General features: G+C 41.1%; 2 protein-coding genes across 4 annotated transcripts; one reads left to right on the forward strand and one right to left on the reverse strand.

Annotated features, from left to right (window-relative positions):
• The first annotated feature begins 22375 nt into the window (after positions 1 to 22375).
• ZNF704 (zinc finger protein 704) lies at positions 22376 to 151973 on the forward strand. 3 transcript variants are annotated; one of them, XM_027750431.2, is made up of 9 exons: positions 22379 to 22694; positions 41135 to 41382; positions 85627 to 85730; positions 89808 to 90040; positions 93651 to 93751; positions 96325 to 96586; positions 101054 to 101158; positions 106870 to 106964; positions 108722 to 121925. In XM_027750431.2, the coding sequence occupies exons 1-9, from the start codon at positions 22419 to 22421 to the stop codon at positions 108831 to 108833; spliced, it is 1536 nt and encodes a 511-aa protein (XP_027606232.2). In that variant the 5' UTR covers positions 22379 to 22418; the 3' UTR covers positions 108834 to 121925. The 3 variants fall into 3 exon arrangements, with proteins under 3 accessions (XP_027606253.2, XP_027606247.2, XP_027606232.2); XM_027750452.2 differs by lacking the exons at positions 106870 to 106964; positions 108722 to 121925 and adding an exon at positions 151569 to 151973 and having other exon boundaries at positions 22376 to 22694; XM_027750446.2 differs by lacking the exon at positions 101054 to 101158 and having other exon boundaries at positions 22377 to 22694.
• Positions 151974 to 176148: 24175 nt separating this feature from the next.
• Positions 176149 to 203425, reverse strand: ZBTB10 (zinc finger and BTB domain containing 10). The gene is made up of 5 exons (XM_027750700.2): positions 202155 to 203425; positions 194209 to 195106; positions 184353 to 184526; positions 182266 to 182441; positions 176149 to 178848 (listed from the first exon to the last, which is right to left on the reverse strand). Exons 1-5 carry the CDS (start codon positions 203076 to 203078, stop codon positions 178543 to 178545), a joined length of 2478 nt encoding a protein of 825 aa, XP_027606501.1. The 5' UTR covers positions 203079 to 203425; the 3' UTR covers positions 176149 to 178542.
• Positions 203426 to 288358: the final 84933 nt, after the last annotated feature.

Below are 288358 nucleotides of genomic sequence, written 5' to 3' on the forward strand. Positions count from 1 at the left end.
TTGTGCTAGGTATTTTTGTTTGTGTTTTCAGTGAAATATATTTTCTTTCTATTATATTAGTGAGTTGATATGAGTTCCATAAGAAAAACAAAGAATAGTCTAGTATACAGATAATTATGTCAAATAGCTAATTATTAAATCATGCCTCAAAAGAGTCACTTAAAATTGGGTGCTATAGGAGCTTCAGCATAAAATTGCTTTACAAATGGAACATTGCTTAGAACATAGTGAATAAGTATTTGTAATTGCAAACACTTTCATTTATTTTATCCATTGTTTTAGAATGGAAAAAATATGTATTACTGGAATATTTACCAGCAATGTTCTCTTACATAATGCTCTAGCAACAAAATGTGTTTTCTGGACAACCATTTGAGTCTCTGGTCACTGACACAGAACTGCAAAACATCCTCAAACCACTATGAGCTTGTGAAAAGAGAGGATTAGAACTGTCTCTGGCTATCTTAGAGTGGATACAGTTAAATATACTGTGAAGTTCGGATCTGTAGGCAGTGAGAGCAGTTCAGTGCTTAAATGACTATGCTGTATAAAGCTGGAGTCAATGCATGCAGACTTCCAAGATGGCACTAGCTAAGGATTGTTTGCTACATGAAAGGTTATTTGGCTTGCTACCTGTTTGAAACCAACACAGTTTTATCAACACCACTGCAGACACTGAAATATTGTAGTTTTGTAGAATGTATGTTCCATAAATTGTAGCTTGACTGTAATTGCAGGGCTTATCCTACTGTTAGAGCAGTTCGGATCCAACAATAAGTTGCATTTTGTAAATTAACAAATGCCATTAAATTCCTCTCAACGCTTTGTAATAGTATACAGAAGTTGATGTAATTTAGTCATACCTTTATTCCAAGAATCTTCATCAGATGTTTCTAGCCAATTCAGCTTTTGGCTGCTGAAAGCACAGTAGGCAATTATGGTTATTTACTGTAAATGTAGACAAGTTTTATGTAAATATTTCAGGGGTAAAAATGCTACATGAACATATGAGGCAGTTATCTAAAACTAAGAACACAGGTCAATAATATAAAATACAGATTTTATTTATGTACACTGGTATCCTAATATTTACTTGTTTATATGTAGAAAAAAAATCGTAAGATTCTGTACTGTACTTTTAAGAGAGGCTCTGCCATTTTCTCTGGTAATGTATTTGCAAATAACTTTTGAATTTATTGGAAATTCATGTAAATTATGTCAAATGGGAAACATGTTACATTGCAATGAAAGGAGTTGAATTCAAAAATCCTGGCAAAATTAATTGGATCGAAATCTATATATAAATTCAATTGCCAGACAGAATAAACCACAATAAATAAGCTTTGTCTTTTGCTTAGTGTTTGTTTGTTTTTACCTGTGCCTCTTTTTGTTGTTTTCTTAACAAATATTTTATTCAGTCCTTGTAGTCACTTCCTCTTGCAGGTCTTAAAATCTGCATTATTTGATAGAATTTTATTTGCTCTGGGCATTTTGTGTCAATCTCATTATCTGATAAGAAATATTAAGCCTTTGTTGTACTATATAGCACCTTACTCTTCCCAAAGCCACAGTCCAGTCAAGATTCAAGCATGCACATAAAAGCACCAATTTTAAGTTGTGTCTAGACTAAAGCAGGAACTTCCATGAATATTGTGACACTATGTTCTTTAATGCAGATAAGAATTTTGGGTTTGAGCCTTTGAAAGTTGTGCAGCTTTCAGTATTTTTAAGGGGTTGCAATTACCAGCCTTATGGATTATCTTCTGAAATTGCCGTGGCATTTGATTCCTTTTCTGTGCTAAAGAAGCTCTCTAGGTAACATTCCCCAGCCATTTGCTGCACTGTTCTGTCAATAGCAAGACACTCATTTGTGTAGAAATACTTTAAGAGCATCCTGAAGCATTTCAGAGGCAGCTGACTTAGTACCACAGCTGAATATGTAACACAGATTCTGCATGTAAATCTAACACAAAGAAACGTAATCTTTTAAATGTGCCACTGGAAGAAAGCTGCTGTACACTAGAGCATGAGGCTGAAATAGTCCCTAGCCTGCTGAGACTTGCATTCTCCACGCCTGGCACCTTCTTCCTCATTATCTTTAATTACATATAAGAAAAGAGCAGCTTTACTCATTCAATACTAAGTTGTTACTGATGAACAGGTTCCTGGAAAATTCACAGTGCAGATAGGGGTTTTTTATGCTGGGCTGAGAGGCTGAAGAAATTATACAGGCAAACAGTATCAGTTCACTGTCAAAGTGATGGCTCTTTAATGTTTAATCTGGGTAAGTGTATTTTAATACCAAAGATATAAAGTTACAGGTCAAAGAGAGGACTTGTAAAAATAAGGAATATTTCATGTGAAAAATTATTCAAGATCGCAAAAGTGTAAAAGAAGATTGCTTTTTATTGAATATTTGTTCATGGACCAAGGAACTGCAAAATATGTAATTCAGTATAATTTTTTTATTAAGTAACTACTGAATATTACCCAATACAGGGTGTTCTTCTGAAAAATGCATGCATTATTATTGTCAAGAGTACTGTATCACAGATACCTTTTTTTTTCAGTTCATCATTCTGAACAGTTGCTATCAGGCATAAAATAGCTCTATTACAATGGTTAGCTTCAGGTTTTAGGCCAACCATGCAGAACTATAAATGTGGCTGGTTGAAATATTGAACAATTTGCCCAGGTTCTGGCTAATCACATAGCTGCATGCACATGCTTGGGAATAGAAAGTGCAAGCACTTTCTCTCCACTGATTTCCACTGATCTTTGACATCACTTAAAAGTAAAGCTTTAACCTAATGGGAGCTCGGTATGGAATCAGGAGTATGCTGCAGTGACACCTGGTGTTTAAAACAGAATTATTCCCTGTGAAGTGTGGCTGACAATTTACTTTTAATTGGGTATATACTCACTCAAAGACTCACAGTTCACCCTCTGTTCAAAAAGCATAGTATTAAATCGAACTAGAAAGCATTGGAGCTAAAGAGTGGTTTGACATCACTTGGTAGCAAATGTGTCTGACAGATTTGTTTCAAAAGCCCAAAATTGCAGTGACATGATCTTCTAGCACTCTAGCTGGCACGATACTTTAGCACTTCTTCTTCTCAGTTGGTTATTACATAAATGAGATTGACCCTTCATATAACTCACACAACTGGAATTTCTGTGCAGCCTTTGTGGAAGGACTGATAGGCAAGAACAGAGAACTGCCAGTTCAGGCAGAAAATAGGGATCCTGTGTGTGTCGTCGTGCTAAAAGGCATATTAGAGCTACAATAGATACTTCTGAAATGGTTCCTGCTAAAGAGTTTATTGACCAAAGTAATCAAGATCTGCATATTTACAGCTGTGACTGAAGTGGAACGTAAATCCCATCAGCAGTTAATGAAATTAAGTATTTCTAGGATAACGTAAGATAATAATAACAAGGAACATTATTATTAAAGATTTCGGTTTGCCACAAGATGAACAAGAAATAAGGAAGATCTTGTAGTAATCTCTATATTTAAACTGCTGGACTATTTCTATCATGCAAAAGTTTTGTGTGACCTGTTTTGAGAAGCACATATGTGCCCCATATTTATGTAGTTAATCTTTGAAATCTGGCAAGGGCAAAAGTCTAAGACTGGCATTGTGTTTTTCCTTTGTCTCATAAAATTCTGTTGAGGGTTTGGCTGAGCTACAAAAGTCAGATTATCCTAAAAGTTACTGTTTTCTTTCCTTAATTTTTCTGGGAAATTATGGGAGCCTGCAAAAACAAACAAACAAAAAACAACCTCCTGAACCTGAACCTTCTTAGGCTGCATTTGTGTCTCCAGTCAACCAGCAGAGAGTCAAGTAGATACTTGAAGACTGGCACTCAAACTAGCGTTCAGAGGTCTTTCTATTATCTCATGTGTGGCTTATTTCCAGCAGCAAAGTACAAAGGAAAAAAAGAAAGGATCTGGGCAGAATCTATCTGGATGGGATCTGAAGAGAGCAAACAGCTGCTGCTCCAAGTAATGTAATGAATCTTATAACCGAGCGGTAGAACCAGCAATGTTCTGGGTTAGAGGGCTGAGGCTGTCACAGGCTAGAGAAGAGAGGTATCAATACCTAGTTCCTTGGGTACTCCTTCAGGTTATTTTGGAAGATAGTAACATTTGCTTTCTGACAGTTTTATGCACCTCTCCAAGTCAACATGATCATTCAAAGATAGTCAAAATGCAATGACATCAGCAAGCTCCCTCGGTGCTTTTGGGTGCATCCTGTTGGGGCCCATGGACTCACACATGTCCAGTTTGCTTTAGTATTCTCTAACCTGATCTTCTTCCACTGAGGGTATTTCTTCCTTGCTTCAAACTTTCCCTCTGTCTCCAGGTCCTTGTACTGCTGAAGGCTGGTCTTTCTCACAAAGACTGAGGCGAAGAAGGCATTCAGTACCTCAGCCTTTTCCACGTCCTGTGTCACCAGGACCCCTGCCACCTTCAGTAGTAGCAGGCCCACATTCTCCCTTTTGCCACTGATATAATTACAGAAGCCCTTCTTGTTGCTTTTGACACCCCTTACCAGATTTAATTCCAGATTTAATTTTTGGCTTTCCTAAATGTGTCTCTGCATGCTTGGACAGTGTCGCTATATTCCTCACAGGTTTCCTGTCCATGCTTTCACCTTTTTTTGTATGTTTGAGTCTTCCATGAGCTCTCTTTTCATCCATGCAGGCTTCCTGGCATTTTTGCCTGACTTCCTGCTCCTTAGGATGGACCCCTGTTGACCTTGGAGGAGTTGAAGCCTGAATATCAATCAGCTTTCTTAGATCCCTCCAGGGCCTTGTCACATTGGACTCTTTCAAGGAGATCCCATCCAGCCACCTCACCAAATTAAGAGATTCTTCTGTAAAAGCAGTACTGTGCCCTTATTTTCAATTACTTTGTCTTTAATTGCTTGATCAGGTGTGAGGTTTTTTTTCCCCCCACAAAAACTGTGTCAGTGAGTTTTAAGCATTAAAATAAAGAACAAAGTTGTATGAAGTATGTGAAGGTATTTGTAAATCTGAAGTTTCTTTCTCTCCAGATTTTGCAGCCTAGATAACACTTAAAGATTTGGTACATGACTGAAAGATGTTAATTGCCACAGGTCTCTGACACATCTGTAAGTCACACTATTAAAGCCGGATAAGTGGAGAGATAAGATGACAAGGATCCTGTCTTATAATTTGCAGCTAAAATACTCATTGGGCAGATGAGTGCAAAGAGATGAGTGGGAGTAAAGTCCATTCTCTGTTGTTCATTGTAATAGGATCTTTAAGATACTCTAAACAGTGACATTATTTTTCTCCATGGCTTCCAAATTTGCACTTGGTCCTCCTGTGTTCATCTACAGTGCTCTCGAATATATGTGGTGCCTAGTGAGCCTCCTAGCCCAAACACAGCCCACTTTTGCAGCCCATGTTACCAGAAGATACCATCAGCTCTGCCACACAGGGTAACATCCCCTGAGCTGCCTCAGCACAGCTCTAGGTCCAGCACCAAGCCCCAGCTAATGAGCCTCCACAGAGCCAAGCAAGCCCATGCAGATGGGACTGGTAGGTCTCTGCACCAGCACTACAAACTTTGTTGGCCATAAACTAGGTAATTATCACATGTAAGGGAGATAAAGATGTGGTTTTATTTGTTTAAATACGTGTATGCATATGTGTGTCGAGAGGAGAAGAGAGAGAATCACAGATTTGGTATCATGTGAATTCCCTTTTCAAAGCTCTTCTAATGCACTTTTCTACGTGGAATTGTCTGAGCAATGGCCTATAGTGAAAGCTGGCTGCAATCTCAGGCTAGCTTGAAAATGGAGGAAGAGCCTCTCATCCTGAGAAAGTTTTCAGTTTGTTTGTGGTCAGTGTGGTTCACAGAAGAAGAGAGTATGGAAGCAGAGAATACCACTGGAAATGTGTGAGCTGAAGGCAAGAGCACTATGAGGTGCTACAGCAACAGCAGCCCCAGTCACGAAGGGAAGATGGTGTGGTGGTTATCCTGCACCTTTCAGCCACATACATGAAAAAATTAAGACCAAAATTACTGTCTTGGTGCCTGAGGTGGCTGTACAGGCATGTTCTTAATAAATTAAATAATTTTAGGTTAATCTAAAAAAAACCCCTTCAAAATACAAATTGTTCCTTTTTGGAGTCAAGCCAAGCAACTTTCCATTTGCTTTAAAAAAAAAAACCCAAACCATTTTAACATGTATGGAGGATACTCATGAGGCTATCATAGCCCTAGATGCTTAACACAAAATTAAGAGGTGAGTGTCTGGGACCCTTGCACCACTAACGGAGTTAGATGACTTCCAAGGAGTCTCAAACAGGCAATGGACTAGAACAAACTGCCTGAGGGAGTCAGTGAGGAACACAAATGGCAATATTAAGGTTTGCCAGCCGAGCCTAGGATAGGCAGGTACTTCCTGGCAGTCATCTTTCGCAGACATAAACCATTCCAGTTTGTTCTGACAGCTTGTGTCTTGAAACCTGTGTGTTGGTTCAGATGATGACAACTACTATTTGTAGCATGAAAAAATTAGCCTGAAGAAATACTTAGCACATGTTCTCTTCTGGAGAAGTGCAAGTATGAACTCATTCAGACTAAGCAACCATGACTGCATCCGTATGGGGAGCACATGTCCTTTCAGTTAAAAACATCTCTATTTGTGCACCATTGGCCTATTGGCAAATCTATGTAAATCCAACGCTTTAAAGTATGTGTCATCTCCATTATAGTAGGCTGAGAAATGTAAAGTGCTGTGTAACACTTTAGGCTGCACTCAGAATTGATTTAGAGGAATGCTTGAACTCATTTGAGAGTAAGATCTGGTCAGGCCAGGAGATCTCTCATTGATTCCAGTGAAGTCCAGATTTCCCTCTAGTGTTTCAGAAATAACAACAGAAACTGCATCTTGAAGGACTTGTCCCCAGTGCAATTTTCATACTGCAGGAAGAAGAAAAGTTGCAGCACTGAAAACCAGGCAAGTCAAACAGGGCCATCTGAAGTGCAGTCAGTTCATGAAGAAGTTAATTCATTTGTTCCTCTGTAAAGTACATTTGCAACAAAGGAAAAAGAAAGGAAAACAACAACGGAAAAATAACGTAAAAACATACAAGGGGTTCTTGCTACTGCTAAACTACTTCTGAATAGGCAGAGAGGAGAATTTAAGGTAGGTGAACAAATTACAAGAATTTTTTCAGACAGACTTTGCCAACATCTGCCATGTTACTACATTCAGCTTGTGGATTTGACACCAAAAGCCTATCCAGTATCTGCTGTTTCATGTTTGCCTTTCCTCACCATATTGAGAAATTATTCTCTCTTTCCTAGACAGCTGCAAGCCCTTGGCACTATTGACTCTGAATCCACTAGTGGTCTCCGCATGGTCCGGAACTTCAAATGCTCTTCTCAATGCACTCCTGAGAGTACTATCATCCTTGTAAGTAGGTTTTGGGGTCCCTACATAGCTTTCCTCAGGGCTGTTTAACTCATGAATTGCAGTCCCTGTTGGGGCATAAATAAAAAACTTGCCATGAAGTTTATAATAATTCCCTAACTCATTTCTGTACTTAATGCACAGATTCAGTAACAAACGGATGAGAAGAGAGGCAATCCCCAGAATCCATGGCCTTGGACAGCTTCAGCATACTTATTTTATACAACATGCACCCACTCGCTTGTAGGAACAGCCACTAGTGAACAATTTCTGGTCCTGCCCATTTTAATGTGAGCAATATTTGTGCTGCAAGGGATGTACCCCTCAGTCCAGTGACCACAAAAGAAAGCATGTGCCCCAGAGACAATTTTGGACCAGCATGGCCATCCAGAGAGATTGCCAAGTGTTCTGAAGGTGGGTACTGCAGGGTAGAAGAAACTCTATTGTTTGTGCCCGATGGGGTGGAAGAGCCAGGAGGGGAGGGAAAATGATGGGAGACAGAACACAGTCAAGATAATTTTCATTTCTAAGACTGCAAAGCTGAATCTATGATTAAAATTTCAGTTTTGGGTTCTGGCAGATATGCAGGGCAGCAAGCACCCTCCACACAGAGGTCTCAGAGTTCTGGGAGGTTTTAAGATCAAAATGGTGACTTCAGCATTCAATAGCCCTGGCAATAGTTAAGAGGAAACTTTGGCATGTGTTAAGGATCTCGAAAAGAGGGGGAGGGGGACTGCTGCCAAAAGCTCTCCATTTTGAAACTCAGTTTTTCTCGGAAACTCAGTTTCTATTGCTGTTCATTCAAGCTGCAATCCCTACACCTGGGAAAAAAGAGAGACAAAGGACAGAGAGAAGATGAGGCTCTTAATTTTGAACAACTTTTCGCTTCTTGCATTCCCACCCTTGGGTTTCTGACGGTACATTCTTAATTGAAATAATTATTGGCTACGCTTCCCAACTTGAGTTTGGTTTAGGCAGTAACAAAGGCTTTTTTGGCAATTGGGCTTAATCTAGAAACTGAAAACAAAGCTCAGTGTTTCTTAAAAACAAACAATGTTCTTACTGTTTGTTAAGGGAGGGTTTTTTTTCCTCTGGTGCTATTTTGAGTTCTAGCATGTCTATTGTACACAGGCTGGAGTGTTCACCCTGGTTGTTTACAACAATTTCCCTCATGTTGCCAGGCTTTTCTTCTATGAAGCATAATTTTGTAGGCAATGCACAAAACAAGCTGCAATGTAAATAAACTGAATATGTGTGAAAAGTGTTGTCTCAACACCCCTCAAAATTTTCTCTAGCCCTAAAACAATCATGAGAGCATTAAATACTCATCACAAGTCAAAAACAAAAAAGGTACATCCTTGAATTAAATGCTAAAGGATTGGGGATTTTTGTCCACAAATAGACAAGAACTGTATCACATATTTAAGAGCTAGGAAATTTGTTACAAATCATTATTAAAACAGAATGTCAAAAGAAGGCTTATAAATTTCTCACTAAGATGGATGCCACTGGTAAGGACTGCCCCAACTTGAGCAGAGACTCAGACTTCTTTGAGAGCAGCTTCTGAATGCCCAGAAGTAGTCATTGCTGGAATTACCTTCCTCTGCATCTGAAACTACTAGGTTGGCCTCCAAAATGGGGGGCCATTTTGTAACATTTAAGTAACTCAGATATAGTGTTTTGATAGAGTCTATGATCACACAAACCATCACAGAAAGGAACAGTCGTTTCTGTTTATTAATTGCTTAAGAGCTGGTTAATAACACTGTCCAGTTTTCTGATGAGCTGGTGAAAAGCTGTGTTCAGAACCTCTGAGAAGTGGCAATTGTAATGCATCTTAGGATGCCTCAAGAAAGAAATCAGCTGCACTGTGACACCTAACATTAGAAAGAATCAGGGCTGCTACCAGTGGGATTTCCCAAATAAAACATTTACATGTGCTATGTAGAACACAGTCAAAACAAATTCATGGACATCTCAACTTTTCTGGAAGGCCATGACAGACCCTGTGTTTCCTAAAGGTGTCAGAGGCATTATGTGTGCTGCATGGCTGATCTGCCCATCAGCTGGATATAGCACATGCTTTGTTTAGCTCAAGTTGATATGGAGTCTTTGGTGCATGTTTGCTCATGTTAGTCCAGTTTACTAACCATAATTCTACTCATTTCTTCAAATGAACACTGTAATTTACTTTCAATATGCACTTTTCCATTTCTGTGGAAAGCTAAGGAGGGTGCTTTGCTTCTAGAGAGGAGGAAGGTTTCCAGGAAGGAATTGCACTGAATTGCTCAAGGAAGCCATTGGCTTGCCAAACTGGGGATTTCAAAAAGGAAAAAGAAGTGGATTCCTTCTCCTTCTCCTCCTCCTTTTTCCTTACTACTAAGTCTAAAAAAGAAAGTTCAAAACATAGTAGACATTTATTTTAAGACTTACTGAATCATTCTATGATTAAATTGTAAGAGCTACCTGACTGGCAGTGACATAGTAAAAGAACTGTATTTCTCCAGGTACCACTCGGTGTGATTAAAGAATACAGTAAAACTGAGACTATGCTGCTGATACTTTTGAGAAAGCATGCAGGATCACCCTTGAGGAGAAAAGGCAACGCAGGAAGAATCATGCCTTGCAGAATATTCCACCTAAGGAGTCTTTCTGCTGTGCCTTTTGCAACCGGACATGCCTGTCTCGTATTGGCCTTTTCAGCCACCAACGCGCTTGCGACAAACGTGGGTAGAGCCCTTCCCAAATCTTCGTTCGTGAAGCCCAGCCATGAAAACTGAGACTAATTTGCTGTGAAGGCTGGGGCACTAGACCATGAGTTTGTGTGTCAGTAGAAAGCTGCATGTGACACGCAGATTACAAGCTATTTTTTTATGGTCAAACTCAATCCTTCATTCAAACAAATGCATTGTCAGAACCCTAATTATTTCTGTTAGAAGCACTGCAGCTTTTTAAAAAGGGGCATAAAGTCTTTCTTGGTAAATTCCTGATCATTGCATTACAATTCCAAGCCACTTGTGAAATACTCTATCATTTAATTTACAGACTGTTTCTTTCTATATGGGCTTTGATAACAGAATCATCAATCATTATACAGTATTAGCCCTGTGATGAAGCATACAGTGGGGTTTTTTTGCTCTGGCCTGAAATGAATGCCTTTAGTTTCTTAATCATTATCTTCTGTTCCTCATAACTGCTGACAAGCAAACTGGAAAATTTTGCCTTTTATTCAATCACCTTGCTCTTTCCAGCAGTCGGAATTTTGGGTAGATGCAGTAATAATCCTTCTGACTTCATCTAGTACTACAAAGTTTCATGGACAGGTTTTTAAATTCTTCATTATCAAGCAAATGTTCTATGTATACACTGGAAGCTGCTTCCCTGACTGTAACTGTGAATGGAATTCAAGTTTGATAAACAGAAAAATTTCAACAGGCCCAGCCCCTGTTGGTACATGTGTACATGCAAAACTTGTGGCTTACAATCATGCTTTGAGGGAAGAAACACACCAAAATAGTAATATCTCTTGCCATCACTTGCATCCTCAGACCAGGTCAGCGCACTGGTATCAAGGTGGCCGGAGCATAATTAGAACTCAGGGATTAGAGATCTGTATTTTTTCACCTGGGATGGAAATGCCCACAGTTGAAAGATGTCTTAGCTACAGTGTGACTTGTGCTGGAAGCTATGTAAATCTACAATGGTCATGTGATCCCTGTGGAGCACAGCCCGTAACAAGTATGTGGAAACCCTGGGTCTGGTAAGAAGAGCTCAAAGTGGCTACCTGAGCAGCAAACACCAGAGTCACACTGCAGAAAAACGTCTATCTGAGTACAAAAACAAATTCCAGTTTCTTAACACTTTATAACAATACAAATCCCACTGAGCAAGATTTAGTACATCCCTGGACAAGTAATGATGCAGGGTGACCTCACATTGCTAGGTGGCAGTTCAGACACTGCCTCTAGTGAAACCTTGCCCTAGATTTAATTGCTCAAAGCCATGGTATCTTTCCCGCTCAGCATCATGAATATCAGGTGGAAGTGATCAGTGGTTCTCAGCTCAGGCTGATCTGGCACTTGGAGTGAGAGAGAAGTGACAGCAATTCTCCCAGGCAGGCTGCTACCCTTGAACACGTTCTTCATGGCTTATTGCCTGTAAGTGTAGCACAGCATTGACACAGCTTTCTTGAAAGGTTTTTATGTCACCTCCTTTGGTTTTATGCTGCTGATGTCAAAGTGTGTTATGTACAGAAGCAAAGACCCTGGCTGATCCTCTGAATTCATCACTGTAAATGTGTACCTCAGAGAACAGTATAGGCCTTTGGAATGCAGGTAAAGATAATGAGTACGACAAATCTTCAAAGATTTGCATAGAAGGAACTTCTGAAACACTATGAATAAATTCTGTCCTTTGCTGTGCATGGAGTGGTAGTACAACAGTCAAATCCTGAGCAGGGATCAACTTCGCTGTAGAGAAGCTAGCATTAAGGTTTATTTCTTTTTTTTTCAGCATTTTTTAATATTTCTCTTACCTATTTTTTGCCTGTGTTGGTGGATCTGAATTTTCTGTAAACTCTGAGCATTTTTGCTTTTACTCTTTTGAGAAAGTTGGTATAGTAAATTTCTTTAGTTTAATAAGGAATTCACTGTGCTCATCCATTTTCTGAAACCAGTCCCAACTTTGGAGATTAACTGCTCTTCTCCTGGAGCAACTAAAAGAGAAGTCTACAGCTTGACCTGGTAACAACACAAGGCTTTTGGGATCTGTTTGCTTCTGGAAAATTTAACCCAATATTTTTGAAGAGTTTCTCATTTTCTGTCTCATACATCAAGATAGAATAATACTCCCTAAGAAATTTTTAGGAGGCAGAAAAATGCTGACCACCATCCTTGGAGAAAATTTAAAATTTGTAATTTCAGGATCCTGCTTTATTATAGAAGGTTTTGTTCAATACATTGACAAAAGTAACATGATAAACATCAATATAAGACATGCATGAAAATGGCTACTAAATCCATTGTCACAAATGTCTTTGAGATCAGTGAAGCGGAGATATTTAGTGACTTGGCATTGCTCAAAACCCACTAATCTCCATGAGCAGACTGAGATTCAAAGCAGACCGGAGAGCAACCCTTTGTTCATCATAATAAAGAATTTGCTGTATTCAAATGAAGTCACAGCAAAGTGGATGCGTGCCAGAGCAGCACCAGTGTTCCAAGAGAAAGGCAAGCTAGGAAATTATAGCCCCTTCATCTCAATGTCGGCAATTTGCAAAATAAAGACTACAACCAAGGAATACGTTTGCAAAATGCATGTGCAAACGGAGTATCATTCTCTGTAATCTACTTGCATATAACTAGCAGGGTTAGATGGTGTCAGTTAACTAATCTCCTTTTTGAAAGAACTATGCTACACTTTAGTTATTAAAATTAAAACACTCAAAATAATAATTCATGTGACAGGCTGCTCACCTAATGTTCTATGGCAGAAGAGGTTAATTCTCTAAAATGAGTGTCTGTTATTCTGTAAGAACTTCATGCTACTGTAGGACAATAGTATTCTAGGTCCCAAGTCTTCTAAGTTTGGGGGTTGCAGACAGCTGAACTTCCGAGCAACACATGGAGAAATGTGACCACAGAAATAGAGACACAGAAAGAAAACAATCCAACTTAATAACAGCTGTATCAAGTATCTTCAGAACACTTACCTATGTCATAAAAATTATCCCAACCCTCTTTCACAAGGCTATAATATCAGTTTGATCACTTAGTCCTCTTCTTCTCTGTCCCAGTAAACTGCTCATGAAGAAGAGTTGTGTTCAAGGGAAAATTGTGAGGAAATAAATATTAGAAACAAAACTCTTGGTTTCATCAAAATCTCTGCTATCATTCACTGCCCTGAGACTACTCTCCCATTCCTGCTATTTGATCCCCTTGCCCCTCCACTCCTCTTCCGCTGTCCTTCCCTGAGCTGCTTCACCCTGCCTTTGTTTTCCACTTTGAGACTGTTTATCCAAGCAGTGTGTTCCAAATTACTAACTCAGACAAGGCAGTAGATGCTTTATTAAACTCTGCCTCAAGTGATACTCTTTATCTCACCATCTACACCGAACTTGTGCATTGTGTCACCTTTTGACCAAATATCTTTAACGCCAATAGGAGGGAAAGCCTCCAGGAAGACTCGAGCTGGCTTCTTCCCTGCTGCTCCATTCCTCTCACAACAAAGCCTGGCAGAGCAGTTCATTCATATAAAAAAAAATATATATATATACAAATAAGTTTGTTTCATAAACAGTGGAAGGGAACTCTTTGTATTTAGTAACACTTCCAGGACCCGCAAGGTTTTCTTTTTGTTTACATAAATCATAGATTAAAATACAACACGCCTCTACCAAATGAAGCCAGCAAAACAGAATAGCTCTAGTGTTTCTATACAAAACCCAGCAATTCAGAAACCAAAAATTAATTAAAAAGACTTACAAATTCAAGCCAAAACATTACACCTGAAAAGATAATCAAAAGAAAACACCGCCACTTCAAAATTCAGTTGTTGTTCTGTATCTTACATCTGAAAACAAAATCAAAGCCTTAACCACCAGGAAGAGAAATAAGTGAGATTTAGCATGTGGAATTTAAAACCTTTTCCTGTTCCCCGGGAGGGGGGGGGTGGGGGTGGTGCTGCAGTTCAATTGAACTTGCCACAGCCATTAGCTACAACCTTGACTGCATTTTAGATTATGCGTATTTTACCCAAATCCCACCCCGTGTTTAACAGTACATGCTTACATTTGTATTGTGCCTGTAAAGCAGGTAACTGCTTGGCTACAAGCTGTCTCAGCCGTATTCACGTCAGAGGATCCCTGGTAATCAATTTTAGTTCAACAAGCCCGAGTTGTGACAGAGCCAAGTTTGGATCATTTTACATATTTGCCGATTTCTGAGCTGTTGTATAAAGTTTCTAAACTTTTTTTTTTTCCTCTCGCAGAGGAAGATTACAATGGTTTTATTTGGGTATTTTTTTAAGGAAGATGAAAGTCTTACACAATCATCCAGTTGTCAGCAACGGGGGCTTTACGATGTTTATTTATAACCAACCGTGGCACCGATTACTGCAGAGCCCGCACTCCCCAGGACAACGCAGACGGGTGTAAGAGGAGGCGGCCCGCGGAGCGGGGGTGGCCGGGGCGAGGAACAGCACCCGCCACCGCGTAGGAAATGCGCAGCGATGTGGGCGGCAGGACAGGTCTCCCTCCTTCCCTCCGGGGGGCCCACCCTGTCCCCTCCTCTTCCGAGCGCCCGGGCGGTGCCGGGGGCGGCCCGCGGGCCCCCGCCCCTCCCGCGGTGGGCGGGCAGGGCCGACCCCCTGACAGCGCCGCACATGTTTACGCGCCGCGCTCCGCCGGCGGCAGGAGGAATCCGAGGCAAAAGCCGAACAGGATCGCGGGCGGGAGCATGGAGCGGGGGCTGCGGGAGCCGGCCCGGCCCTCGGCGCTCGGGGGCAGCGCTGCGAGGGCATGTGCGGGGACCTGCGGGGTGACGGCGAGGGGCTCTGTCCTGGCAGGGGGAAGGCAGCCCGCTTCCAAGCGAGTCCGCTCTATCTGCGCCTTTCCAGCTCCGTGTGTGTGAATTGTTTGTTCCTTTATTCGGATTTTTCTTAATGTAGGAGAGCAGGGGGGGAGAGACAGGAAGAGGTCAGCCGCGTTTCCACATGGAGAACGAGGCAGCTTGATCCCGAAGAAGGAGGGAAGAGTAAAGCGGCAACAGTCTAGAATTGACTGTTTCAGCCTTTTAGGGGGAAACGGGCCATCAGAACTGTCCATTTTTCTGTAAACTCCTAAGGAATTGCTTGGAAGGAGAACCCCCAGAGCAACTTCCATCTGGGAGCTTCCCTGAAAAAACAAACCAACCCCAAAGTAAACAAACAAAAACCTCCCACACCCAAAAATTAGCTATAATGATCCTTCTGTAATTACTAGAAAATAGGAACATGTACAACACAGAAAAAGTCTCCTACGTCTCACGCTAGTGACTTGGATTTCAGCTGATAATGCAGGCGTGGGGGAGCCTCAAGTTATTTGGCTATGTGGTGTTTCTGGTAAATTTTGGTTACAGTGTTTACTGAAAGAGCCGTTAGGGTTGATGTCAGTGTGGCGTGCAAGCCAAAAAATGTGGAGTGCCCTTTTCAAAGCAGACGGTTCATCTCCAAGATAAAGAATTTATGGAAATAAAACTATACTATTTTATGATAGGTAGCAAGATGATCAAAATACAATTGTACCCATTGCTTAATTTATTGGTGTAAATATTTTTATTGCTGGCATTGACTGACAGCTGTGTAGTCTTATTTTTTGGTTCCACAAGATTTACAGCAGTTTCCATGTAAAAAGTGAGTCTGAAAGTACTTTTATATGGTCCTGTAATACTTATGTTTTTCTGAGTGTCCAATTTGTTCATTTTGAAAGGAACAGTTATTTTCTTCATGATTGCTACCTCTGCAAGTTCAGCTTTGACTTTCAGAATCAAGCTGAGTTCTTTGACACTTCACTGAGAAAGAGGAAGTTGACAATGCCAATCTTGCAGTTTTCTTGGTATATATTTAATCTAATTTGCATGGGAAATTCCATCTGAATTAAGACAATTCATGAATACATTTGCTTAAAATAGCATTTCAGTTATCATCTCAGTTATCATCTTTATTTTCCTATATCCTTCCTTTAATTTCAGTGTCATTTCAGGAGTCATGATTCACACACATGGCTGTTACCACACATGAATGAGCACAAACAACTTTGAAAGTCCCCAAATGTTTTTTTTTCTAAAGAAAGTCCAATAATATATATATATGGTTATTTTTATTATGGGCTCAAACATTTGCATTACAGAGGCCTGTGTTTCTGCCATCAGTGTATACTAGTTGGGGTTTTTGTCCTGCACTGCTTTTGTTAAGAAAAAGTGTTTTCTTTCTCTGGTTTCTTTTTCCCTTCATGTTCAGTCAGCTAATTAAGTAAAAATAGGTTAGTCTTACTTTTTTTCAAGTTTATCCCTTTGTTTTCCTCAGACTAGTTAATTTGTAAAAAGGGGAACTGTACTCATTGTATTAGTACTAGCATGAAATTTCAGTGAGCTGACCTCTTTTTTGGAGGGGGCGAAACAAAGCCTTTTAAGAGACATAAACATGTAGATTGAGTGAAAGTACTAATGACAACAGCAAAACCTCTGTTGAGTGTTTTTTACAAAGCCGTGCAGGTCTAACTGATGATTATTCTCTCACAGTCGAAGGATGGATTGTCCAGAATTCCTTTCCTTTCCATACCAGTAAGGCTATTGAGACCTAGTAAATGTTTCAGAGCAGTAACTGAAAAAGTAATGCATAATGGCTGGTGAATTTTGCCGCTTCATTCCAGCGCGTGGCTGGCACTGGGACCTCCTTCATGCAGAAGGCACAGCCTTGTCTGCAGGGTGGCATTTCGCTGCACAACAGCCAGACGCAGAAGTGACCTTGTGCTCCCCACTCAGTTGACAAGTGGGGCAGAGGCATGTTACAGAAGCGACAATTTCACTTACTGAGAAGGGGGTCGGAAGGTTGCCACCTCTCCTTTTGAGCAGCGTCTGGTAGACAATTTTCTGCCTAATATTGTCAATCATTCCCTTGTTCTTGAAGGTGCCTGGCTGTCCTCCCAGCTGGAGTGAGAACTTCAATGATCACTATAAAGCAAAATAAATGCAAAGTTTACAAAGGGGGTGTGGAGAAGGCAGGTCCCTGAATAAAGAAGTTGGCAGGGGCTCAAATGCCTGGGATTATGAGGGAAGTGGAACACACACACACACACACACAGTTAATATACATGCTGGTTTGAATACTGAAGCTCAGACAAATGCATCTGTTGCACACTGAAAATGAAAAGTGAATGAATACTTGAGCAGGTTATGTTTGAAAAAATATGTGGTGATTATATGTGCAGAAAATCGAGGGTTTCTTTGCTTCCTCTTGCTGCTAGACTTTTTTAAATATAAGGAGCTGAACCATAGCATCAGTCTGGGAGGAGGTAGGGGCAGAGGGGATCTTTCCTCTAATGATAAAAAGCTGGCATTCATGGACAAGGGGAAAAATATTCAGATATTAAAGAAATGCATTGTTTCTTGCAGGAACGTTTTGAAAAAAATAATAAAAGAAAAAAAGGAGAGCTAGCTGAGGCAGGATTGCGGGTGGTCCAGTAAAATGCACACTGCGATGTATCTGCCTGCTCCTGTGAGGCAAACTAAAGCACACCCGTAGCAATGCTTGTTAGCCGTTCTAGTGCTTGTCGCTGCTGGCAGCTGCACTGCTGAGTGATGGTCCCTGGTGGGAGCAGTTCCGGGACCAGCGAGGGAGGAGGTTACAGAGTAGTACCTCCATGAGCATTATGGAAAAATACCTGCTTTTCGAAGGAACTCATTCCCCAATATGGTGTCAGGCAAGCTTTGCCTGCAGTGATGATCACTGTACAAAGCAGCAGTAACTGAATAGAACAAAATGTCAAACAGATCAGTTAATAATTATATTAAAAATGAGAGCAATATTTGACTATAATAACTGAGCGATGGACTGTATAAAATGTTTGGAAAAAATAAGTATCATAAGAAAACTTCAGCTGATGTTAATCAGTATAGCGTACTTAAGGCAGTGCTAGGGAGAGCCAGATTATTTTTTTTTTGTGGCTAGTGCACAGGGGCTGCCCAGTAGATATACTGAAAAAATTAGACAATAATTATTCAAGATGAACTGAAAAGCTGTCACTGTAATTCACCTTCACAGATTGTTCTAGAAGGACTTCTAGAGGGGGATATATATGCCTATATGTACGTATCATCTGAATTATCTCCTATGTCTAGAGGGAGAGAGAGGGAGAGATTTCTATTTTGGAAATATGAACTGATTGTTAAGGTTAGAGGCAAAAAAAATCTGAAACACTTCGGCTGTGTTGGAGAGCTGTGTACAGAAAGGGAGTGTGAATGTGCACATTAACTTTTAATAAGCTTGGAAATCATTGAAATGTAAACAACTATTATTCCAGCCAGAGCCTGTACTTTTGTTAGAGGCATATTATACTGTAGTACAATCATGAGATATTTCTGTTGAGCTAAGTGATACCATATTACCCCCTGTATCACAAGAATTTACTTGATGTCAGGCTGTGGCTATGGGCCAGAATTGTTCAGCAGTTCACCCCAAGAGTGCTAAGACTGAGTCTCAAGGAAAAAAATGTTGATGTGTGATAGGGGATTATGGCTTGTGTTTGACTCTTAATTATTTGTGAATGTAAAGATGCTGAAGAGGACTGTATCTAGGACTCCTTTAGTGTCCTTAGAAGACTTCTTACATAATTTAGCTCCCCTGGGAAGCCTGTGAGGGCAACATGAGTTCAGCTTCAGCTCCATTCATACTGCAAGTCAGACAGACTGGGACAAATGGATCAAACAGTCATTTCTATCTTTTGTTTGTATCAAATACTGTGAAAGAAGTTATTCTTACTACAGCTCCAATCTGGCTCGACTGAGAAGTGCTAGAAATCTTTAACCAATCTGTTGTAGAGTTGTCAACGCTGGCTTCTCGTTGCATTTGATAACCCAGCAGGAGTAAGAAGCCCTAGCAGCTCAGATTACTAATAGAAAGTTAGTTTTCTCGAAGCCCCTTCCTAGGACTGCCATTCCTTAACCCTCCTGACATGAAAATTATTGTATCACATCTCCCTCCACCAGAATGTGATTACACTTTTCCTCTGTCGCCCTGACTGACTGTTGCAGGGCTCCCCTGCTGTCCTGCTCTGCTTTGAGATCTGAGGGGCCATGATCTGCTGGAGTCTTGTGAAGGAAGAGGAAGCATCTTGGGGGATGGAGCACCCTCCGGCAGGCAGGCATGCAGGCAGGCCTGGGATGTTTTGTTTGTTCCCAAGAACCTCTGTGAGCCTCTCTTCTCTGCCTCCTGCCACCAAAACAGAGAACCCAACTAGTAATTTTTGAAACAATTGTTGAACTGACAAATGAAAGCCTGATTGTTGGTTAACAATCTCTGCTTCTGTGTTCACTCACCAGACCTCAGGCAAGAGGTGTCAAGCCAGCTGTACCTTACAGCAGGTCCTGGAACTAACCTGGCAAAAAGGCTGAATAGGGAGTTCAAACAGAGGCTGAAGTGTGAGTTGTCATGGCAGTTAACAGACATGCCTGTGCAAGACCAACTACCCTTTATCACCACTGTTTTCTGCAAGAGATCCTTTGGTCTCCATTCTGTTATGTGGAGTGTTCATGCTGGCTCATATAAGACAATTCAGTGATAACACATTCAGTGCATATAATTTCTAATTTTTGGCTCTGGTTTTGCTGCAATTAAAGCATGCAGGCCTTTGAAAAAAGTCAAGGAAGTCTCTCAACATATATGTCAATACGTGGCAGATAGGAATAGGACTCTCAGTAACATGGTTGTAATTCAGATAACTGTGAACACAGGCTACTACAGAAAATCACAATTAGATTCAGGTGTTATTCAAATGATACAAAACATTTCAAATAATTTGAAGACTAGGAGGTATTGGAATGATTCCATTTCTGTGCCTTTGAGGTACAAGTATTAAAGAACTGAGAATACCATTGAAATTCATGTTGGAATTCAAGTTTAAACATAACTTATTTATGTCAAATCAAAAGATTAAATCTGAACATTCAGAATAGGAATAAAATGGAAAAAAAATAATTTGTCCTTTATTTTTCTTCCACAAATCTATCCTTTATGCAGCATAAGCTTAAAAAAACTACGACTGATTAACCACGTGTCAAGAAGCTAAGTGCACATGCAGTGGAAGGAAAAAAGATAGAACATCTTGTGGCAGGATGTACCAGGAGTTTTGGCTGCTGTTAGATGGGCTGAGCCAATGTTGCAGTGCAGCTGGTCAAAGCTGTGGTAAGACATCTGGAAGAGACACTTGGATTGGTGGGGAAATACTGCTGAGACCTGATATACCAGAATTTGCCAGCAATTTTGTTGCAGCTCTTTTCCAGGGACATATAATCTCTGGGAACCGTGAAAGAATGAATGAAAACAACTTTCTTTGTGGATTGGGTTGAAAAAAATTCAAACAACTTACATAGTTGGCCATGAAAAGTAACTTCATTATTTCTTTAAGAATAGGTACTGTATTATCTATAATTTTTTGCCTAGAAAGTGCTGTATGCTATATTCCAGAATGAAAAATATAATCACTTTTTGATGGACAAATTAACCTAGGGTGAAGCTTGGCCCCATGTTGACAGGTGTACACTTGGCCTGTTGGCATGTGGCTAAAACAATGTGCAGGGAAAAAGGTACTGAACACTGAAAAGGGAATTACTGTGATTCATTTGTAAATGGGAAAAAATACTATGGCTCAAAAATAACATGTAAATGTAGCCTTAAGACTTATAATGGAAGAGGTTAGGAAAAGCATATGACAACGTTAAGTATAATTCAGTCTCAGGAGGCATTAATAAATGGCATAGAAGCCCATAATAAATTTAAATGATGACTGTAGTAACTTCAAACTGTTGGGAAACTATTTTAATTTAAAAAAAAAACTTTTCAGAAAGGTATTTTAAAGCTTTAAGCACAGAATTATGAGAATTTAAACCATAACTATTTCCCTGTCTGGATCGTTTTCTCCCCAACTGGGTGTAGATAACACTGCTTCAATTATTGATCTTGGGAAAAAAAACCCCACAAACATTTTTTCTGTGTTTTTTTTTTTCTCCAAAATTTCAATTTTCGCCCCCATTTATCATTTTTAGGGAGGAGAGCTAAAATAATTTTTTCACCGAGGCCCTAGACATCTTGAGAGCCTGTCCTGCAGGTGGAGGCTGTCAGTCACAGGGGCTGAGCGCGGCGGGAGGTGGCCGGCCCGGCCGGGCGGAGGCACCATGCAGAATCAATTAGGTTCGAAAAGATTTCTGAGATCATCAAGTCCAACCGATGACTGAACACCACCATGTCAATTAGACCATGGCACTAAGTGCCACATCTAGTCTTTCCTTACACACGTCTAGGACGGTGACTCCACCACCTCCCTGAGCAGCCCATTCCAATGTCTAATCATTCTTTCTGTGAAGAAATTCCTCCTAGTGTCCCACCTGAACCACCCCCGCACAGCTTAAGCCTATGTCCTCTCGTCGCGTCGCTTCTTGCCTGGGAGAAGAGGCCGACCCCCAACTGGCTACAACCTCCTTTCAGGTATTTGTAGAGTTGTAGAGAGCGATAAGGTCACCCCAGAGCCTCCTCTTCTCCAGGAATAAACCCCTCCGGCCTCTCCTCAGCCGCTCCTCGTAAGACTTGTGTTTCAGACCCTTCACTAGCTTCCTTGCCTTTCTCTGTACTCGCTCCAGCCCCTCTGTGTCCTGTCGGGCACTCCCGGCCCTCCTGCCGTTTAGACAGACCCGTCCCCAGCAGGGTCGGCCCGGGCCCCGGTGCCCCGGTAGGGTGGCCCGGGTCCGGGGCGGGTGTGTGTCGGGGGCCGGTGCCGCCCGCAGGGGAGCCCGCCCGCTCCTGCGGGCGAAGGCAGCGCGGCCCCGCCGCGCCTGGCGGAGCCGCGGCCGGCGGGAATCCAGTCCGGGTTTTGACGCCGGGGACCGGCGGCGGCGAGGAAGGGCGAGCGGGAGCGGACCCCGCGCCGCGCCCGACAGCCGGGCCGGGCCGGGCCGGGCCGGGCGGCAGCCGCTGGGAAAGGAGGAGGAGGAGAGCGCCGGGAGCAGGTGGGCGAGCGGCGCAGCGGCCGCGCCGGCTCCGGGCCCGCCTGGCCGCGCCCGCGGGCCCCCATGGCCGCGGCGCGCCCGCCGCACACACCCACCGCCGCCCCCCGGTGAGCGCCGCCGCCGCCCCTTGGGCAGCTCGGCGGGGCCGCTGCCCGCGGCTGGGGCTGAGCGCGGCGGGAGGCGGCCGGGCCGGCCGGGAGGAGGCACCATGCAGGCGCGGCGCTTGGCCAAGCGCTCCAGCATGGGCAGCCGGCGGCTGAGCGCGGCGGCCGCGCAGGTGGACGCGGTCCGGCCCCCCAAGCCCGAGAGCGCCTGGAGGCCGCCCCGGCGGGAGGGCTCCGCCGCGGCGCTGGAGGAGGAGGACGAAGACGAAGATGTGGTGGTGGAGGTGGAGGAAGAAGAGGAGGAGGAGGAGGGCGGCCTGGGGAGCGCCCCCTCGGCGCTGACCGGCCACGGCAAGGGCCTCCTCCGGGGCAGCCTCAAGGTGCGTCCCGGGAGGGCGGGAGCGGTGGAGGGGCCCGCTCGGGGGTGCGGAGCCGCCGGGGTGGGGCGCGCCGGGCCGGCCGGCGTCCCGGACCAGGCCGGGTAGCGGTGGGGGCGGGCTGCGGCCGGGAGCGGAGCTGGGAAGCGGGCGGGCGCTAGGGGCTGCGGGGGCGCCGGGGGCGGACGGGCCGGCGCTCAACAAGTCCCAGGGGAAGCGGCTGTCCGGCTCCGGGGGCGGCCGGTGCGGGCGGCGAAAAGCGGCTAAAAGCGGGCGGGGAGCGTGGGGCGCCGCCGGTGTTTGAAGAGGTTTGAGCATCGGGAGTGGAGACTTGGCTGGGTGAAGCGCGGGGCTGCCGGAGGTGGGAAGGATGTTCATCCCGGTCGTGTGCGCAGAGGCGTTTTGGAGAGCCGTGCCGTGCGGGCTGCCCGGGGTGGCTGTGGGGAGGAAGGAGACCTGGGTGGGCGACCTCTGGAAAGTTTGGGAATGGAGCGGTACTTTACAAAGGCCCGATTCAGAACCCATGGAAGCGTGCGCGGGCAGTGCGCGGAATTCGGTGCGTTTGGGAACACCCTGCTGAACACACCCCCCGGCTGAGATCCCGCAGACTTAGGCTTAATGATTTTATCAGGGAGAGTTTTCTGTAATTATTTTCCTCTTGGGATAACCGGGGTAGTAAGATTAAGTCTGTGTGTGGTTCTGTGGAGGATTCATGTGATAGGTGTGCAGTGGTTATGGAAAATGGAAGTTTAAAGGGCATCCATTTGAATTACTTTTATTTTTTTTTAATCTGGGTAATGATTCTTATTTAACAAGAGTTCAGGGTTAACGAAGTAATAGTGCCATATTACCATTGGGGTTTTCCCTGTATCCACAGTTGTAAAAAAAAAAAAGAAAAAAAGGAAACAAATTCAAAACAAAGAACACATAAAAAAAAATCTGTGAAGGAAAGTAGCAGCAGAAATACAAGTTATCTCCATATTACTTCAGAGCAAGATTGTTACAGTACTGACAGAATCAATGCAATGCTATTGGGTCGTCGGAGTAGGATGAGTTTGTCAGAGGCCATGAGTTGTGGTTATGATGTGCCTTGGTCAAACCATCCGTGGTGCTGAGGCCTGACAGGCTGGAACAGCTTGGTTGCTACAAAACCTTTTGGCACTTGACTGGTAGCCTTAGAATGAAGGGCACCATAATGTGCTTCTGATCCCATCTGTCTCCCGTTTGTACTGAAAGTCTCAAGTGGAAGAGGAGGCTTAGAGCAACTTCCTGTGTATAACCAATATATAAAAAAAATGTTAAATTCTCAAGTGGAGCACAGTAATCTGAATTATTAACTGGATTACATAGGTATAATCTGCATATAACGTGGGCTATCAGAGTGCACTGCTCTCTTTGTCAGCCCTCAACATGCTTTCAAGTAGTAGGACAGTTAAAGGTAGCTGTATTTCTGCCTTACACTTAGGAGTGTGTGTGCATGTAACAACATAGTTCTTGCATGTATTTACTTCCTTGGACAGTAAACCTACCTCATAGATGTGATGAGCGGAGTAATACCTATTAGGCTACTTTTAGTGTACATAACCAACTCTCCAGTTATTTTTGGTAACCAGGTGCACATAGTTACCCTCTTTGGAAGAATATGTCTAACTGTCATGACCTGCTCGGTTTCTGCTTTCTCTATTTATACTTTTGAGTACCATAAACTAAGAAAACTTACAATTTAACGTTGTAAAGAAATTATCTTTGGTTTCTGTGTATGTCTTTAGGGATTGTTAGTGTGGGAGTATATAAAGCTTAATCTGAGTGTTCTTCCAAGTAATTTTAAAGCAACAGATTAAACTTGAGAGAAGCAGGCATAAAATGAATGCAGAGGTCCAACCGCAGACTGTGGGAGGGTAATAGGACTGGCATGATCTGGCTGTGATTTGTCAAATGAGATACCTGCCAAGTGGAGAACTGGTGTGCGATAAGCAGCATTTGACTCGCGGACCTGGCCTTCTGAGCTGGGGACGGGGAGCAAAAGAAACTGAAGGGGTGTCCACTGCTGAGAGAGGTTGTAAATTGTTGCAGTGACCAGTACTCTCCAGAACAAAAGATGTCCTGAAAAGCTTCAGAATTTAATCGGATTTGAAAGCAAAGTGATCTGGGTACTGATTTTGCAGCGTATGCTATCTGGATAATGCAATTAAAAAGCATCACACAGAGTTCTGGTGTGCGGTGTAGGTACAGGTAATTCACACATATACTTGATGTGTGTGCCCTTGGGTGGAATGGCATTTTAAAGCTAGAGGTTTCAGGGGCTCTTGGCAAAGTCACTTCTGTGGACTGGCTGTGATACAGGGATGAATGCATCATAGGTCTGTGATGGAATTAATATTGTTAACAGGTGGGTGAGAATTTGGTCCGGTAGTCAAGATCAAAAAAGTAGTTGTGCCATTAAGGCTTAGGGCCATATTGTCTCCTTCAAAAAGAAGTCCATTGTGTGGCTGCACCACTGGTAGTCTTAAACATAGGAACAGAAAGAGAGGAAGAAGTACTTTATAAAGATGGATCTTATTTCTCCAATTTATGAAGCCTTGGAAGGAGAGAACAGATATGGCAGAAGAGAGAGTAAGAGAGACTAATAGTCATGGGGAATATACAAAATTTGTTTCTTTACATTGCTGTAGCCATGTAGATGTCCAAGTGGAGAACAGTGGAGAACATTTTTGTTGCTTTTTCGCTCGTGCTATTTGACATGCTGGAAGAGGCACGAGTGTGCTGTGGGTAATGGCAGAATAGCCAGAGAGTCTTTGAGAGCCTGTAAAGCCTTGTTGAGAAGCGCTGTGTTTTCCTACTTTGTCAGAACTAATTCATTATTCTGTGTAGAGAAACAAATAACACCAAGGTGCTGATTGTATAGACTCATTTTGCACGTGAAACTCTTTTTGTGCTTGCTTTGGCTGCATTTGGATTTCCAGCCATTTGAAACTAGGTGAAAAAAATAGTGTAATTACCAGTACTTTGTCTTGAAACATGGATTAATTTGCTGTCCTGTTTAATTCATCTTTTTTATGAAGCCTAGTTCAGATGCGACAGACAGCCACGTTAGTACCATGCTGGGGCTTATGCACCCTGTGGAAACTGCTGGTTTTGTTGATATGGAGAGGAAGTTTTGAAGTAGGGTCCATCAACAGCCTGCAATGCTGAGTTTATCAGGTACTTGGATGAAAGCCCCATTGCAAGTAGCAGAGCTATGCTAATTTGCCTGTAAACCGCTAGAGCACTATGACTGAGAATTTAGAGTAGTAGTGAACATGGGCTTGTGATAACATACCAGATTGTTGCAGTATTTTCTCTACTGTTATAAATAGTGAAGAGATTAATGTTTTCTTCTGTTTAGCCTAGTTGAGCTGCCACTTTATTTCCAGCCCAATTTCTGTCCACAGGCTTAGAGAGTATGGACAGAGGACATTCCTAACCCAGCTGACTGTGGGCACTGCTCTTGTTTCTCACCTGTTGGAGTTACCTATTCCAGATATTGGCTTGCTTGGGAGCACCTCTTGGTAGTTTAGAAGGATCAATTTTCCACAAATGTATTTATTCTTACAAATATGTAGCTTCCAAAATCATAGGAAATGATTAGATGAAAAGTCTGAAAACTAAAGGCCCAGAGAGCTGTGTGGTGATGCTGGAAGAATATGAAAGCCCAAGCTGTGTAAGGAAGACTTTAACTTCACACACGTTGGGCTCAGTTTTACCCACCTCACAAAGTGAAATTTGTGACAGGTACACAGTACAGAGCACTTACAAGTCTATGCCATAGGGTTCAGAGTAAGGGTGGCAGATGTTGATAGGCGTTTAGTCCATAAAAAAGTGTGCTTTTGGACATGATTTTTGTGGTTTGTTATGTTTTGGGTTGATTTATTTGCCCTCTTTTTTTGTTTGTTTTAAAGATAGAGACATCTGTGTGGTACATGGCATGCAGAAGAATCTTCAGAGTTTGTGTGGAAGAAATCAGTTGCTTGTTACTTATGTGCGTTGTTGAATTTCCTTTGTGCTCCTTGCCCCTTTTCTCTGCATTCTTTCTAAAGCCAGGTGTGAATTCATTGCTGTCCTTTAAATGAAACTTTCAGCTTTGCTGTTTGAATGGACTATAGGCTCATCGTGGGCAAAACAAAGTAAGGTTTTTTACTTGATTAACAAAGTGCTATTAAATTTACCTTTCATATGCGTGTGCAAATGTATTCTAACAGGCAATTTACAGAATGCAAACTTCAAATACCAGATTTGCTTAGTGGAGGAGATTCCTCATAAGACACAATAGGAACTTGCACACTAACCTAAGAGTAAAATCAAATGTTCTCTCTCAGACTAATAATAATAATGTTATTTTTATGAATACTGCCAGTTATTAGAACACTGGAACTCACGTTTTGATCTTGGAGCAGGATCCCGTTAGGTTAGGCTGTGTACAAACCCAGAACAAACATGATCCTGCTCTACCCTCTTCTACAAAGTAGAAGAGTAACATGAGATATGAATGGATACTGATGGACTGTGAGGAACAACTAAAGAGTGAGACGAGAGTCAGATAAACACCAGCTGCTTAGCCATAATTTTGTAAGTAGATAAACTTAATTAATTTTTAAATTTCAACTGTAATTTGGTTTCTTACAGTTTTTGAGTGAAAACCTGCCTAGTGAAGTTGGTGTCAAAGATGCATTCTAGATTTGGGAATTTTTTTCTTCCTTATGAAATTTAAAAAGTTTATACATAGTATGGATTACTGAAGGCAGAGCTGGGAGCGGTGAGATTGTAGGATGGTATTCCACTCTCCCATAATAAAGAATGAATGGGAGTAATTTGCTGAGGACTTCTTATGTAATTTTTGTTGTTGTTTGGACACAGACCAAACATAACCACTTTGCCCTTAAAAGGAATTGTATTAGAAAACTGTAACTATGCAAGAATAAAGGTGAATCCACTAACAGTTTTGATCCTTATTTGTTATATTCTCTTCAGTCTAGAATGAGTCCAGTTGAGAATTATCAGTTGGCAGCCTTCAGGTATGCAGTACATACCAATGGATAGAGATCTGCTACTCTCTGTTTATCACAGAATGTTTAAGCTGGGAAGGGACCTTTGGAGATCATCTGATCCCCCTGTGGTTCAAGCAGGGTCCCCTAGAGCTGGCTGCCAAGGACCGCATCCGGATGTGTTTTTAGTATCTCCAAGGAGAGAGACTTCACAGCCTCTCTGGGCAACCTGTACCAGTGCTTGGTTGCCTTCACAATGAAAAAATGTTCCCTGATATCCAGAGGGAACCTCCTGTCTTTCAGTGTGTGCCCGTTGCCTCTGGTTCTGGAACTGGGCTCCACTGAGAAGAGTCTGGCTCTGTGTACCCTCCATTCAGGCATTTACAGACATTTACAAGATCCCCCTAAGCCCTCCCTTCTCCAGGCTGAACAGTCCCGCCTCCCTGAGCCTTTCCTCATAGAAGAGATACTCCAGTCCCTTAATTGTAGAATTATAGAATGGTTTGGAATGGAAAGGACCTTAAATATCATCTAGATTCAAACCTCTAGCCATGGGCAGGGCTGCCACTCACTAGACTAGGTTGCTCAGAGCCCCACTCAACCTGGCCTTGAACACTTCCAGGGAGGGGGCATCCACTACTTCTCTGGGCAGCCTGTTCCAGTGCTTCACCACTGTCTGAGTAAAGAATTTCTTCCTAACATCTAATCTAAACTTGCCCTCTTTTCAGTTTAAAACCATTGCCCCTTGTCTTGTCACTGTCCGTCCATGTGAAAAATCCCTCTCCCTCCTTTTTATAAGCCCCCTTAAGGCACTGGAAGGCTGCAGTGAGGTCTCCTGGAAACCTTCTCCAGTTTGAAATCATCCTGGTGGCCTTTTGCTGCACTTTGTCCAGTATGTCCATGTCTCTCCTGTATTTGGGATCCCAGAACTGAACCTATCATTCCACGTGTGGCCTCTCCAGTGCCTGGTAGACAGGCACTTTCCTCCACTTGCTGTCAGTACTTTTTCTGACACAGCCCAGGACACTGTTCAGGTTTTATTGCCACAAGGGCTCATTGCTGGTTCATATTCAACTGAGTGTCCACCAGGAACCCAGGGCCTCTTCTGCAAAACTATTTTCCAACTGAGTGACCTCCAGCATGCACTGGTGCCTGAGGTTATTCCTCTCCATGTCCAGGACTTAACATTTTCCCTGGCTGAGGTTCCTGTCAGCTTCCTTGAGGTTCCTGTTGGCACATTTCTCTGACCTGTTGAGATCTCTCTGGGTGGCAGCATGACTGTCTGGTGTATCAGCCACTCCTCCCTGTTTTGTGATCCCTTCCCAGGGATCAAGGTGAAGCTGACCAGCCTGTAGTTTCTTGGATCTTCCTTGAAGATAGAAGTCACATTTTTTTTCATCTGAAGATTAAGCATTGAGAAAGTGCTTTTCATGGGCTGGTAATTAACATTTGTAATGTGTCCTGTGACAAGTGTGGATGCAGAGACCATCTGTGCGTTTCTTGATCCTGTGCTCTTGGATCTTTCTTCAGATCCAGAGTTACAGAGAAGCCTGAATCCTGTATATCGGCTTTGAACCCTCGAGTCCTACTCTGTGTTTTCCCAACTGCTAGATTATAAATTCCAGTGTTATGAGAGCATCAGAGATCTTCTTAAACTGTGGGATAAATCAGTGTCTCAAAGATGAGAGCTTTGCTGCTTGGGCAGCAATGAGCAGGCTGGTCCTTGCTGGTGTCTGCTCTGTAAATACTGCTGTAGATCGAGCAATGATGCTTTTATATTTTTTCCCCTCAGAATAAGAGTGGCCACTGGCTTTATAATACTTTCAAGTGATTTATTGAATTGCTTATTTCTAAAAATAGTGAGCAGCCTGACTATTCCTGCAGCTTAAGGCCAGCCCAAAGACTACAGAAGGACGGCAGGCTAAAAGGGAAACTCTTAGTAAGTGTTTTTGTTTATTTACAAAAATTGAATGAAAATTGAATACAAGGTGAATGAAAAGAGCGTTTTCATTGGCTCTGTGATCAGCTTCAATTTCACAAACTTGTGTTCATGTTTTTCACTGTAGCATGTTGTGGAACAGAGCACGTAGCAATTGCTGAACAATCTGTGATGGGATCACTTTCATTGCTCTGGCACCTTGCCAAACTTTCCAGTCACAAATGATGATTGCAGTGACATTTGTCTCATTGTATTAAAAAGTACATGTGTGGGTGGTATTTGTTGTTTGACAACAGAACTAATGAAGACAGGAAACTGAACAACTTCTGTTGCTTGAACCTTGGATAAAAGCACAGATCTTTTTATTTGTATTTTTGCAAGACATAAAGAATCCGATTTCCATAAAATCCTGACCCAGCTGAAGTTGATGGAAAAGTCTGGCTAATTTAAGCAGATTTGGGATTTCAGCCCAATTACTTAACCACAAGTGTGAATCCATTAGTCTCCTAAAACCTTTCCACAGCAGTCCTAATGATTCTTAAGTGTTGCTTCAAACTATAGAAGACTGTTATGGTCACTCAGCACAGAATCAGAGGGAAGGTAAAATACCTCCGTGATTAGATACTGAAATGTGAATTTCTGTAGCTGATTGTTTTACCATCTTTAATGTATTTTTGTAACATGTTGGATAAAAGGTTATTTGAACTTCAGATGGGCAGTGCTTTTATGACAAGCGGTCGTAAGTCTGGATGGTTACTTAAATTTTATTTTTTGCTTCAGCAGATAAAGTGGCTGATGCCTACCTCATATTGACATAGAGAGCGAGTTGTGCAGTCACTTTCTATAAACTGGACTTGATAAAGTTGGTGAGCTAAACATTTGAACCAACCTGATCTCTTATGTATACATGGATATCCCTTTGAAATGGCAGAAAAAAATTCTTTTTGAGTCAAAAATGCTTTTTACCTCATATTTCTCAACAAGTTCCTTTCTTTAATATAATTATGACAAGTTTGAGTACTGCCAGAAGGGAAAAAAACCCTGTTTTTTCTACTTTAAAATACTTTAAAGAGAGCACTGTGATGCAGTTCTTGCTGCTCTTAGGTCCAGGTTAGTGGTGGTTCATAATGCCCTGGAAAGCAGTCCTTATCTGGCTTAGAACTATATGGAGAAATCAGAGAAATGAATAAGGGTGAGCTGGTGTTTGCTAAGGATTTATGTTGACATTTTGCTTTAACATGTGTAGCCACCACTGTTTCAGATGATTGTCACTACTTTTGCAGAGCAGGAGAGAAGTGGTTGGTCTTTCCATGCAGGAGAGAAGTGTTTCTCTTTCCATGCTGGTAGGTCCAGCTGCTGGAGCAGCAGCCTGAGCAGCACAGAGTGCTTTGTGCCTGGGCACTGGATAAACAGACAGTGTTTTCGGATTTGATGTTTCATCAGTTCCAAAAAGGGTATTCTTCTCTCTGTCTTTCTGTCCTTCCTCCAGCCCCCAGCCACTCACTTGCAACCTTGTGTTTGTGCCAAAATTAGTTGTGTGCTTTTGAGGGCACTGAAACAGTGGGAAACGTGCAGCAGAGCATCTGTGGATTCTTTAACATCTATCACTTAAGGTGGATCAGGGAAGGGCTTGTCAAGCATTTGGATAGTGCAGAGGAAAAGGTGGGATATCACAGCTAGGACATGCATAGGGAGGAAAGAGAAGGTTAGAAATGGAGCGAGCCATCATCCTTTAGAAAACAAGCTGTGTGACAGTTGAACTGTGCTTAACTTTGGGCTTGGTGGTCCTTCAGGTTCTTAGTGAAGGCTCTTCTCCCATGAGGTATCATTGCATCCCTGTGGTGGTTTGAAGGAGGGCTGGTTTCTGGAGTGGTTAAGAAGAAAAGATCGTGTTGGGCCTGTGCATGTTTTTACTAGTGTTATTCTGTTGCTTCCAGGGATAATGGGCTGTAACTCTGTGATACTATTTCTTTGCATAGTCAGACCCAAAAATAAACTCCTTTTTTTGGCACCTCTCCTGCTCTGAACAGGAAAACTGCTACATTTTTTTTGTCTAAAGTAGAACATAGATTTGGGAGAATCTTTTAGCTGAAGGCAGTGCTTCTTGCTTATTCACCTCCTTTGAAGGATTGTGCTTTCTACTTCTAGGCTTGAGATCTGATAGAGGAGATAAGGACATGGGCTTAATTCTGATCTTGTAATATCTTCTCCAGGCTTTAAGCATCAGGATCAGCCCTGGCCCTTGAAACTTTCATTCACAGCGCCTGTTTCATTCAGAAGTTACAACAGTTGGATACATCTGTGAACTACCTTGGTTTAATTTCTCTGAAATCCTGTAATTTAAACAAACAAATAAAAAAGAGCAAAGTCTCTTTAGTCCTAGGATGTTAAGGCAAATGGATTACATTTCCATACCCTTTTAAGTGATCTAAAATCAGCAGCTTCTCATCTCAGATGACTGCTTCCAAAGTCAGACAATAACTTCTGACCTCAGAAATACCACACCTGTGTATCTTATTTGCAAGAGATCTTGAAAATAAAGGCAATCTGGTTTTATTTTCACTAGAGATATCCTGCTATATGTCTCTATCCAGACAGGAGGAGGGTTTTCAAATGCAGATGATCCAGTAAAGGTTTTTTTACTGAGAAGCAGTGAGGCAGCATTTTCAAAGCCTTCTGCTAAGTATGGGGAATTCCCTACTGCCTCTTCTCTAATCTGATTTTTGTGAGCTCTACTTGCCTGATCCTGAGTGAGATTATAGAAGTGATAGTATTTCTTTGAGCTGCTGCCATCCTTACTGATCCCAGATCACTAGCAAATGTAAAGAGAAACAAGTGGAGTTTCTTGTATGTCTTCAGCAATGGTCTTTAAATAAAGATGCTTTATTTCCACATGAAATTCAGGAAGTAAAGGCCATATTGATATATCTATTCATAAGACAGGCCATATACAAGGCTGTATTAAGCTACATAAGCTGTTGTGTACAACTTCCTAATCTAGACAGAATCAAAATTAGGGGCAGCAGAGACAGTAGGTACTTCACTAATGGGTTTTTGAACCCTCTTTGCATCTCTTACAAGTAGGAAAAATCATCATTTCTTAGAAAATAGATATTCACAGGCACACAATAGAAAATACGTGAGGTTTCAGAGCTTCAACCAGTGCAGTAAGAACACCTGGTTTGATGTTGCTCATTAATTGCAGTTTGTAATTAAAACTAGTAATGCAATCGAAATAAGAACAAAAAAGTTTAATTGAGCTCCCTGTTGTCCCAAATTAGCATGCTTAGTTTTGTCTCCAATCCCAGGTTTTTTTAAACTTTCCCAGAGGTGACCAGCAAGACCCAGGTGTATCCTTCTCTTTTCTCCTTCTGTGCTCTTTGGCCAGCCCAGGGCAGACATTTCCAGGCTCTCTCCTTTCCTGTGTGTGCCCATAGGTTGCTGTAGTGGCACTGGGCATTGCTCATGTTGCTTTTGCTGCTGGAGAGGTGAGGGAAACCTGCTGCCTGGGAGGCACCCTTCCTTTCCGCTTGCATGGCCAGGCACGTAGGTCCCTGTGAGAAAAAATATGTGATAATTGGTTTAGTTCATTTTAAATACACTTTTTTGTGAAACCAGTAATTGGGAAGGCAATTATGGCTGCCCATTCCTGGCTCACAAGTCCTTTAGCGTGGTGGAGTACCAAGCCCTCAGTGGTGAGCATGCTTAGCAAATATTGAAGTGCAGCAACAGCATTGCTTAATAAAAATGAACCTGTTTTTTGCAACTGTGTTCCTTTGCTTTCCTTCTGTTTAAGGCTTTCCAAGGTAGCATCTTAATTTTTATATGTTTAGAGTCAGTGTGTTTCCAAGGCATTTGTTTTATTTAAGAAAAGGAAAACAGGGCTGAAATACCTGTGCTGAGATCCTGCCAGAGATGGCAAGCCTGGGGGCCAACATCCAGTCCAACTGAGGTGACCGGGTTTGCAGAGCGGTGACCACAAGTCATCCCCTTGCATGTGCAGCAGATCCAGAATACAGAACACAGAGTTATTTCTTTGAGACTTAAACATTGCAAGCAAATTTTGAAGATACACACATTCAATAATTAGTATTAAAATTTGTTAATTGTTACTAATTGGTGTCTGATGATCTTAGAAGTTACATCATGTACTTTTCTGTGATGAACTTGCTATGCCTGCATATGGGATGGGAAAGGAAGCTACCATACTTTCACATCTTCGTCCTTTCGTTTATGTAGTGGAGAGAAAAAGGCTTCTAAAATATCTCTGAGTAATTTTTTTTAGACCTGAAAATGGTGTATGGGAAGGACCATGGATTCACAGTGTTCCTTGCCATCTCCCCCTGTAATCTTATTAAGACCTTTCTGTCCAGTTTTAATAAGATTTATGCTTCTTGTGCCAGTTAGTGCAGAATTTCAGATGTCACAAGATTGGTCCATGTTTTATTTGGGATACAACAGGTACCTGCATGGGTACTGGATTTCAAATGTGAGAGTGAAAGTTTCTGTCATTCATCTGGATAGATGCTCTGTAACTCAGGAACACCTTAGACTGGTGCTGGGTTACGCAATTTTCGAAGATGAGTTAGATTTGACCACGTAAGTGCTGACATACACATGATGATGATGGGAGGGTAGAAACTTCTTGCTGACTCCAGTTCTTGCTGCCTAACACTGTATTGTGAATCCAGGCAACTTAAAATGCTTAGATATGTATTTTAATATCTAGAAAATATGTTCTATGGGTGGTTTGCTGTATTCAGTTAAATGGTGAAGATATGGACTTTGTCCTAGCCTGGTTGAAATGAATAGTACATTACTGCACATTAATGTGTACTATACATTGTAAAGAACACTTATAGTGACCTTAAAATGCATTATCTTCTATATTGTTAGAGACCAGCAATTTACAAATGCTTAGAGTGATTAGATTGACATGGTTTATGTGTAATGAGCAACCACTGGTGAAGCGAGTAATTAAATGCAAAGTATACTCGAAAATGTAATAATACATTGAAATTCAGGGCAGATTATTTCCAAGCATCATTACGGGAATCTGTCTTATCTCTTTGTGTTCCAGTATGAATGGAGATTTCTAGCAAAATGGAAATTCAATGCATTCTGTCCTTCCAGTGAGGACACTGTTTTAAAATGTCAAAAATTAGAACCTTTTTACATAAAGAATTCTGTTACAGGAACTTAAACTGGAAATACTGTACAAAGTAGTATGAGTGAATCAACCTTTGTCCTTCAAGGGATTTAATTTAAATATTTTTTATTTGCATTTAATTTTGGTAGCAAGTTCGGTGTTCCTCCTTTCTGCTTGTTGTGTTTGGCTGTGAACTTTACTACTGATTTCTTTGTTTTTGAGAAAAGTGGCTTATCCTTGTCCCTAGAACATAGCCTGGCTGTTCAGGCTGGACTGAAAAGGGTCTTGCGGTTATTGAGCTCTTGTTTTTGCTGAACAAATGTATGTCATGTTACATACACGCATTTCATTATTGTTTCCCATTAACAGACTAGCTGAAATATATTGATTCCTTCTTTTGCTTCCCCCATTGAGCTGCATATTTGTTCTGCAGTGGATCAAAAATGTTGCTAAAGCCGCGCTAAAAAAAAAAAAAAAATCCTGAGCCTTTTGTTTTCTTACCAGTTGGGAGTTTTATTGGCAGTCCCTAACACTTAGGATGCTTATATCTATTTCAGAAAATGGAAAGAGATGGTCAGAAAGCCAGAATGGAAAAACTGTTTATAAAAAACAGCAGTTATACAGCAGGTTGGCTGGTGCTAAAACATCTTGTAGCTATCAGTGGTTTTTTAACTGGTGTTTAATCAAAATAGTTTTTTGATGGAATTAGACCAACTGATTACATAGTAAATCAGATGGAAATCAAAATCCTCATCCTAAACTTTAACACCTATGTAGTGTTAATATTGTGCATAGGCCTAGGACTCACAATTAACTTAAAATTATTTATCTGTTGACAATGCAAATATACAAAATTGGAGCAGTGTGTTGAGTGATTACTGTTGGTGGGGTGGGGTGGTTTTTTTTTGGTATTTGTTTTTTAATTAGCATGTTCCCCCCTCCCCCCTTTCCCGCCTCCCCCAGTCTGGAAAGCAGCCAGTGTGGCTTGTGAGGCATCTTGTTGTTTTTGGAATGAAGTGACACTGAGGTTGAGTCCAGTTGCAGTGGTCTGTAGTTGAAGTAAAGGAAATACAGCTTTATGGGTTGAGGGAGAAAAGGAAGTTTGTAGAGAAATGGAAACCTGGCAATGGCATCAGGATTATTAAGATACGGTGGGGGGTTTTTTAAGATAGTTTTCCCAAATGTATTCCCACTAGCGTGGGGTTTTTTATAAGGAGTTTTGGATGCAGTCAGCTTTTGTACAGATGCTTCTCTCACCCTCATAAAATAGTGTTATTGGTTTTTAGAGGTACTTGTATTACTGTTGTTGTAAAATGAGCTTTTTTATCTGTATGAACAAAACATAATGGCACAAAGTAGGCCACAGTTGCAAAATTATTTAATTTGCCTGTGTCTCTAGGATTCAAACTGTGTATGGAGGGGACTTTCTCAGGCATCTAAGTCCTTCCAGAATCCCTGTAGACAGAGTGAGGAGAAACCAGAGTTAGCCAGTATTCCTCCAGAAGATTAAGGGAGCCTGCTGGGCTCTCACTGCTGTCCTGCTGCCTGACAGCATGGTGCCAGCCTCTCTCTACTGAGCCTGTGTTTGCTGTCCTGTTTAGTGGCAGGCAGATGCAATCACATGCTCTTCAATTGGTGTAAACTGACGTAGCTTCATGGAAGGAGCTGCATCGAGTCCCAGGGTGGGAGGCAGTGCTGCTCTGGGAGCAATGCTTTGCACTGGGCAACTGCTTTCTGCCTGTGCACTTCCATCACATCCAGTACCCACTGCCGACTCCTCATTGGGAAATCAGCCCTTGAGTTGTTTTTAAAACAGTCAGCAAAGTAGGCATGGTAAGTGGTGTGGCAATTCTTTCAGTAGTTTTTTGTATTACACTTTGCCTGTGTAAACCTTTACAAAGCCTTTTAAAAATTAGGTTTCTGCTCCTGGTGTGCCCACCTGAATACACAGGTACTGCACCAAAAAAAGGAAAGAACATAGGTAGGAGTCAGTTTTCCCATTTGAAGACATATTTCTATACACTTGGGTCACATAGAGGCAAATAATGCTAATATTCTTGGGAGTTTAATACTTTGCATTGTATAAGAAACACAGACATCTTAATGCCTGTTAAAGGCTAGAGAACTGTTTGAAAATAACCTACTTGAGTTTTTAAGCAGCAATGCACCATAAGCAAGGGAAGATGATAAAGTCCGGTCAGGTTGTACTCGAGGAATGACATACATAGTCTGTCAAATCTAAGTCTCTGTGTTTGCATATGAATGTGATAGGTCTACTTATTGTAGTGTTTGCTGATCCTTTGAATAGGCAGTGCAATGGCTGAGTTGTCTGTTTGATCAATATTTTTTTTGCTCTTCAGGGCAAAATCCAAGCTGAAATTTAAGTGAAATTGGAGAAGACCGAAGTTTGACTGCAACATCAGCGTCTTCTCAGGATGTGCTTTTGGGCGTAGCAAAAATTGACCGCAGATAAGTTAGGGCCTAAACTACTGAAAAATTGCAGCCTGTACATCCTTTGTAAGGAATAAAGAAAAATTTCTTTAAATTCCTCAGAATTTGTGTCAGTGTCAATCATGCTCATTTAGGGCAGGACTTACATTGCAATACATGGTCCTGATTGGGGCATGTGGCGTTCAGTACTAACAATTTGGTTATGACAAGATACCACCAAATAAAATTTCTATAGGCAGTTAAGGATGGTTTTTGCAATGAAAAATTATTAATATACTTCTGAAAATATTAACTGTGGTAATCATTTAGCTGTCACACAGAGTATTAAATTTTGCCATTTAATAGTAGCGAAGCAAGCAAGAATTGTAGCTTAAAAATAAAACCCTCAATCTAAATATATACCATTGTCTTGACAACTTCAAAACAGGAATTGAAAGGCTTTTGTAATAAAGTTTTTACTTAGAAACCAAAGCAAGAAGTGGCTTTTACTTAGGAGTAAAGCCACATCAGACCCCAGCTCTGGCACTGCCCCATGCATGAGCTTCAGCGCAGAAGGCACAGGTAATCCTGAGCTGTCGCTTCCAAGTGGTGGCATAACTAAAGTTTGTCTTGCCCAGTAGTGGTGGAAGTTGTCAAAGACAGGTGAGGGTAACTGCAGAGAGAAATAAAACTACTTTTTAAAATTTGCTGGTGGTTTATAACTCCTGTTTCTGTGACTGAACTTCCAAGTGATGTTGGTTGCCCCAGGCCAGGTTGCAAAGGACTCAGCTGAAAATAAACTGAAGGTTGCTGATGGCTTAAGGGTGGAAATACATAATGAATTGCATAGAAAAGCAGCCTATTATAAAGTGGCTTGTATGAGTGATAATTCATCAAGTGTGTGAAAAAGACCTAAGTTTTTATCAGCAGTTGATACTGGAGGCGATAAGGTGGCAATTCCAGAGGTATGACAAGAAAAGCCAAACCATTAGGGAACAACAGAGTCATAAAGTTCGAGAACAGCAAAGGAGAGAGAATGTGAAGTACTGGCAGTAAACTGAAATAAATTGGTGTTACATAACTAGTGTTACAGTGGTAATATCTGTCTGTCTGTAAGACAGGCTGTCAGGTTGGGCTAGACCTTCCACAAAATTCTTGCTGAAACACTGTGGACTTAAAGGGCCACCACAAGCCTCAAAGAGGTTAAAAGAATACAAAGGATCTGTGGAAAAAAAATTTACTGATAAGATATGACAGGACAGTCAGTTTATCTGAAAAAATATGTTGGAAATTTTCTGTGTTAATCTCGGAACTGTGAGAGCTTGAAATCAAAGGAGTCCTGGTTGTTAATCGGTGTGTTTGCCAGAAAGTGAGGAGCCTGATCATTCAAGTGATCAGGCCCTCAGCACTCCCCACATCAATGACTGCTTGTGTAGATGGTTGTATTTCTGGCAAAAGACTTCCCATACCCTTCCAGACAGGGCAGGTATCTCAAGTGGAAATGGCTTCCATAGACATAGATGAATTAAAATAGAAAAACTGCCTGTGGAGCAGGAGAAAGCTACTGGAGAGTGCCCACCAAGGGAAACTCTTGGCTTTCTCTCATGATCATCTGCTTCTGAAGCAGAAAAGATTCTTTATATGCAGTCGCTCTCAAGGGAAAGTTCAGAAAGAGGCTGATCTTTCCAAACATCTGTTGAGAACTGAAGGAAAGGAAGAGAGTTAGTCTAAGCAATGGATTTGGTCTTCTGCTGTTTCTGGCCATTTAGCCCAAGAATCCAAACTTCTTGGCAGCAGCTCTGCAACTTCAGCATTTGCTTCTTTGTTTTTTGTCTTTTTTGACTTCCATATGCCTGCATGGGGCCAGCTATTAATTAGGGCACATTGACATACGAAAACTAAGGTGTTGTTTGAATGCATTTTGAACTGGATGTGGATACATTTGATATATAAGAACAAATTATCTGGTATCACAGTACAAACATTCTACTATTTATGTTTTAGGCTTAGCTGTAGTCTAAGCCTGCAACCTTCTGTCCTCACTATTAGGTCTGTAAAGAAAACTCAATAATGTATGACACAGTATTTTTGCTGAAACTGAGTAAAACACTACAGTTTTATAAATTGAAGACACTTATAGGGTTGGATATTGGAACTTGGATATTTTCAGATTTTTTTTTTGCTTTAGGACATCACTTCTAAGTCAGTTTTCAGGAAAGTTGAAGGCATCTCCATATGTGTTAGGATTCTCAGACTTTGAGAAAAGGGCTTATTGTGAATCTAAGAAGTTTTCAAAAAATAAATGAAATCAGAATTAAATTTATCTTATTTATATGTCTTGTCCTAATTCTGTATGATCACATGCTGACTGTTTTGTCTTCCCAACAGATTTTCCCCATAATGTGTCATCTGTTTGTGTGTGAAGAAGTGTAAAGTGACTAATTCTTTCTACTATTTACATTCATAAAGTAACAATTCTTGTTTTGTTCTTGAAGAAACTGCTAAAAGCCCTTCAGTGGAAGCACTAGAAGCAATTAAATCATCACCCCTAAGTATTTATGCGTTAGTGATTCAATATACTTCACCGAACAAAACAAAATTACCTTGGCAAGAATGTCTTTCCTGTGAACTTAAAATTGTTTGCACCATTTTTATACCTGCTAGATATAAAAGATTTATGGAGAGAGATTTATGGAGGGAGGAATATATCTTTATGCATAAATATATACATAGGGACATTGAATAATTTTTTTGGATGATGAAAAGGAGGAATAAGGGGGAAGAGTTGACATAGGAATTTCAGTTTATTGATGCTCTTACTATCTGAGGGCAACACAGCATGGATATCTCCACCGTAAAGATCAGCAATAATTTACAAGTATTTGAAAATCCAGTTTGCCAGTCCTAGAAGGTGCCTGGATTTGTCTGAGATAGCGTATGTGGCACTACCTGCGTGGAAGTGCCTCTGTTCAAGGTGGGCCATTATGCCAGGCCATATTTTGCTTGGCTGTTTGAGTTGGGTAGAGACATTGTCTGCCAGATGGGCCTGCCTTCACGAAGCTGGGGAGTGTAGCTGGCCAGGAAACGGCATTTCAGAGGAAAATCTAGATCCTGGGCTTTGTTTTGGTTGCTGGGAAGATGGAGTGGCTTGGTTCTGATGGCTTTCCAGGCTCTTCAATGCAACCCCGCAATAGTTTGCTTTATAAACACCAACACATTGTAGTCCAGAGAGGTAGTGTATTTGTTAAGATACCTATTTGCTTAGGTAGTTTTTGCTTATGGGAAGCAGCAGACCTGAAGATCTGGGAAGTGCTGGTAAGCAGAGAGTGCTCCTCATTGCTGGACAGGCTCCTTATGGAGATCTGCTGATATCACTCGCTCCCCTTTGCCTTCTGACAGCTGAGTTGGATCATAGCAAATTATTTTTCTGCTCCTGAGAAATGCTCATTTCCAAAGGAATCCAGTAAGTGGCTCTGAGAAGCACTTTAGTTTCTTGGTTGCCTTTTATGTGGATAAAGTCTGACTTTTTTCTGGAATTTTAGGAGGGCAGCTACGATTTCTTTTCCATAGTTATGCAGCATGGATGTGTGTACATTAAAGATATGTTGTATATAATGTGGTTTCCAACATTCTAATTCAAATACTGATTCAAATACCTTTTTCATTTAACATTGAGAGGTAAATGATTGCTTTACCAAATGGACTAGAATTGCTTGTTTTCCTGGGTAGTCTTCAGCACTGTTGAGAACTTAATGGCAGTGTCTGAATTTATGAAGGGCAAACAAATGGTATTCACTAATTCAGAGAACTAATTAGAAATAAATGCCTGTGGGTATTGGATCCCCCCCCCCTTACATTTTAGGAGAATTAGAGGAAAATTTAATAATTGCTTTCAATTTTTCAGGCAGCCAACATCAAGCGTGAAATGACCTTCCCTGCATTTCAACAGGAGGATGTAAAAAGTGACATCAGTCAAAAACTGCCAGACCAACAGTTTCTCCTGTTTACCACAAAGGAGGAAGATTTAAAAACAGCAGAGACCAAAAAACTAAATAGAGCTCATGAGTATGAAAAGGAAAACACTCGTTCTGTTTGTCTTCTGGAACAGAAGCGCAAGGTTGTTTCTTCAAATATTGATGTGCCTCCAGCAAGGTAAGAAGAGTTGGAGTTTTTTTTGCTATGTTTTCTTTTAAGCTTTTTTCCCTTTTTTCCATGTCTTTTTTTTTTAATGGGATATTAGATGCAAGTTTTGTAAATAGCACTACGAACTGCTAAGACTAGTATTCGTGCCCAGGCAGTCCTAAGTCACTCACAACTCCCCTATTTGAGAGATCTGCTAGAAAATTAAAGACATTAGTAGCAGAAACTGAGACCATGTGCAGAGTAGGACTTTGTATTTCTTTTTTAATGTTTTTACTTTTAGAACCTGCTGTAGCTGAGGTAATTGCAGAAGAGGATGTATCTTAAGAGGAAGAGGTTGTTGACCCAGCATCACCCTGAGAAGTAATCTTCTACATTAGACACAGAAACATCTTACCTGCTAGCAATTTATTTTTTAAAATATTTTTACTGTCATACTTGCAAGCGCTTTATACTCATGGGAGTGTGCAGTGCATAGTGAGGATGTGGTATCTTATGTTCTGTTATGTCCCTGTATGGGTATACATCTGGGTCATAATGTGGTCTAGGAAAAGGGTTCATAGAAAACTGTGGTGAGGAAAGACAAGTGCAGGGAAATCAAATTTATGCAAAAGGGGGATTTGGGGATTTTGGTATTGCTATTTAATTCCTTTAATTTCTTAATTAATTCCTTGAGGATCTGTTGTAAATGCACATACATGTTTGTGTCTTCAGCATTTGCATTTGTGCATTACACTCAATTTATAGTGAATTATTTTGAAAAAAATAGTTGTTCTTTAATCTGAGCCTGACGTATATCACAGCAAGAAATTCAAGGTATATTTATCTGGGTTTTTTTCTTCCTCATATTTAAGTGGAATAGTAGTAAGAGAGAAGGATAATCTGGAGAAACTGAGAATTTAATACTGGCTAGTGATTTAAAGTGAAGGCCCTTCAGAAATACAGAGTCTAGAACCTTGAACTTCTCAGAAAGACGTTACTGCTTTGAAAGAGAAAGGGAATGACTCCTCTAGGAAATGCTGAACATTAATATAAAAGAAGCATATGCAGTAATGCTGAACACAGTCTTTTCTATCATTGGTGAAAAACTGACAATAAATTGGATAATCTGCATTGCAAGATGACAAGTGCTGCTTCTTTTTTTTGTTAATGATTTCATGTTGGCATCAGTCTGTCTGCAAAGATTTTTTTTCTTAACCTGCCTGGGAGTTTAACTTGCACATAATATTCAGTGAAAGGCTTTTTGATTTTATAGTGCCACTAAAAAAATTTGTAGTCAAAATGAATGCTTAGTTGTTTTTCGGTTTGTTGGCTTTCTAAAAAACAACATAAACCAGCAGGTTCTGCCATATCATCCAGAACAGGATGACTGTTGTTTTCCTCTGGATCTCATAGATGACACTTCTGAAAAACACAGAGTTCATGTGCATTTTGACAAGATTTTTCCCCCATAAAAATCTAGTAAAAAGCTATGTGCTAAAAACATGAAAATATTAAGATACTTATCTGAGATTTTCCCCATTAATCAGCCCCATAATGTCTGAGTGCCCTTCTCATTCATCCTGTGTGTCTCAAAGCAAATAGGATCACCAGAAAATTTAGGTCAGGAGGGACCTCAGGAAGTCACCCAGGCCAACTCAAACCATATGTTAGCATTTCCATTTAACAATTCAGACAGATAAAGTACAAGATTTAAGTATATTTTTGTGTGACTTCATGCAGATAATCCACTTGAAGTACTAGTCGAGCTCCCATTTCCCATAGCTGCAAGATCATCCTTCCTTGGAGGGATGGATATTTTTTCCCGAATGAGCTGGAAAAGAGGATGAATAAATATCTTTAATGCCTTCTTAAGGTTAATTGTGACACCAGTTGTGAGCACAGGCTACTTCTGATGATAGGATGTAAGTTCATTTGCAAAGGTGTCTTCTAAAGTTGTTCTTTGTTTCTGTATTTTGTTGGGAACAGAAAAATTACCATATTATGTTGTTGCATGTTTTCAGACATCCAGGTTGAGCTCCAGAATTAGAAGAATTAGAGAATGAAATAGAAAACAAACTTAGAGTCTAAATTCAATAGCATAATAAACATTTTGGTCATTCTTGCTACATTTCTGCAGTCAGGGTCAAGTTTTACTTTTAATCTGAGGTGAGTTATTGAACCATTTGTCCATAACAGACAGGAAGAACACTTAAACCTTTGCTTGGAGATCTTCCTAAATATTTGTTGTTGTAATGAAGGAAGTGCTCGGTTTCTCTTCCTGTGCAGCACAGTTTGATCTCTAAATCATATTCTCCAAGAAGTGTCCATGCATTTGAAATTCTCTTGCGTCCTTCCTTCCACTCTTCTGTGTAGAACTGTGCTGATAGAGTTGCATGTTCCTCAGAGGTGAATTCCTCCTCCCTTTGCTGCCTAGCAGGAGTTGTTGGATTGACTGTCCTCTCCTCTGATGGGAACATCCATCTACCATTGCAGATTGGTCACAACCAATTGTGGAAGATCATCTTGAATTAATCAGATGATGTTTAAAAAGGCATGGGAGAAATAAGGGCTTTAATATGGTCTTCAGTTTCTTACTGCTACATACACCCTCTTTACAAAAAAAAATCATCTATTATTTTGAAATAGGAAAATGCTATAGAAATGAAGCTTACTATTTATTTTGTTTTAAAACCCTAGTGGAGCTGAGGGGGTTACTCTTTCACTTCTTATGCTGAAGTAAAGGGTAACATTAAATTTTACAGTATCCCACTAAACCCAAGACAATATTTAAGTGATTTTGAGACAGAAGTTTACCAAACTGCAGATTTCTTATTAACATGGGCATATGAGTATCTCCAAGAGAGCTCTGAAAAAGTATTTGCAAAAATAGCTGGTAAGAGCATGGATAAACATGCTTCATTTTGACCACAAAATGAAACAAAGTCTATCCCTTCTTATCTGTTTTTAAGGGTCTCAGTGAATAAGAATGGAAATCTTTGTGAGGCACTGTATCTAAAATAACAGTTCAGAAAACACCAGCATAGTAAGTGTTTGTTTGAGACATTCAGTTGCCAGGCCTTCATTATTGCTTATAGACTCTGAAATTTTAGAAATGTGAAAATATCTTAGCTCAGTCCTAGTGTTTTAGGTGAATGGTAGTCAGGTGTTCTGAAAATACAGGAGATGAAACTGTAGAGCAAGTGGCACATGTTCTTCTACATGTGCTACATCAGTCTGATGTGCGCATGCAGGAGAAGAGGAAACCAATGGAAACAAAGGACACTTCAGGGTTTTGGCTTTTAATGATATCTGGAGAGAAGGGGTAGATCCATACTGTTTAATAGCTCAATAGTTATGCACTTACCTGGAACCTGGCAGGTGTGGGTTCAGGTTCTTCTGTTGTTATATTTGGAAGAAGTACCTGAACTGGAGTCCCTGCTGCACAAAGGAGATGTTTTACCATTGAAATTGTGACGTATTCAGGGTGCTTCATAGGACAGCTCTTTAATGTAATAGTGTCAGGCTAAGTGCAGCAGACCTGAAATAAATATATTATTGCATGCAGGAGAATTTTAAGATTGAAATTAAATTACATTTTTAAGTTCATTATTTATATTTTCTGTTTCATCTTGCAAAAATACTGTGGACCTTTCTCTCTATGTTAGGTGGTCTACTGGAAGTATCTTTTAGATTAAAACAGGAGGAGACTATGACTTTTTCTTAATGATTTTTTTCTTAATGATTTTTATGTTTGGAATGCAAAAATGAAATGACAGGTTAACAACATTAAGTCTTTCCCTTTTCATATGTCTTCATTTGATCGTTTTGAACAAAATTTATATGAGTTAAATAGCTTTCCTATTTCTGAAACTCTTGAGTAAATGAATTGATATAATAAGGAAATTTGAATTCCTTACTTTCCCTTTAAAGTGTAAATTTATTGGTAGTTTTGATGCATAAAGGACTGCAGTCTTGGAGAAAGCAATCTGACCACTCAACTGTGAACTGCAATTATCTCTGAGAATTGAGATGTTATCTGTAGAACAGAGGAAAATATGCTTTAGGTTGACCTCCAGTTCAAACAGCAATCAAACACAGCCAGATGCACGAATCTGAGTAGTGAAAGGTCATTTCGTAAAGAGACGGTGTCACTGAGGGACTGATCACCTTGTCTGGTGGGCAGAAACAAGCCCAGGTCCACCAGTGTTTCAGGCAGCTACATTTGTAGAGGTCAGATATAATCAGAGATGATGTCCCCAGTAGGCAACGGTGTGGAAGTTAACAGAGGCTTCTTGCTTATTTGTATTTTCACCGGTTACTTACCATCATGCAGACTTAGTTCCAAAGAAAGTTAAAAAGAAAGATGTGAAAAAGCCTGGACTGCTGGTACAGGGGATGTGAGCGTGTGAGTAGGGACCCAGTGCAGGCCACATACACGGGGAACGACTTCTGCATCTTGGAGGAATAAGGATGGAAGAGTGAGCAATGGAGAACAAGGGATGAAGTTCCCTTTTTTAAAGTAAAATGTGGGAATAAATGTCTGGAAATGGTGATGGGGTTAAAGGACCCTTAAGACAGAAGTGTTTTGATGAGTGGTACTTGGAAACCCTTCAAAACTTAAATGCGTTAGTGTCATAAGTGGTGTCCTTTGGGTGTCCCAGAAGGAACTGGGAAGGCATCACTTCTATCCTTCTGATGGGTGGGAATGTTTGAATAGTTTTGCTTTTGTTAACCTTTTGCTAGATGACCTCAAAATATTGTGAAATTTGTATTACTATATCACATCATTCTTCTTTTCCCCAGTCCTACTGTACTCTGTTGTCCCTGAAAAGAAGAATAAAAGATAAGCTTTCTAACTACCTTTTTCTACATTTTTTGTGCTCTTAAAGGACAAACCAATGCTAAACCTCAGCTGCTTAAGCACTTCCTTATATAGTGTTAAAATAATTATTGTGCTTAAAACCTAGTTTTTGTGCTCTTCTGGTTCACTGTTACTAAGAAGTGACATATGCCATGACAATATATTGGATTTTACTATCTTCAGTTGCTTCTGTATTGAAAAAGCTGCTCAATTACTGCAAAAATAATTTTTATTCATGTACCTATATTTTATCTACTAATTAGTTTATAATTTAATGAAGAATATGTGAAATAATTGAAATAAATATCTCTAGGAATTCTCTCTGACATTACCTCTTTAGATCTTCTAGAATAGCTACAGAAAGTTGGGGCAAAATGTGTTGCAGCCGTGTTTTCTGACCATCATTATAAGGAAACAGTACAGACAGTGATGTATTTTCATCCCTAAATTATTTTCTTGCCTGGTCTCTCCAGGAACATAGCTCTGGGCAGCCATTTGATTAGAGAGTGTGTTGTTGATCCATAAGGCCTGCTGGGCATGACTGATTATGCATCATGCATTCCAGTGGAAACATTTGCATATTTTCTTAGCCAGAAATCTCCAGGAGCCTGACTCCAAGATCAAAAGCAGTATCTGCTTAACTATGATAACCTCACTAGGAGGACTTCCCAATCTGCTTGCAGAGGGAAGAGCCTGATGATCAAGTTGTGCTTTTCTGTTTATCTAGAGGTGGTGTTTTTTCAGAGATTGTCTTCTATTATTCTTCTCCATCTGTTTTAGTTCAGCTGGGGGAGCTCCTTTCCTATATCTCTCACAATTTTTGCAGAGGGGATTGATGGGGCAACTTCAGAGGGCATCAACTATTTGTTGGCTGCTGAGGCCTTTCAATGAAACTGGATGAAAACAAGAGGCGGAGAAACCAAGCTGTGCTTCAGCTTTGTTGACTCTAACCCTGTGAGCTTCTGCGTTCTCTAGTTTTCCTGCTAGCCCAAAAGCACTTCATTGAGATGTGAGGTTTTCTTCAAGTTTTTTCAGCATCCTATAGGCTGGGTGCTCCTGTTGCTTAAATTTCATTTTCTCTACATCCATGACAGTTAGAAACTTTGGCTGTTTGATAGTTTTTCTGTAATGAGAATTACTCACAGTCATTCCCATATTTCAGGGCTTCTGTAAAAGTGCTGATAGTTGGCAATACCATACGTTTGAAAGCAGCTTCTCCAATTACCCACACCACCTAATTATTCAGGTAGTAAATTGTTGCTTTGTTTTGCTAGACTTCTTTAGTTAAATATGTGTGCAGCTTGACTGAATTTCACCCAAGCAGTCATTAGAGCTTGATTATGTTTAATATTGATGGTAAACTGCCATCATGGTCTGCTACAAAAAGGTGTGGTGCCTTCTAGGATCTTAGTGGGAAAAAAGAGACTTATCCAAAGAGCAATCAGAGAACTGGTCTGTTAGCACATTTTGAAATAAAAACCTATTTCTTGATGCTGTTTTCTTTGCATTCTAGAAGGACTGTATACATCCTTTTAACTATAGATCCCTTTCATCTGACTGCAGCAAAAGCAGTGTAGCGAAAACTTCATTGAAAACTGTAGATTAAATTGCAAATAAAAACTCTGCAAGTAGTTACTGCAGAGCCAAACCATAGCTCCAGAAGTCACCTTGCTTTATTACTGGAAGGCCATCTTCCAGGTTGCTTGCCAGATTGTGCATAGTATTTGTTGCTATGATAGCTGAACCAGCTTCTCATGATGTTGAGAGAGATGACAGCATTCCTGACAGCTTGCAAACTGTTGGAAACTCACCTTTCAAGTGGTGAGATGGATCAAGTCTCAAGAGTGCTGGGGAACATAGTAAGGCTGTCCCATTCTAAGGTGGCTGACTGCTGGCATGGTTGAGCTTGTGTTTCATAGCTGAGTGATACAGACTCAGGAATTACCATTCAGAAGTCCCCACTGCCAGAGAGCCACAGCAACACGTTGGATAGGATTGTTTTTTGAAAAAGGTGTAACATTCTCAGCTGTAGAAAAATTTACTCTGAAATTGTGCATAATCTCTCTTTGGTTTTCAGTGGACTTTTGTCAGTTTCCCCATTTCTCTCCTTTGTGTTGTGCTGTGTGCAGATCTGAGTGTTTCTAGATATCTCATACTTGACTGTGTTACTGACATCCCCATGATATTCAATCGGTTACAACTACAGTTACAGTTACAGCAGTCTGTCACTAGCACAATTTTATTTTTTCACCACTTGCCTTGGATACTCTGGCTGGCCTATCCATCAGGATTTTGACAACATAGTATACTTGTTAAAGTGTAAATTTTGGATTAGCTAATGTTACTCTTGAGGTATTTTTTCCTGGTAATGTTAAAAGCAGCAGGAATAGGAAACTCATTAATAAAGCAAAATGCTTTTGCTGTTCTGTACTTGTAATATTGCATTACATAGTGATTCTCACACAATTTGGTATAAAAGCAACTATGACTGTAGTCTTTGAGCCTGGTTTACTGTACTTGGTCCTGTGAGATCAGGACGTGATGTAAAAGTGATAGACCTAACAAGAATACGGATGAAGCTTTCTTCTCAAGAAATAGTGGCTGTTTGGTGGGGCTTTTTGTAGCACCTGGTCATCACACAGACCTCTTAGTTCATTGTTCCCAGGTTTCCATAGTATTAATGCTAGAGGAGGGAAGTTCTAACACCATCTGGTGACTTTAGCCATATGGTTTTTTGACCAGTGTTAGTGTCCATATTTTTAACTGTAGACTAGCTACCTACCCAGTGAAAAATAAAATGTGTGAAAATTTGATTGTGCAGTTAAGTGTGGTAATGCTAAGTTGCTGTATTGCCTGACATTGGAGTCTCTATTATTTTAGGTAATTATTATTTTCAAAAGAAGGCTTTGCTTGTGCATGTATACATACACCTGTAACTAAGTTTCCCATTTCTCTAGGAAATCCCATATTCAAAGCACTGCTGAGAAAGATCTGTCTTCATCTATTGAAGTGCAACTACTTCTTTTTAAAATCTTCTTCCACTGGTAGCCAAGACAAAGCGCTACATAATTTTATCTGTGTGATGGAAGTTGCCAACAGACAATGATCTCATTTCCAAGCAAATTTCAATGAAATCCTCTAAAATGGCACAGAGGAAAAATATGTCCCTAATCTGCAGCAACCATTAGACACTGGTTCATGAAGAGCTGCATTCAGTCAGCACTGCTGCTCTATCTGTTAGCCATTGATGTGAATGCATGGTTTGTTCTTAGCTCTTCAGTTCCCTTAAAAAATTGAGTGTAATTTCAAAACACTCTTCAACAGCAGGCAATATTCAATAAGAGTAATTTCTTTGTGGTTCGTGTTAGCTGTGGCACAAAAAAAATTCCTCTTGAAATGCCATCTGTGCTGAGAAAAAGAAAAAAGTCAGTGGGTCTGTGGTTTGTAACTTGTGTATCTGTGAAACGTGCAAGAATGGGCTACCGTATATGTGGTTACACAGAATACCCACATCATAGCTGTGTTCATAGCTGTAATTTTATTTAAATGCTATAAAACTAAAATATCCTAGTTTATGCAGTGGTATTTGATGTTATATCATTGAGGTCAGCAAGACATGAAGCCTGCCTTTCTGCGAGCAGTTGTATTGCTGACTGTTATTTGTAAAATATTTTTAGAAGTTTTTCTCTTAACTCCTTTAGTATCATCTACATGAAAACATTAATTTTACAGATTTTGAAAAAAGGAGGTAGAAAGCGTGACTTTTCTCCATGTATAGTAATATGCTTGTGTAGGGCGAGTTGTAAGTGTTTTGTTTGTATCCCTAAGAGAACTACACTACAGTGGAACTCATATAACCCTATTTTTTTCTTGTGCTATGTAAGCTGTATAACTGGTTTCAATAGATGAAAGGCTATTTTAAGGTGTCTTTTATTTATATCTATAAGACATATTTTCTAATCTCTAGTATATGGTGATTTATACGCATCAGATACCTGTTTTGCCTATTACTACTTCAGTTTTTGTTACAATAGGAGCATTGTCAAAGAATGGAACACTTATCACTTTGAAATAACAATATCTAGATTAGAATATGTACGTAAATTAGACATTTATTTCTAAAGGGTTATTTTTATTTGAAGCAGAACCACATCATCTTGTGGTTTTACTGATCTGCATGGTTTAATATAAGCTATGACTCTTCCCTCTCCCTGATCATTTTTGGAAAAAGATGGAACAGAAGTGTTGCTAGATACATAAGGTCTGCATGAAGCCTCTGCAAGTTTTGGTCATTTGCTGGTCTGTAAATAAAAAAACCCTGTGATTTTGTTACTGAAGCAGCACTTGGTAACATGGTACCGTATATGTAGGGCATATGAGTTGCAGCATGGCTTTTGTTCCCTGTGGAAAGCCTAGTTCCATACCTGGATGAACAGTTGCTTTTTGGAAGTTCGCAAGAGTTAAGCTGATTATAGTTTTCTCAAGCCAACAATAAAAACCAGTTTTTGTCGTTCATGTATGCTAGTTGAGCTCAATATATAGGGAGCTTTGCAGTTTTGCATGGGTCTGTATTTAAATTCTACCACAAGAATTCCTGCTGGTGATCTGATACTGTATCTGACAAGTGACCTCGGGTCATGTGTGCTTGGTACCCAGTGAACAGAAGCGAGGTAGTAGCATCTTCAGAGGACAAGGAGGAAGCTGTGTGTAAAATATGAAGTTCTGCTGTTAGTTGTCCCAGCAGAGAAAGTACATCCCAAAATACCTTGCTCTTCCATCCATAGAGTAAAAAATGAAATGAGACATTTTACTAAAAATAACATTCCCAAGCAAATGTATCTTTACACTTTGCATAGAACCAATATTTAGAAACATTTGTTCATTCTCATTTTAGGATAAAACATTCTCTCTTACTGGCTATGTATGTGAAATGGTTTGTTTGATAACCACATCTTCAAAATAACCTTCTTGGGGAACTGAGCAAAAAGTATAGAACAGCATTGTCAAAATACAGTAGCAGAGTGTTGTCCATCCTTCTCTCCAGGACTCTACCAGAAGCCCCTGGGACACCTGAGCTGTGTTAATCCTAATTGTCCTCTGCAGCATCAACACCAGCATACTGCACTGAGGCTGCTACTATGTTGACACCTGTATTTTTTTATAGTAACAGCAGTATTCCAGATGGTAAATGGAGTCAATAGCCAATTGATGCTTTTAAAAATTATTCTTTATATTGTAAGTTGTTGTACCTGTTGCTCGTATTTGCTCCTAATTTAATTTGGTTTGTTACTCAAAACTTAATGTCATGGCTGTTTGTTTGAGGAAGAACAAAGAGTGATACTTCCACCAGTAGACGTGCTGTTGTTATTGTCAGCTTTACAATGAAATTAAGCCTGTGTTTAGGTAATGCTTTCTCCAGGAAAACCTCCATTAAAATACTTGGTAGTTTTTTACTTAATTTTGTACGTGAAGGACATTCATCCTATACTGTGTTCCCAGACTTGTGCTCCCTCGCGTTCGTCTGCCTGCTTTCCCCCCTTCACCTTAATTTGAATGATCTCTTTTGTTTTCAGTGTGTATGTCCAATTTGTTCCTCCCTTTAAGCTGAGGCAGGCAGTGAAATGAGCTGTTAAAAAGGGTAATTAGTACTTTCCTATACACACACAGAGTGCCACATGCTGCACTGTGCACCTGATGGCTTGGTGTGAGGGGGTTCCTCACCTGGCTTGGTGAGAAGGGAAAAGATGATGAAGAGAGTGTGCTGGGCCTATTTTTATATTTATTTCTAATGAGAAGTGAGTGTGAAAAAAAGGGTTGATGTCACTTCCTGGTAGGTCTGTGCTGATGATTGAGAAAGAATATTTTGGCTGCTGTTTCCTAGCTTGTTAACTCCTGAGAACTGTGTCCTGAAGTCATGGACCCATGTCAGTGTCCTCTTGGACTAAATGATTTGTCCTCCTCTCTCCACATACCAAGGCTATTAGTGTGGGGCATCCTCATGGTATCCCTTGCTTCTCACTGTTGCTTAATTTATTTTACATAATGGTAGTTGCTTTCATAGGGTGCACTGGGCCCTTGGCTCCAAGATTACGGATGAGTAGTTCTCACAGTAAGTGCAGAGTAACTATTAAATAATATGTTTATGGATGTATGCATACATATATATATATATATAAGTGGAGGGTAAGCATGTGTTTGGTGACATACTTGTGCCTTCATCTGTTATATCTTAAGAAATGTCTTGCTGATATTTAACCTTTATAAACTAATATTTCTACTTCTACCTAGCTAGAGTACTTTTAAGTCAGAGGAATAATAATAGCAATAGTAAAATTCTAATTGATGTTGAAAGCCCTGTAAAATATGTCATATAAAAAGGCTTGTGGTTACACTGATTTGTATTTTGTGGTATATATTTTATCATGATGTTGACAGAAATTTAAAGTATTACAAAGGAAGATGCGTGAGTCTTCTCTTGCTAATCTCTGAAGGAATTATGTGCAGAGTAATGCACATTTTTGTCATTTTATTGTGTTCTGATCTGAATAAAAAGCTTGGAGAGAAAATCTACATTGAATGTGTAATACGGGTCTTACTCAGCTAGATATGCATTACACTTATAATAAATCCTTAACAATAAAGCAGTGCATAACCAAGCTTTCACATCTTAATTTAAGACATAATAAACATGGCTTGTATTGGTCCTACAGATAGAAGCTTTGAATTACATTATGCAGCAAATGTTCTTAGTTATCTTTGGTTGTTTGTTTTTTTTCCCTTGGGATTTTTTTTTTTTTTGACAACCTGTTGTGCCGACATGCAGACTGTTCACAGTGTTGAGTTTGCCTGTCATTATTATGGCAGAGGAATATGAGAGGCAGCAGTCTGCAGTGGGAAGTTGGATTTATGAGCCGGGGAAAAATATAGTTTCTGTTAAAGAAACCATGAGGGCTCAGTAGATGTCCCACCTACCAGTGCTGCCCAGCACAGCCATGGCTTCCTTCTGTGGGACAAGGATTGAGGTCTCAGCAGTTGCTGCCCCTCAGGGTCATGGTTGCAGCTCAGCCTCCACAGAAGTAGATGTTGGCCTCCTGTCACTGGTGAAATCCCCCTGAGATGGAGGGGACTGCCTGGGTACAACTGAGGAGACCCTGGCTCCTAGGCAGTTTTTATTGTATATGCCTGGTAAAATACAATCCTCATAAAGGAACTTCAGTTAATCACAGTACTTCAGCACCATCAGTGTTATTTAAAGTGCTGCTGGCTTTGTTGGTATTTGCCTCTCGGTGGTCCTAGAAGTATGGCTTACTTCCTTGCTATCAAATATATCAGAAGCAGGAATTATGGAAGATAAAATCTTTAATCAGACTTCAAAACTGAAAACAAGCTCTCCCTCTGTTCATCCCTATATCAGAGGGCAAATACTAAGCCATTCTGTGTGTTTCTGCCTTACCTACTTTTTAAACTTAAAGCTTGTCTGAGCTAAATGTATCCCTTGATGTCATGAGAAGTTAAAAGCGTCTGGCCTGGAGTCCCCTCCTGCTTTGTAAAATCTGTTGACTCGCTGTGCTCTACAACCTCCCACCTATCGCTGTGTATTCTCTTCCTCCCACTTGTTCTCCCCAGGTTCCTTCTGGGGGGTATGCCTCTTCTCTAGCCATCCCTTAAGAACGCCAGCAACTCTCCAAACCTGCCTTCTTTTGAATACTTTATATTTTTCATAGTTGGACTTCTAAAATATTCCCTTCAGTTCCAGTGAGGAAAACATTTTTCTTCCTCTCCAAAGGATATACCTCAAATCTCCTCATGCTTATGTGATGTATTCTCTAAACAGTGTGTGGGATAAATGGTATTGTACTGAATTCAGGAATTACATGGTTCTCATATTATACATTGAGTATATTTGTGTGCCTGGAAAATATCCAGGTAGCCTTTGCCTGCCCCACCACATTGCAAAGGAAGGCTCCCAAGAGCTGTTCAAGCTCATAGAGGGAAGGAAGTAGCTGGGGAAAAAGCAAATCTGGCTAACTACATACATGAACCTAGTTGTCATTTTTTCACTACTGTTTTTGTGAAATTATCAACATTTGTTATATAAGCTGATTATACCCAATTTTTGTTCAGGAGAAAACAGTGAACAACAGACTGAAGTTCAAAATTTGCTTTGGTTGTTGGGAAGTATATTCATGTATGTGAGCTAGCCAAAACTAACAGACTTTAATAAGCAAGGGCAGATGTGTATACATGCTAGGATATGTTTCTACAGAACTCTAAATCACCAACAGGATAATTAAAATTTGCTGAGTAACACCGGTGGTGAGGCCACAAACAACATACACATTAGTTTCTTTATGTAAGCAGTGAGGGACAAATTGTTTCCAATGTCTGTAAACAGTACAACATAAAGAAAACACTAGACTTTGAAGAAGCTTATCTTTCTAACTACAAACAAACAGAACAAAAAAAACAATCTAAAAATGCCAAACAAAATACCCCAAACCAAACCCTACAAGCCAAGTGAAAGATAGACAACAAAAAACCTGGAGAAGAACCATTATGAACAGATGGATAATTTCCTCTGTTCCCAAACTCGTTTTGTCAGTATATGCTGCTAAGTCTAATGAGTTGGTTTTTGTTCATGCTATACTTAAACCCAAAACGTGCATAATTATCTCTAGACTATTACAGGAGCCCTCCATTCTGCCAGTTCTGCACAAACCTGAGTGGATATCTCTTATGGAAATTACATTTTACGGGGTTAACAGTATCTTCGTTCCTCCCAGCACACCAAACCAGGCCCTTTTTTAGGCTCTCGGAAAATATTGTTTATTACCTAGTAGGGCAGCTACCTCTGGAGGACAAGGACTGGAGATGGAGTGAGTAATGCCAAGGTGTACGTGCACTGGACTGCTCTTGCTGTCATGAAGCAAATTCGCTCTCCTTTTGTACATCTTCCGTAGTTGATTTTGACGAAAAAAAGGTCTGACCGTCATCTGCAGTACCTAACTTGCAGAGAAAGGTTGTGGAATTTATAAAAGATATTACAGAAATCTAGATGCTGATTGGTAAAGATTTTCCTTGAAATACATGTGTATATGTACATAGAGTAAACTCTTCATGTCAGAGTTCAACCTGATGGGAAAATCGGTATGCTGTCATTACCTCAGAGCCTTGCCTTGCGTATAGAGAGAATTGCTGTTGTTTTAATGGAAAATATTTGAACAGATTTTAACAACCTTAAACTCATACCATGTTTTGTTTAAAAAATATGCTGAGTACTACTCCAAACTCTTATCTTTTAGGATATGCATGACTGCATATTTTATTTCTGGTGTATTGCCAGATTTCCTGTATCATCATCTATGCCAAGTAATTGCTCATTTATTATACTGGTAGTTTAAATACTGTTGCCTCAGAGACGCGTTTAAAAGATACGATAGATAATGGCATAATATGATTTATAGCATTGGAATATTAAAAACACAGGTGGAAGGTCCTCCATGGGTCATGTAGGTCTTGCACAATCAGTTGTATTTATCCTTTTTGGTAACTGTTTCTCTAATCTGTTCTTAAAAGTCTTCACCTATTGACAGATTGTCATTTAGGAGGGCAGTCAGTTCCAGGATTTAAATATTTTTACTGCCAGTTAAAGTAAAGTTTTTTGCGTTGGTTAAAACCTCCCTCATTGCTTTTTGCGTGCATTGCATCTTCCCTATACCCCAGTGGGCATGGAGAACAATATAACCCCTTCCTTCTTTTCTTTCTATAACCCTTTCCTTCTTTTCTTCTCCACCATCATTTTACGTAGTTACATTTTATCATATTTAATATGCTATTTAATGCAGGTTGCATAAATAAAGTTGAAAATTAGCATTCCATGGGTGGATGTCCCATTTCATTGTGGCATAGATGTTCAGGCTCTGGTCTTTTGCTGAGGGCAAGGGATTGAAGCACCCTCCAGGAAACTGGGGGGTCACATTTGTGATGGCATGGGATGGGAAGGGGATTGAAGCACCCTCCGGGAAACTGGGACGTCACATTTGGGATGGTGTGGGATGGGAATGGGACTGATGCCAGTCAGTGGAAACACACGGTGGCAAAAACCCTTGAGCATGTTGCAAGCAGGAACCAAAGATGCATGTGGTTTCTGTGTTGTTCATGAGGAATTTGTTGATCATGCCTTTTAAGCATCTATATTTTCTGTGGCTTTATTATTATTTTTCCCCCTCTGCCTCTGTTCTATAGTTTTAACACAGAGTGTGAAATAGTAGTGAAGAGGATTAGAGGAGCTCCACGGCTGGTTTGGTACCTGTGTGGGGTTAGTGAGTAGAACAACCAGATGAGGCTGATGGTGGTTTCATGTGCTAAAAGAGGTAATGTGGTCTGAAAACTGAATCCAGCATTTGTTTTTCCATGTTAATGCATTATATGGGCTCAGCTTCGACCCGACTCAATCTGCTATAGTTCATGCATGGTTGGGAGCCCAGAAATGCCGCTTTATCCACCGAAGGATGGCCGCTTTTATCCACTCTAAACTAGTTTAGAGAAGGCATATCTGCTATTCACTTGTAAAAGTAATAGTCTTATCACCACTGCTAGCTCTGCGATTTAAACTGTTGTCTCTTTTTTATGATGTTTAATATGCTTCACCTGCTCCTTCTGCCCACACCTCCTTCCTTGTGTGCTCCCCAAAATGTACACAGGCTCCTGACACCAGAGTACTGCTGGAGGTAGGGAGGCTTGCTTGCTCTGAGGATTCAGCGCTTTGAATGCAGTTTGTTTACAGCAGGTATAAAGAAGATGCATTGTTTTACACTCTAAAGGAAGGGGGAAGTTGGCAACCATCCATCTATGCAGCTTTGAAACTTGATTACTGTTTGTTTGAATAGTGATGCACTAGATAGGTTTTGACAAACTCAAGACTGCAAAACAGTGTTGATGAAGCATTTGTTTTGTGTAAGTGTATGTATGTGTGTATAGTATAGATAAAATATATACGTATCTGTAAAATCTTGTGGACGTGCATTCAAAAAGACTGTGGTTTAGATGAGTCTTGGGGATCACCTTTCCCCCCCCCCCCGCAAGGAGACTTCCATTGTCTTCTGTGGGAATTGGATTGAAGTTAGACCTGGGAATCGTTGAACAGATGACCCACTGTTAAAAGTGAAGAGCCATTTTTCGAGTATTTTCAGGTGTGTCACCCAGTTGAAACTCATGGCATCCAAAAATTAAACACTCTCAGAATGGCTGCTTTGCCAGCTACATATGGTACAAATGGTTTCCCCTGTATTTTCCCTTGTCCATGTTTGCGCACTGTTAAGCATCTAATTAGTGTGCTGTGTAATTTAGAAGGGATGATGTTTTCTGCTTTTTAACTGAACTTCAGGCATGCACAGAGCAATGACTGTGTTTGGGAAAAAAATAATTACTCAAATGGTGATACCTTCAAAATTCATCAAGTCTGCTTCAGTGTGTGCAGGATAGCTACTGTGCTGACAATAAAAATAATAGTGCTTGTACAGCATTTTTATGATTCAGTGCTGTACAGAGAGTAACATGTTCTAAACTAACAGAGAACAGTAAACAAAACCACTTTAAAGATGTTCAAGAAGAAATACAGCAGGAGGAAGCGGCTGCCCAATAAGGCAGGGGCTGTACCAGGATTAGAAGTGGAGACTTCCTGACTGCCAGCCCTGCCCCTCCTCCTCCTTCTGATTCCCAACAGGCTGCTTCTGTTTCTAACTTTTATGCCCCATTTGTACTTCCCATCTAAGGTCCCTTGTTTAAAATTCACCTCAAAGTTGAGTTGAAAAATAGGGAAAAACCTCTAAGCGAAACACCAAGCAAAATACCTTCTACTCCATATAAAATCTTATGCTCCTCTTACAAAAAAGTCTGTGCCATTCCTGCCTTGTATGCCTAATGCCCTTGAAAAAAAATAGTCCATGGTTGTCTATGGTTTCTCTTAGATGTTAAAATGCTTTTTTTGTTTTCATATTTGGATTCAACAAACGTAGGTAGAGCCCTTCCCAAATCTTCGTTCGCGAAGCCTAGCCATGAATGAATTTGGATTCAAATGATGGTCGGAAGCATGTATTCTGAAAATGTAATTTATTTGGTTAAAACCTTTTATCTTTGGGTGTTTAATTCAAGTCATGTAAAGTGTGGCTTTAAAGCTGCTGAGCACCCAGACTTGCAGTTGTCAGGGGCATTTGTGGTGAGACTTGTGCATGAGTTTGTCAAACTGAATCATCTGCTTTCTGAAAATCGTGGCATAAGTGAGTTGTCTAGATGGACACAAGGGAGCTTTTAGCCTTGGTAGGAGATTCTAACTATCTGTCCTGCTGCACATAGCAATTTTAGGTTATTGCCAGTCTCTGATCAGTCCAGATGAGGTATTATTAAACAGCAAAGTTTAATAGAGTGATCTTCATCACCAGAGTGATGAAGAAATGAGATTTTTATGTTTTCATCTGGTTTAAAGCCCGTTTTATAGTCAGGTTGGTCTTCAATAGAAGAGTGTGTTTCACAGCAGTTGAGGTTTTAAAGAATAAAAGCATCATTCGTTCTTATTGTAGCTTACCTTCTGAATAGCTTAGTGTCTGTGATACCAACCCTTGCGCCTGACCCCAAATATAAAAGTAAGTAGCAGAAGGAGGGTACATTTTTTGGGTAAGACAATACATTTTCGTGTTTGATGTTCTCCACAGCTCAGGCCAGAGGAATGAGCTGGATGACTTTTCTGGCACTAGAAGGTGAGTGGTTCAGAGCACCTGTACTGTTTTCTGCAGTTACACACTTACCAGCCTCATGAAGAACTACTGAAAATGGAAGAGTTAAAGTGAGCTATACAGCACGTGTGAGTGTTTTATAAGTATATATAAATAAATTAAATAGTACTGCAGAAAAATACATGTTAGTCAGTCACAGTGGTACTAGTGGCTCTTTACAGCATCAGTGGTTCCTGCACCATATGTTGCTGGTCTCTTGCAGTCCTATACTTTTGTTCAGCAAGACTCTCCAAACTAAACATCCCATCACAAGGATCGACTAGTGTGGAAATGCTTAAAAGACTTTAATCTCAGTCGGATAAACTCCTCTCTTTTGGTCCACATAATCGAAATTTCTGAACCAAAGAGAAAAAAATTGTATTTGAACTATGATGGTCTGCCATTAGTCAAAAGAAGCAGAGATAAATCAGCCGAAGAAAACATCTGAGAAGGTGCAATTTTGTCTTCTCTGATGGTTTCTGAAATCCTGCACTGGCCAGGGAGCCCTTCTGCCCACTGCTCTGTCCACTGGCATTTCAGCACTTCTGCTGGTGCCTCAACGTCTCTTTGAGCTTTGTCCTACAGATTACATGTTTTGTACCCTGGGATCTATTCCCCCCCATTTTCACATCTGGGACCTACATCAGGGTGAAAACTCTGTTCTCAGCCATGATTTTTCTTCTACCTGTCACCTGGCACATAGTCCTCTCTTTGCTGGTTATTCTTCTATGTTGTTCAACTCTATTTACTTCTGACTATCATAGCTCTTGAAGTCTTCCTGTTTATTTTATAAAAAAGTCCATTTTTGGCATGTTCTCTGTATATTTCCTGTGTACCCAGTTGCATGTTTTCCATGGCTTGCACAGCCAGATTTATTCCACAGATTGTTAGATATTCCTTAAAGTGCCACTTCTGCCAGATGTTACACAACCGATTGACCACTTCTGGTTTTGGGTGTGCACCTTCTTTTGCAGCCGGTGATGGTGCCCCTGCCCATATTGCATCTAACAGTTTAGATCCCTGCCTCTGAGAAACTGGCAGCAGTCCTTGGCTCTAAGCTTGTGTTATGCAGATCAAAGAAATGTAAATTAAAATACATCATTATGGAAAAACCACATAAGCAAAGCTTGTATGCAATTATGGTACTTCATAAAGATTTTTTAAACCCATTCTTAAAAGGTTATAAATAGGTTATACTTGCTGTACACATTCCCCAGTAAAGATGTTTTATATTCTATAGATTTTCAGAATAACTTCTACAGAATTAGATTTTTTTTTTAAAAATTAAGGATAAATAATAAAAGTGCACCTGTTGCTTTGACTATTCAAGCAGGTGCCATTCTGTACATCGTTTTGTCATTCTGTCCATGCTTTGAAAGCCACTGAAATTCTGTATCAATAGAATTTTTACATATTGTAACTCTTCATTTATATATTTTCTGCTTGGAGAGGCTTATTGAGCACTAAAGGCTAAATTTTTTTTCTATTAGTCACTAAATTGCATTAAATATTTGCTTTGTGCAGATGGAAACAAAATATGGAAGAGCTTAGGTAATTTTTTTTTTCTTTTCTAAATTACAAATCTAAAATTACTTTTTTAAGCAGAGGCTTTACTGGCACGTTTTGTTAGCATCTTCTGGGGCAAAGTAGTGCCATAGAGAGATTAAACAATGTTATTTAATCTAAACTTTCTGGTTAGACTTTGTCCAAATTAACTCAAAGCGTCCTGTTTGGGGGGTGGAGTGAAGAGAAGGGAGAAGTTCAAGCTGTTAGACATTATAAGGAGAGTAAATATTGAAGGATAAGTATGTATCCTCCAACTGTGGTAGAATGAAGGTAAGGAATTTGGATCTGGGGGCTGATTGCCAAAGACTTCAGTGTTTACATGGGAGACTTCCAAACAATTCTTCATAATACAAAGTCTTTTTACAAGATTCAGAATCTGCACTTGGATCAGAAGGGATGTTGTGACTTGTTTTCCTCTGCTGAAATCTTATTTTCTGAAACCTTGAGCATATCAATGTGCAACTGTTTACGTAGGAGAGATAGGCAGGATTCCTTGGAATAGAAGGAGATTCAAGGAAGAGCTAAAGTGTTACTGCAGACACTGTTTTATGGCATCCTGTGTTTGTACATGTCCCAAAGTCCTACAGAAATTCCCCCTCTGAGGGAGTCAGGCCTTACTGTGCTCTCCTGTGTTATGAGCCTCTGGTGTTTCACTTGCCGCTCACCAAAAGGACTTGGAAATGCTTCGCCTGATAGGTGAGGCCCAGGGGGAGGTCACAGAGACACAGAATGCCTGCTGTCCTTTGCTTGGACTTGGTGTTTTGTAGTAGCATTTACCTGTGCAGTGCTGTAGCTGAAGTGTGGTTTTGTTAATGCATTTATTATATTCTGGGCATGTATATTTTAGGTTTCTTCATGATATATCTGAAGCTGTGTGTGGGACTTGTATTAGTTTGAAATAATGAGGCTTCCTGCTTGTTAATGGAAAAATTACTTCACAGTTTGTTAAGCAAAAACCTCTTCTGTTTTGTTTTCTGTTAGCATCTGAGAAAGGTCCTAGTCCAGGAATAACACCGCTGTACTAGATGCTAAAAATGCTATGCAAAGTCACAGTCCTAAAGTTCTCTAAGGTAAAAAAGTCTTCTAACCTTAGAGTTTTTTCCTCCTCTGCTTCTGCACCAGCCAGGTCATGTCAGGCTGTAGTGGTCCTCTGCCCCTCTACCACCCCTCTCCTTATGACCTCTGACCAAGTCTTTTTTTCTGTTATTTTCAAGCGCTCCTCTGACATTTCTAACACTTTCAAAACACCCTGGTTGTGTTCCTTGGAGAGCAGCTGTGCTTCCTGCATGGCTGGGAGCCCCTCTTGCTGTGGTACATCTTTTATCTTGGCTTAGGCCGTGTGGTACTGACTTCTGGATGCATCCTGCTGCCCTGCATCCTTCATCACTGTCAAGTGTGCTGCTTCTGCAGCCTGTCTGGGTTTGGTTTCTCTCATTTTCTGTTTTTCTTGTGCATCTAAAAAGCTACAGTCTTTTCCTTCAGGGGCCTGCTTCAGTTCTCCTCTATGTTGCTGTCTGCAAAGCTCAGACAGTACCAAGAATCCACTGTGTGCCTGTTTTTTTCTCCAAACTGTGGATTTTAGGTAGCATAGTTCAACAGACAACTAGCAAGCCTGTAAACCTCCTGCAGCCACATTCTGTCATTCTCACTTGAAGCAAAAACTTGGTCCCTTGGTTTTAATCCAGACTACAAGACAAGAAGTGCATATGAAAACTACATTACTTAGCTTCGGGTGTGTTAACTTCAAGTGTTTTGTTATAAAGACTTCTACAAGATAACAAAAACAGGCATCTAAAATTTCAGAATTGCCAGAAGCATAGTTTTTGTGTGTTTTCTGAGGAATACATGATTATAAGGTTTAAAACTTCCCTTATATTTCCTTATATTTCTTCCCTTAGTGTGAAGAATGAAATCTGATCTTTGCATGGGCTGTTTACCAGACCAGTAGATGCTCTGAGACTGAGAGATGTTTCCAGTTTTGTTTCAGTGAGTGGAATGCTGACTGCGTTGGACAGCCAAGCCGTGCTTTCAACTGCAATCAGTAATTTTATAAACTTATCCAGTGTAACAATAATTATTGAAGAGTATGAAATAGACCTAAATGAGCTTGTTAATATTAATACTTACTGTACTTTCTGAAGTTAGTAAGCTTGCTATGGACCTGGGCTAGCATATTCATAAGAGTAAACAAATGGAGTTGCCCTTTCTGTTCATGGACAAAACACCTTGGATTTATGCAGGTTAGTATCAAAACTGTTGTCAGAGCATTTCTTTCCCATACATTATTTCTGTCTGTGGGCTTTTAGTTAACTATTTTGTTTGTTTATTACCCATTATTAATAGGTTCTGACTGTTCATCTGTGTTGCATGTTTTTGTATCTGCACCTTAAGTGTTTGATGACTAACTGAAACAGGGTTAGAGAAATAAGAGATTTCAACAGTATGGCTGTATGCACATTTTCTTTAACAAACATGTCTCTTTGAAGACCTGGTTTTGAGAGTGGTTTTGCATGCTCGATGAAAAAGGAGGTAAAAGCATTGAGTGGTCCTTTGAGAAGCACTTGTGGATCTTATTCTAAGGCATGTCTCTACTTTTTTTTAAAGTATTTTTTGAGTTGGACTGATAAATACGCAGTTTCATTCTGTTCCAGATAGATAGACGTATCTTTTGTGGCTGTGCTGGAGCTGTGGCAGATCTAAGAGGACAAACCCCATGATTTTAATGCAAGTCCTCCAGCTTCTGCTCCTTCTACCTAGATATATCTGTGTATAATGAGCTTTTTGGGCAAAAAAGCTGTGTGAAAAAGTAGCAGAAATCCTGTGTGGGGAGGAGGAGACAGGGAGGGAGTGTGAGTGTGCCCGCAGCTTTGCAAGTGTGATGTCATTCTAATTTGCAGTGCTAGGGGATGAGCTCATCGGGGAGGGGCCTTGCAGATTTACAGCTGTGCCAATTCATCTCTGGTTTGATTAACATTCTCCAGGCTCCCTCCTTGAACTAAACAACAGGCTCTGCATTATGAATTATTTAAAGACCTATGAGAGCTCCTACTAAATAAAAACAAGCATCAGTGCAAAACAAAAGAGTGAACTCTATTTTACTTCCACAATGTTGTTAGAGAATGGCATGTCTGCCATTCCCAAAAGGATAAACAGGTATTTTTTTCTCCCCCCATTCCTATTCCTTAACATTTTTGCACTACTAGTTTTCAGGAGCAATCTGAATTGTCTTTTGTGGAAGGTGATATGTAAACCTAATATGTATATGTATGTATGTATTTCTTGTTTAGATGCAGTGTAGCATTGGCAAAGCTGTATCGTTCCACTTTATAACTGGGTTTTCATTTCTAATAGGAATTTCAATATAAAACTTGGGCACTATTAGAAAAAAAAACAAGCACATTCTTATCTTTCTAAAGACCACATTTAGACTAATAATTTTTTTTTTTTTGAATAAGCCATGAGAAAATATCTGAGAACTACATAGGTTGGCCCTTTACTGCTTTAAGGAATTTGACTGTGTTTAATAGAAGATAGTTATGCTTTTCTGTATGCAAATTTTAAAAAAGATTTTAAAAGTTTTGTTTCCACTGTGAAAGAAGTTGGCTTCCTAAAATGCCTCGAGATCCAGTCTGGGTTTTTTGTAAAAAACTGTACCATTTTGCAAGCAGGTCAGAGCAGCTATTTGAAAATAGCTAGAGTACCTGGGAACTGATTCTGCTGTACTTTGACTCCTGCACTGCTGCAGGCTAGAGGTGTTAGTGCTTTTGTATACTTAGATTCAGTGAAATTCTCTCAAAACTGCATTTAACAGATTTTTCTAAAGATTAAGATGCTAGGTTGAGATGATGTGTTCAAAGGATGAGACCAGAATTGTGCCTAGCATCTGGAAAATACTTTGGGACCTCTCTAAGAAGCAAGATAAATGTTCAACATTATTTTAGTTTCTCATAGATACCTTGTCCCTTTTCCTTCAGTGCCACACCTACCTTCTGAGATGAGGACAGGGTACGCTTCTGTATTTCTAAACCTAATTATTGCTGCTATCTGTGGCAGCCATATAGTGTTATTCACTCCTGATGTAAGGTACTTTAGCCACTTCCATTAGATGCATCTGTCTTGGTAGCTGTAGGACAGCAATACAATACAGGGAAATCTGAAATTAAGTAGAGGTTGGGTTTGAGTTATGGCACTGGGTTTACTCAAATGTCACTGTGTTCCGCTTTCAGATTTGGGCTTGGGGTCTGAATATCCCAAAAGTGAACAAACAGATGAATGTTCTGTTGGGGAATAATACTCAAAAAGCTTGTTGCTGGGGGAAATAACTCAGTCCAAAGGCCAAGCTTTTATCAGTAAGTCCACAAAAAAGTAGCCCAGTAGGAAAATTTTCTGAAAATTACTTCAACCAGTTAAAGTATGGAATTCTACACTAGCTATCCTCTTCTCTGAAGGGAAAAGAAAAAAATATTCTATGTATATGGTACTAGAGGTAGATTTTTAATAAAAATCTCCTGCTACTGAAGGTGTGGAAGGACTTAGTATAATTCTTGTAGTCTCCAGAACTTAAACAGATAATGAAGCAGGATTTTTTTATCTTCTTGAAACTATCTTAGAGGCATGGGCAGCAGGTAACAGCTCTTCAGCACCTATGAAACGCTTCATCTGGGAGACTGCTAGTGCTCCCTGTCCTTCTCTCACTCAAGGAGCATTAGGAAAGTCTGGAAAAAAGCAAATAGACTTGAAGTTTTAAGTGTCAGCTTCCTTATAATCAGCTTTATATGTGACAGAAAAATTGCATACCATGCCAGTTTGTATACTTTTGAAATAGTAATCTTTTAATTTCTCGCCGTGAATGGGAGCAGTGCCAAAAACCACTTATTCAGAGGTCAACTCAAAATAAGTTCAGCATTAACAACCCAGCATGGCCCTCTGTAAAAAAAATACAGTGTTGAATAAACATTATTTAGTTTCCAGTATTTTACAGCACTTTATGTACAGTTGTGCTGGGGATAAACTTAATCTTTGAGATGGCAAGTAGTTTGCATTCAGAGACAAAAGCAAAAATAAGCCTGCTACCCAGATTTAGAAGTTTTGAGACAAACCTCACCTTGATTTTGTTGAAATAAAGTTTAATTAATTGTTTTGTAAAGTTACCTTGAAATGCTGTTGGGGATGCTGTTGGTTCCAGAAGTAATGATGGAAGGGCATCTGCTCTGGGTTTCACTGCTGAACTGGTAGCACCAATTGTGGTGGTGTAGCTGATGCTGGGACAAACTTGGTCACTCTTTTGCCATTCCATATGTAAAACTGGGACTATTTTGCTGTACTGAAAAATTAAGTGAGAATGGGATCTTCCTTTCAAAGAGCTGAATTATTGAATTACAAAGTGTATCTTGTGTAAGCTGTTGTTGTGGTCAGGATATATCCTCAATACAGAGGCCAGTTGACTTAGACATCAGTTCATCTTACCCTGAAGGAAACCCCAAGTAGAAGATGGAGTTGGCTAGACATAGACATCCAGTGCCATGTCACATGCTGTCAGGTGTTTGAGATGCCTGTGCAGAGCTCTGAATGTGACCCATGAAGTTCTGAGACCTTGCTCTGGGAGCAGCAGCTAATGACTTGGGGGGTGGATATGCTAGGGCGTCTTGCAGATACTGGATACCTAAATTTAAGCAAGCCAAATTTTAACCCTGCTGGTAATGTCTAGTCATGTGTTCTTCTAATTATTGTGACCATGTGTCTCTTGACAGTAATGGGAGTGTAGGCACATAGTCCACTTGTATACCTAAATATAGGTGTCCTAACCTGGAGCCGGATCCCACCCTGTGTCAGCCAGTTTTGCATGTATTTCTAACCCATTCTTTAACTGAAGCTCAGTGTCAAGTATCCTATATATTTTGGTTTAAAAATCCTCAAAAGGAGTGTTTTGAAAACAAATTTATTGTTTATGGCAGTGGTTTGTAAAACTTACTGATGCGTTAAAGACACTTTGTGTCAAAATGGGAAAAGGCTTCTGTGAGAGAAGAGCTTCTTGACAGAAACCCACACTTCCCTTTGGAGCAGCCCTGGGTGCTCCACCAAGCACACAGTTCTGGGCAATGAGGTTAAAATGTGGGGATTTGAGCAGGGGGATGCAGAGAGAGGTGTAATGCTGCTTTCCTGCTAGCCTTGATAAAGATGCAAAATCAATTTCAGAACTGCTACTAAAAAGCATCCCTCAATTATGGTAGTTAAGGAAGCATATGGAAACTACAAATCAGGTATGACTTCAAGTGGCTTGCGGGAGAGTGAGAGTAATCAGTGCTCTCAACTATACCCTTTTTGCTCCCAGAAAAGTGAATAATCGAGCTGGAGGCAATATTTTACTACATTTAAAAGCTTAAATGCAGGCATGGGTGTCCTAGATTTGTTACCAAAGCTTTCTGAATAGTTTTTTCTGTTGTTTGCTGTATTTTTTAAGGTACACCTGCTGACTATAGGTGTGATGGGAGAAGATGGGAAGGAGGGAAACCAACACTTGGTTTCATATATTAACAAACTCAACAGAATGCAGTTTTTAAATTCGAGGCTGGATTTTGATTTCCTGAGGTGCAAGTGAGATTTGCAGGTTCCTGCGACTGTAAGAGGCTTTGCCTGGAAGGTGGAGGATGCAGCTTTGAACTTTGCTTGCTGGCATCACGCATGGTGGTCCCTTGGCTGAATCTAATCCTGAGCTGTCGTGTTAATGGAGGGTAGCAGTGCTGTTGTGCTGCCTTCTCCCCAGCACCAAACATCCAATCTGTGGGGACCTGGGCTTGCTAATTTGGAGCTGGCTTGTGTGTGTATACATATAATGTATATGTATATTTATATATATAGTGCAGTACAGATCCAATTTAACTTGTGCTCCTATTTAGTTATTATTCCAGGAGCTTGCATTTTGAAAACGGTTGTTTCAGAGGGACCCAACATGTAGATTTTCTTGTGGCCATTTCTAGTACATGGTTTCCAGAACTGAGTTTTAAATTAATGGGAGTGTTTTTTCCTGGTTTGGAAATGATCATTTGATTTTTTCTAATTTGAGAACTTCTCAAAGCATTTCATGGAGTGCGCTGGTTGTACCCTATGTTTTGTTTTTTTTCCACAATGCTTGGAATAGACAGTCATGCACAAAAACATTGATTTTAGCACATTTGGCTTAAAAACAGCACAAGGAAAAGGACCACTTGGCTAAAGGAGCCAAATATTTGCAGAAACTTCTTGTCGAGTCTTTTGTGTTCTGTACTGGGTGTTTCTGCAGTGGAAAATTAATGGAAATTAAATCAAGTAGCAACTCACCAGGGCTGTCAGCTGATTTCTGAGTGGAGCAGGTATTTATTATTGCTCTTTCCACCAATAACTATATCCTTGTCACTGCTATAAATTAATTTTAAAAACCGTTAGGCAGTCAATTGCTATTGCACATTAGCAAGCTCAGGTTCAACTTGTTAAACTTTCCTTGTCAAATTATATCTTAACTAAAAGAAGAAAAAAGCAATATATAACTTCATGAAATATTTCTAGAATGGAAGTATAGGGGCAAAAAAGGGTACCCCTTTTATTGTGTCTGCTTTATGTTTAGTAAAGAGGACTGTGGGCTACTGAAGCAAAATTTCAACTGATGATTTCTCCCAGCAGTCTGATGTGGGAAAATGCAGTCCAGAAATATGTGGAAATCCTCCAGACTATACGTACAGGTTTGCAACATCAACTTCTAAGGCACGGCTTGAAGATGTGTGATTTTCTTCTAACAAAATAGTAGAAGTCATAACTTCCATGGGGGGAAAACAAAAGTGGGAAAATGGATACTCCAGAGTTTGATTTAAGAGTACAGTTAAAATTCTGGCTGCAAAAAAGCTTCTCTAAATGTTTGTTTTTTACAGACTTCTGTTCATAGAAATTGAAGCTGAAGTGAAGCTTGAGTTAACAAAAATAAATATTGACCCCACAGATTTTTTCCCTGTGATTTAGCTTTGGGAACAGACGTTATTCAGATCCATGCCAGAAATCATTAGCGAAAGTCTCCCTTTTTAATAGCAGTCTCTCCTCTCTCAGCTTTTGAAGCAAATATCCCTTTTCAGATCTGACATTGTAGTAACCCCCAACCCACTCGTAATGACTCAGAAATACTTGATTTTACTTTTGCAAACATTTTGCAGTGTCAGAGAACATATTGCATGTACTAGAGAAGTACTGTTCCATGTTATATTTGCTGAGAATACAGCCCTTGTTTACTGGATTATACTCTAAACTTAAGTTACTTGTGAAAGTTTCTGTGAAGGAAACTTTTAACGCTTTTAAAGCTGCACATTTCTCTGGCTCTAGTGAGTCTCCTGTGATTCTTTCAATAGTGGTATTTCTAAGAAAAATCAACTGAGAAAGGAACTGCTTATTCTTGAGGAATAAAAAATTGGGTGATTAATCAAAAAACAAAGGCTGTGATTACTCTTGTGATCACTGCGATATATCCAAAATCTTGACTGTTCACCTTGACAATAATACCACAGCAGAGTTGTGCTAGACATTTGGGCTTCCTTGAATAACTCAAATGTCCTCTAGTCTAAAATGTGAAGTCAGTTTTACCTCTACACATCTTTGATTCAAGAGTGATGCGTGAAGCTGTGTTGATCACATTGTCTGATTGCAACAACTGATTGCAACCTTTTTCTTTTCATTAATTTTCTTTTGAAAGTTTTTATCTTAACATTCTCTGAAAAACTGATCCTTACAAGGTTGTGCTAGGTTGTGTGTTCTGAATTACTGGTTATTCCGGGAAAAGCACGACTGTGAATACACATGCAACAACATAGTTTTATTTTACTTTAAATTTTCATGAAGCATTTTGAAAAGATGATACCTTTGACAGACCTTCTACCATCAAGTGACTGAGGTGGTTCAGACATGCTCGTCTGAGTCTGAATACCAAAGTAACATCTGTCTGCTGAAGCTGACAGCGCATGAGTATGTTTAAACAGCCTGGCACATGTAGCTTTATGGTACAATTGTCTCTTTCACATCAAAAGATACAAATGTTTGAATTTATCTGAGATATCTTGCTTGGGAGTGAAGTATGCTGAAGGAAGGTGTGAATTAGAGAAGTTGGTTGAAGCTTTTTTCTTTCTTTTTTTTAAGTATATTTGACTGTTGTGTTTGCACTCAGCATTATCCAATTGAAAATCTGTGTTTTCTAATTATTAATCTTTGGCTAAGGCATAGGTCATAGGTGATACTCAGACGGGTGTTTATCTAAACACCGCTAAATTGGGGACAAACATTTGTAGTTACCAACAGTTCCATTATCCAGGCAGAAACACAGAAACTAGACCAGTTCAAACCAGTCGGAGTCTTATACATCTCAATGCTGGGATGCTTGGGCCGCTGATGGACCAGTGGCAACAGGAAGGAGCAGCTTTCTCCTTCTGAGCTGGGTCTCTGCTGTGCAGCCCAGCTAGAAGCATGCTTGGTCATCGGATATCAGCCTGGATGAAGACTCAGGCAAAATAAAATGCTCAGGGGTTAAGCCATTGCTTTTTTACCTCCTGTTGTGTTGGGTGTTGGGGTTTTTTGCTGGATTTCTGCTTTGGAAAGGCAGGATTTTGCCAGTTCCCAGTACTGCAGTCCCAGGGGCAATGCAATTGCTGTTGTACTGCTAGGACTCCATGCATTGCTCTTCATGAGCCAGGTATGACAGCGAGGAGACACACAAACGTCATCCTTAGAGTTATTTAAAGAACAAGGAGAGCCTTTAAACGCAAAGCAAGGATGCTGACATGCTTGGCTTTCCTAAGGCGAGCAGTCAATGCCAGCAGAGGAACCACAGATGGACGTATTGTGTAACAACCTTGCTGGTCGGCTGGTTGATGTATCCCTTGTGACAGAGCATCCCTTCAGCACAGCAGTGAGCAGGGAGGGCAGGGAGGAGAGCCGGCGTACGGAAACTGTCACAAGCTGAATCTGCCCTTGAGTTTATTTTCAAATCTTCAAAACATGTTCCTGGTTGCAAACTGAGACCAAGAAAAATCAGTCCTAAAGCATGTGTTACTGTTTTAATAGTATTTTTTGTTGTGAAATGTTCTTTGGAGACTGTGTCATTACAGGTGCTTGCTTCAAAGTGATTTATCATGCTCTGCATATTGCTGTTTATAGATGAATATCTTTTGTTAGGAAATCCCATTTGTGGACACAAATGGGTGACTGATTTTTTTTTCTGGCATTATAAGTTAGCAACTATCTTTTTAAGATATTCCTTTAAAGTGAATGACAAATATACATCTGGTGCATGGTTCTTTACCTTATATGAAATCAGTGAGTAAAAAAAAATCGATTATAAGGTCCTGCGCGGGACTCAGAGGGGACTTGGTGAAAGGGAATGTTACGCAGGCACCAAACCCTGACTGCCAGCTGCTCATGGCTGAAGCTTCTCCTTTTCATCTGTTTTATGAAGAGTTTTATTTATTTGTTAATGGCTTTATTTGTCTTAACCTTTAAGTTTTCATTAGATTGTAGGGGTTTTATTTCTCCCAGAAATTCTTGTGTAGTAGTTGGAAAAGACAGGCATGCTAGGGGAAGCCCGGTGTCAGGAAGAAAAGGGACTGTAGGAAAACAGAAGCAGGGCATAACGGGGGGACTAAGATGATAGGGGAGAAGTTGAGGAGGGAGGATGTTAGAATTTATTAAAATTGTGGCCAGTCTGCCTGACAGTGTGCAAAGTGGGATGTGTTGCATTTGCATTTATCACAGCTCTCCAGGCCTACATTTCTAGTGGCTATGATTTTAAGATTAAACTAATAACAGTGCTCCTCTGAGACTCCATTCTGAAGAAAGAGGTGCCATTCTCTGTGTTGTGTATGAAGAGAATTCTTTAAATAATTTTAATCAAAAGTTTAAATGCCAGTGCCTCTGTGACTACAAATACTCTCATTCATTATCATGGAACATTCCACATGCTCAGCCTGTTCTGTGTTTGTTATATGAAGACAAAGAATCAAGACCATTAGGTCATTGCAAATCCTATGAAAATAGAAAAAAAGATGGAAAATGTTGTACGTTGTTGACTAATAGTGGAAAAGAATTCACTTCTTTATGTGGGAATAGGAAGAGAATTGAGTTCTATAATGGAAAATGATGCCATCTTGTTACTAAAGCCTATATTATCTTTGGTAGATGGAAGTAGAAATAAGGTTAATAGTTTCAACAGTAACATGAACATTTCATAAGTATTCAGTAAGACTTTGGTAGATGGAAGTAGAAATAAGGTTAATAGTTTCAACAATAACATGAACATTTCATAAGTATTCAGTAAGACTTTGGTAGATGGAAGTAGAAATAAGGTTAATAGTTTCAACAGTAACATGAACATTTCATAAGTATTCAGTAAGACTTTGGTAGATTTTTACAACATGCATCTGTAGTTTAACACAGAGTACTGCTTCCGTGGAATGGTATGAAAAGTGGAGAAGATGTTAATTTTTTTGGTGTGATTCCTTTTGGCGACAGTTCTTGTACCTCCCAGCAGCAGAAGTAACTTTACAGAAGTCTGAGAATAAATAACAAGAGCATAATACCAGACGCACAATAAGTGACTGGCTATTTTATGTCATGGTAATTATCACTTGTAATATTTGTTACAGCAGTGTTTTCCTACACAAAACAAAATGAAAACTAACAAACAAAAAAGAGGCAAGCATGTTCTGCTATGTAATTTGAATACTACAGAAGCATATTCAGTAACTGAGTCCGTACAGCACTGTCGTGATGTGGCTTTATAAACAGTTATTAACACAAATACATATATGCCCAAGGAGAATGTTTCTATATAATAGAACAAACTGGAGAACAAGCTGGACCTAGTACTAACTAGCTGAAGGCTGGGCAGTGTGTTCTCAATATCCCTTTGATATCTGCAGGCCACAGTTCTAGTAGTTTCTTGTAGTGAAAAAAAGGTTGAATTCAGAACAAGAGCACTAAAGATGACAGTAGAGTTAAACCAGATGTGTTCTTCTGGTACCACATTTTGTGTTAGTGGTTTCGTTCTTTTAAATACAAAGGATTCGAGTAATTAAAACCAAACAAAAACACAAGAAGCCCACCCCTGGATTCATAGAGCAGACGTATTATATAGCACAATGAATGTTTAATGTTAAAAGCATCTTGGAAAAACAGTTAGATGGGGAGTACTTATAAACATTCCTGATACTTCCCTTCAGTTTTATTCCATCTAAATTGACCATCTTGTATGCTTACGGTGCTTTATCAAAAACAGGTTTCATAGGACTTCTTAATCCATTTCTATTTCCATATCTCCAGACTTTTTGTTACCTTCTGTCTTTATTTCATTCAAAATATGTCTTTATGTTACTGTTTCCTATAATGGTGTTGCAGATCATAGGTAAACTGCTTGGAAACAAATGACAGGGCAGTAATTTGCAGATCTATTTTGCCCAAATCTGCCATCCCAATAGAACTATGGTTGGTAATTGCTGCCCCCCCTACTTTTTCTGCATCCTCTACCGCTTTGGAAGGTATTTTGTATATTGCCACTTGCAGATTATTGAATGTAAGACTTCCCCTGCTTTAGTTTTGATTGTTTGATGTTGCCATGTTGCAGTCATCTCAGTTACAGGGTCAGATTCTGATTTCAGGTCCAGTTTGTTCCACCGGGATTATTACATGTGTTTTAAAAACATAACCAGTGTAGCTCTGGCCAACCTGGTCTAGTAAAAGATGTCCCTGACCGTGGCAAGGGAGTTTGAACTATGTGATCTTTAAGGTCCCTTCCAACCTAAGCATTCTATGATTCTGTGATATGAAAACTATTATTTGTTTGTTTGTTTGTTTTTCATTGACATTTCTCCATAAAAGGGCAAAGCTTTCCCTTCCCTCATAGAACAGTATCAAAGGTGAGAAAACAGAGCTCAGAAATTTTGTGAGGGTTTGAATGACTTCCCAATGGCTTTAATGAGAAGCAGTTGTGTATCCATAGTTGTTATGAATCATCACTTGTGCTGCTGCTTTTTGTATGCTAGAACTGCTTATAAGTGAATAAATGCACTTTAAATAGTGGTGAAGGGGCCCAAAGTAAAATTCTTATTTAGTTCAAGGTAGATCTGAAAGTCTGATATAGATACAATAATGTCTTGTCGTATAAATGAACTATGACAACTTGCTTGATGGCCTTCAGTGCAGTGTAATGCAAAGAAGTGGTGCACGGTACTGGTTTTCCTACTACAACAGACCTTTTCAGTTCATGCTATTCCAGCAAGCACGATCATTCCCAGCCAAAATGTCACCAGATTTCTGTGTGAAACATCTCTTTTCACACTGTGACACATAGCCATGGTATGCTTTGAAAGCACAACTCTAGACCTAGTGTTGTGGCTTTTAACTCTCATTATTTGGGGTGCAGGACACTTGGCAAATGATCCTAACACAGTTGAAGCAAAATGATGACTTATCTGCCGCCACTGCTCTTTGAAAACATCTATCAGTAGGAAAAGAGAACCCTAAGAAAACATCCTGAGCTGGGAAATACAGAAACAATTTTAATTGCTTACAGACTAAAGAGGTGCCTTCTACAGGAGATTATTTTAAAGTGGGATTGTTAAGGAGGAGCATCAGTGAAGATGGTGAAGAAATATGTATAGTGATGGAGTCTTATGTCTACCATCAATGAACACTGGCTGCTGTCTAGAACAGATGGTCTAGATGGTCCATACTTTCTCATTTTCTTGTTGAAACCATCCTGCTGTACATAGATACCTAAATTCCTGTGCAGTTATTCCTGCCTGGGGTTTCCTTGACAGTCACGAGCACGCACTGTACAGTGTACATGCAGGGGGCAGTGCTTTTAGGAAGCTCTGACTTTTCCACACACAGCTGTGCGGATGGCTTGCTTAGCCACAGAAAGCTGGCAGCCCTGGTGATGCTTTGACATGGCTCTGTGGTGTCACTCACCTTTGGCTCATGCCCAGCAGGTTTTACTCTGCCCAGTGTCTACAGCAGCATTAGCTTACTGCCCATTCATCTTCTCAAATGTTCTGGCAGTTTTTAGTTGTTTTGTAGTGTCTTGATTTTGAGGACCCCTGGTGGTCTAGTGGTTAGGATGCGGCGCTCTCACCGCCGGGGCCCAGGTTTGATTCCCGGTCAGGGAACTTCCCCGGGCAGATGGAGCTCGTCAGCCCTGTAAGGCCATCCATCTAAGAGAAGGTCACCCTAAACAAACCTGCGTCCCGAGGACCTCACTGCCACCGTCCGAGCTTGTTCGGCCCCAGCAGATGAACCTCAGGATTAAAGGGTGGGCTCAGTTCAGCGCACACTGTGTCTCACCTAAAAAATCCACTGCGCAGGCTCAAAGAGTAAAAGACCTTTCCCAAATCTTTGTTCGCGAAGACAGGCCATGAGTGTCTGGTTTTATACCCATCGTTTTTAAAATATTCATATCCATGTAGCAAATGTTTAATTATGAGATGAGAAGATGGCTATCCATGAGGTTGTATTTGGTTCCTGTGGGAAAAAATGAAGTTGTTTAGGATCCTTGAAAGGTTTGAACAATTATTTAAAAGGCAAGGAGAAAGACTGATGTTTGGCTTAAATATATTTTATCTTTATAAGAGATGGTTCAGAGAAGAGATTGTTTTGTGCCCTATTTGTTTCAAGGCCATGTGCCGTTGTTAAGACACTTTGTATGTTAGGCCTCTCCAGGCCTGGAAATCATCTGGTAGTGGTACTTCACAGTTCATAATGTCTAGTTCAAATTGCAGGTGCTAACCAAACAACAGAAACCTCTCATCTGTAATTGTGAGATTTTAAGAAAAATGCAACCTGTCTGAAAAGTCTGAAAGACCTAATAGTAAACTATGTGTCACCCAAAACAAGATGATATGGTGTAGGGTGTGTGCAATATGGTTTTACTTGCTGCAGAATGTATTTTTAATATGGTGTTATCTATTTTAGTCTGTAATCTAGCACTCTCTTTCCTAAAACAGAAGGACCCAGGCCTTCAGTAGCTCTTCACACGTTGCCAGTGTGTTGTCAGAACATCAGCTCATCTCCTGAGTCATCATGGCATAGAATTGGTGAAGGCAGTTTCTTGACACTAGAATAGCCTCGGGGACTTTGCTTTGTATTTTTCATGTTTCATTTGGAACAACTGCAAGTTGCTATAAAGTACATCAAACAGTGGCTGGGTCTCTAGCAGACTGAGACATTATCATTCCAAAACTCCTGTTACCTTTTTTTCCCTTGGCAATGACATATTCCGAACTGTGGCTTCATCAACATGGAAGGACCTTGATGTAAAGAAATGATGAAGTTACAGGGTATGTTCACGTCAAAGAGGCAATTGATAGGAGGCAATGTCATAGCAAATAAAGCAATGATGAGCTTCTGCTCTCTATGTCTGATAGTGTGAAAACAACAGAACAATTAGAAGACTAATTAAATCAAATCTGCTAAAAGATAATATTGGTCTCTGAATAATGTAGCTGGATTGCAGTGCTTCCTGGTGTAGAACATGACCGAAGCCCAGACATGATGACAATGTTCAGAGGATGGAGAAAACATGGAGAAGAAGAGTATCCAGAGGCACAGGTGATAGAAGATGTATTGCAAGATCTGTGTTGCATTTGTTACTTTCTTTTGAAGGAAACATTTTAGTCACCCTTTCAAAAGGAAAAAAGTTAATTAGCACCAATTAATTCCAACTTCATTAGCTGTAAAAGAGAGATGAAGAGAATAGCAGTGGGGATCTACTGTTCATTACAGGTGACTGAGCTATCCTTCTGAGTCAAGTCATAGCAATTTCAACAGGAACAGTGAAATAATACTGTCCTTGTAGAAGATGTCGACTACACCATATAACTAACTCTTAGAGCAGCTCTTTTCTTGATGGATGTACTCACATCAACAAGAGATGAACACAGACTTGCAGATGATTAGAGAAATACAGAAGAACCCGTCTGAAGAGGTGTACCTGGATGCTCTCCATGGAATGTGTGGACATAGGCAAAACAGCTGTGAATTAGCTATCACAGGTACTGTTGTCCATACAGCCCTGCAGAACTGGTCCAAGGACATAGAGATAAGGGAAGTTGGGAGTAAGAAGGATAAGATGAACTAGCTCTAGGTGCCTTCCCTGCTCTGAAGCAGGTGCCTACTGGATTGAGAAGGGCAGAAACCCAACCAGTTGTGAGGTGAACCTTGATGGGTGTCTCTTGAATTGTGGCAATAGCAAGGATAACCCGCAGATAGCCATAGAAACAACGGTTTAATGGTTCCACTCTGGGATATGCTAGCTCAGTTTGGCAGGAAGCAGAGGATCATCTCAGAGGTATTTCTTGCCTGTAGTCTCCAGATCTCTTTCAGCAGTACTGGTAGTTGTGGACAACCTTGTCCAGAGTCGGTGTCTTTTTTATTTCCAATTTTCTTTACTTCTTGCTTAAAAAAAATAAGGAATTGGAAAGCTCAAAAAGAGTGACATCTAAATATTAACAGTAAACAGAAACTGACACCTGGGTCATTTTTGAGACTGATTTGATTACAGCAAAGTGCTTGCCATCTTGTTCACAGTAGTAGATACACGTAGCAACAGGACGTCATGCCTGTGGCTCTTCAGTTTGTGAGAGGAAAACTTGCAAGTGTTTTCAAGTATTTCATCAATGTGTATTTATTAGAAAAAAAGGTATATTTTAATGTGTGGAGGCAAAAAAAGTTAAATATTTTAAACTTTACTTACAGCAACTTTTTAGAGATAAATAGTGCTAACCAAATTATCCATGTAGATGCATTAGGACTGCAAGAAGGGAAAGAAGGAAGAGCAAAACGTTTCTGACCTTGTATTTTCTCTTCTGCTTTGGGAAGGACAAAGTTCATAGCATCTGCTGTAAGTATATCTTCAGCTAATCACTGGTAAGATAATTCTTCTCAGAAGTTAAGGAAGATCTGTGGAAAAAAGAGTTTTACAATAGGCTCAGTGAGAGCATTGTGAAAGAGACATCAGACATTGGAATGTTCGACTGTGGGGCCGCGTGAGGATCACAAACGTTGCTTCTCTTCAGCAGCAGTGGGAACCAGCTACCTGGATAGGCAAGGTGTCTTACCCTCTCTCCTTGCTCTCAGGTGGCATCAGCTCTCCCCTTAGCACCTCACAACGTTTCTTGGCACAGTTCTTGTTACATTCAATAAGCTTGGACTCTTTTTTTTTCTTTTGTTTTGTTACTTTTCCATCTTTTTTCATGTTCAGCATCAGAATTTATATTGCACTGAGCAGTACAACTCAGGTATTGTAGCAAATGGTCCAGCCTCTTTCCCTGAGGAGAGCATCAGAAGTCTGAAATTTTCTTTTTGTAAACAGTACTCCATCAAAGTAATCTCATTTATGAGTGGGGATGTGCCTGTGAACAAGCTATAACAGTAGCAAAAGGCAAAGGCAGGAAAGGGATGAACATGAATATTTTGGATAACATTTGGAATAATTGGTCTGTTGCTTCAGAGCTCTATTGAGACTTGGTTTGTAGAGACCGAGTTATTTTTTGTATCAGCAAGTTGCCTTTAAAGTAGAGGAAATGGAACAGAAAATCTTCCCAAAAAATCTTCAAGGGTTGTGGATGACCATAAGGGATAACCATTCCCTGCAGGGTTCTGTTATTCCACTCTGAATTTAATTTTTGCTTTGCACTCATAATCTATCAAGTGATTACCATTTATTTGATTGCTGTGTTTTGAAGCAGACAATTTCTGTGTCATATTCTTACTTCAGCTTCTGTCATTGCCCCAAGGGCACTTTGCCAGATAAATTTTCCTGATATGTTGCAGCTGTTTGAAAAGTAAAAATTATCATTGGATCAACTTTTTCAATATATGGAATAAATTGTTCCTGTAAACTACAGCTTATCTCTCAGTGTGGAATTTAGCTTACCTCACTGTTCCTGTTTATGCAGAGCATTTAAAACCGAAGATCTTGTCAGAGGCCAATAATGAGAGCAGTGTTTTACTACTCATCCTCTCCCTCCCCAATCCCAGCATGCTATATCCTGTCTTTTGTAAAACAGATAGTGAGATGTAGAGTTCAGTCTTAGCCCCATCTGGATAGGTTTGAAATTTCAATTGCCTTTTAGGAAGTCAGACAAATTGCTTGAAAAGCAGTGATAAAAAAGGTTTCTAGGAAAATGGCATTTTCCATCTGTTTTACAAAACTTAGGCAAACTTTTCTTGGGAGTCTTAGAGGGCAAAGCAGCTATTCCTGCCACTGGACTGCAGCAGGGACAGTGACAGCAGAGCATACCCGTGGGGTGTATTTACAGCAGACAGCAGAAATCACAGTAATTTGGCATCCTTTTTGTTGCTGGTGCAGCTCTGACAGCACTCCCCAAAGAGGCCTGGTGTGGTGGTAGCTTCCAGAGCAGACAGAGTAGCATCACTGGGCTGTACTCCCGCAGTGGGGAGAGGGTGCTCCAGGTGCTCCTGGGGATGCACCTGGCTTGGAAAGCTGTCTGGCCTGAGGAGGTGACAGGAACAGCAGAGGAAGAGACAGGCGAGAGCCCTGTGTGGGGGGGAGTACATCAGCCAGCCTTTGGAACAAAATATCACAATTTCTTGGATATCTAAATCTACAAAATGGTTGTAAAAATTAATGGATTCTCTTCTGTCAACTTTTGGTGTTTTTAGTGACAATGGCTAGAGAAATATGTCTTTGTAAAAACAGGCCTTCTTTGTGTGGAGCAGTGGAAAATGATAAAAGGTCTAATGCGAGTTAAAATAAAAGACTTTGAGAAACCTGCCTACATTACACACCACTTTTCTTCAGTTCTGCTGTTAAAGGTATTTTCTACTCCAGGATGCTGAGAACCACTCTGTGAATGAATCTGTTAGGACTGATTTGCAGAGACTTTTTATTGTCTTTAAACAATTACAGTCCAAATGGAAAGTCAGCATCTCAGTAACTGATGACTCTGTCAAGTGTTCTCAGGCTCTAACACACCAGCCAGACTTCCAAAGGCCCTTTGAATAACTGAATCACTAAATCTGTTTGCATGGCCAGGAGGAGGTGAAAAGCTTTGAAGTGCCTTTGATGCATTTTTCTTTTTTTCCTTGAGAAGTTCAGGTATATATGGTTTTTTTAGAAGAAAATATCCTATATTTGTATAATAGAAGATTTTTGTCTTAATTTCTAGTAGCTGTCGGCGTAAAAAAAAATCTGCTTGTGTATGACAAGGACAGCAGAAACAGACACAGAAAGACCCTTTTTTCTGCATAAGCACTAGCCTGCAAATATAGTGTGGAAAATGTTAATTTTATGTTTGGCTACGATGAGCAAAGGCAGAAATCCCTAGCTTCTAATTAGTGCATTATTATTGTATCTCCGCTTCAGATATCAAACACCAGTTCTCTTCTTAAATGTGCAAATAGTAATTATCATTACAGTACTATACTGATTTAATATAGTATTTGAAAATATTTCCCTTTGCTTTTTGCTTTATTTCGAAAAGTTACAGTGAAAAGAATGCTGAGGACCTTGGACTGCTTATATGAATCATTCTCTCTGTAGTTTTTATCTTTGGCAAATGGGTAATTTTTAATCTCCATAATCAGCAACCAAACATAAGAGCAACAAGTAAGATCATTTATTTATCTGTACTGTCAATATTTTGAGTTCTTAGATTATAATCAAGTGTTGTTGTAAACGTAAAGTATTTTATGGATTAATATTTTTCAGCATGATGTAGATCTTTGCTTAGTACAGAAGAGTGGTTGTAATTACTTTAGATATATGGAGTCACAGCCACAAAAATTTTTTTTCTTGCTGGTTCTTTGTTAGGATGTTGGTTTTGCTAGTAATGATGAATTGAAGAAAAAAATATTTTTTTTTACCTGTAGAATGTAGTTTAGGATTTTTATTTCTTTCAGAAGCGTTTCTGTTATTACTAGTACACTGTTTGCACTGATTACTTATATGATGAATCATATTTTTGGTGTATAAAAGCCTGTAGCAACATGTTCATCAATCATTATTAATGCAGTGCTCAGTATGACAGTATCAGTGTGATATGGCTGTAATCAAGTGATCAGAGTCAGACTTCAGAGATCTCTATGAGACTAGCACATATAAGTATGGGAGGGAGATATAAATAGATATTTAAATATACTGTTATTTTGTCTTAGTTGTAGCATATTAACGCACACATATTTATAGGGTACTTCCTTAACAAAAGGTCCAGATGTTTTGTGAACCACTGTCATAAGCTGATTTTTGAGTGGAGGACAGTAGCCAGCTAACATAGCATAATAGCATTTTTGTGCTCGGCTGCCTCTGTCCTTATCAATCCTAGTCAATTTTTTATTTTTTTTTTACCATGTCCCTCTGGTGAGGATAGCAGTAAGAAATAGGTAAGCACGTGCCTCTGCTAAGACAAAGGAAAATATAAGCCTTTTAATAAGTCTGAATGTTTAGAGCATATGAGCTTCAGGTGGTTATTGTTTAGAGGGTAGGTTAAGGAAAGGCAAGCTCAACAGTGCTGGAAAGCAGCGGTATGTGATTCTAGAGAAGAAGGTTGAATCTGTGACCATCGACTTTTGTAGTCAACATCCACTTGAAGTAGTTGGAAATGCCTTTTCCCTTCCCCTTGCGCTCATGTGCTGGTGCTGCAGTTTCTATCCCCATGCAGCCTGGTCCTGCCAGCTGCAGGATGCTGCTGTCCCTCTCCTTGTCTTGGTGGGAGCAGAGCCCTGGTGAAGAAACGCTGCCTGGTCTGCATTCCCGCCGTGTTGGGGCAGCTCCAGAGTGTAGGAAAGCACTTTCTATACAGTGAACCTGTGCCTGGTTGCTTTGAGCTTTGCTGCACTGGAGTCAGAGGTTTCTGATCAGGGAATTAACTGAAAGCTTTGGAGTTGTGGACAGGGAAAATGAATTTGTTTTTTATTTTTTCTTTGCTTCAAATGAACTTAAATGTCATTTTGAGTAAGGTCAATTTTATCAAAAACACCTGCTTTCCCCTACCAGTTTCTCTGCTCTAAGAATATTCTCTAGGACCTTCAAAATATGCTTGAGAAAAGTACTGACTTAAGATACAGTTTTTCTAAGAGGAAAAACTGCAGGCTGTTTGATCTAAGGCAGACAATTAATAAATTATAGACTAAAGACTTAAAAAACTAGAATAAAATGTGTATTTCTAAAGATTTTTTTGAGAGCAGGTTTAAAAAAAGGTTCCCAACACAGATGATGATGTGGCTGATAGAGAAGAAAATATGGAAGTGTGATGTAGGTGTGTCCAGATGGGAATAACACTTAGTAGGGAGCGTGGAAGTCACAGTGACCAGGAGCAGGCTGAGGAAATGGGACAGTAGGAGATTGGATATTGTGTTGGCTTGGGGCACTTGCATAGCCTTGGGCTTGTCTTGGACTCTCTTTTTCTCATCTTTTAGAGCTTAAACCCAGCCTTTCCTTGTAGAAAGCTTTGACTGAGGAGTATGTGATGGTTTCTTAACATTGATAAATTATCAAAAAAGTAGTAAATTCATCAGCAAAACCAAGGAAAGGATTGAGCAAGAGTAAGTGTAGTAACTAAGTTTAGTTTGGGCTTGGCTGTTAAAGAAAAGGACTCTTTGAAAGGCCAGGCTGGATAGATTAGGGTATTGTAGGGATCAAGTGAAATCATTCTGCCTACTGAGGAAGCAGAGAGACATGAAGCTGAGAGACGTGGGGTGGTGATAAAAGGTTTGTCCCCAGGGTCCTGGAACTTCTGCTGCTTATATATCAGGTGATTGATTGTAATTCAGCTATTGGCAGGTATTTGGATTTACAAAAAGTTGAAAATAAAGGATCCAGAACTGTTTGATCTCAAATGCAGACTGGGTTGACACAAGCACATCCATCAAGATTTTGGGAGATGGCTTTTTGGAGACTCAGATGTGGGATTGGAGGAAAGAAGAAATCTTCATAGCTAATGTAGTAGAAGATCTTACAACTTATTTAAATTTCATTACACATAATAACAATATAAGCAACATCAGGGGTTATAACTTCAGTCCGCAGAAAATTGCCTCAGCAGTGGTGGGATAAATGGTTTGTGAGCAATCTGTGTGTAACAAACGAGTTATTCTCCTCTCTCAGTGCAAATACTGTTTAACAGCTGTATGCAGGTTCAGCTTTCCAGCAGAGAAAGCTGGAAAATACTGAGGCAGTCTTAAGGCATCAACTCACATGTGATGCTGACTAAATGCAGATGGCTTAAGTGGTTCCTGTCTTCAGTTTTACGCTTTGCCTATGTCTTGAAGAAGGCTGCTGCTGCTGCAACAGTACTGGCTGAGTGATATATGAAATATGTGTGTTTACATTTATGAGCCAAATTGTAAAAATGTGTTTAGGAGCAGAGTCACATAAGCCAGAACTTGTAGCTGCTAAAATCTTGTGGCTGAGAAGCATGAGAGCAGCATTCCTTGTGTACTGGATGTAGCTGAGGAGCTAGAAGTAGTAAAAATGACCGTGATTCAAAATGGACAGAGAAAAAGCCCAAAGTTTGTTTTATTTGGGCTGTTAGCCTGTTAAATTGGATTAGGTAGAAAAAAGCATTCCAGTAACTGCAAGAGTGTAGTTTAGCATGGCTAGAAATGGCAAGAATTCTCATGACTGTTCCTGTCCTTTGTTTGCCTGTGAAAACTTTCACCTTAGGCACAGATGCCAATGCTGACAATTTTGGGACATAGCAAAATTATTTGGAGCAAGGGTTAGTTTTTCAGAGCAGCAGTGCTTGTCATTGTAGAGGGGAGAAAAAAAATCAGTACAAAAGAGCTAGAAGAAGTTAAATTTATAGACTACTTGGCGAACTTTGGGATTAGGTCCGGGTCTAGACTCTGACATCTCGACATCAACTAGGGAAACACTTGCATCATCTGCTGTGGTGTGATTTTGCAGTTCTGCAGAGGCCTGGATGAAGAGCAGGTTAGTCCTGTTGCCACACACACAGAAGAGCCTAGATGGAAGGCTGATTGCAAACACTGGGGATCAGCTTCTGCAGCATATCAGGAACTTACGCTCATTTTGTCCTGTGTTGCAGAAGTGCAGATAATAGTGGTTCATCCACAGCTGGATAAAGGTGTAGGCACAGTTGGTGTAGTTTGGCAGGAATGGACTACAGAGACACTGAATCTTTCTCGGAAAGTGGATTTTCATCCTGGGATATTAGGTAATTGAAAAATCATGTGGCAGGGCTGGTTTTCAGAAGCCTTCTCAATGTCATCCCTGAGGAAGGGTCTTCTGAGCCCAGAGGAATTTGGCATTCTGAGTGGAATATTCCTCTGCAGGCATGAGGACCTGATGGGTGACATATTCAGGTCTCAGTTGATTATAGCAGATATCCAAGACCTTTCCAGTACTTGATGATGACCATATGGCTGCTGTGCTCTTTGCAAAAGCCTTGGCTGAGGGAAAAGAAGCTTTCTACGGATATAATGATAATGCAGCAGGAACCATCATCAGCGTTTTGGTTCCAGACACTGATGTGTTGCAAAAGACAGTCAGGAGAGCTAAGCTGTTGTGTGGCGTGGGAAAGTGTTCATCAGCATCTGTGTGGGTCCTTGCATCAGCCAGAAAGCAGCTGTGAACTGTTTCATGGACAGTTCGAGGTTTGCTCACTAAAATATCAACAGGCTTTGACTACAGCATAGTTTCCAGTTAATAAGCCTTCCCCCTGGTGAGTGAGAGAGGATTCTAGAAAAGGGAGTGTGCCCAGCATGTCCTGTTCCTCTTGGTGACCTACCAATCAGCAGTTGGTGGGAAACATCAGATAGCTGGCCACTTCTCATATTGGGCTTTAGATTGGACTCAATCTGACTGGTTAAATAGAGCTCCTGGCAAGGCACAGATGCAATTCGAGAAACCCCACATTGCAGCATAGAGGGGGGAAAGTGTCCTTTTGTAAGAACAAAATTAACTTGACCTATACAAAATGAAAAGATGGTTTTGGACAATCAGTCATGTATTCGAAAGCAAATGGTTACAAGAAGCTGTCTGCTTTGATTCTGCCCGCAAGGTGGAAATCCCACAAGGATGGAAAGCAAAAGTCTGCCAAACCTAGTGAGCTTAATAGTTTTATTTTGGTACATTCACTCTTCAGAAATTTTGCATTGTAAGGAAGAGAGTTACTCTTGGGGGGGAATATATAATTTTTACAGACAAAATCCTTCATTGTCTTAAAAAAACCATGACTCCTTGAGCAATGGGTCACTGAAGCCTGGTCCCTGATGGCATTGTCTGCTGTCCACATCTTCTCCTCCCTCCCCTGGAAAGCTGACTGCCCTCCTTATTACCCATTCCCCATGTCCTCTGCTCTGACTTATCCAGGTTCCCAGCTAAGAGAGTGATGGGCCCCTCTCTTCCCGCTGTGCTGATGGCTCAGGTGCCCATCACACCCACAAAAAAAAATCTTCCCTCTCTCTCTCTCCCCACCCTTGTCGCGCCTGCCTGGTTTTTATGCCAGTTTCCTAATTATTTGAAATAATTGGTTTATAGTCTGACTGGGAAAAATTTAGGATCAGTCTTTTGGAGAAAGTAGGGAAAGGTTAATAGCATTAAGCAGAAGCAACAGACTCACATCCCTTAGTTCCAGTTCATAGTTCTTCCTCACCCTACAGAGAGTAGTGTATGTTATTAATGTTGCTACTAATCTTATCCAGCTTTGCATCTCTTTGTCTTCATCCAAGAAAAAGAAAACCACCTTAAGTATATACACTTAGCTCTAAGAATATGAATAGCTGAAATTCTGAAAAATAAAGAACAAAGTTAAAGTTACAGAGGGTCACAATAATCCCAAGAATTTATACAAAGATGTATTCTCTTTTCCCACTTCCTTTCCTATTTACTGAGCTAGTTTGCTTATAGTAGCCACTTGATATGCTCAGGTTGCCAGAAGACTGAAGCTTTGAGAACTCTGCGCAGCAGCTTGTTTTTGTTACTGTGCTGTGCTGGCTTAGGGTTTGGGCTGGTATTAAAAAAAACTAAAAAAAAAAACCTAAAAAAAGTTAAATATTTGCTGATGTGTTTCCTGCCTCCCACTCACTGTGTTTCAGAAAGTCTTCAGAAGAACTGGACATGGATAAAGTAACAGCAGCCATGGTACTCACCAGTTTATCCACCAGCCCTTTGGTCCGCAGCCCTCCTGTCCGACCCAATGGTAAGCCTTCGGAGCCAGGGGCTGCGGGGAGGGGTGCCAGGACCGTTCATTTGGGGATTTGCATCCAGGACTTGTGGCCATGGTGGAGAACAAAGGCTGTCTTCTGGTATGCTGGGGTTCATACTCGTCAAACCTCGTCAAAGCCTCTGGTGCAGCATTGCTGGAAATGAAATCTTTTCTGTAACTATAGCGGCTCCAGTTTATGAAATGGGAGATACCCCATTCCATAAATGGGATATGAGGACTGTGTAAGATATCCTGACCTTACTGAAACACTAATTTTCTGAAGATCTTGTTTGTATTTGCACATATAGAATCTTAGAATTGTAGAATGGTTAAGGTTGGGAAAGACCTCTGAGATCACCAAGTCCAACCATCAACCTCCACCATGTTCACCAGTGAACCATGTCCTCAAGTGCCATATCCAGTAAGTGATAGCAGTTGTTCTTGTCCTCCACTCCATGGAAATCAGATCATATTTTACCCAAAACCACAATGAGGCAAAGCACTTGGCTGAAAGGCCAAGCACTAGCAGTCTGTACAGCAACAGATCTGCTTCTGCAGATGCACGATTAGACCCTCAATTCCTGTGCTCTTTGTAACTCTCTGATGTCTTCCATCAGATCTGTAACCCCTTTAAAGACTACTTCATTTATAGTATGGCAGAAGACACACAAATAAAAATAAATATAAAAAGTTCTTGGTAATAAAGAGATTAATAATTAAATATAATTAACCTGTGCAAGATTGACTGGAGTTACAATAAATTTTCAAGTGTTCTGTTTTAAGGGATAATTTAAATTAGGACACCCTTGTTAGGATATCTTAGCATTGTTTGTATGACACTGGCTCTTCTTTTAACTTACTCTGCTAAATAGAGATTAGATGCCCTTCTGTAAATAACTGGAAGACTGAGGAATACTTAGAGATGCAAATTAAGAGGGATGTAGTCTTTGTATTTCTTCAGGCAATCCACTGAATGATGTTCTTAAAAAGAATTCATACCAAATGTCACATCTTTAAACATTTTTAAACAAACACTGTGGCTTTTCCATTTATTTCCAGAAAATGTAAGTTTTATCCATTTAGCTGGAATTCTAGCCATGAACACTCGTGGCTCTTGTTTGTGTACTTTCCAGTGTTGAAAACCAGAACTGTTTATGGAGTACCACTGCTCTGAGGAGCCCTGGGAAACCTCCATCAGTGACATCCCCAGTGACTGTCCTGCTTCAGGGCAGGAGGTTGCCAGCCCCTGGGGGAGGCCAACAGAAGGATAAAAACACACCTGCTCTCCAGCTGCTCAGCTCACAGACAAAACCACAGCGGAAGATGGATCTGTGCTGATGTGCCAGGAAGGGATTTGTCCCCCGCTGCATCCCTGGTCCCGGGGAGCTGCTCTGCTGTGGGTAAGGCAGTACTTGCCGCCTCAGACAGTCTGAGCAGCTGACACTTGTCAGGAACAGCAGTGCACCTCAGCTTCCCAACAAGCCTTTTGAATTGCTAATAGGTAAATGGTGGCTGTTAGCTACCTTTGATATTTCTTGGTGTACTCTGAGTGCTCTTTGATATTTTTTCACACAGCTTGTCTGCTTGTTTCCCAAAATCTGGGAAGACTAGCCTGAAAAAGTAATTCACATGTTTTCAAGTAGTCACAGACAAGGTTTTGAAGCTGTAGTTGGGCACCTTTTCCCTGAATATCTTAGTTTCGCCTGACTAACTAAGTTGTACTAAGGACTTAAATAAAAGTGTAAACACTTGATAATATAATGCTCATTTGGTGTTGCAAGGCTAGGCTCTGATCCTACTAATATGAGCAACAAATGTACTAATGATTAGTTCTTTCTACATGCTTTTCCAAAAAAGGCCAGTTAGGAGCAGTGTAATTAAAGAAACATTTCTTTAAACAAATGGAATTTTTCCTAGCATTAAAAAAAATAACATTAGCATTAATATTAAAGGCAGATCTGTGCTGGAATTATTGGGGATGATCACCCATGTAAACTGGATCAGAGTTTGGCCCTTGTTTCCCTGCAGCTGAGTAATATTTGGTCTGGTTCTCTTTCACGCAACTCCAGCAATGTGAAAAGAGCCCCAAAATAAGAGTAAGTTGCATTTATTTTTATTTTAATCTTCTTCACATTGACAGATTTGTTAGTATTAATGAGAACCAGTGTTAAGGGTTTTTTGCTGTTGTCAACCTCATTCAGCCTTTTCCATGCTACTTCAAAAATGTTCTTGATTTGCATCTCTTTCTCAGCAAGGTGAGGAGAAGCTGTAAACCCTGAGAATACAAAGTACCACCATAAATATATCAGAAAGTAGTAGTTGAAAGAGTGCTGTTTCCTTTGTTTTTCTTAAGAAATGGAAATTTTAAGCTGTGCTAAGGTCACAAGTTGATACCAGATGTATTTCTTGGCTTTGGCACAAGACTGAAGTACAAATACTTATAAGAAACAAAACCCACCTTCATTACAGTCACATGAAGGCTGTAATCATGAGCCAAAACATGATAGTTTTATATGTTAACTTATTAGCTACCAGAAATCTATATGTCCTTTTTCAAAGAGGAATTGGAGGGGTAGAGGGGGAGGGTCGATCCAGTTTATGCAGAGTGGCCCTGCTCAGTAAATCAGTAACTCAGGGACTTGGCTGCTGCCTACTCAAGGGGGCACTGCATTCTGTTTTGTGAGCAGCTGATGTTAATGATTTAGGATTTCATCCAAAACCAACTGAATTAGGAGGAAAAAAACAAAAATTCGTTGGTTTTGGGGTAAGCTTTTGATAGCTTACTTTCTTGCTGATATCATTAGTTAACTTACCTGTAAGACATTGAGAAGGAGTGAAGGAGTGACTTCTGCAGAACTCTTAAAGGCAGGCACTGGCTTGAAAAGACTAGTCTCACACTTAACTATTGTTTCATAAACAGATAAGAAGTTACTTGCTTACCAGCTCCTAAGTCAGGTATTGCACAATGCTCAGGCACTACAGTGTCATTGGGAACAGCTTCCAATGCCTCAGTTAGCGAGAAGCCGCACCTAAACCGTCCGTTCGCATGTGCTCAAGCCCATAAGAACCTGGGGCTTCTGCCAGAGCTGCCTGTGGCTGCACCACTGGATGTGCTCAGGCCATGCCTTTGCTGAGCTGATGACCTACATACTCCTCTCCTGCCAAAAGCCCTTTAAGGGCTGGGAAGAGTTGCATGCCAATGTCTAATGCCTGAGGACCTCAGCACATGAAGCATGGCTCAAGCTGTGCCTCAGACTGCACAAGCAGTGCTGTTACTCCCACCCACAGTGCTGTAGAGTGTAATCTGTTCGTTAGAGTGTCTGCCTACCTCCTCATGTCAGGGGAACTGCTGCCGTGAGGAGGCACTTCCTCCAGTGAGTAGGTGTGGAGGTGATCCAGTGTCTGTATTTTCCCGTTCTGAAACTAAATGCCTATCAGTACACCTGTATAAAGAAGATGGGGTATCCCAAGGGGTACGTACCACCTCATGTAGGCAGAGGCGTGTGTACTGAGAGATGATGAGATGACAGAGTGTAATTATGGTTTTCTTTCGTGTTTTAATACTGGGATGAAGATCATGTTTTTGCAGATCTGCTTAGTGTTCTGGGGCTCAGAGTGTATGTCCCCTCTCCTTTTGGCAATGTGGAGCTTGCTCTCATGACCGTTACAGTCATGTGTTCCTGTTAAAAGTTGAGGATGTATTTAGAATCATAGAATAGTTTGGGTTTGCAGGGACCTCTAAAGATCAATTTAAATGTTCTCCTTTAATCATGCATGCAATATCTGACTGTTTATTGCTGTTTATGCTCCAGAACAGGTTATTTTTCCAAACCCAGCATTTCCTTTTACTTTGAGGTTTTTTTTAATAAAAAAGGAAAAATCAAATGTGGAATATGTAATTTGTGTGCAGTGGGATAGATATGGTTGTCCTCTCTACATCCAATGCTTTCGCTTTCCTTTATTGAACGTACAGTTAATTACCAACATGGCATCTAAGCCTTAGAAAAAAGAGCTCCTTAGCCCTAAAACAATGATACTCTTGTAATGACGGTTGTTGTTGTTTCTTGACAGAATCCCTGAATGGATCTTGGAAAGAAGGAGGATTTGTGCCTTCTAGTACCAGCAGCAGTGGATACTGGAGCTGGAATGCTCCCAGTGACCAGTCCAACCCATCCACCCCATCTCCACCTCTGTCAGCTGATAGCTTCAAAACTTTTCGGACACCTTCCCAGCCAGATGATGGTATTGATGAAGGTGAAACAAGCAACCTGCTCTTCGATGAACCCATTCCTAGGAAGAGAAAGGTTAGCCTTATGTAAAATTCCATGCCCATGGGCAGACAGGATGTTGATAGGCTTATTTTGTTGCGAGAAATCACCCAGTAGCTCTGTATGTGTATTCTTCCTTGACATCCAGTTAACATAGGTACTTAGCCTAGTCACTGTGTCTCGTTCAACCTGGTCACCTCCTGCACACACATGCTGCCATCAGCACCACATATTTCCTGCCAGATGGTGAGGTTCTACAGAGCCTCCTGCTCAGGAAACACTAGAGTAATTTCCAGAAGGTGTTGCCTCTGGCCATTCATGGGATTTCTGTCCTACTTTGACAAATCCTCTGTGTGCAGGATGCAACAGGCAGCCTTATATGTCATCACAAAAACTGGATATGACCTTAATACTCCTTGTTCCCTGGAAGTGCTGTTTGTCTGACAGCATGTCAGATACCTTAATACTGTGAAGCTTTCTCTGCACAAACATATGGAGTGAAAGAAGGAGAGAGAGAGCTCAACTTGATGGCTTTTGATACAGTATTAGCATTGGCCAAATTTATCCTCAGAGTGCAAAAGCAGACTAAATAAAACACAATGTAAAATAAAAAAAAAGGGTCCAAAACTAACCCCAAAAAGCACTCTTATGCTAGCAAGCAAGCTCCTCTGGAAGAAAAAGAAAACAAAGAGATGGCACTAGTCCAAGTTTCCATCCCTCCCAACACAACGGGACAGATTTTTACATACCAAGATGAAAAAGGGCTTTTTGTAAAGAGAAAAAACAGAGAAATTATTCCCCTTAGTGAATTTGTTTCTGGCTCAGTCTGAGACAGTTAATTGCTTCATCACCAGCAGGAAGAAGTTTTAATGATTGTTTAAACCTGTTCAGATTTATCCTTTTGCTCCAGAAGTTGCTTATTTGCTGACCCACGCTGTTCTTCCCTTGATCGTGGAAGAGGATTTTAAAATGTTTGTGTGTCTTGCTAAGAAGGAAAAGTATTTTGGAGGACACCTCTGTTATGATAAATTAGAAGTTATAGCTGATTGTTAAACTAAAGACAGAGATGATTTGGGGGCATATGGGACAGGAGAGTAGGGGTGCAGAAGTGTGCTGGTTTGCCTTCTGCTTCTCAGTTAATGTTCATCGTAGTCGCATCATTCTCACTGCTCAGCTGTGATGAGACAGATGGGTTTGCAGCTGCCATCTTTATTGTTTTCTAAGTTGCTTTCAAATATTTCTATTTATGTTCTCAACATAGGTCTATTACACTATCTGTTCTAGTTCACAGGGATTTTGCTTTGTATGGCAAATATTTTATGTAGATAAACAATAACATTCCATGCCAAACTTGGTTTTATAAATAAACCTACTTTCCTGCAGGTTTTTTTATTCTGGCCAGAGCAGAATACTTGATCTAAGTACAACTTTGCACCTTTAGAAGCTGAAATAAATATGTTCAGGTTATTTCTTCTTCAGGGCTGCAAAAGTCAGAAGGAATAAGCCTGTAAATAGAGTGATTGGTAACCTTACTTTTACTCATTAAAGTTTCTTCCATTTCGTGTTTGGAAAATGTCATGTTAGGAGGCACTTCCCCTTAAGAAAGTTGTTTGCTTAAAAGTTTCCACTAATGTAGTTATTCCTCACCAAACCATTTATGTTCCATTATTTTCTTAAATAAAACATTAAATCTGAATAGGCAATTTTTGAACTAGTCAGAAATTGAAGCACAGGTTTTGTTCTTTATTTCTACTCAGTGAGCTCTCACTTGATTATGTTAAAATACACTGGTTTTTGCAAACTCCTAGTACTGACAGTTAAGGATCTTATGGCATCAAAACCACAGTGAAGCTAAGAAAATGGTCTTACCCTCAAACTGGGGATGGATGTTAAACCATGCTGTGTTCGTAAAGATGCACAGGGTGTTTGTGATGTCACACTGGAATTCCTAAAACCTAAATGATAAGCATGACCTTCATCTTGTTGCCATAGTTGGTGGTTGGTTGTGTGATTTTGAGCTGATAGTAGTATTCAGTATTATATTATAAAAGTAAGAAAAGTGTCGGTCAAAATTGCTAGATAGATTGTATTTAATTGGAGGGGGGAAAAAGAATTCTGTATCTATTTGAATGATAGTTGTAATATCAAATAAAAGAATAGAGATGGAATATTGCAATTTTATGCCAAAGTAGATATTTTTCATATAAACTGTGTGATAAAGTACCTCAGGTCCCAAATCCCTTAGCAACTATACTTTCAAACAGATGTTAGACTGAGAAGTAACTGTGAGAACATGTTACTGCAATCAACTTATATTTTAGAAAGCCCATCAGCTGAGATTATTTTTTTGTAAGTTATATTCTAACCATCATCTTTCTAGCAAATGCTGAAACCATCAACTGACATGCAGTTCCAAAGGGTTCAAACTGAAGAAAGCACCAAGTCAACTTTTGTTCAAGACACTCACCTAATCTTACATGTAACTAAAATTACATAATACTATATTTTGAAGCTCTTCCTTGTGTTAATAATGTGTTCTGTAATAATAGAGAAAATTATTTTTGAGAAGTATAAACTATTGAGACTTTTTTTTTAATTTAAAAAGTACAAAATTGGTTTCATTTTCGAGTAAAATTAGCTTTTAAATATCTACAGAGTTCTGCAACATTTGTGTTGTTACCACACACTGTGCTTTACATTAAGACTGGTTTTCTCCAGTCTTCAAAACATCTAAGATTGGGATGCTTATAACCTTGTTGGCTGTGCTCTAAATCAGTGATAACTCAGTTTAGATCAATGAAGTTATATTAAAGAATATCAAAAGAATATTAAAATGAGATTATGCACATTTTTTTTTCTTTTACATGGTGAACACTGCTTGATGGCTTCTCATTCCCTTGTCTGAATAAGCATAGCTGCAGCTTCTGAATGCAGTAAAAGCAGTTTTTTCCAGATTATGGGTGAATATTGACATAGCAGAAGCTAAAGCTATGGTTTTCTGGCACAATATTTTTTGTATTTTGCAAATTCCATGAGCGGAAACATTTATAAGAGCTTGCTTTAGAAGGTGCTTTGCATTCAGAGAGAAGTCCTCATCAGTTTTCTTTTTTTGAAAGAAGTGTAGAAAGTTTTATATCATCTGCCTCCTTTAGTGGGGAGACAAATTGGAACTTAAAATGAAAAACTTTGCCAATGAACGAAGAGAGGTAAAGTTTTGTCACAAGCTACTCCTGCAGCTTTTCACTGGGATTCTGTGGAATTCAGTAGGGTGACACACTCAACAGAGACTCTTAGATCATCACAAATTTGGAAGAACCTTCACAGTGTTTGGTAACTGTTTATCTGTTTTAGGTGGTTTGGTTTTTCTTTTATCTTCATAGAATTATGGAATCACAGAATTGTTTAGGTTAGAAAAGACCTTTAAGATCATCGAGCCCAACTGTTAATCCAGCACTGCCAAGTCCAGCACTAAATCATGTCCCCAGGCGACACATCAACACGTCTTTTAAATACTTCCAGGGCTGGTGACTCAACCATTTCCCTAGGCAGCCTGTTCTGATGCTGCCAACCCCTTTCAGTGAAGAAATATTTCCTAATATCCATACAACTTCCATACATCTAACCATGATTTACTCATAATTTTCAGAACTCCATGAAGGTGATGTTCAAATGCCTGTGGAAAAACTGTGGGAAGGTACTGAGCACAGCTGCAGGGATTCAGAAACACATACGGACCATTCACCTTGGGTAAGAGAGCAGTCTCTTCGGAAGTCTAAAGGATTTGGTCTGGCAGGGGAGCAATTGCACTTGGCTGGGGAGATGAACTGGATTGTCCGTGGCTTTTCTGTCTCATATCCCTAGGTTTCTGAGGAATTGGTGGAGTAGTGGGTCAAGGCAAATGAGCACTTATTCCAACAGTGAGGCACTTCCTTTCCTGAAGTTCTGTGAACTTTCCTGAAAGGTCAAATACAGCTCTAGATCACACTGCACTTCCCTATCAGCCTCACAGCTCAGTGGCATTTACATGGTACATGCTGTTTCACATCACATCTGGGATGACGCTGTGCAGAAGACATGTTTCAGGGTCTTGCATGAATACTTTCCAGCTTTGTTTCACATCAGGTCAGATGCTTGCACCAGTTCTGAGTTGAATTGATGCAAAACCAAAAAAAATTAATGCCAAAAAAAACCTCAAAACCACAAAGCACCTAAGAAACCTGAAAAAAAAAACAACCTGACCCACAATTCCATGTTGTAATGGTTTGACCCCAGCTGGCTACTAAGTACTTTGCAGCTGCTTACTTACTATCTTCTTCCTTCTCTTATGGGAAGGAGAATCGAAGGAAAAAAAATAAACCTCATGGGTTGAGATAGGAACAGTTTAATGATTGAAAAAAACCCCCACAAACTAATAACATTAAAGATAATATTAATAATACTAATTATGGTTATGATAATAATAATTGTAATGAAAAGGAGAGAGAGAGGAATAAAACTGAAAAGAAACAAATAATGCTCAATACAATTGCTCACCACCCACTGACCAATGCCTAGCCCATCCCCAAACAGCAACTGGTGGCTCCCAGCCAACTCCCCCCAGTTTATATACTGAACACAGCATTCTATGGTATGGAATATTCCTTCGGTCAGTTCAGCTCAGCTGTCCTGGCTGTGCTCCCTCCTGCCTTCTTGTGCCCCTGCTCACTGTCAGAGCACAGGAAACTGAAAAGTCCTTCACTGAAAAGTAAGCACTGCTCAGCATCAACATTATTCTCATCCAAAATCCAAAAGACATCACTGTACCAGCTACTCAGAAGAAAATTAACTATTCAGCCAAAACCAGGATGCATGGCTAAGTTACTTGGACTAGAAGCAAAGGCAAATGAATCTTTTAGGATACAAGTTTGTTTCAGAGGTTTAGTTTGCAACTGAAGTCTCCTATGCAGTTCACTGAGCGACCTAGCTACCTCATATATAGTTACAGTGGGGACTCATGTTCTTCTCCTGTTATATATGTGAAAATCCATCTTTGTTGTGTAGGTCTGTGTTACCCACTGCTTAAAAATTAAAGTGACCATGTGGATGTAATCTGATGTGGAGCTCAGGATAGTCTTGAGAAGGTCATAGCAGTTATTGTTGGGCTTAAGAGTAAGGGTATCAGAAACAGATCTCTCAAAATGCAGTTAGGAACGTAGCTTTGCCATTTATATTATGGGGACATCCTTTTTGTGGCGTGGGAGAGGGAGAAGCAGAACTTTCCTGGAATTTGGAGTTAGTAACTTTGCTGGAGAGAGGAGTTTTGGTGAGTGACTAGTTACAGTCTGATGGATGGTACTTCTGGTAGAGCCTTTCAAACCTGCTGGATCCATGGTCTCTGAACTAGTCTATTGAGTAAGGTGGTGAGAGGACCTCAGGTAGAGGTATACAGGCAAGCAGGCTGAAAAACTGGCTAGGGGGTGGGAAAAGGGAGACCCAGTGTTCAGCCCTGATATGGACATGCAGGCAGGAGGATGCTTAGGGCTCTCAGATTTCCTGTATGGAAGACTGGGGAGGAAATACACGTGTGAGCTGTGAGTTACCTCTGTATAGTGTGTGGATTATGAATGTACTAAAATAGGGGTTTGACTGGGCTGCTTCAGTGCTAGCGTTTGCACTCAAACCTGCAGCAGATTAAACGTTAAGGCAATGAAACCTACATCCCTCCCTTCAACAAGTCTGCTTCTGGACCAGAAAGCCTTAGCCCTTGCAAGCTAAGTCCCTTCTCTACCTGTATCTGAGTGAGTTGCATGGTGAAGATGTTTTCTAGCAAATTCTTGTGTTATGCTAAGGAGTTATGATGAATGACAGCCATAACTATGTTTGGTCTATTTAAGTAACTTATTATGTATTATTTACTGTAACATTAATGAACATTATATCTTGCCTGTGTCTCTTATCTTTACCTGTCATTCTGTGGCTGCTTGGTCATTGCCAAAGTCAGAGTGCTTTGAGGTTCTTGTTAACTTTACAATAGGTAGGAATGAGAAGGTGATACTTAAGATGGAGTCAAACATCTACTCCAAAGTCAAAGAATTATTCAAGAGTAACACCGAAAGAAAAAAAAAAGTAATTCCTACTTCTTTTCCCTTCAGACTTAGATGATTTTCTTTTCCTCTACCCCTTCCCTGCAGCCAGAATGCTGATAAAGTAGGTAGGGTTGAAACTTCGAATATTAATTTATTGACAATATGAATATATTTGCTCACGCATCTAGAATTTAAAATTTACCTTGGCATTTTTGCTTTCATTTAATCAGTTCTCCGTTCTTTGTCTTGATACAGACGTATAGGAGAGTCTGACTACAGTGATGGAGAGGAGGATTTTTACTATACAGAAATCAGGCTCAACACGGACTCAGTAGCTGATGGCTTAAGCAGTCTTTCCCCAGTCTCTCCATCTTTAGCATCTCCTCCTTCCTTTCCCACCCAAGATGCAATCCGTCCTGAAACTTCCTGTGCCAAAACTGAGACTAAATTGATGACACCTCTGAGCCGCTCAGCTCCTACCAACCTCTACCTCGTACACACGGACCATGCTTACCAGGTAATGCCAGTCAGAGTGAGCTCCAGGGATTACAGTGATGTCATTAATGAATGAAGAAATGTCAGATCACAGTGTTTGGGTTTTAAAGAGCCAAGTTTAAAAAGCCATGAGTTTTAATGGGCTGAAAAGTTTTCAAGGGCAACCCAAGGGGCTTGTTTCATTTGAATGTAGATGTCTGCTTCTGAGCTAATTGTTTGTTTATGTGCCCACTCTAGATTTTGGGGTACTGTTTATCCAGCCACACATAGGTGCATACTTCAGGTTGAGAAGAATTGCTCTGTGATCCCACTGCCTACATTAGTTAATTTTTCACTGATCATAAGGAGGGCCCAAGGTGACACGCTCGGATGTGGTCTCCTGCATTGTAAAAATTCTTATTAAGCCAGGTGAATCCCTCCCAGAGTCTTCATTTCAGCTCTGCTTGTACTGGATGTGTTTGTAGACAAGTGCCTGAAGGATGTCAGGAACAATTAATTTCCTCAATTAGATGTCAGTTTGCATATGTGAAGTAGAGCAAGAAGAAAGAAAAGGCATAGATGGTATCCTTCTACTCTTAGAGGTAATGCTTTTCAAATGGCAAAAATTGCTGTACCAAAAACTTCCAACTAAGTTTGGACAGAAAGCATTAATTTTAAAAGTGCACTAAAATTTGAAGTAGTGTGGTCCATGACCCGTGTATGCATCAGAGAAATGAACTCTCTTAAATTTATCGGATTCAATAACTTTCATTGTGCAGATAAAACCTTTGTGTGTTTGGAGCAGACCCACTAAAAGGCCAGAGGGAACCATACAGAATTCAGAGGCTTGTTTTAGACTTTTGTGAGCATTAAAGCTTGGTATCTCACGTGGAAGCTGCATCAGGTAACACACCAACCTGGGGACTGATCAAGGCAGCTAGGAGAAAGACTTTTATCTCAGTGTAGCTGAAGCCCTGCCTCAGAGAGTGAGGCGCCAAGTCTAGGCTACTGAGAAGAGTCTTGCTTCATTTGGAATTTGCAGTGGTGACAGTCTACCCTGCTTTTTGGAGATTCACACCATCCTGTTTGATAAGCAGCCCCTGAGTTAAAGCACTTGGCTAAGGAAATACTAATTCAAGTGTTTAAATTGGATTTGAATTGATGCATTCCACAACGTGAGCCTACAAGTGCCTGAGCCATGTCTTCTTTTCAAGTTGCTCTGGTTTCAATACTTTATTTCATCAGTGAGAAGTGACACAGTCCACACTGTTCACGGCTTTCAAACTGGAAGCAGGAGGCAAGGTCCCTGCTCAAGTGTTCAGACTGTCCTTGCAAATGAGGCAGCTTCTGCAGAAGAGGTAGTGGTATCCTGTGCCAGGATCTCTCCAGTCCTGCAGGAAGAGCCAGGAGGCAGGGTGAAGTTTCAGCTCTCACCAACCAGAGGAGAAAGTGGAAATTACTTCATTGGGAGTGGAGGCAAAATTCACAGCTCAAGGAACTTCGATAAGGGAGGCTGAATACTGTTCATCCAAGGATTCCTGTTAAAAAAGGAAAAAAAAATATGGAGCCCAAAGCTGGGTCGCAGGAATCCTAAACAATTAGTATCTGTTAATTGCTGTTTCCTGTATGATTGGAAAGTGTCAAGTAGACTACTTGTAGTAAGAAAGGTATAAACAGGAAGTGAGCCAGGCAAGTCCTGACACTCTTCTCTGACCCAGTCTTACGGGTGAGGAAAAATTTAGAAAAATAATTGAAGAAATTGTGGAAAGTACTGCAGTTGAGGTTAACGGCAATGGAGGAACCCCAGAGAAAGATGATACTAGAACAGTCTAGGGAGCAGTACAGAAGAACAAATCCTTCTGGATTCAAGGAGTGCATTTGATCTTAAAACATATAAGCAGTATTTATTAGGCTAGAGATTAAATTTAGTGTAAGAGAGAGAACTGGAAAGTCACGGAGAACAGCAATGAGTTATTTTGAATGTTAGTGGAGTTGAATGAAAAGCTGTTCTTAGCCCTGACCTCATTTTCATTAAATCATTTTGGTACTACACAAATAATACAATAAAGTTTGCTGATAACAAACTCAGGAGACATCAGCAGTACCGGAGTTATATATCATGCTTACATGACTGGGTGATCTTGAGAATAATAGATTTTGGATGCAGTTTAATATCAGAACTTGCAAAGTCCTGCACCTAGGGAACTAATGAGATTTTTCTGCTATAAACTGGGGTAGTTAGAAAATTATGTGAGAAGGAAACCTCTGTTCATTAATCAAGCACAGAATGACCGTGAACCAACAACAATAGAACTGTGAAAGGAAAAAAAATAGTTGTCAGCTCTCTTGGATAAGAAATATCTCGGAGAGACAGGGAATTTTAAAGCCATTATACAAGACTCGCAGATAACTAGAGCTGAGATCCTGAGTAGAGTTCTGGTCAACCAAATGTGATGGGCTCCAGTCAGAAGAGGTAGAAAGAAAATCATCAGCATTGAAGAAGGAGGGCAGAGAGGACATGAACAGGCTCTCCAGCCCAGGGACTGGTAGCTCAGGCAAAGCAGGGGTGAGGAGAGGATGGGATGCTGCCTGGGAAGAAAGTGAGAGGACAAGTATGAAAGGGGAAGAGGATGAGCACATGCTGTTTCAAATATAAGGACACAGTGTTGGTACAAACAAATAACTATAAGTTACCCATGAATATATTTTGACTGGAAATTAGATGGAGGCCTCTAAGCAAAGTGAGGTCAGGGTATAGAAACTGTTCAGTTGTTATGGTTGAATACCTTATGGAAGAGATTGTCTAAAATGTTAGCCTGAAAAAGGGGACAGTGCTTGATGAACAAAGATGCACATCTGGGAAACAAGTGAACAAGGTGGCTGACTGTCTAAGTCTGATCATGTCTGATGTAGATATTTAGGCACTGAGAAAAAAAGAATTGAGCACTGTGGTATTTCAGGCAACTGCAAATTACGTTGATTTTAAACTTCACGTACTTTGTGTTTCTTTATAAAACTTGTGCCTGTACCTATTAAATTTAGCTACAGAGGAACTACGGGTGGGCTCTTTCAGCGTCTAGTATTTCCCTTTCAGGTCTTATTCAAATACCTGAGGAAGTTGCTGTACTGACCTCAGGTTTGAGCTGATACCCCTGTGGGATACTGAGCAGAGGCAGTGCTGTCTCACTGCTCATCCAGCTGACTCCAGTTCTTTCTGTCAGGAGTCCCGTTTGAACAGGGGAGTTGCCAGATTTTCTTGATGCCTTTCAGCAAAGCTTTTATATTTTATGGAGCTCAGCGGATGTTTGCTCTGCATGTCTGTGTGGATTCTCTTGGAGCTGTCAGCAGGCTCGGCAGCCCACAGAGCATCACTGCCGTACGCGGAGGCATCTGGTGGTCTCACTTTCTTTTCCTTGGAGAGACTCCAGGGGATTGCTTCAGCACTTGTTTACTCTGAAGATTATCTTTAGTGGGGACTATCAGGTTGTAGTTTGTCATCACTCCTCTGTGCCCAGCAGCTCAGGAAAGAGCTTTCTCCCCTGAAGCAGTGAGACAATTTCAGCAGTCTCAAACACAAACACTACTTAAATAAGTGTATTGCAGCATTGTCAGGCACAGGCAACTGAAAGCCAGAAGTGAAAACTCATTTTAGCAAGTTCTTAATAAGTTTAAGGAGGGATTTTTTTTTTGTGGTGAAAAATTGAAATGCAAGGGTCAAAGTGAGCCTGTGTTCATGGTGGCTGCTCACACTCCTGCTATGCAAGGTAGCTTCACAGCTACGAATTTCCTGATTCTGAAAATTAAATGGGATTCAAAAAGGGGTGGGAAAGAATTCCTGAGGATTCATAGCCCATGAGAACACCAAAGGAAAGGCACAAGATGAAAGATGCACAACTGTCTGAGCTGAGATTATTGTGTTTTTGCACTCCAGGGCAGCACTGGGTATTACATCCCAGATGGGAAGAATGTAAGAGTTCAAATACCTCAGGAGTCCTTAAATATTTGCTTGAGCTTAGTATTTAAGAGCTGTTTTTTGAATCCCCAGGATGATTTTCAGCTTCTTGTTTTTAATAGGAAAGACTGTTTTAATTGGGATGATTCTTAACATTTATCTCATAAATCAGAAATGGCTATCCCTTACTATTGATTTGTTTTGTCCAAGAAACCTCACTATCCACACTTCAATTGTGTAAACCAGCTGCTATCAGTTTAAGTATGGCCTTGTTCATCACCATGGAACAGGTGATCATTTGTAGTATTTTTTGCTTCTTACTGTCATCTTTCTCTAAACAAGGTTTAGGAATAGTGATATATAAATGTAACTGTGTCCCTTTCTTACTGGTTTACCCATGATTATCTGTCTTATAAGGGTAAAATACTTGTCACCATGCAGTTTTTTTCTGCCTTGGAAAGTCTCATAGATTTACCATTTGAGGAGTGAAAGGTCCTTAGAAATGCTTTGGAAGAAGAATAACTCTTCTTGCTGGAATAATATTTTCTTTTCACACAGGCCACTCCTCCGGTGAACATTCCAGGGTCAGCAAAATTCACTCCCAATGGCAGTAGCTTTAGCATCTCTTGGCAGTCACCTCCAGTTACCTTCACCGGCATTCCAGTAAGTGAACATCAAAAAAAAAAAAGGAGGAAAAAGTTTTTAGATTTTTTTGTTTTGTTTCACAATGCGTAGTGATAGAAGTAAATGAGACAGATAACCAAAGAGAAACAAATTAAATATGTTCCTCAGTTTGCCAGCATGGCTGGTTTTAACACCTTTGTCAGTCTCTTTAATTCAGTACATTTACTTTTTTTTTTTGCATCACTGTCTACAAAAAAAGAAGTGAATCTATAGTATATTTTTTAACTATGTGCTTACAAAACATTCCGATACATGCAGAGCACTGTGTGCTCCTTTTCTTAAAAAACCAGATGGAAAATCAGCGAGGTGATGGTTATGCTAACAGGCCAGTTGGATTCAGGCAGTTACCTAAATGGACTCTTGAAAGGCAACTGAAAGAAAAAGTAAGATGAAATGCAAAGTCCAGCTTTAGGAGGCTTCAAATGTGTAGACCCTACTGATAGCAGAAAATTGTTGTTTTATACAGAAAATGCATCCAATATCTATTGGGTTTTGATACTAATGCATATTGCAGTTTGACAGCTTTTTAATGAAGATGTATTATGTAAATTTAACGCTGACCTTTCTTCAAAAAAGCTGGTGTGCAAGGCCTGAATCCATGAACAGGACTGCAGAAATGCAGAGTTTGCTTAAACATAGACTTCCAGTGACCCTAAACGCACTGTGGTGTAAATGTGGGTATGCAGGGAGAGAGAAAAACCTTTATGAAGAGTTTGGAGGGATTCGGCTTATAGTGCCTGGCATGGAGAATGCTGAAAAAAAACTATGTAAATCACTATTTATGGATAGTGGAAAATCTCTATAATAAATAGATATTAATGTCATGTATCTTCATTTTATTGGGAATATTTTTTCATTATAAATTGATATTCTCTAATCATAAACCTATTTGATATCATAACATCTCATTTAATATTACACTTTATGAATTTATGAATTTTTAAAGTGTGTTATATAGGGCACATTGCTTATCCAAAGAACCATACAGCTTTTTTTCTTATGACAGCGAATATTAGACAAGGCGATAAGAGATACTATTTCCTTCCCTTCTCTTCACCAAGTGAATCTCTAAAGCTTCTTACTGTCAACCTTTGGCAAATCTTGGAGACTTTCTGCAGAGGCTGTGGCATCCTGCAGAGCTGATAAAAAATGAAAGTGGCTGAATCAATTACAATGCACTCTGCCAATGAATATTTATTAAATTCCATCAAGGAACAACTAACAGTGAAAGACATCATGCTGGCAGCAATTTCAACAAGAGTGCCTTGACAGAACGTGCTATCTGCAAAGTTCCCTGAGAATTTGATTTCCCAACAATGGGGTTGATATGGAGTAATTATGAAACTGGCTCCTTTTGTGGTGTAGCAAAAACTGGTGCCAGGAATCTAAAAATGCAATTAGCCACATTGTAAATCAGACACTTAAGAGGACAGGATTAGACACGTATGTGTCGAGTTTACTTGTTCAGGCAACAACGCTGATCAGTGGCTATAGACTAGAGAGTTCTCAAAAGAATTTAAGAAATGCAAAATCACTTTCTGAGAATTGTATGGAGATGCCAATGATTTAAGTACAATTTGAAAATATTCCCAATACAAAAGCCTGGGGAAGCAGTGATGCAGAATTATAAACTGCTCAGGGAACCATATGAACTGCCATTATATCTCTAACAACATTTATAAGGCTGTTTAACAAAGAAAAAAGATAATAATAAGAAAAAAATCTTTTAGGTTTGCACACATTTGACTGTTCTGTCAGCAGTGAGATCATTTATGAATTATGAAAGCTTGCCTGCAGTGAAAAATTATGTGCAGTAAGTGAGGGTACAGATGCCAAATGATGTTAAATAAATACCGGTATATTAAATGAAAGTTTTATTTCTCCTGTTTCAAAGTAGATTAGATATTGCCATATAAAAACAGGGCACTTTTAATTCCCACTCTTACACCGAGTGTAGCTGCTTTAGAAAAGCTATATTATAGGGGACTTTATCCTTCTCTGATAGTGTTTATTTAAGCCCAGACTATGTGACAGAGCCAGCATACTATAAACTCATGCCATTGTGTACATACGTGGTCCTGGGATTAGACACAAGTCTGTAGCACCCAATGGAACTTCAGAGAGTAAGTCCAAACCATTACTTTTTACCTGACCCTTAATATTTATTCAAGCAGTTTTCTAAAATGGCTTTGGAATACTTTTTTGGTCTGGACAAACCACTGAGCAGAAAAGATTAGGTACAGATTTGCAAAAGTGCGTAGGTCTACGCATTTTTTCATGTTACTAGTGGTGTTGGAATGGGCCCATTGGGCAGCCTTGACCCATTAGAAGGCTCTTGTATCCTGGTTTTGAGCAGTCTTCTTCTAGATGTGTATGTCAGTAGTTAAGTCCACGAGAGAGACAAAATTTCAAAATAGTCTCCTTTTGTGTTTTGGTTTTTTTGACACATACTGTAGTGTTTCCACATTCATTCCTGTGGACATTGAATTTCAATGACACTGAGAACTCCCTGCTTGCTTTCCTGGGAACCACGGTGTTCAGACATCATGACTTGCATTAAGCCCTCGCTTTTGGACAGTCTTTAGCAGAACAGCACTGACAGGCCTATGTGAATATGCTTACCAGCAGGTTCCTGAGCACCTCAAAACAAGCCAAACATACGGCTGGACCAGTCAGGGTTCAGTATGTGGCTGATTCAGGCTTGGGGGTATTCACAGCATCTAAACACAGGCATTTATTTAGAAGTCTTGTAGTCTTAAGGGAGGAGGAGCGGCTGAGGTCACTTGGGTTGTTCAGCCTGGAGAGGAGGAGACTGAGGGGAGACCTCATTGCAGTCTACAACTGCCTTGTGAGGGGAAGTAGAGGGGCAGGTACTGATCTCTTCTCTATGATCAGTGACAGGACCCAAGGGAACGGTATCAGGCTGAGTCAGGGGAGGTTTAGGTTGGATATCATAAAAAGGTTTTTCACCTGGAGGGTGGTCGATCACTGGAAAAGGCTCCCCAGGGAAGTGTTCACAGCACCAAGTCTGTCTGAGTTCAAGAAGCGTCTGGACAATGCTCTCAGGCTCATGTTGTGATTCTTGGAGATGGTCCTGTGCAGGGCCAGGAGCTGGACTTCCATGATCCTTGTGGGTCCCTTCCAACTCAGAAGATTCTGTAGTTCTGTGGTTCTGTAATTAGGGGGACTTCCAAACTCCTTTGTGCTCTCAATCATGCATAAGTTAGATTCCCAAGGCACATGGGAAGTACACTTTTTCTTACCATTTTCCTAAGATAACTTTGCAGGTGCCAGAGTGAGTGTTGGCACAGTTATGAGTCACTGCTAGGTGCTGTTGCTGTTCTCTGCATGAAGCAGAATAAACAGGATGATGCTTGCTCTACCACTTGAGACTGAACTAGGAGAAAAAATCAGGCACAGCCTGAGGATGTACAAGGAGGGTGAATTAAATTATGCAAGTGGAATGAGCAATGGTGGAGTCTGTATCTGTTGGTAGTGGAGGGCCTAACATAATGACTATATAGTTCCACTTCTATGTAATGTAGGATAGAAGTCTTTCTGAATGCCAGTGTGATCTCCACTGTGTGATACTGGCTTCTCACTGCCTGCTCGTAACCCAAAAAGGTTGAACAGGCGAGATCTTTAAGTTCGATAACCTGATGTTTACAGATTACAAATCTTCTCTGTAACCACAGTTTCCCACCAGGAGTTGTACTGGAAACTCCAGGTCCTTGCTTCAAACAAATACTGTCATTTCACTCTGTGTTAAACAGCGCTTCAGAGGAGAAAAGCCTCCGAAGGCAAGGACTGCATTCTCAGGGCTTCCTCTTAGTCTGCTCCTAGTGTCCCCTGCAAAGGAGAACAGCTGGCTGGTATTGTTTAGACCTGCTGCAAAGCCGATCAAGATACACAAAACTCATCTTCAGTGCAGTCTGGCTGCCTTGGTGTGCCAGCCCGTGGAAACCATTGTGCAGACACCCTCTCTATAGAGGGCGAGGGGAGAGGCAATCTGCACGCTGCAATTACTGCTCAAGCCTGTTCTGTGTTTGGAAGTAATCAGGGTAACTGCTTGTAACATGGGAGGCCATCCAAGTACTCTTCTGTTCAATGAAAACCAGCTAATATGTTGAGTGTCAGTTAGTAGTGGTAGACACAAAATAGTTTCAGGTTTTTAAAATGTTTCAGAACCCCAGCAGAATGAGATCTCTGGTTGTTGGTAATGACTGGAGAACTATGCAGTGTGTGGTAAATGCCAAATACTATAAAAATGCTATTACTTTGAATTTCATCTTCAGTGTTTCAGTCATTCTTAGGTAAACAAGGGTAGCAGTTGATAAAAGATTGGAAAAAGAAGTGGTAGACAACAAGCTGCCCTTAGTATTCCGGAGTGATAGAAGGAGCTAGTGTGGTCTCTGGATGTATAAAACATGACTTATGGTAAGCAGGCAGAGAGAGAGGAAATTTCTTTCAAGCTTTGCAGGTATATTTCATATATCAGTAATGGTCTAAACTTGTTTAGAGTGTGAGCCACACATGCAGTGAAATCAGAAGTTTCTGCAGTTACCAGCCGAGAGTAAAAGTTGAAAGAGTGACTGTACTCCATTACAAGCATTAGTTAGTTTTTTGCTACTGTGTAGTAGATATAAAATAGACTTCGTATCAAAAATCAAAGCACATACAGTAATTCTCTTTAAGTCAGGTCAGTTAGTTCCTATTCTTCCAAATCTTGTAAGACTTCAAAAAGGCAGGATTGAAAACCTGTAGCATTTCTGGGCTGCAGGATGCTGACTCCGTGCACCAGATACCCAAATGAAGCTTGCTATGTTCAATATACAACTAAAAATGACTGTGCATAATTTTATTGTCGTGTTTTAGATGTAAAGTTGTTGTGGTCTTTACCCAGGAGCAAAATAAAACTGTAATGGTAAATAATTTAGGAATTATTTAAGGCCAAGCATTATGCCATGTGATTACTCAAATAATGTTGCCAACCCCCAAGCTCACGTAGGAAACTTCTTTGGAAAGTGTCAGAAGACCAAACTATACCCTCCCCTCATGAACATTCACAAAGAGGATGACTGCTAAAAAGGTTACTGTGCAGAACAAGGAGATAATTCAGTACCTCTTGTCAGCAGCCTTGATCAGAAGGGCTCCCTTGCACTCCCATTAAACCTCAAGGGGACACATTGTAACTGCTCTGCAGCAAAGCCCCTTCTCCACCAGTGTCTCTCAGAAAGAATGCCTAGTCACAGATGGAAGCAACAAGTGGGAATCCCTTTATTTCATAGCAAGTTATTGGTATTGATCTCAACACAGGACAGAGTTTATTTTTCCAGTTATTTTCTTTGCTTAAATTGGAGAAAGTTTTCCTAAGAGCTATTCAGAAATCTTGAAAATTAATGCATATTTTGTATTTCCCAAATACAAAAAGTGATGCTGATCTGTATTCTGGTTTGCTCTATGAGGAGGACTGAAAGTACAGGGAAACAAAGTGGAGCCGATGCAATGTACCTAATGCTAAATAGACATCTTTCTAAATAAACCTATAGCTTACTTATGTTTGTATGTTATATAATCACCTTTCCTGGGTATACTTGCCACAATGAATGTGCATTTTCTGGGAAAAAGTGTTTAAACTGCATTCATATGTGTATGTTCTTCATAAGCAGCCTTTTTGTCTGTATTGGCAGGTATCACCAACCCATAATCGTCCTGCAGGGAGTGGAGAGCAGAAACAGTCCCATACAGTTCTTTCGTCACCGCCTAGAGTAGCATTTGGCTTGAGGTACGGGACCATTAGCTCCTGCTGGCACATCAGCAGCCTCAGAACCTGGAGGGCATTCAGTAAATAAGATATCAGTGGCCAGAGAAACAGGGAAGGCACACCACCAACCCCAGTTGCAGTTGTCAGGCAGTTTCTCACTAGGATGCTTCAGAGTAACCGTTCAGAATCTATTTTGCTTTTCGTTACCATCAGAGGTAAAGTTCAGGGGAAGAGTGAATTACTGCAAAATTAAAAAGGCAGACTGAAGCAAAACTGCATGCCTTACACCAGGCACGTCTGGAGTTCACATGCAGTCCTAAATTTATCCTGTAAAGCAGTGCTGCCCAGATCCACTGCCCCAGCTGAAGCATCCTAAACTACATGGGGTGGCTTTGCTTTTTTCCCTGAAAGGCTGGGCCATCTTACATGTTCACCACCATTCAGTCAGAATGGTATTTGACTTCAACTGAATTATAAAAAAACATATCTCGCAATAGATTAGATCAAGGCAAAGCTTTTTATGCCTTGTCTTCCTAGACATAAGCTACATTCACTTCCATTAAAGTTAACTGATGTTTGACCAGAATCTACTTTAAAAGTGTTCAAAAATTATGTTAAAAAATCAAACTGTGATGCTAAATTTCTTCTGGTAAAGAAACTATTTCTCCCAGTCCTAAAGGTGACTATACCCTAAAATGAGACAAAAAAAGATTTCATGCTTTTGATTTTCTTCAGGACTCTCAGATTGTTGCATATGCTACAAACCAAACTCAGAATCTTCCCCAATTCATGGATTGTGCCCATTAATTAATGTTCAGTAATCAGAAAATGTGTAGGCATGCAAGAGAGGAATCACCAGGCAATTCCCACATGTGCCATGCAACATGTAATACCTGTATTAAACAATTCTGTCAGTACAGTTATTTCATTTAAAGATGCCATGACAGCTGGCACTGCTGTAGTGAGTGTTGAGTTGCTTGGTGAAGCATTGCTCCTCAGGTTTGCTGGCTTGCTGTGTGTTGAATAAAAAAAGTTCCATTTTAACAGTTAGTTGGATCGTTTTCTAAACTTGAGAACTTTTGAGTGTGGTCGTAAGATGGAAAGCAGGACAATTTTTATAGCTGTAAAAGCAGGTGCTGCCCACCTTACTGGCTTTGGGGACAGCAGAGAAGGAGCACATGCAAACGTGCTGCAGGTGAGGGTAAGGGTTAAAACTTTTCACTCTGTTATTTTTCAGTCAGTGAGCTCAGAGCAAACTGTGCAGGAAGGACTGGCAAGCTTAGGAGCTGGTAGCTTTTCTCCCGTTTTGCATAGCTGCTACCTGCTGGTGGTCAAGATCTGATGCTACAAGCTATGCCAAGTATTTTTACCACACCTCTGCAGCACTTCTGCCTGACGTGACCTGGCCTGTACTGTGGAACAGCTATGACTGTCCATCAAGGCATTTCATGTGGCTAAACTACAATTTATTAGTCCAGGTTTAGTTGGTGGCTAAAGTCAGGGATCATCCCAGGAGCAGAGGAGAAGGCTCAGCAGCTGCTGCACAGGCTGTGGAAGCCAGGCGAGGAGAAGGCCTGGTCCCTCAGAGCTGTGGAGTCACGGCTATGACTGTCTGTCTGCTTCATTAGCTCCCAGCTGACTTGAAAACAGCCCAAATCCCCGTGAAACACCCAGGGCTCTCTGCCTGCTGCACTCCATTGAGATTGTTGTCCTGATTTTAGGGTGAAAAGCAATGCTATTAAGCATCTCCTTAACAAGCTTCCCTTTCTCTCTGACAGGAAGCCTAGAGGGGAGGGGAAAAAGTGTCGGAAGGTCTATGGGATGGAGAACAGAGATATGTGGTGTACTGCCTGCCGATGGAAGAAGGCCTGCCAAAGGTTCATCGACTAACAATTGAAATTATGCAGAGGATTTGGGGATGGGGGAGGACAACAGCAGAACCAGATTGCTGCAACTGCACTGTATCACTTCCCATTTTCCCCTCCAGTGATGTGGTGTTGGGGGCTTTGGGTTTTTGGGATGTTTTTTGTTGTTTTGTTTTTTTTTAAAGAGCTTTGTATTTCAAAGTGAAGCACTTGTAGCCAAGGAGAAGCACTAATTAAAACCTGTGTGGAGCAATAGCGCAAAAAAAAAAAGCAAAACCAAGAACATACAACAAAATTCTGTCTTAGTAAGCATGGAAACCAGAGCAGCTATTAGTGTTTTTCTGTAAAAGAAAGGAAAAAGTTAATTATTTTGCTAACTCCGTGAGCTACTTGCTCCTTAGGATAATTTTTAACCATTTCAGTCTCTGTGCTGTGAACATCTGTATCTGCTAAACTGATCAAGTTTTCTGTTCCTGAAACGAAGATATCTTTTTGAAAGCTTTCTAATAAACACTTCAGAGTCGTATAAGCTACAGTTTTCTCAACAAAAGCTGTACTGAGACTGGATACTGCTAAATAATTCTCCTGATATGAATGATCATTAATATATTTTTGGAAAGGGGATGTGGGGAGGAGTTGGGATTTTCGTTTGTTTGTTTTGTTTGTTTGCTTATAGGGGAAAATCAAAATCTGAATTTGCAAGAAGGACAAGCAGTGCTCCTGGAAGATTTTTAAACCAGCCACAGACCAGTGGAGTGGAACAAAGTAATTTAAGTACCAAATTGGATTTTGACCCTCTAGAGGAAGAAAAGCAGCAGTGTAAAGTCACCAGCAGATATTGTCACGAGAAGTTGAGAGAAGAAAGCCAGTGATGCTTGATTGAAACCCATAAGAATATATTGGCAGTCCAGTAGCTTTTCTTACCACTCTCCCCTTTCTGAGAGAGTATGAACAGTAGGACCAGCACGGCTGTTGCTGCAGGAGGCCTATGAAGAACTGGTACTTGCAGCCACTATGATTATTTGTAATATCTATTCAGGGACATGATCCAGCCCAGCAGTTCTGCTTTTGCTTCCTTTTCTCTTATTTGAGAGATTTTTTTTTAGATAATGGTTTGCTCAGCTTTTTTTTTTTTTCTGTTAAAGCTACTAAGATTTATTTGATGCAAAAAATTGGTAAAGAAAATACCCCCTTTCCACAACATCATCTCAGAAAAAGAAGTACAACAGCAAAGGAGCAACGTTATTTATGGTAAAAATCAATTTCTTAAATCATTTTGTTATACAAATGAAAAAGTTTCTCTGCTTGCAGTACTTTGATAGATTTGGGTCATTTACTTTCTCTGTCCATTAGGAAGTACGCACCAGAGTGCGGCAAGCTGATGTTCTGTCTCAAGTTGTATCAAATTACTGTTAATTAATGATTATTTCAGAGCAAAAATAAAGTAAGGATTTACTAGGAAATGAATGTATATGGTTAAATAATACTTGCCTATAAAAGAAAACAAGACATCTTAAAAAAATCAAAGACACAGAAGCAAAACTTTGCCTATTAATTGCAGCATGAAGGGCTGCAAATGCCTGGGTTATTTTTTTTCTTTCGTAGTATTCTAACCAATTAAAATTAGACCAAATCTTTTTCTTCTTTTTTTTTTTTTTTAAATTGTCTGAGCTGGCTTGTTCTCAGTGAAATAAGGGAACTTTTAAATATCTGAACAACTTTCTGAAATCTGGTCCAAAGTTCAGTTGATAGCTTTATTAAGTGTGCAGTGCTGCTTGTGCCTGTGTAAAAGCACAGAATAACAATGCAGTTGTTTGGAATATACACTATGGATTCAGTAAGGTAGCATGGAAAAGAAAAATCTATAATAGGAGATACTGAAGGTTATCATCTGATTTTCTGTGAACAAGTTAATTGGGCAATCAGGTGCCTAATTTGAGCATGCTATTTCTGCAGTTATTTACAATTGTGTAATTTACATGCACAAGTGGCAAGATATGCTTGCATGCATGCAATTACTTGATTTTTTGCCCAATTGTGTTCTCTAAGTCATTAAGAAAAAAGAAAAATAGACTCTGAAAGCTAGTAAGACCCTAAAATATATACACATATATGTGTGTATGAGTATTTTTGTATGTGTGTGTATACATATATGTAAAACTATATATTATATAGTTTTATATGTGTATATAAAATCTGGAATCAACAGGGAGGAGAAAGATTGTTTTCTTTACAAATAGAAAAAACCAAGACACTAAGGGTCAGTGGATATACATAACCACTGTATTATCTTCTTTCCTCTTAGCAAAATGTGGGTCGTGGGTTTTCTTTAGATGTTGTATTTTTTCAATTTCCATAGTAAAATACCTCATAGTAATTCATAGACATTTCATATTCAAACACAGGGCTTGCTGGTGGTGTACTTACTTTGATAGAACTTAAAATATTTGGGATTTTTCCAAGATACTCCTGCCAATTTGCCCCCCCCTCCCATTTTTACAAGCACTCCAAGACTATAAAGCATTCCATGATTAATTTGACTGTTGTCAGACTAACAGTATTTGCCTATATATTTGTTGTTCCCCTCCTTTTTGCTTTGGAGGATTTTTTTTAAAATAATGTGTCAGATTGTATATTGTTTCTATAATGTCATGGCATTGTGAGCACCTTTCCCAAGGGCACTTTATGAATTGTTGTAATAAGATTATTCTTTATGAATTTCTGCACAGAAGAATGGTTTTGTCGCCAGACCAGATTGCCCTCTGGTACAAAGTGGATATGGATTATGTAAAGGACAAAAGCCACAAACCATCAAAACAGGAGAGAAAATTGGTGTCAGCAAGGCAGAGGGCAGAAAGGTACTTGATAAATCCTGCCAGGACAAAACTAAGTTACCAGTATTTTTACACGATCTTTAATCAGCGGTTTATATTAAATCAGTTTTGGATCTTATGGCTGTGGCATTTTGATTCATAAGTAGGCACTTCTGGAGTTACCACGTCTCACCCAAGGCCACAGTAGCAGGACAGCACGGCTGTCTGGGCCTGCACCAGTGGCTTTGTGTTTTGAGCTCCGATCACTTCATGTCACATGAGCACTTCAGTGCCCACCGAAATCCCTTCATGATCCTGACACACCTAGGAAGGACAGAAATGTCAGCAAAGCCTTTCCTCTGCTGGCAGTACTGAGCATAATCTGGAGTAACCTCTTCCATTTTTCAGTCTCTTGCTTCTGTGTTGCTTTGAGCTGCATTGCTGTCCTCCTGACACCTGATTTATCTCGCACATCTGCACTGACCTCTCCAAAACAGTCTGATTTCTTTGTTTTCCCAAGGAAGAGCTAGCCTGAATGCTGTGGTCATTTATTGTCATCAGTACATGCCAATTCCTCTATTTTCTGTTTCTCTGTGGGAGGTAGCTCATTGTCTCTGACCTCCCAGGGAAGTCAGAAGGAATGGCCTGAGCACATCGCGCAGTCTCTGTGTGCTGCAGGGATTTGGATGTGGGTTCATATATGTTGAGAGCCAGAACTTGATATAAAAATGTTAAGATCTGTTTTATTGTTACTATTATTATGTATTTAGCCACTTCTTGATACTGGTAACAGAAATTGCCAACATCAGTATCAGAGTGGAGATCAACTGTATTAATCCCGAATATTTTTCTTTAGCAGTTTCCTTATTAGAACAAAGCTATTTCCCACTTCCCCATTCCCCCATCCCCTGAAAGATCTGTAAAATGAGATCATTTTAGAAGTGGAAAATTTTAATAGCAATTTTAATATGGGACTGTGCTCCAACTGCTCCTGTATGAAACTGTTGGACTTTAAAACTCAGATCATCTTAAGTCATAAAACGGTTTCCACACAGAACAATGTGCCTGATTCTCTAGTGCCTTGCACAAATGTAACAGGATATACAAGATGCAAAAGTGAGTAATAACTCTTCTGTTCCAATCTGCAAGTTTTCACTTACTTTTAACCAATACCAGTCATCACCTAGCATGTACCTGTTGGCGTTAGCCATGCTTGTGCTAATAAGCTGAGCAGAATGCCTGTGTGTCCAATTACTTTTTCCAAATCCCTTAGCCTTGTATCAGCGTTAGCTATCTAATTATCTACAAGTTCCTTGCAGCTGTTCACTTTTGCTGACATCACTGTCTTCATTCCTTCCCCCTTTTTTCTTTTTTACAATAATGACTAGATAAGCAACACAACAGGAGGTAAAGCTTTAGCCAAAAGCTGTTGCAGAACCTGCATGTTGGAACAGATTCCAGCTGCGTGCAGTGTCCCAGATGTTCTTGTCCCTGACTTTATTGTTCTGACCCAGTGAGTCAGGATGTTTTTCTATTGGTTGCTGTGGCCTGGGACCCCCTAAAGCAGCCCTACTGAGAATCCAGGACAATCGCTGTGAATGTGGCAATACAGAGTGATTTATTTCTTCCCCTGCCTGTAAATATGTTAGAACACCGTGTCAGAAACAGGACATGAAATTAGGAGCTTGCTAGCCATCTGCAGAGACATAGGTGGTTGCCAGTGAGGCTTCTTTTTGTTGGGTCAAACTATAGGCACCTGCTGGAGAAAGTTGTGCTGCACCTTTTTTTAGAAACACTTTGATATGAAAACATTTGTCAAGTCTCATCTTCGTCTTATATTTTATTCAATCTTCCTGTAAGATGGTAGCACTGGAACTGAAACCAGTGTGGAGTATGGGATTTAACCTGCATTTGTCGGGATTTTTCTGGTAGATAACTGGACAGTTGTAAAGCATTGTAGTGTAGATTTTGTTCTAGTATAACAGCAGAGTTTTATGGCACCTTTAGAAAATAGCTAGAAAGTAAGTCATACGTAAAAATCAACCAAGCTGAGGGTTTAAATACGTTCTGTATCTGCTAGACATGAGCAGCCCTTGTCTACATCCCTGTGGAGCTTGAAAAGCTTCAAGCTTGCAAAACAGCCAGTGTACACCTGTTGTTGGTAGTGCCACCTGAGCTGCCTTTTCCATCTTGCACTACAGTGGTTTTGCATCAACCGTGCTGTCACTTCTGTCAAATGTGGGATTTAAGGAGTGTACATCTTCCACTTGCAACTTTTTGAGTTTATTCATCAATACAAAAAGCAGTCATCATGATTTCTGTGCTTCACACAGACCATTTGTAATAGCAATCCAGAAAGACCCTGAGAACAGAAATCAGCCTGTTTCTGATGGCACCAGGCAGAAGAAAATACAGGTTGCTCTGATGCTCGCTCCTGCTCACAGGTACAATTCATTCAGCTGATGAAATGGAAAGGACTAGATAAATTGACAAGCCAGTGTTCTGCTGGTTTTTTTAACACATCTTAACACCAGGAATGATTCTCCTTACATGTTCGGATCTGAATGTGAGGTCTCTAATATACCCTTGAGGGAAATAAATTTAGCAATAGAAATACTGTTTCAGCTTTCCTGCTATTTGGGCACATACACAACATTGTACTCATGAGGTGATGTTTCAAAATTAAATCCAAATTCTTTATGTGATTCAATGCTAAAGATGGACTTGAACATTAAAAAATGTTTGAATATTAGTATTTACTGTTTGCTAATTCTCTTAAAGAATTCAGGTTTGATTTTGAAGTCCTTATCTTTGTATGCGATACCGTGCAGCAATTAGTATATGATGTTTAATGTCCAGATAAACAGAAATTACTAAAATGTTTGTAGAAAGCTGCCATGGGAAGACAGGGAAATAAGAGATAGTTAATACAAATTTCCTCAGGGAACATGAGAGGGCTGTGAAGGCAGGACGTGGGTTTATTTGAATGGAAGATTGCTAGGAAATTGAATTTTTTTCTATTTTAGGCAAAATTAAAAGAGCAATATATCAGTACTTGAATTATTAAAATGAGAATGAAGCACTAATTGATGAACTTGATCCTACTTAACGTTGTAGCTTATAAAAATATAGAAAGTGAGCTTGAACCATAACCTAATAAAAATGTAAATCTATACATTTGTGTAAATCTTTTCAGGATCTTCTGTAAATATAAAAACGTCTTGTTTATATAGTTGCTTGGTCAAAGCATGCTTTGTCTGTAATTGGATTACTTCTTACCAAATGACTTCGGCAAGCAAAAAAGCATTATGTCAGCACGATATCCTGGAGAGTTGTGTAGTGCACTTTGAAAAGGGCTAATTAAAATTTAAAAATATTGAAATAATAATTTAATTATTTAAAATTAAAAAGAAAACATGCCACCACATTTTTTTTCTTATCTGCAAAGGTATCAGCTTCTGTAAACCCAGGGTTTTATCAAACTGTGTTAACTAGAATTTTGAAATTCTTCAAATTTTGAAGATTCTCAATTTTGCTTTATTTTTACACAGAAAAATAATTTTTGATCCATAGTCGTTTTTTCCTATCAACTTTTTCCCGTGTCCAGAGATCCATGCTGCAAATTCCAAATGTGTATACTGAAGTGAACAAAAATCAGGATCTTCAGTATTAGAACCTAAAAATGTAAATAGCACTTACATGGTATCCAAATTCTTAGTATCAGTATTTAACTGTAGTAACTAATTCTTACAGTGATGCCAGCAAATCTTTCGGGGAAGGGGAGCACGTAATCTGTAAATTAGGAAGTATGGCTGTGCAGAGGTAGAACTACTGGTATTCCGAGAATGAAGTGTCGGCTCAGGTTCATCAGAGCACTCACATATGTGTTACCTCAACTTGCGGAGTTTGCTGATGAGACTCTCCGTGTTTCTAAAGTTTGGCACACATTTTTATGCTCCTGTGAAATCAGTCCTTAGCAAGAGCAGATACTCTTTTAGCTTTGTTTGAAATATGCACTTTGTGAGACAATCTATCTTTTCCTGGTTTTATGCAATTTACGTTGTATTTAGAAGACCAGACAAATTTAGAGAATTCTTTTTTTTAAATATTATTTTTTGCATTGCAAAAGGGAAAGTGAGAAAGAAGAGTAGTTCAGCTGCACATTTCAGCATGTGAAAGCACTGCTTAGGTTTGTAAAAGCCGTGTATTTGCCATCAAGCTCAAAGGAACTCATTTGAGCACAAGCAGGTCACATTATATAAATTTATATCGTTCCATCTGTACTCCGTGTACACTCAGCACTCTTCCAGGGAACTGGAGGCATAGGAGCTCTGAGTATGCAAGGAAATAAATGAATTTACCTAAACACTTTAGGAATACTGTGCTTTTAAACCACAAATTATGTTGTCTATACGTAATTTTTAGTATTAAGAGAAAATAGACAGTAGCCTTATTAACCAGGTGCAATACTTACAAAGGGCTAAATTATGGAAACAAGTGGTGTGTGTTTGTACATCACTGAAAAATGTGCACTCTCTGAAAACTGACTTTTATAGCACTGGGATCTTATTACCTCTCTGAAATTATAATGTTGGTGTAATTTTATAACCATTTATTATACATTATGAAACAGGATTTGGGATTTCCTAAGAACCAAAAGGAGGAGAGGGGAAATTGTAAATCACATAGACTAGTGGTATGTTGTTTTACATGGCAGAAGTAACCTAAAACACCTTTACAAAGCCATACAAGTTCTGGATTATGGAAATAAAAAATCTCTTGCCCTTGGTTACAGACATAGTTTAGTCTGAAATTTCCCATGGTGACATGAAAATGCTTACTTCAATGTTCATGTTTGCTTTGTCTCTTGCATTTTCTTACTGGATTTTATTTGTATTCTGATCATGAAAACATTCCAAATTAGCAGTATTTGGCTTAAAATTGTATTCTTTTGAAAATAACTTTTAAAATGGAGAGGGTTCTTCATTCACTTCATTCACTGTACAGTCTGAATGAGATCACACAACATGATCTGCTCTGACTTAAGTGGAGAGTTCATACAAGCAGAAGATTATGGGAAAAGATTATGTTGAGGATTAATTGTTCAGTCATAAAAAAATTTGAACAGTCAGACTAAAAGTTCCACTCACATATTTCTTCCCTCCATCTGCACTGGGGGGTCAATGGAGTAGGGCTGCCAAGTACAGTGTATCTGGCTATCCTACTCCTGGAGGGGTGTGTTGGTGGTTTTTTTTTTTCTTCTGTTAGATAATGACACACACGTCATCTTCTTATCCCTCTTTCTTTTTTTTTGTCTTGTGCTCAGAGTCCAGAATTAACTGAAAGCCAGAAATAATCAGATTTGTTGAACAGAAGGCTCTTTGGTTGTTTCCCTGTTTGACTTCTAGCAAAGGCGCCGAGGGACAAACTCGAACTTTGAGACAACTTAGTCAAAAGAGGCTTGAGCCAGTCAGGCAAGACCTGAAACAAAATTGCTCAGAATTGAATCCCAGTAGGAGGAAAATCGTCTTAAGTCAGTTACAGAAGTTCTGTGGTTTGATTTTTGTGGTGTTGGTTGGTTGTTTTTTTTTTTAATTACAAGCCTGATAAGAAGTCTTGTTACACAATTAAGAGCAGAATGCAGATCACATTGTACTCCAAACAGTACAGATTTTCTCAAGAGAGTTGCAGTTGTTCCCGTGCTTTGACAAGGAGTGCTCACACGGGTAATGGTTGTAGAGCAAAGGCATGTGCGTTTTCTTCTCTGTGACTTTCCACTGGAATTGGGAGTGTGAAATTGTGACTCTCCCTTTCTGAGTGCCTGAGGATTTTGCTGTTGAGCTTTGTGAGAGGGGTGGATACGTACCTCGGCACCTTTGCACAGCTGTTGGAAGAGTTTCTGGTAATACCAAAGTGGCAGTACTTTGGATGTGTCACTTAGTGACAGATTTAAGAGCTGTTAAGCAAGTGGTATTCAGTCTGTAATCCATCCTACTGATGGATACTGATACCAGGCCCAGGGAGAAGGAGGTCTCTCAGGATGGGACCCAGGATAGCCAAGCTTCTGTGAAGGGAGTCACCACCATAGTCCATGTGCTGTTGGCTGGAGCAAGTGCTGTCTTTGTTGTGTCCATCTTGAGGGAGGTTGGTTATCCTCACACATTCATGGCATGTTCAGAGGACGGAACAGTCTTTTGAAGAATATTCTTGTTTTCAAAGATTAAAATAAAACTGTGAGTGAACTTTTATGTTGAAGTCACTGAATAAATTACAGTATTGTCAATGTTGAAATCAGAAGGGGTTGTTTTGCTCCTTCCAGAGCCATGCTGCAACTCCCGTGGGGGCTCTAACAGAGCCCTGTAACCTTAACCAAGTCTTTTTCCCAAAGATTTGCTGGAACCCAGCACTGAGCCCTAAACTGAGGCCAATGTGAGTTTGACCCCCATGTAAAGGAGGCTCTTTCCAACTCTTTCACAACTCTTATCCTTTCTAAGTTAGTGTTTTATTAGTAGACCTTTATAAAGGGGGCATTGCCTCATCGCTGTTCCAGGGGCATTTCTAACATGGCACCAGCCACCCCTGCATTTGCAAGGAGCCAGATATTATTTTTGTCAGTAGAGGTGTTTGGGGAATATTATTTTAGATTTAGACCTCTACACTTCACCTAATGCTGCAGTTCACAGCAGATTAAGTTGGCATAAGCTTGTGCTGCTGTTGAAGAAGCTCTTCCTACCCACCAGAGAAGTATCCCAGGTTATGCCTAAAGCATGTTGCCTGCTGGGTTTGTACCTCTGCTCTTTCATGTGGCAGGCATGATAATACTGCCTTTATCCCACCCTGTCTTGGCTGGGGTCTCATTAAGATCTGATAAGACCTGCTGCCTACATTGTTCTTCCTTTTTTTCCTACCAGTCTTGTTTCAGAGAATATAAAGTAAATTTAAGTTCTTTTAAAAATATTTTTTCTGGATTATTATTTTTAGAACCAGAGCATTTCCTCTTTAACTTCAGTGTAAAATTGCTGAGCTTTTAATTTGCTCTGCATTGCACTTTATATATATTTTCACTTGTTGGGCCGTGTATTTTTGATAAATTAAACAATAAAGGTTTTGTTAATCTTGATTTAACTAGAAATTAACCATGAAAGTAAAATGTTTTTATAAAATTGCAAAGTCCATAACATGCAGCAAATAATATGTTAAGATCAGAGACATTTTTAATGATACATTGAGAAATACTGTACCTCTGAAATTTATTACCATTTGGTAAATTCAGTACATTAATGGATATCATGATTTAAAACGGAATATGAATAAGCAGGAGACAAAGTTTTAGACATTGAGTTTGCTTGTACGCAAAACCTGAATTAGTTTAATTGATAGGAGTTTTAAAAAAAAATCAGCCTAATGCAGTTTAAAGATGTGTGGAACTATTTAATAGGCAAGTTTAAAAAGAAAAAAGCTCACAGAAAAGTTGAAATTAGTTTAACTTAACCACCAAAGAGCTGTGTTCTCCACTGTGCTAAGGCAGTGCTGTCTAGTGGGTGCCTGTGAAGCCCCTGAGTAGCCCTGCAGGGGCTGAACTCGTGCAAGTACAAGGCACCAGCAGAAGCCGTGTGCGAGTATGGATTTTCCTGCTTTAAACAGCAGCGCTCCAAGCTGTTACACTTACAGGCCCACTGCCAGGTTGGCAGTGGTACTTCCATTTGGTTTTTCCTGCCTTCATCTGCACTAATTTTGGGAACTAGTATCCTAAAGACAATCCTTTTGTTCCTAAATGAGCTAATGAAGAACTCATCTTCCCTCTGTTTTTGGTGTTAAACTTACAGCCCTAATACTACTGCATGTAGTTTATCTTAAGAATTTGTAGATACCAGTTTCAGTGCTTTAAACAAAGAGCAGCTACTTTTCCTCAGCACAGAATCCCTTCAAATCTTGTGGAGTACCTTGAAAAATAAAGACCTTTTTGACTTTTACCTCGTACCAAACTCTTTTATTCCAAATCACGCCTAAAAAAGTGGGGAAAACAAAGCACATGGTAGCGAAGGGAGGAGAGAGAGGCAGCAATGCGATACTTTCTTCCCAGCATGAGCCCTTCCTGGGCTCCCCTCTCCCAGGTTGATAAGTGTGTGTGCACAGACCATGCACAGCTTGGAAGTCCTGTGAAATCCCTGCAAAAGCTTTTAGTTGGCCACCTCCCAGAGTCCTCAGTTCCTTTTAAGAGACTTTCAGATTTTCTGCTTTCTCACTTCTACATCCATACATAAAAGTCAAAGCTGACTGCTGCTCCAATAGCCTGGCTACAGTCTCACACTGAGCTGCAAATACATCATCTTGCCATTTTTTATCAAGCTGCAGTTCTACCTGCAAAGGATGGGCATGATCCAGGTATTTCTGCATGCTGTAAAGCTGTTGTGTCCTTTCATGGACCACTGGGAGTCCCTGGAGGGAGGCAAGTGCACTGCCAGTGGTGTGCAAGCTTTGTGCGTGACATGGGCGAGCACCTGATACCTGTGCTGAAGAGAAAGCATAGGCTGATATCCCCTGTGCATCCTACCACGGAGATGAGGCCTGCACAGCACTGCTCGGGTCTTGGAATTACAGGGAAAATTAAGCTTAAAACCTTTGTATCAGCACAGTGTGTCTCCGAAAACTCTGTGTTCGGCTGAGGAGCAAGAGCAGTGACAGGCCTCCAGGGTGGTGCTCTGTCAGGCAGCACAAATAACAGCTCTGTTGCCTGACTGGTTGTTGTATTTCCTTGGATGTTTGAAGGAAGGCTTAGAAGAGAAGATGTTGTGTGTAGATGCTACTCCTTTGCAGTCTGGTTGGATTCTGCCCTCTGGGGGCAGCCTGTGGGCCAGCACAGCACATTTAGATAAGGTGCTTCCATGCACTCGAACATAGCAAAAAAAAATGGTTTTTATAAGAAGCAGCCGCTTTTTCTTTTCTGTTTCTTAAAAAAAACCCAAAAAACCCCAAAAAAAACCCAGAACAAAATGCCACAGTTCAGGCCTTTGCCAGACTCCCACTGTCTCCCTTTAGCACTGAAAGCTGGGGAGAACTCCAGAATTCAGAGGACCTTGGCCATAACTCATCAAAAAGCCCCTGCAATCTATTGCTGCTGAAAATGTTTTAGTGCTAGATCAAAACCACACAGACTTGGGCTCTCTAAAATTCCTCTTAAGAATTTTGCTGTTACTTCATATGAAAAAACCTGTTAAAATCTTTGTGTCTGCATCTGAGTCAGTTCTGCCTGCTGATCCAAGAGCATTGCAGTAGACTTCAAATATCTAGGGAGTCATTCTCAGTACAAGTCAGGACACTCCAAACATTTCAGATGTTTTTCTTACATTAAAAACATTGACAAAACAAGCAATGTGTCTATTAATGCCTAAAAGTTAATGAAAATAATTGAGTTAAAATACTGAGATGTATCTGCTTGCACTCGAAACTTTAAAGAAAGACTACTGAATTCTTGATTTGCTAAGCACGAGCTCCTGAGTTTTAATAATGCACTAAACGAGCTTTGGACAGAGTAACATTTTACAAAAATCAAGAAAGATTTTTTTTTTCCTCAAGTAATTCAGGTAATGAATAATTTGTTTCTGGTCACTGGGTTTTAGAATGAGTAAATCTCATCCTCTCTCACTTCTAATATTTATTGTTTATATGGAAAAAAGTCTTTACTACTTTTTCATTTCCCAGTGAATGATCAGTTTGCTAGCTACAGACAATGTTTCTTGACTTTAGATTGCAGAATATGCTTTGATAATTTTACTTTTCTCCATGTGAATCCTGGTTCTCTGATTATTAGTTTTTTCTAGCTTCAAAAATGCTTTTGTGCGATTTCCATTGATAAGGTTGAATAAAACTTGCAAGAAAAAAATCTAAGTCAATTCCCAAGTAAAAATTAAGTACATGAAACAACCATGAAGATAAAGTATCATGAGAAAAGTCAGTTCATTGCTGAATTAAATATTTATAGAACATGTTGATTAGCAAAGAGCAGTCATCTTTGTTAAAGTTACATTTAGTAGAAAACCACTGTGTTTTAGTAAGTGTCACAAGTGACAAAGCAATTTTTCTCCAGAAAAAGTGCAAATGGAAAACAACATTTAAATAGATCATTTAAACCAAGATTTTCTCCTTCTATTTAAGCCCCTCCTGCCTGGTACATTACTGTTATGTTCAGGGATGTTCAGGACAACAGACATTCCTCATGGGAAGCAGCTAGGTTCCAAAGTGTCAACTGAATAAATGGGAAGTGAGCAAACTCATAGGACTTTCTAAATACTAGCTCAGGTATTAGAAGAATCGTTTTTTAATCTAGCTCACATGCCATAGTTAAAACCAGGTTTCTGTTGGTTTGCTTGTTTGTCTTAGAGGGCTTTTACTTAACCCTCAAAGCAGGGTATGTCTATACTGAGATGACCGTGATTGAATAGGAATCTCTTGAAATCCTAAAATACATTATTACAGAAACAACAGTCTTTGAATGAAAATCTACTTTAAATTATCTCAAAAAAGCAAAAAGCAGCTAATTCTCTATTTGAGTAATGCCATTCAGCTACCATTGGCTCCCAGGCAGTGTGTTTAACGGGTCTCCTATAGCTTTGTCAGCTTGCATTTTTGTTAAACGTAGATGGTAATTAAACTACATAGCAAAGAACCTTCCTTTGATCTTTGTAAATGAATGTATACATACAAACTATGCATTTTCACACAGCTGCATACTGTATCTTGAATAGGTTCAACTCCAACCTTTCCCCTAGGTTAGCAACCCCCGAACTTCAGGAGCTGGAGGTACTCCCATCTCCTTTAGCATTTGTTTGTCTCTTGTCTTGTTTCTGCTCCCCAAAAACCCAAGATGCAGGACGGAGGAATGCTGAGCAGCAGGGCCCCAGGAGCAGAGTCAATGGGGACCTGTGGCCAAGGCCCGGACCTGGAATGCTCTGGGAGACCACTTGGGACTCCCAGGCCCAGCATGGCCAAACACAGGGATGTGGTATCTGTGCTGGCTCTGCCAGAGCTGCTCCAGCCCCTCTTGTTCAGCATCTTGGACACTGGGGCAGCCGAGTGGGACCAGCAGCTGCTCTCACACAGGGTCAGTAGGAGTTTGCAGCAACATTCGGTCAAGCTGTGCCAGGGAGGAGCCACTGCACCTGGGCTGGGATAGCTTTTTTAGCCACCCTACCAGCCTGGTTTTGTTCTACCCATCACTTCCCCATGGTGCTGTGTGGCACTTGGGAGGCATGGATGGCTCCTCAGGGGTTGTGGTCTTACTACTGAGACCTGCTGCCCTGGGCAATACAGTGCTCAAAACACTCAACCCTTGATCCTGATCATTGCTCAGACTTCAGGGCTGGGATGTGGAAGGGATGAAGGATCAGAGCTTGGTTTTAGCATACCTTCTGTTGGAAGGGAGTAGGAAAGATGGAAAATGGATGTTTTGTTCTTGTAGCTGGTGTAATTCAAGGAGAAAGGTATTGCATGCAACATTTCTTACTTAAATTTTGAGTTGCTGTAATATACATCAGCCCAATCTACAATATGAATGAAATGTGTTTCTTACACTTTATCCTACAGGAAGAAAGACCTAAAAAGTAGAAGTATTGAGAATATCCTTGCTTTAAAATAAAGCAAGCCTGGAGTCAACAACAAAGAAAGATTTTGTTCATATGCAAACTATTTAAATATTTGATAGCAGTATGAAGGCAGTAGTATTCTTATCTATCCAGAGATGTGCACTCATCTAGGTTATGTTGAATTGAAAAATATTTTTGCAGTATGTATTTGTATTTGATGGGCTAAGGCCTTTAATTTTATATTCTTTACAAGAATTAGTGTGGCAATTATGTTTTTCCATTTATTGAGCTCCCTGCCCATGCTAGTTGTCCACTTGCATAAAGAATATTTCCACTACTTCAGAGGTTTTTGGGTGGTTGTTTTCAAAGGGGACCTGCCCCAGAGGGTTCCACAGGGGTGCCCAGCATGGATGGGAGACTCCCTGGAGCGGGGCAGGTCACCCTTACCAGGATGTTGCCTGTCACTGCAACAGACAGACACGGATTCATTTCCCTGCAATCTGCAACTGCCCAGTGGGCCCGGGGTAGCTCCAGCTGCAGTTCCTCAAATCAAAGCTCTGACTGACACAGTCAGACCTTTGCTGTCACTTACTATCACAAAGTTAAATTTTTACGAGAAAGAGCTTCCAACTCTGGCACTGATGGAAATACTGAATACTTTTAATATATATATATATATTTGGAAAGTATTTGAACAAAGTGTTTTGTCTTTTTTTATACAACTTTTAGCCAAATAGAAGTATTCTGATTATTACTTCTGTGGATATCTGTCCACCTGTAAATAAGCTCATATATTCAGGTACATGAACCTGAAGGAAAAAAATAATAAAGACTGTTCAGTGGCTATGCGCTTTGCTAGCTCTTGGTTCCTTTGTACATAAGAGGTAACTGTTTAAATGTTGGGGGGGGTTAATTTAATTGTTGTTCCTCTAAAAAAAGAAGAAGAAAAAAAACTTTTGACTTTGTTTTCTCTTTTCTGAGTTAATACAAAGATTTTCTAACTTTTTACTGCAGAAATGGATAAATACCTGGTGCTAAGTGAATGTGAGTCAAACTGGCCATAGCAGGCACACCAGTTAGAATGCACTTTTCCTGTGGCACACAATGTATTTTCTCAGAAGGGACCTTCAAAGAACTGTCAGATGTTTACATTTCTTCTTGTTGCCCCAAATAGTTTTGAATATTGAAATAACTCCCAAAAATCAAGTCATGATCCATTACTGATGAGATGAATCCTCACATTTAGGTATCTATGACAGCTTTGTACAAATACCATTTTAGAGATAGTTGAAATATTGGGCTTTCATACTTTGTAATGCTTTGATGTGACAATAAATATGCTGTTGCTATCTAGTCTAACCTCATTGTAGACCTGTAACTCCTTGTTTATGATTATGTCATGGTTTGCACTGGCTTGAATTCAGCCAAATACTGACTGTTCAGCTGAAATACTCCGACTGTTATGATGTCCACAAAACATTTATTAAATGCACTTATATCAGACTGCCGCGGAGTATGTCAAATTATTCATGTAATAAACCCCTTCTGTATAACTTTTGTTACTTGTTTATGTGAACTTTAGTTCTTTTACAGACATGAATGTCAGCGCATCAACCAAGGACCAGCTGGAGTCAGTGAGAACCTTTGCATCGACTTCATTACAAACAGGACTGATTTCCTTCCCTTTGATCAGAAGGACGATATTTAGACACTATGAGTAAGACACACAGGACAGGAATGTTAGAATTTTAAGTTTTGGCCCTGTGAATTTGAAGTGCAGCCTTTAGCTAGTGACTGTGGTTTGCCACTTCCAGGCTCATGCTGGTCTTCCTGGTCATTATGCTAACAACATTTCCCCTGTCCTGCTCTTCCCTGGTAGCCAAGGAGCAACCTCCATGTGCACAACAAGGAACATTCCTGACAGGCAAAGGATCATTTGACCAGGGTATGCCTTTCTCATGGTAAAGCTAATGAATCTACTGCTTGAAAGTTGCAAGTTGGAGAGACATTCCTGAAACAGGGAGTAGTTTCTTAAAAAAAAATAAAAGTATAAGCTAGTATAATTTCCGTCCAATTCTCAACTCCCCTTCTAGCTTTGTTAGGTCATTTAGATTTTCCTTTGGCTAATGCATTCCTAACCACTGCTGCAATGCCAACTCCAATGTAAATAGCAAGGCTATTAAATTTAATGAGTGGTTTTATCACTCTTCTTCTGTTCACACTTTCCTCCCTTCAAGCAACACTTCCTCGCCACACACACACACACGCTTGGTTATCCGTCTCCAGTGAAGATCTGTAAACTAACCTGTTCTCTAAGCCAGAGGCAAAACAGCTTGGGCCAAGAGGCCCTGCCCTGCTGCCCAACAACATGCATGGGCGCTATAGCTGGACCTGTCCAAACCATCCCCTCCTGAACGGGCATTTGATCCAGCAGATTCCAGGCGCTGCTGGAGTGAACGGCGCACCTTGTAGCTTCTATTGGAGGAGCTGGTTGTCTTCACAGCCCCGCTCCTCGCAGGCAGGTACCCAAAGCTGTCTGACTTGTTATCATTAGAGCAGGGAATCCTATGGGTGATTGCTGTAGATATAAAAAGGAAGGGATTTGAAGTCAGCAAGAAAGCATTTTTAGTCATACTTGCAGAAGTTCACAGAATATTCTGAGTTGGAAGGGACCCACAAGGATCATCAAGTCCGACTCTTCAGTGAATGGCCCATCCAGGGATCAAACCCAGAACTTTGGCTTTATTAGCACCATGCTTTAACCAGCTGAGATAATCTCATATTTCAGATTAAATTCCACTAATTAAATGTCACTTTAAGAGATAAGAATCTCTGCTGTAATTGATGTTTCTGAAGCCAGACAGGCTGTTAGAGTTCTCTTTATTCAAACGATGTTTTCTACATTAAAGGTTTTTGTTGGGATTTCAACCCAAAATTCAATACCTATGCTCCCCTCTGTCCACTGCTGCATGAGTTTTGTCTCTTTCTGAGCCCATTCTGAACACTTTCAAGAAGTGACTACCTTGGTTTAGAACATTTCACATCCTCATTTACTTCCTATAGAAAGTTTTGAGACAGAATTATTCCTTCTCTGCCTACATCACTAACTTCCTCTAAACTCATTCGTTTTAGCTGAAATAATTCACTGCATTCAAATTTAGACTTCAAATACTCTTAGCTGAAAGAAGACAATTTATGTTGAAATGTCCTGTGCATTTTGTACTTTGCATGCTACCATTGTCTTGTTTTATGCCACTGCCTTTGAGTCCTGTTCTCCAAATGTGGCCTTACAGAATCATTATATTATAATATTATTTCTGCTGTGAGGTCCTAGTAGAAATCCACTGCACCAAAAGCAACTTTTTAGCAATGAAAATGTCACTTAGAGAACAATAATATTATTTTGGTGCCCTTAACTGAACACATTTTTTTCTAGTTTATTTGCTTAAACTGCCAACTTTTTTCCTTCCTCTCCCACACACTCATTTTTATGATGCCAAGAAAAATATTTCAGTTATAAAAATTGTCATATTGGTTTGAAGACTAGGCTACATTTCTCTTTTTGGCTAACAAAATAAAAAGCAAACATTATGCTAAGATTTATGTTCTAAATTTAGCTTTGAAGAGGAAAGAGAAATAATTTGCACCTTCCTGAATTATACTCTCTTGGTTTATCCCCAGATGATACCACTGTGAACAGATGCAGGTTTTTGGTTGTTTGGTTTTGGTTTTTTTTTTACAATTTCTAGGGAAGGAGAAGAGTTTTCAAATACATTTATTTCAATGCAAGGCAAATGACAAGCAAATTTCTCCTGACTGTCTCAGCTTTGCCTTGTGGTGACTGTAGTACAAACCTCTTGCTCTGAGACAAGAATTCATTGTTTGCCAGGCTGTAAAAACAAAATGAAATTTACAGATTATGAGAAAGGGAGGAACCACTACCAAGGACTGGATTAACCACCAGCATTGTTTTTAACCAAGAATCTGCAATAGCTCCAAGTGTCTCAGTCTGACTCTAACCACCACTAGTCTGCCAAACATTCATTTCAGCATTTTTCAGTAGTATGTGAATATTCCCCTTTGGCTGTTGGCTAAATGCAAACTTACTCTTCCTTCCCTGACTTTTATACTTTTATATTGTTGGCTTTGCAGGCTTTTTGTCTTTCCTTCTTAACACTATAAGCAGCATTTATACATATAACAACATGCAGAAAAAGGGAAAATAACTACAAAGCAAGCAGTCCTTTTTAGGGGAGATGAGGTTAAAAAGATGTGCAGCCTGAAATTGTATTACATCGAGCTGTTAACAAAAGCAACTCAGTGCTCACCAGGTGGGAACTGAGCATTCTCAAGATCAGAAACATTTTTTTCACTGGAGGTACAAACTTATCTAGTGCTGACCTCCTGTGGTACGCAAGGAATCTGCAGTCGCCAAAAATAGTAGCCGAGAGTCAAAAGCAGGCGAGGCTGGAGAAATACCGGTAGGCTGATAACTCGTGGAACACAAAGGGCACGTCCCAGAGGAATACACACACCCCACACCCCTTTAAGTTTTCGTGTTTAACTCTTGAGCGCACAAAATCCCACACTTTACCCAACACTTAAACATGGTGAATAGATCAGGTAAAACCAGTTCTTAAATTTGAGGATTTATCTAAATTTGCAAAGATTTATCAACAGCTTTAGCTGGGAATTTTGTCATTCACCCTTGCAGATCAGAGCTGTGTTTGTACATCACCGATGCTGAGTTATCTGAGTGTGTGCAAGACATGGAGCATCCCTCTCTCATTACTTGTGGTTGGGTGCATTTGACTAAGTAATCTGTGAAAGTCCAACTCTCTTGTCTCTAATAACTTCCTTGTTGCTCCATTTCCCACCAGCACACCAACACCACGACTGTCACAGTGATGTATATATGTTGTACATCTCCTTTATTCACTCCTCTAAGCACTTGTCCATATCACTCAAATCACTTCACCCATTCCATTTAGGTTCCAGATGATCGGAAGATGACTTGGTAAGTGGGAACCCAAATATTTTTAATAACATCCCTCAATGGTGAGCCCATTGAAGGTCACAGGAAACAGACACCAGTAACTCTACCCGGAGTGAACTGTCAAAACCTGACGGCCGTGACAAGGAGGACAGGATTAATCATATTCTTAGCCTGCTCTAAAGTCCAGTTGCACCAGGTACCCTTTCATTTTGATGCATCTATACCTTCCCACTAGACTGCTTCCCAGTCCCCAGGATACACCTCACCCACTCTCCAGCCAGTGCAGGGCATCCACTACCCTCAAAGCCACAAGACTCTCACTGACAGTGCCCATACAAGCATTCAACAAAAAGGGTGCTCTGAGTCCTACCTCAGAAGAGGGACCAATTTTGTTCCTGCAGCCTTGCTCTTCTAGCACTGGCAGAAAAAGCACTATGTATAAAGCAGGCCTTCCAAGTGTACCCTCCAAAATGGGAGCACAATAAGGATGTCTTCATCTTCCCACACAGCTGGAACTGCTACTTAAACACAAACATGAGCCTTTATAGCTGCAGATCTTGTGCTTTAAAGTCTTACCCCCTCACAGTGAGCAGAGAGCAAGCCACCCTCAGCAATCACGGCCAGATACGCTTTTAAGTCTTTTTTAGGCCATCAACACACCTTCTATCCATCTTGGAGCAGAAACTGTCTCTTTATTTTGGTTCTCCTTATTTCTCCCCTCTTTTCTGTAGTTTGCAGGATCCCTGGTCTGGTGTATATTAGCATCACCACTGTTATTTCCCGTCATGTCTGAGGTATGAAGTTAGCAAAGTGGTGACTCACGTAACCAAGTTTAGCCTGAGTTTTTAGCCAGGGCTGACCAGGCTTTTTGCAGGGCTGTAGTGCAGAGGTTTCTCCTTAGAGACTCAAATAATGTCCTCTTTAGGAGGACATAGAAGGGGCTGGTTCCTTCCTTCTGGTCACAGACCTCTTGACCTATGAAACCAAACAGGATATAGAATAAGGGAAGGAAGGAGGAAGGGAAATGTTTACTTCCACAGCTGTGTAAAAGTCAGAAATTTCCAAAAATATCTGTGAAATCCCACTCCCAGGCCACTTCTTTCTTGGGTTCTCTTTTCTTTAAATGTTTGTGTTTTCTGCCAGAATATTGGTGAAGAGTTTTGGCATTTCAAACTGAACTTAGACCATGTGGCTCACTACATGAGGTGACTTTCTGAGGTGATTTGCTGCTTCCCAGAGTCAACAGCAAAATGAGAGTCAAAATCCCTCACTGAAGATGTTTCATATTTAGAACAGGCACTTGATAAAGATGTATCCTGCACTGCACTGCTACAAGACATGTGGAGGGAGGCAGACTGGGTGTAGTGTCGGGGCAGGGGAACTAGAAAGCTATCAGAGGAAAGCAAGATGAAAGTGGAAGGGAAATGAAGTAAGTGGGTGATAAAATAATTCTGTTATATAGGGAGAAAGCCAGAAGGATCAAAGGATCTCTTATTTGCATTTTATCCTCATTTCTGTTCCTTGCAGTTTCCTTCCTCTGCTGTATATTATTATCACCTCTATTATAAAACTTTCTGGTTGCTTGCAATTATCCTCCTTTAATCTCATGCTAGGCTCTTCCTCTTTGATCCACTGCAGTACATGCTTTCTTGCCATATGACTGACTGTGTGACTGCTGCATATGTATGTAAAAACATAGATTTATTTCAACTTCATTTCCCATTGTGTCTCCAGTTTAAGTCTCTCAAGTCCAGGCAGAGTTGTGTGTCCTTCACTAAATTCTTTCTGCCTACCTCAGTTAGGGTTGATTCAGCTCCCAGTAAAAATTTTACAAATGGAAAGTTCCTTCTATCATCTTCATTTTATTTTTGCACAACTTAACAGTTATAATTGTATACAATAAAAGAACACAATCTACAGAGAGGGACGCCTATCACACTCTTCGTGGCAAGGCTAAGCTGAGTTCAATAAAGAAGAGACCAACCTATCACTGGCAGACCTTTGATTCTTTCTCTTCAACTTCTGAAAAAAAAAACACCTCCTGCTGCTCACTCCCTCCCCTCCCTCCTACCACCTTCTCCTGGGACCACAGCTGCTTCTGTCCCTCCAAACCAGGCTTGACATCAGGGCTGGCAAGGCTGAAGCATTACTGAAGAAGGGCAGGGAGAATAGCCCTGAGATGACAGGGAACAGAGCAGAGTCAGTCAGAAAGTCAATAGGGAATATGCTCCTTCTCCAGAAAACAAGCCGGTGCTTCCTTCTCTGCTGGGAAGCAGGAGGCAAAGCAGAGCTGCCCAGCCCAGCCTGGCCCCATCCCTCTGCAGAGGGAGGGCAGCTCCCCACTCAGGGGCAGCCACTCTCTCAAAGGGCTGACACCAGGCAAGACCAAGTGAAGCCCTATGTGCCATTTTTTCTCCTTCTCACTGATTTTGGGTCATACTGTCTTAGCTGTGCTCAGTCCTTCAGAGTGTATGAAACATACTGGTCTTGGATGGTAAGAAAGTCTCATCTGCATTCTTCTTCAAAGGAAACACTGAAAGAACAGTCTGGATGATCTGAAGTAGTCAACTGCATGTATGTATCTCAAACTTATGAGTGTCAAAAAATACCAAAGTCCACAAAATGTTTAAGCAGTGTGAATATTGTTAATTAAACTTCTTGATTTTAAAAGGAACATAGAATATGATGGAAAGTTTCTTCTTTGCCTTGTTCACACAGGCTGAATTCCTGTCAAACAGCTACAGTGAGCTCAGGAAAAATGAGCCACTGAAAGGAGTTAGGAGATCACCTAAACTGTAACTCTTATCCTGGCCTACCCAAATCTTCCATGAAGCAACACATCATCCAGAAAAATTGAGCTTTTGTTCTCCTTGGCTATAAAGAGCATCTGCTATTCATATCCTTCAGAATATCAGTTCCCTTTCTAGATTTATTCTGTGTCATTCCTTGACTTCCACATCCACAAACTCCCATCCATCACCACTCTATGCTGTCCTCACTATCCCCTTCCTTGTAAAGAGGAGAGCCATTTGAAATTTTAAAAGAGCAGCAAGTGATTTCATTTTGTTTTCCTTTGCATGAGTTTGTTCATGCTAATAAGCATGAACCAAAGTATCTGCAGAGATGAGAGTGACAAAATGCATTTAGATTTTTTGCTGTAAGCTCTTGCACATGCAGCACTGTCTCTCTGGAATTAAACAGGGCCACAGTTGTTTCTTAAGCTGCTCTGCATTCAAATAAATCCAGTAGTAATATGCAGCACCTCATTTTCTTGTATTCTTAGATCACAACATGACCTTGAACATCTTTACACTGCCACACTCACAGACTACACTGAAAACACACAAAGGATTTGCATATGTTAGTGAGTTAGAAAAGAGACCTCAGGATGTTGCTACTTCACATCCTTGACATGCACTACTCTCCTCAACATACTGTCATGTCTCAGATGACACATTTAGCCCTCTTTCTCTCTTTTTAAAATCTCAAACAACAGTGAGTTAATTGATGCCCCTCTGTGCTCCCTGGTGATCCATTACAATTAGTCACACACACCTCATCCCCCCACCCCCGAGTGATCAATTACATTTCCCTCTCAGAAATACACCTCACTTGATATACTGTTGGTTCTACCATCGAGAGCAAGAACTAGATCTTGCTCTGCAGAACTGAAAAGCCTGTGCTAAAACACCTTTTGCAGCTGTGAGTATCAACACCCACTCACCACGTTGCCTTTTTCAACCTTCTCTTTAGAAAGACGCATTAGTCAGACTCCTGAAATAAGCACCTTCAGGGCTTATTTTCCATTCTTGTGGTTCTCCTTTGAACTCAAGCCAGCCTGTGCCTTCCCAAAACATTAACAACTGTGGTAATAAATACATCTGATAAGGGTTCACAAAGCATTAGCATCAGCAAGCCAACAAATGGCTACCAAGTGTTGGAGAGCGTTACGTGCAGAGGGTGTATCACAGACCGTGGAGGCTCTTGAAGACTTGCAAAGGGCAGCTGCCCTCCTGGGGAGTGTGGATGGGCACAGCTGACATGAATTGACTCACAGGGCTGGATGCCCCAGCTTAGAGACTTCAAAGACTTCAAGTTTGGTAGTAGGGGGAGTAGGTTGTCTTCCTTAGTGATTCAAGTTTCTTATGATTAACTGATGAAAGAAGGGAAGAAAGAAGGAAAGAGACTCTGTTGGTTTATTTTTGCTGGGTAGTGGTGTTATGATTTCCTGGGCTTTAAGAGAAAAATAATGTTTTGCAGGCATTGCTACTGAAATAATAGTGGTAGCAGTTACCTCAGTTAGGCTGGTAAGAGGTATGGTGTGTGGCCAGTCTGCTAGTTCACAGCATGAACAAGAAGTTGTGGATGGGTTGTGGAGCTGGAGCCAGAATATGTAGAGCACTGATGAAATATGTGTGCGAATGTATTCTGTCTGATGTGGTGATGTGCCTGACACTCACAGAGGGGAGACAGATATTCTAACTGTTGCTCCCATGAGACATGGGCTCTGGAGCTCTCTGCTCAGCCTCTCCTGTGTTAGCAGTACAAAGCAGAAGGGCTCTCACAGGCCGTTCCGGCAGCTTGGATTTCCTGGGGTGTCAGAAATTCGTGGGCAGCTTCTTGCTGCCAGGAGCCCAGAGTCACAGAGTGCGGGGAAATCCCTTAGTGGCCTGCTCTTGCAGGGTAAGTGGACTACAATTCCCTGAGCAAGGTGTCCCCCATCATAAGGGGGATTAGCTGCTGAGGTCTGTCTTGGGTTTTGATGTTTTGTCTTCTGATCTTAAGGTGTGATCTTGAGTCTGTGTGGTGCATGTTTCATCAGGAATCAGGTTTCAGAAGCAGATGTGAGGACTTTTCTTTTTTCATAGCCTGAAGACTCAAGGCTGTGCTCAGTCTGTTCAGACACTTTTCTCTCAGATGCCCACAGCCTGCATTTCAGCAGATACACAAAGGCTATCTACCACATTCTTGCTGAACTATATATTAACTATATATTAACCACCCAACACACTGCATGGCAGGCTCCAGTGGGAAGTGAGTTGTGCACTGTGCCTAGTTAAATCTGCAAAGGCAATACAGACAAGCAGAGTGTAATTATCCAAAGTGGAAGCTGGACAGAGTATGAGGCTGTGACTCCTCCCCGTTACTCCAGGTTTCATCTGGGGAAGGGGAGAGGGTGCTGGCAACAGCAATCCCACAATTCAGAAAGGAGACTCTGCAGTGTGTATTGTTCACCTGCTGACTTCAAACACAGTGTCAGAGCACAAGATACAAAGGCTGTAGGGGAGAAGGATGTACATGGACACCAGATGAAACACTTGGTTACCATAGCTCTTCAGACAGACAGACAGACAGGAACAATTACTGAATTCTGATTGTAGACATCTTAACTGCAGGTGTCACTGGGAAATTCAGTGCAGTGGTCTTAAGGCACAGGCAAAGACAAGTCAAATTAGAAAAGCCATGTCTCCAACTGAGGTACAGTCAGCAGTGAGGTTCTCTGAACAGAAAGTGGCATCTCTAATGACTTGTGACAGAAGATAAAAATACAGGTTTTATATTGTGCAAGCTGCATTATTGAAGACTTCTGGTAAGACTTCCTTGCTATTTGGTCTATTTCAAACTAATCTGGCTTCTCGCAACTTCTGAATGGTGTTCTTCAACCTCAGCCCTTCTTCTGAGACGTTAGTTTTGTTCTGAGCTGACAATTTGTGGCTGTGCTGATTTTCTTCTTTCACAACGGAGCTCTTTGCTTGTGCTGCTGACAGTACTCAGTTACTGGAGGGGAAGATCAACATCAGGGGAAAATCAAGCAGGAAGTGACATTTCTGTCTAGGAAAACTATGGTAAAGATTAATCCTTTTTATAATAGTACTGTTCAGTAAACATTTGAATACTTCTTTCCTAACCAAAACTTTGACGAGCTGAGTCTGTCCTTAGTCTGTACTAAGGTCCATAAATAAGAAGATGATTGTCAAATATGCCATGTTTTACAGCTGCTTTAAAACTTGCACCAAAAAAAGTTTTATAGGAAAATGCAACTATGAAGAAGTTAACTTTTTTTTTCCTAGAAGAATGAACTATTTGATTAATGACGCAATCATCTTAATTCAAACATGGCTTTCTGGAACACATGGGAAACAAATTTGGGATGGTGGTTCTTATCAAGGTATTTTTTCCCTCACCACACTCTAATCTCTGGCTGGAATGGTGCACTAGGAGAACCATGACAGTGTTGAGTGGGATTTAGATCCTAAGGCCTGTAAAGCAGTAAAAGTACATTTGAGTATACATCTCCATGTGAAACAAAGCCAAAAGGAAGTGGTTTGAATTGGAAGATGTCAAAATGAAACTTTCCATGTGAGAAAATTTCTATGTATTTTACTGGGGGATGGTGGTGGTCATATTTTTCAGTCTTTATCCTGAACATGAGACAAAAACATTGTGTTGAAATATTAGAACTGAGAGTGTTCTGATTACTTGTTCAACAAAACACGTGCAACTTTAATTGAGGTCAGTTCAAGTCCAAGTTTCTCACAAGACTGAGAACTACAACAGCCACAAAGCTCTATGCAGTGCTGGACTGTGCACCCAAGCAGTAGGGTGGAAGTTATCTTCTCCCCTATAACATGCCCTGCTAGGAAGTATCCTTCCCTCTTACAGAGCCTAGGATTGTGCATATGCTTTCTTTGAATACTGACAAAGTAAAGGGGTAACCTACTGCAGCATGTTTGTGCTGGCCTTGCCTTAAAATGCTTTCAGAGGTAAGCAACCCAGGAGCAGTCCTGAGTTAAACAATCTACTGTGCAGACTGAGGGCTTACTGCCTGGGAGTTGGAACACTTGGGGTTAAAGGGTGTTCATCACTGAGAAAACAGGGTGCTGTGGCTAACTCAAAGGGCTGGCAGCTTGTGTTTGTCACTGCAGAGCCCTTCAAACCAGCCCTGCTCAGACTGCAGCAAGTGGAGATCGAAACTCTTCCAAGAAACTTCCAAGGTGTGTGAAGGCTATGTCTTGAACCAGACAGGAAATGTGGCTTGCTTAAACCAGCTTGATTCCTGCACAGTGAAGGCCAGCATGCATGCAAATCATTTCTGAGGATATCAGAATCTTGGCTTGGCAGGTTACAGCAGACAGAGAATTTTGTGTTGTAAACTAAGCAAATTACTATCTCTGAGAATAGGCCACCAAACATTTTAAGTCACCTAGTTTCTGGTTTAAAAACAGACTTTTTAAAATCTGTAAAAGATGCCTGTTAGCAACTTCTTTGATCTCTCCCTGCTAAAACACAATTTACTGTGATGAATTAAATCTAGATGGGAGGCAAAGTATACTTAAGGGCAAGTGATGGTCCAGGTAAACAAGACTTGGATTAGATGTCCAAGGTACCCATCTTGTTTGTTGAGGTAATCACAATTAATACTCCAAGAACACTTCTATTCCATTATTTTGTGCCATCCATGTGAGTATAATTCACATCTTTGTGCAATTCTCAATTTGCTCTAGGAAGGTAAAACATGAGACACCCTGGTTTTGGTCCTGCTTTTTGAAAGGCCAGTGTCTCTTAGCCCTGCTGTAAAGATAAACTTCTGAGTCCTTCTAATGCACTTTGTTATACCTTAATACCTGGATACTACTTTTGGCACAAGCTGAGGTAGAAAATTGAAGAATGGGCTTGTAGGGACAGCAGTCACAGGGAAGGAACAGACAAATGATAAGACAGTCTGTGTTCACCACAGAGCTGTGCTTAGATGCTGTCGAGATGTTTTATCTTAAGCAGGCAATGATTTCTGCTTCTTTCATCTGCCAGTGTACAGCTGAAGGAAAAGTAACAAGAAACTTCAAAACTGGAGGCATTCTAATGTAGTATTTTCAAAAATGTCTTAAAATTATCTGAGACACGTGATCAGACACAGAAGGGAAAAGGGCTAGAAAGCAGTGGACACCTAACGAGCACCTTGTGTGGACTAAAAGGAATGGAGAGGAGGAACTTTGCAAGGCAGGGCTGGGGAAGGAGGGAAAGCCATTGAAATCTTTGGCTTAGATGGCAACATAAATGAGTGGGGTGGAGGCCAAGACTTTTTGAAGTCTGGCTGATAAACTCTAAAAGCACTGCCACAAAACCCAGCACAATAAAATAGACACGTGTGCTTTGCTAAAAGTGTCTTAATATTTTCTTCTGATTTTTCTTTTCTTCAGCCTTTCTGTACTCCTTTAGCCATCTTCTGTACCTGTTGGTTACACTGCTGTGCACTGTAGTTCATCCCATTACTGTGTTCAGATCTTCTCTCCTTGCCATTCCCCTTTACATGTCAAAAGAGTCCACAGAAAGAGTTTGAGAAGTTCAGCCCACTGACCCTTTTAAAAGGGGGATGGGAGAGGTTGCTGTTGTCTAAAATGTGGGCTGTTCCAAGGGGCTGGTGGCTTGGGCCTTCGATGTAAAGGAGTGCTATTTCTGTAAAGGACAGATGGCACCAATTCAGGTCTGTAAGGCAAGAAGTCAGCAAATAAACAAGATAAACAAAGGACAAATATAATTTAGTTTCTTTCAATTCAGTGCCTATTACACTAATTTCACCACATAAAATACAAGCTGTTGCAAGTACTCTGGGAACTAAGAAAAAGGAGAAACAGGGATGTTTTCTTTTAGAAGTGGTTTTTATGTGAAATTCCAAAGATGAAGTGCATTTTTAAGCTACTGATTAGCTTTAAAACTATGCTATTCAAAAATCCACTTGAATTTTTTGTAAGATTTCCTTTAATTTCACAGAAATATTTTTATACTGTTCTCATATTTGATTACTAAAATTGCTTGGGGAATTTTAACCATATTTCTGTACTCTGAGATTCACAGTAAGTCTGTACTTGTAATTACTGCATTGAAGCACCGTGGTACCACTGAAAATCAAATACCTAAATCCCAGAGGCACTTTTGGAAAAGTGAAACTCCTAAAACAAAGGTATGTATTAATTCAGTGTGTTATCTGTGCAAATCTGGGTTAGTACCTCCTTATTCCACACACACCCAACATCCTGAATTGGAAGGGATCACCGAGTCCAACTCCTGGCCCTGCAAAGGACCATCTTCTAGAGTCACACCATGTGCCAAGTTCTTCTTGAATTCTGTCAGGCTTGGTGCTGTGACCACTTCCCTGGGGAGCCTGTTCAGTGCCCAACCACCCTCTGGGTGAAAAACCTTTTCCTAGTAACCAGCCTAAATCTCCCCTGACACAACTTCAGGCCATTCCCTCGGGTCCTGTCACTGGTCACCACAGGGAAGAGGTCGGTTCCTGCCCCTCCTCTTCCCCTCACGAGGAAGCTGTAAACTGCAATGAGATCTCTCCTCAGTCTCCTCTTCTCCAAGCTGAACAAATCAAGTGACCTCCTCAGCTGTTCCTCATATGGCTTCCCCTCCAGGCCCTTCACCATCCTCATGGTCCTCCTTTGGATGCTCTCTAGTAGCTTTCTATCTTTCTTATATTTTGACACCAAAAATTGCACACAATATTGCACAGATATTACCTTTTCCTTAACATCTGTGTCTTTCCTGCCTTAAAAAATATCTAAGTATGTACCAGATGAGCTTGTTACTTGATTTTAAAGGCCACACAGCCCACCTGCTCTTCTACAGACAGCTGTTCCAGGGTATAAGGCTACTTATGAAGCTTCAAGTCAGCAAGACACTTATGCAGTGAAACTCTCAGTGACTTAAACTCTCCAGATATCCACACAGCCTAACAGGAGGAGAGAGGAACAAAACCTCAGGGATTTTAAAGTACGGCTGTTTTAGAAGTGAGGGCTTGCACTCGCTGTCTTGGTTTTAAGAAAGGCAATTTTAAGGTGCACATGGATCCTCATGTTTCATTTTCAAATTCACACTGAAAGTGTGATTGTAAAAAAGTGTGACTGTTCTCAGATGTGACAACCTGCACATCAGACTAACTAAAGTGCTTGGAGTTAACTGCATAGACAGACTTCTTGCCTGAACAAACACCATCCAATCCTAAATAGGGTCTTAACTGTGCAAAATTGTCAGCAATAGCTTTCAGTCTTAACTGGCATGAAAGCTTAGAATGAAGTACTGGCTGGCTTTTCCCTGATTTTCTGCTCAGGCTACTTAGTAAAAGGGCAGTTCTAGGCAAGCCTCTACTCTCCTCCAGTCTTTGTTTCCATTCCCTATTTTTGGTCTTATTATCACACAGCACTGAAGGAATACACTCATTCCTACGAAATTACTGTGGTAAGTGGAAACTTTGCAAATAACCCAAATGGGTGACCACAGACATTATGGGAGAACCCGGGGGTTTGGGGAGGGAGAGGAAGGGAAGCTGGAATTTATTTTGTTGTTTTACAGCTGCTGTATCCCTAAGTTTAGTGGCTGAATAGCTGAAGCAGCATGCTGAAGGAGACAGGTTCCTGGTATCTCCCTTCTCCTTCACATTGATGTTGGTCTCTCAGAGACAAACACTGGCAGGCTTAGCAGTAGTGTCTGAGGCATGAAAGTGCCCAGCTGACATGACACTCACTGCCAGAGGTTACAGACTTGTAGTAGGAGAAGAAAATACAAATTTTATCCATCTTCTTTCTCCCTTTACCTTGTAGCTCATATCCTAGAGGAAGTGCATTTTTCTGACAAAGACTACTCAGATATATCTGGTGCAGCTGAAATCTGTATTTTTTTTTCTTTAATCACCATACACTCTATAAAGAATCCAGGCAAGCAGCTCCATGCACCCCACATGTTCCAATAGCTTGAGACTGTCCTAACAGATACTGCAGAGGACCAGGACCATTCTGTGCACTCTTACTACAGAGGAAAGGTGTAGGCCAGCTATTAATGAAGCTGAAATTTGTGGTAGCACTTCCTACTAGTTACCTGATTACAGTTACATCTGTATTAGACTGAACAGGTTCAGTGCCTGTCCTCTGACTGTAAGGGCCAGTGACACTGCCCAGCTTGTGGCCATGTGGCAGCATTCTCCTTCTCTCCTAAAACCAGTCTCCATGATGTCTCCTGGGAACAGTTTCTGGCTTGTGTTTGGGCACTGCCTGAGGAGTATGGGCTGCGTGGACCAAAGCCATCCCAAGAAGCATGCTGTCAGCATGAACTCATCAGTCACCACTTGTGCTCTATTTAGCTCATTATATTTTTTATTGTAGTTATTAAAAAAAAAAGGAAGTGCTCTTCAGAAAAGAACAAAGTTATGAAAATGATTTATTTGAATACAGACTTACAGACAACTGTGCAACAGTGAAGCAGAGTATGGAGTGCTGTGGGGACACAATGAAAAAGTCCTTCCAAAACCATGCAACAGCTCAATCTGCATTATAGGAGTTTTTAGACCATGATTTTAGGAGCAACTGAAAAAGAAAGGAAAAAAAAACCAAACCAAAGTAACCACGCCTGGCAGCCTAGCTCTTATTTACTGGGAACTGTAAAATAAACTCTGGAGGCAATGTTATTTTCTTAAAGAGTCACTGTCAAATAAAATACAATAGAAAACACACTTGCATTTCAAATCTATGTGTCTCCTGGTGTTGTATGTCACACAGGCTGCAAAACTAGCAGATGCTACTAGCAATACTTTTTTCTTTTGCCTGGTGTGCTGGCAATCTTGAGGGCTATTTTGGTGGATCTTCCACACAGCAACAGGAAGGAGAAAACATTTTTGAAAGTGTGATTGTAAAACCACAAAATACTGACTTGGGAACTTGGTCACTTATCCTTGAAGCTGCCCTTATTTCAAACCAAAAGTAACCCAACAAATATGTACTAAGTTCTCTAGATTCCCCACCCTTACCAGTCACCATTTCCTCAGCTACAGACAACCTTAAAACAGTCCTTTTTAAAACTGTCACTGCTGGCTGGTTTGTGCTATTCTGTAAATAAAGAGGTTATTTCCTCCTCTATATCCAGAATCCTTAAATCTATTTTCTTGCCTCTTTTTTTCCATAAGACAAACAGAACAAAGGAAACGTCTACCCTTCTAACTTCTGGCTTTGCCAGTGCCTGCTCCCTGGTATACTGAAATATATTGATCTCTGGCCCAGCAAGCCATCCTCGTGCAGGGCCCAGCTGTCCTGGTCTCTCCCTGCCCTCTGGCCAGAGTCCCCTCCAGCAAATCAATAATGTATTCCAGAGCCTGCTTTTCCCTGGGGAATGCAGCCTGCCTCCCTCCACGGGTTCAGTTCAGGGGGAGGAAATGAAGGCAGGAGCACGGTCTGGCTGAAGCGCTGGGCTGGGCGGGGCTGGGCTGGGCTGCCCCTGCAGCAGGCAGGACTTGGGACGCCAAATCAGCTCACTGTCACTCCTTGGGCACCGGGATGATGCTTACAATCTGCAGCACCTTTCCAGGTGCCTCAGCCAGGCAGGTTGAAATGGAAAAACAGCTGTCCTGACCAGATCTAAATGGGAAGAGAGGTATTTTTGGATAAACAGAATATCTCAAAGGAAATTAGTATTTTAGTCAAATGCGGAGTTAAGAGCTGTGCCTCTTGCACAATTGTGTGAGGATGCAGTCTGTAATTACATATGATGTTCTAAGGTGTTTTTTTTTTCCTGTGGGATTCTAGCATCACTGGTGAGCAGAACAGCCAGTGACCACTTGGTGAGCCCCTGGTGAATAATTTGATTTCTTCTCTGTTCTGCCTCTGCTTGTGTGTCTTCATATTCCAAATGTTGCCCCAGCTCTGCTCTGACCAGAAAATTATTTATTGGTGTTGATCAGGGGCTCAGAGATGGCCAAGTTACTCATGAACACTAATGTAGATGTTTCTACAGGCCTTCTGGAGGAGAGGGACAAGTTTTCACACCATCATTACTACTCAGGTGATGAGAGACTCAGGGCATTGTTATAGGAAAGCTTTGTCCTTTGGCAAAGGAAGCTGAAGACATTCCCTCTCTCTTGGCTCCCATCTCCAGTTGCCCAGTCCCATTCTGGCAGCACAGTCTGCTGCCTCCATAGTAGAACTGATACAATCATTTATGAGGTTGGCCTGTAAATCATCTGCATTGCAGGCCCACAGACAGTTTCATTAGTACATTTGGGAGCTGGTAGCTGCCACACAGAGGCAGGGAACAGCGTAAGGGCAGATGAGACACGAAGGAACAGAATCTAGCTTTGATACTGCAGAAAATGTTCATTTAACTAAACCTTAAGGCCAGTAAAAAACATGAACAAGGGACACTTGGATTCTGAGTCTGAGTCACCTCCAACTTTTGGTTTGCTTACTTTTTCAGAGTATTTAGAATTTCTTTGCAACCACTTTATTGGGACAACAAGCCTGGTGATCTCAGCTGTAGCTGTAACAGCACAGGTTGGACATCTGAGAATGGGCTACATACCTGCAGTGGCCAGCATGCTGGAGTTTAAGCTGATGACCAGAGTTGTGTAAGCAGCTCTGTCACGCTGGCAAAAAGAGATTCCAGTTCTGCTAAGTGGTGTTTAACTACCTTGCTCCTGAGACCATTCTGTCTCCATTGTACCTCCCTCACATCGCTCACTATACATGTTTCAGTTTCTGCAAAAGGAGAACAGGAGCCATCTGGATAACATGCATTTTCTCTGCCCAACTACAATTCATCCCCAGAGCACCATCCACCTCATGCCCTGAGGAAGAGAGGCATCCCGTGGAAAACAACACACAATCCTGCCGTTGAAACCGGCAACATGCCGAATATATGCAGAAGGAGGATAAATTAAGAACAAGTCCTGCAGCATAATTTTGCAGGCTATATTAAAAGCAAGGAGAGGATGCTCATCATCTGAATTCATGTATGTTACCACAAGATCATTAGCAGGCTTGATGAATGCTGTAACTACACAGCATGGCCTTCTGCCATTTGAGCTGGAGGATTAACCTCTGTCAGTGGCAAATTGCCATCTTTTACACAGATGAGCTGTGTAAGGGCTTGATGCTTTCTTGCTGTTATTTGTTGACAGCAGAGAAATAGCAAATTGCGGGCGCAGCTCCATGTTTCCAGCCCAGCTGGTCCCCCAGCTGGGGACATCCCACTTGCCTCAACTCTGTAGTAATGATGAGCCCCTCCACTGTTCTGCTTCCTTGCCCTGGTTTTGGGCAGGATTAGCATGGGTCAGGGCAAGGGATGAGGAAAGATGGTGCAAGGAGAAGGCAGAGGGCTGCACAGCAGTGCTCCAGCAGCAGCTGACTCTGGGACCACCTGGGCTGTGGTCAGCCAGCCCCTGAGGGGGGCCCTGCTCCACGTTTGGGAGGAAGCTGATGCAGAGTAGTCTTGCTGCCTTTGTTCTTCCCAGGCAGACTATAGATTCCTCCCCTTCAACCCACTCTGTTTCTTCCTCTTTGCATGTTTTTACATTCCAGCTTCCCTGCCTGCCTCCCCATGCACACTAGGACCCTCCGCGCAGCTACAGCCCCCATACTCGGGTCCTATCAGATGCTGTAGGAGGAGACTTGCAGCACCATCTGCCTACACCAGATCCCGCCCGACCTCTCCATCCTGCCCGCCACAGCCGACCCTTCCAGCCCCCGCTATCCCGCCGCCTCCTCCAGCCCTGTCACCTTCCGCCGGCCCCGCAGAGCGCTGCCTCCCCCTCGGCTCCCCGCTCAAGTACAGTTCCTCCCCTTTCAGCCAGGAAAAAAAACTCCACACCAGCTCGGCCCACTGCCGCTTGCCTGGGTTATTAAAAGTAAATAAATATAACAAGTGGTGCGCTGACGAAATATGGACGATTCCCCCTACATAAAAAAAAAAAAAAAAAAAAAAAAAAAAAAAACGAAAACAAAAACACAAAACCAAACCACCCCAGCGCTGCGTGGCGCTGATTTCTTTCAATTTTGAGTTGATTTCTCTTGGGTTCTCCCCCCCCCCCTCAGCGGGACGGGAATCCTCTGCCCTCGGCCCCCGGGAAGCCGCCGAGCGGGATCGCGTTTCCATGGCGGCAGCGGCCGCTAAGCCGGCTCGGCGCCTCCTTCCCGCTGCTGGGCGGGAGAGGCGGGAGCGGCCGCGGCCCGGCCCGGCCCTGTCCTCCCCCCGGGGTCCTCTCCGAGGAGCCAGGAGGGAAAACTTGAGGGAAACGGAGAGCTAGTACGGACAAATCTTTATTTTTCACCCCAGGGGATCCTCCGTTACCCTGCATGCAAGCTGTGTGAGAGGAGCGCGGCCCCGAGGGCTGCCTCAGTGCAGCCATTTCCAAGCCAGAAGTTTTCCCCATCCCTGGGTAGGCTAGCAGTGACAGCTTGTTTTTTATCAAGGGAAGGCTAGTTTTCCCCAGGATATTTCTATGTCCCTGTGGAAAACGCGACGGTGGCTCCCCAGGACCAGAAGTGGAAAGTAGCAGCCAGCGCACAAGAACGTGCCATGCCAGGGAAAAGGGTCCATGGCCTGTGCCTGAGCCACTTTGGGAATGTGGGTTTCCAGGACAGCTCTTTTACAAGTGCAGTTCAATACTCTGCTCTCAACCGTTCAAGTTTTTACTAAAATAAGTGTATTTCATGAAAAACTCAGTGTTAAGTATCTCTTTGAAGATCCCACTGCTGATCAGTTGGGGGACTGATATTGTAATCAAACTAGTCTGAAGCAAAAATCACTATTCATTCAAGGATATATCTGTTTTTTTCACACATAAGCAACATTTCAGTCACAAGAAAGACCAGAAAACACAGCAGCACTGTTAACTCCTTTCATTTTGCTCACAATTTTGATTCTGAAATCTTTCATGAAAATAGACAACAAACACCAGAGTTGTTGAAATCATATATTCATCATTTAACTTTAAAAAATCAAGATCATTAAAAGAGGCATCAACCGTGTATTGCCAGCATGTGCTATGTAACTGCATACATTATGTCACGTCTTATTCTAGGAATGCAAAGAAACCCATTGCTTCCAAAATGATTCACTCCTCCAACCTGGCATCCAGTTTCAGGTGAGCAGCACAGAAGAGTAGCGCATCCTACACGTTCCCTGCAAACTTTGTTTAAAAATCAACTTAAGGAATCCAGGGATGGGCAATGCTCTGCCACAGCCAAACTATATACACATATTGTCTTGTGCTGGAGCCCACTTGGCTACGTAATTGTACAAACTTGTTTGATATTTTGATTATTATGTTGCCGCTAAGAACTCTCACCCAAATTAAATAGTTTTGGAAAGTTCCTTTCCAAGCACGTGTGAAGATTAGAAGCCCCTTAAGGTTCCATTTATGGGCTATTAATTATTATTATTATTATTATTTATGTAATTCTCTTCTCTGCTAAGTACTTGGGACTCCATGTGCTTAAGGAGCTTACTGGAGGGATTCCAAAGCAAGGATGTTGCAAAGCAGGAGAGGGAAGAAAAAGCCTGCTGCTTCTTAGAGGAAGGAGACATGTTATGTAGGGCTCGTGGAAGTTGTTGTACTGAAGCATATAAAAGGTGGAAAGCATAAGAATAAGGGACAGTAGGTGGATTTCAGGTGTGTGCAAAGTCAAGACAGTGGGAACAAGAAGTTAAATTCACAATGGTGATTTAAAAGGTGCCAGCAGTTCCTTTGAAGCACCTTAGCTTTTAACTGCTCTGGTACATAATAGCATCCACAGATTTGAAATAAGAGACCTGTTCCCTTCTGAAATGCCTAGCATCAGCAAACTGAATAGGGATTTCTCTGAAATAGCTGTAGGAAATGCTAAGGAGAGAGCCACAAGTTAACCCCAAGGGGCTTAGGCTCAGATTCTTAAAGGTAATTAGGTACCTTTAAATACAAGTTAGACATCTAAATCTTTGAGGCTCAGGGTCTTAACTAACTCTGGACTGGAGGAAGTCTCCTTAATTGATTCACAGCCATGAACCCTTTCCTGGATTTGGATCCTGTTTTGTCTTTCAGAAACTGAACAGGGCATAGTTTTATTATGACAATTAGGCTGGCATGGTAGGGAGAAATGGTCTCCAGGAAATGAGAGAGAGAAATGTGGGGTGGATAGGAAATGTATAAAAATGTATAATCATTGGTCCCTTGTGGGGAAAAAAAACACCTTGCTTTTGGTCAACAATGAGGTTTTCCTAATGTAAGAAAGCCAGTAAAAGTGAGGGGAGAAAGGTGTAATTTATCATGCCATGGAGCAGCTATTCATGTATTCTGGGAATATAGCAGACTTGCTTTTATTCATCTCAGGCATAAAGATCTTGACATTGCAGTCACAATAATTTACACTACATGCAGGAATTTTAAATTAATTCCTTGAAGTATTTGTATGTGTGCTTTGGTTTGGGCCTCCGGCACATATTGCATTCCACACACAAGTCTTGAGGGGTTCAAAAGGATTCATAGCATACATTTCCTGAGAGTTACATTATTAGAAATGCAGTCATATATTTGCTTCTGTATAATGTTCAGTTTTTAATAAATTACCTTCTCTTTTTGTGTCTTTCTTCTGTCCCTGTTGCCTGCTATCATAAAACTACAGTTTTTCTCTTTAGGAATCTTGACATTCATTGTTTTGACATTATTTGTGGTGTAATACTCAATAGTTATGAAACCTTTCCTGCTGTAATGTTATGGGGTAAATAAAGAAGAGGTAATTTTAAACGCATCAAGGCTCATTTTTTACCATGTCAGAAAATCATAATAATAGAAATGTTTCTATGATATAAAATCCAGTGGAAATAGTTTTCTTTCAGGTTCCCTGAAGCATTTATAGCCCAAATATTACAGTTTTGCAACATTAAATTACATACCTGGTTGAAATAGGATGTAAAAATATTTGTTTCCTTTCAGTAACTGATGGAGTGAGAGTCTGGAAAATTGTTTTAATTTTTCATATTTCCATTTTTAATAACTTGGAATAGGGCAAATGGAACAAGTCAACTCCTGAATAATGTCTCATTGAACCAATTCACTCCCTTTTCCACAAAAAAGATGTGAAGAGGGAGCCTGATGTGTACACTCCTCTTTCTTGCCGAGCCTCCCGTGGAATATCTCCCAAAAGACTGCGACTGTTTGCAGCTCCTTTCCTATTCTCCACAACAGCTACACAGCTCTCATCTTCCTGCCCCTTCTCCCTGCTTCTTTCTCTCTTACAAGCCTTTGCACCCTTCCACACCTGGCTAGACTAGAGCTGCATATTTGTCCTCGTGCTGTGCACCAAGGAATGGCATAGGGGTCCTAGCAATGACTAAGAATCACATCAAGGCCAGGCGATAGCAGCTGAAGAATCATGAAGGATCACAACTGGAGTAGGAGAATTGTCACATATTGAGAGCTGTAGAGCACAGTCATAAATACTCCTACACAGTAGATGCTGTGCAGTGTTCACTGTGATGACTCTTATAGACTAAAGAGGCTGCTGGAATGAATTAAAGGAATTCAAGGGCTGCTAAAACAGATTCAGTTCTCAATGTGTGCCGATCCCCTAGAACCCAAGCAGAAAAAGAGCTGCCAAGGTACATTAAGTCACTTCTGCATCCCTTCCCCCATCTGTGCCCTTGAGAGGTGATGCAGCTCAGCATTTGGTGTCTCGTTATCCAAGTTAGCAGATCTGGTATAAATCTAAAGCGTTTTCAGGGCAGGAAGTGGTAGGTGGAGATATCCTAAGGGCTGGAGCAAGGCTAAGACACAGCTGCCAGGGAAACTTGGGTGGGTGAGTGAGTAGGAGGAGGCAAGAACATGCCTGGCAAGAGAGCGCCTTCCCAGGGATGAACACAGCTGAGAGGGAGAGTGATAGAGAGTGTAACTCTCAGCAGTGATTGGGGTGGGCTTTGTCCAGTGCTCATTTTAAGACCAGATGCGGAACACAACTCCTTCCATTCTGTCATAGAGAAGTGAAACCGGAGAAGCATCAACCTTCTCTCTTACTCCTCCCCACATCTCTCCTCTCTCCAAGTAGAAGAAGAAACTTTATGGACTGAGGGCATTATTTCCTAAAATCCAAAATAACCTTTTCACTCCTCCCAAGTATTCCTTTCACATTGTTTATTGATTGTGCTCTTGTTACCAATAAAAAAAAGTCTGAGGAGTAAAATGTTGTACTGAACTGAGACATAGCCCTCAAGCATAGAGATGGAAAGTAAGTGTCAGAGGATATGCATGGAAATTCCAGCTGTGTTGCCTTCTTTATAGGGTCTAACTCTGTATTTCTTCTCAAAGCCAGCTCTGGGGTAGCATCACTGGGAGGCCTGCTGGCACCTTCCAAGGACTGAGTGGCCTGGAGCAGTTAGCAATCTCGAGTGTATCAGGAGGATACACAGGGTGTATTATGATCAGAAGCCATGCTCCCACTAAATCTGATTGCTTACGAACTTCTCAGAGGGAAAAAAATCGCTAATAATTAGATCCTGATTTTATTGGGAGATCTTGAACCAGTAATTGAAAGGTCTGCCTGTGGGCTAAAACAGCTCTTAGAAAGTTGCAAGTAAGAACTTGATACAAAGCATAGTTCCAGGCAGGAACTGTAGATTTGTGCATAACTGATATTTTCAGCTCTGACCAGGAGCTCACAAGCTGGCATTGCAAGTTACATAGAGGTAGAAGTGTCTTTGCTGGAACTGGAAGGCAAGGGCATGTCAGCTGTGGGCTCAAAGGCAGTTTTTTAAATCAATGAGAATGTAGCAATCTTTTAGCTTGGTTGTAAGAGGTTCCTAAAGCCTGTTACTCAGCAAAAGGCTAATAGAGCAAAAGCAGATTAGACAGTGGTTAAGGCTTTTTTTTTCCCCCTTTCCTAAATGAGTTATACACATCTGGCTTTGGTCCCTTTGTTCTGGGTGCAGTAACAAATATTTGTCATGTGAACATATTCTCTAGAGACTTCCTAAAGATAGTTTGTATTTTAAAAAAGTGCTTTTCATCTTATCTCTGCAGACAGATGGGTTCTCCCAGATATGTTTGAGAATATTTGAGAATACAAAGCAGCTAGAGAAACAAGTCTGCCTGCTGGAACTTAACACATTGTTTCTATATCATTTTGCAAAAACAAAACTGAAAGCATAGATCCTACAAAATGCTGAAGTGAATGTGTTTGTCTAGGAAAGTATAGTTAAGTTTCTTCTGGGGGAAAAATGATTCATTTGACTTACAGTAGGAAAAGGATGATTTCCTTTGTTTAAGATTCCATGGAGAATTCCTTATTTGGAAACTGTGCAGTTCCCTGTATTTGGGAGAATCTGTTTGCTGTTTCCTAAGGGTGTGTTTCTAACTGTGAGAACAGCCTAGATTTTAAAGGCAGAGGACTTTCTTCCCACTAGGAATGCAGTCTACCAAGCTGCTTCAGCTGCTTCTCTGTCCAACTGAGCATTCGTCTTTCATTTGAATATTGAATTTAGTTATCTGTTTGGAGAATACAGATTGAATCATCATCTTGTTATTACGTCCTCTTTGGACTGGAAACTTTAAACAGGCAGATAGTAGTTCTAGCCATTTATCTGAAACAACAGGTGGTTTGATTAGGAAAGTACAGGACATCGCAAGAGAGGAGAAATTATGCAGCTGGAATAAATTAAGTGTCTCCATGTAAAAATCTGTATTTACCATGGCTCCAAGAGTGTTTTGCATTCATTCACTAAAGCAACAGCATGGGATTTTGTAGAATGGTGTTTTTATTCATGGCAGCAAACTAGAAAATTTCCCAGTCAAAGTGACTGGGAAAATTCCTTAGGATTTGTGTTTTTAGTTAATGCTTAATCAGACTTTGCAAAAGCCAACCAATCTGATAGAGTGGTGAGATAGGAGTCAGGTCAGACACAAAATCTCTATTATAACATCGGTAATAACATTATAGCACCATAACTAGTAGCTTTGTTTTCAAAGTAGGCTGTAAAATATGCTCTGAGTTGAAATATAGTGTATGTAATTAGATTTTCCTGCAAAACTTGTTTCTGGAGGGCTAATATTCCCAGCTGCTCTTGGTAAAAAAAAATAAATATATATATATAGATAGATAAAAGCACACCAGAGCTCCATGCAGAAAGGAAAAAACTAAAAATCTAATTTTGCAATTTTCATGGTCTCATTAACCTGTAGGTAACTCTGACTTCTGCATTTCTGCAGTGTCAGAGTATGGCTACATCTCACTGCTCACAAAAAAATGGTTGGGAGCAAATATGAAATAACTGTTTGACTTTGTTAGAATTGCATAGAAAATTTGCATGTTATTGTTTCGAGCATTATATTTTCTTCTTCTGTGGCTGTGGCATTCCTTAAAGGAGATCTACATGCCCAAAAGGCAGGTGGAACCTGGGCAGATACAATGGTTTGCAAGAGCAGAGGGAATTTGTGCAGGTAAGCAGACTAGTGCAGGATTCCTCTTGCTCATACAACAGTCATGATCAGACGTCCTCTCCAGACCTGAAGAGTTTATGGGACAGAGAAAGAGAAGTTACAGGTCTCCATCCTGTTCTGGTAGCATTTTACCTGCAAAAAGGAAGCTGTAGGCCTTATTTTCACTTTCTACATGTGGTTGGTAGCTGCACTGAAGAAAGACACAGTATGGAGTCTGCACATGGGCTGCACATTCTGCCTACATGCAAGTTTCTCCTGGCAAAATGAAGAGCCATTCCTGAAACAGCTGGGGGTCATGCTGTACTGTCAGTCCCCCATGAGGACTGAAGGGGAAATAAGCCATCTACAGTGGAGCAGTAGAAAGGAAGAGATGATAAACAAAAGAAAAAAGTCACATGAATTTTTTTTTTTTGTTTTTATTTCTAAACCTGTACTTTCTCCTGGTGAGAAAGTAATCAGCAGCCAAGGATTTTGAAGGGAGGCAAGACATAAAATCATCCTGTTTAATACCTTTGTTGGTGATCTGGATGAGAGGATTGAGTAAGTTTACAGATGACACTAAGTTTTGTGGGAGTGTTGATCTGCTGGAGGGTAGGAAGGCTCTGCAGAGGGATCTGGACAGGCTGGATCCATGGGCCAAGGCCAACGGTATGAGGTTCAGCAAGCCAAATGCCACATCTTCATGTGGGTCACAAGAACCCCATGCAGTGCTACAGGCTTGGGAAACAGTGGCTGGAAAGTGGCCCAGCAGAAAAGGACCTGTGGGTGCTGTTTGAGAGTTGGCTGAACCTGAGCCAGCAGCGTGTCCAGGTGGGCAAGAAGGCCAATGGCATCCTGGCTTGTATCAGGAATAGTGGGGCCAGCAGGGCCATGGCAAGGATTGTCTCTCTGTACTCAGCACTGGTGAGGCCTCACCTCAAATCCTGTGTCCCATTCTCTACCCCTCACTACAGGAAAGATACTGAGGTGCTGAAGAATGTCCAGAGAAGGGCAACAAAGCTGGTGAAGCATCTGGAACACAAGTCTTACGAGAAGCAGCTGAGGGAGCTGGGTGTGTTTAACCTGGAGAACAGGAGGCTCAGGGGAGATCTTATCACTTTCTACAACTACCTGAAAGGAGGTTGTAGCCAGGTGGGGATCAGCCTCTTCTGCCAGGTAACAAGCAAGAGGACAAGAGGAAATGGCCTCAAGCTGCTCCAGGGAAGGTTCAGGTTAGATATCTGGTTAGACATAAAAGGGTGGTTAAACATTGGATTGGGCTGCCAAGGGAGGTGGTGGAGTCACCGTCTCTGAAAGTGTTCAAGAAATGACTGCACATGGCAATTAGTGGTATGGTTTAGCTGGCATAGTGGTGTTTGGTGAAAGGTTGGACTCAATTAACTTGGAGGACTTTTCCAGCCTCGATTTTATGATTCTGTGATTCTATGATTATTGTAGGTGACCTTGTCTCTTGCTTTCCTCCTCTGAAGAGGAGGAAAAAAAAGTATTGCAACTTCTTATTTTTGCTGTGTGCACATGAGATCAAGTGAACCAGAGTGTCCGTACTGCTGCAGAGAAACATGAGGAATCAGCTACAGCCTCACATTACCTGGAGCCCACAGGCTCCCCCACCATTTGGCAGCCAGGCAGAGCAGGGCTATACCCACCCAGGTTAGGGGCACAGTTTTGCCCTTATAACTCTGTAGTTAAAATATAAATATGTTTCCTAGATTCCTCCTTATGATAGCATGAAAATATCTGAAACTTTGAATTACCTAACTGATATTTCAGTATTCTGCTGCTTACACTTGGAAAGTCTCTTCATTACTAGTTCTTCATGCTTTCTCACAGATTTGGCCCTTTAAATCACTTTGGGGGTTTTGTTAGTTTTTCATTAAAGCTAATTTTTTTTTTTGTAAAAAATTGCATAAATTACTTCACTGCAAAAATGTCTCAATGTCTCCTTGTTTTTATGAGTTTGCAGTTTTGGCAGTATTGGTGATTTTCAAAGAGATCAGAGACTCTCAAGTCTTTAATATAAAACTGTTAATTAGATTCTGCTGCAATTAAATCTAAATAAAGATTTGCTGTCTAAGCTATTTAGCTCTGTTAAGACTGTTCAGGCATCAAATAAACCTGTTTTGTTTTTATACCCAAACAGCACAGGTCTTGAAGATTCAATAAAGCCTCTAGGACTGTTTCAGCTTCACATGTAAGAAAGAAATGTAAAGTTGCACTATTCATTGGGTTCTGATCAAATCAACGTGAGCCTGAGCAGACAGTACTTCTCACAAAAAAAAGGGATGTATTAGATTTGTGTGGCAAATTTTTGGTAGCAGGGAGGCCACAGGGGTGCCTTCTGTGAGAAGGTGCCAGAAGCTTCCCCTATGTCCAATAAAGCCAATGCCAGCTGACTCCAAGAGTTCATCAGCGACATTGGTAGCACCTCTGGGACAACGTATTTAAGAAGGGGGAAGAAAAGCCAAAATGTCAACTTCAGTTGGGAGAGAGGAGTGAGAATATATGAGAGAACTGACTCTGCAGACACCAAGATCAGTGAAGAAGAAGGGGCAGGAGGTGCTCCAGGTGCCAGAGCAGCCCATGGTGCAGACCACGGTGAGGCAACTGTGTCCCTGCAGCCCTTGGAGCTTCCAAGGTGGTGCAGAGATCCACCTGCAGCCTTTAGAGGACCCAACGCCAGAGCAGGTGGGTGCCCGAAGGAGGCTGTGACCCTGTGGGAAGCCCACGCTGCAGCAGGCCCCTGGTAGAGACCTGTGACCCCATGGAGAGAGAAGTCCACACTGGAGCAGGTTTGCTGGCAGGACTGGTGACCCTGTGGGGGACCCGCACTGTAGCAGGCTGATCTTGAAGGACTGCAGCCGATGGAAAGGGAGCCACACTGGAGCAGCTCATGAAGAACTGCAACCCATGGGAAGGACCTACACTGGAGAAGCAGGTGGAGGACTGTCTCCCATAGAAGGCATCCCATGCTGAAGCAGGGGAAGAGTGAGAGGAGTCCTCTCCCTGAGGAGGAAGTAGCAGAGAGAATGTTCGATGAACTGACCTCAGCCCTCATTCCCTGTCCCCCTGTGCTGCTGGGAGGGAAGGGGTAGAGAAAAATGGAAAGAAGGGAGGGGTGGGGGGAAGGTGTTTTAAGAGTTAGTTTTTATTTCTCATTGTCCTACTCTAATTCGATTGGCAATAAGTTAAATAAATGTCGCCAAGTCAGGTCTGTTTTGCCCCTGACAGTAACTGGTGAGGGATTTCTCCCTGTCCTTATTTCGACCCATGAGCCTTTCATTATATCTTCTCTCCCCTGTCCAGCTGAGCAGGGCAGTGATAGAGTGGTTTTGGTGGGCAATGGCATCCAGCCAGGGTCAATCCACCACATTGTTTTCCAAATTTATCAGCACTTTAGATGGAAGTACTTTTTCAGACAGTTGTATTCTGAAGTGAGAAATGTGAGGTGACGATTAAGGCTGGCTGAACTGTAAGAACAAACAGTCATAATGCTCCTCAAGCCCTGCAGAAATAGCCCCTGTTCAGTTATTTTCAGGGTATGTATTTGTCTATGTGAGCTCTGTTAGGTCTACTCACTGGGTCAATTTTAGGAATGTTAATTTTTCGTCAATTTGAGACAGTAATTCCAACCTCTGCTTAAGAGTTTCCTCAGTGTTCATATGATCACCATCTTTTCCCTCATTTACCATCTTGATATTGAAATGTTACAAGCCAGCACTAACCCGAGGAATAAATATAAAGAAATAACATGACAACTCCTGACAAGTTTTTGCAAAGTTGCTCAAACAGTTGCCGTGAGTATGAAAGCATTTAGAAGATGAGCACATTTACTTGTTACTGTCCTTGTTCATCCTTAGTCCTGCACCATGAGTGGTTTTTTCCCCCATGAAACCATAAACTCCACTGTTGGAGCTAAGATTATATGGGAATTTCATATTTTATTTTCTTTGCCATTGATAAATCTAATGGCTGCAAAGAAAAAGAAGGAACTGTATTCCATAAAACACTGAAATTTAGAAAGAAAAAGCAGTGCTTTAAGTTTTCATGGCTTCTGATTTAGAGAGGCCTGACTTACTGTGACTACTTACCACTGTACAGGGCTGCACAGGCATTGTGATGACGGAGAATCTACAAAAGGAAATTTAATAATTAGTTTTACAACAGTTTGAAGTGTTTATATTTCTCCATACGCATTTTTCATAGTACCTGTTGCTGATTCTTATATTAAAATAAAGTGTCACTCACCTGTGACAGATTACCATGACTACTAATTTATGTCTCAGCCTGTTTTACATTAGTTGTCCTTTCCTGACTCCAATAACGATTTGTTTGTTTTGTTTGTGTCAGATGTGCTAATCCTGAGGATTAAAAAAAATGAAGAGCTTCTCCCCCACATGTCCCCCATTTAGGTGCCTCCACACTGTGGTTATTTATTTTGGGCAACATTGTTAGGTTCTTTTATTTGCTTTCTGGTTTCTGAGCTTGAGGGTGGACCTGACTCATATTTTCCAAGCACTATGCAAGTGCTGTGAGGGATTGTTTGGGTTTTATTTTTCTTTAGAAAAGTTCTGTTCTACTGCAGTTGCTCTATTCCTGCAACCCAAATCTTGAGAAGGAAAATCTATTATAAAATGAGGTGCAACAAAGCCCACAGAAGCTGGTACCTCGCTGTTGTGCATTACTTAAATAAGACAGAGTTCAGAAGCGGTATGCAGTGGTCTTTTTGTTGCAAGATGAGAACAGTAGGTATCCATATTAATTGTTGTATCAAAATATTATGTTCTAGCCAGAAGTAAGAAAATTACAGCTGGTACGTGATTCCAGTCACCACATGATCTTTGGAAAAAACAAGCCCGTATTGCTTTATGGCCAAGCCAACAATTCCTGAACAGTAATTTATCATGGGAGTAGGCCGGAAAGGTTACCAGCATCCAGCCAAAACCCACCACTCATGCAGAGCAAGACTTGCAGAAGATGAAGGTAGTTTTTTAATTCTAAGTACTTAGTACTTACATCTCCCTGTTGTATTAAATCTCTGAAGTGTGACTCCACAGCTCACTGATATAGGCCTTTTTCCTCTCAAGATGTAGGTTGTCTGGTGGCTGCCCTCTGCTACACTGCACCCTCCTCTCCAACTACTTTGACAAGGCAGAATAATCACCTACAGTCCTTCCAGCCTGACTTTATTTATGATGAAATGAGGCTTGGCCTCATTAATTCAAGAACTGTTACAGTTCTGGCCACAAAACTATTATTCTGTAAAGAATTTGAGAGTAAAAATTTTCATCCAAGTGCACACAGTGAATTTCCACTCCCTCAGATCAAACAGCCTGGTAGAATTCATTCCCTCCCTTTTCCTGAGGTACAAGTAAGAGGTACATTGCAATCTATCACATTCAGGAAAATTGCTGGAGGAGGTAGAGATCTTCTCTCATTCTGGTCCCAGTTACATTTATTTTCTATTTTTAATGTGACCCAGTGTGCTCATAGCAGTTTCAGTGCTAGAGTGCTCTGCCATGGTCCCGAATAGAGCTTTGTATCTCCCAGCTCTATTTTGTGATACCAACAGTCGTCTATACTGGCCCAATTTTTATTTAGTGACGGACACTGAGAGCCCCAAAGCCTGAAACCAAAGCATTAAACCATTACAAACCCATTAGAAGAGAAAGTTTGGAGACGTAACTGTCATTGCTAAGTCAGTTATTGTTTTCAATTTGCTACATTGATCTAATTTCACGTAATTTCAGGTATCATTTGTCCTCCTCCAGTATAAAGCCACCTTAAAAAACCCTCCAAATTGTATGGACTGATCTGTATATATTATGCTTATGCTGTAGAACTGTGGCATTAGGCATATGAGCCCATATGTTTCTTTGAATTTAAAGCAGGACTGTCGTTCCCTGTGCTTGTATCTGTGTCTGCATGCAGAAACATAAAAACCAGAAGTAAAATAATGAGCACTGACTACAAAAAGAACTAGCCTTGATTTGGCCAACCTTCCGGGGCCTCCCAGCCACAATACTAAAATCTTAACACAAATCAACAGTCACAAGCAACACCCCGTATTAACTTTGCAGTCAGGACAGAGAATGAGCTAGAAGTGGCTCATGGGAGGAAGCAATGGTTCTCAGGAGTCCCATGAATTCATTGCAGAAGGAGCCAGGCTGGTGGTGTATTTGGGTGCAGTGCCATTCTGCAGACATAGCTAAAACCAGCATGGTTGATTCACTCCTTCCTGTGGGGTGTCAATAGCCTTGATGTTGCACAGGCCTGAGCTGCAGCAGTACTCAGAAATTTATAGATCGTAAAATGGTTTGCGTTGGAAAGGACCTTAGAGATCATCTAGTTCCAACCTCCCTGCCAAGGGCAGGGACACCTTCCACTAGACTAGGTTTCAACTGCCTCTGGGTTGAGTGATTTTAAACAGAAAAAAAAAAAAGTGTTTTACCAAAGACATTTTTCTCAGTTACTTTTTCAGGATAAAGCTTCAGCTTATTTGTCCATAATTTTCCTAAAGAACACGAACTAGAGTACATTAAATCCAAGTGGTCAGGTAGTGACATTTCATTAAAAAGGAGCTGCCACTTTTAACATTGTATGCCATATGTGTGAGCGTTTGGAGACAGTATTTAGAAGCTTTAGTACATTGTGATGCTGAGATGCTGAAAATATTTAACACATCTGAATAAATAGTGAGAGTAGAGGACTTTGCATATGAAGGAAAACTGAGTAAAGAGGAATTATGATAATAAATAATGAATCTAATAATTATAATAAGGAATAAATTGTATTAAACTCTGCCTGGAGATTGGACTGAACAAGTCTCATTGCAGTGCATTTTGCCTACTGCGTGAGTAATGGCAGCAGTGAATATTGGGAGCAATGACCTCTACAGCGGGTGTTCACCAAGGAACCCACCAAGGAGCCACGGTTCCTGAGGTCTGCCAGCTATACACAGATTTAGTCAGCACAAACACACCCACTGATGCCACTGAGTGCTCCTTTCGTTGAAGGTTAAGGACACATTCCAGTGGAGACTTAAGACACCAGCAAACTGGTTCTGTAGTATCTTAAGAGGGTAGAGAGGGTGCTTCATCCTCATGCCTGTGAAGGTTACTGGCCACATCTTCCCAGAACACGCAGAGCAGAATGAACTGTATATTCCTGCCTGAGCTGCTCCCATTCCCTGCTCTTTACATGAGCTTAACCTATTGAGAAGGGTGAACTGGTGTTACTGAGGAGGTGGCTGCAGAACAGACGTGGATTTGTTGTAGCCTGATGTTCTTTCTGCTTTCTTGGATAATACAAGCTCTGTGCTGACCTTAGCTATGCCCACCACCACCTTGATGTGATTCAAGAAAACTTCTCTGTCATCTCAAAGCCCCTTAGCTTAGGCTGGCAGTTTGTGTCAGAGCTAAGATTAGAGCTGGGAGGCTCCTGATTGCTGGGTCCATAGTGTGAAACTGCATTGTGGCTGTAGACTGGGGAAGCTCAGAAGACTACCAAAGTCATTTCACTGAGACACAGGTAAGGGCTTGGATCTTCAAATGCACTTTAAAAGCCCCTACTGTAAGAGTTTGGTATTTGTTCTGCAGAGCATCCTACTAGTATGTCCAAGTACATGATAAGCCTCATTTTTTTTCCCTTCAGCAGCTGTAGCACATCTACTCCACATCTGGGAGATGAAAGCTGGTAGGCAAACAGTTCCAGCTTTGGCTACCTAAAGGCCGAAGTGTCAGGACATAAATGTTTAGGCAATTTATGACTTCTCTTACCTATAATGCCACTGTTTTCTAAATCTCTTCACGTCTCATTTTGACAAAAGGCAATATATGCCTGCTTAAAAGTGAATTTTTAGCACATCAGCAGAACACATAGTGTCCTTTGGGATGGGGACAACATGGTTAACAGACAATAAAGGTGCACACAAGTGGCAGAGTATCTTAAACTTACTGTTGTATTGTCTAATTTAGAAAATAAATTATAAAATTGAAACTGAAGCTCTGATGGAGTTTGCAGTGGAACTAATATGACTAGTCCTTTTTTAAAAAAATTATACATAGAAAGCTCCGGTAACTGGGCGTATTTTTTATGCTAATGATTAACACGTCCACCAGGAAAACTGAGCCCTCTACCCAGATTTAGTGATGGCCACAACCCTTTGTCACTGTTGATACATCTTTATAACAACACAATTAGGAAGAGAAAAGCATTACAGATACCAATATTTCAGTTTATTTTGCTTATCATGGTACTAAAACTTGGAGAAAAAAGTACACTAGTAACGTTCAAGCCTTGCTCCAATAATTAAAAATCACTGTGAAACGTCAAGAGAGAGTAAGCCCTGGCTTTTCTTTTACAGGTGCTTGAGAGGGCATAAATAAAGCATGAGAGAAATAAAGGACATAAAATTCTGCCACCCTCCAAAGCACCTTAAGGTTCATTTCATTGTCAAAAGTATTTTTTCCAGTGAAGGAAAACTACTTGTATAAAGTAAGATGCAAAGCAATCAATATTGGCAGCATTCAGTTTGCCTATGTCTTACTCATATTGTTTCATTCTACTGTATCACAATTTTTTGGGGTGTTAGCAGCTGTATACAGGATAAGTTAGGTTAGATTAGTAATGAACATGCCCTTAGAAATTGTTGTGAGCAATCAAATGCATCATGATCAAAGATGCACTGGATAGCTAAGCAATTTTAATAAACAAAGTATGAGGTTGGGGCAATCTGCATCTTTGTGAAAGGGACTGACTGTTGCAGTATGGACTGTTCAGTAACAGCATTCACCTCCCAGAGAAATACATCTCAAAACTGAGGAACTTTTCATATCAGCCAACTCACCCATTTTTATAACTGTGATATATCTGTTGGTTTCAATATATTTTAGTTTTACATTTATTTCTCCATTTAATTTATTCAATGTTAGAAGGAAATACCTAGCACAAAAGATGTTTGGAATAGACTTCTGTTTGTTCTACATAACTTGTGGTGCCTGATTCTGCAAAACATGTCAGCTAATTGAGACTGAAAGTAGTGTGCAAAGAACTCTTCATCATCAGTCCCCCAAAAAATGCAAAAAGTGTTTAGCAAGTTAGTTTGCATATTTTTAAAGGAACCTGGGTCCACTGGATGGATAATTGGAAATTCAGATATAAAGAACTAAAATTAATCTTCAGGCTACAGGTACAAAATTTCCTTGACTTCTAAGTGCAACTGAGTCAAACTAAATATCCTAGATTTAAGCCTGTTCTATGGGTTTGTATTCTGATTGTTTTTTACTATGAATCTGCTTGTTTGCCTTCATTCATTATCAGACATGACCATGTCTGTCATGAGATATCTATATATTGTGTACAATACCTACTAGGATCTACAAGACCCAGAAGAAAGACCCCTAGGTGTGTTCAACTAACATTTGTTTTCCCTGTGAAGTCCTAGGATTTATTTTCTGGCAGTGGAACAGAAATGAAACTTGGGAAGAAATCTGAATCCCAGTAACCAACAGTTTTAGTTCTCAGTCCAGAGATCCTACTTTGACTGTCTTGGCTGAGTCAGTGGGACTGGCTTAGGTGCTCTCCTGCCTTTAGAAGATGAAAGCTGTAATAACAACTTCAATTTGAAAAGGAATGAAGAGCAAAAACTTATATATATTTTTACAATTGTGCTTTGGTATTCTAGGACTGTGCTGTTACATACCATGGTTTCTAGAAGAAATGCATGAGACTGTGCATGTTTAGGCTTCTTTATTAGGCATTTTATGAGCAGGTATGACAGACTTGACAAGAAATTAATGGATAAATATAATTTTACAGCTACATGTACTTTTACGGTTTTCTGAAAGTTAAAGTTTGTACAGACTTGCTTTAATTACCTAATTATAAAACAATTCATAATGCCAACCAGCTATCAGTTGACATCATCTGTGTATGTCAGCACCAGTTTGTTTTTCTGAGCTTTTGCTTAATTCCTGACAGTTTTAAATTATTATACTCTATGGATCTATCAAAGGCAAATAATACAGCTTCTCCTACAATAAGATACTCTATTTTCTGCACATCACAGTGTTAAGAATCTAATCGTGAGCAGCTGCCACTTCTAAAGAAATTCTGATCTAAAGAACTGAATTCCAGTCTGAGGATTTTCTTGGCAGGTGTAGCATTACCTGACTTTCTGTGTCACTGTTCACCACGGCTAACTCATGCACGTGTGAGAGTTGCTATAACACACTGTTTTGTGAAACAAAGAGTAGGTAAGTCTTACTCTTTGGCCCCAGTGCCTAACAAAAATTAGGAGTCCTCTGGATTAGTGAAGACAAGAGCTGAATGGCTTTTCATGTGTCCCTGTATACTTAACAAACCCCGCTTCTCTCAGCAGAGAACACGAAGAAGCATCACAGCACTCAGCTGGCAACAAATCTTTTCCAGGCCTTTCTCAAGGTCACACATCTGATATTGCTCTGGGTCTTCACTTGGGCTCTCTTTTAGCTCCTCTGCTCTTTTGCCTTTTGAACCTTCAGAAAGGAACAGAGGCATCAAATTAAATTTTTACCTGACCAAACACAAGGTGAGCCTTAGCCCCAAATCAAGACACTTGAATCCAAGTCTAAATAAGCACAATGGAGTCTACAGAGTGATTCTGCTTAAGCTAAAAGAGACTCTGAATAGCTCATCTGCTAAAGGGCTCGTTAGTGTACATCTGAGCAGAGCTTCCACTGCAGTCCATGTAGTGACTAGCTCTCACTGACTCTAATGGACACACACCTCAGATGTGTAGATGCCTGCACTGGTTTCCTGCCATAAAACCAAATTTCATCCCATGGAATCAATTCAGTATTTCAGTTCTTCCAATACCTATATGGGACTGGCAGATAGCACGCAAGAGCTGTAAGTCACCCACACACTTTCTGACCAGCAGCTGAAGGCCAAGTGAGATACCCTGAAAGATCTGAAAGGGGGCAGCTGGATCAAACCCTAGCTCCCTTCATGTGAAAATGGTTTCTTTTATATTAAGAAAGCATAAGCACCACCTGGGTTAAGTTCATCTTATTCTAAAGGAGACGTGTGAAAGGGATGAGGTGAACATAGACAACCAAGGTGAGATGCAATCCAGTGGTGATATAAAGCTCGCACATGGCTTTGTTTGGGTGGAAAAGTGTGTCTGTGTTAAGGGCAGAGATTGCAAACCTTTTTCATACATCATTGTAAATTAAGACTAGCAGCCACATTACCCTGTTCTAACTAAATGTAACTCAGTCTTCCCAGCTCACGAAATTAGATTCTTTTCTCTTCAGTTAAAAAACATCGCTTGCATGTTTCTCTCTGTTCACTTTACTGAAGTTATTGTTTGCTAAAAAGCCTGGCTTCTTTCCAGAAGGAAGAAGCTTTGATGACTCTCCTGACAGCACAACTCAGAGAAACACATGAAATTTTTATTCTTCGCTTCCATCTTAGCAGCAGCAGCAGTCAGAAATAAATCATGTCCAGCTAAGACTTGGAAAGAATGACAGCCACGCAGAGGTTTTAGGGACAGAAAAATCAAACCATGTGAAAATGTCTGTCAATTCTGTCAAGGATTTAAACATCACTCTGGAGACTGCGCTTACCTGGGGCAGTCATAAAAGCATTTTGTTTATCAGAAGATCGGGGGGTTTTTAAGAATATGAATGTGTATATTAAGTAAGGCAATTAAATACAGAAAAGTGAAACTATTTGAACTATTTGTGTTTCCAAAGAAGGGCAAGGAAGCTGGTGAAGTTTGATGAGGAGCAGCTGGGGGAGCTTGGGTTGTTTAGCCTGGAGGAGGCTCAGCGGGGACCTTATCACTCTCTACCTTATCACTCTCTACCACTGCGTAAAAGGAGGTTGTAGACATTTGGGGGTTGGTCTTTTCTCCCAAGTAACAAATGACAGGATGAGAGGAAATGGCCTCAAGTTATGCCAGGGGATGTTTAGCTTAAATATTAGGAAAAATGTATTTTCTCAAAGGATGGTGAGGCATTGGAACGGGCTGCCCAGGGAAGTGGTGGAATCGCCATCACTGGAAGTGTTCAAAAAGAGTGTGGATGTGGCACTTGGGGATAGGATTTAGTGGTGAATACGGTGGTGCTGCATTAACAGTCAGACTTGATGATCATAGAGGCCTTTCCCAACCTTAACAATTCTATGATTGAACCACAGTATGGTATCACAAGACAAGAGTGGAGATGGCACTCAAAATCAAGCTGGGCACTGTAAGAGTAAGCCCTGCCAAACTGTCTCAGACTGAAGACAGGGATCATTCCCAGCATCATGCTCTCCAACAGTAGCCAAAGGCAGTTGCATAGATATGAGTGGAGGAGCAACATGGTATTCACCACACTTCCCTGGAAGCAACAGGGACTAGGGAGTAGGAGACAACACTGAATAGAGGATCACAACAGCGTGATTCAAAAACATAGGTAGCTTTAAAATCAACGTTTGTATTTGGTTGAAAAGTAGACTAAAGATAAATGGACTTTTTTGTAATCTCAACAGGGTCATTTATTAAAAAAAGGTGAACGACAAAGGATTGGGTCTTGCAGCTACTTCATTTAGACACACGGAACTGGGTCCATGCAGATTCCTGCAAAGCAAAGCTAATGCTCCTACTTCACTTCTTGGCAAAGATCTAAAACAAATGGGTTCTGAGGAGATGCTTGAAAGGGAAGAGAGTGGGATTTCTGGAAGATATTTATCTCTAAAAAGAAGAACTAATTGTTCAATTAAGATTAACATTAAAAATTGACTTGAAAAGAAGGCTCTCTAACATTCTTTAACACATTCTAATTTAACTGCAAACACTGTTTTTCTTCCTCTCCCTCTCATTTTCCAAAGGGCTATCCAATACAGCACTTTAGTAAAAATTAAATTTGAGAATTCTTTGCGCAAATCTAAAGAACACATTCAAATTTATGCAACAGCTATCTGGATGACTGAATATTTTACGCAAATGTACATTATGAGAAAGCTGTTACTCATGAAAGGTGCTACATGGCTGAAGATGGTTGGTATTTCCATTCAGAACATTTGACAAATAAAGGAAACAACAGCAAGAACTACACAAAACCACTGATTATCAAAGAAAAAAAGAACACGGTATTCATCTTTTCAAAAATGAAGTAATATAATCTCCTTACCATAACTCCCAAATTAATTGTCTTGAGTTGGAAATAGGATGATCAATCTGAAGTCTACCAGACAGCGTAGTTAGAAAACATTTGGAGAGCGAAGGTTTTCACTGCATCCTTTGACTGATTCCTGTAACTATCTCTTAGCCTAGATTTATTGTCCTGTACTGTATTAAAGGCTTTGCTGACTCTTAGGACCATCAAGCAATCCCCAAAACTCTGTGTGACTTGAGGTAGTAAATATTTCAAAAGGAGTTCAGCATTCAAGTCTATGAACTAGACTTCTTTAGAACTGGCCAGTGTCTTACCCTCCTCAGTGATCACTATCACTGGATCAGGCCCCCAGATGCTAACATAAATGAAGACCTGGAATTTTGAAGACACTTAAGGTAAAACCTATACTCAAGTGCTTGAAACAATCAGAGCCTAAAAACTTAAGTCAAACTCCAGGACGCATTTGACTAAGCTTCTTCAAATCAAAGAACAAGCATTTTAAGGAGTTAAAATGAATGATCCAGAATTAAATATTTGCTTTGGATTTGCCGACTGTCAAGACTGACTGAAAAGAGTAGTAAACCTGTACATGACCAGACAAACTGTTGTGTTACAAGTCCATTATAAAATGAAACAGCTCAAAATCAAGGCTGTTGTTTTGAGAACATTTCTTTGTACCTACTGCTCCTGGCTATTGCTGTTTTACAGTGACAGCCACCTTTCTAAAGCAAACGTGGGAATCACAAAGTTCTATTGGTTCAAAAATTACAATAGCTAAAATGCATTTCCACGAAGGTAAAAAATAAAATAAAAATCCAGAGGTGCGTAACTAAACTGAGCCGCCAAGACTTAACTGGGCATGCCTTGTTGGAGTAGGCTGGAGTGCAGGGGCTATGACATGGGTTTGGGTTTCCTAAAAAAAACTCAGACCACTGTTCCCTGAAAATGTATCAGCAGAAGGGCCCTCAACAGCAGCCGCAGTCAAATACGGCATTGAAATTAAACTCCTCTACTTGCATCAGGTCCATTGCTGAGAAGCAATACCGGCTGTCCTGTTTAATCAGAGTTCAACCCTAGCACAGCATCTTTTGGAGGGCAAAGACTTTTGATCCTGGTGGGTAACAGACAGTTCCATAATTAATTCAACATCTGTTTGCCACTTTCAGTCACACCTAACAGATGGGCCATATCAGCTGGGAAAAAAGAATTAAGTGGAAAGGGCACCTTATCAGTTCCTTGGCTGAAACACTGTGGGGTATCACAAATGGCTATTAAAAAGAAAGGAAGACAGCTGTAGGGGGGATGTTATCTTTAAACTGCACCCACTGATACGGTGCAGGTAGGAACTAACTCAGACTTTGTTTTGAATCCTGCACCCCAAAGCCATCCCTTCTCCCTCCTCTCTCCCAACTTCACTCAGTTGGCAAAAGATGCCAACCTGCTTCCTACAGCAAGTATTCCACCCTCCAGCAGGGAGGTATGGCTGCTGCCCACTTTGCATTATCCCAGCACGATCACCGCGATCTCTGGAAGGTGCCCAATTTGTTGCCACAAATTTAAAATGTCTATGAAAGTTACTGAAGTTTCCCACTTTGCATGATCAATCAGAGTTTGATTAGTGATTTTTGTGAACTAGAATAATTATCATATCATGGCTAGGCTTTGTGAACAAAGATTCGGGAAGGACTCTACCCACATTTGCTACAAGCATGCTGGTGGCTAAAGAGGCCAATAATACAAGATAGACAAGTCTGGTTGCAAAAGGCACAGCAGAAGGACTCCTTGGGTGGTATCAGCAAGACACGATTCTTTCTGCGCTGTCTTTTCTCCTCAAGAGTGATCCTGCATGCGTCCTCAAAAGAAGCAGCAGCGTTATAGATGGTGTGTCTCCAGGCCTCCCAACTGGAGGCCAGAGTAGACCAGTGATGAAGACCAATATGGCCAAGGCTGAGATGTTGTTTCAGGGAGTCCTTGTATCTTCTCTTCAGGGTTCCTCTCTTGCGGCAGCTGGTGGCAAGTTCACCATAAAGCAAGATCTTAGGGAGACGATGGTCCTTCATCCTGGAGATGTGCCCTGCCCATCGCAGCTGTGTTCTCAGTAACATGGCCTCAATACTTGTGACTGCTGCTTGTTCTAGAACAGATGTATTGGTCACATAATCTGACCAGTGGATGTTTAGGATTGTACAGAGGCAGCGTTGATGGAAGCGTTCTAGGAGTCACAGGTGGTGACGGTAGATGACCCATGATTCAGATCCATATAAGAGAGTAGACAACACTATGGCTCTGTAAACACTGATCTTTGTACTTTTCTTCAAGTGTTTATTTTGCCAAACTCTTTTATGAAGCTTTCTGAAAGCACTACATGCCTTTGCTAACCTGTTGTCTATCTCTCCGTCAATCTTACCATCCGAGGAGATGAGGCTCCCTAGGTAATTAAACTGCTGGACTGATTTGAGCTCTGATTGGCCAATGGTGACATGGGGATGATGGAAGACTTCCTGAGGTGCAGGTTGATAGAGAACTTCTGTCTTCTTTAAGCTGACTTCCAGCCCAAAGAGCTCAGCAGCATCTGCAAAGCAGGATGTTAAACGCTGCAGAGCTGCTTCTGTGTGGGCAACAAGGGCGGCGTCATCAGCATAAAGCAGCTCCCGGACAAGATGGTTTGAGGTCTTGGTGTGGGCCTTCAATCGCCTTAGGTTGAATAGGCTTCCATCAGTACGATATCGAATGTAGATACCATCCTGATTATCGAGGTCTGCCATGGCCCTTTGGAGCATCATGTTGAAAAAGACTGTGAATAGGGTTGGTGCAAGAACGCATCACTGGTTATTAGAAAGGGCTCAGAAAGTGCATTGCCATATCTGACTTGGCTGTGCTGATCCTCATGGAGTGAGATGATCATTTTAAGGGACTTGGGGGGACATCCTAAACGTTCCAAAATCTGCCACAGACCTTTTCTGCTCACAGTATCAAAAGTCTTGGTGAAATCAACAAAGGTTACATAGAGTCCTTTGTTCTGTTCCCTACACTTCTCTTGCAGTTGTCTGAGAACAAGAATAATTAAATGACTGCTTTCCAAACTAACTCTCGTTAAAAGCACACACAATTGTACTTTAAGCAACTGGCACAAGAATAATCAAGTATAGCTTAGTTTCTCACACTACCAGTCTTTTTCACTCTCAACATGCTTCATGAACATTAACGATTGCCTGTCAAAATGTAGCTTGTATAAATGTGGTGAAGATTTAATCAGATTGAAGAAAGATTACAATCAGTGTTATTGTGAGTACTTAACATGACAGAGAGACAGTAGGTTTCTGAATAAGTTTTGCACTATATAAATGCACTCCCATGCATTGTTAAATGACAGTTTGTCAAAATACCTCAAGTAGTTTGTTATCCTTTCTAGGACCCAACCTTGCACCTCCCAGAATAAGCAGGAAAAAGGCTTGGCTTGAGAAATGGTACATCATCCAAGGGAAAGGATATAAAAGCCATTGGTTACTTGGCTTTTCCTCAAGAGATCTTTAAAAAAAAAAAAAAAAAAAAAAAAAAAAAAAAAAAAGAAAGAAAGAAAAAAGGATTCTAGGCAGGTCCAATCAGGGGCCTAAAGAGCTGCCAAGTTTAGTCGGCTTTAGCTCTGTGCCTGCAATTAATTCTGCAGCTGTTTCTGTCCACCTTCCCCAAACTGGTCTGTGATATACAGCAGAGCAGGCACTCAAGCCACTCCAGACAGCTCCCTGTGTATGCATGACTCATCTGGATGCTGCTTGCACTGCTGGCAGAAGGAAAAAAAACCCAAAGCTGCTTTCTCTACCAAAATTATGGTAGCTGGGCACAAGGAAGTATCATGATTTGGTCCCATGTTCAGTCAGTGCAATTTTAAGGAGTATTTAACATGCAGCAATAGAAAGGGGCTAAGTAAGCATTTCCATTGTGGCAAAATCCATTGCTCAGACAGCCTTCTTCAGCAAGATGCTTAGCAAACTGAGCACCCATAGGCAAACAATTTTATCCCTAATGTTTTCTAGAATATTGTGAGTCCCCGCGAGAGCAGAAGCATCACAATACCCCATGAATAGGAATCCACCTGAAAAGCTCTAGGATAGTGATTGTGAGCTCTTCCTCTCCCCCATGTTAGAAATAGGTCACAATAATCACATCCACAACTTAGAGAGAACTAATCCTCCTATCAGCACTGTCACTTCTGCCTTAGGCACTACTTCCAGTAAAGACACTGCTTCATCAGAACAGTTCCAAAAAGGAAGTTAAAGATTTTTAAATTTAAAGATATTTTGTTGGTTTCAGCTTCATTAAAAAAAAAATCCACCCCCCTAAGCAACAGCAGGATACTGAAGGAAGACAAAATAAGTGAGAACATGCAAGTTTGCAGGTACTGCTTCATCACGAAGAAGAGAAATACTCCTCACTCCCAAGCTGTGCAGCATCACAGTGCTGAAGAACTTGGGTCAGAAAAAAATGCCAGTAGTTATCACAGTTTGTTAATCATTTTTTTCAGTAATTACTTTGGAAGTTAAGAAATTCTGCACCCTCATTTTGGTCTTCGGTAGAGCGGATGAAAGCAAAAGCAGCACAGCTCTACGGTAACACTGACTTGTGACCATTTGGGCTACATCCATAAAAGCAACTTTCTAAACAGTTGTCCAGACTATGCACGTTTCAAGGAAATTTTCCTTTTAGTTATCTTTAATTTGGTCCTGTGGACAGGGAAGCATTTGTAGTCTGGAGCATAGCAGGAGCACTCCTAAAGTATGTCTTTAATTTTGCCCCAATGGAATTCAATGGAATTCAGAGAGCTCCACAATATAAACTACAAGTGGGCAAATGGGGGTGATTAAAAGCTCTGCTTCACGAGTGACCCTGCATCTAAACTAACTCCATGACCTGGATGCATTTACTTTGGTTTTGATTGATTGCACTGGAATGAAATGTCTGCACCTTGACTCAGCAAGAGCTACAGGACCGTTCAAGTCTTCTGGGTCTCTTGCCAGCCCAGAAACAGAACCTGGCAATGCAAAGATGAAGGTTGGATGTAATAGGAGCTGGATGGAGGATCTTCATAGTTTCTCCCAGAACCAGTCTCAGAGGGTCATGTTTTCTTCAGTTGCTGAAGGCACCTGGAAAACTAGATCTCCTTTACCTCCTCATCCCACTGTATCTGCGTCTTTAACAAGCAGATAAGGACCAAGATATTCAAGAATACTAGCAAAAATGCCCAATTTTAGGGTAGGAGGTGTTGTGCTGTGGGTTTGTTCTGTTTTTTTTTAATTGAGCAATTATTTGCAGTTCTCTTTTGCACAGTGAAAAAAATAGAATCCAAACGTGCCATTTTTCAAATTTCATGAGTTTCCTACAATATTTTAGAACAATACGTAATTCGAGTTTATATATTTAGCAAGGAAGCCAAAGAAGTTCAGAAAAGAGATCAAAGAAAATAAGGGGATGAGAAAAGAGGACTAGAAAAAGTGCTTGTAATTGTTTTATAGTTTGCTGGAAACAAAAAAAGGTTGGTCACAAGTATGTGAGAAACTGGGCTGGACAAATTTTCAGAAAATAATTTTCGTTATTCTGAAAAGAGAAGTCTGAGTACAGTAACTTCTAAACAAGCTAGACTTGAGTAACAGCAGAGTTGTCCTTTTTATAGCATCTGTACCAACTCCATTATTTGTTTTAAATCGTAACGATGTGACAAGGCTGACTTGTACTTTACTTAGATTTAACAACAGTAGTAGCAAACTAATAAAGCTTAAGAGTAAAGTAGCTTACTAACACTGGCAGTTTAGCCAGCAAACATGAAAAGGACTTAAATCAGAAATTGCATCCCCGCCCCTTGCTTTTTAGCTGACAACAGCAGAAGATACAGGATATCAATGAATCAGTCACATCATTCACTGGCCGTTAAAATCTACAAGAATAAGAGCAGCACAGACCTGACATAAAGTCTGCCAATACAGAGCCTGTCATCCCTAGCACCGACATAAGGTGGCATCTCTATTAAAAGGTAAGTGAGAGCTTGGTATCAAATTTGAAAAGTAGAACATAAACCACTTCTCATGACAGAGTTCACTAAGTATCTGAAGCCTCAGTATCATGATACTCTGCCCCACACTATTTAAGAAAGGGCGGAAGTTAAACAGCAAGCTCAAAAGAATAACTCTCCCTTGGGAGAAAGTGGTGCACTTGCCTTTTGTCCCTCGGAGAGAATGCCATGGAGAAAGCCAAGCACTACAGAGGATGAGCATTGCTTCTTGGCAGAGGGCAAACAGAAGGACCTGACCAAGCTTTCAGAAAAGCTTTCCATGTCACAAGGCTGGCTGGCAATGGTTATGCCTCAGCAGCTTGAGCTTTAGCGATACCTTTTCTCCCACTTCACTTGCCCAAAAGATCTGCTGCACTTTTAGTACAACTGCCTTCTGTACCATGTTTTATTCATAATGACAGTTGTGCCTGAAGGCACACCCCTCAGCATCGAACCACCAGAGACTACTTCTAGGCAAAGTTGGTATTACATTAAGTGCATTAATAAGATATTGCTTTGGCCATCCTGAACACGGAGAGATCAAATGTTCAAGAACAACCTTTATCTCTGCACCTGAAAAACACGTCCTTTTTTTTTTCCTAAAGAATTTATGCAGAGTATAAAAAATACCAAGTTTCAAACTGTGTGCTTAACAAATAAAGCTAAACATGATATGAGGATTTTGATGTTTGATTTCGTACAGGAAAAGCAGCTGAGAGGTGGAGAGCAGCTGCATTTCAAAGGGAAATTCCAATCTAGAGTCTTGGAAGGAACAAAGGGACACAACCTGAGCTCCAGCTTGCTTATCTAAGAACTGCAACATGAAAAATAAAGCCCTCGTTGCATGTGAAAAGATACTGTGCATTTTATCTTTAATGTATCAATTGCATTTAACACTGACTACACACAGGGTGTCAAATACTGGATTCTCAAATGAGAATCAGTTGAAAGCACCATTAAAAAAATTACTTAAACTTTTAAGTTGGGAATTTAAGTCTCTTTAAAACCAAAATCTGACCTTCATGCGGCAATAACAGGTAGCAGACTTAATGCTCCAATGTACTAAGCTCTTATACATGTTAAAAGGGATGCAGTGTAAGCTCAGACTTGGAATCATCTAAGTGCCCTAGCACAAAAGTTCACATTCCAACAGGGCTGACTCAGTCCTTCCGCCTTCCAAAGTACATAAATCTAATTCCATGCAGTTTTACTGTGAAAGAAACTCTTAAAGCAGGGTTCCTCCTCCCTGCTGTGTCAAAGCTGAGGATTCCCTCTCCTATGATCCTTTCAGTTGTTCCCTGCCATTCTTTACAAGAGAACTGGCTGTCAGGCTCTACATCAGATCCAGCAATCAGATGGTTTCTTGTTATTAAACATGTTTCTTTGAGAGCCCAATATCAACTTATAGGAATACAGGTTACCTGGCGCAGTAATTTGCAGTTAGTGCAATATAGCTCCAAATGCTGGTGACAAATGCCTAACTGCATTTTAAGATACTTAACCTAAAACATTGTAGAACAGTGTCATCAAATCCAAAATTAGAAGTTACTGTTCATTTTCTTACTAATACGTTTTCTAGCATGCTATCAATCTTCAGGATACATCGAATTTGCAGACAATTTACAGGCAGAATTGTTTAGCCAATATCCATGATGCAGTATGTACAAGTATGTATTTCAACTCTTCTACTTTCAGCAGGAAGTATGGGGAAAGCCAATTATCTTCATTAACATCAGTAAAAGCAAGGCAGCATCACCAAAAAGATACCCACATCACCCACAAAGATACGTTAAATGATTTCATTATTCTTTTTGCTAAGTTTAATTCTTATGATCGCATTGAGAAAATTCAAGTGGTTTTTGCCATTATCAGCTAACATTGAGTTGACCCAGATCTCTCTTAACTCCACTAATATTCTTCCTACAGAAACTCCTTTCCGGAGTTTTTACATCTCCAGCAAGGAAGGAAATCCATGGATCTAGATGGACAATCACTTCAGAGCCAGCTAACAGAAGTGCAGAAAAGATAATTATGCACTCAATTCTTGCGTTCCAGCCCATAAAGAGAAAAAGGAGTATCCGGTGCAAGATAAACAGGTAGAAGTGTTTCTTAGGGAAGAGTTGAGATTTTATCCTGTGACGATAAAGAAATGAGTCATCATCCATCATGATGAATAAACTCTAAAGTTAAGTCATTTGATGTGGTAACTTAAAACCACATTCAGTTTTAGATTCTTTTCTAAACCTACATCAAAGAGGATGAACTTCCAATAATTGGCATTAAAGACTACAGATTTACACAGCTACTCCAGTACTTTGGCTCTTGAGTAGCATTTTTTCCTCAGTGCTTCAGAAGAGCCTTATGAAGTATCTCTGGAAAAAGACAACAATCTATCTGGGGAGATGACACACAGAGGGTAAAATAACCTCCCTGACATTACCCAGCAGGCCACGGCACAAGCAGACAACAAAACAGCTTTAAAAAGCCCTGTCAAAGGCTGCCTCAGACACACCACTTGAATAGCTGCTGTTATTAAAGCAGGGCATAGAGTGATAACTGCAGTTAAGACCTGTGCAGCATTACAATAAGATCACATTTTTATTAATTTAAATGGTGTATAAGCAGCAAAATTACAAGTTCAGACTGACTAGTGGCCTCTTCATACTACTGCGCAGGTTTCAAAACTGAAATGCTTCAGAGCAAGGTGTTAAGAAACTCCAAGGGAAAAGTCTGCTTCCAGTATGAAAACACCTACGCCTTTTTCACAGACTAACAGGTTTTTTTAAGCCCTATGAGTGGACAGTGGTCACCATGCCCCTTTCCATACCTTCCAGACAAAAAAACACCATTCAAGGAGGAATCCAGGGCAGAACAATAATGTTCAACAGAAAGTTATTGACAACTTCTTTGTGAACATTATATATTCATATCTTACTGTTTCTAGAAAGCTAGTAGATCCTCTAAAGTTGCAAGTTATGTCAGAAGTGTGACAATAAAGATCAGAGAGATAACAAAACCAATAGTTTTGAAAAAACATGATTAAAAATGTCAGTGGTAATTTTTGCAAACTTAGCCAGAGTGATATAATATATCCCATGCAGTTTATAAACATCTTGGCATCAAGTCTCAGTGCTTTAGAAATTTACTTCCTGTGTTTCAGCAAGGAGAAAACAAGAAAAGCATTCCTGGGTAAGATTTATTTTGTGACACTTCTTCACTGATAACATTTTGCAATCTATATCCAGGAAGGGTAACTTAAGGCTAGTTTGAACAAGACGTAACCTATGCAGACAGTATCTGAGCAGAATGCAGCACACAGATTGATAAAAACAATCCTTCCAAGCTAGAGGCATCTTAAGTTACTAGGAGTAGTATGCAGTTACCACTTCTTGTCAATCTGACAAGTATTGGCATTCAGTATCAATAAATTCTTTGAAGGAACTGGACTAGTACTACGCCTCTACTGTAGGAATTTTGGAAATAAATGAAGTGGTATTATCACTTATATAAAAAAACCCTCTTCATTTCATCTGAAAATAATTTGGGCTATTTCTCAGCATAAATTTGATATCTCACCAGTCAATCCTGGAGGCATTTCCAAATTAAAGGGCTAGAAAGAGGATGACTATTTCAAAATTTGATGTTAGGTCTATCCTTTAAAGGTCAGCATTTCAAGAGTTAAGGGTTTTACAGCATCACCAACTCAACCATGCTGCAAAGATAAGCATTTTTTCCTTGGTCCTTGATGAATACAGCTACACTTCAGGCCCATTAAGAAAGCTTCTCGAGACCCTTTCCTGCAGCGCTGACTTTCTTCACAACCCTCCCACAAACTTTACAGTTTCTTCTGCAGTTGTTTGCTGTCCCAATGTTAATTCTTATCTAATTAAGACTAAATTTGCTGAATTTTAACAAACATTTCTTCTCCTGTTGCTCCTTTCTAGCTACAAAGTTCACACTGTTCTGTGGAATGTGAAGTTCTTTTCCTAAAATATGTAGGCAAAACACAATAGTTTACGTACATTTAACAAGAGAACATCACATGACTATATCGCACTTAATTAACAAGGTAAAAACATATTCAAGTCTCGAAACAATTCTCTGTGTACCACCATTCAGATAGTTTTTAAAGTAATGCAGTTTGTTCAATGGCACAGAAGTTATTTTCTGGGCTCTTCCCAAACCAGAGCTATAGTCCCCCACAAGACAAATCCATTACATGCTGTACAAGGGGCACATAATAGGAAAAGCTGATGGGACAGAGGCCTTTGGTCTTCACTAAACCAGGGCATCCAAGGCAAGATACACAAGCAGACTTGCCTGTCCAGGATATCAAACCTGAAGTTTTCTCTGCAGGGCAAAAAGAAAATTCTGAAGTTTTCAAATCCTTGAAAGAACCAACAAAGGGCTGATTACTTTCTAGCTGAAGAAATCCACTTGTGTATAATCTACCAAAAACAACCCACATTTAGGAAGATAACAGAAGCCAAAGGGTCAATTCAAACACATATCCAGCATTATTCAGTCAAGAAGCTTTTGAGAAACTCAGGTTGAAAGGACTTGTTCCAACTTCTCAGGTTGGTGGAAACAGAGAGAGGGAACAAAACACCAATGGAAAGGCTTTGGGCACCACACAGTACTACCACATTTCTGAGGGGATCCAAAACTTCTGGCACACACTAGACTGTGGCTAAAGTGCCCCTTCAGTGACTTGCTCAGCTCTGCACTGCAGTTTGTCTAAAATCCAGTTTTAGGTATAAACACCTTATCTGAATTCTGGCTTTTGGAAATGGGTCATCTTAAAGTGATATGCCTTATTATGAGAGAAGTTTATAATAAAACCTTAAAATAAATTCTGTTTTCTATACCTTTTATTCTATGTCAGAAGCAGTTTTTTGGAGCAAACGACTGAATGTTGAGACTTAAGCCATCCAAAGAAATCTCTCTGCATCTTCTTGTGGAGGGTGAGCAGGCAGGGTACAGAAGAATGGATAAAACTGTTATTTCTTAAATTTATTTGCAGCATGGTAACTTAAAGACTGGTGCAGAGTATTAGAAGTCTTGAAATTATGTTTATATACCAAAATGTCAGTGAGAAGTCACTTTTATCTGTCTTCTGAAGTAGCTAATCCAAATTGATCCAGGTAAGAAACATCATTTATAGCTTATTTTAAACATTCACTTCAAACTGCAATAATGTCAAATACAAAGTACTTGATAAGCCAATTTTATTTTCAAGTTTAAGTCATAAATTCTTCCTAGTGCAGTTTTGCATTTTTTTCCCCACATAAAAGTATTTCCAAAAACCTGTGGTGAATTATGTATGGAATCTTCATCATCTCAAAGTGTTCTGCTCAGCAACACCCATGCCCCTGGATTCCAAACCTGTATTTTCTTTATTACAGAGGAATTATTTTATTACAGGTTTGTTAAAGGATTCTATAGGAAAACCAACTTATTTCCTTTTTATCCACTGTGTCAATATTTAAACTTCACCATTCTGTTCAGTAATACACAGTAATGTGCTATTAAAATGTATAAAAGGTAAAGGAGCAAATATTTATCGAATAAAAATCACATAGTGAAGAGGGATGCTAACAGAAGGGTCTGTGGTAAAATATCTACAGAAAGCTACTCAGTGGTACTACCTCTGCAGAACCTGAACCACATTCTGGAGGCACTGAACAAATTCACAACTGGGCTTCTTGCATAGCTTCTTCATCAGAACGTTGCCACCAAATAGTGCTAGAGAAAAGCACAGTGAATTGTCCAAAATATTCAAGTAACAAACCAGAAGAATTGTAACAACTCAAATCCAAAAGCCTTTTTCTCATCACATTGCACTCCACATTTTCTTCTTTTTCACTTTCTTTTGACACAAGTTTTTTGGGTTGCTGGTGGTGTCATTTGTCTTGCTTTCATTTCTGTTATTAGTTTCCAAAGCCATTTAAATACAACAAAGTAAAAAAGAAACAAGGTACAGCACTTGCAAAGTGAATTCTGGATCTGTGTGGAGTCAGCAGACTACATAAATATTTCAGAATAGGTGGGAGACTTGCATTACTGCGTGGCAAGAACAAGAAAAATCAAGTGAAACAAACCTTAAAAGCAAGCAAACAACTGAGATTGGCCTAATTAAAGCAAATCCTATTAAAAGCCTTACCAACTTAAAGCTACGCAAGGAAAGCATCTTCTGCTAACAGCATTACTGCTGTGACCCATAACTAGGAGCATAACTCATGCCAGTGTCCTGGCCCCAAGCTTTTCCTCACTTGATAATGCTTATTCTTGTCAGAAGGAAGAGGGACAATGTAGTGATATCTGAAAACTGCATTTGCAGAATGACACACATCACAAAAACTAAGTGTACACTATGGGAACCAGTAATTGCAACCTCTTAGGATGCATGTTAACAACTAAATACCACTTCTGGTTTTCAAAACTGGTTTCACTTCAGAAAGTTATATTACTAGACGATTTGTTTGCAAACAGAACTACAAAAAGTTTCTAAGTAACTGGAAAAAGTGCCACTTTTCCTGCAAAATGCACTTGTCATTACAATTAAAAAATGTTAACATATTGTAGTAACATTGGCATAGGACAAACACATCTTACATTGTGTGTCTTCCTTACATCACACCTACTTTGACCAAGAGTTCTACTTGTGAATCTTAAGTGAATTTACTTAATGATTTGATTTTGTCCTGCATCACAGTGCCTTGCCACAAAGTGCTCTGTATGTTTCTTTCTAAAAGATACCCACCATTACTCAAAGAGATCAGAAAGCAAACAAAAACCCACAGAAGAAGGGGGAGTCCCAACATCAGAACTTTGTGTTTGTTTAAAAACATACATGATTCTTTTCATAAAACTACTCGTGTGGCATTGCCCCAAATAAGCAAGTCTCAAACTTGATTTGAGAAGGATTTCAGAAGACAAAATGAAAGACTGGGTATCTTTTCATTTGATAATGAAGACAGTTTAAGGGCATTAGTCTTTCTTCTTTTAAAAAGGAAAACAAATTTCAAAACAAATTAAAATCCACTGCCGTGTTACTACAGCATAACTCCAGCATTTCATGAGGGAAACAATTTCTAGCACAAACAGAAATCTTTCTACTTCTTATAAGAGTAAAGAAACTTGAGCTGTCCCTCAAAAGTTAATTCTTCAGAAATTTACATTTATTATTTAGAACTACCCAACCAAATTAATGTACTTTAAATGACTTCTGAATATAAAGCTCAAAAAATCCATTGGAAATGGAAATTCTTTCGGTTCTACACCACAAGAACAGTGGATCTCCATTAAAGTATTTCACATCAGTCGCTAAAGACAGTCATCCCTCTCCCTCCAATCCTACCATGGGCAATTACATGCAACTTTTAAAAGTAAGCAGTTAAGTGTTACCAAGGACATGATTGTCACAATGCAACAGAATATTAAGGTCAGTGAATAATAACTGAATATTTATAAATACCAAATGTCTATTAAAGCCTGCTTTTTCAAATATAATCGGAACAAAAGCACAACAATTCTGTAGTGTACCAAGTGTATATTTCGATTTACTGTATGCAGTCTAACAACAAATTTGGTCATAATTTACCAGATATACATAAATGATTTAAGTAGTAAAAGAAGATTCAATTCCAAGAGAATAAGTTCATACTTGAGGAAAAAACTCAACAAAACAAAAACAAAAAAAAAAAAAGGAAAATACATTAAGAATGTAGAGCCAGGTCCAGTTTCTAAGTATTAAGTGAGCAGTATCCTAATAAAGCAGATTTAGGTGAATTTCAGATATATATATATATACTTATATATATAGACAGATCTACCAATTGTAAACTATGGTTTTAAAAGGGATAAACGGGATGGAAAAATCTTTATGCTATACTTACATATTCACAAAGCAGAACATTACTTTAACGTTTAAAATACTTTTTAATTCATATCATTTTTGCCCAACTAATTTCTACTTTGGACCCCACCAGGATTACACATTACTCATTTCAGTCTAGAACAATGAGAATAAAATGTATTCTTCAGTGTAAAAAAGGCACCCCACCCTTCCCACCCTCCCCAAAAAAAACTAATCACGTCAGGTTTACAATGATGTGGAAGCTACCAATGAAACAAGTGGATGATAAAAAAAAGCATTTTAATTCCCATATAACTGTAGTTCAAACTTAGCTTCAATCAGCAAAAACAATGCCTTAACATCATGTTACTGTTCTATGGACAACAGTAAAGCTTGTCTCTTTAAATACATACCGACTTTGATCAGATGGAGCACCAGTAAGATTTTGTCTGTCAAAGCATAATTCAAAGTTATCCACACAACTACCATAATTTAGTTACCTGATATAAAATAGGAAAAAAATATACTCATTTTAAAATAAACAAAGTTGAAAAATATGGTGACCCTCAATTGGTTTTTATACAGTACTGTCACACTGGCCTAGCTATGTGTCATGATAAATGCTCTGCATATTTACTCATTGTGACATAATAGTACACCAGATGTATTGTTCCAATGATTGCCTGAATTTGTTTGCCTTAGGCTAGACAACACAGAGGAGTTTAAGGTGAAGGTGTAATGCCCTCCCCTCCCTATAAAAGGGGCCTGAAATCATTGGTACAATATTACAAGCTTAGGGGAAAAAAAGTCTAATGGCTACAAAAATTCAAGTTTCAATGCCTCCTAGAAAATCTGAAGCAAAGAGCATAGGGAGCATATCCCCCTGAAAAGTGGACAACTCAAAGAGTATTATTTTGCTTTGGACTTTTTGTTTTTCTTAAAAGAAATAATTCCAGCAAATGAGCAAATTAAATGTAATTGGTTTATATTAAATACTAGCAACAACCCATTAAGTACAAAAGAATAAAAAATAGTTTGTGTTCATTTTAATGATGAACGATGGGCAAAATAGCCTAGTGTTCAATTCACATCACAAACTAGCCAAAAAGCGGACAAGTGAGAAATTATTGACCAAAGAGTTGTTTAATATGACACTTTCTCCATTCCTTGTATTTTTATTTTGTGGGACTGAGGTATACACCAGGGAAATCAAAAAGTTTGAGAAGGGGCACCTTAGTGGGAAGAAACATTATTACATCAGATACCTTTTAGCATAACTGTTTCTTTTGACTACAAGTGGCACAAGAATTACCCATGCTCTGACCAGTCTATTATTTTCATTATTGGTCATTTCTTCTGCGTTATCATTTTGAAACTGATGAATCAACAACAACCTTCTTTAAAAACAGATGCTAAATTAATGCCATTAACAACTTCTCCAGTGCTTATCACCCATACCACCTGCCAGCACAGAGCCAAAAGTTTTCAAACCAAATTTCAGTATGGTTTTGGCAATATCTGTGACGCATATTTAAATGATTGGCTTTCACCTCTCAGGTTATGGAAGGGATAAAATTTGTATGGCAAAGACGTGCTTGGGGAAAATGAGCCACTACCCCAAATTACCTTCGCTGACTCACTGACCATAGTAGAAGTGGATTTGGGAAAGCTGTCTTTGTATTTCCATACAAAGTTGTAATTTTCTTCATTCATGTTAACAGATACATGAATGTGTAACATAATTACAGTTACTACTATGTCTGAATAGGACCCAAGTAGCTATAGCCTATAAATAATAAAAAATACATTTTTCTTTTGATAACTGACTGTAGATGTGAGGACTCTGTATAATTCAACCAAATGGTTGTATGCTGTACAGTCCTGTGCAAATATCATAAAAAAATTAATAATCCTTTTTTTGCTATAAGGCTTTGACCCTACATTTTTCACAGCAATGTAACTACCATCCAGCCTGTACCATATTTCGCAAGCCTTCAGTCCCAAAATTCATATAGTCAAATAGTCAATCCATACAGTGTCCATTTGCAGCACCCTGAAGTCATATGCTCTGTCAGTCATCTAAAGGCATACAAACTTCCCCAGCTTCATCCCATCGGGACTGGTCATTCTGTTCTTCTACATCATCACCAAGCTCCTCATCACCTTCTCCCACTTCATTTTCCTCATATTCTTCATCCCTAGGGAAATCTGTGTCCTGCACCTGGTCTGCTCCTTCTTGCCCTCCAGGTTGAGATTTATCTGCACAGTCTACACAAACTCCATAACGTCGTGATCCGTGTCTTATTCCAACACTGGCTGCTAGCATGAAAATCTTCTTACACACCATACACTTATACTTTTTATCCTTTTTATGCACCTGTGGAAGAGAAATTTTAACAGGTGAAAATACACATAGCAAGTTACATTTGCATACAGTACTAGAAAACTACTGATAATAAGAATAGTAATTACTGATACAAAAATTCTTTTTGAACATTTCCAAGAGATACTCACACTGTTCAGAGTAAGAGAAGGACTACTAGAGATCTATTTATGTATTCCTCAACATACATGAGCTATTTCCCACAACCAAACTGAACATCTGCCTGTTCTGTATACAGGTGAGTGTTCAGTCCACAACTACTCACCCTACAGAGCAAGACTCAAAGGCAATGAGAACAGCACTTACACTGCACACAGGATAACATCTCATTTAGAAAACTGCCTTTAAAATTTTAAGTTCTAGAAAAATTTAGAATGAGCAAGAGTTATTAAATTCTGTGTGAATTCAAAGAGCAAAATCCTTCTTCCACAACATCTTTATCCCAACATAACCAAAACCAATATCAACTTTCCAGGTCCCTTTAATGAGTTTTTTGTCTGTATGTGAGCCTGTGTGTAAAGTTAAAAGGTTGTTGTTGACTAATTTGACTAAATTTTAATTTTCAATTTGGAAGTATGTTACTTGTACATGTAACTGAATTCAGCAGCCACGTATATTAGTTACTATCTACTAAAAATTAAGTTGAAGAGTTCCTTCTTGTATCTGCTGCTTAAATACCTCATTTGAAGTCCCACTGAAAAATTGCCATTTTAGATAAAACAGAAATTACCATCCAGATGAGGGGAAAAAAATCAGGTCAAGATACAACTAGTTACTTCAGTCCTGCTGTATAATCTGTAGAGCTGATACATGTGTTTTCCTCAGCCTCTAGACTTACATAAAGCAGAACGTTTGAGATTTGTTGAATGGAAAGGGGAAAGGAGGGGGGAAAAAAACAAACAAAGAAAAAGTATTCAGTCTTCAATGGGGAAAGGACACTTCAGTTAAAGCACACAACTAGGCTGAGCTCATTCTATAGCTATTTTCACGGTCTGACTTCAACTCCTTTCCTGGGAAAAAAAATCAGGTCAGATACTGCAGGACAGAAACCTGAAGTCCCACTCTGCTCTTCCTGGTAAACTGACCATCTCCCAGTGTTGCTGTCTTCTCCAGTGAGCTGCAAAGGAAGGAGCAGCTGCTGCATATGGCCATCAAGGAGGTGATAACGCCTCAGACTCCTCTGCCACCCCATGGAGCTGCCCTGCACCATCACCACCTCCCTCACTGCAGTCACCTACAGGCACAACAGTTCCTCAGACTCAGTAACATCACAGGTACTCCTGGTTCTTTCGGCATCTAAGCCTTCACTAGATGGTGCAGGAGGTGAAGAAAGGCAGCAGTGGCAGGGTGGAAAGAAATGTATCTAATATTAGCAAAGTCCAGCAGAACATAAGATGCTGGTTCTAAAATTTACACAGGAGCTATTAACATATGCCTTCATTACCTGTAGAGCAGTTCAAGAAACACTAAAAAATTACTACAGGGGTCTTATAAACATCTTCTAGAATTATATCCTGATATGACTCACGTTATTACCTACTTTTAATAACATTACTGGCTAACAAACTCAATTTCATTATAATAGAAGCTAGAAAGGAAAGTTTGGAAGACTTAGATCAAAAGCTCTTTTCTGCATCCACGTGAAAGCACAGAAGCTTTCCACTTTTTCTACTCACTGAGGAACAAAAAGCCAACTACAGGGAGGCTATGGAGACTTACAGAACACCTTTGCGAGGAGAGCAAAATGGTCCACTGATTCTAAAAGGACTGAGGAAAGCTACCGAAGTCACAGAACCATAGAACGATTTGGGTTGGAAGGGACCTTAAAGATCATCCAGTTTCAATGCCCTGCCATAGGCAGGGACACCTTCCACTAGACCAGGTTGCTCAAAGCCCCATCTAACCTGACCTTGAACACTGCCAGGGATGGGGCATCCACAACTTCTCTGGCCAACCTGTTCCAGTGCCTCATCATCCTCACAGTAAAGAATTTCTTCCTAACATCTAATCTAAACCTATCCCCCTTCAGTTTGAATACATTCCTCCTTGTTCCATCACTACATGCCCTTGCAAAAAGCCTCTCTCCATTTTTCTTTTAGGTTCCTTTCAAGTACTGGAAGGCCGCAATTACGTCTCCCCAAAGCCTTCTCTTCTCCAGGCTGAAAAAACCCAAGGACCCTTCCTCCAAGGAGAGGTGCTCCATCCTTCCAATCATTTTCATGACCCTCCTCTGGACCCAATCCAACAGGTTGATGTCCTTCCTGTGCTGGGGACCCAAGAGCTGGATGCAGCACTCCAGGTGGGGTCTCAAAAGAGCAGAGTGGAGGGGCAGAATCACCTCCTTTGACCTGCTGGCCACGCTGCTTTTGATATAGCCCAGGATATACTTGGCTTTCTGTGCTGCAAGTTCACATTGCCAACTCATGTCCAACCTCTCATCCACCAGCACCCCCAAGTCCCTGTCAGCAGGGTTGCTCTCAATCTGTTCATCCCCCAGCCTCTACTGATATGGGGTGTTGCCCCAACCCAGGTACAGCATTCTGGAGAAGTGCACTTTACCCCACTCCATGTACTAACCTCTTTTGTCTATCTACAAAGCATGTTGCAAAATTAGATTTTTTTTTAAAAAAATCACAGCTTGGAGAAATGTTATTACTTTTTCACCACCAATACAATCTTGTTCTTATTACTCCCCTAAAACACCCCTTGGATTTTGTACAGTAAATATCATAATGAAGGCAATTTCTTACAGACTAGATACAAAGTACCTGCAAAATACCCAAGACAGATAACACTTTCTCTGGCTCCTCAGATAAACAAGTACTCAAGTCAAATCCTGAGTTATGCAACATGCACAGGACAGGGCAAGTTGAACTGCTGATTATGGCATTGGTAGTCTGTCAGACAGATGTTTACTTTCTGCATCAGATATTTTTCGTTCTTGGTTACATCTTAAAGCAGATACTATACTATAGCATTGTCTAGTTGGGAAATAAACATTTCAGAACTACTTCAAGATACTGTGCAGTTGCTGAATTAACAGGGTGCCCTCACAGAAGATGATGATGCAGCATTATAGAACAAGATGTGCTATTCTACTGAGCAACACCAAGCCAAAAATGCCTTTTGTTATCTACAGAATACTTACATATACTGCATTTATATCATGTCACTTTCAAAATAATCTTGAAGTTACTAGAATTCCAGTGACTCTCTTAATTGACACTGCATTTTCCATTGAGAACACAAGATGTATAGTTATCACAAAGAGATGTTTATCTTCATTCATTTTAGATTACGATAAAACAATTTACATTATGACAAATCAGAGAATAGCATTTCTTCCAATTACCAAAACATGCAAAAAAACCCAAAAACCCACTTGACACACATACACTTGCAATTACCTACCAAGGAATGTCTCTTTACATGCTCTCTTCGTGTAAACAGCTTCCCACAGATGTCACAACTGAAAGATCTCACGCCTGTGTGAATGAGCAAGTGTCTCTTTAGTGTTCTTCTGTATTTGGCTACATAATTACAGTGTGGACACTTCAACTTGTTCATGATTAAAGCAGAGGAATCGCCTACAAGATAATAAGCCATCAGGAGAAAAGATAATGAAACACACACAAAAAAATATTTCAGTATGTTCTGCCTGTTGCACAAAAATAAACAGGTGCCAAAACAATAAAGCACCCACATGACTTTTCATCAGCCAAATCAGGACAATGCCTGTCTGCAGAAATCACAAATGATGGTAAGTTCTGCCTGTATGATCCTGCTAGAAAAACACCTACTTGTAACCAAAGTATTTTTACTACAGAAGTACTAATCAATTCTCTGAAAAATCATCTTATTTCATTAATAAGTTAACTACAACTTAGCGGTATTCCACTTTTCTAGAGGTCATCTATACCAGAAAACATTTTCTTCTGGATTAGAAACCCTCTAACTTTGCAGCATTTAGACAGTTACAATCTTCTCTCCCAATATTCTATTTAGAATTACATGCAGTAACTGTCTGCCAAGATCTGACTTGACAAATCAATAAAAAAAGGTGTAACTAAGCAAGAATGAATATTGACAAAAGGAGTAGGACAATAAGAGTTAGCATAATTCTGAAATAGCTGAAAAGGAAAGTTATTGGTTCAGATCTTATCTATTTTCTACTTTGGTCTAACAGTAGGAAAAAATTGAGAGCAGAAAAGAAACTTCTGGAAGTAGCAATATCTCACTTCTTCCTTATGATGGAGGGGAGCTCTTTACATATCCTTGCACCACAGGTAACACAGTTTGCTCAAAGGATATGTGCAAAACAGGTTTGCTACAGCTGCCTATTACTGTGTGAAAGAGAAGAACACAGGATGCTATGACGTGGAGAAGGTCACATAGGAATATAAAGATGATTTTGAGAATATGATATTGGCTCAAAACATACTACAGGTGAGATAATTTATGAACATAATCATAACCATCTAGAAGCACCCAAAAAGCACTGACTCAGGCTATATGATTATGAACAAGAATTTCTCATTTTTAGGCTGGGAGAAAGAAAACACAAGTAATTGTGTGTTACATGCATGGGCCACAGGCACGGCCACAGACATGGGCTCCAACTCATCTAGAGTTGCCTCCTCAGAGCTTCAAAATCCATCATAATATGGAAGTTAAGTTTTGCTAACATTCAGAAGTTTGCTTTGGTATATTGGAGCACTCAGGCAAGCTGCATGCCAATATAATGTCACATAATAGCTTATATCAAGAAAAGTAAGTCCTATGCACATCTTCCACTGTAAAAACCCAAATAATTTAAAGTAAACCATAAACCACATCCCAGTAATAGCTCAAAGTTACAGAGAAGAGGTAAGCATTATTATTACCCAGGCCTTAAGATCCTCCTTTTATCCAAGACTTCATATATTTTAAGGATCTAGCAACAATTGTTTTAGATGCAGTGGTGTTTTTGGGAGGTTTTCAGACAGAAAAATAATTACAGATAATTGCTTGCTTGAACTGACAGAAGAAGGCTTAATTACAGCTGCACAGAACTCAAAATCTTTATTGCAATGAAGTTTTTATTTTGATAGCGAGACATATGCTGAGATCTCCTTTTAAAATTATATTTAATTTCTTATCTCCATCATCCAAGTGTTCAATTTCAAACACCATATATCTGTAATTATCTTAGAAAACGGGAGGAAGCTACCAGGTCATTAAAGACCTCAAGTATCTTCACATTCAGACACAATAAAAGAGCTGACATTAATCACTTTCTGTTCTTACTCTTCCATACATCTGAATTCCTTTTTCTCCCTCCGAGGAAATCCTCATATTTACATTATCCAGAAAGGCAAATGATATGGAAGAAGATGAAGTGTTTACATAATCTTATAAACCTTCAAACAAATTAATCAAATATTACAAGCAGTGACACAGAAGACAAAGAACCCCTATGAGAGGCAAAAAAGAAACTTCTCTCCATCAGATATACTTACCATTTTCCCAAGCTTCTTTTGGCCAAGATTCTGGCAGCAGTCCATACTTGAAGTCACCAGAAGTACCCGGCAGCAGTCCATACTTGAAGTCACTGGAAGTACCCGGCAGCAGACCGTACTTGAAGTCACTTGAGGTACCCGGCAGCAGACCATACTTGAAGTCACTTGAGGTTGCTATTAAAGACAGTCTTACTTTAGCTTCCCGGGTTCTAATCAGTCATGCTGTTTCGCAAAATATGTATTGTTTAACTGTGACAAAGAAGTTTCTAACCTTAAAATAGTAATAGTAGTACTTTTTCACAGTATTCAATACTGAAACTAAGAAATAACTGCATTCTTAATTTCAATGAAATGAGATCATTGAACTATTCTCCACAGCACCACTTCTCACCCAGAGAAAAATTCAAAGCTTTTTTCATACTACAGGAACTTTTATGGTAAGGATTTTTATTCCTTCACTATTATCATGACAGGGCTACAAGGCTTTCCACTGGATTCTCTTTATAACTGCTTTGGGCAGTGACTTCATCTGGTCTGCCACAGGCAGTCTAGTTGGTACAAAAGTAAACATTTTCTGCTGGAGGTATGATTTTTTTTTATTGCCTTAAAATAACTCTGTGGTATATATAAAGTGCTTAAAATACCTTTATTTATGTAAAGTATCCTACAGTTGTGTCTAAACCCTTTTCTGAATAATCATCTCCACTACTCCATAACCACATCAATTCAACAGACCATAATTACTTGGAATATATCAGTTTAAAAGACTAGTTTGTATATTTACATTTGGGCTTTGGACAAGATCTTCATGCAGTTCATGTTGTCTTTGCATCCACTTTTCCTCTTTAAAAGAACAAAACCATTCGGAAGTGATCAATGTCTCAAAAAGATCCTTGCTTGATCAAGGGAGGTGATTGTCCCATTCTGCTCTGCACTGGCCTCACCTTGAATATTGTGTGCAGTTTGGGGCACCACAATATAATAAGGATATAAAGCTATTGGAGAGTGTCCAAAAGAGTGCCATGAACATGATGAAAGACCTAGAGGGGAAGCCGTATGAGGAGCAGCTGAGGTCACTTGGTCTGTTCAGCCTGGAGAAGAGGAGACTGAGGGGAGACCTCATTGCAGTTACAACTTCCTTGTGAGGGGAAGAGGAGGGGCAGGCACTGATCTCTTCTCTGTGGTGACCAGTGACAGGACCTGAGGGAATGGCCTGAAGTTGTGTCAGGGGAGGTTTAGGTTGGATATCAGAAAGAGGTTCTTCACCCAGAGGGTGGTTGGGCACTGGGACAGGCTCCCCAGGGAAGTGGTCACAGCACCAAACCTGCCAAAGTTCAAGAAGAGTGTGGATGATACTCTCAGGCACATGGTGTGACTCTTGGGGATGGTCCTGTACAGGGCTAAGGGTTGGATTCAATGATTCTTGTGGGTCCCTTCCAACTCAGCATATTCTGTGACTCTGTGATAATTCTATATTTTTGTAACAAGTAAGAATTACATCAGTGAACATGGAATCACTACTGCAGAGCACAAAGAAGAGAGCTATAAATAGTACACAATGAAGCTGCACTAGGCATTTGACAAAAATTGTATTTGTGGGGCAAAGACCCTTCTGGCAAGAGTGCAAATCAATCTTGCCCCCAGTTCCCAAGACAGGAGTCTGCTGGAAGACATGAACTCATAAATCCATTACATTCCTCACAGGCAAACAGATGTTAAACAAACAAACTACAGTGGTAACTGGCAGACTTCCTTTATCTGTCTGGATGATGCTTGGGTCCTCACACTGGATTTCCAATGTCACCATTGTGAAAAATCTTGAGAAGGGTTTAATAGTAAATAGATGCATTTTTGTTTTCAAGCCTGAAATTGTACCTTTTACAAGTCCAAAGACTTTTTTCTTTATCCCTACACTGCTCATTCTAAGGATTTTTTCGGGAAAAGAAATTCCCTTAGGGTAAACTAGAATTTCATGCAGCCAGTAAAAAGCTGCACACTCAAACACTCACAGCTTACAGTTTTACTGGAGAAAAGTACAGATTACAAATCCTCACAGCATTAGACATATACAGTAGTTTCATTTACTGCTCAGGCAGTGTTACAGCTGGCAGCAGTGCTTTTGTCTCCAACATAAGACAACAGTTCAAAAGGGTATCACCTAACAAGTAGGAAGCTTATAATTCTATCCTATCCATTAGACAATGGCAAATGACAAGCAAAGCTGAATCACAACTGCCAAACTAGGCATTCCATCCAAGCTTTAGAAAACAAGTAGATGAGGGAAAAGAAATACCAGTATTTTAGCTGTTCCACCTAGCTATTTTGGTATAGAAAGAAAGAAGTGGAAAGGGGAAAAAAAAAATCTCTCCTTTAAGAAACAAAGCAGTGAGGAAACTTTTTTTTTAATTACTGACTCTAATAGCTGTTATGTCCAAAACAGGCAAGAACTCCTTATGCTAATTTGGACTCCAGCAATGGCATCTCACAACAGCTCAAGGAATAGAACACAGATACCCTATAGACATGCCAACTACACATTCCTTTTAGGTGAGCAGCAAAACTTCCTTTTGTAATACACAAAAGAATTAGTGAGGAAGCAATGTATACAGTTCTGGAAAGAACAAAGATGACTTGGTCTTAAGGCTAAAAGCCTGCAAATAAAAACAGGCTTCAGGATCTAGCAGAGGAAAAAAAAATAAAACAATCTTTATAATCTGTTTAAAATATTAGATTTTTTTCTTTATAGGTTTTTCCCCCGTAATAGAACTGATCCAGCTCTAGCTAAACAGGGAAAGGTCAGCGATGAAAATATTTCAAATGACTTTTTCCCCTCTTGTGGGAGAACTACTTTTAACATTAGCAGACCATTTATGCACAAGGCTGGTATTGAAGTCTGAGGGAAGTTAGGAGCTCAAATCAGTGCATAGGTCTAGATCTTAGCATAAAAGACTCAGCACAGAGCCAAACAGATTTAAGAGGTGTTGTCTAGTGTAAATAGTAGCTACCAAATCTGTCTACTTCCAATTTGAAGAGAAAACCTACTATAATGTGAAAGAACACCAGCACAGATATCACAAGAGATAAGAGGTTGCTACATACACTTCAGTCCCTGCATAGTACAGGACTAAGTAGATAATAATTAAACCTAATGCTTATTCTTAGAATAATTCGTTGACCTAGAAAACCTACTTTCTAGATTAAGCACACATATAGTGTGTTCAAAACAAAGCCACGAAAAAGGCATCTCTAACATCTAATTGCCAATCCATACAGGTAAGACAGAAATTACACAGAGATTGGAAGCTGGAAGTGCAATACTTGGCCTCTACTAGCTTCCCCAGGTGGATGTAGAGCTGACAGTCAGGTAAGTTTCCAATTGTAGCTGAGCCAAGTATAAGGTGTTACAGACCCCTGTGATTCTTAACATCTCCAGTTCCTCCTCCCAGAGGGCTACTGCCCTCTGAAACCTGCTTGCAAAACTGCAGATAGTCATCATCTGACCTGTTCTGATCAACTTTAACCCAAATGATCTTGACAGGAGACTGAAAGCAACTATGTATATGGTTGTACTGGAAGACTGGGGGTGGGGTGCAAAGGGGGAAAATATAGACTGCAGTAATGCAGATCTTCAACACAAAAAATAAGCAAAAAGCTAATTAGAAGTGGTGTTCTGTATCTGCAGACCAAGCCATCTGACCACGACTTCTCTCTGATCTAAGGATACCTTTCTACAGTTTAGTTGATTTCTAGGAGGTCTAAGTTAATAATACAAATATCATTACCATTTACCCAAATATCAAACATTTACCCATTCTTCTAGCCTGCACAGATAAGAGGCTATCAGTAACACGATCTTAAAAAAGCAAATCAACAACAAACCTAAAAATAATAAGAAAAAAAACAGAATCCAAATAAGCTGATTAAATATCAGCTCTAAAATTTTCAAGATGTCAATCTGAGAAGACAGACAGTCCAAAATAAAATCGTGTGATAAAAGTTAGTGCTGTAAAAGCCTACACAACCACTTAATTGTATGTTCTACTGCATTTATTCGCAGGAAAAAGGATAACCAGGAGTTAAAAACGCCGATTTTCAGTTTTGAAGGCAAGAGGTAGGGGAGCATCACCAGAAAAAGACAACATATCCGAGTCAGAAACGTCCTTAGTTTGACAAGTTTCACTCTTTTTCCGTAATCAGAAATATGCTGATCTGAGGGGGAAGAAAAGGGAGACATTACTGAGTAGGGAATGATTAAGGAAGAAGATCAATTACAGAAGTCACTGAACAAGTCATTAGAGAAAGGGATATGGACATAGGGTGAGCTCAGGGAGAAGATACAAAACTTCCTATTAGAACAGTTGTCTGTAGTGAACTTCTCTTTTCTGTATACATATTAGCACTAGAAATAGTGCCAAAATAAGAGAAAAGAGAATACTACTATTTTTTCTACCAGCTTTTCTGACACTGCTTATTTAGATCAATTAAAAAAAAAGACAGAAACTAGACAGGATAAGCGATTAGCCCATAGCTTTCAAGGATTGTAAAGAAAGCAGTGGTAATCTACTGATACAATCTGGATTGCTATTAGAGAGCTGGATTTGTTAGGCAACATGACAGAAGAAACAGCACTGTCAACACTGACATACTAGGAAGGTGGGGGAAAGAATATCTTGCACTCCTTTTGTTCCCAGAGTATTTCTCACATCTTTAACCCCATTTCTTCTGAAAAGGATTATTCTGGAAGCACACTATTGCTCAGCTGCCTCTTGCAACAGAAGGCTCCCCCAGACACTTAAGACATTTTGCCAATGCAGTCTTACTAATACTTTATCTATTGCTCCCAACTGCTCTCCATTTTTATTTCTCATTCACAAAAAAAAAATGGTATATTGCCCCAACTTTGGAGTCAGATCTAGCACCAACTAATCATCTGCCAGATGACCACCAACTGATGCCAAACATATCATCCACTTGCTTTTCAACTTGCTTACCAAACATTCCCTGAAAAACTCCTTCCCAAGAAAGGGAAAGCTGTTTTGCTGATTTCTCTCCCACAAAGGCTGCACAACTGAAACAGAAGATATTAAAAAGTTTCCTCATCCACATGTGTGGGGGAGTCAGTTGCTCTTATGTACCATCTCAACTTATGGAGTTGCTGCCATCAGCATCATCACTATTTTATAAGTGAAAAAAATCAGCACTTCAGATTGGTATTTTTTTTAAAGTGAATGCATTGCATGAGACAAAAAAGAAAAAAAGTTTTTCAGGCAGAAAAGGTCTGTAGACACCACAAAACCTTCTTCCCCAAACCATTCACAAAACAAAAAACCAAATTCACAGCAGTGAGACACAAAACATTGCTTCATGTTGCACGGTCAATGACAGACCATACCATAAAAATGTGGGAATCTGCTTGTCTTTGGGATCATCCCTAGGAGAAGTAAATTTAATGAACGGGGAAGAGACTGACCCTCAGATGTTGTGCTCTCTTTAGAGGACTTCTAAAAACCTACAAGGTCTTCAATACCAGATTACATAGGGAACAGGGCAAAAAAGAGGTTAAAGGTCCATCAAGGAACTTAAAATCTTTCAATAGGGTATCAGCTGGAGATCTGAGGAAAATCTGGCTGAGAGTGATACTACCATGGAGAAGCAGGAAAAGCACTTCGTTTTCTTAGGTTAGTTTTTTTCCTTTGTAACTCAATCAAGTCAGGTTTATCCCTATAAGAAATACGTGCATTTCCAGATAAGTCCATCAATCTTGATTTCTTCAAAGTTACCTGTCTATAGTGTAAAGTCCTAATCAAGTTGTTATGCTCCTCCCTTGCATCATAACAAAAGCTGTGACCAGCACTATGTTTTTTGTAAGCAGGTTTAGCTGGCTATTTGTATCCTTCTGAAAAGTAGTTGCTTCTACAGCAAGCTGAATTAAATTCCTTAAGAACCCATACAAAATCATTCACAAACCCTCTTATTCCACCAAAGGGCTGCATTCATCTTGCACTTGTTATCCTTTGCCTTGCCTTCACCACAATACATGACACAGCAGTAACTGGCCTGAAAATCAAGGTAACACATAATCCAGCTGTAGTTTCATAAAGCTATTGCAGTATTGCATACAAGTCTCCTAAAAAAATCAACACAATCAGCTCTGGAAAGCATGAGCAAAACTCCACAGCTGTTCTGAAGCCTGAGAAGAGGACACATATACTCCAAAACAGGCCTAGACAAAAAACATATCCACGAAGTGATGAAAATTTACCAAAAAACCCCTAAGAACCAACATTAAGAATATGATGAATTATATTCACTGAGCTTTTATGAACTGGAAACTGACTATGAGATGCTGACTGACTGCACAGTTACTTTTACCATAGTAAACAGTTAATTGTAGGATGCACAATGGCTATAAACAGTAAAGACTTTTTTAGCAGATTATCAACTAGAAGGGAAAACATGGACATAGGCAGTAACAATCAATATTTTAGTTAAACAGCTACTTGAATTAATATAGCTAAAACTGGAGAAGTCTTGAAAGCTTAAGCAAAAATAAGTAAATATAAGATGGTACATGCAATTTCAAATCCATTTCAACTTTATGGAGCTTTTCTGAAGTTCATCAAAGTGCTACTTTTGCAGAGAAAGTGTTAAATATAAACTCACTGGCAACACTGGGTAAAAGGAAGAAGCTGACATATCCTTACAGATACCTGTAGGAAAACTCACGTTCAGCAAGGAGCAGTTTAACATGTTTGCTTCACTGGGACAAGAGGGGTAGCAGATGGTTCAGAAAGCTTTTATTGTTTATTACTTAATACTTATCTAGCTGTACCCAACTGGGAAATCCATTTACTACAGAAATCAAGGAAGTGGCTTTTGAGATAATTTTTTTAGTGAGAGGAGTGTTCTTAAATAGGCTTCCACCATATCTACAGTATTTTTTCTCCCCCCTCACAAAAGAACCAGACCAACCAAAACCATAATCAAGGACACAGGAAGTCACTTTGCATGTAACTGACAGCTCACAACCTCAGCTGGTGTTGGTTATTCCCATCAGAACGTGACAAAGCATAACAGTAGAAGCTCATTCTTTCCCTTACAGCAACCAAAGAGACAGTGCACTTTTTAGCTCTCATCGTAAGAATTTGCTATTCTTTATTTTTCTTCTCACAGCATTGTCTTGTATCTATTCCAGATGATACTTTCTTCTGCATTTTTACCTCCCAGTGCCTATATTATTTTTGGTAAGCTTTTCATCTCCACAAGAAATTTAATCCAAAACTAAAAAGTTATCGTATAACCTGCAGGTTACTCTACAACTCATTCTTGACATTCTTCCAACTCTCCACTCCTCCCTCTTCCACCTTTTCTTGGGCATAGAGGCAGCAGTTCAAAGAAGAATGTTTGAGAGTGGAATCTGCTTGCAGAGCAAAGAGAAAGAGGCAGCAGTAGAGGAGAAAGAACACCAAAGGCTAAAGCACAGAGTATGGGTGAAAGTGAGCTATTATACCAAGCCCTACTTCCAGTCACTCCTTGCCTCACACAATGTGCATGCAGAGAAGAACTTCATAAAAGGTATAATTGCAAAAATATTAGATAGGGCTTCCAAGAGTTCTAATACTGACAGAAAATGTAATTATGTACTTGGGAACACATATGCTCTGAAAATACCAAGGAAATCGTTAGTTGATGGTATTTTACAGCTCAATAAAATAAACTTCCCCCTTCAGTCACAGAACTTGAAATGGTTTTGGACAGACACCACAGCACACATTCACTATGTCCCTAGTCTCCAATACAGTTCTCTTCACCAAGATGCTACACGGATGTATTTCGTAATTTAATTCTTTAGCATAACAAGCTACTGAAAACCTTGGTGCTTCTGTCAAAAAGAAATCCACAAAAAATAGAACTAAACTTGTTTAATCATTACTGACTGCCCATGTCCTCCATTATTTCTTCAAGAAAGCTCCACAGAACACATACGAATTCCACAGAAGGTAAACAAGTATTTCTTTCTGTTGCTAGTGACATCACTTAGTAGACATATTCTCTGTATTTCCATTGGTAAAAGAGGTTGAATAACCACCCCACAGAAATCAAACAGAAATCACATGCTAAATTGTGTCAGAAATTTGATGTTTGTGCAATTTATATACAGGTCTCAGCTCCTGCTCCAGACCCTTTTTCATGCCACTGCAACTATATCGAGTAGTGTAGCCTAGCACAAGCAGATTTGTTGTGTGGGTGCTGAGGACTCAACATCCACACTATCCGAGTCTAAAGGTGCTTTACTTCAGGCTAGATCTAACCTGGTGCTGTGGATCTAAGGTCTGTTAGCAATTGGCATGTTTTTGAAACATAGCTTCTATTGTGATTTCAGCTTGAAAAATCCTGTACAGTCTAGGAAAGCTTAGACAGTAAGAGAAGATCAGGAAATTCACTTTACAAGTGCACGCTCCCAAGAATAGCTAAAGCAGATCTACCCAGAGTTGAGAGATGAAGGCTTGAGATAGGCAAACACCCTGAAGCATTTGCAGAACAATGTTAGCTCCGCAGCACAGCTGCTTCTCTGGAGCTGCTCTGTTGTGTCACACTACTTGCTAACTACAGGGAGGTATCTTGTACTGGAGGTACACATCTGTAGTGCACAGCAGTGCAGACTGGGACTGTCATATGTCACCAGTTGGCACTGCACGGCACAGCGGGGTCACCACGTGCCCACTGCGGCACCCCTGCTTCTCTATGGCCTCCAGCCCCATAGGCAGGGGCAGAGCTCCTGGAGGAGACAGAGGACATCTACACCACCTTCATGGTTCAAGCAGGCATATATTTTAACCTGCTTTAGAAACAGACACATCTAAAGAATTTAATTCCAGCTATGTCTCAAATCTATCTTTAATCTGACTCCTAAACTGCAATATGTTTTCAAAACTGCTAATTCGTCAGAAAGTGATGCAAATTACAGTAAAGGTAAATGACAGTATTTCAAATACATACTTCAACTATTCATACAGCACAATAATAATTTAAAAAACAAAGCCCTGGACGTAATTACACTACCCCAGATCCCAATTACACCGTGAGCAGTCTGCTGCTTATAATTCTTTGTGTGACCTTATTTGTTTAACAAACAGATATTTAACCCTACTCTACCATTTACAATAATCATAGATCCTTAAGGAAAAAAATGCTATTAACTCAGTCACTCTCAGGATTTGTTTAAAGCATTGTTTAACAAAAATATATTCCTGTCTAATATATGTCATTGTGGCATCTCTGTCCAATGTTTCACAAACTTGCTTTAAGTGTTTCTATTATAGTAGCCAGGATTACTCTGTCTTGTAGGTTCCAAGACACCCCTATAATAAAAATCAGCAGAATGCTGACTTCACTTTCTGAGTGACGCTCAGGTGAAGGAGATTACTGCAAAAATCTTTTTCTAGCGTAGGGAAGGAAATTATAAAGGTCCCTGCTCTCTGTGCAACCAGCTAATATTCATCAGCCAACAGTTATTACTCCTTGGTTTTGTGCCTAATAGTCACCACAGATTAAATGTGAATGTAAGAATTTTAGTTTGTACCAGCTGATAAGGATCCCCAATTCAAGTACCAAATGCAAACAGCACATTCCATCCTGCACAGCACAGCGCTGCCATTACTCTCTCCAGCAGAAAATCACTGCTGTGCCCCAAGGCAGAGAATCAGATTAATGATTCAGTAACGTGACTGCTGTGCTGACTTCACTAATCCTATCCAACATACCTTTATAAGAGTTACACTGTCAGGTACTTCATTCAATACTTCATTCAATACTTTAGTTTTCAAATAACACGATCACATTAAGCAATATTTACCTGCTTCTTCTTTAATAAATGACAGATCTTCTTCTGGATATGGGACTGATGGTTGCAACACTGAGCAATCTTCTGAGTTCTCTTCAGTATTAGGTGGTATATTATAAATAAATCTCTTTGCAGTTTGGTTTTTCCTTCTTGCTTTTCCAGGTTCTTGAACTGATTGTCCCTGTGCACCCATGTCATTCCACACAAAAACTTTTCCCTCACCTTGAGATTCATTTTCAGCCATTTCAGGTGAGCTGTCCTGGACCCAACTGCAGTCGTTCATTTGGTAGCTTTCCATTTGGCCCTCATCAATTGGATAGGGATCGTTCTCAGTTTTTATGCTACTTGCCAAGTTGGTAAGGTTTCGTGTTGCCCAGAAGCTGGCAACTTTCTGATCCCTTGGAGACAAACCATCCCTACTAACAGATCTTCTGTTGTAATCCACTACAACGGTCTCTGGAGCTTCTGATTTTATACTTATGTTTAAGGCATCTTTAATGAAGTTGCGGCAGGACTGGACAACCTCCGTCATCTGAAGGTAGCTGGCCACCGACATCACTTCAATGGCATTTTGGCTCGTAAGCACGAGGTTACCAGAATATAAGAAGTCCAAGATGACAGAAAAACCTTGAACAGCAACAACGTCTAAATAGGTAACAGTGGTTTGGTTCCGGCTTTCTTTGTTTGTAAAGCAATACAGAGTCTTAAAGAAGCGGCTGCCTGCAACCAGGATGTTCTTGTGAGCTCTGAAGACCCTCCCACTCACCACAATATTAACATCACAAAGAATGCCTTTCTTCCTCTGCTCGTTGAGCTCTTGCAGGAGCTGATAGCAGTAAGAGTTCTCGTTTGGCCTACTGTTAAAATCACAGTATCCTTCATTGTTCAGTTCTGATGGTAACTCCGCCTCCTGCAATTAAAAGACCACAAACATAATTAGTGCTTGGTGAACGCTCTTCTTAATCCTCCAACACTACAATAAGGATATGAAAATAATCTTAAGAAGATAATTTTAATCAAACAATTTTTTGTTATTTATGTTCTTGGTCACAAAGGCAGACAGGAATGTGCAATTAACAAGCTATTTTTGAAAACTAAGAGTCATCATCTCGTTCTGCACCTTCCACCCCCAAATCTGAAACAAAATGAACTAGCAGATTTTCCTTGAGGGCAAAGGAAGTGAAATTTCAGCCAAAAGTAAGCAAAGATTTAGCTGAGTGTGAGGTACTTGTTATTCTTAACCCACGTATATAAAAGACTCAGGAGCCTCTCTTTCCGAAGATTTAACTAGATGATTCTTACATATCCAAACACTTATTCTTCCCTAGAAATCTCCACTTCAACAAATAAGCAGAATCCTGAGAACTGACTAAATGTTTTCTCATGCTGAGATAAGAATACCTAAGGCTTAGAGCTGTATCTCCCAACCTGTCTTGAACGTTTTAAAGAAAACGTGTTGCTGGAGTAGATATAATAGCAGATACATTTCTTATACAGTTCTACAAATTAAACATTTACCTTCTACTTTCTAACTGGGGCAGGTTTAGGATTAAACAGAAACAGTATCAGATGGCAAGCAGACAATACTGCAGATGACCAAAAGAAATACTTAAGCTTCAATTAAATTACTTAAGTAAGACTTTCTTGAATCAAACTTCACTGAAACTTTCCAGTGGCAACACCTTTAACTGGTACATATTTTACAGATGCAGCCTTTTTAAGATGTGATCTCAAACACAGCTTCAAAATGTTGCTAAAAGGTGACATTATCAGCCAGAAATAAGTCGTTATTAAAAATTAGTTCAGACGGTGAGAGGCTGGTAAGCATCAAGAGATCTGAACCGGATTTTAGAGCATTTAGAAAATGATGCTTCAGAGCTGCTACAAAGCAGCAGCTACGGGAAATCAGAAAACAACACAGACTGGCATACTTGAGACCATACTTATATGGGTTGACATATGCTGCCATCAAGAGCAGAGACTACAGCAGAGTCTATTTTATACTGGATCTCCAATATTTCTCTTCTTCCCTAACAAATAAGGAGAGTTCAAAAGTGGAGGGCTCCAATATGGTTTAGGATGAGAGAAGATCAGATTTTGCAAGCTACAACACTATTTTCTCCCCACATTTAATAAAACATCTCACTGATTTGGGAGCTAGAGGTACTGTTAAAGCTCAACAGCCTCAACATTATAGGTCAAAATCAGCATTAAGAAGGTAAATGTTAACACTGTCATGACCCCATAATCTATACCGGGGCTCAAATATATGGTGCAGAAAAGCACTACCCTTAATTTGGGACTACAGCAGAAACCAGGTATATATACTAAAAAAGTAGTTTTCTACCACACAGGAATTAGTAGATTAAATCACCTCAAATCATAATCCCAGCGTGGATCACTGGAATGACAACTGAGGTTGTAACTACATCTAAAATGCTGTTTACATCTATAAGCAGCCAATAATGCCCAGTATAACCAAAACAGAAACTGCCATTTCAGCATCTCCTGAGAAATCATTTCAGTTTGCTATCACATTCAAGCTGCTTCTGAATCTCTACCCTTCTCAGACAAACAGTTCAGTGAAGAGGTAGGAATAAAAGCAATTAGGTTTCTATGTAAAAACAAGCAACCATTCTTTATGCAACGTCAGCTTAGTTTTTTCTGTGTACTCTGATAAACCCCAAGCACTCCTTCAGATCAGAGCTCTGAAACAGAGTATGCCTCAAACATATGACAGCCAAGTCTGTCACTCTTAGTTCTCAGCAGATTTCAGATCTGGACTAGCTTCCTGTCAATCCAGCAGTGGAGCACTGCATAGTTTCAAAACACCAATTACACTGACGTTGGATCAGATTAAGATGAAAATTATGGTACCCTGAAGTGTTGTCACTCTCGTCAATCATCAGTGACTTGCACCTCACACAGTAAGTGTTAGGTAGATGCTATGATAGCTGCCAATTTCATTCTCTGAGAACACGTTAAATACCACATAAATTTAAAAAAAACACACACACACACACACACAAAAAAAAAACCAAAACCAAAAAAAAAACCACCTCACAACAATCTGCAGCAGTTCTTTAATTTTGACAAATGTCTGATTAAAGAATGGAGATAGAGTACATTTTAACTGAGCAAGTACACATACCCAGTCAAGCTGGGGTGAAAAAAAAAATTGATTTTTACAATGTGGCTTTTTTTGTTTCCTGAGAAAAGGATAAGCCAGCATGATAAAGAAGATGCAGATCACAAATGCAATACAGAAACGCAAGACTGAAATCTTAACTTATGAGCAGACCAGAAGGTTGAAGGGAAAAAAAAAAAAAAAAGAGATATTACATAACTGATGTCCAAGCTATAGGGGTGTGTGTTGGGGGAAGAGATCAGTCTCACAGGTTTACTGAAACATTTTTAAAACTAACTGCAGTATTAGAAACAACTGTTTAACTGCTGGTATGGAAGCAGCTAACCCTAATGCCACAACTCAAATGAAATAGAGTCCTGACATCTGAACAGTTACCAAACATATGTACACCAAGTGTGACAAGTAGAATTGCCATTTGCTATGAGGAAAATGAAAAAAACCCAAATTATATCACTTAGAGTGTTTTAAACATTTGTACAGGAAAAAATACTATACAGTTCAACAGGAAGCAAGGTGCAGAAAATAATTACAGGAACACAGTATATTTGCAAACTTCTGTTACTGACACAGTACATCCTCTGTTCTGTTTTTCTGATGAGAACCACAAAGTAATGGGATTTGCTTAGACGTCAATTATATTTTCAGAATACAGACCATGTATTCCCATCACCTATCTCAACGTCAAACCACCTTATCCTTTTAATAAAAACTAGTAAGAAATGTAAGATAAGAATCAGCACAATTTCATTTCAATTCACGGAATTTACTGCATTCTAACTCAAAAACTTCTTTCTGTGGGTGAGATTGAGAAGCAGTCTAATAGAACAGAGACTACTCAAGGAAACTAATATTATGCTCAGTTTTGAATAGCTGAGATCTCCTGAATACACCCAAAGATGTATTAATATTTCATATGTATAATTCAATAATTAAACTTGCCTAAAAGCTAATAGGAGCAGAAACAGATGATCAAAAACTGCTATAAGAAACCTGTTTTTCTTTCTCCTCCTGTTCCATCAGCATATTCTGTCCCTCGGAAAAGAAGAGCAAGGGCAGGAAGAAGAAAAAAAATACCCAAACCAATCTAACCACAGATTCTTTCTCAGCTGTATGTATATGAAAAGTAATTATGCCACACTTTTGTAATCCCATCCCCACTACCACATCTTACTCTACAGCAGGTTCCCTATGCCCCCAAATTAATTCTTGTCCTGACAAATGGATATTCCAACAAAATAAGCTATTAGTAGCTCCTTAACCACGTGCAGCTACAGAGGAAAAGGATCTCAAAATGATGCCCCGCTGCCATTGTACAAGCCATAGCATCTCTCACAGAAAACTCAGCAATTTAAAATTGTTCCATTAATATCAAATTGAGGAGTTCAAGATGAGGTAAAAACACTACATGAAAATACAGTAAATAATAGTACTTACTCTGACTTCCTCCTCAACATTTTGCTCTGCTAATAGTAAGTTAAGAAGTTAACTTAGAACACTGTAATGTAACTCTTACATCTGAAGCACGACTTACATTCATCACTGCTCACATAAAGCAAACAATTACAGTTCACATGGAAAAAATAACACATCAAAGGCCTTCCTCCTTTTGGAGAACTTCTGCTTTAAACCAACATGCCTGTTAGGCTGGAGAAAGCTTTTCTGGCAGTATTTCCAAAGCTTAGCTTCAAATTATGTCCAGAGAGAAAATGTTTTAAGAAGCTGGTATGAGGGTAGGAACCCCCAGCAGCCAATAAGTCTGCATTTTATGGACCTAAATTCATCAAAGAATTAAAATATTTTGCAGTGGTTTCCCAGTAAGCATCCACTTCTTAAGTTTTTTGCAACACAACAGTCCATTTATTAAAAAAACAAAGGTAATTCAAGCTGATGATAGATTTCCCTAAGCTTTAATATGGAGACAGATTATTTTAAAAATTGGAATAGAAAAAAAGCCAAAAATTTGGTCTTAGAGAGAAGTATCAGCTGACAGCTCAATACCCTTGAATTACAGCAGCTGCAACCACTTGTGATGTATTTTGGCATTCCAAATTAAATGTATCCCAAAAATAAACTGAAATCATCACTCATTTCTTCACGAGTGTAATATCCAACAGACCTATAGAAACTTCCACTGCTTTACTGTCTTAACACCTACAATTTCCTTTCTGCACTTGAACAGTGGCACTTTGCCATATGTTTATTAGCAGCTGCTAAACATGCCCTGCAGTTGAGGCTTGTCAAGTCCAGAATACATGTGTGCTGTCTCTAACACAAAGGCTGAAAGATCTCTCCAAAGTTTCATTAAATCTAAACGGCTTTGCTGCCTCATTATGTATGTTGGAAATACAGTCAGGGTACAAATTACCTACTTTTGTTCCAAGGATCTGGTATCATGGCATTAAGGAAAAAAATGGGGCTATTGTTTTGGTATTAATTTAAACATACGTATCAAAAGAAATTCAAGTGCCATTAAAAGTATGAAAGGATACGGAAATTAAACATAGAAGTGGAAAGAAAACAGAGATTCTTAATCAGATTTTTGATAAAGCAAGTGTAACCTGGAAGTGCACCACAACGAAAACTACACCGACTCCTGAAAAAACGCAATTCCTTCCCTCCAAAATGTAATTGCAGAGGGATGCACAGAGGACTGTTTTCCACTTGAAAACACCAACCTCTGTACAGCTACCTTTACCCAAACCTTATCTTTAATACAATGCAAAAGAACCACTGACTCATCTATCCTACCATTTAGTTTATTATTACAACTACTACAAATACTTTTTCTTAAACCATCAGCAGTATAAAAGCAGAGGCTCATTTTTACAAAGCTTCCCAGGACAATGAAAGGTCTTCAAATAAACACAATCTTCAAATACATACTTATATTAACTCTTAGGCTACTGTGATAACAAGCCAATATTCTGTCCTCCTTCTACTCTCCTGGTATTTAACAGTTCTACAGCAGACTAGGGATAGGAGGACAGAAAGAGCAAACTAGTAAATTAACTAGGAAAAAATGCTTGGAATAGGTTTTATTTAAATGCACCTTAAATGGAGTGAGAAAATTCCAAAGGCGGCAGGAATTAGCAGCATCTACTAACACAGGAGGCTACACAGTGACAGAACATACCTCTACATGGTTAATCATTCACAACTCGAAGTCAGGAACTAGGCAACAAGACAGTAAGGAATATGCTGTGATAACGTTATGCAAAAATTAACATTTTCATATATAAAGAGGTAAAAGAAACTAAGAATGAAAGTTTCATAATTAGAAACGAGTTACTGAAAGTGTGTTTGGCTAAAACACTGCAGAGTGAATAGCAAAGGCAGATTGGACGACCTACTGCTGTGAAAGTAACAGTAGCTGCCTTAGAAACACACTCACTGAAAAGGCAGTATATTAATCACGAAGGTGAATGTTGCATTTGTAAATCCAAAAATAATATTTTTGATAACCTGTATTTGTGCACTATAAGGTTCTTCTTGCAGTCCCGCAGCCGTTTCACATAAAACTTGCATACCTTTCCAAGTAGCTCTAAGAAAACCTACCTTCACCTAACATTTTATCAGTCATGCTGATATCCTACCCAAACACTTGAATCACAGCTCTTGTCCAAGGTACCCTGAGCTCCTTAAAGCGCTCAACCATTAAACTCAATATAACTACCGCGTTACATTTCGGGCTCCAGACAAAGCTATACAACCAAGGTGAGTGTCGTAATTAAAACTGAGTTCTAAATGGGGAAAAACGGAGCGATGGGGGACTAATTCCGGCTAACAGCCTAACAATTCAAGGACTGGCCTAACCTGAAGCACACTAGCTAATGCCCGGAGGCAAGTTTAACGCCAACGAGGCGATCGAGCGAACGAACTTTCATCCTAGGAGAAAAGGCTGCAGAACGCTGCGGATTCCGAACGAGTATTCTTTAGGGGCTTTTCATCCACGTATGTTCTAGAGCAAGCCCTGCCTCATTCATGAGAGCAACCAAGAAACGCGATGATTTTAAGTTCAGCCAGAACGGGAAGAAGAGTTTCACTACTCCTAAAGCGTTAGAGGAGCTCTGGCATAGTAACACGGCTTTCAGGAAACCGCATGTTTATCTCAAACACACACCAAGCGACTGCAAACTTCTTGCTCAGCAACTCAATCCAAAGCAACGCAATCGGCAAAAAAAGATTTAAATGCGAGGAACTTGAGTATACGGAGTTATCCGATTAGCGCACCACGGCCGTACCGCTAAGCGCGGTATGGCAATTCCAATTTCACGCTAGCGAGTCCCAGTTTCACAGGCGGTCGCTGGCCGGACACTGCCCTCCCTCCGCCCGTACCGCAGGAGGAAGTTGTAACGAGCGTATTTAAATCAGTGCTGTGACACTGGGATTCCTGCGCAACTTTTTTTCCCACATCGTCGGTTTAGCTTCACGAGATAAACAGATGAACGAATGGAAGCGGCACACACCAGCGCCAGACGGATAACGGGAACCGGGCACGGACACGAATAGCCACGGCTCGGGCTGTGTTTGTGTGCCTGCGTGCCACGTGCCTGCCCGCATCCAGCGCGACAGCCGCCCCAAATCCCAGAGTGAGGGGGCTTCTCTCCCGCTCCGGAGTCGGCGACCGAGACCACTGCGGTGTGCCCAGCCCGCCGGGCAACAACCACCACCATGGGCGGTCACGTAAAAAAAGTTCACACACGTGGGCACGGAAAATCCCCACCTATACGAAAGGGGAAGCCGGGACCGCCCCGTCCCTCCCCGCCGCCCCCTTGCCCATGCCCATGGCTATCCCCATGCCGCGCCGTACCTGCTCGGCGCTGCCGGGCTCGTTGAGACGATGCTCAGCGGAGAGGTGGTGCCGCAGCAGCAGGGTGCGCTTGTAGTTGCGGGTGCCCTTGCAGAGCTCGTCGTGCCCCCCGGGCAGGGGCCCGCCGGCCATGATCAGCTCGGGGGGCGCGGCGGCGGCCGCGGCCGCAGTACACCAGGCGCAGGACATGAGGCCGGTCTCTTGGCAGTAGTAGAGCCACGGGAACTCCTTGAGCCAGGAGCCCTGGAAGGAGATGTGCAGCTTCTGCAGCAGGGACTTGGGCCTGGCCAGCGGGAAGTGCCTGATGCTCTCCCCCTCGCCACTGCCCTCCGCCTCGTCCCCGCCGTCGCCCCCCGATCGCCGGCTGCTGCTACAGCTGCCGCCCTCGGCGCCGCTGCCGTCGCCCAGGCTGCCCCCTTCGCCGTCCTCCTCATCGTCGCTGCTGTCACTCAGCGAGCCCCCGTCCTGGACGAGCTCCTTGCCCTCCAGCAGCCCCTCCGGTTCCAGCCCCTCCGCGCCCTCCAGCTCCATCTCCTCGTCCGCCCCCCGCCCATTGAAGTGCTTCCGCGGCCAGGCCGCGGCCTCGCAGCCATTGTTAGCGGCGGGGTGGGCGCCCAGGAGCCCCCCGCCGCCGCGGAAGGCCAGAGTCCGGCGGTTTCTCTCGGCGAACATGGGACCGGCGGCGGCGGGGGGCGACGCCGCGTCCTGGGGCAGCAGCAGCTCCTTCTCCTCGGCGGCGGCGGCCTCCAGCTCCTCGGCCTCCAGCCCCTCCAGCTCCGCCTCCTCGTCCGCCCCGCGCCCGTTCAGCGCCTCGGGGTCCTGCCGCTCCCAGGCCTCGGCCCCCGCCGCCGAGGGGGCCGCCGCGGGGGTGACGAGGCCGCCGCCGCGGAACGCGAGCGTCCGCCGGTTTATCTCCGCGAACATGGCGGGCGCGCCCCGCGCCCCCCGCCCGGCCGAGCGCTCCGTCCGCCGCGGGAACGGGGCGGGGGAAGGAGGCGCCCGGCTGCCGCGCGGGGGCGGCGGCCGAAAGAGGCGAAGCGCGGCCGCTCGCTCCCCACTGCCCCGGGTCCGGCCTGGATCGCGGCGGGCGCGGGGCTGCCCACAATGGATCCCGCTCGATCGCTCGGCGGCGGCGCTTCCGTCCCGACAGGCCCCGGATCGGGTCGGGTGGCAAATGAACAACGGGCTGCGCCCACAATGCACCGCGGCCGCCGCCCGCCGCCGCCGCAGGGGAGGGGAGGGGAGGGGGGGCGCGAGCGGGGGGCGGGCAGGAGCAGGAGGGGGGGGCCGGCGGGGGGCGGGCTCGCGCCTCGGCCGCGTCGCGTCACGCGCCGCCCGCCCCGCCCCGTCCGCCCAGGGGCGGGAGGGGAGGGGGGACGGGGGCGACCCCCCCACTCCCACCTGCCCTCCCTCCTTTCCTTCCTCCCAGCTCCCTCCCTCGCTCCTCCGCACCGAGGGGCCTCAGCCTGCCCGCTCCGCTGCCAGAAGGAGTGAGACAGGGAAGGGGGACACGGCGGGTCCCGAGGGGCCGCGGCCGCGGGGCGGGAGCGGCGGTACCGTTATCGGCACGTGCCGGCGGGGCGGGGCCCGCCGCGGGCGGAGGCGCGAGGCGCGGCGGGAGCGGGAGCGGGAGGAGGCATCCCGCTGGGCAGGTCTAGGGAGCGGTGGGAGGGCGGCGGGCAGGAGCCGTGGGGCGACCCCACCGGGTGACCCCAGTGGGTTACAGAGAGTCAGAGAGTTGGTCAGGTTGGAGGGCACCACAGTGGGTCATCTGGTCCAACCTCCCTGCCCAAACAGAGGCATCCCAGAGCACACGGCACAGGATTGCATCCAGACGGTTCTTGAATATCTTCAGCGAGGGACTCTCCACAACCTCTCTGGGCAACCTGTTCCAGTGCTCGGTCACCCGCACAGTAAAGAAGTTCTGCCTCAGATGGAACATCCTGTGCATCAGTTTCTGCCCACTGCCTCGTCTTATTGCTCGGCACCACTGAGAAGAAGCTGGCTCCACCCTCTTGGCACACTCTGTTCAGATACTTGCCCATCAGGCAACTGAGAATTGCACTGCTGCTCGCTTGCAGCACCGGCGGTGCGAGGGATCATAAAAGGAAAAGCAAGAAAACTCATAGGTCAAGATATGGAACAGCTTAGTAAGAGAAAAAGCGAGAGACGAGAGAAGGAAAACAGAACAAGTGATGCTCAGGCAGTCACTGTCCACCCCCTGCGGGTAGACCAATGCCTGCCCAGTTCCCAAGAAAAAGGTGGTTAACTTCCCTAAACACCCTCCTTTCTGTTCCATCCTGGAGCACAATGTTACACAGTGTGGAGTACCGCTCTCCTTGGCTCAGCTGTGTCACCTCCCCACCTCTTTGGCACCCCAAGTTTGTTCACTGGGGTGGAACAGAAAAGGTCTCAATGCTGTACAACCACAGGTCTGGACCACAGCCCCATCCAGCCTCCTAAGAAGAAAATTAACTCTACCCTGGCCAGACCCAGTACTATAGATAACAAAGTATTTCAGAGAGGGAGAGTGATGGAATCTTCCAGCTGAAGAAGTGAAGTTTTGTCAGTGTTGTGTATGTCGTAATATATTCAGTAGCAAAAAAATATATACTCCTGTGTCTTGGCCTGGAAATATGCAGAGAGAGACTTTACCTGAACTTAAACATTTGAGAAGCCTTTGCAAGAATGCTGTAAAAATTCTGTAAACAGGAATGATTTCTTTCTTCCAAAGAGTTACTTGGAAAAGGAGATGTTTGGTAGAACATTAATTTATAATCTGGAAAGATTAAGAAAGTCTTTTTAAAATTCTAGGGGGGAGAGGAGGGGAGAGTCAGTCATGGAGAAACAAAAAAACTGTAAAAGGCAGTATGAGATTTCCAGAAGAGAAAGGTGGTCTAAATCTGGGCAAGGGGACAGACTCATGAAGGGAGAGAAAAGCATTTTTAAATTTGCCGTGCCTCGCTGGGGCACAGGGTGGAGGTAATGATTCATCTCTGGGTCCATTGAAGGGAAGGGTTCCCACGATACAGCCTCCATAAAACACAAAACAGACCTGCACTTCATAAACTTTTAGGTTTGGTGATGTGTCGATGTTTTTGCATTCCTGTTGTACTTGGTCCTTGTCTGTTGGCGTTTGTCGGCTGACAAACCTACGTTAGAATTTCTTGCCTGCTTTGTATTGTTTTTAAAGAAATGTTTGGCGATGTAGATTATTTCTCATATGTTTCAATTAGTGCAGATTGCAGTGACTGTACACAGAAAGTTTGCATTAAGAATCCCTGCTGGGATTCACATTTACGGAGCAAACTGCTTGTGATCTCGGAGAACATAAAGTGCACCCATGATTGGTCTGTTAAAAATGTACCAGTGGGCATCCAGGAATGAACTGCCAAGTACACAGAAGGAATGGTAGGATAATGAACTGTAGGGTCCTTGTTCTGAAGTGCAAGCAAGTGTTATTTGATTACAGCAGGTAATCTAGAGTGCTACTGGATCAATATGGAATCATAAAATAATTTAGCTTGGAGGAAGCCTCTGGAGTTCACTCAGTTCAAAGCAGGGCCAACCTCAAAGTTACAGTAGGTTGCTCAGGGACACCCTTTCAGACTCTCCTGGACTGTTTGCTGAGAAGACCTTTTGCAATAGCTCCTCCCAAATCGTCTCATCATGCTTTTGTTGTCAGCTTACTATGAGGTATTCCACTGCTGTGCAGCGCTCTCAGGAAAGGGAACTTAACCGAATCATTGTGGCTAATTTGATTCCTCTGTAATGGCCCTGTTGCACCAGAATTGCGATTGCACTGGTCTATTTAATACTACCACTTTACCGAGTATCTTCATGGACACAAGTCTCCACAGGTTGTCCTAATTTTTGTATGATGCTCTTTTTGTCGAGTGATTTGCAAAAATTTACAAACTGCTTAATCTTCATGGCAGAAATTCTCATTTTCAGACTGCTTTTTTGCAAATTAGGTTTTATAAAGTATTCAGGATAGGACAAAATATTTCAAAAAACATCTGGAGATGCTGTAGCAAAAATGCGTTGATTTTATAGAAACAATTTGCAGCTTCCTCATCAACTGGTTTTCAGTTTCTCTGTCAAATCCACATGCTACTAGGTTCATAATTAAAAAATAACCATTGATGTACACCTCCTGGTAATTTTTAACATACCTTTTTCACCCACAGTCTCTTCAGAGTCAATAGTGTTTACTGCCGAAGTTCATACTTTTGGACAACAGCCAGGATCTCTTTGCTTTTCTGTTCTTTGATGGGACAGTGTAGGAAAGAATTCTTTAGTGGTTAACTGTCCTAGTCCTGTAGATGGCAAATGCAACACTATTCAGTCTGAAATCTAATTCTCCAGATGTAACATGGAGCTTCATTATGTCTCTGGTAGTCCTTTGGTTCTTTCTGCTTCTTTCTCCTGTGTTACAGAAAGGCGCAGAAATCTCCGACTGTTCATTAGGAAAGAATCATAAACTGTTTCAACTTTCTGCAAATGAAAAGCTCGCACGAGATGAGGGAATTAATAATCAATACATTAATGCTATATGCACTACTGCAATGTGGCTCCAAATCTAGAACCGTCCGACTCTAAACTATGCAGTTGCCAGTCACTGGCAGTACTTTGTGGAGGAGATACAGTCTAGGAAGGCATCGCTTGTCATTTGTTTTTGTTTTGTCCAGTATTTAAAAGTAATTACATGGACATAATGCTGTGAAAGGGAGTGAGCATCACATAAAATCCTGTTTATCACTACAGCTGTAAATATATCTGGGGTGAATGATTTATAGAACTTCTTTGTGGTGAATATCATCGCTAATGAATTCCATATTTCATTCTTCTTAAAGCCCATTCTACCAAAACATTTAAATGTGTGTTTGTATATTTTGCCGAATTGGGTTTTCAGCGAACAAATTGCAAACTCCTACACAAAGAATAGCATCTTTTGCTTTCAGATGATAAACCTCTTGTGCAAGACTCTGAGTATTAAATTGTTATGCTTGTTTGATTAATGCCTGTGTGCTGTCCACAGATTCATAGAGTGGTTTGGGTTGAAAGGGACATTAAGGATCATCTAGTTCCAACCCCTCCACCATGGCTAGTGAGCTCGTTACACACATCCAGTGTTTCCTTTGTTGCAGCTGAGGAGAGTATTTGAAGTCTGATGTGTCTCTTACAGAAATTAGTGAGAAATAGATTATGCCGTGAGAGACTTTGCACGATTCCAGTGTATACCAATCATAAGCATTTTCAACAAAATGCGACTGATATGAACAACACGTTATAACTGGAAAGATTTTGGTCCTGAAATTCCTGTTGTGACCTAAGGAACACTTTCCTGATGAGGCTGACTCTTCCAAGATAGCTTCTGAAACCCATAGGTTGTTGCAGAGCACAACTCTGCAATGACTGTTCATACAGTAAGGAGGATTTTTTTGAGAGAGTTCAAGTCTCACTAATATGATTTTTGTCTTTATGGATATCTATATTCCTGGGCATATGAAAGTTTTAGTTCACATACTCCTGCATAGTGAGGGATTTTTGAAGCTAAAAGTTCACTGATAGGAGGGAAGGTGCTCTTGTCTCTCAAGCAAATTCATTTCTCTGCAAAATAGGCTCATCTGCTGTGGAGATCACACCGCAAAGTGAGTGTATCAGAATTGAAGCCTTATACCAGGGCAGAAACAAGCGTACGTTTGTCCTGATATGGCAAAAGTAGACAAATAGATCCTGGCAGAAAATAAATAGTATAAGCTGTCAGTTTGTAGTTTGAACGGTGCTGCTGCACAGAACAAGTACCAGGAAGAGAGTACAAGAATCGAAGTTCATGAGGAAGGACTCAGAAACCTTGATGCCATCCTTAGTCTGCGGTTCTGGTTACGCTGTGTGCTCAGGTGTCACTGAAGTAGACATACCAAAGAAGGTTTTGGTGGCACAGGATCAGCTGCTTAGGGAGCACTGAGTGCCTTGGGAAGGCTTGTGTGTGCTGGGAATTCATTTCTGTCCAACCTGGCACAGGCACATCTGGGCATGTAATGATCTTTGTTTCCAGATTACAATTGGAGAAGACTTGAAATAGTAATTCTTGATAGTAAAAGCTCTTAAATTTGTAAATGTCAACAGAATGTTTGGACTAAAATTGGTACCTGTTTCTGAGGTAAACTGAATTTGAATGGAGTCTATGCAGTAATTCTTCTTGGAATCACTTTGTGAGGTAAATCACAACTTTTTTCAGGTCAATTACTTATTTTTACACAGTCATACCTTGCATACTTTGCACAGTCATAATACCTTCCTAACCACTCCAAGGTTAAGAAGGTATTATGATTTAAAACTTACCATCCATTGTCTGATACCTCTTCCTTCACATGCTCTTAGTACACGGCAAACACAAGATAATGTGCCTTAATTTAGCCCACAGTGGAAGAATTTTCAGTGTAATTGCATTAATTTCAGTGTAATTGCAGTGTAATTTTGCTGCAGAGTAAAATATACACGTGGACAGGTGTTGTCCATGTAAGATGCTATAGCTTGTGCTTACTTATAAAGCTGTGGACAGACACTGTGTTCCAGTCCTAACTGTGCCATTTGAAGATTTTGCCAGTTTGCTCCTACATGCTTCCCCTTTGATGCTGTAGTTACTACTGCTGTAGCTCTGCTGGTAACAGTGGTAACAGGGTTTGTTTAAGAGCACTTTCATTTCCTTCAGGCAAAGCAAGCAGGTTGGTTTAAACCCTCTTTGTTGACTAATCCATTTGACTTGTTGGAAGCACACGAGGGAGCGCTTACTTAATTCCTTCTGCCAACAGAGCTGCGGGGGTGGAAACTCTCAGCAGAGGAGTGGTAAGAAACAACTGGAAGAATGATGTCAGCGACCGGCACACCTGTCTGCGAGCTGAGTGCCAGCACATGACTGAGTCTGCCTGCACTGTGGGTATTGTAGCTCTTCCAGACAGGTCCATGCCTTTTCTGTTACACATTCCTGGCTTAAGTCTCTTCTATGCTAACTAAGTACTTTTATATCTCTCTGGCACTACAAAACAATTTGAAACCATCCAGAGGTGTTGAAACCTTCTTATTCAACAAAACAATGTCAAAAGTTGTAACAGGTGAATATCAGTGACTAGTCTTGCAGAATTAAATCCATCATTTTCCTGTCCAGAACCTGAGCTATTATTCCTTTTAAGGGTGCCAGATGCATGGGCAGCACCTGGATGCAGGGTGGCACTGCTGCCCCTCATCCAAGAGATGGTGTGTTTTGGGACTGTGTCACAGTGATTTCACACTACTGGTGAAAGTTCACAGAGTGAGGTCAGCTTTCGTTCCCAGTTTGCACATTTTCTCATGGTCATCAAGTGCATGACTTCCCATTACTCTTAAATCTAGAGGTGTCCAGTTGCCCATAGGCCTCTGAGAGGACTTTCGTCTGCCTGGCTGTGAATAGGATGTCCTTGCCAGCCTCTTTCTACGTGTGTCCTTTCTGTTGTAGAGCTTTCTCCTCTAGTTGCATCACTTTGCACTTCTTCACATGGTTGTGTTTTGTTGTTTCTTTTTTTTTCCTTTTCTTTTATTCTACACATGGACAGCACTGCTATTTGTTTCAGTCAGCCTAAATGGTTGTTTTTTCCAGTGAAACATTTGAGCATGTGTTTACCTCTAGATAAGTGTGTTTTCATGTGCTTCCGTAAAGAGAGTACATAGGATTTTGCTAAAAAGATTATTATTTTTCTGAAGTAGGACTGGAAGTGCTGATCAGAACCATGCAGCAGGAGGTGGAAATCTGCTCACTCCTTGGGACCAAGTGCTCAGGTGATGAAGGGATTTTTTTTTTTTGTATTCCTATGGCTACAGCTATGGCCAGTTAGCCTTATCAAATGCAAGGCATTTCCTCTCTTAGCTTCAACGTCTTTTAAAGTAATGTAGCATGTTTCTACAGAACATTTTTTATTCTGTCTTATTCACAGCTTTCTGATCCTTTTGTCTGTCTTTGGGTTAGGTGTCTATTCTGAATGGTGATCAGCTCTGAAAGCATCTGGATTTTGACCTTTACCTGACTGAAAAAATAGTACATTCTTGCTCTTTCATGTCTTTTGTTTCTTTGATGGGCCTTCATAGTAGTCCTATATTTTTCGGTCTTCAAATATGCTTTATCAGGCAGTGAACTAGCCATGAAAGATACATTCTGATCAAGAAGGGAATGAAGTCCTTCTTCTGATACTTAAACAACTGCACTTTCCCTGTGACTTTGATCAGTGCCTGTTTAGTCAGGTTACAGCCTCCTCCTAACACTGCTGACTTTGGGTTGTCTAGTGTATCCCTCTCTTTTTAGCCAACTTTCCAACTCTTGTTTTTCTAGATGATCTTACACATTTTTCTTATTTTTTTAAGACTGACAGTAGGCTGATGGTACTCTTTGTCTTAAGTTACCAAAGTTCATAGAAGGCATTAAGCCTTCGTTATATTAATTACTGAGAAGTCATTAAGAGTTATCATAAACCGCAGAATCTCAACTGAGTGGACTTAGTCCATGCAGTGGTGAACAGGAGTGAAACTTGAAAATTTTGCTTATTAAAATGTCCTCCTTGTAGGACAATGTTAGCGAATCCCTGTTTTGGGAGAAGATGAAGAAACAACACGAACCAATTTATTGTGGCACACTTTGCTAATCCTGCAATTCTATGCAGCAGTCATAAATCTAACTTACATTTGCTGGAGGAAATTCAAATGATTACTTAAAATGTTTTATACAAGATATCTTTAATCACTCAAAAAATCAAATTTAAACCAAAATTCCTTAAACTGAGGGAAATCTGCCAGCAAATATGCTAATGCCAGTCCAGTAAGAAACAGAGTTAGCACTCTCAAATGTTGTTACTGCTGGGCATTTATAGGATGTTATTTCCCCAAAGTCACCAGGTGCACTGTCTCTGAGTTTACCCTGAGCCCAGGCAGCCAAACCCCTGGGAGAATGGGAGTGGGCTCAAGGCCCATTTTGACACTCCATTTTGTCCTTACAAAGGTCCCCTGCCCACTTGACCAGCCATTCCCTGACCTAATGGTCCTTTTTTCTTTTCCCAAAGCAGGCTAGTGCAAGCAAGGGAAGGAGTCCACAGCAACACTGCCTGCCTTTGCATTGCCCTTGTGACATCCTTCTTGCTAATGCTCATTTCCCTAAGGCCCTCAGCTGTGCCAACATGGTTCTCTCCACACACAGTGCTACAAGGGGTTCCCACATGCAGTGTCAATGACCTTACACCTATTGCATTCCCCTATCCAAATTAGAATCACAGTGGAAATACTCATGGCCACCTCAGATACCCTCTTTAGGCCTGGGAAAGTGTTGCCTAAATATTGGTGACTGTTCCCTGCACTATGGCATGGACCTGGAGCGTGTCCCAGAAGCATCAGCATCTCAAGTGCCTCTCTGAAATGTTCTTGCTCAACATCCTTTATTTTCCTTCTCTTCCCCCTCTTTGTGGTATGGACAGGCAGTGGTTCTAATCTACTAAATCTTAACAGCCTTATGTTGCTATGGGGAACAGTGTTGCCAAATGGGTATTTCAGAAAGGCATCTCATTTTCACTAGGAACTCCTCCCCCCTCCCCTGGCCATTTTTTAAAAATTGCTAAAATGTAAACTCTGATGCTTTGTGAAATCCTGGTTTAGTCAGGAAAAGTTCTAGTTTACCTCTGAGTAACTACTAGGTTTTTCTGGAAGATGTAAGTAAACTGGAAAACATTTAGTTGTTTTTGTGTGCAAGAGAATGGATGAGGGTATAGTAGTATTGAGATTAAATCAAAGTGGCGACTTCTAGAAAAGACTCGCAGACACATCTATATGTGTGGATTTTCAAAATTACAGTTGGCATCTTTGTAATAATTTGATTTAATCTAGGGATTAATGCTAAAGCATTATAGGATCGTTACTACATCAGCACTCATATCAGCAGTTTGATTGTGTTTTCAAGGACATGACATAAACATATCAGCTCTTGAATCAGAAATCTCTACAAGACAGAAGAAGTGCTCACAGAAATTTGTTTTGAAGAATTTGCATGTCCACTGCAGTTTCTAGGTATGAATGCACAAACCCACAGTCCATTCAGTCCACAGCTTGGGAACAATTCTGGGTTTCTTGCTGATACACAAATAGGAGTTCATGAAGCCAGCAATGTTTAATCATCCCTGGCCAAGAGACTCCTGGCAGAGCTGTACTGCCCCATTCTCATATTTCTTACACCTCTTGGTTAGACAGCAGCTACACACTATTTCTGCAGGAGATTCTTGGCACCAGGGAAATCCATGTGGTATAGAAAGGTTGTAGCAACTTTCCACAAGACCAGCAGTTGTTTAAGCAAGCCTGATGGAGATATATTAATGTTTCTTTTGCATTGACTTATGAACACTGATTGAAACTTGGGATCTCAGTCTGTGTTATTAAGGTGCTGTCATTAGGGAATTGCTGTCTACAATAGCGGTCTCAAAATGTTTAGGTTGTGTACCCCTATCACTAAAAAAATTAGGAGCACACATCTCCAATATACTTGTATTTTTTAATTTATAAATTACATATATGTAATACCATGATATATTATGCACATTTATAAAACATATGCAAACATAGAAATTAAAGAAGGATAAGCTAATGAAGCACATTTTACTTTTTATTTATTTATTTATTTATGGTACAAAATGTATTTTCTTGCTGCACCCCAGTGGATTGTCTTGCATACCCCTTGAGTGTTTCAAAACCAGTGGTCTAGAAGATGGGCCAAAGCTTAAGGTGAAAAAAAAAAGATGAAAATCAAGGAAAAAATATTTACTCTTTGGCCTTAACGTACTCTGTGCAGGAGGTTAAAAACTTTCAAAATCTGGTCCAAGACTATGGAATTAATTCCCTCAGGAGCTAAGACTATTGCAAACATCATGATCCACATGTAAACAAGGTGCTTTAATCTGCCTTTATGACATTAATACATTGCAACATATACATTAAGGAAAAGCTTCCAAATTATCAAAGCAAATCATCCTACAAAGGTCTCGCCTGGGGCAGAGGAAGGGAGAACAAAGGACATGTTGCTTAATGCAGTACTGGAAAGCAATTGGGTGTTGCTGCAATGGGGTGAGAACGTGAATAGACTAGCGTGTGATAGAAAACTGAATTTGTTACTGTTTCTGCTCAATTAAAAAGCTGCATCACTGTGAATTAAATGTTCATTTCAGGTCAACAGGCATTATATATTCATTTTTTAATTGGGTACTACTTGTTTCAGATTCTTCTATTGTTTTCTTCCTTCCGCAGTGGCATCCTGACTGTGGAACAATGAGTAAATTACTATAAATCATTGGCTCTAGCTGAGTCTGGCTGTAAAATAATCTAATGTCTTGAATTCACTTCAAGAGGCTTTCTTGGGTAATGTTTCAGTAAAGCTGGATTGCTTTGTTGGCACAACTCTAAATAGAGATCAACCTTTAAATTGCTTGCTTCCAAAATTAGTTCAAAGAAGTATTCTGAGTGATAAATAAAGTTAATAGACAGGGCAATGAATCCCAACCTTCCTGGAGGTACAGTACTATTTTACCTGAAGGGTGGAGTTTATTTCATCTTTGGTGCCTGGCTAACTCCCCATGTCATTGCATTAGTTGGGACTAATATGGGGTCAATAATTTCTCTGCCCCTGTGTGTCCTTTGCACAAGGGAAAATGCTACAGAAGACAGAGTGCACGCTCCTGCCTCGTTTATAGCAAGTCATTCACCCAGGATCTGTTTTCCAGATGCATGGGGGAATGGGAAGAAACCAACTTTATACTTCCATTCAACGCTTTCCTGATTATGACAAGAAAGCAGTCTATGTTTTTGAAGTGATTAAGGCTGGCTAGAAACTTCTGTTCTACGCTGGAAAATGTACTTTCTGGAAAAAAGTTGAAATGTTACGGGCAATTTTTTATTTTGTTACGATATCTCCATTTGGCTGGTGTTCCTCTCACTGCAGCGCAGGGTTGTCCCTCTGACTGCCCTCGCTGGTACGTTATGGAAGATGTAGTTTGACCAGCTCACTGTGACTGTGAGAAAGAATGGGGCATCTTGACTTGGAACAACAAACTTTCTCTAACTGTGGAGGTACACCACGATTGAAAAGGAAAGTTTAATGCTGAGATGACTGGAAGCAAAGATTTTTTCAATCTGATTTTTTACCCCGATATTTCCTAATCAAAAGCTTTATAATTTGTATCCTGTGCTTCTCTAGGATGTAAACCTTTAACCAGTCAAACACAGCTATTGATATATTTGAGTATAGAAGAGTAACAACTGATGAAAAATACAAGCAACTTGTTTGACTAGTATAACAATAAATAAAACTGTAGCAGAATTTACCTCTGTTAATAGATTCAGAGAATCATAGAATGGTTTGATTGGAAAGGACCTTAAAGATTGTCCATTTCTAACCCCCTTGCCATGGGCCGGGACACCTCCCATTAGACCAGGTTACTCAAAGCACCATCCAACCTGGCTTTGAACACTTCCAGGCATGGGGCATCCACAGCTTCTCTGGGCAACCAGTTCAAGTGTCTCATCTCCCTCATAAAAATTTGCTTCCTTGTATCCAATCTAAACCTATTCTCCTTATCCTGTCACTTATAGACCCTGCTAAAAAGTCTCACACCACTTTTTTTTGTAAGCTCCTTTTAAGTATTAAAAGGCTACGTTAAGGTCTCCCTGAAGCCTTCTCCAGGCTGAACAGCCCCAGCTCTCTATGTCTGCCTTCACAAGAGAGGTCCTCCAGCCCTCTTGTCATCTTTGTGGCCTCCTCTGCACCCACTTTAACAAGTCTGTGTCTTGCCTATTGCTAAAGTCTTATCCTTGGTGATGACTAAGTGCTGGCTTCATGTAGGAAATGCTGAAATGTCGGCTTTCTTTGGGATCATAAAACAGGATGAAAAGGGATAATGACACTTCACAATTTCTTGAAGGAAGGGAGTCTGAATTTAGCTTGATGTAAACCAAGGTCTTCCTTGACGAGTTTTGCATAAACCTATCACTTAACTTTTCTCAGGTATTAAATGCTTCTTCTGAGGCTGATCTGAGTGAGAAGTAGGGCACTTTAGTAACATTTCCATAACATTGTATGTAATAGCTCAGGAAGTATACTAGCAACTTGCCTCTTGTCCAATCTCTCATAAATAATGCATGTTTTGTATCGAAGCCAATATTTTAAATCTACAACAGACATAAAAGCCATGAACAAATGTTCATGTGGGAAAACAAAAATGCAAGATTAACTCTGTTAGTATGAACTATTTGAATCTTGAATATATTAAACCTTATTTCTGAACAACTGTTAACTTTGAAAGTAAAAGGTTAAAGTAAAAAATAAGCTGTAGGAAGATGGCAAGTAGACTAAAAGATTTGTGACTAGGAAAAGTATGATGTTCTAGTATTTCTAGAAGCATGCCTGAAGAAATCAGTCAATATTTTTGAGAGTTACCATATTGTTCAAAGGGCTGTTACAGAAACATGGCTTCTTTTTTTTTTCTTTCTGAAGTTCTTGGCCAAAACATCACCACTAGCCTTATTTGATTATATTTCTCAATTAACAAATGTGCTTGATGAATTTTTCTACTCTTTCGAGTGAATTAATTCATATTGGTGCAATGTTTTCAAGACAGAAGTACCTACAGGGAACTACAGTAACGCATGACTGCTCCTGGAAATCTAACCAAAATTCTGTTTGGCATAACTAATCTGTATGCCATGTCATTTAATCTGTAAATGACACTCAATAATAGTAGGATTTTACACAGTGGAAATTTTGCCTCAGACTTCTGAGGAAGAGTCACTGCTCAATGTTCCTACAAATCTAGTTTCATTTTGCCTTAACTCTCATCTTAAAAAAAAATAAAATCATATTGTCAAGGTATATAGGAAATTAAGAACATACAACATTTCATACTCTTGTTCCCTCATCTACCAACAAAGGTGGTTTCACACTTATTTACCAGGAGACTTTTGGCCAATATGTGCAACTCAATGAATGCAGATGCAGATTGAGCCCTTTGAGCTGTAACTGAATGCAGCTGCTGTTGGAGACGGAAGCACAGTCACAAGAACATTCTAGTGTTGCATGTCCTGGAGTGCATCTTAAACCAGGTAGTGCTTATGGGGAGGACTTTTTAGCTACTCCCTGCTCCCCTTCCCTTCTACATACACATTTACACATATCCCTGGACATTGTTGTTGATGATGATGATAAATAGTTATTATTTTGGCCCTACTGTCACGTTCAGGAAAAACTGCAAATTTGAGTGTCCTGTTCAATGACATGAAGTATAGGTAGATGTTCTGAAAACAAGAAAAGATATAAACAGGCAATGTCTCAGCTGCAGTTTGATCCTTGTGTGTGTTCTTACTCTGCAGTGACTGTGAAGCACCTTCATCGCTTAGCATGTGGACTCACAAAGTTATCATTCAACGTCCCAGTCTGTAGCATAGAACAATGCTCACGAGCTGCTGTTTACATAGTTTACAGCAAGTTTTCAGCTCTATGTCTTTAACAAGTGACTGATGTTCCACTGTAATCCCCCAGCTAACTTGCCAACAGTGGGCTGGTTAGCCACTGACCTGTGCTGTTTATGTTAGCAAGCTTCCAAGCAGCAGCAGCAACTGCTCCTGAGCTGGGAAGGTGTTCCTAGCAACCTTCTCCAGTGTTGTATGATTGGGTTACAGGGTTCACCTGCAGGTTCTGGAGGTGCTTTTAACACTGTCAAAATTTCTGGACAGTGGAGCTGCACTTCTCTGAGGTTATGACCCTATACCAGAGCTGGGAATTAGCATGGACAAAAATCTCACAATCTTCATCTGATATCTTCAGTCCGTCACATCACCAGCAAACCCATGTGACTGAATCATCAAAATTTGCCTTCAGAGATCAGGTATTATTGCTGACATGACCTCTTCAAGTCCTGGATGTCTGATTTAAGTACTCATGAGTTACCAGGGTAGCTACATGCAGGAACAGATCAACCTCCTATTCTGGATCTGTGTGAGGCAGCAGGGAGAAGAGAGGTGTGATGAACCTGCAGAGTGTGTCAGCAAACGCTGGTGGACTAGGAACCTTCTTCCCTGGGATCAGCAAGGGTAGATAAGCTGTCTCACAAAACTTACTGTGCACTAGCTGCTGGGCAGTTCAGTTAGGGTAGATGCTTGATACTCTGTCAGGGTAAACTCTGCAAAGAGGAGGTTCCCTTGGTCCATCACTATGGAAAGGAGGTATTTTGCATGGGAAGAAGGCAGGACCTCAGCTGGAAAGAAAATATCTTCCCTTCCCTTCCTATTTTTCACCGTGGGCTCTTGCAAAATGTCTTCAGCAAAGCTGGCAAATTACATTTTATCTGTGGCATTCAGCTTCTGGTCTCCACTGGGAGTGTCTGGCCTGTGGAGTCACAAAAAGAATGCCCTGTCTTTCAAGATGAGTTTTGGCCATTGAATTAGGTCACATTTGGTTCAACACTTTTTAGGTAATACCACAGACTAGAAAAACTTCTGTATTAAATTCTCCCTCAACCCCCTTGTGCTAGCATTTCCTTCAAATAACGTGGTGACCTGCGGCAGGGAGTTTCACCTAAACTGGCTGTAGACTTGGTGTGTCTTAGCCCTGTAATTCTCTGTCTTTGGTCTTCTTGTTTCACATTCTGGCATCTGTGACACTCCTTAGCATTGACTAGTTTCTGCTTTTTATCTTGCTCACACCTTTGACTGTTGAATGGAGCTGGAGAAAGTCCAGACTTACTCCTGAGTGCCTAATTCTTCAAACCCAATCCATCTTTGCAGGTTTGGTTTTGGCTTTTATTTTTGGCTAATGAAGATAGTGATACCAGCATTGCTCATGATGATGCTTGTTATCTTCACAAAATTGTTTCTATCTTTCTTCTGCTCTTTTCCAAGTGCTTTCTTTTGTTTTCAGTCTTCTGTTGTGCACATGCATTTTGCTGCATTTTTAACTGTTATTCATCCTTCACTGACTGATTTCTTGTTCTGTTTATTGCCTATGTCACAGAATTTGTCCTTCTTATTTTACTGGGTTGTTCTTGTCCCATATCCAGCAAAATTCCTCTTATAAAGACTTCAACAGGCAGAGTCAGCATAATAGTCTCAGTAACAGTCTGTCCCCTGCAAGGGATCCTGGGACAAAGATCTTTGTCAGGAAGCGATTCTTGTGTCCCAGCTACTCCAACAGTTGAGTGACTCCCCAGACACCTTCTCAGTTTTGTGGCCATCTCAGTTCAAATGCAAAGATGCATCTGGCATATGTCCTGTGACAGTTTTTTTTCTTCCATGGATGAGGTCTTTTACACCTTTCCTTTTTTCAGAATCTCGTACTTGAAAAAATTAAACTTTATTTCTCTATGTGCATCTGAATCTTTTCTGCTTTGTCTTTGTCTTCCTGACCCAGGGGGATGATGAGCTCTTTCATTCCCCAAGAATCTGTCATAAACTGAACAACCGTTGCATAATCTTCCTTCCTTCCTTTTCAGGTTGGAGGTTTCACAGTTTTCAATGTTTCCTCCGTGCCATTTCCTCTCAGAAATCCCCTTGAGCAAGACTCTCTTTAAAAATATTTTACTGAAGATGTGATTGCATCTTCTTTAGAGCACTTCCTTAAATAAATTTCTCATTTATTCATATCCTTCTCAATCTTTCAGCTGTTACCCTCTGTCATGGCCTGCTTATGTCCACCTTTCCCTTAGCTGTATAGTGTTTTTTCTCATAGATCACATCTTACATTTCTGACTAGTCCTTCTCAATGACCTGCACCGGTGAATCTTTCTCTGTGTGGTTATCTTCCCTCTCTTGTACTCCCTTCACAGACATTCCTCTAGTATAACTCATTCCAGATTTTCCTCAGGCTATTTTATAAGCTGTTGGCACTTGAGTCTTCTTTCTTTTCTGTCATTCATATAAGCTCTTCCACATCTTTTTAGTTATTTTTCACAAAACATCTGGCTTTCCTAAGATCTGCATGCCATAACATCCTTAGACAGTTAGCTGTTGTAGCACCACCATCCACAAGACATTTACACACTGAATATCCTGCTCTTGAAGTAAAATGTTGGCATGATTTGCAAAGGCTTTAATTTTTAAACTTGTAAGAATCGAGCTGTGGTCCATTGTCTACCACTGCCATTATCAGTATGCTATTTCTGGCAAATACCTTGACGATGACGTCAATTATATGCTCATCAGCTGTGTCATGTTTCTGAATAGAAGAAGTTAGAACTTAGAGAGAGCAAGTAAATTTTTTCCACATGCAATCACAGAACAAACTCTGCAAATTGTGCAGTCAAAACGGGGTCAGCTAGAGAGGTTGCCCAGGGCCCCGTGACTGGCCTCCAGCTGGGGTTTGTGCCTCCTGTCACAGCCCTCTGAGCCCAGGTTGTGACCAAGGGACAAATCTGCATCCATCAGTACAAACTTTTATTAGAACATTAGTGTATACAACACTGGGTTCTGGTCTTTGCTCTAACTTTTTCAAGTCACATTTAGTAGCAAAATTTTATCCATTTGATGTTACCTGCTTCTTGTAAATTTGTGGGGTGTTTTTCCCCATAGTTTCTATACTTGTATTTAGTGTTGTCTTTTCTTGTCCTCATGAGCCTGTCTGGCTATGGTGAGTACTCTGCTAATGACACCAAGGGATCAAGGTCATTTTCCTGGTACTGAGAGAGTCCTGACTAGCATGTGGGACATCCACATACACTGATGGATAAACTATAGGGCTAACAGGACAGCCATGCCCCACTGGAACAGTACGTGGGGTCAAACAGAACTCTGTAAGACACTTTGAGGGCAGTAAATTACTTATTTAGGCAACTGAATTGAGTTCCTGTTACTAAACCGATGTTTTTCAACCCTTCCCACTAGTTGAAATGACCACAAACATTTTTTTTCACAAAATAACTGTTTTCCCCCCACTCTTAAGTGATATTACTAGTCTATATTCAGCACACCTAGATTTTCTTTGCAACGTCCGGACTGTAACTGCAGATACCACATCAACCTATCTGAAGTTCTTGCAGAAAGTAATTTTAGTCTTGTAAATATAGCATCTGTGGGGAGCTGGGTGCTCCTGATCTGAACCTGTTTCCAGGCTGCAGGCAAGTCTTTATCATGCTTCTGGAGAAACAGTCTTCTTGCCTTTTGAATCCTCTCCCTAAGTTTTCACTTTTGCTCTAGCTGTGTATGCTGTGTATAAACCTGTGGTTTGCTAATTTAAACTGCTGTTTGTTTTTCTCCTTTGTCCTCCAGAGTTTGCTCTGGGTCTTCTGCCAGGCTGCAGAACACACATGCCTACTTTGTGGGAAAAAAAAATTAGAATCCAAGTTTGTCGGGAGCTTTTTCTTTGCATTGATTCTCTCCTTCCTATTGCTACAGATGACATAAAGGGCACTGAGCCAAGATGTAGCTAATGTGTTACAAATGACCTTAAAGAGTTTCTCTCTTGTATATTTATATGTGTATAGATAAGTATTACAGAAATATTATATATATAATATATGTTTTCATCCCACATTTGGTATTTGTAGGTCTGCAGTATATTTGAGGGTATGTCACGTCAAGATCTTCTCTCCCTACATCTGTACTGCAGGTCTATCCTTTCTCCTCACTGTCTGCCATCTGAAAGGAGAGGAACCCCTACAGACTGTCCTGCTCACCTCTCTCACATACTGGGGATTGAGTGGAAGATCATAGAATTATGGAATCACTTGGGTTGGAAGGGACCTTAAAGATCATCTAGTTCCAAACCCGCTGCCATGGACAGGGGCAACTTTCAGTAGACCAGGTTGCTCAGATCTCCATCCAGCTGGCCTTGAACACTTCCAGGGATGAGGCATCCACAACTTCTTTGGCCAACCTGTTCCGGTGCCTCAGCACCCTCACAGTAAAGAATTTCTTCCTAACATCTAATCTGAACCTACTCTTTTTCAGTTTGAATCTGTTCAAACTGTTCAAACTTGTCCTGTCACTGCATGCTCTTGTAAATTGTTGATGGCCAAATCTCAGCCTGACTGAGCACAGGCAATAAAAGCCCCCATTAGCCTGGTAAAGCAAAAGCAAAACAGGAAAGTGTGGTGAGCTGTGGTGGCCTCTGGTCCCCCAGTTCTCTGTATGGCAGGTATCAGTTCTAGAGCAGAGCCTGCCTGGGAATGGCAGAAAAGACCATACGGGAAGTTACAGCAGCATTTTGCTGAGAAACATCTTTGCTGAGGAAATACAGTGTTGATGGGCTAACAGGAATGGCTTCAACAGGAATCGGTTAACATAAGCCTGAAGCTAAAGCTGGGCTTTCAACATAAATCAGCTGATATAGAAGCTTTTAACATATTTGTGTCAGAAGGACTCCTGTAGCCAAAAAGGGGAAAAAAAATGTTTGCCTGACCAGCTTCCCCTTCTGTAAATAGAAGAGGTCACTACTTGTATAATTAGAACTGAATGCAGGATATATGTTGAGATACACAAAGCAATATGTCTAAGGGCAATAATACATATTTAGTCTAAATCTCTGCTCAGAGAGAGGTTTAGGTCACAGGTTTCACAAGGTTTTCTTGTCTGGTGTGAATGGCAGCAGATGGATAGGACAGAGGGATTTCTTTACCACCAGTAGACACACATTCTTGTGTACAAAACAGGTGTTGCCCAGCATTTCTGTAAATAAAGGAAGAATTTAATGATCTATCTCGCTGGAAAAAGCCGTACATAAAGCCTTTAAGCCTGATTTTCCCTTCAAGCCCCTGTAATGGTAGAAGGAGGGTGAGAGTTAGCCTCTCCAGTCCCAGCCCTGTGCAACAACCTCAGATGTGACAGTGTTTTGAACAGAAATTATGCCTAATTCATTTCTCTCAGCAGCAGAAGCCTTTTTGCTGCTCTGAGCTCTTTTAGTGAGTTATAGTTTGAGGGCCTGCATATCCACCCTCCTGCTGTGCTGCCTTTCTCTTGCCACGAAATACATGCTGAGCTGCTGAGAGTGAAATGCTGGTCTTCTGCATTCTTGCAGTTTTTTAAGTGGAAAGATGTGAGCTGTCCTGGATGAGATTTTGAGGTAATCTTCCACTACAGCTCCCTCCAGCAAATTGTACAGCTTTATTACCAGGTAGCTGACAAAGTATGAGTGGTTGTTTTTAAAGGGCTGCAAAAATGGTCTATGTGTTGTAAAGGCAATACAGTACCAGGAATTTGAGACCCTTTTCTTATGAAGACTCTCGGCCAACATTCATCATAGGGAAAAATGTCAATGGCAGCGGTCAAGGCTGCCATCCCAGGGGGTTCTTCATGGGAGCTAGCTTGCCAGGCTGGGGCTGCCCTGGCCAGCACAGTGGCTGAAGAAGTGTGTGGGGAGAGGGACCCATCCTAAGCAGTGGGTTTGGTGAAAACGACTCGCAAGGCTATATATTACTGCTTTGCTCATAAGATGACAGTGAAGCCTGGAACATTTCAATTTCTCTTTATGTATACAGGGCATGGGCGTGAGCCACAGACAAAATGCTCTTTATAAGGCAACGATTCTGGGGCAGCCGGGGCAGCACTGGCAGGGATGATCCGTGCTCTGCCACAGTGCAGACGTAGGTGGGTGGAGGAAACTCGCAGTCCCCTGCAGTCATTTCCCCCCCTTCTAGGTAAAATGAGGGACTGGGTGAGGTGACTATAATGGGAGCTTGTGCACAGGCACTGGAGCGAAGTGGAGCAGTTTGATGTGAGGGAGAGCTTGGGGTCCCGTGGATCAGTGTCCTGACAGCCACTCTGCAGAAGGAGCCAAGGCTGGATTGTGTGTGACAGAGCAAGAGAGAAAAGTAGATTGCAACCTGAATTTTTGGCAGCAGCAGAGGTTGAATGAAATCCTACCAGCATTGCTACAGCAGTGGCCTCTGAGCTGCAGAGAAGACAGGATCTCCACCACATTTGGAGTTAAATTCTTCCTATATGACTGGCCTGCTGTATTCTGCTCTCAGCCTATGCTGTGGCCACTTTGTATAGAGGGTCATACAGGGCACTGTTGAAGCCATTTTTGTCACTGACAGATCTGGATTGGTCCCAGTAACCAGAGTCTACTGTCTTTTCTCAAGTCTATTTGGTTCCAGTCACCCTCAAAGTTTGCTGTCCCTGTTGTGGTGGCATGGTTTCTCTGCCTGCATCTGTGCTCTGGAGCTGCCCCTCCTCTTGCATGTCCTTTCTAAGGTGAAGAGAGTCCGGACCTACAGACTACCTGTTTTTCCCCCAGAAAATAATGCATACTTTGAAAGAAACCCACCTTACACCAAAGCAGAGACATTTTTACTGAACTTCAGTCTGGCCTGAAAGTCTACAAAAGACATAAAAATGTTACAGAGAGAGCTTCCTTTATTTTGGGAGGTGGAATATAGTAGACATCAGAACAAAACAAAAACCCAACAAACTATTCAAGATCTATAAGCAGTGAGAATCATGATGAGATTTACTTACTATGTTTCAGCTCTCTGAAACAATGTAATATAGCTTCAGCTAGATTTGCAGTTTTGTGTCTTCCTCATGTTGAGAGGCTGAATACGTCATAACAGATTTCTGCCAGGCATATTTTGGATGGTAAAGGCAGCATATGAAACGTAGAAGGAGTCTGGAAGGCACAACAGGACTGCTTGACTTCATACAGCACGGTTATGTGTCCTGTGTACAGCCAAGGACTCTGTTTGAAATAGTCGCCATCATTCAGTAATAGTTGAGTAGAATAGATATGGTAGAGATTAGGTGGGTATTCAGTGTGTGTTCTTCATCAGTGGTAAAGGTTGTGAAAGGTTCTTCATAGAATCATAGAATATCCTGAGTTGGAAGGGACCCACAAGGATCATCAAGTCCAACTTCTGAGTCCACACAGAACCAGTCCAAGAATCACACCATGTGCCTGAGAGTATTGTCCAAATGCTTCTTGAACTCTTGCAGGCTTGGTGCTGTGACCACTTCCCTGGGGAATCTGTTCCAGCACCCAACCACCCTCTGGATGAAGAACCTTTTAATATCCAAACTAAACCTCCCCTGACACAACTTCAGGCCATTCCCTCAGGTCCTGTCACTGGTCACCACAGAGAAGAGATCAGTGCCTGCCCCTCCTCCTCCCCTCAAAAGGAAGTTGTAGACTGTGATGAGGTCTCACCTCAATCTCCTCTGCTCCAGGCTGAACAAGCCAAGTTCCCTCAGCCATTCCTCATACCACTTCCCCTCTAGGTCTTTCATCATGTTCATGACCCTCTTTTGGACACTCTCCAATAGCTGTATATCCTTATTATATTGTGGTGCCCAAAACTGCACACAGGACTCAAGGTGAGGCCACATCAGTGCGGAGCGGAGCGGGACAATCACCTCCATCAAGATGCACCCCAGAACATGGGTGGTCCTTGTTCTAGAACTTATTTGGGGAAAAATGTAAATGCATTAGTATAATTTTCACCATCATTTTCTGGACTTGTCTACATTATGTAACATTTATTATTCACATTTCTCACTGTAGATTACATGTTCTTTAATGAGATTGAAGTGTCTGTGCATGGAAGTAAAACACCCAGCTTGGTTTCTACTGCTCTCAAGGTGAGAAAATTAAACTCTCAACTTGGGAACAGGTTAGATTTAGCAATGTTAGGTGTGTATGGGTTCCTGGAGGAGTGAAAAGTGTGAAACAGGTGTCTTTTGTCACAAGAGATTGTAAAAATGCTGGAAATGGCTAGAGGAATTTCAGCTCCTATGAGAGTGGCTCTGGGGTGTTTAATTTCTGAGAGGGTTTGATTCTGCATTTACTCAGCCTGGCTTTATTACTAACTTCAGGAAACTTAATCCTGATCTGCTCCCATACAAGTGACAGCAGTAGCAAAAATTTTTGCAACTCCTGAGACTAACAAGGTGCTCCTGAACAGATTAATGAATGTGAGTTAATATTGGGGAGCTAAGAGTTGTTTGTATATGTACATAAAGAAATGCTTCCCATTTGTTATTACATGGAAAAGTAAGTATCCCTGTTTTTCATGTTAAAAAAGGGAAACAAATTCAGTTTCCTGCCAAAGGTAAAGGCAACAATTTTTGGAAGAACTTGAAATAAGAGCTTATTTCTCATGACTTCTGAGTCCTCTGCAGGTAGAGACACCTTACTGTATGTCAAGACGTGGATCTACTGTGGTTGAAACTGTGGATAACCACCCACTAACTACCCTAATGCAGGTGTGATCTGAACTCACAGTTGTATTTCTATTGAATTACCCAGGACAATCCCCAAATCTTCGTTCGGGAAGCCTAGCCATGATGACCCAGGACAAAAATGTTATGTCAGCTGGGCAAGGATAGATTATATCTGATCGGGGAAAAAAAAAAGTCTTTAGGGACAAAACTGCTTCTTCAAACTTCTTTTGAACATCCTTGAACTGGCAGAAGGATTTTGCACCACTTCAACACCTTTTGTCAGACAGCTGTGAGGCATTTGAGCTGGCTCAGGAGCTCACCCAGTGGAATTAGCACCCCATTGAGTCACTGTTGGGTGTGACAACCCTGGAAGCAAAGGAGCAATCCAATGCCAAGCCTATCTGGTGGTGTTTCCCATCTGTTTCTCTACCAGCATGCAACATGCGACTCGCCACCATTTCAAGGGAAGAAAATTTCTGTGATCACCTCTATGTCTGCGTGTCCCTGCCATTAACTTCTTTCAGCCTAATGTCTGCTTTACCACACCTAGTACAAGGATATGTGTCTTGATATAAAATTGTGTTCCTGCATAATCCAGTATAACTAACTTACCAGGGAGAGGAGAGAACTGAGTTTGAGTGGGCACAAGATCCTTCCTAGTGACTTCTGATCCTGACATCTGGGTTGCACAGCTCAGCTTGGTAGAGAGCACAAGGCTGGCAACCATGAACTGTGATAAGGTGTTATCTACACAAGACAGCCAATCAAGAAACAAAAATCCTCAAGATGAAAGACTCATTAATTACACTACAAATGGAACCTGTTGGGGAAGAAGTGAGATAATGAATGCAAGGAACAGTGGGTTGTAAGGTCCATGTGGGTTTTTTTACAATATTTTGGTTTTTTATAATATTATAATGATGGTTTTTTTCAAGCTGTTCCACAGATCTTAAGTTTTAGCTTGTAATATCCCCACAGATTTTGAGATAGGAAGGTGCTTAAAGTGTCCAACTGTATGTACTTAATTGTAAGTCAAATTAGCTAGCCTATTTACTCAGGAAAATAAGTGTGCAGGAACGTTTACTGATGAAAATCATGTGTTGTCAACTGAGTATGTGTTTCTTCTCCAAGCATAAAGCATTGAAATTTTTTATGTAGAACAAAGACATTCAGACTGTATTTTAGGGGGGAAAAAAATGAAGGTTGAGGGAAATATTTTGGGTTACTTCCTTCACTCAGCACACATGCTCCTATTTTAGGGTTTCTCTGGGAATAAAATGACACTGGAGACACCAATCCTCGTCTCACTCTTCACCTCCTAAGCAGAGAGAAGTGGGCAGACTAACATTGAGTGAATATGGCCTGTGGCCTAATTACAGAGTATGACAGCAGCAGCACATATAGCAGAAGTTTGCTGATGTTTGCACAAAGGAGAAAGAGTATCAGGTCAGACTCTACAATGACACTCCTTCAGTTTTGAGCCAGGGCTCTGAGAGTGTGGCTTTCCTTCTTGGTAGTTACTGTTAGCCTTGAATCTCAGTTTAACATGCAGTATGCAATGTTCAGAGCTCAAAATGCTGCTGGAATGTCTGTCAATGGGGAGAGGTACTATGGATGGGAAGGAAGGAAGGAAGAGAGGAAGGAAGGAAGGGAGAGGACAAGAGAGATAGAAGGCTGGGAGGAAGACTGGTTCACTGTTATTAGATTACAAAGACAAATGCTTAGACAAGGAAATTATTTTACTGCTTATGCCACTGTAATTATTTCCTCTCTATGCATCCTTGGATGGCGCTGATTTTAATGTCAAAACATTTGAGTTACAATCAAAGCAGGTAACTCATGTTCTCACTGAAAGGACAGCATAAAATTAATTTAAAAGAGAACAAAACTGCAATTGCACGGATCCAGTATTTCCTATCTAAGTGCCTGAATTTGCCATCCAAACAACATTAGTTTTAAATAGCTGGAGTTTACTGAGTCAATGCAGCTTATAAAGATCTTGAGATCAGAAGAAGGCAGAGAAGCCTCTCAACTACAGTGCCAGCAAGCTTCACAGCCAAAGCAGTGACAGCTGGAGGTGGGGATTGGAGGCTGCTGTCAGTTTTTAAAAGAATGATGCATTTGGAGAACAGGACATCATGTCAGTGGCAGAAAAGAAACAATCTTTTATCCAGTAGTAGGTAGTCTGATGCAGAAAGTAGCTGCATCAGCTGCACCTGAACATCAGTTCTGCTTTCCCATAAGCAAAGCAACCCAGCTTCCAGGCTATTGTAAGGATTCCTCTGATCAGCTTTCTAACCTGGTCCCACTGATTTCAATTGCTGTCTGGCTTCCAAAGGTCAGCCGTGGGCATGTTCTCCCAGGGGGATCCTGCCCAGGTTGTTAAAGCTGTTTTCTGACATGAAGTTCAGTCTGTGAACTACACAGGTACTTAACAACCTTTAATTCCTAAACTTTGAAGGACAGTAAGTGTATCAAGTTTCAGCTGTGGTCTTTCTGGCACCGGTGGCCATGATGCCAAATGGATGAAGGGGCATTGTTTTCCCAAGTTCCATCCATTGCTTGTAAAGGAGGTAAACAACACACCCATGCAGACTGAACTGCTGCTGGGGCACATATAGTCCCTGTGGTATGTTGTCAGAGGAGAGGGGGAAGTGTTTGAACTTGATTACTCTCCAGTGATTGCATAGAGCGTCTGAGCAATATGTCACATGGATTGGATTCCTTCCCAGGGCCAAGTGCTTAAAATTATGATGAAGTGGCACCTATATTCCACCTCTTGTTTTTTTCCTTCCCACAGAACCTTTCTTACAGGGCTTGCCAAAAGGAGAAGGCAGTCTCCTCTTCTGCACTTAAAAGACGTGTGGGCTTCAGTGTGAGCAGCAGAAGAAACTTAGTTAAAACAGGATATTCTTATTCACCATTCCATTCCTGAGATTTGATCCTTCAGTGTGTTTGCAAGGGTAGTACTTCTGTTCCATGAAGCATTCATGCAACCAAGTAATTCTAAGAAGAAAAGGTGGGCCTTGAGCTCGAATGCATGCTGGAGTTAGGGCCAGCATTCAGGAAACCACCACAGTCACAGAGAGAAAGCAAACAAATTGCAGAAATAGATGGAGTTTGTGGTGAGACAGGGTGTCTTATGAATGCAAAGAAATACCTGATGGGGATATATAACAAAGACATAGTAATTTGACATAAAATATAATAACGTGTCTAATATTCACATCATAACCTTATGACATATTATGTTATATTGTGACATAAGACATAATAAAAAGACATAAGAACAAATAACAAAAACAGTCAGACTCTCATGAGAGGTAGCCAGTGAAAGGACAAGAGGAAATAGGCAGAATTAAAATACAACAAATTCTGAAAGAACTTTCCTTACTGTGACAGAGATCAAACCGTGGCACAGGTTGCCTTGGAGATATTCAAACCCCAAAGAAACATCCTAGACAACCAGTTCTAGGTGACTGCTTTGAGCAGGGGTTCAGAATGGAAGATCTCTCTGATTCTGTGGCTCTGTGAGATCCACTTCCCAGGCAGATGAAATGTGGTAGCCTCGACAGCACTGTATCCAGTAACAGCTAAATCATCACACTGAGATTCTAGAAGCCACAGGTTGAATGCTGAAAGGCATCAGTGCACACTGGAAATCCTGAATTAGCGATGTGATATAATGCTTAAATTAAATAACGTATGAAGAATCATGGTAAACAAGAGGTAAAGGATCTCTTCTGTCTCTATACTGTGGGATTTCATCACTAACAAGTAACACAGAAAAATAATAGATCTGTGTACTGATCAAAACATCATACAGCAGAAGTGGAAATGCAGCTTATAAAGTGCTTTGGGCACTGTTGCGGACTTCAGTATTTGTACACACAGCTGTGATTCCTGCTTAGCCTTTCATGAAAACAGCAGAAACTATTTTTTTAAAAAGATGCTGCTATGGAATATTGGCCTTAAAAGATTATGTGTGTATTTTCCCTGTGACTTCTTGGATGCAGCTCGATGGAAATTCTGCGGTGTTTCAGTACTTGTAGTTCATGAGGCAGAAACATCATTAGATAAGGAAAACGGAACCTTTGGTGTGATTTTTAATGATATTCTTCAATGAACGTCATTTTAGTGGAGCATTAATATATACATAAAATCTGTGTATCCTCATTTTTCACGCTGTGTTCTCAGGCTGAAGATCTTCTTTCTACTAATTTTTCAATGAGTTTTAAATTCCTTTCTGTATCTTGTCTCACCTTTGCATCATTCCTTAGATACCAGAGCATCCTATGAAATCTGATCCTGTTGGTTTTAATCTTTGACTGGCCATGTATGTACTGAATGGACAGGCAGGGCAACTACAAAGGCTGGGATCACAATGGGAAGGCAAATAGAGGCAGAGCTTTGCAGGTTTATACTGTATTTTTGATCCACTTTTATTTTATGAGAAACACTAAGAAATTTTACATTTAAAGCCTTTAACCTTTGCATGATTTAGTTACTTGACATTGGAAGTGACAAAGGGCCTGCCTGCTACTCCTAGATAGTTAAACAGAAGCATTAATAGTAATATACTTGTTTATAATAGAAAATCTTTTTTTGACAGTGAATATCCTAATGTTGAACTACACGGTGACTCTGTTGTGAATACATTTACCTCAGTCTTTCCATTACTCTTTGATGTTAATCTAGCATAATTGTCAGATATTAACCATAGTGTTAAGATAGATTACTGAGACAAAGCCCATTAAAATAATCAATGTTTGATTTTAGACAAAAGAAACTTCAGCTGCCAGCATTTGGGAGTGGAAGGCTGAACTCACTGAACACAGTGACACTTAAATTGTATCATTAACATTTATGGACTATTCATGTTTATTTTGTGCTGAAAGGGCCTATTTCCCTTCCGATATCACTGCTAATTTGGAAGAACTCCAGCATCTGTATGAGCTCAGAGTCACTGGGGGAGGAGGAACCTGTGGTTAAGGCGCTGAACTGGGATTTGGAAAGTCGGAGATTGATATCCTACTATATCTCAGATTTCCTGTGTAAATTCACTGCGTAAGTTTCCTGTGTAAATACAGCCCAATCAGATGGGCAATCAGATGCCTAATGTGCAACCCAGGTAGAATTTGGCAGCCTGGATGCAAGTGACAGCAAACCTGCCTCATCCCACAGCATCTACACTTCTGGGACACTTGTGTTCTTACCTGTAAAAAACTGTAAAGTTTCTTAGATGCCCCTTTTGGCTATGCTGGTCATTTTGTTACTATTTTATGTCCATCTTTGGGCTCCTGAACTGCACATCCCTGCCCTTCAAAGAGACCAGTGTGATAGGTGATTGTGCCTCATCCAGACTGACCACTCAGAGTCAGCAGCAAGGACAGGTATTCACTCTAGAATGTAACCTGATGTAGGGCTGCTGGTGCCAGTAGTGCTTTCTTTAAATTAAATACCTTTGTCTATAATCCTTAATAATTTTCCCAGAGGCTGGCAAACTACAAACATGAAATTGGTAAGAAAGTAAGGCACAAGCTTTTGTTTACATTACATGGTCAGAATAAAAGTCCTGCTTGTTTAAAGCCTCCAGCACCAGATATCCTCACCAGCTTTGTTTCATTCATGCAGACATCACTTAGGACACTTTCTAACTGGCATGATCATTTTTCCTATTATCAGAGATGATGACTGAAGCAGCTGTTTTTTAGGCAGTAAGTCTGATATTCGATGCATCAGAGGTGCTGTATGCAGCAACCTCATGTCTGTGCAGAGGAGGCCTCTGCTCCTCCAGAAATCTTCTCCAGGGACAACTGTTTTTTACAAATCCCTCCAAAACATCACCATGACAGTTCTGATAGTACATCTGAACTGCAAACTGTTGAAACCTTTTTAGCACAGATCTGTATGATAGGACTGCAAGGAATATCCCTGTCAGACAATTTTAGCAGTTACAGAGAGATAAAGCCCGGAGGAGAATGTGCTATTTCAAATGCATGCACATATATTTATTTTCTAATTTGCTAAGGTTTAAGATTATGTAGATATACAGCAGTGGTTTAGCCTGGAGTAAAGGCAGCTATGGAGGGTGTGCAAACATAAAAGGGTGTGTTGCTCTGCCTTCTTGTTTAGAAAAGTTATTAAGGTTTTGAGGTTTTTTTTTTTCTGAAATATGTGCAGCGGGAAGGTTAAAGACTGGCAAGTTGCTACATAGAGCTTATTTTAAAGGGTCATTTGAGAAACTAGTGCTCTCCCCTGACTGCTCTTGCTGAATGCTTGGCCAGGCAAACAAGACACAGGCATGGAAGGAGAACCCCATGGCTCTCACCCATCATTGCTTCAAAGCCCTGCCAGTTGAAAGGCCATTGGAGCTGAGGAGCCAAAAGGTTGCTCTGAACTGCTGCGAGTGGGACAGAAAAGAGACACTTTGGAAACGTGACTAATAATCTTCAAGTGTGTTATCAAAATTTGTTTTATTTTTTAACTGCAAATGCCCATGCACATTTAAACACTGTAGAGTAAGACCCATGGCTTTGCACATGGTCTGAAGTTCTCCTAATTGACAGATGATCCAGAAACAGGCTGGACATTAAATAGCATCATACACAAATGAGTAAACAATTAAATTATCATTCTAAGGACATATAGGTAGAGGACAAGCTTTTAGGATTCATCAATAATTTCAAATTCTGTGAAAGAAGTAACTCCTGTATCCTGACTTCAGCAGAGTTGGGAGGTTGTGAACTCCACCCACTGGTGACCTACATTTTGGCTGTCTACTCAACCTCCTTGCAACAACTACCTACCACCAGAAGCCACTAGCAAATTACTGAGCCTGCATCCAACACTCCTAACACATACAAAACAGCTCAGTTTAGGAGTGCCTTGCCAAAATAAGCACATCCTCGTTCGCTTGGACTGTGTGTCTGAAGGCAGAGGCTGTTAAATATTTCTCTGGAAGATGTTTTTTTCCTGCTAGAAGGTAAAAGGTTCTTATTTCCATGTTGATGTACTTCCAAACTCCATAAATTTAATGCAGAAATCCTTGTTCTGCAATACACATTGAAAAGCTTGACCTTTGGGTCTCTTTTTTCCTTACACAGAGCTAGGTGGAGCCAAGGCATCTTTGAAGGATCAGGACTGTGGAAAACCAAGTTCAGCATGCCTGAATTAAAGCAAAACAAAGCCCAGTGCACGCCCTATTTTGGTGCACCCCACTTGCCCCTTGCCTTTTCTGGGCTTCAGTCCCACCCAAGGGCTTTGTCCACACCTGAGGAGGCAGCAAGGGTCAGAGGGAAGATGGCCAAAGCTTTTTCCTTGGACCTATTGCTCCAGCTGTCAGCAGGGACAGGCTGCCATCGCTTATCTGGCTGCTAAATTCTGCACAGCGCCACATGTGACATCTTATGCTCATTTTGGAATGAACTAATGTGCAGATTTGCAAATTATTCATATGAATGTTTCTCTGCTTGCAATATATATTTTCAGAGCCATGACAGGAAACTGGCTGCCCAAAGTCTTGAAGTTTGGGGAGCAGAGTGGGAACAGGTTCCAGTCAGGGATGCTGAATATCCTGAGTAACCAGTGGATGTATGGGAGTGTGTGGGTATGTACAGCATCTGGCATTTCTGTTTTTTCTGTTTCCTGCCTAAGGGCTGGGTGAGGAAAGGCCAGGATTTGCAGATAGTTTCAAGGGTTCTGGCTGTAGGTGGAGTGGGCAAGTGGATATCCCAGTGCCTGGTTGTCTCTGGAGAATGGGTGAAGGGACATACAGTTCTGTGGAGAAGAGGTAAATTTTGCTGGAAGCTGAGAGAGAGGGGCTGTAGCTGGGTCACTCTGGAGGACAGAGATATGGAGTTAACATGTGATTATTTTAGGAGAACGAGAGAGCTGAAGGTAATTTTTCAGTCAAAAGAGGATAGTGCTGTTCCTCTGATGAGACAAGTCGCGCTCAAGGCAGGTCTGTCTGTGCTTGGTTCTTATTGAGGTGCCAACATTCCTCTCCCTGACTGCTCAGGAGGCAGCAAGGGAGTGGCTGGAGGCACGTGGCTTCTGCCTGGCTTCAGCTCTACCCAAGACAAGGAAAACCTCAAGATGAGATAATGCAGGTCTGATAGGGAGCTTGCATGTTTTCAAATTTTCCTTTCCCTCCACAAGATAAACAGAAGAAAGGAAAAAGGAAAGTCTTGAGGAGAAAAAAAGTATAGGGTTGGAGAATACCACTAAGAATCACCATTTTCATTTTTTTGCCATTAAAAATATTGTTTTGCTGCTTTGAAAGAACACCAATTGTTTAATTGACCCCGATAAGGAAATGGATTTTCTATTCTTTTATAAAAACCTGATGTGTTGACATTTTCCATCCTGAATTAGAATTAAAACAGCCACAGTGAGAAAAGTCCATGTATTTTATTCTTCAGAGAACTGGGACTATTTTGAGGGAGGAGTTGAGGGAGGCCATAGTTTCATGTTACATTTTCTTTGTGAGCAATGCAGCCTTGGATGTGTTTTGTTTTGATTTTTTTTTTGAGCTCTTTTAAGCCAGTTAAAAGATCGGTTCAGTGATCTGGTTTGCTGTGCAGCCCTGCACACAGTCAATGTTGGCACAACTGTGAGGGCAACATGGGAACAGAGCAAAGGTGGGAGCAGACAGGCCTGTCAGCCAGCTTTGTCAGAGAATAAAATATAAAACTATAATATCGTATGTTTTTCACCTGTAAGTGTAACGCAGCCATTTCTAGAATTAACTATGATGGGTGGTTAACAATATTCAATAACTGTACAAAAACAGAGGGTGGGAGGAGAGGAAGAGTCTAATCCTGAAGGAAGAGACCCAGATCTATTTTCTGGGTATATTTTTATTTACTATTTTGTGTTGTGGCTACTTTTTTTAGCAAATACTGCCACCAGAGTTCAGCTCAAGAAAATAGACCTGTTTGTTCTTTAAGATAACCACTAATCATCTCAGGATGCAAGTAATTAATAGACTTCAGTATCCCATGAATTTTGAGAATTCAGTTTTGAATTGGCCTTAAATCTGCTATTGCGCTCACAAGAGAGGCTGGTCTGAAACAATGTTCCTTTATCCACGGGGACTTCACTTCTGTCCAAAATGATCCAAGTCAGGTAGCTGAAATAATTTGTGCTGGTTACTGTTGATATAGTAAGAGACTATGGATTAATGTTGCATAGCCACATTTTGAATAGCTAGGAGAACAGGTTTCTTGCATGCATCAGTTCATTAAAGAACAAGTTTTAAAGGCAACTGAGCATGAATTATGATAAGGCTAATTCCTGTCGTCTGAGTCACCCATAGATGGAGGAATTCAAAGAGTCCTTGTGCAAACGTACAGTTAGCCAGAGACTAGAGGGCTGCCTGGCATGCAGCGAAGCAGCTGGCACTTGCCAAGGAGTAAGGACACGCCAGTCACATCTCTCTACTCTCATGTGGCCTCAGAGGCTCTGTCTAAGCTGGACCACCTGGGGGTGCTTCCAGATTCCCACAACGGGCTGCACGTCTTGGTTATGTCCCGTTCAGCAAGGCACAAATACACAGGCTAGATGTGAGCTGTGGTGTTCTTCAGCAAGTACTCTGTCTGGATACCTGAGGAACCAAAACCCATGAATATAGGGGTTTCAACCACTATTAATCTGAAGTAGCAGCCAGAATAGATAATCCGCACTGTTCCTGCTGACAACAGCATTTCTCACAGACTCATGCATTTGTCTTGCATTTCTTCTGCAACTTCAGATTACAGAATCAAGTTCTAGAGCAGCACAGCACCTGGCTTAAGCAGTTATGTGCAAGTGATTTAAATGCCACCCAAGTCCCTGAACTTTCAGTAATCATTTATGAATAGGAAACATCAAGATCAAGGACACAAGGGAATGCAAGTCCATGGTAATCAACTGGATGTTCTGTGTTTAAAAAAGTTTGTAAAGAGATTTAGAGACACAAATCTACAAAAAATCACCTTGATCATGTTCTTGCCCTCAGAGTTAAAAGAAATTATAAAGCAATGTCTAGATGTGTATCTGAGTTCTGATACAAATTTAATTTGTTATATTATTATTTTGTTATTTTGTGTTAATTTTTAAATACAAATTCTTGTAAAAGAAAATGACTGATCAACATTTGCACAGGAGACCATTCCTAAATTAATAGCTGTGTATTCATCTTGCATGTCTCCCTTTGAAATCTGAGACCTGATAATAACTGTGAAGAAGTAGATCTATCCTGACAAGAATATTTGCAAGTGTAATAGCACAACTCTACAATAGAAATCTGATTCTCAGTGTAAAGGCTCAGGCAGAAGAATACTGAAATGCTATGAGATCTGTTGGTTGATCAAAATATCACTTCTCAGATTTTTAATATTATAAAATTTTTTTTCATTAATTGTTGACTAGTAGAAATAATCAATTAATTATTTCATAGGAATTAATTTGTAGAGAAAATATGCTTATGTATTTTCTCTACATATGTAGAGAAAATATGTACGTTAATTTCTCTTCTGAAGTGTTAATTCTGACACGTCTAGTTTCTATGGAAGACAACCAAAATGAAATTAGTCTTCGACAAAGAAAAAAAGAAGAGCAACAAATAACAATCAAAATCTGAAACATTTCAAGCATTTCAAAGATATTTTATTTTTCTAAAAGAGCTGAAAAGAATAGAGGAAAACCTATGCAACTTTCCTACTGCATTTTAAGCATGCATTGTTATTTTAAAACTAATCAGAAATTGCAAAGAAGAGGAGCTTGAAAATCTAATCTAAGAAAATAAAAATTAATATGAGCTGTATTAACAGGACATTACAGTAACAGTACACAGACATTATATACACAAGTACTAAACAACTAGCACTTGCAGTTTAGTGAATGTTATAGGGAATTTGTGCCTGTACATGTGTGTGAGTATTTGTAAATGTGTGTTTGGACACAAATATATATATATATATATATATATATATATATATATATGTATTTGCATGTATTTGCAAAAAAGAGAATATGAACAAATTATGGTGGAAAAAGTTGTTTAAAAGCAGAAACCCTAAGTGCAAATAAGGTAGAAGGAAACCGTTTTGAGAAACAGTAACTTCTGTTCATATTTTGCTTATTACAGTCAAACCAATCCACCTAGAACTAAAGGAAATCGGTTGCTGGAGGAAAGCTGTTATCTCAAGTAGAAAATGCAAGACAAATATCAGTCTTAGTCATACAAGTCAACAAAACACATTTGCTGTCCTGTTGGTGCAAAATTTCTCCATCACGTGATGTCTGAACCTAAAGGTACAAAGGAACTCAGGGCCACATTCAGGGGGCTGGAGGTCTTGAGAATGGCAGGTGTCTGTGTCCTGGCTCCCAATATCCACAGTAGTTCCAGTCAGACTGGACAGATGTGTTGGTGCGGGCAGACCAGCTATGCATGGCCAACCAGTGGGACCTCTTTCAGACTGGAGTTTTGAGTCCAAGTCCTGTTGACCTCACACTAAGCTGGAGAAACTTAAAGGCTGAATCTGTCTTTTCACCTGGCTATTAAGCTCAACCTTAGGAAAGGCTGAATGCATCTGCTTCTGGCTTTGCAGCAACTTTCATCCGGAGTTTATAGCATGTCCATAACCAGAGCTGTATCCAACCTAGTTCGTGCTGACCTTCTTCTGTCAGGGGGTTTTTAAACACAGTTGGATGGACATGGCAGCCAGTTTGATGTCTGCAGTTTTAATAAAGCTAGACACTCACACTGGTGTCTGAGCTGCAAGAGAACAGGCTGCGGTGTTTCAGACCTCATGTGGTTTAGAAATTGTTTCTTGTGGCATGTATGATATCACTGCAGAAACCGACTCCCTCAGGCTTCTTCTAAACATCAGTACTGCATGTGATTTCTGTAGACAATGCCTCCTTCCTGTGGTCCCTGAGCATCTGTGCTACTGCAGTTGCATATTAATCTGAAATTTAAACATAGCTGATGCACAGAGGTACTCCTAAGCAGTTAGGTTGTTCCTTATGCTGCTTTCTGTCTGTATGCATCTGTACTTTAGTATGTGCTGTCTCTTCTGTTTTGATCCTAATGTGTTAACCAGGTGGATGTGGTGTCAGGCATATGGTATGGTTTACCTTTGGCATCTGCTGGCAAAACTCACTTCCTAAGGATGTCTCAGAGGGGGAGTTGCAATGGACATATTGTTGCTCTCAGACACCGTGGCCTCTCCCCACTAAGAGTAATTTTTCTGTTACATCCTTGGCAGAAGGAAAAGATAAAGCTCAGTGGAGTTGTAGCATTTTCACCTAAGCTTTATTTTTAAAAGCAGCAAAAAAAGGTAAATAGAAGATGGTTAGGAGGGCAGAGGATTTGAGTTTTTTTTCTTTTTTTTATAGTGCTTTGATCATGCTGTGAGCGAGATCAGTGTAAAGTAAGGCATGAAATGCAGCATCTCATGCAATGCATGTGCAGCTTTATTTGCAGCCAACAGATGATAACACTTGTCATGTTGTAAGACCTACTCCACTTTATGACCACAAAACAGGCCAGAAGCCATGTTAGAAATGGCTGTGCCTTCAAGCAAAGCTAAACCACCACCTCTCTCCTAAGTGCACATGGAGCAACCCTGAGCCGGGTCTGTTCAAAGACAGGGCTGTCCTTGCCCAGAGCCCAACAAGGAGGAAAAGGAAGCTCCCTCACCCCACATACCCATGGGGAGCTGCTGGTGCCTCCCCATCTTCTGTCTTCAAGCCACAGTGCATCATTCCTTCCTTCCTCTGCCTGCACAGCCAGAACAAGTGATGCAGCAGCCACCTCTCTGGTATTGGATGAGCTTTTGCTTGGAGGTGTGAAGGCAGTGGAAAAGGACTGGGGTGTTGTTCCTTAGCTGGTCCACAGCCAGTGTGTGCACAGCAGCAGCCAAATGCCATGTAGTGGGTTAGTTTTTTTTCTGTTAAAAGAAATGAAAAAATTAATGAACACATTCAGTATGGTTGCCCTGGAGGCTGTTTCCCTGGTTATACCCCACTTCCGAATACTTTTCCACTTTAAGGAGGTGAGGGATGTAAACCTGTCTGGGAGAAGTCTAGTATGTGTTAAGTTTATGCTTCCTTCAGCATCAGAAAGCTTTGTTTTTTTCAGTTCCTTAACATTGTACTTAGGTAAATTGTGTGTTCATAGAACTAGAGACAGCTTTGTTGTTATAGAGTGACCCCGTTAACATGCAAGATCTCTCATTTCTTCATTTCTCAACATTTTCTGCTGCTAAAACCAACAAAATGTAATTACTAGAAATGCTGAGAAGAATTGGTGAGAAAGTCAGAAAGCAGTATAAAAGAATGAGTTGGTTACTGGTCACACCATGAGGGTGAAGAATCTTAATCTGTACCTTTAATCCCTCTGTGCAACAGGAAACATTGAACCACGAAGGCATCTTTTTTCGTAACTCACTTTTTATACTTTATAGTTTATTCAAAGGTGGTCATAAATGGGAATGACCAGGGGAAACTGAACTGACTTAAGATCTTCCCTGCTTGCCCACTTCAACTGCTTTGTCTCTTCACAAAGCAGGACCTGGCATCTCCTAACCTATCAGAAAGGCTTCCAGGCTGAAGTTTTTCTTTTCCAGCCTCAAAATTTGGCTAGTGACATCCAGTCTGGAAGTTTTAAATATTTGATCATTTGGTATTGTCCTGAGTTCCTAGCTCAGCTGATAAACATCATAGACCTGTTTTGGGGATGGATCAGGTTTATTGACTGAAGGAAGCTGTTGGACCCTGGCCACATTAGCTAGGGAGCTGATAGAAGCACAGCCAAGAAAACAGGTGTTGCAGTGCAGAACTGTGCTCTGTCCTTGGCTCTGTCACAGAAACCTCATGCATGCTGCTAAAATAAGGCTTTTCCAAAGTGACTGCTGGTGGTGTTTCTCTCTTCCAGGCTCCCTGCTTGAGAGCTGGTTGCTTCCGTTATGAAAATATTGTGGACATCGCTGATTGCATCTCAGCTGTCAGCTGTGAAATGAGAAATTCACAGCAATTCTCTTTGAGGCAATGTGAAAAATGTATTAATTTGTGGTTGTGGTGTGCTTGGATAATAGGATAACATTTCTTCAGGATAGTCTGGGAAGAAATTAATAATTCTACCTTCAGATCAGGGTCTCAGTAGTGTGTAGTAGGCAAGGGGACTGAAAACTGGGGATAGACCAAATGTGCATGGGCTGTACCTCACCCTCCTGTTCCTAGCTGGACAACAATTCCAGCAAAACAGAATGTTCTTGAGTGACTAAGGAATAGACTGTAGTATAAATGCACTATCCTCTTAGTTCTGTCTACTATTTGTAAATATTTGGTTTTGCAGCTTCTAATGTTCTTTTAGCCATCTATTTTTTTAATGCCAATTAGTATTAAAACTCTCTAGACACACCAAAACAAAATTAACTTCTCATTTCATTGAGGAAATAGCAATGCTATCAGTACTGGTATCCTCAGGAAATAAACTCGTGTAGATAAAGGTAGGAAAATGTATTCTCTCTTCCTGGTAGGTGTTAATTTATCTCTAAGTCTTCTGCTAATGGATTAAAATTCCTTTTGCTTTGATATTCTAATTGCCTGCTTCCACTCCTAGGAGACTCCAGCAGCCAGTATGGAGCAGCATAGAGGAGGAGGAAGTAAAATGGGGTGGTACAGTTTACAAGCATTTTATAGCTGTAACTCATTAATGAAGTCAGCCTCCAGCGAGTGGAACAACTTGAATGTTCATTTTGCCCTTGACATTTTTCTTACACTGACACAGGCTAAGGTGATGCCTACTATGAATTTCATTGTAAGCCCGTTTGTGATTCTTTTTTTTTTTCCTTTTTATGAAGCAGGATGTCTAGCTATCCAGTAAGTGGCAGCAAATGGCTTAAAGATTCATGAACAATAAATTGTTATCCAGTGAATCTTTGACCAGTGAATGAACAAAAGTCATGGATTTCTGTACATGACTACAGTGGGTGAAAGAGAAAGGACAGCTGTGCACTCTCCGTGCTTGCTAACCCTCAAAGAGACCTTGTCTTTAAACTCTGTATCAGTAGAACCACCTCAGTTCACTAGAAGCTTTAGCAAAAATGATGTGCCTATTCAGTTTGGAAGAGCTCAGGCTGTATAAGCCGAAAGAAGATCTGTTAGGCTTTTTGGTGATGTTTTATTCATTTGTCTCTTGTGGATGATGAGGAAGCATAAAACTGAAAAAAAAAAAAAAAGGCAATTGCTATGCTAATAACCACTTTATTCGTGTTTTTTCAAATCTTAGGAAGGTAAGTAAATAAAATAAACAGTCATAAAGAAATGCATCTCAATATCATAGAATCATAGAGCATGCTGAGATGCAAGAGAACTATCAGGGTCATCAAGACCAGCTCCTGGCCCTACTGAGGACACCCCCAAGAATCACCATGTGCCTGAGGTCCAAGCGCTTCCTCTGGGAGGCTTGGTGCTGTGACCACTTCACCATCTTTGTTGACCTCCTTTGGACAGTCTCCAACAGCTTAATATCTTTCTTTTATTGTGGTGCCCCAAACTACACACAATATTCAAGGTGGGAGCAGAGTGGGACAATGCCCTTCTATCTGCTGGTGATTTTTTGCCTGATGCCCCTCAGGACATGGTTGGCCCTCCTGGCTGCCAGGGCACTGCTGACTCATATTCAACTTGCCATTGACCCCCAGGTCCCTTTCCATGGCACTGCTTTCCAGCAGCTCGTTCCCCAGTCTATATGTCCATCCATCCATCCATCCATCCATCCATCCATCCATCCATCCATCCATCCATCCATCCATCCATCCACTTACCCCATCCCAAGTGCACAATCTGGCACTTTCCCTCGTTGAACTTCATGTGGTTGGTGATTGCCCAACTCTCTAATTTGTCGAATATTTAAATATTATATATTTAGAGTATAATATACTTATATTCTATTTATATATGCAATATATATTTAAAATATAATAAAATATAATCCCGCTTCTTTTTACTTTCTTTTGTAAAAGAATAAAAAAACAACAAAAAACCCCAAACAGGATTACAAACTAACATTAGTATTTATAAAATAAAAGGAAAATAAAACAAATATTTGCCCACAAACTGTGGCTAAAATGGCAGTTAATTTTCTAAAAAGGAAACATGAGGAGTATCTAAGAAAGAAGCCACATGTGGTAAAAGTTTGATGAAAAAAACAAACAATAGTATGTTGAAACAGCAATTAGAAACAGTATTCTAAGCATTTGCTTCTACTTCTCATACAAACTGTTTTTCAAAGTGGAAAGACATACGAGATTCATCTATTTCTGAGATGAAAAAACTCCAGGGCAGTGGGCTGGACAGCAGTGCAGGCCTTTAACAAGCCATTCTAAGATGTGCATGAGGTGACTGACAAATTTTGTGTGTCATTTTGGACATTCTCAGGTACAATAAGAGTAACACGGGAATAAATGCTAAGCGGGAAAAAGCTCTTACAGTGAAACACTGAGTGTCATTTGCCAATAGTAGGGAATGACCCTTTGTGGTTTTCATCCTCTATCCAGGCAGATATAGCTGTTTATCTGCCTGACACATGTAAGTGGTTACCGTGCCTGTTTGTGATTTAAAATAAGGCAGTGAGACTGACAGGGCATTGTGCCACCTTCGTGCAGAAGATAATCAGTCCAGCGTTTTCTTTCTATTTAATGGAATGCACACAGCTAAGGCAGACATATGGACGGCTATGAACTACGAGTGGCCTGAAGCAACCAAAAGGGGAGGCATGCAATGAAGATGATTCTATATGAAATGCCTTTCAAAGACATCTACTGAGATTACTCTTGAAATAGAGGACAACTAATGGATCCTCTAAATCCATCAGGGTTACTTGAAGCTGCTATGGAGGGGCAAGGGATTGGAGCCATCTCCTGTAAGGTGGACTTTACCATATTCAGCCACAATTTAGTTCTCTGTGGGTCTAGATGGTAGTGTCTTCAATTTTGACTGTTATTGAAGTCCACCTTGAAAAGAGGTCTGTTGCAGTCTAGTTTTCCCTTTCCAACTAAGATAGAACAGTTTAGCATGACTGCATAATTATGACACTTGGTTTTTTGCTCTACTGACAGGAGCAATTGAAGAGGTTACTTTCAAGCTCTAGATGAGTAATGAGCTGATTACTACCAAGATTGTCGGAAGGATCTGAGAAGAACCCAGACATTAAAAAATAAACAAAAAAACCCCAACCCCAAAAACTCTATGCCCATTGGTAAAGGCAGGGTGTTATTTTGTTTTGTTCTTAATAACTGAATAAGTGGCAGAGTCTCTGAAACCTAAGAGTTTGTTTTTCCCATGGTTAAGTCCCAGACTGCAAATCTAGGTGTGCTGAGGATATGTGAGAGGTAGCAAAGAAACATGCACCTGGAAGAGACTACCTTTACCACTGAATCTAACTCCTTCTATCATAGGCAACCCTATCACATGCTCACTTACGAAGTTTTTCCTCCAAAGAAACAGTCAGTGCACCTTCCTCGAGGCTCTGCCTTTTTGCTATGCCAACAGCATGGGCAGCACTGTTGCAGCCCAAAGCAGAGGACTCCTCTGAACTTTCTGTTCTCTGAATCTTGTTTATAAACCTGTCCCTTTGCATGATGGAGGTCTCTTTACGATTTGGGTGTCCTTCTTCCTACCAGGCAACAACACCAGGTGCAGTGGGAGGTGAGGAGTGGAGTAGCACTGTTTGCTGGAGCAGAAGGCACACAGCGCCAGGGGGTGATGGGGATGGAAGAGGAGAGGCAAGAGAGAGCAGTGGAAGAATAAATCAGAAAACAAGGAAAATTAGTAGAATGAGATAAAGATATAAAAGAAGACAAAGTCTCACATGGTCAGGCTGCACAAATTCCACTTTATGGGTTTCTTTTACCTTGAAATGGGAGTTTCTGCTGCCATGCCTGAAGAGTTATGGTAGTTCTTCTCCTTATTTGTTCTAGTATGAAATCACACTGCATGTATACAGGTGAAAAGAGTCATATTTAAGATTTCAGAGGAGGTCTAAATTAAATCTTGCAGTTTGGTGTTCACATTCCACTTTGTCTCCTGGGTATACTTCAGTAGATGCATCCTGTGATAATGGTTTTCCTTTTCCATAGCCATTTCACAGACATGTGACATAGTTGTTCTGTAGTTGACATCTGTGTTAGATCTTGCTCCATGTTCCCAGTTTCGCAGCTGCCAGATCAGTTTTCTGTTTTAAAGTTTTCCAAGCTTTTGGCAAATTCCCTCTCCCTGCCCCTCAACTGTTGCAATTACTGTCACTACTGAAGTGTGCACAAGAAGAAAATGTGGATTTTTACTATGGAAAGAAGTTCCTTATTTTTCAGTAAACTTGCCTGAAGTGTTGTCATAGTCTCTACTATTGGACTGCACTAGATAGTGCACTATTTCCAGTGTGAGGTAGTCTGAAAGACCATAAGCAGGGCAGATTTACTGATGCCATAAGATGGACCCTGAGGCTTCTTGCTCAAACCGTATTACTTGGTTTAGATGTTCTGGTTCTGTCATACCAGCCAGAATACACTGTGCTGTGCTTCCCACATCAGGCAGACTGGTATATAATTAACCATATAGAATGATGCATGAGGAAAAAAAGACATCAGAGTACCTGATGGTAAGTATAGATAATACTAACAAATTTAAAAAGAGTGCATATTCTGCTGGGACCACAGTCACATCCAGAGTGAGGCAAAATCTACTGGAGTGGGGCAAACACTAAAGCAGGTTGATAAATATGGGCTGCTTTTCTCTCTCTGTATCTATACCATCAGTATAGTCTCAGCTCCTAAACAACAAAATCCATGACGAGCAGTGAAAACAACTGTACAATTAACAGCCTTTTAATCACTTCTATTAAATCATGGTTGCCAGTGTACTATAGTGCCACTCCTACAGATCTGAGAGGTAAACCTCAGGCCAATTGGAAGTTTGCCCCAAGGTCTGTGCTGTGATAAGATGGCACTTGATCACATGGCCACTAGCCTATGGCTGAGGGTAGTCGTGGCTCTGTAGCCTCCAGCAGTGACACAGGCCCCGGGGGAGCAGGAGTGCTGCTAAGGAACATCCACAACGCAGCACTGTAGTCCTTGCTGTGATTCCCTGGAAGATAAACAGGATAAGTATTAAGGAACTACACTGTTTTCAAAACTCCCCACTTAATCAGCTTGCTGAGCAGGAAAATTCACAGTGCTTCCCACAGCTCCAGACAGTGGCAGGCGCTTTAGCTCAAGCTTTAGCCTGCTTCCCTGAAGAAACTGTGATCTCCCAGTTACTGTTGAATCTATCCAACCATATTTCAAAGAAAGGCTTGCAAAGAGACCACAATCCATAAGAGTTTTCCACTATGGTAAGGTACTGTGCAAACGACAGAGACCCAAAGTCACCTCTTTCCCCATGAGGACAGTCGTCACCAGCAGCCCTCCAGCTGTAGCAGAGCTGCCAGGGCTGCGGGGCGGGCTGCTGGGGAGACAGACAGATGTGGGGGGGAGCTATGGGGGAGGATGTTGCTATCACAGGAGAATTTCAGCTTTCAGGATGCAAATCCACCAAGAAAGCAGGATTCATTAGTCTGCTGCTTGCAGGAAACTTTCTGAAGTTGTTCTCACAGTTTTCTCATCTGCAGCAGAGGCTGAGATTTTATCAGGAAAAAGTAGTAAAGACAGACAGTTAAAAGGCTTGGGACTGGAGGTTAATAATCTGCCTGATCCTAGCCATGCCCAAGGCTTTCTACACAGCCCTGAACAAGTCACTTAATTTTTCCATCTTCAGTTACCTAATTTATAAAACTGGACTAAAGATACCTTTTATCGCCAATTACCTTTGGTAACTCTTAACCTTTCTTAATCAGTGCCAGATATATAACCTTTGACTACGTCTCTTCATAAACTTGGTATCAGGTTCCTACTTTTGGAAGATAATTTGCCTTTCTGTACGAGTATTTAAAAGAATTACATGTAATATTGTTGTCATTGTAAATTATGGTATTTAAGAAGGCAGTGATAAACAAAAAGATTTGAGGAAGATTAGTCCAGACCGTACTGTCCAAGCCAAGTCTTCTTTTTTACTCAGAGGAAGATCCACTCCCTACTGAGATGCTGATGATAAGGTCCTCAACCGAGGAATGGAAGAGAGCAGCCTTTAATTGCCAGAACCACCCCACTGTGTGTGCCCTCAGGGGAGAACAGATTTACCTAATAGCTGCTTAAAGCTCATTCAGCCTTTCAGGGGCTTAAGTGTCTCAGGACCAGCTCAGGAGATGAGTTGTCACAGCCACTACATTCTTCCTTTCCCCCTTTTCAGCTTGGTGCTTTCTCTTGTGATATGTTTTCTCACAGAGGCTGTAGGTATTTTGCAGTGGCTACATGGGATATGATGTACACGCTGGTTTCAGCAAAGGGTCTGTCTTCGCCTCCCCCCTGTCCCCAGCAGTGATCATCGCAAGCCACGTGGCCTTAAGCTGGCTGGCTTTTTTGACTTCATATTCAGGACACTGCAAGCGACTACCAATTTCAACTCCTCCTTTCTGGGTAACAACCGAGACAATGACTTTACTATCTTACAATGTGGCATATAAGGAAAAACTCTTCTAAGTTTTCCTTTTCTCCCCAGCTTCTCTACCAGCCTCGCCACATTCCCTCACTAAATTCCTCTTTCAGAATCAAAACCTCAGCATTTGGGGGAGCACATGTCAGAGCACTTCTATATTCTGACAGCTCCTTTTCCTTCTAGCGCTTTGCAGCTTACCTTGCAAAACCAGCCCCCTCCAACATAAAGGTCAAAAATGACCAACACGGTGAGAGCCAGCACGGAGAAATGTGCTTCCAAATGAAACCTTTGCGTGTCTGGATTGCCCCAGATTCAGCCAGTCACCTTTACTTCCCTGGTTAAGTCCTGTGTCCAGAAGGAACCTGTGCACCTGTAGGAAAGATCAGGACAAGAGCCAGGGAGGTCCATATCTGCAAGGCAACAAGGCAGCCAGTTCACAGAAGTCCCATGGGAAGTCTGTTGGGGGCAGATGCCTTAGCATCCTGCAGGACCACTCTCTTTATTCACCTTCCAAACTCTTCAGCCAGCAGCAATGTGCCCAGCAGGTATGCTCTGTAAAGTATCCCCTCAGCTTTCAGGTTTGGCAGCATTTCTGAAAGGGTTCTGCTTACCTTTCCCCAATAAAGCTTTGCCTCCCTGACTCCAGCACAGAGCCCCTAAGGGCATGTGCTCTCCCTGAGCCAGACTTCACCCTCCCCTACCCAGCAGCTATGCAAGGATCTTCAGCTCCAGTCTTAAAAAGAACAAGCTAAGGAGCTCCTTTACTTTGAAAGGAAAAGATCCTCATGAATATTCCTGCTAACCTAAGGAAAAGTGAATATATATCTTTTGTCTGCCTCAAACCTTGTACCAGGCTCCCTCCGCCTACTCACTTGTACCAGGAAGCAGAGATTTGGGTGGACTGGAGCGCTGCATCTTGTGCAGAGAGAGACCAAATATGGCCCTTATCCCTGAGTCCTGGGTAACCTTAGGACATGCAAACATGGATTGGATTTTGTGGTTGTGCTCATAGGATAAGGACTGAACTGCTTCTCTAAGCTTCTCAATGCTGAAGGAACACTAAGCCCAATATAACTTTCATGGTGAAATGTTATTTATGCAGAGGATTAACAGATCCCTCAGATAAATGTTTGTTTTGATTGCTTATCTGCCCCAGGGGAGGACAGAGGAGCAACCCACATGCTTTTACATCTAACTGCAACAGCCTTTTCAAAGAAAAGTTCAATAACATGTCGAGTTAGACTGCAAATGTCTGGTTTCTGTTGAATACACTTACAATACATGACATTTTCCTACTAGGCTTTTATTTTTTCCTTACCTGTAATATGATTGCTGCGTTTGGTTTTGTTTTCTGCTTTTCAGTAATGTTACACTGAGAGTCACCTACCCACTCTTTTGGTGATGGGAGAGGAAATAATTCGTCCTTGGAATCAGTTCAGGCTTTGCAGCATTATACACAAACAAGAATATTACTGCTCTTGTTTCTGGAAGTGGAGTGAAGCTGCACCTGCCAAAGGCACCTGGCCTTCTGAGGCTGGCATAGGTAGTCTCCAACTCTTTGCAAGTGCTTAATTTGCCTGTGTTTGGAGGTCAGCCTGCTTAATGTAATCCTGATTTATTTAGGTTCTGACTCCTCCTTGATCTTCTCTGTGATACTAGATTTTCTAAGGACTTATCCCAAGACATCATATGCCAAACAAAGAAGCTGGTCTACACCACACTGTGAGATATGCTCTGTCTGGCAAAGGGTCTCCATTTCCTGCCTTCTAACACATTTGCTGCTTTGCCAGTGCGTGATCCTCCTCAGCTTCACATGTCTGAGAAGCAACAAGAGCTTGTCATGACAGTAACAGTGCTCATCCATGATAAGTGGGCAACTGTTGGAAGTACCAGGGATCTCCAGGTCCCTGTGATGTTAGAGGACAGAGAGCAATGACAGAGCACATGGTTGAAGGTGGCCTGTCAGGTAACACACAAGTGAACTGGAAGCCTTGCCCAAGAGCCCAAGGTCTGCGCTCACTGGCCATGTGTGAGAACTGAGGGCTAAAGAGTTTCTGGGTTTTCACTTTTCTTTATACAGCATGTTTAATTATAATCTGTCAAGACTGTGGACCAGTGCCAACAGTTTATGCTTCATTTTGTTTAAAAATGGGACATAATGGATGTCAATGTATTGAGTGTTGGCACTAGCTGTTTGTTTTAACCATGGTGTGGTAAATCTAAAAAGCATTGCATTGCTATTTTCAACACTGAGAGACATTTAAATAGATGGAACTTCATGGTTGCTTACTTGTGACATGCATTTTATTTGAAAGAGTGTAGTATGCTTTTGGCAGTAAGCAGCTATAGTAACAGCATCTTCTTTAAAGGTCATCTGAATCTGATAGTGCCTTTTTGCAAGGTCTGTGTCCGAAAGCAAGAGGATGTTGTTTAGCTTGTGTACATGGTCAGTTTTCCACAGGTGAAGAAGGACATAATGAAAGTTCCTAGTGTAGGAGATACACAGTTCCCAGGGGCTACCCAGGCCCTCGAGTGCTGAGTGTCAGGAAGCACACAGAGCCAGCGATGCTCGGTGTAGTGAAGCTGACAGTCTGTGGCTGAGCAGTTCTGTCCATATTCAACAGCGGGTGGTGGCACACATATTCCTCAGGCAGCTTCTCCATATAATTTATGTAGGGTGAAGAACTGGACTGGACTGTTTTGCTTTAAATATACCAGAGATATTGCTGGAGAGACCACCTGATTATGTGCCCACTGCAAAGGGATCTGGGTATACATCCTCCAGCTGACACAACACAGGGTCCCTTCCTTGATGTGCTTCTTGATCCTGTTTTCCTCTCCTCTTTTTTTTGGATGAGGTGTTGTCTCATAGATATGATTAAAAAGAAGGAAGAAACAGATGCATGCATAAGTCTGTGATATATTCAGTAGCCACTGATATAGTTTTCAACTGTACTCTTTCCTCTGCTTACTCAGAATTCTTTTCTCACCATTTAGCATTGCCATCCCACCCCACAGGTATGTAAACATCTTGTACTCACCCAGGAGGGATAAGGGAAGGAAGTAACAAATAAATGAAGGAAGGTGGGGGTCCTGCTCCTGCTCATCCCTTCCTCCATCTGTCCCTTGCCTCCTGCCATCCAACAGCTTCCATGATGCAGAAGGTGCTCTCAGTCTGGGAAGCACTGTCAATAGAGGCAATATCTTTTTCTTGCAGCTTTCAATGTGATGCTTTCTTCTGTAGAGACAACAGCTGGGGGTGGACCCTAATTGTGACCAAGCATCACTAGCTCTATCTGCTGCATCTCTTTCCTGGCTGCACCCCTTCCCTTTCTCCTGCAGCACAGTGTGGGTGTTGAAGCCCACTGGAGATGTGCAATGGGCACTCCAGCAGCTCCAACAGGTATGGTTCACCTCTGGCAGCTTTGTGCCCCTGGCTGAAACCTATTTATGTAGCTCTGTGTGTGGGAAATGGGCCTGATCTTTGGCGCAGTCCTGCTCCCTCTGAGTGGAGGAGGTGCTCAAAGCCCTGAGGATCTTCAGCAGCCCTCAGGTACCAAGATCCTCTCTGACAGCACACTAGGCTTGTCAGCAGGACAGCAGACAGTCATGACAGGGGGGTTGGGAAAGGGATTTATTAGCTGGACTGCAGGAAGAGGGCTTTGAACCTCTGGACTGTAGCAGCCCAAATGATGGAGAAAAGGAGCAGAAAGGAAGGGTTATCTTCTCACCTACTTAGGGATATGAATAGCAGAGCAGTTCTGCAGGTGAGGTGCTTTAGGTGTTGGGCTGTTCTTTGTTCCCAGGAATGCTGCACAGCTCCCTGGGAGAAACCCTCCCACTTCTGAATTTCACAAGGTTTTAAATTCACGGATCAGAGGATAATCAGGAAGACCAAATGCCTGTTTGTCTTTCCCCTCTTCTCCTCCTTAGTAACTGAGATGAATTGGCATAGGAGGCTGTATCTGCTATCCCAGATGCTTTTTTTTTTCTTCTTCTTTTTCAGGTTTGTTCAAATGAAGAAGCTGGCTGATATTTCATTTGCTGGCCTTCCCCTCTCCCCCCCGCAAATGGAGCAAAAGACAAGAGCTTGTTCTCCTCCCCAGTTGCTCTCCTTCCAGCTGAGCGCTCTGGTTCCCATCCTCCCTGGGGCTCGTGTTCTGCATGGACAGACAGCAAGGGCCAGCACGCTGTCAGCTGAGCTCTGGTGCTGCACCACATGTGATCTCACCAGCATCACACTGTACCTCACATACACTGGCCTTCTTGAGACAGGCTCTGTTACAGTTTATGCTAATTCTCAGTATCTATGCCATCTTCAGACCTGGGCACAATTAACCAAGGCCCATGCTATGCTCAAGAGGGTTCAAATTTAAGGGATAAATTTTAGATGAATGTATCAAAAAGTAGTAAGGGACATGTAGCTTTGCTGATACCACAAAATTACTGTGTACAACAGGCTTGCTACATCCATCTGTACATGTATAAATCTATTGACTGGAGCATGGTGACAGTGCTTCCAATTTACTGTGAGATCCACCTGTGTGAATTCAAGGCCTTGCTGCAAGTACGGGTAAAAGACCACCTGGATATAAGGGGGCATCCAGCTATATGGAGTGGGAAGTAATAATCATCAGATGCAAATGCTAGAGACGTTGTTCTCCCGGGTGTTTTTGGCTGATGAATTTACTGGGTCACAGCTTTGGGGTCCAAATCTGCTCCCAGTATTACAGTTTTGACTGGTTCTTGTGCAATTCAGACAAATCCTCAATGGCAAATTATCAGCTGCTCTATTGCTGATAAACCTCAAGGTATAAATAAATAAATCAGGGTATAAACCTCAATGCAGTTTGATTCCCTAGGCCTTATCTACTATAAGAGCTTCTGTTTTAGATGCAATATAACTTATCAGTGTAAATGTATTAGGCAACAGCCCTAGTGTAGTTAATGTGGCTGATAACAGCAAAAAAAGGCATACACATATGCCGATCTTGTTTTAAGAAGTCGCAAAAGCCAGCAGATATTACTTTTTAAAGACACAGACCGAATTTGGGAAATGAGTGCCCGCCAACCTTTCTGAGAGGAGACCAAGCTTTAGCTTGCAAACCATTTGGGGCATGAATCGTCCCTTCTCTCAGCCCCCAGCACAGCAGAGCTGTATCAGCGCTGCGGTTAGAAGAGCCTTCAGGCTGACTAGTCACACCGCAACTTGGGTTTCTTCCATGTGAACACTTAATTAGATTGAACTCTGCTAATTTAAGATAACAAGATAAGGTTAGCCCGGTTAAGTGTATGTGGTGTTTTATCTGCTATCAGCGGTAGGCTTCCCTTTGTCTCTTTCTCTTACATGTGTTTAACTTGCAATTCCCCACAAGGTGTTATCGCACTCACCTGAATGAGAGGGAACCTGGAGCTCCAGTTCTGCAGGGAGCAGGCAGCCCTGGAGAGCAGGCAAGTCAGGGAGCTCTCTGCAGGCTCTCAGGGGGTGACAATGGCCATTGTTTAAAGCCAGGTGGGGAGCTCTTTGCCATGTAAATTGTGCTGGAACACACACACACATACACGCACACACATCTATCTAGCTAGACCCAGTTCTGCACTCTCAGGCTCTTGAAAAAAAGGACATTTTGAGCTTATTTGTTCTTGGTTTTTTAAGCCTTTTAATACCACGTTTCACACTCTGTAGTGAAGACAAAGACAAAATGATTCAGTGATTCAAAGGAAGGTGAGATTTCCATCTATCAGTTACTTCGAGGAGCCAGAGACATATTATAATTGTTAAAAAAAGAGGGAGGTGATGTAAAATCATAGGCTGGAGACATCAGAGCTGAGTATTTTTACAGTACTAGGGATTTCCAAAGTAGGAGCAGTAGCATGTCCAAGTGTGTAGCCAGTGGCTACAGTGGCTACAGTGGCTACAAGCCAGTGGCTCTGACTCACATGAGGGCTCAGGAGCTCACTGCTCTGCTAAGCCAGGGAATTGCTGACCTCAGAGTACGTACCTGCTGTTCAGTCTGACTGAACCTGGAAACAGCCACCAAGATTTACTCTGAACCTGGAAACAGCCACCAAGATTTCCTCCAGAAGCTGGAGATGTGGCAGTGCTCCCTGATGAGCAGCACCTCCTGGTTAGTGACATGCCATTGGGACTCCATATCTGCTCTTCTGTGCTGGTGATGAGTTGTTCCAACACTCAAGAAATCAGGACAAACTGCAAGTGCTCTGACTGCTGGCTGTGATCTCATCGCATCTGCCCTGACCTGCAGGAATAACAGCATTTCTCTAAGCTTCATTTGCATTTTAAAACAGCTGACTTCAACCTGCTCCATGGTTTGAAAGGCAGAAGGAAGAATAAGGATGCAGGGCTCAGGCAATGCTGTTCCTTTGTCTAGAACAATACAGGGGGAATGAATCAGCATAGGTGAGAGAAAAGTTATTCTTACTTTGTTGTTCTTGTTATATTTATTATCATTAGCATTATTCTTAGTAGTATTATAACATATTAGTAGTATAATATTATAATAACTATATATTATAACACATTAACAGATATAGTAACTCATATTTTCATTCTGTTATTATACTATATTATATTATAAGGTATTATTATATAATTAGCATTATTATAATTAGTATAATTATTTGTACTATTAGCAATATTATGCAGAAAAACTCTGTGCCTGAAAAAGTTCCCCTCCCCAGAAGGGCCACTTCAGGTCCAAGTATAGTGAAAAATGCTGAAGGTATGCAGGGAAAATGTTCTCCCTTCTGTTATGCACTATCTTGTAATAATAATTTGGGGCTTCAAATATGGAGCATAGCCTCCCTCAATCCTGCACTAAATAAATACTAAAAAGAAACAGTCTCACCCTAGAAGTGCCTAGAACCTGTATCGAGGGCATCTGTCCTGCAGAGAGAGGATGTTGTTTTGAAAAGCTATCAGTGTGCCTTGATTGTAAGTACCATATTCAGCTGAATACTTGCACATTATTTTATTAAAGTTTTGGAATTTGTTCAAGGCAGCCTTTCCAGCCTCTCATGCTGTGATTCATGCAGGTGTCCCAGCTCATTTAGAAATCAGTCATATCTGAGGTCAGCCTATCTACAAAATTAGGTACTTGGCAGATGCTGGCACCTCAACTGTTGTGAATAACCTTCTACTGCAGATCACTGATAACACATATAACACCTCCAAGCTCATTTTGTCATGCTGAAGGTCACTACTTATTTTACTTTGTTCTGTCTTTCTGAGGTTAGAATCTGTAAAAATACACGAATACTGTAATGATTCATTTTTCTCATCTCCATAGCTTCCTGAAGCTCTCATCTTCATAGGCTTTTTCACATGTGGCAGACTGAGGTCTTGACTCACAAACTGTCCACATCTCCCTGGCTGGCGCGCACGATCCTCAGGTATGCTTATCCCATCCCCTTAAAATATAGGCATTGAACTCTCTTTTACAAGTTTTCAAAAACTTTTGATTTTTACCTTCAGCAGATGCAGTGATCTGCCACCTAGTATCCACATTTTGGGGCTAACTTCAGTAAATGGCAGTAGCATGAGAGAGATTATGTGTATAACGTGTTGTCGCTATCACATTTATCAAACAATAATCAGATATCTGTAATTCTGTATTCATTAATTAATCGGTAACTGAAGCTGTGCTGCCAGATAGCATTCTCTTTTTTGGCTACAGAACAGTTTAAAAGGGGTTCATGAAGTCCATGTTTGGCATTGGGGTATTGTAGTTGAGGAGAAAAAAGTGGGTGCTGTAAACTGGCAGTGTTGGCCACAATGAATGCTGCCCCTGCTCTCCTCTTTGTCTGCACTGAATGGCGTCACCAGGCATGCAGCAGCCAGGGAGCATCGAGAAACAGCCACAGCCTTTCTGCATGTGCAGCAAAATGCTACACTGAGAATAAATATTTGTCATACCCTACAGGTCCTTCTAAGCTGCAGATGAAGAAATAAAATGAATCTAGTTTCAGGAAACAAAGAAATTAGTGCTACAGCTAGTATTTTCTTATATTTATGTACCACATCCCCATGTAATTTTTGCGACAGTTTCCAACATGTTCCCCTGAAACATGAGAATGGGGGTCAATAAGTATTAAATATTGACATAGGACCTGGGTACTAATGTCTGACCTTATAACTAGCCTAAAATTGGATATTTAATAAACATCATGAGACAGGGGAATCTCTTCTAATAGCATCTTGAATCTTTAAACTGTGGCTTCCCTGCTCCATTTCCTGCAATGAGCTCTCAGCCTCTGCAGATATTTGTCTAAAGCATGAACTTCATGCCAATTCTCTTTCACTTTTCAAATACTGTTTGTTGCACAGCTTTCAGTGCATTGTCTTTTTTAGGTTGTTCCCTGCTGCCTCTTATTCTCTCCTTTCCTCTTCCCCAACTCCATCACGGTTTTCTTCCTCTTCGTCTTCTTTGTCATTGACTCCTTTATTTCCTTTATCTGCTTCTGCTGCTTCTGCTTTTGCTCCTTCTTCTTCTTCTTCTGATTGTTCTGCTTGTGCTTATTCTCCTGCTGCTTCTTCTTCTGCTTGTGCTTCTTCTGCTTCTTCTTCTTTTCTTCTTTTCTTTTCCTTTCTCTCTTCTTCTATTTCTTCTTCTTTTTCTTCTTCTTTTGCTGCTACTCCTCCTTCTTCTGCTTGTTCTCCTGCTTCTGCTTCATCTGCTTCTTCTCTGATGCTGCTTTTTCTCCTTTTTCTGGTTCTCCTTCTTTTTTTGTCTTCTGCTTCTTCTCCTTCTGCTTCTTCTGTTTCTGCTTCTTCCACTTCTGTTCTTCTTTCATGTCTTCTGCTAATTCTGCTCTTCTACTTTTTATATGCTTCTGCTGCTTCTTCTCTTTCTTCTGCTTCTTATCTTGATTCTTCTGTTGCTGCTTCTCCTTCTTCAATTTCTCCTTCTGCTTCTTCTGCTGTTCCTTCTGCTGCTCCTGCTTCCACTTCTGTTTCTGCCTCTTCTGCTTCTCCTTCTTTTTCCTTCTGCTGCTTCTTCTCCTTCTGCTGCTTCATCTGCTTCTTCTTCTTTTTCTTCTTCTTCTTCTTCTTCCCCTTCTTTTTTGCTTCTTCTGCTTCTTCCTCTGCTTCTCCTTCTTCTGCTTTTTTCCCCTTCTGTTTCTTTTCCTTCTGCTGCTTCTTATTCCTCATATTCTTCTCTTTCCTTTTCCTCAGAAGGCCTTGCCCACTGTCACTCAGGCTATCTTCATTTCCTGGACCACACTGAAGGAGCAAGCTGATACTTGCTGATACTTGCCCAGATCACTGCTGTGGGCCCCGCATGGCCACACTGCTTACTGTACACATCTGTATCTTGGGTTGTATCTGGGTTGCTTCTGAGGGCAACTCAGCCGTGGGCTGCCTGCACACACAGTGATCCTTCTGATACACAACACCAACTGCTTTCTAGAGGAGACTTCATAACTTGTCTGACAGAGATCGGGTCAAAATGGCATTGCAAAAGATCAGGTGAGGAGTAAATTTGTTGGACACAGCAGCTACATCATCAAGAGAAAATAGACAGTTTCTTGGCCCTGGAGCCTTACTATCTGCACCATTACACTGGGACCATGCTGCACTCATGGTTTGGCCCAGGACAGTTTGTGCTATCCCAAGGGGTTCCTGGGAGCAGATGAGGAGCTGGTGCAAATCCCCAGCAGATATTTTCCCTGTAGTCACCCTGATCTGAATATGATCTGGATAAGAGACTCTTACAGCATGGAGATAACTCATCCTGCACAGCTAGTTTACTAATTTACCAGCAGAGCTGTAAACAGCATTCCCGACCTAGGATGCCCTTCAAATGGGTATACACTTAGATTTTGCCTCTGAGCTGGGCCCGTGTTACCTTCTGTGTAAGTAATAAGTTTGTCTCCATCAGCATGGACAAAAGATGAGCTTGGACTCAAATGCCACCTTGGGACTACTGTAGAGTACAGCGTGGCTATTTCTATTTTCTCCTCCTTCTGAATATTCCCTCCATGTTCCATTTCTGACAACTTTCTGCATATTTCACTACCAAGTTAATCTTAGAGTGAAGAAAGATGTGGCGAGATGTTTCTAGCGAGCACTATTTTTCCACAAACTGCATGAATACCACAGGGTCAGCACATAACATTATCAGAAGTGTGTGGTCCCTACTATGTGGAAATGTGAAAGTGCCCACTGGTAGATGAACTCTTGGAGCTACTTTAGCGGGGAGTTATGCAATAAACTGACTCACCTGAAGGCCAGGATGCCACCCAGAAGGACCTGAACAAGCTTGAGGAGTGCATCTGTGTGAAATTCATGAGGTGCAATAAGGCCAAGTGCAAGGTCAGGGCAACGCCTGGTATCAATACAGGCTGGAGGATGAAGGGTTTGAGTGCAGCCAAGAAGGACTTGGGGGTTCTCATGGATGAAAAGCTGGACATGAGCCAACAGTGTGTGCTCCCAGCCCAAAGAGCCAACTTCATCCTAGGCTACACCAAAAGAACCGTGGCCAGCAGGTTAGGGGAGATGATTCTGCTCTGCTCCCATGAGACCCCAAGTGGAGTACGGTGTTCAGTTCTGGGGTCCTCAGCACAGGAAAGACATGGATCTGTTAGAGCAGATCCAAAGGAGGGCCACAAAAATGATCAGAGGGCTGGAGCAACTCTCTTATGAGGAAAGGCTGAGACAGCTGGGGTGCTCAGCCTGAGGAAGAGAAGGCTCCTGGGAGACCTTATTGAGGCTTTTCAGTACTTAAAGGGGACTTATAAGAAATATTTTAGTAGGGCCTGTTGCAACAGGACAAGAAATAATGGTTATAAACTAAAAGAGGGTTGATCTAGACTAGCTATAAGGAAGAAATTTTTTATGATAATGGTGGTGAAACACTGGAACAGGTTGCCCAGAGAAGTGGTGAATGCCCTATCCCTGGATACGCTCAAGCTCAGACAGGGCTCTGAGCAACCTGATCTAACTGAAGATGTCTGTGCTTATGGCATGGGATTTGGAACTACATGACCTTTAAAGCTCCCTTCCAACTATTTTATGATTTTATGAAATTACAAAAGTAATTTCATAAATGAAGTCCGTGACCTCCTCATGTTTGCATGGTGTAACTTGTTGAAGCTCTATTTGATGACTTCTTTCCTGTACAAAACCTTGGACTCCATTGGTAAAAAGTGCTACTTTCTACCAAAGCCTAGTTAGTCTAATAGCGGATTTAACAATATTAATGCAGCTTGCCTGGAAAATTCATGAATTCTCATTTCTTCCCCTTAATGGCTGACTTTGCTAGCGTGGTGAACAATGGGATAAGAAGCACCAGCTAATGGTCTTATTCTAAGAGAACCTGTCTACCTTCTCTTAACTTAGATGAGGAAAGCTGTTGCTAAAGATTTTACTGAAATCTTGATAGAAATATGATAGATAGGATGACAGTGGAGACTGAAAAGTAAAAGCTTAGTGCCAAATGAAAGCCTTGAGGTGAAGATTAGTGTGGTTATTAAGGCACCACATGGGAGCCTAGTTATAGTCTTGCTTGGTCAGTTTTTTTACTGCTTCTCTCGAAAATACCAGCTTCTGTAGTTGGGATCACGCAGCTGCCTGCGTCACCTCCTTTTCTGAGACCCTCTGAGTGGCTCCAGGTGGAAACACAACGTAGAAATACAGGGCAAGGGAGAAAGTGAGATCCAGCGTGCCCACCCCTGAGGCAGGAGCGTGGACTTGCATTCGTGTCAGCACCTGTGATGACGTTGGCACAGTGTCGTGATTTCCACTGCGGTGACCCTGGAGCAACCCTGCGCACCGGCCAACATGTCAGCTGGTCACACGCAGTGAAAAAGCCGTGGGGGAAGGCAATGGGAAAGATTATTGCAGCATAAAATCTTTGTGGCTGATTTTAGCAGGGGAAGACCACAACAGCAATCTAGTTACATTCCAGGAAGGAAGTATGTCACATGCATCGATCTTCATGCACAGAGGCAAGTGGCTCAGAGTGGGTAATGCAGACATATAAATAGGTCCTTAAAGTCTAGGCTAGTGCAAGCTCACCTGGCCATCTATCTTAAAAATGCTCAGAAAGTAGTTCTAAAAATACCACATGCAGTTGCTCTGGTATAAACTGAAGTTAAAACTTCCATTATGTTCTTGTATATGACCATTAAATTAGTGAGGTGAGCACCAATCCCGTAACAGAAAGGAAAGAAAGTCCCTTCTTTGCTCCTAAGGCTGAATAAAGCAAGACTGGAGACAACATTCACACACAGAACTGTGCATAAACTGTGGAGTTTGAGTAAGGGAAATGAGATCAGTAGCAGTTGTTAGGTATGAGTCATCTCTTCACAGTTTTTTGGACCATGGGAGTGAGCAGTATGTTCCAAGCAATATGCTTACTGGAGTAAAAAATTCAGTCACCACAACCTATTTACATCAAACAATATTATTGTGGCTACAGCCTCCGGGGAAGAACTGAGCTGAAACCATAATGCAACTTTTGATAGCAAATAGAAGTAAATAGAAAGACTGGGAGGAAAACTAATTTAATGAATATGGTTTATTTAAATATTTATAGAATAAATCTCACTCCAGTGTGCAATCTACTGAAAACAAAATATGGCTCTCTCCTGGTTAAAATATGAGGTGGGTAATATTTAATTGAAACTAAAAATGGTTATTATTAGATCATGTAAGGCTGTATTGCAATATCTAATTTATGGCTTCTTTAGTGAGATACAGAATGCATAGCTAAGCACCCCAGCTTCCTCTGTGGTGTACCAGGGAAGAAGTAGAGAAACACAGAAAGAAGAAACTGCATACTGATTCGTTCAGGTTTTTTTTGTCAGCAGCAATTTATTGTGAACCTGCAGCTTTTTTGTTACTACACATCACACTGGGAAAACCTTGCTTAATTTAGTCTAAATTTAATGTATTTCAAGCAGTCTTTTGCCTTGCCTACATTAGTGTTTTTGTTAAGGAATGTGCTTTTGAAACAAATTGTCCAGTTGTCCCCACTTACTGCATCTGGGGTAGCATGCTTGCAGGCTGTAAACTAGACTCCTTTCAGAATAAATTAAACCATGAGATGTGCTCCAGGAGCATATCTGATGTGTTTGAACCACAAGTGCATGTTCAGCCCATTGGACCAGATAAGAACTCAAGTAACCGTCCTAAAAGGCACCTAATGTAGACGTCAGGTTTTCAGCATGAGCTGTTTCACTCTGCTGATCGCTCCTATAGTGCTGCATTATTGTGATGCAGACAGAGCCCTTTTCTGAGGTCACTGCAGGCTGCTTGGACTGAAATGTTTTTCTGCTTCCCATTTACCACTGGCCTACAGCTAGCTCTCACCTTCATCAGCATTCAGCTGCCTCTCCAGAAATATTATTAAAATATAGTAAATCTATCTCTATAAAGTGCAAATCAAATATTAGCAGACAGATGACAGGTAGTGAAAACAAGCCTTCACTATGGAAACAATAGTGAGAACCAGCACTTTATTGGTTTATGAGAAAAAATCTTTAAAAGTTCAATATGTGTCTGTTCACTTCCCTTTAGCTGCATAAACACTCACACTTTGAACACTCCCAACGACGTGGTAAAACAGGAGTACATGGGAGAGCAGATGTCTGGCAAATCCCAACTATCCTGCATCAGTACAGAATCACAGAATATGCTGAGTTGGAAGGCACCCACAAGAATCATTGAGTACAGCTCTTAGCCCTGTACAAGACCATCTGCAAGAGTCACATCATGTGCCTGAGAGTATCATCCAAACACTCCTTGAACTCTGTCAGGCTTGGTGCTGTGACCACTTCCCTGGGGAGCCTGTTCCAGTACGCAACCACCCTCTGGGTGAAGAACCTTTTTCTAAAATACAACCTAAACCTCCCCTGACACAACTTCAGGCCATTCCCTCAGGTCCGGTCACTGGTCACCACAGAGAAGAGATCAGTGCCTGCCCCTCGTCTTCCCCTCATGAGAAAGTTGTAGAGGTCTCCCCTCAGTCTCCTCTTCTCCAGGCTGAACAGAACAAGTGACTTCAGCTGCTCCTCATACGGCTTCCCCTTGAGGCCCTTCACCATCTTCGTTGCCCTCCTTTGGACACTCTCCAATAGCTTAATATCTTTCTTATATTGCAGTGCCCAAAACTGCCACAGTATTCCAGGTGAGGCTGCACTTACAGGGTCAGCTAACTGAGCACCCTGCCCGTGCTTCTTGTTAAGCCAAGGGTGTATTTCTAAAGAGTGTCATTGAGGTACACGAAGATTTCAGTTTTCAAGCCTTGGAATGCAGCCAACAGGGAAACTTTCTGTGACAATGATCCTCCCTGTATCTCCTGGCTAATGACATATTTCCCTGGGCAGGCAGGATGATCGAAGTGTAGTCTTTCTAAACATTATTTTCAGCAAACCATTGGGAGATACAAAGAATTTCCTGTTGAAAGTTGAGTTTGTTTGTTTGGTTTGTTAGGGTGCATGGCATTTAGCATATTTTACAACAGTCTTTTACCACAGAAGGGTGGGAACAGAAATCTAGCTAATTTAGGAGTAAGCTTGCTGAATTTGTGCAGGGACTTCGATGACGTGGTTGCTGTAACAGCAGAGGGCTGGCCTCAAGCCTGTTTATAGCATCCCCACGATCCTCCTGCTGGAGTGACTTTGAGGCTAAGCTTTCTGGCAGTTTACATGGTCTTGACCTTTAAGATCACTTGTAGGTCACTATTTTCAGGTGACACAGTACACGTATTGCTCTTCATGGCACAGGCAGGAAGCTGGGCTCTCACACGGACATAACTTTGTTACCTCATGAGCAACAGGATCCATTAACAGTAGGGACCTGAGTGGGGGTTTCCTGAGCATCAAAGGAGAACGTCACACCAAAATCATCATGAAATAGCTGTAAGATGTGGCCACCCCAAAAACTTTCTTCAGTCCTGTGCACTGAGAAGCAGAAAACTGTCCAGTGAGCAACAAATAGTATCACCTGTAATCTTTGTAACTCATGCCTCTTCCATGGCTATCAAACACTGTATGTCTTTTCTTGCTTAAAAACTCCAATATTGATGACTGAGCTCCAAGATCTGTTTCCCTGACAGATAGCTGCTAGACAGATTTGGACTGTGTTAGTGCTTGGTGTTGATACCAACCACCTAGTTCCCCTAGATGATGAGTACCGTGTGTTTACATAAGCTTAACACCATTTGGTTTCTCTGCATCACTACACATTCACCACACATACCTGCTCAGCTGTTACCCTCACTATCTCTTCCCATTCCCTATCCAGCATGGTAGGCAGACCTGGCTTGCCTCTTATTTTTGTACAGGCACCAGCACAGCTGTGAACAGGCATTCCCAAGTGCACTGTGCATAAGCAAAGGAAAAAGCAAAGGGGCACTTGCTGTGGTGTGTGGACCCTAACTACCGTTGCTGCTCCAGTCCATGTGTTTATCCCATGGCCCTGTCCTCCATCCCCACCAGCCCCAAGATGTGATGCTGGATGAGTCACCCCAGGGTCCATGTGGAGCTGTGTGACTAACCGGCTGGGTGCTCCCCAGGTGGGGCTGTGAGCACACATCAGAAAACCAGTTCAGAGTTGGTTGTGTTAGGATGACCAGGTCAAGACTCAGAGACAAACAAAGCAGAACACTTCGGGGTCCATGACCAGCCGTGTCACATCCACTCAGTAGTTCCTGCTTCCCACTAGGGCCGTCTTTGGCTACTTCCCAGCCTTAGACCCTGCAAAGACTCAGTTTCCTGAGGCTCATTTTGACAGTCAGCTTTTGAAAGCAGGTAGCAAGGATCCTTTTGGGTGGGCTGCTGGGGAATTTCCAGGGGATGTAGCTTGAGCACAGTCTGCCAAGCAAGTGGTCAAGGCATCAAGGCACCAGCTGGGTCAGCCCTCATGGAATGTTTTTCTGCCTGCTGTGTTGTCCTCATGCCTGCAAAGGTGGCACAGTGCCTGTCAGCCTGCTGCCAGCTCCCTGTCGCTGCCAGGTGTTACTGCCCAGCCAGTGTTACTGCCACAGGGCATCCACTTCTTGCTGCATTTTCAGTCACTCTTTCATGGAGGTATCTGTAATATGTTCACACTGTGGTCCCTTTGGCCAAAGTCTTCTGTGCTTAGAAAATAAAAAAAATCTTCGAACTTCCCTGGGAGCATTTATCCAGAACTGGAGGTGGTGAGGGAATCCATGTAATACCCAAGCAGGAAGGACATTGAGGTACTGGAGCAGGTCCAGAGGAGGGCAACAAGGCTGGTGAAGGGACTCAAGCACAAGTCCTATGAGGAGAGGCTGAGGGAGCTGGGGCTGTTCAGCCTGGAGAAGAGGAGGCTCAGGGGAGACCTCATCACTCTCTCCAACTACCTGAAAGGAGGTTGTAGCCAGGTGGGGGTTGGTCTCTTCTCCCAGGCAACTATCAGCAAGACAAGAGGGCATGGTCTCAAGTTGTGCCGGGGGAGGTTTAGGTTATATATTAGAAAGAATTTCTTTACAGAGAGGGTGGTCAGACATTGGAATGGGCTGCCCAGGGAAGTAGTGGATTCTCCGTCCCTGGAGATTTTTAAAAAGAGACTGGATGTGGCACTTAGTGCCATGGTCTAGTAACCACAGTGGTAGTGGATCAAGGGTTGGACTTGATGATCTCGAAGGTCCCTTCCAACCCAGCTGATTCTATGATTCTATGATGCTGTGATACTCCAAATATACCTTTTCCTGTTCGTACCTGTACCACATGCCTGTGAATGCCTGATATAAGATCTTGTCCCATACGGGAAAACTGGAGCCTCCTGATCTGTACAGACTCCAACTTAGGCTGAACCTCTGAGGTGGATACCCTCTCTAGCTTACATGTAGATCAACACAAATGCATTTGGGTTTTGGGGTCACTGCACTGTAAGGCTGCTACTCCAGATGTGTAGCTCCTTGTCAGTACGGGGTAGTACCTTTATCCCTTGTATTGCAGGACTTACTGTACCTTGCCCACCCTTGCATCACTCCATGTGTATGGTATGAGTAAGTCAGAGCAGTGGAGGAAATGTTACCGAAACGGCCTTGCAGGGCAATTTGCAAAGACTTACGAGAAAAGTGTCACGCTAAAGAGCATGGGATTTGCCCAGGCTCTGCAGCAGGTGTATAAGTTCAGTGCCCTTCATGTGGCACCCTCAGGTTTGACCTGCCAGAGCACTCCAGATATGACTCATGATTGCTCACAACACTAGTCATCAGCAAGAGGATTCCACCATGAAAGGTGCCCTTTCATGTGGTGTGCCAAGTTATCACCCTGCAGAACTATCAAGATATTGGCATTCAGAAAACATGAAGAAAATTAAAGCTTTGTTTAAAAATACAAGACAAAGCTATACATGCTAAATATTCGCAAGGCTCAGGTAATTTCAGGTGTGACCATGCAAACCATATGCTGTGTAATAGCTCTCTTGAAAAGCCTCAGCAAAATGTATTTTAGTTTTGGATTCAGCAGACTGTTACTGATATAATTCAGTCATAATATAACATGGTTCAAAAGAATATCACTGCCTGCTCACTTTCAGGATAACACTAAACATAATCCTTGCCATTCGGCCATGAGTAACTTATCTTGGGAAAACCCCAGCTGTGTCAAAGAAAACTAAAATCATGCCCATATGATATAATAACTTTCACTGAGATCGAATCTGGGAAGTTTTACCTGAGTCTTGCCAGGGGTAGTCCGTCTCAACACCAGATGCTCATTTTCCCATAGATGTCTCCAAGGCAGCTATTTCCAGACCTTTCTTTCCTGCAAATATATTCATGTAGTTAGAGCCCTGAAGGCCAGCTGGGTTAAATTCTTATGGTCAGACCTTGCCATAGTGACTTTCAGCTTTGTGGTTTACTCACTCTCTGTAAGTCCAACAGAGAAGAGTGCTTAGTAACAAACTCCCATCTGCCAGAAGTGGGGTGGGCTCTTACACTAGCAGCATGACACAGTCCAAGCCTGCTCACCACCTGGAAGGAGGGCAAATAAATTGGAGTTGGAGAAGGAGGAAGGACACACATTTAAATAGGATCTTCCTCTTTCATGTAAATGAGCTATGGGGAAACAGATCTGTTTGAGCATAGTTGATGGAGGTCCTGTTTCCTACAGGGTCCTCTGTGGAGACCTATTGACCATTCAGATTGTGTCCACAGGAACAGTGATATGCACAATAAATCTCCTGTTTTTAACATAAATGAAGTCTGTTTTTAACACCCTGTTTAATGGTACATTTATGGCAAGAAGAATAACTGTAGCAGAGGATAGAAAATGCTAAATTTAGTGACAGACTTGCCTGTCAGTTGGAGTTCTCTGAGTAATGAAACTGTCACCTCTAGATGCTCATCCCTCAGAAAAATGAGCAGTTGTATGAAACCTGCAGACAAGAAGTGGTGACAAGAGCAGCTCTTGGCAGGGAGGCCCAGAGAAAGAGTTCTTCCAGCATCTTCACATCTCTGGTTTAGGAATGAGGGGAGAAGAAGAAGCGAAATTCTGCCCACCCTACCAGAAAGTGGCAACATCATGGCTATGACATGTTTGCTTCAAAAAGGGATAGAAAGAAAAGCCATAGGGACATCGGAACCTGTGGATGCAACTCTATCACTATTGGTGAGTGTTACATCACAGTTTTACCAGAAAAAAAATATGAGCTTTACCCACAATCCACAAATTATCATTGGCTGCACTGTAGGAAAACCCTTTCTGAGCAGTATATTGCAACTTGCATATACCAAGCAATGAATAAAGAGAGAAAAACACCTTACCTGTGCTTCGGGTAATGCTGAAATTCCAACTAATAAGTGACAGATAAGGAGACTTGAAATGGACTTTCATTGAAAACAAAAATCTTGATTCTCAGTTCCATAGTTAGCTAGCATGAATGACAGCAGTGACATGAGGAACAGGTTGAACATAAATGGAACATAACCAACAGCAACATTTGAAATGACTTCTAAAAATGGGAACAGGAACTACAGAAGGTAAAGGAAAAAAATTCAGTACTCTCCTGATGATGTATTACTACCATGTAAAATTGGCTTTAGCCACAAAAAATGTCAAGTGTGTAAAGCACAGGCAAGCCTTCTGTTGAATTGTCAGCTGAAACAAAGGTCTTATTTAGGCAGAAAGAATTTCTGTCAAAACAAATGCCTGCAGTTTTACCTATCTTACTGGGCATCTTTAATGGGCATGGATTCCTAAACATAGACCAGGAGCCTGTGTATAGCACAAAGAAAACCTCATTCACTAGAAAGGAAAATGAAGCCTCAACCTCCTGCCATTCTGCAGGCACAAGAGAGAAGATGCCTTCTCCTCCTGCAACTTTAGAGGTAATCCATTGACTAAGTAACCTATCTAGTAGTCCAGCTACCATGTTACCATCTGGCATGGTGAATGATCTTCTACCCAAGTCACTCACAGGCTGGAATTCTGCTTGTGCTTTGTTAATGATGAAGAGCGTCATCCTACAGCTTTGACGGTCATTTAATCCAACTGGTGGAAATGCTGCCTCCTTCTGTTCTGAACCTTGATGCAGCTCAGCTCCAGTTATTTCAGTTTTACTTAGAGGCAAACAGGAGGAGCCTCATCAGAGGTTACTCAGCTCTGAGCTGTCATCTGCACCTCCTGCCTTAGTGCCTATAAAACAATCCAGCAAACGCGCCGTAGACTCTGGGGTGAAAAAAGAGCCTTATTCAATGCCCCAGTGCTGATCCTTGCCACCTTGGCACAGGGAAGCCCTCTCTCCCCCTTGTTTACACAAAATCTTATTTCACATGAAGGGGTGACAGCTGTGAAAGTATTGTGCAGGAACTCTGGAGAGAAAGCTCCAGGCAAAGAGTTATTTTGGGGTTGTTCTGCTTGCTCCCTGGGGTGTGCATAGAGCCCACTTACACCTCTGTAGCTCTGGGCAAACTGTGTAGGAGCCTGCTTTGTAGCCACTCTTCCCTCTCCTCACCTACAGCAGGATCTGGGGGCTCTCACCTGCATCTCCAAAGGGTAATTCCCACTTGGGAATCACAGAATCACACAATGGGTAAGGCTGTAAGGGACCACAGTGGGTCATCTGGTCCAACCGCCCTCAAGCGGGGTTATCCTAGAAAAATATTAACAGAATTAAAATGTTAAAACAGAGTAGAAGGAAATGCAGGTCAGACAGTACTGTCTTTATCTACTGCCAAAAGTGGTTGAAGCTGACAACCCTTAAAAACCAAGAAGCATGGAAAACACAAGTACTGAATAATAGTATATTTTGAAAACATTCCACTACATGCTCAACAAATGTCAGCTGCACAACGAAGATGCACAGTGCTGTGTATTTGTAGCCAGACTTGGAAGTGAAGAAAAATCTAATCGTTATTTGTCCAGAAAAGGGAGTTTTATCGACATACTCCTTTTGACTTACCACAAGGACTGAAAAGTGGAAAGATAACTGCAGCCTGCCCAGGACACCCTCCAGGCACAGTACAAATGAAACATATTCATTGGGCACAGCATTTCAACTGTTTAAAATTTTTTTTGTTTTGAACTGCCAACAATGAAAAGTGCAGCTGGGCTCTGAGAACCAAAGATCACAAAAAACCTTGGAACAATAATGTGATGATAAATGAAGTAGAAATGGACAATAAATCACAATGGATTAACAGCAGGAATAATGCCTGAGACCTAGTGATTATCAAATTATGTGAAGTCATTTGCTGTGAAGCAATTACCTTCCATGGTATTTCCGATTCTCGCAGTAAGTGGCAAGCTCTATTGATTCAAGATACGTCTATAATGTCAGGACCTAAAAAAAGCGTTTCCATGCCTTGGGAAGGTGAATTCTGTTAATACTTTACTAGCAAATAGTGCCACAGAATATGGGACAAAGCAACAAGAACACTGGCAAACGCCAGGGCCAGGTTTACTACAACTGTGTTACTTACACAGCAATGCTGAAGAATATGCTGACCATGCTGATTAATTTATTTCCAGTTGTTACCTCAGCTTTAATCTTAGACTTGCTATTGTCTTCAGTTGAATGATTTTTAATTGTTCTCTTTTAGGTAGACAGTTAGAGGGGAATCTCCGTACTTCTATATTTGTGAAATGTTAACCCATGCTAAAAAGATGAGTTGCTTTAAACCAACTATTTGCCAAAAGAAAAAAAAACTCAATAAATGCAAAGCATGATTTACTATCACCCGTGAAAAATTTACCATGTTACCTTCTTGTGTGAGAGTATTAGCTAGCATCTTAAGAAAAAAAAACCAAAACCCTGAAAAAAAACCCCTGATGCTTTACGGTACCAGGTTAAGTACAAAGAGATGAATCTTAATGTACTTGCCTAGTTTGTGCTTATTCCCTTCAACACAGTATCTCCCATAATGAATGGGAAGAATTTGCAGACAATTTGCAGGCATTCTGCTAAATGCAGCAAGACTTGCCTGAAGTCTGGGTCTGCACTGGCATGTTTATCACTGTTATGGTACTGCTAGGGATATGTACAAATAACATATCCAATTAATATAGTAAGGCTGGGGAACTTTGCAATTTTTGAGGTTATGTTAGCCAAAAAAGTAGTTTGATTGTGCAACTCATTTGATTGTGCACTTTTGATAATTTGTTTGGGCAACGAGTAGCAGCTATGCTAATGAGATGATTCTTTGATTATCTCTTAATTACATGAAAAGGGACTTGCTACCATATATAAAGTAACAATATTAGCTCAGCAAGCTTTTGTAAATGTGGAGGCCAGAGGGAGGTCTGAATAAAACTGGAGGCTTAAGATATCTCCTTGAAGCTGTGAGGTAGGAGACAGTTTGGCTGGAAACCCTTCAAAATTAATAGTGGTAGCTGAAGTCACCCAGCACTGGGTTCCTCTCTGTGGCAGCCAGGGTACTGTGGTATCAGGCCAGCCTGGGATCCTGCTTAAGAAGAGTATTTCTAGTGAAAAAAGCATGCATAAACCCTGACCTACAGCTTGAAGCTGTAGGTCACTGTACAGTCCCTGCTTCATAAAGGGACTGGTTCATAAAGCAGGTGGGCACTCAGTATGCCCTTACATAGGAGTTATGTTTCTAAAGGAACATTATTGTGGTTGTACGTGGGCTCTCAAAGGCCCAGGTTGGATACAAACCAAAAGCATTTGTCACAATGAATTTGTCCTCTTGTTTTCACCCAAGAAAAAAAAATCTATCAGAAAATGCACTGGACATACAGTTCAGTCACTGGACCACAAATCAGGAGCTGGAAAAGTCTGATAAAACCCCAAAACCCAAATTGGCAAGGCTTTCTAATAAAAACCATTATTGCTCCTATCTGCTGCAGCACTTTAGATGCCTGAAAGTCATAAAGTCAAAGCCATTAAAATATTGCACAAATAAATGGAAGATAAAACTTACCTGGGCAAAGTTAGTCAGAACATGGTGCTAATAACACCAAGGTTGTGGGTTCGATCCCCTTATGGGCCATTCACTTAAGAGTTGGACTCAATGAAGGTTGTGGGTCCCTTCCAACTCAGAACATTCTGTCAAGTCTGTGAAATGTGATTAAATCATTGTGCCAAGCCAAAAGCCTCTTCAAATACAGACTTCTGAGAGGATTTATCCAGCTTCAGAAAATTAGAAGTGCTGGGGAGGTTCTCATGGCGTGTGCAGCTCAAGGTCAACTACATCTCTTGATGTGTGGAAGCCCTTTGGCCTAGCAGGTCAACTTTTAAACTATATGCCTCATCAAAACCATTTTTTTAAAACCTGAATACACTATGCCTTAACAAGGTATGGACTATAGCTTACCTTTTCTTTAACCTTTGCCTCTGATTTCTGCAGGGAACATCCTGCTCTGAGTGAATCTTTTTTAAGGCTTCTCTGTCCACAAACATCAGCTTTGAAATGGAGCATAATATGCTGGGAAGGGAGAAGCAGATTGGAACATGCTTGACAGCATGTAGAGCTAGAAACGAATAGAGCTGCCTAAGATGAAGCTTTAGCTGTGTTGAGAGATCAGCTGTGGGATGAACCACATACAAATAAGCTGCTGAGGAAGCTGGGCTGCAGGCACTGATTAAAATTATGTCTCTACTACACCCTGCAGTTTTCTGTAGAGTTATTGGAGCTTTTTAGAGCTTGGGTGTCAAAGGGAACTGATACAATACCCATAGGCACAAAAAGGGAAAGAAGTTAGTCCTAAAGGTATGTCTGGAAAACTGCTGACAGAATTGTCCACATTCTCTCCAGGATTGGATGTCATAAAAGGCACCCACCACCTTTCCACAACTTGTTCATTTTTAACTGAGGCTTCTTTGTACACACCAGGTGTGGTCTTCAATTTTATCATCTCGTTATTGTGAAGTCTGTGATCTGCTCCAGGGATTAATTAGAGCTGGTGAGGAGGCTGTGGTCTGTTCTCTGAGACCTTTGCTTTAAACATTGCAAAAGTTTACTTTTAGAGCACATGAACATGGAAGGGAAAGAACTGTAGGGAAGGCTAGACAGCCAAGCTCCACGTTCTCCTGGGAAACAGGAAATTTTAAAAAGAAATAATTAATGTGACAGAGTAGCAAGGCCATTCTAAGGATGATATATGAAATATAGGTTGATCAGCAGACTGTCAGCACAGCTATGGCTGAAAGTGTAATACAAGAACAGACTCAAACTGCAAATTAATTTACATACTTGAATCTGTGAAAACTGTGTGGACTTAGAAGAGTAATGAAACTTATCTTGTAGTATAGTTGAATAGGGAAATTGATATTAGCCATTTTAATGAAATATCACTTTTGATAATTTAAGCTGCATCTTTCTTAATCCTGCCAAGAGAAGTTAAGGGCTTTTGTTCTCAAAGAAATAATAATGTGGTGTTAGGGAAGAAACGCCCAAGGAAAGGGTGTTGTTAAGAAGAAAAATATTTGGAATAGAGATCCTGCTGATGAAAGATGGGAACAAATCACACAAGGAAGAAGAGATAGAAAGGAGCAGCGTTGTTCTTCCATTCCTTCAGCAACCTCTTCTGAGGTGTCCAGACCCTTATTTGGGAAGGTGTTTGTGTTCTCTCAGGTGTCCTTGCTCTTACACCCTCTATCAGACTTCAATATGGTACCTCCTGAATCTCACAGGCATGCTCTGCGGGTTTAACTTTGATGGGATAAATGGGCTACAGCATCTAGGGTGGAAATATGATCCTGCCACAGTTGAATGTGTTTATTGTGAATTGAGAACGTGGAGAGGAGAGCCTGCTTATTCTTAGGGTGACAACCATCCTTATGCACCTGTTATTAAAAAGCCTGTAAATATACAAAAGGCATCTAGAATGGATCATCTGAAGTATTTACTAGCACTTTCATTTGGACAAAGTATCATATAATTTCTTCCAAGCCACAAAGAACATTAAAACCTCCTTTGGCACAGCCTTTAGGGTGGTTAATGATGTGAATGAACATTCCTTTAGGCTACGTAAGGAGGAAAAGAGTAAAAAACATCTAAGGCTCCACTGCTGTAGCTAATGCGCTATTCTGTTTCCATGAAATAAAAACGGACCCAGAAGAGACAGAATTTTAGCTTTGTTTTCACCAGAGGACAGATTTGATCCAAGGGAGAAGGGGCTCAGAGAGAAAGGAAAACACTGGGAACAATAGGAGGTGGGGAAGAGGCAAGACAGGAACTTGGCTCTTGAATTTCAGAGTGTCCTGGAGGGCTGGGCCAAAGGCATCCTTTGACTCAGCCACCTCAGTGCCCCTTGGATGGCAGGTTTCCTCACATCCCAGAGGAAAATGGTGAGCACAGTTGTCGGTTCCTGTGCTCCTGTTGGGTGACTTTACAGCCCATCCACTTGCTAGGCTGGGCCCATCCCACTGCCCCAGCCAGGAACAGGGTGCTGAGGGTACCAGGGCAGCCCTGGGCAGTGGGCACCTCCCTGGGGATGGGGACAGGCTGGGACATGGGCATGGCTTGGTGGGACCCATGGCCAAACAGGGCAGGGCTGTGGGGAGCTGGAGGGCTGTGGGGGTGGTGGCTCGTAGCCTGGGGCAGGCTGATGAGGGTCCTGGGCCCTGGGCAGGTGGGGGGAGCCCAGCATGGCTGACAAGGCTGGGCAGGGCTGTGGATGCCCTCAGGGCTTCAACGCTTTTATCCCCTTCATCTTCTCTGGGATTTTTAAATTTTTTTGTTTCTCTTGAAATTTTTCACTCCTCTCTTCTAGTCCTGATGAGTGCATCATATGTTGGCAGGTGGTTCCTTCCCTATCCGACCTGGGCCACAGTGGGGCTGGAGACAGTGGATGCTGCTTCAGGTGCCTCTGAGGTGGTGCAGGGCCAGCAGACCTTTGGTCTGAGGCAGAGGGGCCCCTCAAAAGGAGGGCATGGGGGTTAGCAGGAATGATGGGAGGATGAATGACAGAGGAGGTATTGACACATGGAGTTCCAGTGGTAGCAGTGTCAGAGCTCTAGTACTGGGGAAATATGATAGGGATAATATTTGAGGGAGAGAAGGATTATTCTGAATCACAAAGCTGCTTATTTTTCCTGTTATTTCAAGTGCTGTAATAAAAGCAATTGCATACTCTCAGCAATAGGGTAAATGAAAGAGTAAACAAGGAACTGGAGTGACATCAACTGCAGTGTGGTGCCTGCACTCCCCCCTTATATCTGCCCATGTAATTTATTTATGCATTTGAACTTGCTACATTTCCCGTCCTTTCTCCCTGCCACCCTTGCTCCCCGCAGGGCTCTCCCTTCGCTTTGCTGCCTGCTCCCCCATGCTGTCTCTGGCTGCCTGCCCCTTCCTGGCCTGGAAGGGCTGGACAGGGTTCCAGGGCTCCCGGCCCAGCTGCCACCGCTCCTGGGAGCCCTGGGGAACACTTCATAGGTGGCCATGGAAATTTTTGCAATGTGATAGTTTTCATGGGAAGGGTGGTTAATTAAGTCATTAAATACTTTCTTATCTCTGGCAGGCAAAATTAGAGAGTCATCTCTACTGGAAGTGTTTCAGAAAGAGCTTCAGTGCTGTTTTCTCCTTGTTTCTCTTTCACACAAAGCCCAGCATTTTAAAGCACTGATTGTTTCACACTGTAAAGTAGCTTGTGTTAAGTTTTGGTTCATCTTGTGACTGACTGTACCGATTCTACCTTAGCATTTCAGAGCATCACAAAATAATTTTCTCCTTTCCTCTTCTGCTGCTGCATCAATGATCAGGAGAGCATAATTATCCATTTGGATGCTTTTACCTATTTTACAAAACAAAAAGTCTTACCCATGCAACACAAATATTTTAATTTGAACAATTAACAAAAAACAACTTAACTGGAACCCACTGCCATGATTTTTCCCAGTGAGTGGTTCGGCAAAACGATGGCAACTGGAGTCAGTGATGACTTGGTTTATTTTTCCAAAAAGGACTGAGCCTGGTCAAGTCAGTAGTGTTCAGGATTCAGCTTAAACTGCTAAAATGACTTTTCAAACAAGGGTCTGATGAAAAAGCTGGGAATATTATTCTCTAAAAAAGGAAAATATTGTTCCTTATAATGGCAGATCTATTGAGTTTTTATTGCCTTTGAAAATCATTCAGTACTTTGCAATACATACTGGAAGAATTATATCATAGACTCTGCAACATGTTTGAAACTGTAATTTTCATTATTTTGTGAAACATTCTTCTTATTTAATTATTTTTAATAGATTCCTCTGTTGTAAAAGTGTAAAGTAATTTTCAAATAGGATTTGTAAATAACTTAGTTTTAAATTCAAATAAAATATGGTTGAAACCCCAGACCCATTGCTCCTAAAATCAGCACATACATTTTGAGGGATAAAAGGAGATAGTGTGTCTTTATCTGACTATAGAATTTAAAATAATTAACTCTAGTGGCTGAAAGTTTTCATTTTCAGGTTTTCTCAAATGCGAAGGAGATATTTTCTCTAAAATGCTATTGTAAACCAAAGGTTTAAATTCCTCACAACCAAATAATTCCTGGAAGCTTTAAAGAAAACACTAGATATTGGAACACATTCTACAGAATTTCAAAAACGCAAAGCAAATCTCACTGGCTTGTAAGAGTTATTTAAAGCAAAAAATATCTGTATTTACATCTGGTTTTCTTGGGGGGAGAGAAAAAAAGAGTGGACCTGGAAAAATCACAATGCTCTCAGACAACATTTGTTCTTCTCACACAGGTATTGATCTGGCGGCATTTCAAAGACTGGGGGCTTGTGTGGTGGACTTCATTAGATCCTTTGAAGTTTCTCCCCTGCTGCATTTTTGTTACAAATTTTAATTTCTGAGTGTGGTATTACTAGCCTCAGAATATTCATTATTCCCTGCTCTGCTATTTTGGTACCTTATACATAAACTAGATCTCAAAATTAGATTAAAAATAGTCCTTTCTATAAAGATAACCTCATGAAGAGCTCTTTTACTTACTTGCTTGTTTGTTTACTCAGGGGCCCATCTTTAGCTGGACTTGCCAAGCCCTCTTCCCTTATAATTAAAAGGTATGTTTGGAGCAAAAGGCAAAAATGTAGTGGTTTGTTTATTCGGGAGAAAATGTTAGATTTAATTTAGCAGATTATATTCTTGAAAAGGAGCAGGGCCAAAAATAGATCCTGAGCCAAAATCTGCCTGGAGCTACATCTTGCTTAAGCACCACCAGAGCTGTGCTAGGAAGCAGGTCCCTGAGAAACGACAAAGGTTGTGGTGGGGCTGTGTTCCATCTCTGCAGGAATATGAGCGAAGATAATAACCATCCTCTGATAGCTAGAAAAACAGGCCTTTGGTCTGCTTTTCTGCCAGCTTCAACATCTGCCCACACTGAGGGAGAAGCTGGGGAATGTTCTCTGCACACGTGGCATCTCTACGGTGGGGAGGTTCCCTGGGCATGTGACAAAGCAGCTGTGAACGACTCTGGAGAACAGGGAGAGTGACCACATCTGTGGCAACTGAGAGACCAGCTGAAATGACCAGTCTGATAAAATACACTGTGTGCTTTTCACAGTCATCTTGAACCAAGCACGGAAAATTCACAAATCCCTTCTCCAGAGCTCGGTCCCATAGGTGGTTCAAATGCTTAAATTCTGCTCTTGGAGATACTCATATGAACCAAGGGCCTGAACGACTGGGCTACCAGTTGTTGTGTAATTTAGTCTTAGGATCAAGATTATGTACGATAAGGGTCTTGCATGGTCTCAGGGTACCTCTGTAATGCTGACAGATGTGATCGAGCTAGTGCTGCAGGGGAGGAGAGCACACCAGTTTCCTGCTCCAGCCACTCTCGAGTAGCACTGTTCTGTGAAACAAATAGGGACTAGTCTTGGAAAGGGTATAAGGTTAGCAAAGGGTAATAAAATCGTAGAGATTTTAATGGCACTTAGATTAGTCCTTTCCCTCTTTTAAAGATACAGACAACATACCTTGTATATATGACAATGAAAATATCCCATCCCTACTTACCTTCCTTCTCAGCTCCAGGTCTCCATGAACACAGCAACAAGGTAGAGGTTGGGATGGGGAAACATGCAGACAATTAACATGAATCTTCATTCTCTCTTCCTAAAAAGCCCAAACCACAATTAAAAAATTTCAATTACTGGGAGTCATAGCTGCATATTTCAGGAAATGAGGATATTTCAGTGAATTAGGAAAATAAAAAGGAGAAAGGAAATAAAAGATTTCCCAGTGTTTGTCATCTACTATGCATTGCCACGATTCAGCATTCCCTTTTTTTGGGCAGAATGAGATGAGAAGAGGGCATTTAATATTTTTAGGGCTGAACATCCTAAAAGGGGAAACTGACAACAGTGGCCAGTAAACCAAGGGGTAGTTCTCAGCTGCTCACTGACAGGGAGCAACAGCTATTGTTGAGGGTACTTGTGTTCAAGCTCTGCAATTCTATAATTTTATATGTTTGATTTGTTGTTCCTCATCTCCATCCCTTTTTTAAGCAAAGCACTGAACAATAGCAGGTACTAAAGGAAGAATATAAACCCAGGAAAAAAACTTAGATACTATGTAAAGTACTTTTCTGGTCTACAGACATTTGCACCTTGGGACCACCTTAGATAGAAGGTGGTGATTCATACTAAACAGTATTTGATGGCTTTTTCTTCCTTTTTTTTGTCCAATTCTTCCCTGAACTTATAAGCACTTCCTAGACTCCTGGTGTCCTGTAACAAGGAGCTTTACAGCTTAACGCTGTATGGCACTAAGAAGTACTTTTCCTTGTTTTAACTGTTTTGTTTCATGCCTTGTGATTTTTTGTGTTCTTAAAGAAAGTTATCTGCTTTTATGTTCTGCATCAACCATGATTTTATCAGCCTCTGCCATAAGTCCCCTGCCCCTTAATTTCTTTTTCCTGAGGAAGAGATGACCTGGAAACTAGAAGTGTATGAAATCATCTCAGGTACATTTAACAGAACACAGAGTCACAAAGTGTCTCCTTGTAAAAAGAAAAGCAACAGCCTTAGTCTGCACTACAGGGTCTTCTTTCTCAAAGGAACGCCTTTGTTCAGGGTAACACTCAAATTTGAGTTCTAAAAGCAAGACCTTGACCTTCTGCCAGTCTAGTTAAACCAGCTTTACAAGTATTATAAATCCTGGACTGGTTCAAAGATTTTGAACAACTACACTTTGTTTTGAATCACAAGCAGCGACAGAACTTTCGTGCTGCATTCCCATGACTACTTTAGTGACAAATTTAAACTTTGGAGAAATAAAATGTTACTCTCAAGGTTTTTAGATAAAGTATCTATTTCAGGAAAGTATTTTTAATGTTTGCAGCTAGTGTTTCTCCTCCTGCTCTTCTTTCTGTAGTATTAATTGTAGTATATTTCCCAACAAACTGCAGCTGCTCTCCAGTGTGGGGTAGGAGAGGTGGGGGCTCTATTTTGCAGATGTGTTTAGGATATGCAGGAATTTGAAGGTGTTAGGAGGACCTGGTGCTATTATGCAATGGTTCTAATGCCCCACCTGCAGGCCGGGAGCTTACCTTTAAACCTCCTTTGTATGGGCCAAAGACTTCTGCATTTCAGAGGCAGGGGTATGTGCAAATAGTGTCTGACATCAGTGGAATTGAAGACCTGACAAAATATTTTATTGCTCTTCGGTTTGGGAATAATTTTACATAGGAGAAACACTTATCTTGCACCTATAAATCACAATATTTGGTTCGACTACAAGCATTTTCCCGCATCATTTTGCACTCCCAGGTTATTCTGGTTACATTTGCAGTAAGACAAGTCTGGAAAATGGCTTTCAGAGGTGTAGTAGACAAAACCAGCCCTTGCTGCCCTGCAGCAGGACTTTGGCATGAGACCCCAGAGTGAAACCACACTTTATCTCAGACATAGCTGAGAAACTCAAGGACAGAAAGGAGGATGGGACCAGCTGGGAAACACTAAACAAATCAGCCTACACACCCACACCTCATTCTACTTAAATGGCCTTGAAATGTGTTTACAGACAAAAGAGCTGTGAATTGTGCTATTTGGCTGTGCTGGGAATTAGCATAGAAAAAATCAGCATAGAAAGCCTGGGTTAATTTATTATCTTCACAAATCATAGCAAGTTGTTTTGCTTTCTGTGAAAATATTATTTCACTAAGAAGCTTTTGATAGTACAGCCTTTCTTACGTAGCATCACATTTACTGTTGTTCTTATTGTGGTAATAAGCAAAGTGCAAGGAAGGACCACATTGCAAAGCAAAGCAACAAACCTCTCTGACTCTGGAACTGCTTGCAGAGCAGAACTGATGACTGTATGAGGAATCTAATCATGGCCACAGGGGAGATAAAATGTATTTCAGACTCAGAGAGGGCTCTAGCGAGGTGCTCTCATTACTGATAGACAGATATTCCCTTTTGCCAGATGGGGAGAGATGCCTGTGCTGCCCTCGGCTGAGCACACTGGCAGGAGGCAGCGGTGTGATGAGCACTGACACTGCACTGTGCCTGGTTCTGACTGTTCACGAGTGTACTTCATGTGTTGGTTGTTATATGGTTCAGAACATGTTGTCTAATAGACAAGAAAGCTTGCAGAGTACAAACACCTAGAACCCATTTGCCTGCCTTCATAAGCAGTTGTCACCCAGATGATCCCTTAGACCTCCCTTACTTATGCTTCTAATTAGACTTCTACTTCTGTAGCCACAGAACCAGTGCAGCCTCTGCTAAGAATCAATAAAATGTAAAGCAGTAGGCAGCCAGTATGCAGCCCATTAGATACCAGATCTTCATGCCAGGGTGCTTTCCTGTATCAGCATACCATGAAACCTGAGAGGAATGTCTGAAAAGGACTCACTGCCTCTAGGGTCTTGCATATATGTGCAGTGTCCTTGGGACATGGCTTTCCAGAATGGGATGTGATGTGATTTTTAGCATTATTACCACAGAAACTAAGCAACCTGGAATGAGCCAACTTCTTACCTTGCTATCTCTCAGAGCTGTGCTGCTCCAGGCAGAAGAGATCCCTGCATAGCGTCGGAGAGAAAACGTGCCCACTGCAGCTGTCAGCCCTTTCCCAAACTTCCATTGTCTCAGTGTAAATCACTTTTATTCATTAATTTAAATGTCTCCACAGTGTACATGTTATCAGTGTTTGCACATTTGCTGCTTTTTTAGTAGGCATGCTTTAGGTATACTGAAGTTGGATTCTGTTTAAGCATAGGAATATTTTTATGAACACTTTGGGTTTCTCATGGAGCGTTCACAAAGCATTTTCAGGATAGCCTTTGTATGGATTATGAATGCACCTTGGCCTTGTTCCCCAGCCCAGGGACAATATTCACAGGCCACCAAAAGCACAACAGGCCCCACTGCTGGTTCCTAATACAGTCAAATGTGGTGCACCATAGGATGTATGCATTCCATATAATGTGTCCCACATGGTAAGGTTTTCAGAGGGGACATCAAAATCTCTAGAAAGTCATTGAGCCTTTACATCCCAGCCATGGCAAAGTTCTTTTCTTTGCTTTCCTGTGTGTTGTGCAGGATGCAGAGCACAATTATGATCTGAAATAGGTACTGTTCTGTAGCCTTAATCTTCTAGTTAATACATGCTGTGTACATCTCATTTTCCCAGGTGCTTTCAGTCTTGTCTTCAGAGATGAGAGTTAAACAAGTTTTGCTCTGTGAGGCAGTAGAAGGCTTCTTTGCTTTCTGCAGGAGAGGAGGGGGTACTCTTATCTCAGGATAAGAGCAATAATGCTAGCTTTGTTAACATGCATCAGACAGAAGATGTTATGGTGCTTTGGGCTCCCACACAGTGAGGATTAGCCTATGTGTCAGAGGTTCACATGACCCTGTACTCTACATCTACCTGCTCTGTGGCCTTCATTCTCCCTTGGAGAAAACACCTGAGAGATCTGGAGACACCAGCAATGGCATTTAGTGCCCTAACACCATTACAGCATGTAGACCTGCCATCCTATAGCTGTCTGCTGGCAGTTTGAAAGTGTCACAGCCTAGCTGAGCAATTGAGTGGGGTGGGGAGAAAAGAGCCCTTCAGTTTGTCCCAAAAACTAGAGTGAAGTTACTTGTTGCATGTATTCCATCAAGATTGCTGAGCAATTGGGTGGGGTGGGGAGAAAAGAACCCTTCATTTTGTTCCAAAAACTGGAGTGAAGTTACTTGTGCCATGTATTCCATCAAGACTTGCTGAGCAATTGTGTGGCATGCACAGCACAACATAGAGAGCACCGCTGCACTGAACACATTCGAGGTGGAAAATCCCCAATGCGTTCCTAGGGAAGCAGTGAGAAGCTCTTCTGTAAAAGATTGTTGTTCATGGAGATGCTTTGTTTCATGTCAGATAGTATGAACCTGACAGAAAAAGTTTTGAAAGTATGTCCACACAGGCGTGTGAGGCAGCCTGGAATCCGAATAACATACTTGCCCTTGGGACGAACTCTCCCTCTATATGCCTCAGTATCTGACCTTTTCACAGTGTTTTGGGGGGAGACATTCACAATAGGAAAGATGATGAGGGATAATTCCTCTTTGCAGCACTTGGGGGAATCATGGTTGTGCATGAAAGCTGCAAAGTTTCTGCCGTTAATAAAGAAAGAAAAGTAAGTGAGACAGACCTTGCAGCTGGTTCCCCTCTACCTTGGCTAATGTTTGTCTGGGAGCAGGGAGAATCATTAACTGCCCCAGAAAAGTTTTATGGCCTGAAGGTCACAGAGCAATGGTGCACTGAAAGACCACAGGAGTGCAGCAAAGCAATTTTGCTGGTGCTGGGGAGACCAGAGCACCTTGTCCATGAAAAGCAGAGTTTATAGGCACACTTATAAAGCTGCAAAGTTGCATCCAGGTTTGGTTCCGCAATTCTTCATCTGTGCTGACACAGCACAAGGATGTGAACGTTAGACGTCCTAAAACCTATTTTTTATTATTATTATTTTTTGTCCCTTATTGCAGTTCCAGGGAAAAATTAACCCTAAATGTCTAACTTTAGCTACCATCTGATAGATTTCTGACATCCTCGTCTCATGGTCTTGTCTTCACGGTCTTCTTTTCCTGACCAGACAAGGTGCTCCCTGCTCTTTGGTTGGTACTGTTCTCTGTGTTGCTGGGAAGATTAAACCTACTGCTCCCCCATGAACACCTGGCAGCTCCCTAACTTGCTGTGATATTAATTAAGCTGCTTCTCCTGGCTGAGAGTAGAAACTCACCTCCTTTCTTCATGCCCTTGAGCACATGCAGAGTCTTTATCTGAGGGCACTTGTTTCTTATAGTCCACAAAGCACAAGCAAGGCTTGTCCTCTCAGTGTGGGACTCCTATTTTGACCCTATTTCTCACAGCTCAGGCCAGGTGGTGATAAAGAGCATTTGAGGAGGAGGAAGGCAGATTCCACCTCCCACGGCTCAAACTCTGTGCCTTCACCAATAATCAGATAGGTCTCAGCCTCCTCCAAGGACATCCCCTCTCATACCACCCTGACTGTCGGAGTCAAACTCCACCTATGCCTCCCTGCAGTGCTGACATCCTATTTCCAGGACAGAGTTCTGCTGTTTTCAGCTGTACCTGGTGCCTGAGGTCCCTGAGCAAGGGACAAGTCTGCACTACCCTGTGCTCAGGGCTTTGTTCCACAGACATCAGACCAAGGTTACAACACATTCCTCCCATTCCCCTTCCTCCCTCTTTCCTTAGAATATGGCCTGGTGTATGGTATCTGTGTGCAGGTGCATTTATCCATCCAGAAAGTCCTCAGTCTTAGCATTTACAAACTTAAAGGTCAGTACATCTCACTTGGCACGAGCAGGAAAAACACACCAACCTTGTAGGAATATTGATGTGTTACTCTATGTAGTTTACTTTGTGCAATGTAAGCACGATCTCCAAGTCTTCAAGGCTTGCACTCACTGGCTTTTTTGTTGCAAGAAAGATGCAGCAGTTAAGATTCTACCAGCATGCAATGTCCTAATATAATGCAATTAACATTTTGACCACTGGATGTTACTCTTGCTCCAAACATCTGCAGGGGAATGCAGGGTAAAGACTTACTGGCAATGCAATCTTCTAATTTTTTAACCTAGAATCTAGTTAAATCAGTCAGCAACCTGTGGATAGGTGTATCATCTATTTATTGCTTGCCCATTATCTGAAGAAAAATAGTAGAAAGTTATTATTGGGATATAAAGGAATGTCTGCATCTGGCAACATGCAAGCAGGTGATTAATTGTAATGGACTGAGATTTTAGCAATGAAGAAGCAAGTGATTTTTCAAATAATTAGGCTTGGGAATTCTAGCACATTGTCCAAGAAGTCAAATGGTTTTGTATGCATTATACCAGTGGTGCTTGAAGTCCAGAAATAAACCACATTTTTTAGGCATCTTTGACCACTTATGCTGCACTTTACTCATTATCCCACTTTCCCTAGAATAGCTAGTAAGCTTTATGTGTAAGCAGGGCCTTTTAATTTTTTTGTTTATTGTTATTGTTTTTATTACTTTAATCATATACAAGCATGCTTGAACACTTCTCATTCTCTAATTATTTCACTCTCTACTACATGCCTCACCCATCCTTCCTGTATGCCTCCCACATACTTTCTGCATGCCACTTTTCACTGATGTGAATCAAAGTCTTCCTCTCAGATGAGCACAGTTGCTATGGTTGAAATATGCCCAAAGCAATTCCTCATTTATTGATTGATACCTCTGTGAAATACTTCCTTTGTGCATACTCTGCTGCAGGAGCTCCTGTTTTCATCTTCCCCAAATGAAAAAGCCTTTTAAATATGCATGATCATTTGTTCACCCATAGGTGGACACCATATGTGTGGATGATAAATCCTTCTATAGGTGGACACGACCAACACTCTATATAAGCTGAAAGAAATTCAGCTGCACGTGGCTGCACGTGAGTTGTACACAAAGATGGTTCTGCAGTCCTTGGTGATTCCTTTTGATTCCTCACATATTGCAGGAAACATCCAGGAACTGTTCCCTCAGCAAGGCAGTGTTTTCTTACAGTATCATTTTAACTGTAGACTCAGTAAGTAATTTACATATTGTTGTATCATTCCACAGTTCCAGTAGCTACAAGTAGGCATCTAGGAGAACAAGTTTTGCACACTTTTTTGAGATACTCATGTGATCTCCAGGCCACTTTGCCATATCTGAAGACATACCTGGCTTGAAATCGGAGGTAAAAGTCCTGCTCAAATGCAAAAAATATGAATGCTCACAGACAATACTCAGATAGGGAAGTACTCAAGGGGAATTCACACTGCCTGTTTTATCTGCTTAATATAAATGATTAATGCTCCTAAAGAGGTGAGCCAACTGGTACATGGCAGAAACCTAATCCAGAAAGAAATGAAACTCATGATGGAGATGCTGGTTTCATGCATGTGCGTGGTTTCATGTGTGTTGAATGGGAAAGGGAAGGCTTCACCACTGTGCATACCAACACAGCATAGAGTTATTAAAACAACAACAGAAAAACTTTCTTTTTTTGACTCAGTGTTATCACAAAGTGGCCAGCCAAAAATTCTGAATCACTTTCTTTACCTCATCCTAATAAATTCTTAGAGACTAGATACTGAAAATAGTTTATTTATCAAACCTTCCCTCCCCCCATTTTATATATGGTAGTTTCTATCTTTTCTCTAAAAGACTGCTAGTGGGCTCATGGGATATTTTAACATAGATTAGGAGGTTCAAATATGAAGAAAACTTTACATGTCAGTTTAAAAAACTCCCACATTTTCTAAGTCTGCTTACTTGCTAGGACAGAGCAGTCTACACCTTTTGCTACACACTTGCCTGTTGTCATGATTTATACACCGGATTAACATGAAGGATAATAAATTAACAAAGTGTAGCTCCATAGCGCATAATCCTCAGTGCTTTAAATTAAAACTGTCCACTGTGGGCACAAAAGTGGTTGGAGCAGAACTTTGCCCTGCAGGCATATTTTTCACCATCCCATCTGTTGCCCCAGATACTAGGGATGGAAATGCCCATTTTGTTAATTTTTCTTTCTTTTAAAAATGGTTTTCTTATCTTTTCTCTCTTGAGACTTTTCCAAATGACATAGGAAAACAACATTCAAACCAAGGCATGGAAGTGGAATGCAAGCTACAAGCCAGAGCACTATAAAATATTCAAAGAAGAAATATGTGTGTATTTAGGTCAAGTGAAGCAAGGGATCCCTGCAGTCACTTATTTTTTGTGGCTCGAACGCATTGTTACTGCTTAGTAATCATTTGCCTAGGATGCCTTCTTCTTTTAGCTCTCTTCAGATAAAGAGCTGGGTGGCCTGACATTTCGTCCCTGAAGTCTTTTCCACGTGATCTGCCTCCATCCCATGTCAGTCCTCTTTCCAACAGTTTGAGGAAACAAACTTAGCTTCCTGTAACACAGAGTAAGGCAAGCAGGATACCCAGAGTAGAATAGATCGAGTTCAAAGCATCAGATTATCCAACTCCTCTGAATTTAATCAGGAGCTGATTACTTTGGAATTCCCCATGACTTAATCAAGGTGAACTCTTGGACAGATTAGCTCTCAAAGTTTTGCAGAGAAGTATCCCACTGCAGGCCACAGCAACATTTACAACAGCTTTATCTACAAGAGCTTTGCTTTTCCCTATCTGCTTCTTCTCTCTTGGACCATTATTTCCTGCTATGGGCTGGGAAAACTTCTCTTCTGGGGGAATATGAAAACATGGGAGACAATTATTGTGAATTATTTACCTTTCATTAAACCCATTTGATCCTCCATTCTGGCAAAATCAGGGCCAACATAGTCTCTTTCGAGGTTACCTAATTGTGAAAAATTCCTTACACACACACTTTTGCCTCATTTTTCTTCATGTATTCTGTATGTGAGACTGGAGCAGTGACAAGCCTCTTTGCCATACCTGAACTTTGCTTAGAGCAACCAATATGTGAGAATTCAAAAAAGTTCAAACTGCTAATTTCCCACAGCAATTTTCCAACTGCTAGATCAGTAAATATACATAGTCATGTTTTTAAGCTTTGCACACAGAAATACAGGTCTAACTCAGTGAATTTCTGAAAGCCGAATGATTGGATGCTCTTGTACTGATCATTTCATGTAACTTTTCAGGTTTCCCGAAATATTCCTGAGTTGTATTATTTTACACCTAAAACTTTGCAGTTACTTCCTATCCCATATAAAAAGCCAGCATGTACCAAATATTGGTCTTGACATACACAGATTTAACAGCAACATCCAGGCTTGAGGTTGTACCAGCTGGTGCTGAGAAAGAGCTGTTTATGAGGCATCTGTTGGATCTTAGCAATGTGTGGAATGAGGATGAGGGAAAAATGTCCCTAATTTTCCCAATCTCCCATTCCATCACAAACCATGATGCATCTAGAAAAGAAGAGCCCTGGACATTCAATCATTTTGGATCCAGATTCTCTGACAGTGGTTACTTCACTCACTTGGGCATTCAGCTCTGTACACCCCTAGGGCCCTCTCTGCTGTCTCCTGCAGGAGTCTCTGAAGCTCTTCAGGGCACCGTGTCTGAAAAACTGCTCTCTGGTGGGATCAGGTCCCTGTAAATGTCTCTTTCCATCCTTAGAAGCAGATAAGAGATACTAGATTCCTCCTGGTTCAGGAGGGAATCGCTAGCCTCCACAAGCAGGCAGGTTGCTCCCTCTTCCTAAGGCAGACACTGAGAAGCTATTCCACCAGTGAGGAGTCCCATGAAGCATCAGAATTAACCTCTGAGTCAGGTCTCCCTGTCTGATTCTGAACACTCTCTAATTTTTCCTTTCTTCAAACCAAACTTATGCTCCATCTCATTTACAGCATGTGACTGCTCACCTCCAAATTGCTGATATTTAAGTCATGTGACAAACACTGAAAAATCAGCATATTTAATACTATAATTGGGCCCTCTCTGGCTCTCAATGTGCCTGCTACCTTCACCGTTATTTTCCTTTCACCACACAGACTTATGCCTGTACATAGCATAAAATGAATAAAATGAAAGCACCCACATTAATCAGTATTTTTTTCTTTCCAGATGTGTCAGCATTTGTATAGAACCTTCAAAGGGGTGAGGGAAGCTACTGTTGCCCATCCACTTCAAGCCTACCTGGGATGACTGTCCTTACTTGGCATTAAAGTCACATTAACAGCCCAGCCCCTCCAAAGTGGCAGAGATGTTTAGTAGTGGGAGCAATAGTAGCAATAACATGTATTTTGTGTGATTTTTCACCAAGGATGGACCAGTTCCTCTAATGGATTACTTTGTCTACAAGAATAACCCCCTGGGTTTTCATACTCCCTGCAAAGAGCAAACAGAATGTTAAAAAGCTCTACTGCTATCTGAAGCTGTTTTGTAATCCTCTAGATGTACTTTTAAAATTAAAATACACTTGCTTTCTTCTTTTATTGTGAAGTCAGTCAACAATTAGTTCTCTCCTGACTGCTATCTGTCCAAGGAGATTAGGAGAAGGTGAGGAAAATTATGATTCTAAACAGGGATGGAAAAACTGAACCTCCTCCTTGCCAGGACTCTGGGTAAATCCCCTTCTGGAGCATAGCTGACTGTGTCCAAGGTCAATGCCTCTGCTGATAAGAGCTGTGGTGAAGAAACACAGAAGCAAAGGCCTACTCCTCCTGCCACCTGGGAGCTGCTTTTTAGCTGCTGTACCCCTGGCCCCCACCTGTGCTACATTGCTGCTGTGCTGCAGTGCTGACTGTGCCCTGGCTCCGGCTGCTGTGATTCTGGCCCTGATCCAGCTCCACTGGCTCAGCTTCCTGACTTTCCCTTGTACGTATGTGTCTTGCTGCTGTGGACTTGCTTGGTGACCACCTGGCTGTGTGTGATGCCAATTACTGCCCTGGACCTGATCCAGCCCTGGCTTCTTAGCATCCTTGGCCCCTTATAGGTGAGGGCTCTGCTTTGCTGGCCATGCTGCCATGGAGGAGCACCAACGTCCTCACAGCACCCTGACTTGCTCTAGGGCTTTCTGGAGAACGACTTAACCACGTCCTCTAATATTGCCTCCAATTCAAAACCCAGCTGAGACTGAATTGGCCTTGTGTGGCCACATGCTGAATCTGTTTCTGCCCAACTCACTCTTTCCAATGAGTAACAGCAGATTTGTCAATATTTGTATTGCATCCCCAGGAGAAGTCAGCTTGTTTAAGCTGAAGTCAATATAAACTACACTGATTCATGCTGGCTGAAAAATCTGTCCACGTTCTCTAAACACTTCAGTTGAGTTAAAATCCCTGCACATTTAGAACCAGAAGTATCTTGTGTTTAATATCTCCGTGTTAATATTTTCCCATTATCAGAGACTTGGGGAAACGACACTAGCACTTTCCTTCAGTGCCATTTATAGCTTTTGACAGCTTCCTGACATTGATAAAGCATGTTATGAAAAGCAGAGTTACCAGGCTGGAGACACTGAGTTATGTTTTTATTAAAAGCATTATTCAGCTGTCACACAATGTCATATGTAAATACCCTCATGAGCTTCTAGAGAAACAAAGTTGTATAAGCAAGAGGTCTCTGTTTCCACTGTTGCCTTTGCTGTAAGGATACCACACCAGTGGAAGAAGAAGAGAATGGAGGCCCTGAAACTCAAATCCACCCCTCCTGGTTTGTGGGTGTTCCTGGGTAAAGGCACAGGACACATAAATTCTCAAGCTGTATGAGAGAGGTGTTACCTTCAAGATGGATATCTCAAAAATTAAACAGATAATTAGAACCACTATTTTCACTCAGTTTCTCGTGTGAATAAATGCTCTCAAATTGATCTGTTTTAAGACTCAGCTTTGAACTCAGTTGTGATGCACTGTGTGGAGATTATTTGAACATCTCCCATTGCAGTGTGTACCTCATGAAAAGCAAGGATTTTGCATACTAGACTCCCCACAAGAGTCCTGTCTTGTGGAGGTACACCCTGACTAGTTCAGGGACTGATTATGCATAGCTGTGCAAGGCTGGGGCTCATCTGCAGTCTGTATTTGTAACTGAAAATCCCAAAGCCAGGTACTGTAGCACTGACCTGGAGTTACTGCAGCAATGTGGCACAGCAGGTCCCTCTACCTGCCTTGACACAACAGGGTGATGGACAGCAATAGGGTGCCACAGAATCATAGAAAGGAATAATAGAATCATTTAGGTTAGAAAAGACCTTCAAGATCATCGAGTCCAACCACTGACCTAACAATGCCGATTTCACCACTAAACCCTGTCCCTTAGTGCTGCGTCTGACACATTTTTAAAATACCTCCAGGGATAGTGAATCAACCACTTCCCTGGGAAGCCTGTTCCAGTGCTTAATAATACTTCCAGTGAATAAATTTTTCTTAATATCCAATTTAAACCACCATTGGGTTTGGAAGCTGGAAGGCTGCAAGCAGTGCATGATTAAACAAGAAGGAAAGTCACTGTCAGCAGACCAGGCTGCTGAACTCCAGTGCCTGTAAAAACACAGCACCTGTAGGTGCTCCGAGAGTGGAGGTGCTCTGAGGAAAGCCCACAAACATCACATGGAAGGTTTTCCCTGTCTTTGTTAAATGTGTGTACGTTCTGAACATTGTCCGGTGACAGTGAGACAGCATCATTTTAGTGAGGTGGCAGTTGCTACAGAAACTGGTCGCTGGAAGAGTCACACAATTAAGGCAAGTAAAAGCCAAGGAAATCATCCATGTCTAAACTGACTTCCTGAACATCCACACCTCCTCTTATTGTGTGCACTTATATGCGGAGAAATGGAGTGTGTAAATAGGTGTAATATTTATCATCAAGCAATTTGAGAGGCTTTTTGAGGGGGGGCCAGGGAGGGAGGAGTGTACATCCTCTTTAAAAACAAAAGAAATGACCACTTAGAGACAGAGCAAGGTCTGTCTATAAAAGGTCTGTCTTCCCCTGCCCTTATTTATTATTTAGTTCTTCGGCTGATGTATTTAATACTGCAAGGCACTTAGAGACTCTACTTTGAAAGAAATACACTGCACAAAAGCAAGCTTCCTCATAGCAACAGGATACCTCTTCAAATGTTGTCTTTTCACAATTAAATAAGCCTCTTTATTACTGCTGTGTTCGATAAGGAAAAACAAAAGTGCAGCACGTCTTTAGTTTCTCCAACATGCATGCTATATGGGTAGCTCTATTCCTCTCTCATTTTCTGTTTTGATAGCAGAAAACAGAAAACTTCACACCAGTGAGTTGACTCTGACTGTAACTTGGTACATAGAAGGAAAGAATTAGCTATACTATCTATTTGCTCTTAATGCTGAAATTGGCTGGAGAGGCAGAGCCACGTACTCATTTACTTCATAAGCCCTGAGGATAGGAGCTGCAAAAGAAACTACGGGCTTTGTCCTAGGCTTTTTTAAGTTGACAGCAGTAGATAATACATTAAGTGGAAGGCACATCGGAGACACCATTATGCACTATTATCACACGAGAAATAAAAATAGAGTTCAGTGTTCAGAGAAAACAGTGACAAGTATTAGTTCTTCACCCAGGTAAGCAGAGTCTGGCTCCAGGCTGAGCAACTAAACCCTTCACATGCCTCTTTCCTTCACAGCAAATCAAAATACTGCTCATAAAGCTACTGTGAAAATCTTGATTAAATGATTAATTTTCATGGACCTGTGAATTGTTGGACATGCTGCCTTACAGCTTTTGAACTTGCACACTCTTTTATACCCTTGAATTACAGAACCTAAAGACCTCTCTGTGTTTAGGGGCCTGTCATGCATTGACTTCTATTTGAGTGGAAGGGAGTACATACAAATCCTTTCAGCAGATGAAGGAAGAACAGGCAACCAACTGTTTTCTGAAACTTTTTGCATGCTCCCAGGGCTTTACAGAATGGATTAGGAGCTTGCCCTTGGTAGTGGCCCCTTACTGCAGTGCACAGTGAGTGGCATTAAATGTAGCACGTCACTGCTTCGAGCCAGGAGCCCAGTGTAACCACCTCGGAGAGATTAAAAAGGGCAAGGCTGTGACCAAAGT

The sequence above is a fragment of the Pipra filicauda genome, unplaced genomic scaffold (assembly GCF_003945595.2).
Source record: "Pipra filicauda isolate LSUMZ 115617 unplaced genomic scaffold, ASM394559v2 scaffold400_size1120237_pilon, whole genome shotgun sequence".
NCBI classification, from domain to species: Eukaryota; Metazoa; Chordata; class Aves; order Passeriformes; family Pipridae; genus Pipra; species Pipra filicauda.

Excerpts from the sequence above, each read along its gene's own strand:
- ZBTB10 (XM_027750700.2), bottom strand. The coding sequence starts at position 203,078 with ATGTTCGCGGAGATAAACCGGCGGACGCTCGCGTTCCGCGGCGGCGGC. Across the intron at positions 184,527-194,208 it reads ATTTATTAAAGAAGAAGCAG|CAACCTCAAGTGACTTCAAG; the intron begins GTAAATATTGCT and ends TGTCTTTAATAG. Across the intron at positions 182,442-184,352 it reads AAAAGAAGCTTGGGAAAATG|GCGATTCCTCTGCTTTAATC; the intron begins GTAAGTATATCT and ends ATTATCTTGTAG.
- ZNF704 (XM_027750431.2), top strand. The coding sequence starts at position 22,419 with ATGCAGGCGCGGCGCTTGGCCAAGCGCTCCAGCATGGGCAGCCGGCGG. Across the intron at positions 85,731-89,807 it reads CCCTCCTGTCCGACCCAATG|AATCCCTGAATGGATCTTGG; the intron begins GTAAGCCTTCGG and ends GTTTCTTGACAG. Across the intron at positions 93,752-96,324 it reads ATACGGACCATTCACCTTGG|ACGTATAGGAGAGTCTGACT; the intron begins GTAAGAGAGCAG and ends GTCTTGATACAG.